Source organism: Drosophila santomea, chromosome 2R (genome assembly GCF_016746245.2).
Source record: "Drosophila santomea strain STO CAGO 1482 chromosome 2R, Prin_Dsan_1.1, whole genome shotgun sequence".
Lineage (NCBI taxonomy): Eukaryota > Metazoa > Arthropoda > Insecta > Diptera > Drosophilidae > Drosophila > Drosophila santomea.
Genome location: NC_053017.2, coordinates 4,126,695 through 4,374,145, shown reverse-complemented (window position 1 = coordinate 4,374,145; position 247,451 = coordinate 4,126,695). Strand labels below are relative to the sequence as shown.

General features: G+C 41.0%; 18 protein-coding genes and 1 pseudogene across 53 annotated transcripts; 11 read left to right on the top strand and 8 right to left on the bottom strand.

Annotated features, from left to right (window-relative positions):
- Nucleotides 1-32,989: 32,989 nt before the first annotated feature.
- Nucleotides 32,990-34,137, bottom strand: LOC120445121 (juvenile hormone acid O-methyltransferase). The gene is made up of 2 exons (XM_039625268.2): nucleotides 33,461-34,137; nucleotides 32,990-33,395 (listed from the first exon to the last, which is right to left on the bottom strand). The coding sequence occupies exons 1-2, from the start codon at nucleotides 34,110-34,112 to the stop codon at nucleotides 33,154-33,156; spliced, it is 894 nt and encodes a 297-aa protein (XP_039481202.1). The 5' UTR covers nucleotides 34,113-34,137; the 3' UTR covers nucleotides 32,990-33,153.
- An 8,803-nt stretch (nucleotides 34,138-42,940) lies between these two features.
- LOC120445484 (protein disulfide-isomerase A6 homolog) lies at nucleotides 42,941-44,717 on the top strand. Its single transcript, XM_039625931.1, has 2 exons — nucleotides 42,941-43,119; nucleotides 43,189-44,717. Exons 1-2 carry the CDS (start codon nucleotides 43,107-43,109, stop codon nucleotides 44,475-44,477), a joined length of 1,302 nt encoding a protein of 433 aa, XP_039481865.1. The 5' UTR covers nucleotides 42,941-43,106; the 3' UTR covers nucleotides 44,478-44,717.
- Nucleotides 44,718-45,126: 409 nt separating this feature from the next.
- LOC120445485 lies at nucleotides 45,127-46,756 on the bottom strand. The gene is made up of 2 exons (XM_039625932.2): nucleotides 46,532-46,756; nucleotides 45,127-46,454 (listed from the first exon to the last, which is right to left on the bottom strand). The coding sequence occupies exons 1-2, from the start codon at nucleotides 46,569-46,571 to the stop codon at nucleotides 46,114-46,116; spliced, it is 381 nt and encodes a 126-aa protein (XP_039481866.1). The 5' UTR covers nucleotides 46,572-46,756; the 3' UTR covers nucleotides 45,127-46,113.
- A 477-nt stretch (nucleotides 46,757-47,233) lies between these two features.
- Nucleotides 47,234-56,729, top strand: LOC120444355 (protein chiffon). Of its 2 annotated transcripts, none has more exons than XM_039623939.2 (3): nucleotides 47,234-47,934; nucleotides 50,342-55,367; nucleotides 56,485-56,729. In XM_039623939.2, exons 2-3 carry the CDS (start codon nucleotides 50,361-50,363, stop codon nucleotides 56,590-56,592), a joined length of 5,115 nt encoding a protein of 1,704 aa, XP_039479873.1. In that variant the 5' UTR covers nucleotides 47,234-47,934; nucleotides 50,342-50,360; the 3' UTR covers nucleotides 56,593-56,729. The 2 variants fall into 2 exon arrangements, with proteins under 2 accessions (XP_039479873.1, XP_039479874.1); XM_039623940.2 differs by lacking the exon at nucleotides 47,234-47,934 and adding an exon at nucleotides 49,601-49,881.
- An 18-nt stretch (nucleotides 56,730-56,747) lies between these two features.
- On the top strand, nucleotides 56,748-57,175 carry LOC120444792. Its single transcript, XM_039624740.1, has 2 exons — nucleotides 56,748-56,964; nucleotides 57,030-57,175. The coding sequence occupies exons 1-2, from the start codon at nucleotides 56,748-56,750 to the stop codon at nucleotides 57,173-57,175; spliced, it is 363 nt and encodes a 120-aa protein (XP_039480674.1).
- Nucleotides 57,176-57,425: 250 nt separating this feature from the next.
- On the top strand, nucleotides 57,426-59,285 carry LOC120445132. The gene has a single exon (XM_039625283.2). The coding sequence runs from the start codon at nucleotides 57,541-57,543 to the stop codon at nucleotides 59,263-59,265; it is 1,725 nt and encodes a 574-aa protein (XP_039481217.1). The 5' UTR covers nucleotides 57,426-57,540; the 3' UTR covers nucleotides 59,266-59,285.
- Nucleotides 59,018-61,814, top strand: LOC120445131 (uncharacterized protein CG42266). 3 transcript variants are annotated; one of them, XM_039625281.2, is made up of 9 exons: nucleotides 59,018-59,150; nucleotides 59,365-59,853; nucleotides 59,906-60,184; nucleotides 60,304-60,390; nucleotides 60,473-60,490; nucleotides 60,547-60,573; nucleotides 60,633-60,665; nucleotides 60,720-61,107; nucleotides 61,166-61,814. In XM_039625281.2, the coding sequence occupies exons 2-9, from the start codon at nucleotides 59,420-59,422 to the stop codon at nucleotides 61,625-61,627; spliced, it is 1,728 nt and encodes a 575-aa protein (XP_039481215.2). In that variant the 5' UTR covers nucleotides 59,018-59,150; nucleotides 59,365-59,419; the 3' UTR covers nucleotides 61,628-61,814. The 3 variants fall into 3 exon arrangements, with proteins under 3 accessions (XP_039481215.2, XP_043861753.1, XP_039481216.1); XM_044005818.1 differs by lacking the exon at nucleotides 59,018-59,150 and having other exon boundaries at nucleotides 59,297-59,853; XM_039625282.2 differs by lacking the exons at nucleotides 59,018-59,150; nucleotides 59,906-60,184 and having other exon boundaries at nucleotides 59,402-59,853.
- Nucleotides 61,815-61,851: 37 nt separating this feature from the next.
- On the top strand, nucleotides 61,852-68,760 carry LOC120445130. Of its 2 annotated transcripts, XM_044005817.1 has the most exons (3): nucleotides 61,852-62,247; nucleotides 62,311-63,519; nucleotides 63,583-68,760. In XM_044005817.1, exons 1-3 carry the CDS (start codon nucleotides 61,941-61,943, stop codon nucleotides 68,625-68,627), a joined length of 6,561 nt encoding a protein of 2,186 aa, XP_043861752.1. In that variant the 5' UTR covers nucleotides 61,852-61,940; the 3' UTR covers nucleotides 68,628-68,760. The 2 variants fall into 2 exon arrangements, with proteins under 2 accessions (XP_043861752.1, XP_039481214.2); XM_039625280.2 differs by having other exon boundaries at nucleotides 61,925-63,519.
- A 101-nt stretch (nucleotides 68,761-68,861) lies between these two features.
- LOC120445133 (single-stranded DNA-binding protein) lies at nucleotides 68,862-70,584 on the bottom strand. Its single transcript, XM_039625284.1, has 2 exons — nucleotides 70,499-70,584; nucleotides 68,862-69,187 (listed from the first exon to the last, which is right to left on the bottom strand). The coding sequence occupies exons 1-2, from the start codon at nucleotides 70,508-70,510 to the stop codon at nucleotides 68,924-68,926; spliced, it is 276 nt and encodes a 91-aa protein (XP_039481218.1). The 5' UTR covers nucleotides 70,511-70,584; the 3' UTR covers nucleotides 68,862-68,923.
- A 684-nt stretch (nucleotides 70,585-71,268) lies between these two features.
- LOC120445025 (carnitine O-palmitoyltransferase 1, liver isoform) lies at nucleotides 71,269-80,250 on the bottom strand. 3 transcript variants are annotated; one of them, XM_039625099.2, is made up of 9 exons: nucleotides 80,047-80,250; nucleotides 75,033-75,213; nucleotides 74,227-74,964; nucleotides 73,744-73,943; nucleotides 73,342-73,680; nucleotides 73,167-73,232; nucleotides 72,166-72,547; nucleotides 71,744-72,103; nucleotides 71,269-71,688 (listed from the first exon to the last, which is right to left on the bottom strand). In XM_039625099.2, exons 2-9 carry the CDS (start codon nucleotides 75,171-75,173, stop codon nucleotides 71,566-71,568), a joined length of 2,349 nt encoding a protein of 782 aa, XP_039481033.1. In that variant the 5' UTR covers nucleotides 75,174-75,213; nucleotides 80,047-80,250; the 3' UTR covers nucleotides 71,269-71,565. The 3 variants fall into 3 exon arrangements, with proteins under 3 accessions (XP_039481033.1, XP_039481032.1, XP_039481034.1); XM_039625098.1 differs by lacking the exon at nucleotides 80,047-80,250 and adding an exon at nucleotides 76,966-77,191; XM_039625100.1 differs by lacking the exons at nucleotides 73,167-73,232; nucleotides 80,047-80,250 and adding exons at nucleotides 72,948-73,007; nucleotides 76,966-77,191.
- On the bottom strand, nucleotides 77,911-79,129 carry LOC120445026 (annotated as a pseudogene).
- Nucleotides 80,251-80,622: 372 nt separating the features above from the next.
- On the bottom strand, nucleotides 80,623-81,757 carry LOC120444520 (translin). Its single transcript, XM_039624263.1, has 5 exons — nucleotides 81,598-81,757; nucleotides 81,457-81,544; nucleotides 81,290-81,386; nucleotides 81,113-81,228; nucleotides 80,623-81,060 (listed from the first exon to the last, which is right to left on the bottom strand). Exons 1-5 carry the CDS (start codon nucleotides 81,670-81,672, stop codon nucleotides 80,729-80,731), a joined length of 708 nt encoding a protein of 235 aa, XP_039480197.1. The 5' UTR covers nucleotides 81,673-81,757; the 3' UTR covers nucleotides 80,623-80,728.
- Nucleotides 81,758-81,761: 4 nt separating this feature from the next.
- Nucleotides 81,762-83,479, top strand: LOC120444521 (peflin). The gene is made up of 5 exons (XM_039624264.1): nucleotides 81,762-81,898; nucleotides 81,958-82,174; nucleotides 82,698-82,777; nucleotides 82,838-82,901; nucleotides 82,976-83,479. Exons 1-5 carry the CDS (start codon nucleotides 81,890-81,892, stop codon nucleotides 83,200-83,202), a joined length of 597 nt encoding a protein of 198 aa, XP_039480198.1. The 5' UTR covers nucleotides 81,762-81,889; the 3' UTR covers nucleotides 83,203-83,479.
- Nucleotides 83,480-83,857: 378 nt separating this feature from the next.
- On the bottom strand, nucleotides 83,858-144,821 carry LOC120444518 (longitudinals lacking protein, isoforms F/I/K/T). 20 transcript variants are annotated; one of them, XR_005615676.2, is made up of 8 exons: nucleotides 144,427-144,816; nucleotides 134,860-135,250; nucleotides 134,404-134,797; nucleotides 133,451-134,173; nucleotides 133,301-133,381; nucleotides 120,367-120,535; nucleotides 117,098-117,311; nucleotides 116,825-116,952 (listed from the first exon to the last, which is right to left on the bottom strand). XR_005615676.2 is itself a non-coding variant. In XM_039624247.1 (7 exons), exons 2-7 carry the CDS (start codon nucleotides 135,031-135,033, stop codon nucleotides 102,199-102,201), a joined length of 2,895 nt encoding a protein of 964 aa, XP_039480181.1. In that variant the 5' UTR covers nucleotides 135,034-135,250; nucleotides 144,427-144,821; the 3' UTR covers nucleotides 100,836-102,198. The 20 variants fall into 20 exon arrangements, 19 of the variants coding, with proteins under 19 accessions (XP_039480182.1, XP_039480192.1, XP_039480193.1 ...); XM_039624247.1 differs by lacking the exons at nucleotides 116,825-116,952; nucleotides 117,098-117,311; nucleotides 120,367-120,535 and adding exons at nucleotides 100,836-103,616; nucleotides 103,931-104,035 and having other exon boundaries at nucleotides 144,427-144,821; XM_039624262.2 differs by lacking the exons at nucleotides 116,825-116,952; nucleotides 117,098-117,311; nucleotides 120,367-120,535 and adding exons at nucleotides 103,523-103,805; nucleotides 103,931-104,035 and having other exon boundaries at nucleotides 144,427-144,815.
- A 15,465-nt stretch (nucleotides 144,822-160,286) lies between these two features.
- Nucleotides 160,287-211,944, top strand: LOC120444516 (broad-complex core protein isoforms 1/2/3/4/5). 7 transcript variants are annotated; one of them, XM_039624239.2, is made up of 12 exons: nucleotides 160,288-160,953; nucleotides 163,972-164,262; nucleotides 164,897-165,061; nucleotides 201,413-201,460; nucleotides 206,235-207,197; nucleotides 207,357-207,495; nucleotides 207,588-208,136; nucleotides 208,461-208,655; nucleotides 208,710-209,099; nucleotides 209,516-209,618; nucleotides 209,691-209,874; nucleotides 210,241-211,944. In XM_039624239.2, exons 2-12 carry the CDS (start codon nucleotides 164,113-164,115, stop codon nucleotides 210,532-210,534), a joined length of 3,180 nt encoding a protein of 1,059 aa, XP_039480173.1. In that variant the 5' UTR covers nucleotides 160,288-160,953; nucleotides 163,972-164,112; the 3' UTR covers nucleotides 210,535-211,944. The 7 variants fall into 7 exon arrangements, with proteins under 7 accessions (XP_039480171.1, XP_039480175.1, XP_039480173.1 ...); XM_039624237.2 differs by having other exon boundaries at nucleotides 160,287-160,953; nucleotides 208,461-209,099; nucleotides 210,256-211,944; XM_039624236.2 differs by having other exon boundaries at nucleotides 163,975-164,262; nucleotides 208,461-209,099.
- Nucleotides 211,945-213,381: 1,437 nt separating this feature from the next.
- On the top strand, nucleotides 213,382-223,054 carry LOC120444697 (mannosylglucosyl-3-phosphoglycerate phosphatase). 5 transcript variants are annotated; one of them, XM_039624564.1, is made up of 11 exons: nucleotides 213,382-213,548; nucleotides 215,615-215,723; nucleotides 218,577-218,787; nucleotides 219,009-219,615; nucleotides 219,674-219,760; nucleotides 219,821-220,384; nucleotides 220,672-221,186; nucleotides 221,251-221,490; nucleotides 221,555-221,650; nucleotides 221,715-221,785; nucleotides 221,866-223,054. In XM_039624564.1, the coding sequence occupies exons 3-11, from the start codon at nucleotides 218,587-218,589 to the stop codon at nucleotides 221,924-221,926; spliced, it is 2,442 nt and encodes an 813-aa protein (XP_039480498.1). In that variant the 5' UTR covers nucleotides 213,382-213,548; nucleotides 215,615-215,723; nucleotides 218,577-218,586; the 3' UTR covers nucleotides 221,927-223,054. The 5 variants fall into 5 exon arrangements, with proteins under 5 accessions (XP_039480498.1, XP_039480499.1, XP_039480500.1 ...); XM_039624565.1 differs by lacking the exon at nucleotides 218,577-218,787; XM_039624563.1 differs by lacking the exons at nucleotides 213,382-213,548; nucleotides 215,615-215,723 and adding an exon at nucleotides 217,823-217,958.
- Nucleotides 222,994-226,726, bottom strand: LOC120444699 (ARF GTPase-activating protein Git). The gene is made up of 8 exons (XM_039624568.2): nucleotides 226,578-226,726; nucleotides 225,496-226,395; nucleotides 225,146-225,302; nucleotides 224,996-225,081; nucleotides 224,644-224,928; nucleotides 224,063-224,253; nucleotides 223,594-223,990; nucleotides 222,994-223,377 (listed from the first exon to the last, which is right to left on the bottom strand). The coding sequence occupies exons 2-8, from the start codon at nucleotides 226,369-226,371 to the stop codon at nucleotides 223,174-223,176; spliced, it is 2,196 nt and encodes a 731-aa protein (XP_039480502.1). The 5' UTR covers nucleotides 226,372-226,395; nucleotides 226,578-226,726; the 3' UTR covers nucleotides 222,994-223,173.
- Nucleotides 226,727-226,972: 246 nt separating this feature from the next.
- Nucleotides 226,973-229,878, top strand: LOC120446088 (probable elongator complex protein 2). The gene is made up of 6 exons (XM_039626877.1): nucleotides 226,973-227,206; nucleotides 227,259-228,042; nucleotides 228,098-228,655; nucleotides 228,732-229,035; nucleotides 229,167-229,664; nucleotides 229,723-229,878. The coding sequence occupies exons 1-6, from the start codon at nucleotides 227,084-227,086 to the stop codon at nucleotides 229,841-229,843; spliced, it is 2,388 nt and encodes a 795-aa protein (XP_039482811.1). The 5' UTR covers nucleotides 226,973-227,083; the 3' UTR covers nucleotides 229,844-229,878.
- A 9-nt stretch (nucleotides 229,879-229,887) lies between these two features.
- LOC120446089 (early nodulin-75) lies at nucleotides 229,888-231,062 on the top strand. Its single transcript, XM_039626879.2, has one exon. The coding sequence runs from the start codon at nucleotides 230,155-230,157 to the stop codon at nucleotides 230,953-230,955; it is 801 nt and encodes a 266-aa protein (XP_039482813.1). The 5' UTR covers nucleotides 229,888-230,154; the 3' UTR covers nucleotides 230,956-231,062.
- Nucleotides 231,063-247,451: the final 16,389 nt, after the last annotated feature.

The window sequence follows — 247,451 nt, the reverse complement described above, 5'->3', positions numbered from 1 at the left end:
AATAACTCCCCCAAGTCAAATATTTCCGCAAATATTACCTCGATCGCCTAATATTGACTTCGCCCCAAACCGCCGAATCACTTAGCCGGCTTTAACAAATAGCCCAAAGGACAAATGGCCCGGGCGGAGAACAACGACAAAAACGAATGAATAATGCAGGCTGTTTACCGGCGACCACGCCCACTCGCCGCCAATCGACGGACGCCTAAGCACCGAAATTAGCGCAAACAACAATTAAAAATGCTTGAATGCATTTAATTATTTTGTTGATTGTTTGTGCAAATATGTATGGTCAAATCAGAAAAACTAATCGAAAATGCAATGGGGAAATACATTTTGCGCAAATTAATTAAAATTATCGAGGCGAACGGACAAATCAACATGCAACAAACAACATACACCAAAAAAACACAGTGAAATAACAAATGGCAGAGCCAAATCAACTAATTAATGAGTTGATTAATATACAATTAGACGGCGGCGCAGGGGCAATAGTTACCAAATCGATGCCAATTTATGAGCTGGTAATTGACGCCCACACACACGAAAAATCGGGCCCATAACTCAGCACTTTTGGCCAAGTGGCGACTGTTGTAAATCAAGTGGGCCCGCGCCATTGAGCCAACTTGTTTGCCTTATTTTATGTTCGCCTCTTTGGCATGCAAACTTGGCCCAGCTGGAGTGGAAATCAGTGTGGATGGCGGGGCACAGGTGGGGACTGGCAGTGTGCCTCTTCCCTCTTCACAGATCCCCCGACTAGATACCCGAAAATTTTTTAGTTAGCCTCCTCCATCGAGTGGGCCCATGCCCATAGTGCTAGGCACAAAAGTGGGTGGAGCAGCTGGGATCCCGGTGGCAGCCACTGCACTTGGCTTCTGCAGTTGCAAATTTCTTACTCCAGCTCACTCTGCGCCTGTGCGCCTGTGCGCCTGTGTAGCCCGGCCACGCCCAGTCTTTTTCATTTTTTTTCTTGTATTCATTACTTGGCCCGCGGTTCTTTTTGGGGCTCACACACACAGCAAGCGGCTAACTGATGGTTCAGATAAGTGGGCCCACGACTTGCCCATGACTATGCCTCTGGTTCGGCATTACAATACCCCTATTGGTTCAGTCGCAAGCGCAAATATGTTAATTGCAGCAGCGCCAAACAGAAGCCCCAAATGGTTGGAGTGGTTGGGGTCTTTCTTAGTTTCAGGGAGGTGTATCTGATTGTCAGAGTTCAAATGGCAATTGAAATAAGCGTTCCAATAGCGTTAATTACTTCATTAACACGCAAATTACCATACAAATGAAGGCATTACCATTTGATTTGCATTTCTTGATATTAATAGAATTGTGTTCATTTTAAGAACTTAAAGTGCATATTACAGTCTTCTTTTCGAAGAAAAATAGGTTTTGCATACTGATGCTTTCTGCTCCCAAAGGCCGCCCAAGGAATTTCAAAAATGGCAGCAAATTGAAATTAATTTAAAGACACGGGAAAGCGTTAATTGAACAACATTAGGGCCTACATTTGATTGCTTAATTTACATGAAAATTAACTAAACCAGACCAGGCCGGGTGAGAAGGCGAAATCACGGAGCGTCGAAATGCCCAGGGAACATACCAAACTAGAGTCGGAAATAATGGGCCAGGGACCCAGGAGAAGGATAAGGAGATGGAGATGGAGATGGAGAAGGAGAAGGAGCCATTCCTTCGCCGGCGAGGACATTGCGGAGTTCATAAAGACGCAGACCATTAAGACGGTTTAATTCTTGATTTTACACCCTCGTCGCGGGTATACGAGTACGGGTATACATATTTCTTTTTGGGTCCGAGTGGTCCGAGAATTTGGTCGTGGCTCATGACCCACGAGGACTGTCAATTTCTGAGCTTTACGCCCCTCGTCCTTCGTCCTTCGTACTTTGTCGTTTTATTTTTAATTTCGTCTGAGCGAGTCTTTTTTATGCCGTCGAGGCTCATTAGATTTGCAAAGTGTTTGGCCTTGCTCCGCCGTCGATGGTGGTCGTTAATGTTATTATGGTCTCTGTTGGTCTCTGGACCCCAAGGTTGCTGGCCAAATGCAATTGGATTAATAAATGCCATTAGGCATTGCAAGTGTTTTATTTTTATTCCATTTTTTGGGACGGATAATTTGTATTTATGCTGTCATTTTATGCCACATTTAAGTCGAGTTATGGGCGAGGACAAAAGGATAAGGGGGAAAAGCTTCCCAAAGGGAATAAGATACGGGATAAGCTGGAAATCAATAAGCTGCCCTGAAACAATATTTGTTTTGAAATAGTAACTTAAGACGAATCAGAAATATAATAATTGTATAGCTAAGAACTAAATGATAGTGTAAAGTTGGTCAAATGTAGCAGGCGCTGAAACGGAATATTGGGGAAAAGTCATATTGAGCCTTATTTTTTTGGCACATTTATTACGCATTATATCATCGGGAAATCCAAAAAAAAGGAAGTTAGGAATGGGCTGGAGGATATGGAAAAGGAAATGGAAATGAGACAAATGTCAACAATCGCTGGGTTATTTGGGCAGTTTATGGGGTGACTTTGTGGGTGTGTTCGCGACACTTGGCAAACACATTTTCCAGCAGCAATTAGACCAGCGCGTTTTTTATTTTAATATAAATGAAGTGAAATTAAAAGGCAACTGTTGACAAAGGCCAGAGAGTCACATGTGGCCATGTGGTCATGTGGTCACTGGCGTAGTAACTCCGCCATCGAGTTCGACGGTCATCATCGTCATCAAAGCAGACGCACGTGTCTGGGCGGTCAACTTAGTCCAATGGCAAATGCTTTTGACACCTTTCACCCGAGCGGGTGTGAAAAAGGCCTGAATAAACGGTCACAAAGGTCACAAAGCTGGACAATTGCAGAGGTCCCGGTGGTCGGGGTCACTCAGACCCCCATATAACCTTTGGCTGACAGCAGAAACGCCCCCAGTTCACAATAATCAAAAATCTCTGGTCACTTGCTAATAAGGGATTTCAACGGGAGCTCAGTGAACTTGAAATTTGAGGAACTCTCGAACAGCGCATCTCAATACCTCCAGACTGACACAATTTGGGAGCTCCGTTTGACAGGTGATTTTGCCAAGAAACTGAGGTCAAAGTTGAGTCAGTAAAACAGGCTACACTTCATATGATACTAGACTATTCTATGAAACCAATTTCCATAAGGACAACCCGTTGATATTTCGTTTATTTAGCCGGTCTAAGCTAATTATTTGCTAATCAACCCCTACTACATTTACTTAATGTATTTCAACACACATCAGACAATAACCAAATTTAGGTATTTCCCCAGGGATTACGTCTTCTGAAAATCCCGCCGACGCCCAAGCAAATTAAATTCTTTTTCGGCAAACGAAACTAAACGAATTAAACGTGTTCGGCTAGAGACCTGCTCATATACATATTTACACACATATATAGACAACGACCACGCCCACAGGAGGTGGAAAAAATAATTAAATGATAAACTAATCTGCAGCCAAGCCTTTAATAATCAGGCGCCGAAGAGAAGGAAACGAGAAGCCAGAAACTGATAAAGTTAGAGATATAGAGTCAGTGTTTTTGGGGGAAGAAGTGGGGCCCAAAATGGCATGGAATATATACGTTCGTATACGGAATATATACCCGAACGGGTGTCCTTGCTGGGTTCGCCGCCTGGGCAAATAATTATTATTTTTCGAAACTATAAATCTGCTTACAAAATATTTTCGTGCATTTTTCTTTAAGCCACCCACAGCGAAGGGGGTTAAATGGTGGGTCTGCAAGGGGTTAAGGGAGGAGGAGCACCAGACTGCCAGCTTCAGCAATGATATACAGTTTTCAATTAAAAATTATAGTCTAATGAAATTTTCCAGCACCGCCGGCAGCAAAGTATTCTGGGCCTTTTATTTTATTTTTTCGGTTAGGGAAAGGCGGGCGTAGGAAAGTTAATTGCCAGTTTCTGTAAGCAAAGCAACCTTTAAAAGGCTTGGCCAAAAAGGTTTTCCAATCACCTTTAGTTTGTGTGAAGACTCTGCCTCACTATTCCCATTTACTCGTATTTTCATGCTCTGCAGTGGCTCAAACATTTTGTCAACTTGCTGGGACTCTTTTGATTTATGCTATTTACTTTTTATCAACCTGCCGTCTGCACTGGCTCAAAAATAATTACAAAGCTGAATACCACTCCCCTCCTCTCCCCTTTCCTATACTCAACTCAACTCAACTCAACTCCTTCTTGGGTGCATTTTTCGATCAAATTTCTTAGTTCACAAAAACTACGGGCCACATACACCACTCACGTGCACCCCGGCCACAAAATATTTTGGTATGAAAAATGTCCAAATTGCCAACCGAAAAATGTCCTTTTAAGCTGGGGATACGGCCAGGACCATATCTGCATCTGCTTTATAGTTTGCTTTTTGTTTGCTTTCTAATAGTTGCTCCGCAGCAGTCCGCAGTCCAGCAAAACTGGAAGATGAGGACGGCGAGGACGATGAGCACCTGTCCCATAACTGGAACCCTGTCCCTTGCAGAATTCTCAAACCCCGTCCTCGCATGTAATCCGAAACATTGTTGGTTTTAGTTTTTCCGGACTGTGGCTCTGTAGTTTGAGTAATTTGCTTTTAAGCGGTTTTTAATATCAAAGTATTGCCGAAATACTTCGTAAAATACGTGCTGAAACACACCCCCAGTGCGACACAACAAATTTCATCCCGAAAATGCGTAGAAAATCTGTTTGAAATTGTTATGTCATTTTTATGCAAAATATTTTCGAATTAATAGAAACAAAAACCGCTGAGCTGGACCTCGCGCCTTGTGACTGTCATAAAAACGCAGAAATCGTAACATTTAAAAGCTGTTCCCATAAACATAATGTGATCAGGGGGGAAAACCCTAAGCGCCTGAAAACAAAAAAGAAAGTGAAGAAGTCATCAAAATGTAACTCAAGACATTCGCCGCGACTAATTTCTGTCCAGTTCAGGTTTAGTTTCGTGGGCTCATATTGCCATTCGCTTCACTTTTTTGTTTTTCTTTTTGTTTCGGGTTTTCCTTTTTTATTTTTGCTTCTGTTAGGGCGTTTTTCTCACCCCAACAGTTCATTAGCCAGAATTTACAGTCACTTTTGGCAAATGCAACCGAAATGGTACACAAATGTAGGCCCAAAAAGGTGGCTCTGCTTTTGAGGGATGTAGACACACTGAAGACACTTTGCTCTAAACATCTGAGGTCCTCGTCCACAATTACCATGAATATTAAGCCACAATAAGAGCCAAAAGCTGCAAGCTGAACTCGCAATTGATGGAGCCACAGATGTTTCGGTGAGGTTGCGGTTTTAGGTTTGGTTTTTCTTTTTGTGGGTTTGGGGTTTTGGGTATTGGCCTCACCTTCGACCAGGTAGTTGAAGGAGGGTTGGCTTTTGCTTGAGAGGGGGGTTTTAAATGGAGATACCGCAGAAGTACCAAATGCATTTTTAATGAAATTTATGTAGCCTTGCATTAGTTAGTAAAACAGGAAGGAAAATCAATGGAAAGTTGAAAGGGAAATCTACAATATTAGCTCTGTAGCTAATATAGAACAGACAGGTTCTATAGATCATATATATCATATCAAATCCATCGCTTATCCGCTTTGAAAATGTTAAAGAAGGGAAAACAAGTAAATGGTTTTCAAAAATAATAACACGAAAAAGAAAACTTGCACATTTTTCGGGCTAATCAAGTGGCGTCCCTGGAGAAATGCGCATTCATTTCAAAATTCCAAATAACAAGTTACCCCCTCAGAAAAGACCACTTCCCATATTTCCTGATGGCCTGCATCCTGTGAACTACCCATTACATACGCAGTTAACTCAATTCCTCTCTTTTCTGTCCATTTGCAATGCTGGCAGCCAAATTGAATTCAAATTCAATTTGAACTTTTCAATTTAAGAACTGCAGAGGGAGGATAAGAACAGCACAGAGCACATTTCGAATGCGTAGAATGTAATGAAAATTATGAGTTGAACCTGGAGCTGTAGCTGAACTTGATCCAGTGAGTGAAGAAAAAAAATGGAAAAAGTGAAAGCTAAATGAAATTTTACAAACCAAATTGTTCATGCACTTTTGAGCAACACTTTCAGCGTTAAAAGGGCAGACAGAAGCTCAGAAGCTCAGACAGTTGAAAGGCCAAATGAAATGAAACATACTCGTAAATTTAAATTGAAATTCAAATACTGCAAACTTCAGACGTGCCGTTCCTGTTTTTGTTGCCTTTCGTTGCCGCGGGCAGCGTTTTTGTAGCTGGGTGTGACATTTGACGCCCGCCGAGGGTAATTTTCTCCATTTTCCACCCACCCACCATAACCACCAGCCTGACTTTCCCGCACCGACACTCACTATTTATGACAGCTACAACTTTAATCAGACAGCCCCACTTCCAATGCGCCCCACTTGGCGCATTCATAACCAGCGAAACTTTTACGAGGCACTTGCCCAGTTGACGAGTCCTTCGGCTCGACTAGGCCATCCAGGTACATCCGCACAGATGAGGTTCTGGCCGTTCCACATTGTTGACCAAACATAAAAACGCTGTTCGCAGTCAAGTAGGATTTGTGCGGCAGCTCGAATAAAGGTTACCCCTCTGCACTGAAACTTATTAGGATGTAGTCTTTTAGCATTTTCACAAATATACCAATAGAACGATCAAAGGATCTACTTCAAAACTAAAAGTTCGCTATAATAAAGATTTCGTCTAAAATAGGATTTAGCTTAAAGTGATTCAAGTACCTTTTGGTTCAATAATGCGTAATGTTTGTCCATCGAATCAATCGATTGTTTTTCAGTGTATATCTACGCAGATGGAACACGATAGAGAAAACCCATCAAATGCACCCATTGCAGACGGGACTGCGTTGCTCTCCTTTGTGTTTAGTGCCCACAGAAGATTCCTCCGCACCCAAAATCGAACCGAAAATCCAAAAATAGGACCAGACAGGAAATAGGAACTGCCTTCCGAATCGCTTCAGGCCAGACCGACAATTATTATGTTACAAATTGATATTTATGAAGCAATTTACAAAATGTTTTTACGCCAAACGACTTTTGCAATCGCCTGAGCTGGGAGTCTGAGGCTTGCACAAACAATGCACACAGATTGCAGTCGAGGCCAGGTCCTGATTTTCGTCCTGGACCCTTGGACCTGGCTGCATTGGCATTGGCATTGCAGTCGGGCAAAAAATGTCATGAATTTCATTCGGAAAAGAGAGGCCGTGGACCGGCAAACGGATGCCGTGCGCCCACCGAGGCCCCACAAATGTTTATTAATTTTATTGAACAATTAATTAAATGCGGGCAAAATGTTTTGTCAGCGGCAATGCCCAACGACAGCTGCGAACGACGACGACGATGGCGTTGGCCTTTTGGCTTGTTGCACTGCGCCTGCAAGTATGCAGCGCAATATTAAAATACCACAAAAACGTGACTCCAAGTCGACGGATGGGGGATTCGGGCTTGTGGAATGGATGCGGGATGTTCTGGACGTCGAATTCAACTAAATAGTATTTCAAGTCTTGCTAAATATTTGAAAGTATGTGGTAAACATGTCTTGTGATTCCACAACCGGAATAGCTACATAACATTTCAATGCAATATATTATGGAACAGATCCAGCTTGATAATGGCGAATTCTCGTCCTGGAACATTCTCAGACGAACATGATTTTATGAACTGCAACAGCAGTTGCAACAACAATCAGAAGGTCGTTAGCACTCAATGCAAATGCTGCAGTCACAAATTGTTTTTATTGAAATGGAGCCCTCCCATGCGTGCAGAAAGTAAAGAAAATTGCCAAATGAAAATAGGCAAACGGCAAAATGTGGTCCATTGTTAGGAAATAAATGTTCACAATGTGTTTGCCCCGCCCCAAAAAAAACAAGTGCAGGCCATAACAGTTTTGTTATTTAATGCCGAATTTATTTGCATATTCTAGCATTCAAAGTGGGTGGGTGGCAGGCGTGTTCGCGGCTGAAAATGGGTTGGGAAATCCAAAGAGGCTGGCGAGCAAGCGATATGCACTTGACACTCAAGTGGACGCTACACACATGCCAAAATCGGGTGCGGATACGGATACACATACGTAATACGTATTACGTATTACGTATTGTTCTCGAGGGTGGCTTTCTCGGCTTTCAAAAAAGGTTTTTGGTTTTCGCACACTCGGCGCGCGCTTAAGTAAATACAAATTTACATTTCGCTGCCATAAACACTTTTAAATTTGAATTTCATTCTTTTCCCTTGTTTTTTATGCATTTCGTACGGGGCGCATGCAAATTGAAATTGATGCGAAGGTAAACAGTTTCAATGGAAGCCAGACAACTGGCCAACTGGCTAAAAGGTCATCGTGCTTCCACCCCATCCCAATGCTCCTGACCCCATCCGGATGAGCGGCCAAAAAGCTTATCCCATAGCCCATTGCGTTGACAACTTCGGTTGGCGACTGGGGAGAACCCTCGAGGAAATGTCTTGGCCATAAGTCAAAGCCACTTCACAAAACACTTCCGGCTCACTGGGACGCTTTGTGGATTTTCTATTATCCGCTTGTTGGATTTCCTTTTATGCTTGAGCTTTTTTTCTGTTCGCACATGGTTACCTTTCAATTTATGGAGCCAAGCTCGCTTCGAAGGAATTCATATTTATTTTATAACATTTTTTAATATACATTATTTTTTACATTTTATTAATTATTAAGACCCTAAATACAACTGTTCATTTAAATTTTATAAAAACAACTAAGTCAGTATTATTGATAGAGAACCTAAGAGTTCCGATTTTCCCAGAGATCTTGTTAGGTTTCTACAATTTCCCACCCCTTCCACATTTTCTACTACCACAAGCAGATTTGGTCCTTCTACCCAGCATTTCACTCCTTTTGGCAATTTTCCCACTTATTTCTGCTGCCGGGGAGCAATTGAAATGGTATTTTCATTTCCGAGTGTACACTTGTTGCTCGATGGAACAAGGGTTTATTTTGGCAGAAAAGTGTAAGCCCAGTCCCCCTTTTGGTTTGTAGTTTCTTGGTGGTTGCTGCCACAAAAGACCCTTTTTGGCTGAAGCACAGCAAAAAAGCTGAGGAAAATCGTTGGATGAAAAGGGGCGTTTAGTGTGTAAAAAGAAGCTGGGCGAGTTGAGGAGAGGAGAGAGCCCTTGTTGTTTTTGTTAAATTTTGCAGAAAGTCACCAAAAAATCACCACCCACACCCGCCGGATCCACTTTCCTTTTGTGTGGGTGCGTGTGGTTTTCGCTACCGGGTTTTTTGTTTAGCCTTTTGGGTATTTAAACTAAGCGGATTGTGTGGGTGACATGAGTAGGTGTTAAGTGGCTTTGTCACTTTTCCCGAGGGTTGGGAAAATACGAGTGTACCTCTAGTTTCATCCACTCTGCGTTTTGGGAGGAAAACGCACTTACAGAGAGCTGGAAAAGCCCAATCATATTGCCTTGCACTCAATTTAAGCATTTAATTGCTTTCTGCAATCATTCGAAAAACACTTTCGCAAGCCTTCGAAAATCTCACAAAATTAATCAGTTTGCTTCGCCCCAACCCCTCAGAAAGTCAGAGCAATTAATCCAACTCAAATGACTGACTGATTCTATCGTTTTGCAGCTGAATGGAGGAGATGGAGATTTTCCAAGGCAATAAATCGTTGCCTGCTGCTACGGCTGTTAATTTGCAATTCCGATTTCAATTTGAGCACAATTTTTGGCTCCGAAAAATATGGCCAACGGGCAATTGCTCTGCAATGCCTGCTATACACTGGGAAAGAAAAGCCAGCTTCAGAGTGAATCAGTTTATTTAAACTTTGAAGGATATTTCAATCCTGTTTAAGCTTATTAGGCACTAATAAATAGGGTTTTGCCAAAAGGATATATCCCTATATATTATTCTTCTGCATTAGGTGCAGCAGGTAATCCTATCTTCTTAATGGCATACCACTAAAAGTAAGCAATATTTGTTTCAGTGCCTCATCACTTCTATATCACCGAGAGAGTGATGCTGCATAGTAACCGCAAACATTTGACCATGAGCCCCCGGGGCTGCGGCGCCTGCTCCTGTTCCTGTTTCTGTTCCTGTTCCTGTTCCAGTTTCAGTTGCAGGACCTCCCCTTCAATGAGGCTGTGGATGTGGTCGTCCTGCGTCTGGGCGGTCGGACATGCGTCCGTTTGTAAGCCATTCATTTGTCCAATCATTCAACCGGAAGCTATACCGTTTGACACACATATCCTCGTACCAGTAGAGTCCCCCAATCCGGAATTTGCTGGTGGCGCTGGAGCCCGCTGGGTGTCACACTCGGACACTCGCATGACACATGCAAATTTACCACTCGCATCCCCTCCAAAGCAGCCCCATCCACAGCCACATCCACATCCACAGCCACATCCACATCCGCATCCGCATCCTCATCCGATTCTACCGGCAATGTGTCATGCGAGTGCTAGTCGCCACTTAATTCATTTGATGCCGTAATTTGGCAATTTCTCGCAGATTTCCAGAGTCTGACATTCGGATTTGATCAATTAATTTGAATAACACCGGTCATTTATCATGTCGCGGCCCCGGATGCGAAAGGGTTGTCCCGGCTGGCTGACAGGATATCCCCAGGTCTGGGATTGCTGATTGGAGGCGACCGACGTACCTAATTCCCCATCGAGTGCCCTCAGCTTGGGTTCGTTTTTTATTCGCAGCTCACGAGGGATTTAAATTGTTTTCCACTTGCTGTTGTAGGGAGTGTCATTAGATATTTTTGAAAGCTGTGCCACTTTCCTAAGTCAAGTCAACATATAAACTTAAATATAGTTGTTATATTTTGTATGCAACATCAGTTAGGAACTTTTATGTTAAAGCAGAACTTAACCCTCCAAAATGATTGTGCACATTTAAGCATTTTCCACAAGTAATCATAATAAATGACAAACAAAATGCCTAAATTACGTTTTTAATAAGCACAACAATACTTTATGGTACTTTCTGCAATACTCCCCGTACTTTTTACCCGTATATCTTTTCCTCCAGCCACAGAAAGTCACGTAAAATTGTAAGCAAAAGTGAGTGGAACAACAAAAGAAAAGCCCTGAAAGAAGACACGGCTGCTTAGATAAATGAATGCGAATTACGAGCGGGAATGGGAAAATGTGGAAGGGCAGCATTTTCCGGGGAAAAACTCATCTTCCAGTGCCACATACTTTGCATACTTTTGTGGGAAGCATTCGGAAACAAGCGTGAAGCCGAACTGTGTAAAATTTGTTTGAAAAAAAAATGGTTCGAAAAGCGCGGAAAAAAACAACAAATCACAAAAGACCAAAAATATGATATACAAATGACTTTTTATGTTGATTTCATGGACGCAGCTGTTGCGGGGGGCCCGTTGTTGTTGCTCATAATTTATTATCCTGCACGGTTTGTTTTATGAACTTTAAATAAAAATTTATTAGCAGGCAGGGGAGACAAGATAAAGGCGAACAAGTTGTGCGGCATGTGGCCGTCGCAAGACAGTTTGCATTTTTGATTAATTTCCATTTCGATGCTATCGACGATGCATCAATCAAAGTTTTCAACATTCTGTCCGTGAAACGAATCTTGCCTTTTGGTCAGGGAATTCATCCCTTGGATTTGATATTTGATGCATGAGCCTCTCAATAAAATGGATAAAAACAGAAACTGGTCAGTCAATAGGGATTTATGTTGGTTAACAAATCAAAATACAACAAGCATTATAAATTTGATACAAAATATTTAATTTTCTAAACACTTTTTGTTTTGTTCGATTGGTAATTACATCTGTAAAAATCAAAACATTTGTACATTTCTTTCAATGTTTTATCATCTTCCTAGTCCTATCATCTTCTTTTGAAATCGAAAAGACTTTTCAAGTCCACCTAAAATTTCATTCGTTGACGTCTATCTTATACGCTACTGTTTTGGCATCCCCAAAAAAAATCCGAGGGCAATCTTAATCCAGACTTTTATTGGGGGAAATGTAATACAATCTCACAATTTAACGCTACTTATGCTCGGCGTATGAATTTCATTCCATTTGTAATCCATCGAAGGAAACTTGCTCCCCAACGGGAACCAACGGAGTCCAAACAAAATTTAGACAAATCTATTTAGTCGCACTGGTATTGGCTAAATATAATATAACAAAGTCGAACTTTCAGAGATAAGAGTTTAGGTATTTTACTTGTTTTCCAAGAATATTAATACACCTTTTTATAACCGTTAATCGTACAGTAAACGGGTATGCCAGATTCGTTGAAATGTAATTAACAGGTAGAAAATGGTATTTTTGATCCTCTACAGTATATATATTCTTCTGTCCGTTCGCCTGTCTGTCTGTCCGTATGAAGGACGAGTTCTCTGAAACTATAAGGGAATGTATATTTAAAAGATGCCCAGGGTTTGCAAGTTTGTTTCAAAAGGTTTGTCCTTAGGGAAATGGCCAAATAAATAAAAAAAATTAAATACAAATTACAAAAAATTAGAATAATTACAATTTATTTTTAGCATAACAATTTTTTACATACAATAACAAAATCTTTAAGAAGATTAAAAAAAAACAATTCCAATAAAGAATTCATATAACTTGAATCCGTGTTTCTAGCGTTTAAAATTTTCACAAATTTATTCTGACACAAAATCGCTTAGCAATAAAGTTAAAATCTCGCATAATTGTTCCCCAAAGTGGCATATGGACAAGTCGATTTCCTCGAGGGTTGTCTACGGGAATTATCCGAACAGAAAGTCAGAGGAAAAAAAACGCAACGCGAATATAAAATTGTACACCAATTTTATTAACTGCAAATCTTATTTGCATGTTTATTTTGCATAATGTGCCGAAAAACAAGCGTCAAGTAAGGACATCGCACCCCTGCAAAATTTGGGATGAGGGTAGCTTTCTTTTATTCAAATATTTTCTTATGACTTGCCGGAGCGCGACAAAAATTCGATTTGAGTGTCTGTCAACCGCCAAGCCCCGCCCAACAAAAAAAAATTAAAACCGAAAAAAATAAAAACAAATTTCACGCCTAACAACGCGGTTTCCGTCCCTTCCACGATTTGCATACGAAATCGGAGAAGTCGGAAGGACCTGTCGAGGGTGGTTGCAACAATTACAGATGCTATTTGGCCTTTCGATTCGAGTGGCTTTCCGTTTCCCATTTTCATATTTTATGCACTTTCCACGTGTCAAATCGCGCGTCAATCAATCGATGCGCATCAGGCATGCTTAATTTTTGGAAAATTTCCTAACCACTCCGCTGCGCCGCTGCCATTTTATTTGTTTTTCATTTTTATGCCCCGGCACACCCCACGAAAATGTAAAACAAAAAAATAAGGAGAAAAGGTGCTGGTTTCAATTTTACGCCGATTGGTTTTCGGCAATCGCCTGTGCAAATAAGCTGAGCGAGCGATAAGCCCGAGGTCCATGCCAGTCTGGCTATATCCCACTGCCCATGGAGCCGAGCTCAAACTTAAATAAATACAAGCAAAGTGGAAAATAAAATGTAAAATGCGCACAAAAGGCAGTCAGTAGGTGGGTTTCCGCCTTTTCCGCCTTTTCCACCAAACGAGACAATTTTTACACCGGCCAATCTGTAATTGGATTTATTAGGACACTTTACTAGATAAACCCTCGACACTGACTGCGCACTTTGCAGATATTATGGTTAAAGATTTAGGCAAATAAACCGGTTAAATCGGCTGACGTACTTTGTGTAGTTAGACAGGTTAGAATGTTAGAATACTTTATTCAATGGCTTAGTATTTTTAAGTTTATCGCATTCCTTTCTATATTAAATGTAGTAAATATAATCAGCCATTTTAGGGATCAATAAAACTCAGCTATTTCAAGCTTATGCTGTAAAATGTCTACCCTTTACATTACCCCATCTCAACTCCAATTATTGCTAACCTAACCAAACATTAAAAGCCCCGAAATGAGATGTTGAAAATGTAGAACCCAACTTGGCGGGGCGGCTTATTAAAAATTCAAGTATTGCCAATTTTTGGACGCCAGTCCAAAAGGCAGCCAGCAGAAATGCGATACAAGAACGCCACCCACTCCGCAGAAACAGATGTGAGCGTTGACAACGCACGGGGAAAAGGCACTTACAACAATGGAAATGATTTTTGCATAATTTATTCGATGATTATTACGAAGAAGGAGACAGTTTTTGAGTGCCACCCCCCACGTTGGGCGCCAGTTAATGTAGCTTTTTATTGCAATTAGAATGTTTTGGGGATTGTAAGTTGACGCCGCGGCTCTTTGGTCTTTGGTCCTTGGTCCTGGGTCCTGGGTCCTCGGTCCTTGTTACTTTGTGTTTGTGCTTGTGCATATTCACAGGATTTAATTTAACTGTTGCCGGCAAAAGTGATTATGTTCCTCTTTGCCAGCTGCACATTTCAACTCCTGTCCCCAGAGTGTCTCCGGATTGCCGTTCTACACATGAGCCACCTCTCAAGCACGTGGTTCGCTCTGCTCCGGATCTTTCATTTCGACTTCAATCATATTTCATGCCCGCCCTGCCGGCCCACTTGGTTTATGTTTATTGTTTTATCCTGGCTTTCCGCCGTGTGCCAAGGACTCGCGCACACACTCAGACATAATCAGAAAAGGTAATCAACATAAAGTTGAGCGTCGTCAGCAACAATTCCCATTCCCTGTCGGCACTTGTCACATTCACAAATGAATGAAGTGCCAAAAGCACAACTGAGACGGGAAAGCTCACGAAAAATTATGATGCCATGGCGTAACACAAGGTGTAACAGTATACCTTCTCATTTAACCAATCCCGGCTGGAAAGTTCCGAGTTTTCTTAAGCCGGCTTTATTTGGATTTTGCTATTATTGTACCCACACCGAATGTGCATTTGAATTTGATAGAGCTGAGTGTTATAAGTGATATAAGATGCATTTAAAATACGAAAAACGATGCATTTATACACATAATTAGTCTATCATGGCGGTCTCTTATTCAGTCTTGAAAAACATAGTCCCTCACTGGATCCGCTTGCTAACGAAATAAAATTAGATGAATTAAGAAATGTTTGGTGTCCAGTTTGATTTTCATTCAATTTTATCTGTATACTTCTTAAGTGTTTTCAACATCGGGCTTTAAGCCCCTATGCTAATTTAAAGATACGGAGTAGTTAATTAAATTTTCCCACTCGTTTCCCGCGGCAAATGTATACTTCACCATATCTTACTCATTTCTCATATCCGGTCGAGCTTTCCATCAAAACCCTCAAATTGATTGATCAACTCAATCGGTTGTGCATTTGAGTTTTGTGTTTCGCCAAGCAGAAGAATTCAATTATTCAAAAGCCGAAAACAACGTGAAGGTGGGTTTAATGTGGGGTTTTAGGATTAGGGCCAAAAGGATGTGGTCAAAAGGAGGGCATGTGTTGGGAATTTTTTACGTTCTTTAATCAATAATTCCCTTTTTAGCATGTCCAACTGTTACTGGAAAATTGGTGAACAAAAAACTGACAGAAAAAGTGTTAACCTTAATAATTTGATTGATGGTTGAATGGCTTTACACTTTTTTTAACCAGCTCTATGATAAATTTGTATAAAAAACTCCATATATTATGTAATGTAAATGCGTAAGTTTCTCTGGTCAAAGGCAAAGGCAAAGGCAATGAAATTCCTCATTATGGACGGGCGACTTAATTAAATGAGCTTCCCCGGTCACTTTCCGCCCACAAAGAACGTCTCGAAACCAAAATAAACACTTCATCGATGGATGCCACCCCTAAATAGCCATACTCAAACCCCGAAAAGCCCAATCCCACGAGCTCGGCTCATTTTGCGCTCTGCATTGCATTTAATTAAATCATAAATAAGCATAAAGCGTAGCGCATCTCCGACAATTAAACAAACATAAAAACCTACCAAGTGACAATGCCACGCCCCCTCTTCCCAGGCCACACACGCACACACATCCGTTTCGCACAGCATGGGGTGAACAGTAAATTGCGCACTCAAATGACCAAAAACGCATTGAAAATTGCATTTAATTAAGTCAATTCCCGTGCTCGCCTTTGGCCACGAAAGCCGCCGCATACTTCCGAGCTCAATATTTCCCATCACTTGGCTACAAGATTTTAGATATAAGATAGTATTAGATATTAGATAAAATCCTTATCGTGTCACACTGGAAAAATATTAGTAGGTATATTTTTCTTTTGTAACCATTAAATTTATTATTAGTGCTTTTTAATATTATTTTATGGTATGCAACAAGTTGAGTGAGAGTATTCAAAATTCGGCAGTAATGCAGCGTTTTTAAAAAACACACTCTGTTTATTTTGACAAAGCAATTGGCCCAAATGGACGCAAGGATTGTCTGATAATGATATTATATGTTGATGACGATGTTGTCGTCGATCTGGTCAAAAGCCCATCGGTGCAGTCAAACTGCACGTCATCATCGTGTGTTGTTTATTTTAATTACTGAAATTGCATTCGAGTGCCAACTGCCAAATGGCCAAGGCACCACCACCCACCTTTCGGCCACCATCCACCCACCTTTCGGCCACCCACAAACCCCCTTCTGGCCACGTGGGCCAGAAGCCCCTCTTGTTTTGTTAGCAGCCAACTGCACCGCTATCATCGTCCCCGTTGTTGCTGCTGCCGCTGACATGGCTGCATTTTGCTTTCATTTGCGTTTACGTTTGGTTTGGTTTTGGCCATTGCCTTCAGCTCCCTTCAAGTCCCAACCCACGTTGGCCCAGCGACCAGCGACCAGCGCCCAGCGCCACCCACTCGTCAGCCCATCCACCGAGCGATGCATGTATCAAAGTTTGTTCAGGTAAAATGCCGTCGCGCAATTGTTATGAGTGTCATCATCATCGTCGACGAGGCGGCAGAAAGTGGAACGGGCCCAGGAACAGGAGCATCGGTACACTCAAAGAAATGTCTCTGAACTGGAGCTATACACAATGAGTCGCTTAATGAGCTGAAAGTGACTTTACTGTTTATGTTGTGAGATTACTATTCTAAAACCAGGGACCATCTCCACGAAATGCTTTGAAAAAAACGCTCTTTCTGGATATGCGGCTCAATTCCCAGATATCAATAATATGTAGACCAGATTTCTTGCTGTGCAGAAGGAGTTGAGAATCGGCAGGACCAGCCTCCTGTTAAACACGGGACACATTATCGATGCCCGTTACTCGGACTGTTGTATGGAGGGGGCAATTTCAGTAGGGAGGCACTCCCGTGGGCAGGAGGAAGAAGCAGTGCGTGGTCAGTCAACACGCGCTTTATGCAAACACTTGGCAAACAGAAATGAAAGCATAATATTGAGCGCATGGGGCATTGGGTGGCCAGTGCACTGGCCACTGGCCAACTGGGGGAAAGGCACTAACAAGTGGCCATCGCCAGTGAAACCTATTGGGGATCCATGGTGCAAGGAGCTGAGTTTAAGGCGCACAAAAAGATTGAATGTCACTTAAATTTAATCGTGTATCAGTGTCTTATACTTAACTATCTCAGAAGATCAAAGTACATTTAACGTGTTTTTCGAATAACTAAAAAAAGGAAGTAAGTCCTTACCAAAATCGCATTGGCCAATAACAAAGCAATTAAGAAGTGAGCCCTCGAAAAAATCACAGACATCGCAAAGGCGAATAATAAACACAAAAAACGTAAAGCGATTCCGGGCAACAAAGTCCTTAAGCAGGAGACACTCAAATGCGCTTTAATTAAAAATTAAATCCGTTTTGCGCTCATAATTATGCAGTTCTCACATGCGCACCCCCACCACCACTCCCACCATCACCCCCGCCTCGGACCTTAACCCATTCCCACCCCCAGTTCTCGAAACGGGCGAATCATTCCGAACTGGGTCTGTCCGGGTCCGGAAAAGTGGAAAACCGAAGAGCTGTTAGCTCGTTGGGCGGGGCGTATGAGTAATAAATTTGTAAAGCACCAAATGGGGTTGGCAAGCGAAAGCGACAGGCGAAGGGGGTGGGGTGTAAAGGGTTAGGGGTGTAGAGGGTGTAGAGGGTTGGGGGGTGTAAGACAGAGACAGCGCGAAAGGCAACGGCATGTAATCAGTGAATAATTCAGTTATAAGAAAATAATTTTTCGCCAAACATTAAAAAAGCGCCATGCCAAAGAGACAAGCTCTATTTTTAGCATGGAAAATTAGGGGAAAACGCCCCGCCCACAAAAATAACAGACAGAAAATCTCAGCGAGGGCTATGGAAAAACCCAAGGAGAGACGAAGACGTTTGGCGTCATGTAAATAAGAATTATGAAAATAATAATGGAAAAAGGATTAAGACGCGAAAGCAGCCGCATCACCAACCCCACAAGCCAAAGCGGGCCAGACAGACAAGAAAAGCGTAGCAAGAATGTGGTTGCTTTACAAGCAGAAAGGAAAATTGTTGTAAGAGGCATTCGCGTTCTTGGAAACTCTATATTCAATTGAATACTAAAATAATATAATTTTATATTACGATTTTTACTGCAGCCTAGAACCTTTTCTTTAAATATACGCGAATTCTTTAGTTTTCATGATTGATTTTTATGAACGTCTCTCCCCGTTTGCAACTCTATACAAAATAAAAGTCAATAAATACTTTAAAAGTTTAAAAAAGTGAAATAAAATACTTAAGATTATAAGGACCACCTTGCGCTGAGTTAGGGTATCAAGAAAGCGGAGAGGTCAAAGGCGCCCCGAAAACCAAGACGAAAATGAAGATGTCGACGAAGACCAAGACTTTGGCAGTAAAAGGTTATGACGCTCGGCGTATGTGCGCCCCGCAGGTTTTTTCGGCGTTGGGGGTTAAGAAAAAAGGGGCAGGGTGGATGGGCCATGGGCATGGGCATGGGGCGGTGCTGGCAGCGGTACACTAAGCCCACACGACATGCAGTCGCGTATAATTATGGCATTTTTACAGTGCGGTCTTCGCTGTTAGTTTTCCTTGAATTTAATTACTGCCGCCCTTTCGCATGAAGCGTCGAGGGGGCGGGGAAATCAAGTGGGTGCGGGTGGTTTATGTAGCTTGTTTCGGCAACTTTGCTGCATTTTTAATGCAACCACTCAGCTCAGGGGAAAATGTGAAAGAAAGAAACGGGAGTGCCTGCCAAGATGCTTAACACCCAACCGCCGACGACACCTGCCTGATTTATTGCCCAAGACGCGACAATTTCCCACAGTTTCCACCGGGATGACATAGCAGCACCACAATCACCATCAACACCACCACCACCATCGCCACCGGCAGAAGCAGGAAAGTTGTTAACATTTTAGACATTTTTTGGTCTTATACATTTTCTTTTTAATTTCAATTTTCTACTCGACAAACGGCGGCCAACAATTTGTCGGCGCGGTGTCCTTGTTAGTCCTTGATGAAGGCTGGCTGGGGGTGGTGGTGCTGTCTCATTGCGTGTGTGGTGTGTAATTGTCTTGTTATTGTTGCTCGGGCCGCTTAAAATTAATTTTTATTTATAAGATCCCGGGGATCCCAAGGTGCGAAACGTGGCAATTATGCCAGGCAATGCCGATGCCATTAAGCAATTATATTTCCCATAAAATTTATTGCATTTTCGCTTTTTATTTATATCTATTGTCTGTTTCGCCTCGAAGCTCAAGGGAGAACTTTTGTTTTGCCAGCTCAACTTTTCTTGGATTTGAATTGCCTGGGAGTTTTTAATTAATTTCGGATTTCAGTGTGTGTGCGTTGTATCTACAGCATAGAACACATTTTCAGGAAAAGCTGAGGAATAAAGAATATATTTTAAAGAAAAAAAGTAAAATAAAAGGGAAATATATTTATGTCTAAAGAAAAATTACTTTGAATTTCGTACCTAATCCTGCAATTCTCTGCATTTGCCGTAAGCCAAAGCTCCTTTCCCAACTGATTGCAATTAAAACCTGCCAGAAAAGCTTCCGTCCAATCTCCTAAAACCAAGCAAATCTGAAATCCAAACCATAGCATCCTTTTATTTTAAGAGAAATTCGCTGCGGATAACATCAAAGGGGCCAATCATTTGCATTCGCCAGTCGACAACTCTTCACAATGCTTGAAATCTGCTCTTTTGCCCAAAGAGCTGCCCCTCACACGCGATTTTCGAACCTGCTCTTGACTTTCAAATAGTATTTTGCGTAAATATTTATACTTCTTTTGTCAGCAATTTTTTCAATAACTTTTAATACCAACATATATCATGGGACGGGCCGGCAACAATGGACTTGAAATGAAAATTGGTAAATCGCTCGCTTCTCCACGGCCTTTGTTGTTGTGGGCGCAGTTGGATTATAGGCAAAAGTTGTGTAAAACTCAGACGAGGTGGTCGGATGGTCGGATGGTCGGGTGATTCAGAGATAGACCATCACACTCATATGAGTATGTGAAATATATATGGCCATTCCTTTATCCCCAACCCCCACGTTGAGTAGTCCTTGGTCGTTGTAATGAATAGCCTTCTGGCAGGCATTTTTACTCGGGTCTGCAGCTCCGGCAATTTGAGACCGCACTTATCTGCGATTATGACTTTTTAAAATTACACTTTTCAACACAGATACTCCACATTTCCCCCGCCATCTCAGCAACGGCAATTTATTGAAGAGACGAACGGCAAAAAAATAGGCAAGGAATTTTCTGCCATATCCCATAGCCCATATCCATATCGGCAATATCCCATGGCATACCTCAATTTAAAACAGGAAATGCCTCTTGAACTGCCGCTGCTTTTGGGGTTGTTCCGGCTTTGCGCTGCCTTTTGATTTACTTTTATTGGCAGATTAAGTGCGTCAAAAGGTAGCGCTTAACATACCCCTCAAAATCCGAACCTCGAAATCCCCCCTCAAATTTGCAGAATTATTGAAAATTTTTAGCGCAAAAAAATAATCTGCCAGCGAGCATATGCGTATGTTTCTATCAATTTTTATGGTACAGTCGAAAAGTCACTTTTGATGTTAATCTTTGGGCTATAAAAAATCATACGCACTGAAACGCGCCAACTGGAAGTTTATAATGTGTTAATGCACGGCTGCAAAAATATACGAAAAATGTTTAAGCGAATTTATAATTATTTGAGAGAAAAGCGTTACTTTTAATAAGCTTTCAGGGCGTAGAGAAGTGGAATAACAAATACTCATAAAATCTAATCAAACTATTCTTCAAAATGAATTTGCTCTTATTTTTCAATTTGCTTATTTTAACTTTTATTAGATTTTATTTAATATTATGGTGTAAGAACGCATATTTTCTATTATATAATATTTATAAAATTATTTAAAACTTGACCGCCATAAAGGTAACTAAAACCAGTTGTTTGTCTTACGGATTTCCCAAACCAACAAGCCATTTGCAACCCCCTCGCACTTAAGACCTCCCCTTGCTCTAATCTAATCCCAAAGGTGTAAATTCAACCGTGAAATGCGAAAACTATAAGCGAACCCAAAAACAGCCGTTTTCATTTGAGTAACCAGCCTCACTCACATAGGGCAAACAACCCTTTCCTTAATTCTGGGGTTACATTCTGGATGTAATTATAGGCATAATACGCGTGCCCATTTGCCACTGAATAAATCAGAAATATGATGAATACTAAATAAATGTGCCAGGCATCACCGACAATAAAACTCAACAGTTCTCAACGCTGTAGCATACTTTTTTGGGCTCAGAATTGGGGGAAAAAATACTACCGACAGCGGCAGCGGCAGCAGCAGCCCGAATAACCGGTTTTTAATTAAGATTAAATGAGCAAAGGAGCTCACACACATGGATTTAAATTTAAATGAACAGCAGAGGATGCTCAGGCTTCGAATTCAGAGCCCGACTGGCTCCTCGTCGACTTCATTAAGTTTCAAAACAAAACAAAAAAAAAACCAACACACACTCACAAAACAACCGAGCTGAAGCGTGTTAAAATATTAATTTATATTTAAATCGAAAATGATGCGTGCACACACACGAGAGTCGGATTTGCATATTTGAGGGAATAATTTCCTCGAACGGGTTTGGAAAATACTAAAGACAAACCATTTGGAAAGCTAAAATTAGCTAAAGAAGAAAGTATGGATAGTGTGTTGATTTAGAACTGCTGATGATTATTTAAAGTAAAATACTGAAAGCTTAATAAAATAAGCCGCAAAGAACAACACTAAAACAGGATACTTTCCCTTGCTCCCATGACTCTCACATTAAAATTTTATTTAATTATTTCCCAGCCACCGTTCAAATTAGTTTTTTCCAGAATCTCCTAAGGTGAGTTTCCATTCGCGCTCAAAACTTTCTGGCCAGCAATTAATAACTCCCAAGACCATCGCCAAGGACCCAACACAACCCATTGCGACCCTGGAAAACATGACCCTAAGTAAACATTACAAACTCGGAGCAAGAAATCACAACGACGGCGAATAAAACGCACCTGCGGGGCCTATGCGAAAACGTAAAAGCCCGGGAAATCAAGAAAAACACGCAAAACAATTATTCTTAAGATATCTCAGCGGCAACATTAAAAGCCAATTCCACTTGATGACAATAGAAACAAAGCGCACAACACCTGCCCTCGGGGGCGCACTGGCTGGGTGGGCGTGGCGTGGCTTATAAAAAATGCAAAAGAATCAGCCAGGCAAATACAAAGAAAATAAACCGCCAAAAGTCTGCCGTCGCTTTCTTCCCTGCTTTTCCACCTTTTCAAGCTACTCCAGCTTTTCGTCTTATTATTATTCTTGTTGGTCCTTTCTTAGGCATTGACATGAAAAATAATGTCACCCTCAGTCGCCATCGTCGCGAGTTCTTTACTCCAGTTTCTCCGACGTCTTGTTCTTGGGGTTTTCTAACGAATTTTTGTGTCAACGCCGCATGTCGCCCCCTGGGTGAAAAAACGACTGGATTTTGGGTATTGTCCGGTTGTCATTTGGTTTGTTTGTAAAAATGATCGGGAGAGATTCAATAGATTTATCATAGATTTAATTTATTAAATATTTCACATGCTGAAAATAATCTTAATCTAATTAAATAGCTTGGAAATGTGTTTAAATTTTACTCTTGTAAATAAATAATAATACATATCTCATACTGACTGCATCTCATGCAATTATCTACACTAGTTTTCTATCTGGTAATTTAATGCCATCATTTCTTACTTTACCACAGAGCACTCATTCTTCGACTCCATTCAGGCCCCATTGGAGCTCCACCCCCTGCATTGTTGTTGGCATTTAAGTTGACATGCCCGCCCACAAACGCGCCCTTGGCCCCTCCCAAAGTCCACAAGCGACACAGAGCGACTCTACAAGGCGCGTGGCTCTAATGGGCCAACTTGTAAGCCTCCAATGCTGCCCCGAGGGCAGTACTTCCCGCGTCCAATACCGCGCCCGGTACTCTCCGAATCCCCAACGTGGAATGGAACTGAACTGCTCTATATAATTGTCACCATGGGTGTCGCTTATTTCGTTTGACAATTTTCTTCGTTTTTTCGGCCAGCTGCAGGCGACGAGTTGAAATGCCAAAACGCTTAAGCGCAAATTGTGGCAATTAAAAAAGCGAGGCTGAGAGCTCTGCAATTGCTTTTCCGGACAGATGCCAACAGGCTGATAAGCACTTGACATGACCGTTTGATGGTGGAAAAAATTTGGGAATTATAGCAGTGAAGGGAAGATCGGCAAACAAACGATGTCAAAAGCAATTTATATGCAAATCGGGCCACAGAGTGTCGATGCCAACTGAGGCGTTGACGGCGAGTCGAGTCAATTGATGAGTTTTCATTGCATTTATTTGGGCATGAAATATCAAATATGTTTCGAGAGCCCCGCGCCCCTCAACCCCCCCGCCTGCTTAACCCTTTGCTGACCAAGGACAACAAATTGGGCCGCACTTTTGAATAATGCATAAAACACGAATTTGTGAAAATGAGTTCAAGCTTTACAAGACACCATTTGAATATCAAAGCGTCTTTTTGGCTATGCTTCCTTTCAACATAACTTTTCTGACGCTCGAATATCCATTTAAATTATAATCGAAAATGTTGTAATATTGGATGATAAATCTGATAAGAAGCCAAATTAAAAAGTGTTGATTTGCTGGGCTACAAGGAAAGTTAGTTTGTATTTCAAAGGCAAACAAGAAAGAGCGCTATAGTCCATTTCCCAGATACCCGCAACTCAACTAGTAGAACTGTGAACAAGAAATTTTTCTGGCATATCTAAATAATCTAGTATACTCTTTAACTCTACGAGAAACGGGTTTACAAATAAAAACATGTTTCAAAAGTGTGGGCGTGAGAGGTTTGGGCGTCTTATGGGCGTCTATGTCCCTAGAGTCTGCATGCTGAATCTCAACTTTCTAGCTTTTATAGTTCTTGAGATCTCGACGTTCATACGGACGGACAGACAAACAGACGGACATGGCCAGATCGATTCGGCTATAGATACTGATCAAGAATATATATTATTTATATGGTCGCAAACGGTTCGTTCAGCAACAAGAAAAATTGGTATCAAAATATTTCTAATGTTGAAAATGGAAGCTGTTGCGGTCAGTTATTTTGGGACAAATACAAGAACTAGAAAATATACTACAAGAAATTCTTATAAAGAAATCACGATTTTAGAGAGCATTCCCATTCCCATCCTTTGCTGATCAGCAGCACGACGGATGCTAATAATCCAACTAAAACATGCAATGAGTTTTCCTCATCCATCGACCCTGAATGCGGGGAACCCCATCCACTTCGATATTGTTCCACCTCGTGGCCATGAAATTGCTTTCCGCTCTCTGCAGCCCACACTTTCGGATCCGAGACGAGCCACATCAGAATTCATCTGGCTGCCGCATATTATCCTGGATTGTTATCAACGGCAAGCGACCCATATAACTGCAGGCCCTCGGGGTCTTAGCCAAAAAAGAACAGCTAGCCAGGGGCAAAATGAACTCAAACGAAAAAAAGAGCCCAACAAGAAAAACAAATTTAAAAACCGAAAAGCAAGCGAATAATGTGTGAATCGAAGTGTGTATACCCTTAAGAGAATTAACATAATAATATTAATTTGTAGTTCCAATAAAACACCAAACTTAAATCAACTGTGAAATTGAATGTTAAACTTCCCTAACTTTTCGATACCCAAAAAAAACAATAAAAATCGTCCCATACTAGGATCTTTTTTAATTTTTCTGAAGTTATTTTCAATATAACAATGTAATTAGATTATTAATCAAAACGAATCTACCCATTCTAGGAGCTATATTACTTTTCTTACAATATTTTCCATATTAACTTTTGTATGTAGCCAAGAGTATTACCCCCTGGAAGGGTATTCCAAAAAGTTCGAATGAATGCGTAGAGGGGGAGGATTCAGTTTCTAGGATTGGGGTGCGTTTTCAGGGCCGGCGCCTGCAGATAGGCACAATAATTGTATCAAAAGCATATTTTCCATTCTGGTAGAACGAATTTTATGCTTTTTCAATAAACATTAACCGATTTTGGTATTTTTTCATATACGAACGAGAAAAAGGAGCCAAAAAGCAATGGCAATGAAAATGTTAAATGGCAAGCAGCCGAAAAGTATGCAATCATTCATGCGTTCATTATTTCATAGACTGAGCTCCGAGGGCATACTGTACAGTGTATATTCGTTTTTTCTACACAAATATGCAAACAGAAGATTTTCATGCCGTGAAGTATGGCAATCAATGAATTGGAAATATTTTCGTTTAACATTTCGCCCTTGGCTTTATATCTTAGATTTGAATCCCGCCACTTTCTCTGAACCATTTGTTTCTTTGTGCTTTTATATTATGAGACTTACAAATAAAATTTAATTTAAGGTAACACACTTTAGCTTGTTTAATTTCCGTCTTGGTGCGGGATTACTTTGTGAGTTTTCAGCTTAACCTTGGTTGGTGAATCAGAGACTGTCTTATATTTTCATATGGAGATATTTATGTAACTAATTTTTTTAATTAAATATGCTTTTCTATTCATACTTCAAATGCATTAACTCTTTAATGGTGATTAACCTTTAAAGCTTATATTTTGTGAGGAAATACTGTCCACAGACTTCTACCAGTTATTAAAACACAACCGAACCTTCTTTCTATTTCTAACAAATTAAGCCCCATCTTAAGAACCAGCCAGCATGAAGGTCACAGTCACAGCGATTGGGGCGACAACATTAGCATTACCATAATGTTGCTGGCCACTTGTTTGACTCAATTAGATACATTAGGCCAGAATGGCGCAAGTGTCCAATCTAACTTTGACCATTCGCAGGACTTGTGGCACAGGACGAGGGAGCAGGGATAGGTCAGCGGAAATAATAAATGCTTGGGCACATTAAATAAATGATTATTACAAAGGGGGCGACTGGTGTGGGACATACGGGGTTCGACTTCTTGGCCCTGAAAATGATGGGAAATAAAAGCGCTGCAAAAATGTATTTTATTTGCGCAGGACTTACACAAGGAAGTTATCTGGCGGAGCAGTGGGAAATAAAAATTATCAACGTGCGAAATAAAACCAAGCCAATGTACGGGGTACATATATGTATGTGCCAAAGTTATGATTGCCCTGGCTCCCCCATAAAAACTGATTATGACACTTGATTAGATGCTTTTTTTTCGCAACCATTTCCTTTGGATTGGCGAATGGCAATCGCATAAAGCGGAGTATTTCGTTTAGTTTATTGTTGCTCAAACACATCACTCAAATCGCTGAATTTATGATCTGTCGCAGTGTCGTAAATGTATCGAATTCTTCTCGGTTATTTCAATGGATGTGCGTTTCCTTTTTCCCGAATTCCCACCCTACCATTTCCGGCGAACCATAATTAAAATAATAATTTTCACGGAAAACTTAAGACCTAGTAATTATAATTGTCAGTTGTGCCAACCCCAGAAGAGGCTGGAACCGTGAATTTCGGGGTTGCTGCTCATTAAACATAATTTTTGTGTAAACAAAGGCGAGTGTAACTCGAGAACAAAATCGATGTCGGGTTTCATTTGCTGCCCCACTTCCGAAAGAAGTGGGTGGTGCGGGTGGTTTTCCAGAAGGTCTCGCGGTGTACGTGTTACTTTTTATAAACAAAAATATACTTTTAATATCAGACGACAAGAGCTGAGTCCTTACACTTTCAAATACGAATTTATACCGCAAAATAAACTTTAAAGGTAAATTATATATTTTCCTTAAATGCCAGAAATGAGGAGATTCTTACAGCTTACAAAATTAGTAAATTAGAGAGAAATTATTTGTTTATTATAATATATACAAATACAAAATGATCCTAACTCAGCGTCGTTAGCTATCTAACAAGCTAACCACAAAACTCAAAGAACGCAAATGATGTCATCGCGAAATATGTCGAAAACCTTCAATTACATAGACTCATCATCATCAGAGTCCTTATTCTTCTGCGACATCAATGCCAACTTAATTGACAAGTGGCGGTCAACAACTCAATGCCTTAAAACAAGCAACTCATTTGCATGTCAACTAAAGACAAAGGGGCCCCAGTAAGTGGATAATGGCAGAAAAGAGCAGGGTTCTCAAATAAATAAAAAACAAATGGCAATTGGCAATTGGCAACTGCAAATGAAAGTGCTGGCAGGAATGTCAGCTAAACTGGTTAATTATAGTTAACCCCCAAGCAGAATGATGCAGCAAAAAAATTGCTAACCGCAAATAACTTATGTCGTCATTGTGTCAACGGCTGTAATCCGAGGGTCGGAGTTTCTCCATATATAAGGGTTTTCGGGTTCTGGTCCTGTTCACTTGACCGCAACAGTTGAAATATGCCACTGAAAATTGAAAAACCAATTTTATTGACCCCCGGGCATCGAAAGTAAGTACTGGAGAGCATTGGAAATGATTGAAATGAAATTGGAATTTTATTGGAACGGAATTGGAAAAGGTCTGCGACTTATATGAAATAATCAAATCCAGGGAGTTCCTTTAATTTTAAAGTATAATTTCAAGGATCTTCTTTTTTATGAAATTGCTTAGCGTAGATTTACTACCAAGTTTCAAAGAAATCTCTAAGTAAAAACGTTTCCCATTTAAGCCAAATTAAGGTATTCAATTTTAAGAGCAGCAAACTCAGTTAGCATAGGTATATGAAATGTGCTCTCTCAGAATACCAATGGCTTTGGGCTCCAATTAAATAAACATAAAATGTCAGCGACTGGCCAAATAATTTTAATAACCAAAATTGCAATACCGTCGTGGGTGGAAGGATTTTGCATGAGAAGTGCTGCTTGCGGTCGTTTTAAACAAACCGCAGGTGTTGCATACATTTGCCAGCTTTGCATTAATTATGACGTGTGTCTCGGGAAAAAGGCGTGGAAAGGGGGGGCGGTTAGTGTCCAGGGGGCGTGGCGGTAAAACTATTTGCCGCACTTGCGACCAAAAGCTGGGAGCTCGTACGTAAAATTGTAGCATACTTATGGGCTAAAGTAATTTTATTGCCATGCTCAGGAAGCTGCACAGACGACGACGACGACGAGGATTCCTGCAAAAGGTCCTGCGGAAGGAGAGAGAGGCAATGCGGATCCCCGTAGAGCTCCTGGCACATCGTGTGACCCGTAAACTTTACAGTTTCTTTGTTTGGACTTGGCCCAACGTGCCGGTCCCCAAGTTTGTTGCCGCTCTTATTATTTTAGTTGGGTAGTTCTCCCCAGTTTCTCTTGTTTCTCTACAGCACAGACAAAAATTTAGTATATCCCTGATTTTAATTTTTTAAATTAAAATAAAAATAAAATACCAAAAAACCAAAAAGCAAACATAGCCCACATATAGCCCCAATAAAGATAAATCCTGAGTTTTTACAAATAATACCTGTTCTGGTATTATGTTCTGTGTAGTGTGTTTTTAACTGTTGGGATCCAGCGTCATGGGTATGCGTCCGCACATAAAATGTTATTGCGAAAAACTATTAAATTTCTCTAGAGATGAAAATATGATCAGAAATTTAAATCGATTTATTAAAAGCCGTCGCAGTTGTTCGTTCAAGTGATTGGAGTTGGTACGTTACTTGGCCAAAAGGCAGGAGGACCTACAATTGCGAAAAGGAACATGTGTTGCCCAACAAAAGTTTTGCGGCGGAACACCGAAAAGGTTTCCAATGTGAGCCGATTTTTGATTGATGGGAGTGTACTTTAAACAGTGGAATGTTATGGAGTGCTCTTAAAAAGGAAATTTGAATATTGAACAATAATAATAAATTAAAGAGGAAATATAAATAGCATTCAGTGGTCTAGTTAAAGTAGAATAATTTTTTCTTAGGGCAAATTCTTGGTGCATTTAAAATAATTAAAAACCCACTGTGCAAAATTCCTTTTCCGAACCCATGGACATCCGCATTTGCAGTCATATTTCGGTCAAAAGTGGGGAAACCAAATTTACTATGTACACTTAATGTCTAGACAAAGCTTCCCAATTACCTTATCCGATTACACGAAGATTTGCCCCACGAAGTGTTGGACGTTGACTACTAGAACTCCCCAGAAACCAGATCCAAAAACCCAGGCCGAAAAGCACTGCTTTTTGGAAACCCTTGACCCGGCATGCCAGGAACTCTTCGGGAGGACTCTTCATGTTACTCTTACTGTTGTCCCTTTTTTGGGACATGGCCCAACCCTTTTCGGTGGAGCGGAAAATGTTGAAATAATTTGGGCAAAAGAAATATTCTCACACCTTTTGCTGAGTAAAAAGCACTTAAGTGCCTTGGCCAGGACTCGAATTTTAATTGAAGTGCAGTCCAAAGTCCTTGTGTGTGTGTGTCGTTTTTCAAGCAGGTGTAAAGTTAAATCATAAAATGAAATTAAAATAAACCAAAGCCGAAGCTGAAGCTGAAGCTGTAGCCGTAGCTAAAGCCAAACGTAATGAAGTACGGAAACACTCCACAAAAAAGGAAAGAAAAGATTAAGCATGGGCTAACTCGACATCCCAAAGGGTTTCTCCCCTGGTTGGCTCCCCTGGCTCCCATAATTAGCAGCAAGTTGGCTAACAAATTTTTTGAGAAATTTTTCCACAATTTTTTACGTACATTTTTTATGCGGAACGCAACATTTTGTGAAAAATTCATGAGCCTTTGCCCAGTGAATTGACACAAGGACCCAGTGGCGTGGCCCATGAATTCGAACCCCTTTTCCAATGAAAAGGTATGAGAATCACTTCAATGTTCGTTTTAATATATTGAAAGGATAAAAATGTAGTAGGATAATACAAAAATGGGTTTACTTAAAAAACGGTACCGTATCTAACTTATCTAATGTGTTAACCAAACTTAACATAGTTCTGCGTGCACTTAACCCTAGAAAGCCGTACGTCTCTGCCTTTGGCCTGCGCAAACGTTTTTGTCATATTACAATATAATTTATTAAAATTCTTATTTGCAACGCAAAAGACCTCCGCAGGATGAGAAAGGGAGACGGCTAGAAAGAGATAGCTGAAGAGCACACGGTTATAAAAGCAAAAGCGACTCGTTAGTGCTGAATTTTTAATAAAAAGCCACACATGATATCTCTTAAAATTTGATATAATGGGACTCCTACTTCGTTACCCTTGTTATTGTATGTGAGTGTAATTGCCTTTTGGTGGTCATTAAATAGATAAATCCCGACCAGCCTCGCTTTTTTGAGCTGTCCTTTCCACATTTGCATATGGAAAACGCAATCAAAACGCTCGAGAGTCAACAAAACCGCTAAGTAAACTCAAACAGAATGGTCGGTGGGTGGTAAAGTGGGAGGAAAACCCACCTGGAAATCCCAACATTTTGTTCGATGCCCACGCATTCCTGTGAACTACAGCCAAATGCACACGCCCCCATAAAAATATACATACAAACATATACATATGTATACATTCGTATATACACGACATCCGCCGACATTCAGATCCGGTATTCGATGTTTGTTTTTGCGGTTACGCCCCCGAAATCGACCGGCGAAATCGGGTGGGTCAGCGACTTTGAACGCTGGGTCAAAAACTAATGGTGAGATGTGGAAGTTCAGGAGTTATACACGTGCGTTTAAAAAAAACATATCTTTTAAGGTAAGAAGAGAAAAGGTTCTTCTCCTGATTGGTTTATGTTTCCTTGAAGGGCACTAACAACTAAAATACCTTAGTTATGCATATGTACATATGTTACTATATAAATTCATATAAGCCTTTCTCCACGACTTTGCAAGTCAGGTCACAAAAATTATTATTAACTAAATCTTTATTGTTATTTTACCTATTGCACCATGCAGAAATAACATTGTTGCTTTGAAAACTTTCCCTAGCCAATTTCATTTTAATCGGAATTTTAAGAATAATTAAAAAACGAGCTAATGGAAATTAAATATGTGCCGAAACAAAATCCAAATAAATCCAGATGCAAAAAAGTGAACTGACCCATAAAATGTCAAGGTAAATATGAATACGAAGTTATTAATGAAAGCAAACAGCTCTTTTTAACGAGCAAGTGCAAAGTGAGGAACAAATAACCGAATCGGAAATTCATCAAAGAACAAAACTGCCACAACAAAACCTTATGAGCAATATAGAATTAAAAATCTGGACAGGCGTTTTTTTTAAATCAGTCTTAAAATGGGTCAAAAAACACCATGTAAATATAGCCATACGAAATTGATTAAACAGAAAATTCTTCGATTCAAAATACTTTCCACCCTTCGAAACTAATTTGGTATGAGGAATTTTTCCAATTGTTCTTTCCAAGCCGAAGCACAACAATTTCCCCCGGAATCTTTCAAGTTCGAAGAAAATTAGCCAAACAAATGATGCAAGGAAGAAAAACCAAAATGCCAGGAACAGGCAATTAAAGAGCAACCAATACCCCCATTTCCCAATCTAAAATCCTGAAATCCTGATTTTCCCCCGACCTTCGGGGCAGGCAGCCAGGCAAACGGAAAATTCATTACAAACAAATTAACAAATAAATCAAATTTCAATACGAAAATTTGTTTGCGAAAACAATTTTGAGACGGGTTGGTAAGTTCTGGGGATAAGGCTGGGCGCGGGCATGGCTACACATACAAATCGCATGCCACGCCCCAACGCGGAAATCCAGCCCGGAAAAGGAGGCGGGATTGGGGGCGACGTAGACGTAGAATCCGTTTGACTGACAGGCGGCAAATCGTCTGAAGCCCGGCCAGCGCACTTGAGAAATCATTTATCTAAATTAATTCCTGTCGTTTACATTTGCCAGAAACAAAAGGAGGAGTGGGGTGTTCCCAGGATGAGCGGGGATTTGCGTGGGGTAAGTTGATTTTAAATGCCAGAGAAAGCAAAAATCAAAGATTAAGACAAACATTTACTACTTGTCCGTTTTTGGGAGGGATCCTGAGCATGAACTGCCAATTGCCCGGAAGCGAGAAAAACTCACGCCTCAAAAACCCAAGCCCACTGATAAATGACATGAATGCGCGTTTCTGTCGACATCGCGTTAATAACTCATTTCGAAATTCCACAACGAACTCCAACATACGTAGTATGTAACCCACAACTGACATAAAAAAAACCGGAATAACAATTAAAATTGTTCTTAGACTCGAATGGCAACATTTTCAACCCTTTCAACGAATCCCCAACTCAGTTTACCCCCGTATTTTGAAACGCGACGGGCGGTTTTTCGTCCGAGGAAAAGTTTTGATACATCAAAATCGCGAGGGAAACGCGCGGTTTTTGACGTTAAGCTTTGGGAAAGATGAAAAGTTCCATGGAGAGTGAGAGTTTGCCCCAAACAACTATATACAAGTATATGGAACTTAAATGAGAGGGAGAGTGCGACAGAGACTTATACTTGCTGTTGAAATAATTGGTTCTGTCAGAAGCAGCAATTATAATGCCTAAGCCTCTCTATAAATGATATATCAAATGGAATATTTGATTGCACACTTCATTTGCTGTCGTCAACAATAATCTTGTATGACTAGGTAAGATAGAACAAGTTGAGTTGCAGCTAGTTTTTACAAATACCATATTTATGTTAATCCTCACATTAAACTACGTTTGTGTCAATAATGAAATTATATTATTTGTATCTCATTTAAGATGCATCCATATCCATCATAGGAACTTTGTAGATTTTAAATATTAAGTTAAGCACATTATTTGGCATTATTAGACTCTTTAAACAAAAGTAATTACTGTAATTAACAAAATTAATTTATTCCCTTTAGCAAGTTTTGATGCGGAGGCTCCAGGAGAACATTATTCACAAACTCAGGAGTCTTGCGAGCATAGGCCACCACCAGTTTATAGGGAGATAGGAACTTCTGATCCTCATTTTTGTCGCCCTGCTGCAAATTCATGGATATAACAATTTCTATGAAGTCGTCCAGGAACTGTTCATGCAAATCTGAAGGCATTCGCTCCAGAAAAGGACAAATGGCCTTAACATTGTCTGCAAAGTAAGCACAGAAAATGAGTAAATAAATAGTTTTAATATGATTAGTGGTTTTAGGTTACCTTTCAGAGTCCTGACACCTTCATAAACAAACACCTCGTTGCGTACTTCCACATTGTGTTGTACGAAACCCACATCGTTCAGCAGCTGACTAAATTCCTCGCCAGGATTTAGACTATGGTGAAGTGGGGAAATAAACCGCTCCACATCCTGCATATAAGGCGACCACTTTTCATTCGTTTTAAGAATCTTATAGACTTCGTAAACCGGATTGGAGGCCAAAAAGGCCAGCAGGCAGTCACCACCCTCGGGCTTCAGAAGATTGAAGATGTTTCCGAGGGCTCCCTTCAGGTTTTGCACCCAATGGAGGCAGTAGAACGAGGTGACATGGTCGAATCTGCCACTCAAACCCTCGGGTAGCCGCTCGCATCCAATGTCCAGGACCTGGAATCTGGTCCGCTCCTCCCGCTGGTAGTGCTTACTGGCATAGTGCACCATCTGGCTGGAGATGTCTGTGCCCACCAGCTGTCCACGAATGGGCAGCAGTGGCCTTACGAAGTCCATGAGCACGTTTCCGGATCCTGAGCCCACGTCCAGGAGGGCATCCTCTCCATCGGATCGCCACTGCAAGGTGGAAGCAAACTCGTCCAGAATCAGCTTGGCATCGTGTCTTTGCACCTGGTTGGCGTGCTGATACAGAGCGGCCTGATTCATCTCGACAACTGATCGACGATTGGGGCCGATCTCAGCTTTATATACTCATCGCTCGTGATGTCACCAGTTCACAGATTCTAATTTTTTGCTCTCGCCAGAAATCCCACTCTCCAGCTTATGACGCTGGAGCTAATTACGTACGCGTATTATTTATTTTTAAAGCTCTGTAATTTTATCGGTTCCGTTTGGGGAAAAACTACAAAAAGAGAGCGCGTCTACGACAGCTAGAAAATACACTGGTCCACAAAGTTCGGAGACTGCACTCATAATGTTAACATTCGATAATTAGGAAATTTATTCTTATATCATCCAAACAGCGAATATAAATTAACAGAGTAGTTGCACTTGCATTGAGTATTTAATAAATCATATGTTAACCACTTTAAAATCGAATAATTTCGTACATAACAAGCCTCGTGCCCATTTTTATCTTCAGAAATCGGGCGAGGAAAGCTCAAGTTCTAGGTCAATGGAGCTTTGCTAATGCTTCCTTCATAGAATTATTATGACTTTTGAAGTACGTAACCAGGCATTGACATGCAAATTACCAACGAACTTGAGCAAAACCCCTGGAAGTAAATTCCACACGAAATTAACATAATTTTCATGAGCAGTGTACCAGCCTCCAATTGAACAATGGAGATAAGCCACAGCCAATGAATGAGAATGCCCAAAAACGATTCAAATTTTCGATGAACCCGAAAGTGCAGAAGTACAAAATGTTGGAGGTGCATTCAACCCGCGAAAGAATCAAAATAAGTGAAGTTAGTTCGATGACCTACCCTAAGATCGGTTCCAAAACCGTGCCAGACCATCTAATCTATTTCTGGATAAGTATATACCAATAATTTGATGTTGGAACTAGAAATAGGAAGGGGTAAATTATTATTTTGACGATACGGTTGAGCCCCCTCTTCGATGCTCCGGGAAATATAAATTCATTAAAAACATTCCATTTAGCTGCAAATTACATTTGTGTAATTGCTGGCAGGGCCAGAAAGCTAGCCAGAAGCTCGTGATATTTCAAATATTTCACATATGAGCAGAACGACCGTTTGATGTCCCTGCGATATCAACATGAGTACATTCATATATATTCGACTCCACCACTCAGGTTCATATCCTGCATTCTCCAACACTCGGCACATCACATCCATATAAATTCATTTGCCAAAGTGACATCAAAAGCCCTCGCTCGGATTCTGTTTCTGGCTTAATGTGTGTGGGCGTTACGGCTGGTTAATTGCATTTGTCGCAGACTCTTTTTGGCCACATAGGCAAAAGGCTGAAAGGGGTTACTCGGCTCGAAATTACCGAGAGCTGTCGATTGGCTCGAGCTGTCACAGAGCCACGGAAATCAATTAAATCGGACGAACCAAACCGAAACGAACCAAACGGAGGGCTTCAGCATTTCGATTCACATGGGAGTTTGAGTGTTTCGAGTTTCTTGGCTTTGAGTATTTTAACAAAATTATCGGGTATAAATCAATTATTCTACGAGATGAAGTCGAGTCTTTAGGCATAAGCGGCGATATACAGATTTGTATTTCGATTTGATAAGTCGAAGCATTTAAAATATAAGATAAATATTCGTATAATTTAAGAAGTAATTATTATTTAATTATTAATGTAATTTAAAATATAAGATAAATATTCTTATAATTTAAGAAGTAATTATTATTAGCATGTGAATTTATCCTTTGTGTGTAAAGCTATTTTAGATTTACTTGTAACCTCTTGATTTATAACCATGAGATTACTTTCCAAAGCATTATACATTTTTTAGAAAATGTGACTTCATTTTTGTACAGAAACTTCTGTAATCAGTATTTGCTAAATTTAAAATTGTGAATCATCCTACCTTCTCTTAAGCAAATATTTAATATTATTATATTATTATTTACTGATTCTTTAAAAGCGTTTTAGATAACCTATGAACTTTCACTAATTTTATTTAAAACACAGTGAATTACTGTGTTACCTTTCTTTAAATACATAAGCTTAAATGACTATAATGCAACCTAAATATAGAGCACAAAGTTAATGTAACTATTTACAGTTTAATAAGGTTAAGTCAGATAAGTCAACATATATGCAACTCTTCCCCTAACCCAACCAGTTCTTCAAAAATAGGCAACAGAAGAAATAAAAAACCAGAAGAAAAAGTTGCCAGAATCTCATAGTTTTATATGATTTCCAATAGATGACGAACACCATGAGCTCCTCATAAACCAATGAACAACCCTTGAATCCCACTCCAGAACCTGCCCCATTCTTCCCGAGAAATTATTCGCACTTGAAAACTATTTAAATGTTATCTAACTGAACAGTAGACTATATAGCAAGCCGTTCTGGTTATTTGTGCATGTGGTAAGGGGGTTGGCAGTAGAAACAACAAAAAGTCCTGCATATGCTAAAATATCAAAATAACAAACACAGCAAGAAATTCGTATATGTTGAGAGCAAAGGGTTGAGGGTGAAATGAGTTTTTAATGTCCCACAGGGGAATTATTCTTGAGCTCGAGACAACCACACATACACAGAGAAAATAGCTGCATATATTTAATGCAGCTCTTTGAATAAATCATATTTTGGACAAATTGGTCTAATTATAGACTGTTGTTCTATTGAAAAACATTTACCAGAACTGATCACAAGATTCTACCTACCTTGTTCATTTGCCACAGATATTTTTTTAGCAGACAATCCAAAATCAATAACTAATACCCTCTTTATAAAAACGTTACTTTCATTAACTTTAACTTGGGAACTGTACAACCTATTTCAAAATTGGGTGATGATAAACAAAGATATTAAATTTTGTATTATGCATTCAATTACATACCATTAAGGTAATATTTAAATAAGAATAATGATATTTCAGTCAATTCGTTAGCTGATTTAGCATTAAAATGTATGCAAATTTTTGTAGTGTAAAAGCCAGGATAGAAGAGTGGGCAATGCGGATTTAAAATACAAAGTAAACGGCGACTTGTTGTTATTGATTAGAGCGGACAGACCCAGACAAACATATGAGCTCATCCTTGGCTTCGCTTCATCTTCTCGATTTCCCCACGAAGATTCAAGGGGCGATTTTCCTGTCTCCCAAGACGACGATGCCCGCAAACTTGATGAGTATTTAAAAGTTTTCCATTGTGTGTTTGATGAATATTTAATTAAGCATAAAAGGAGCGGCGCAAGAAAGGGAAGAACTTCGGCAAAGGGTTGCTACTGTTTCGCTGTGTTTTTCTTTTGTTTTTCATTTCCTTTTCGCCGAAAACATCCTTCCCATTTTCCCAGCATTGTGTGGCGAGCTTAGAGAGTGCAAAAGAATAAAATAAAATCAATTAACGCTTCCTTGTTTCGATTTTGCTTTAGGCTTCCGGTTATCTTTTAATACGCTATCTCAATCCAAATTTTACCAAACATTCCATATCTATATAAATTTAACAGAATAAGTTATAAAGGGCTTACAATTTTTATGAATATATTTCCAAAATAGGTGTTTATTTTTCTAACATAATTTAATTTCCATCAAATTGTATTTTTAACCAGTAATTGTGATTGTAATCGAAATTTTGAGAGAAAGGAGTCAAAACATATAGAATAAATTAATTGAGTAAAGCAATAAGTACATATAAATATTACAAATAAATATCAGCAAAATTTGAGCTTTTAAATCTTCAAAGGTAATTTTTAATTGTAGAGTATTCAGAATTCACCAGACTAACGCTTCTCGAGTGTTTATATAATTTTTATTATATCAGTATTTTACAAGTTGCAGGCACAAGGCCAGGCTCAAAAGAGCAGCGAAAATAATTAAATAGTAAAGACGGCAGTGCGCCGAAAGAAAGTCCCCTCCCTCGTCCCTTCTGGCCCCACCCAAAAATCCAGCCCACTCAACCCTTTGTGCCACTTTCTTCCCTCACATATTTTTTCCTTTGCCCGATGTTCGGTGCCCAAAGAAGCCCACAAATAGCCAAAAGCTAGCGAGTGTTGATGGCAGCCGCAGCCAGCGAAATCCTTTTACATTTTATATATGTATGTATATGCATATTGCTTCTTATATTAATTTGTTTTTCTTTTTCGATTTTTTGTGGGCGTTGGGAAAATTAATTAAAAATTAAATGAATGAACGAACGCTGGGATAATGAGCCCCTAAGCTGATTTTGCGCTTAAAAGTATGCAATGGGAAAAAAATGTCGAGCTGCCCCAGCATGGCATTCAATAACAATTTCCACCCCACTGCCACGCCCACCTGAGCTGTACAGGTATTTCGCCCACCCACCAAAACAACAACAAAAGGAAGGAAAAACTTGCAATTTTTGTCGCATTTTTTTGCTGCTGTTTGTATTTTATTTTCGTTTAATATCGACAAAGAGCCAGCGGAAAAGGAATCAGAGGGACGTGGGGCAGCAGTAAAAAGTGAACAGAGAAATATTGTGAAATTTTCTTTAACGTAACAAAATATTTTTATAAAATAATCAAGTCTTCCTTTTGGGCTGTTTTGTTTGCAGCAAATTATTTTTAGCTTTGTGCAAGAGCGAACGTGAAAACTGTGGGGCGTTTTTTTTTTGTCTTGTTCGGGTGTAAATTAAAATCGCCCGCATTGCGCTTTTTTATAATGAGCAAATTGTGGGTGGGGCAAACCCAATACTGAAAGACAGAAATAAAATTAATTAATAATGGCAAAATACTTCAATGGCAAACCCACAAAAAGCGAGCAAGCAGCGATGATTAAAGGAAAAATATGATAGGACTGGGGGAATTAAAAGGAATTCGGTAATTGATACTTTTTGGAGAGGAACTGTGCCATACTATAGAGGAAATATCTATTATACCAGCCCTTGGCTATACTTTTTTTATTTAAATTATAAGTTCTTACTAAGCTGCCCGATTTGCAGGCAAAAGTTTCGAATTAGCTTTGGCTCAGGCTATGACCTTATCCCACAGGGACTGAAAGTCAAAGTCATAGCACCCCTAAACCGCAAAACATTCCAGCTACAAGCCCCCAACTAAATTTCTCCCCCTTCCTTGAAGAAATATTAAGACAAGGACAAGAAGGGCGAGCACTATCAAAAGTCAATTACAATGCAATTATTGTATGCCCCAGCCAGTGGAAAACCAGAAAACGTTTTCAAAAGCCATTGAAAACTTTAATTGAAAATATCAAATTATTTTCGAGTTAGCGTCAGCATAAAAAAGTCAAAGCGCTCGTCTTGAGTTCGATGAGGTTTCAAGGAAGTCCTGCGATATAGCCGACGATACACTTGTGTGTATGTAAACCATTAATTACTTGGCCAGATTGTAGTGAAAGAAAGTTGGTGGTGTGGGGGGAGGGGCTTAAAAGAAAGTTGCCGCATAGTCAAGAGTCAGGCCAAATTGTAATGAGTTGGCATTTTGTGAAATTCCCTGAGCCACAGGCAGACCCCACTGAAATATCTCGTTGTAAAGTAGCTGAAATGACATTAAAAGGGCAAAACCAAGCAGAAAGGACACCCGCATCCTTATGGACACTAACCAGTCGGAAGGACGGAAGGAAGAGCCAAAGAAAGGCCTACACACACATATGGCCTTCGACCAAGCTGGGGATAATTCTTCTCTTCAACCCTTCGCCCATCGCTTCATAGTTTACAATCTTATTATCTCGGCTTGGCATCTCGAGGCCCACACTCAAACACACACATTTTCGTAAGGCAATTAAAAATCTTGACACTGTCGTCGATGTCCTATGTCCTTTTGCTGCTTTTCCTCCGCTTTTTGTCTGTTTTGTTATCCCCTCGGCCCAACTTGATTTTGTTTATTAAACATATTTTGCATAAAATTCACTTTATTTGCAGTTTATTTCGTAAGAAAATTATAAGGTTTCACACTCTCCCCCTTTTTCCGAGCGACACGCTTGATAGTTTTTCCCCCGGGAGGAATTGCGTTTTGGAGGAGGGATAGTGCTCCGTATTCTTTGATTATGTTGGATCACGTTCTGCAGAAAGTTATTTGCTGGTGAGAGTGGTTTGTTTGCCTGGGATTTTAGTTGTTGGAGATGCATTGCTAAGACTATGAGACACGGATTTGAATTTTCGGGGATTCTGGAAATACTTAGGGAATTAAGCAAACAACGATCAGCTAGCTTCGCAAGTCGAAGTTCATATAGCCCTGCAAGTGTTTATTTATTAACAAAAGCATAAACTCGACTCCTTTAAACTTATATATTCATCGTAAAAGTTTAGTTAGAAACGTACAAACGAACAAAAATCAGTTTCGTGATTTTTTTTCCAGCCAGCAGGGTATATCACAAATATATTTACTTCTAATTCCATAACCCCCGTTCATCGCATAATCCAATTTTGCCACCCCGCACCCGCATTTCACGCAACTCTTATCTAACAGATTCACTTCAGCATATTCCAGCAGCACCCCGAATGCATTCACACATGAAAATCCCATAAAAATTGACAATAATAAGCCACATATCATCATTTCACTCTCCACACATATGCACAGACGTACGTTCCACTCGATAAGAAGTCAGCAAGGCCTGGAAATCAACCAGAAATCGAAGGCTACCCTTCCGAAACCAAAAGCCAAAAGCCGAATGAAGAAGAAAATCCCATAAAAAACAGTTCAATGATATAGAAAAATAGATAAAGATAAATTTGCGAAAATAACAACAAAGGCACTCGGAGTGAGACAGGGGAAATGGCAAATGGAAAACGCGTGGCAGCGAATCAACTTTAAAATAAGCCGCACACGGCACTTGAGAATCCCAAAAAAAGGAAGTCGGAGGGCACTCGGATCTTCGTGGTGTTGTCAAGTGAATAATGGGACAAATCCGCAGTGTAAATATGACACGTTGCAAAATGGCATTCGATGATAAAATAAAAAGGCATCTCACAGTTCAGCACTACACTCGAAAACAGGGCCAGGAAATTCGCAAACGGTATGCATGTTATGTATGTAGAAGTCAATTATATTTTAACTGAAAGTGTTGAAATACAATATATTCTTTAATTTTAAATAGAGTTTAAAAACAAGCAATGTCAACACCATAAGGAGATATATCAATTAGCTTCTTAATACTAATTATTATATTTTGTTGCTATTTCTGTTTATATACGTTTTTTATAAAATAGACCCAAAATTATACATATTTTTGCTATTGTATATTTTTAAAATTTAAATTATGCATTTTTATAAAAATAGCAATACAAAAGAAAGCGCATTTTTGCAAGTGAACATACTCATAAACTCCCACATCTGGAAGGCTGAAGTCACTGACAGACACACATCCTTCGGGAAAGGTGTTTTGACAGGGCAAGTCAGAAGTGCAGACACAACAACAAGCACAAAAAAATCAACCAGGAGCAATGGCAACAAGGGGTTAATATTTGTGCCGCACCCTCACCGAAGCGTATCAATAAAAAGATCGCTCCGCTGGGCATTCAAATTGTTTGTTTGATAAGCCAGTGTGAAGAAGTACGAGCACTGAGCCGATTTTTACCCTACTAAAAACGTAGAAAAATTCATTAAGGTCCAGTTTTAAACTTATATTTAAATGAATAAAATATATTCATTGAAAAAATGTTGTATGTGCTTATTAGTTTTGTATCATTTGTTTTCAGTGTTGTAAGTTTATCTGGGGCCAGACTCTTTTTTTACCGAAGTTAATACAAATATTACGCCTTTTTATGCTGAAAGCAAAAAGTGAACACCAAATGTGGCATAAACATTGCTTTTGGAAAAAGGGTTGTCGGCCACACCCACCCATTTCTTCAGCCGCCCGAGAAGCCGAGAAGTTATGACTTTGTGTCATTGAATCTTTATGTGTGCATTCGATATGCATTAAAATTCAATAATCATAAAAATAACACGCAAAATAAAGGGAAAAGCACCCCGACTGAACAGCTCCTTCAATTAACCCTTGAATGGCAGAAAAGAAAATTGTCTGGCTCTGTGTCTTTCTGTACCAATATGAACGTCACATAAATCTTGGCAACACTACTACTAAGTCGCTATTAAGTAAAATTGACCACATATTTTATCTCATATGCGCACGCAACGAACGTACACGAAAATGGGGAGGGTCAGGGGTCATTCGAATGGTGGGTGGTGCGGGAGCTGGAGAACCAGGACAATGTGCAAGTAAATTAAGCCAAAGCTTCCAGAAATCGCAAATTAAATAACTTAGGAAAAAGAAACAAATAAAGTGGGAAATTAAAAAAGTAAATTAACAATTAAATATGATAAAATGACAGGGGAGGCGCAAGAGTATTTTTAAACAAATGTATAAAATATTTTATTTTATGTTAGCGCTGCCTATTGATTGCTAAAGATATATAGTAAATTCTTACATAACGGGGAAAAATAATATAAAGTTAACACGAAAAACCAAGAAAGTAATACATAAGGGCTTAATAGGTAATCGAGATTTGATTTAATCTCAAAGGTATTAAGATGGAATTTCAAATACTTAAGTGTTATGCATTGGTTTTTAATAAAGTGCCAAGAAACCATCTTTAAAAGGCCCGCCAAACAAACGGTGTAGCCAATAAGCTATTTTTTTACCTATCTGGCAGCTCAGCTGCATTTTTAGAACCAATCTAAAATACCAAAATATATCGATAGCGGCAATAAAATAATCAGCTCATTTCGCTTTCTATATATGTATTTTCATGTAATTTGAAATGCAAATATAAATAATTACATATTTTCTTTAGTAATAATATAGAGGATTTGACCTATTTCGCACTATTGGCAGTATCCCCATTTGCCGGCTCCTCTTCATCGATAGCCGCAAAGTAGGAAAACCCTATCGAACTATCGCGAGTACGCCGCACTTGCAGTGACGTGTACTCTTTTTTTTTAGCAAAATATAAGCCGCATCTCTGCACATAGTTTAGTTTAAAAGAGCCTACCGACAAGTCGCGTTGATTAAGAATTTGTTGAGATAAACCCGAAAGAGATAGACACGTAAGCGGTTTCACAAACTCAACAAAGATGAGGCAACTGGGTAAGTTTCTGGGCCATGCAAGAAGTAACCAAATTATGTTAATAATACATTTTCAATACGCCCCCGCAGCGAGCATTTTGTTGCTGGCTTTTGTCGTGGGCGGCGCTAGTGCCTTCTATTCGCCCACCGACGGCGTCGTGGAGCTGACGCCCTCGAATTTCGACCGGGAGGTGCTGAAAGACGACGCCATCTGGATCGTGGAGTTCTATGCTCCGTGGTGCGGCCATTGCCAGAGCCTGGTGCCCGAGTACAAGAAGCTGGCCAAGGCATTGAAGGGAGTCGTGAAAGTGGGCTCCGTGAATGCCGATGCGGACAGCACGCTGAGTGGCCAGTTCGGTGTACGTGGCTTTCCCACCATCAAGATCTTTGGCGCCAACAAGAAGTCGCCCACGGACTACAATGGTCAACGAACCGCCAAGGCCATCGCTGAAGCTGCTCTGGCGGAGGTGAAGAAGAAGGTGCAGGGTGTCCTGGGCGGCGGCGGTGGATCGTCTTCCGGCGGTTCCGGCAGCTCATCCGGCGATGAGGTCATCGAACTCACCGAGGACAACTTCGACAAACTGGTCCTGAACTCTGACGACATATGGCTGGTGGAGTTCTTCGCCCCCTGGTGTGGACACTGCAAGAATCTGGCACCCGAATGGGCCAAGGCCGCCAAAGAGCTGAAGGGCAAGGTCAAGTTGGGTGCCCTAGATGCCACCGCGCATCAGAGCAAGGCCGCTGAATACAATGTGCGTGGGTACCCTACCATTAAGTTCTTCCCTGCGGGCTCCAAGCGAGCCAGTGATGCCCAGGAGTATGATGGAGGACGCACTGCCTCGGACATTGTGTCCTGGGCCGGTGACAAGCATGTGGCCAATGTGCCAGCCCCCGAGCTCATCGAGATCACCAATGAATCCACGTTTGAAACTGCCTGCGAAGGCAAGCCATTGTGCGTCGTGTCCGTTCTGCCACACATTCTTGATTGCGACGCCAAGTGCCGCAACAAGTTCCTCGACACACTGCGCACGCAGGGCGAGAAGTTCAAGCAGAAGCTTTGGGGCTGGGCCTGGGCTGAAGGTGGTCAGCAGTTGGCTCTGGAAGAGTCCCTCGAAGTTGGAGGATTCGGCTATCCGGCCATGGCTGTGGTCAACTTTAAGAAGATGAAATTCTCTGTGCTGAAGGGCTCCTTCTCCAAGGACGGCATCAACGAGTTCCTGCGCGACATCTCCTACGGACGCGGCCACACGGCGCCTGTTCGCGGAGCCAAGAAGCCAGCGATCGTGTCCGTGGATCCTTGGGACGGCAAAGATGGCCAACTTCCCACCGAGGAGGACATCGATCTGAGCGACATCGATCTGGATAAGGACGAGCTGTAAGGCTGTATTGATCGGAGACCAAGACTGTGCGGCCCAAGCTCAAATTTCCACTTATTAAACTAACAAACACTTGCATTCTGAATGATATTCATTAGTCAGCCAGCGTATCTAAATATAAATAACTCTAATTATATATTAGCTTTTTTTACCATCCTCACATAGATCTAAACGAATCGAAACCAGCGAACATATAAAACTATGTACCACAAAATTAATAAACTGTGCAACAAAACGTGTAAATTATGGGTGTGAAGTGTTAATAGGGTTCGAAAAGCCCTGGAAGTTGGTAATAAAGTACACAATGTTTCGTGGCTAGCGAGTTTATAGAATGCATTCGTTCTATTTTGAATTGGAAAGAACGGTATACTTACATTTTAACTTTCGTCCATATCAAAAGTTTTTTCACTTACGTATAGTTTATTCTTCAGTTATTATATTTGAAATAAATCATCAAATGTATATATGCTCTTTAAAACTCGATAGCAAACTATGTACATCGAAGTATCCACATTTGTTAGTCAATGATTTATTCCAACGTAGTGTTATATTAATATAAATTCGTAAAAATCAAAGAATTTACAAACATAATCTTTTCAAGTCGGTTTGCTTAGTTCAGTACAACCCCAAACTCCAATAAAAAGTGTGATAATTTCACCGTTTTGACCGTTTGCGGCGGCAAAAGCATTTATTTTATGTAAAACTCACATAAAAATGTCCAAAAATATTTGTATATAAAACTTGATACTCTTATTGCTAAATAACGTCTAAAAACGTATTTTGACACAATATATAGAAGGATACTCATTCTGGTCTAAATGCAAAAACTGAAGATTGCTTAAATGTATTCGTGGCGGCAGATTGGCGCTTAAACTATGATTGGCATGGTATATTTATTAAGTACTTGGTTTCGCTTTAAGTACAACCTGTGTATAAAGGGACGGGAACCAGCATTTTGAAATGTATTCAAAAATTGGAAAACTTGAGGCATCACAAAAAGTTCGTGTGTTAAAACAATTCGGACTGTGAATGCAAATTGGGTTGCGTGAAGACGGTAAAAAAAGATCTCTGAATTCCCTGGGATTTCGAGTGAAACAACCAGGCAACGTGACTCAATTGCCACAATTTGGCTCTGTCCCACAAAAAAGAACAGAGAACAAAGCTGTGAGTAAACGGCTAAAACTACCTGCATGAGCAGCAATAAAAAGGCCAAAGATGCACGATGGACAAGGAAAAAGGGCCAGAGGACAGGACAGGCCAAACTTGTTGAGCCCGGGATTAAGAGGAACAACAGATAAAGAAAGAGTCGGGGATGCGTAGGAATCCCAATTTACAATTATGAATGATTAATTCCCTTTCCAGCGAACTCCTCAACTGGTTACTGCTATGTACTATAGAAACATCAAGGTAATGTTATGAAATTCGATAAAAATATGGGAAAATTCATGTTTAAATATCTAATATGTTAAAAAAAGGCAAAGGGTATAAGAGGTAAAATTCGAGATATTTTTGAAGACCTATGACCTAAATCTGTAGTCATACTAATGGATTTTCGTTTCTGGCTGGCATTCAAGTCTTTTTCGAGTTACTAAATAGACGTACTACTAAACCACTATCCTCCGGGTGTGCACACCTCGAATCAGGCCAACGTATGGTGATGTTTCTGGTCGGGATAGTTCTCTATGGACTGAATGGAGCGCGATGTGGCGGCGGTAATGGTTGAGGATACGTCCATAAACCGATACTTCTTTTCATCGCGACAAAGTAAGGGGTAGCAAATGATGCCGTAGTAGAAAACGAGGCAGAGAACGATAACGGTGAAGATGATGGCGATGATGCCGAATGTGGAGATTCCAGGTCGGCTGTCCAGATACTCCTTGGCCGTCTGCGGGGGCTGGGTGGTGGTGGGCGGCTCCGTGGCCTTGTAACCCCTTCGATTGTTCCGCGCTGCACTCGCACTGAAAACCAAGCAGCTGGCGCCTGCAACAACGAGATACGTTTTCGTAAAATCTGATCGCGAGGCGATTTCTTCATTTTTCTCCCTCTCTTTAGCTCACCTAAAAACAGCACACACAACAGGTACGAACTGCGAGACATTTTTAATTTATTTCGAAATCACGATTGAGCACGAACGCGCAGCGAAAACAGTTCGTTTGCCTTTTTTGCTTCTTGCTTTCTTCTCTTTTTGGCCACGAGAACGGGACGCAGACGCAGAAGCAGAACAGAGACTCGAGAATCACACAAAGCAACAAGAAAGCAAGACAAAACCTTTCGCGTTGCTGGTAGGGACGGACGGTCGTTGCTTATCGATATATGGCGATAACCTCCGCTGTCGATGTTTTAAATCGCAGCATTTGGATAACAGTTTTTCGTATTGTTTATGCCGAAATTTAACAACTGATAATATAAAGTGATAATATATAATCATTGAAATATACAAATTAAAAGAAAAAAATAATTCTTATAGCTTTGTGGGTCTATGATTCATATATAAATCAGTGTACCAATTATATATTATAAATTTACGCTATATTTCATAGATGCGTGTTAACAAAATGTTAAGAATATTACTGTACATTATAAACAAAAATATATATTTATATTAATAATTCAGGCTGCCGTCGCAACAAACGATTAAACAGAATAAACTAGACCTTCTGTAAAACTATTAATCCATTACTATTTCCCATAAAACGATTTCATACCGTGACTTAGTCACGCCGCCTAGCAACCATCGACCATCGCCAGCCAGCACAGTTATCGATAACTCGACGAAAATTTGGTTGCCGAGCGTGTGTGCGCTGCCCTGTTCGTGTACACTTTATTTTCAATTGGTGAAAATTGTTATAAAACTAGCGAGGAAATATGTGAAAATAAGAAAAAGCCCAATCTCGACACTCGAACTGTGCGTGCACAATCGAATTGGCGACCCCCTGCTTGCGAAAACCAGATAAAAAGCATAAAAATAACAAAGGCGTTAGCAAACGAACGACGGGCGAACGAAAGCAAATAGACGCTTAAACCAATCGTTCCCATACAGTTGTGTATATTTAGTCATTGCACCTGATTAACTTGACGCAAGTAAATGCAAGTATAAACTCAAATACGGCCAACGCAGAGCAAAAGTACAGTGAAAATTGGTCGATTGTCGGCGCACGAAGACGAATACGAACAAAAGGAAGAAGAAGCGAACGAAACAAACGAGAAAGAGAAACGGGACGAACGGCGATTTTGCATTCGTGTGTGTGTTTGTGTGTGCTCGAGTGCGCGCGCGTGTGTATGTGTGAGGGTGGAATATAAACAAAAAATAATTAACAATACGAATATCAAGAACGATTGCTCTACTTGGCGCAAAATAAAATGTCACATTTGCCACTGGATGCACGAGCCATTCTCCAGTATCTAAATGATTTGGGCTATAGGAACATATCAGCCGAGCAACTCCGTGAATTTCTAAAAGGTAAGCAATCCGTACTAGTGTGCGTGTGTGTGTGTGTGTGATTGTTTTTGGTTTGTTGTTTTTTATGCACAATGTTTTTTGGTTGCGGCTTTTCGGCTGAATTTCAAACGATTCGTCACCATTTCAATTTGTTTTTATTCACCCAACGAACGTGCGTACAAAGCACAGGCGAGAAAAAGAGCTGCGGCACAGCCAGAAATACGTTGCAATGGAAAAAGGGAAAAATAAAAACGAGTATTACTTGGAAATTGTGAATAACACACTATACATACCCATGGCACAGTGGTTTGCAGCAACAAAATTCATTCGGACCACAGATTTAGAAATAATCGAATAAAGGTTCGACATCGAAGGAAAACTGCTTTTGCAAGGTTCATGTACTTTGGCATAAATACATTTCAGTGGAAAGCCTAACACATGGCTCTTGTGACCCCACTGTTCTGTGTTTTTTTGGTTTTGGCTTGCTAGTCTTAGTTGTTGTTGCTGCTGCCGTGGGCCTGCTTTTCAGCGTTTGCCAGTGTGTTTCGGCCTCCACCACATTGTAAGCTTCATCCGCAACTTCACATGAATTTTATCCACAAACATACATATGTACACGTACAGCAGCGGGTAAAACGTTAGGGAATTGTTAATATATCTTAATTTAAAATATCAATAAGAAATGATATCTTTAAATATATATAGATTTTAGTAACGAATGCACAAAAAATCACTATTTCGGTTATATTAAATTGAATATGCTATAACTTCCACCGCAACTGTATACATGAATTGTGTGTGTGTTGTTTTTTCCCCTCTCCTCTCTTTTTCTGCGTTTTTCGCGTTATTTTTCGCTTTACGCTTTATGTGCTCCTACTTTTTCATATTTGTTTCCCCTTTGTTGTTGTTGCTACTGCTAACGCTTGAGGGTTGCCACTAGGTTTTCTTTCGTTTTTCTTTGCGCCAACGTTTCGTGTTGTAATGGCAAATATAAAGCGAGGACAAAAAAAGTGCCAGCACAGCGTGCTGATGTGCTCGTTTTTCGGGTTATATGTATATATTGACGCGCGTCAGTACATATTGGATAGCCATATCAATTATTTGCAAGTACTTACTGGTGGGTGAGTACAGAGCACAGAGTTGCCGGACTAATTATTATGTTGAGTTTAATATCGGTCATCGGCCATTATGCCTTTGGCAGCTCATTCGCATTGTTTTTTGGGAGACGTAAAAAACCAAAACAAATATAAATGTAATGCGATAAACCATATATTGCGCAAATGAGCATGAAAGAAAACGATAAGATATATATTTATGAATATTTGTTTGGAGTGATTTTATAAAGTGAAATGATAATATTAAAATTGTAGAAGATACAATTTTTGTAATATATGTAGCTTATATACAAACACAAGCTTGGAATGACTGATTAAAAATAAATGTCAGCACCAACAGATAGTTTTCCCTTAAATAAATTTTCTTGCCCATGTGTTTCTTCGTGCCTGTTTTGTATTTTCGCCAAAGGGAAATTATAAATATAACTGGTTTTTAATCAAATGCAGCAACAGAGTAAAATGTATGTTACAGCTATGTATGTCACCACCAATTTTTCCGCGTGCTGGCAACGCCTCGCTAAGTGTAGCCCGACCTGGCAGCTCGATGCCGCAGCACAGCTGCTGCTTCTTCTTCTTCCACCCGCTTGGGTTGTGTTTCTGTGATCCCATTTAGTTTGGAATTAAAATAAATTAACTCACACTTAACACTCGATGGCCTTTTAGGCAATACATACCAAAATGCATCCAAGTGCAGTTATTGATCTGATTTGTGTGTATCCGAATGCAAAATTGCATAACACACATCGGGAAACATACAAGGAGCAAGAAGAAGAAGAACCACCGGGAGTAGGATTTCCCCCACAGTGATTTATTAGTTTATTAAATTTCTCGTGGCAAATAAGTTTAAAACGCGGTTGGTGTTGGATTTCAAGCTACGGTCGAATTTTGAATAAATAAAGCAAACCTTTTAAATCTATGGTTATAACAACAGCTTAAAACTGGTATAGCTTCATCGCAACTCATATTGGAGGGAAAATTAATTGATGCGGTTCTTGTTTTGATTAGAATGTTTTTAACTATTTCTACAACACAGTAAAAAGTTTATTTTCTTATTTGATCAATTCAAAAAATTTTTTTAATTGCCTGCTTAAAAATTTATTCTTGGGTGCAATGCAAAATCTTAAGTTTCAATAAATTAAACTATACATAAAGCTTACACTTATTTTTTTTCTTTATGTATTTCCCACAAAATTCCTAAATTATTGCCTTTAATTTGTTAAAATTCGACTGCAGGTTATCCCTTCAAGATACATTTAATTAATGGCGTTTTCTACAATTTCTTTTCTCTTTAATTCTGGGTCCGTTGGCTGCAGCTAATTTGCGCCAGAAGGTATGCAACCGCAGTCGGACAAACAAAGCGCCAGCAGACTCGCAACAACAACTAGCCACTCAACAGCAGCAGCTTCCGCAACAGCAGCAACTCCTCCTAAAGTAAAGGTCATAAAAAGCAAACGTCCTCTGTGTCACTTTAAGTTCTACCTGGACATTTGCGATCATCAGTTAGCTAAACGCATTGAGTCCGACATCAAGGCTTTGGGTGGACATCTCGAGTTCTTTCTCAGTGACGATATTACACACTTTATCACTGATAAGCCAGAGATCATCAGCGGAACCCCCGGAACACCAGGTACACCCAGCACACCCACCAATCACTACCAACAAGATGATGGTTCGGCAAGAAAACCGAATCAGCGGCAATCAAGAGCGGATGCAATACTAAGTCGTGTGCGCAGGAGCACGGTTGGGGTGGCAAACAGTGGCTATAGCACACCCACGACATCCCTAAAACGGAGCTATACCATCTGGCAGACGGATTACGCCCAGCGCTTTATAAAGCGCATTCAGACCGAGCTTAAGCAATACCTTGAGGGCAAGAAGGAAGGTGGAGGAGCATCAGCCTCAGCTAGCCCCCATCACATACAACTGAAAAAGCAGTATGTGAAGATCGAATCCGTCAAGCGTAATTATAGACCTTACTACCATCTTATCAAGCAGCCAGACGACTGGCCAAAGATAGATTTAAGCAGCGAAGACGGCGCCTTTCGACTTCTAACAAAGTCGAAGACCAAGGATAAGGAGCAGAGCATGACCCGCAAGTCTTTGGGTTCACGCACATCACAGAAAGACAAACCAGCAGCTGGCGAAGAAAAGCCACTCCAGCATCCTTCCCTGCAGGAACTTAAAAAACAGTCTGCAATCCCGAATAGTCCGCGTTCTAATTGTCGCGAACCAATAGATTCGAGTGAAAAACAAGGAGGAGTTTGTGAGATCTGTAAATTGGAGTACGATATCCTGAATATTCATTTGCAAAGCAAAGATCACGAGCTCTTTGCAAAGAATTCGGATAATTTCCTGACTCTAGACACTCTAATTCGAAGTTCAGCGGATGTGAATAGGTTCCTGGAGGAGGAGCCCGCCGAGAGTGAACTTGACATGGATGTCGATGAATCGTTGAGTAATGAGGAGTTGCAGAGTCCCCGTCAGAGGCCATCGCCAGCGTTGCGCGAGAAGTCCAAGAGGATAACCAAGGGAAAGCATTCGTCGGAAAAGTTTCAAGGAGTAGCAATTACATCACCTCAAACGCCTTTCCCTGGTGGCAAGAAGGTCCAAGGAAATCTGCCTGGTAGTCTTTCTGAGCTTCAGCGTCAGGAACATCCAACAACAGCTGCAGCAACGCCCACAACGAATTCCGGACGACGGAAAACACTGAACTCCAGTCTGTCACCTCCTAAGAGAGCCATGTTGCCGCCTTCTTCTATTTATAAGGTTGTAGAAACCAGGGAGGAATGTGCTACGCCTCCCAGAGGTCGGGGAAGACCTCCCAACCAAGTGGATTCGCCCTCACTGATTGTAAAGTTCCAAAAGATCCGACAAACAGAGTTACAACGACTTAATGGAGAGGCAGAGAACTTTATGTTTCCCAGGACAGCGGTACCTACCACAAGGAGCAGCAGTGAGTTGCCCACGGATATCGATCGACAAACCACCTCGGATGTAAGAGGCAGATACAGTATATCCTCCGCCAGTCTCGACACAAGCACCAGCGAAGCAGAAACTAAGGAATCTTCAGGATTACCTACTTCTAGCATACGCAAGCGAGCTCAAGCAGTGGGAAGGCGAAGAAAAGTAGGAGGAGCAGCGGCGCAGGAGGTTTTCCAACGCCAATTATCAACAGGGAGCAGTAGCAGCAATAGCAACCAGCAGCGCTTTCCAAGCGCCCCCATCCAGCCAGAAGAAGGGCCTCAACCGCAGCCACAGCCGCAGCTAAAGATTAAGATAAAGCAGGAGCAATTGGTGGCCACCAGGAAGAGCAGTCGCACAGCCACGGCTATTGTGACAGCAGCCACCGCCAGCAGTCATCAGCAGCAGCAGCTAAGGCAGACAACTTGCCGGAAAATGGCCAATAAACTGGAGGATAGGATGGGGGAATTAGAAAAGCCCAAATTAAAAATAAAGAAGGAAGCTATTGAAGTGAAGGAGTTGGAAGATCTGGAAGACATATTGGATAAAGAATTAGATGAGGAGTTGGACAGTAGTTGCAGTAGTGGCAGCGATGAAGACTACATTGCTGATACCCAACGTAGAATCACGGCAGCTCCTCGTAAATCAACGGATACCCGAGAACAAAGAGCAGCTAGGCGGCTTTCCAGATTAACCATAAACCGTAGTGCCGGAGAGCTGGAGTTAACCGAGGTCAAAACCTCTCCTTCAAAAAGTCGCGCAAAGAGCCAGAAACCGTCAAGTCCCACGAAAAATAAAGTCAAACAGCCGAAGGCAGTGCCACCAGCGATAGATTTATTCTTTGATTGCAGTAAAAGCGAAAGACTTCAGGAAATGCAGTATACCTTTGAATCGTTGCCAAGTGGAGAGCTTTGGAATAGAGTTTTTATGCGACAGGATGCGGGTGAAGAGAACTATTACACATATTACGGTAGCACTAACTACAGGAAACTGCCCTATGAAATGGGTCCCATACCCATGGCCAAAACATTGCCAGCACACAGTTGTGCTTTATGCCGCGAGGCAAGCGAGGTAAAGCAGGATAAGGAAGAGCAGATCAAGCAGGAAGATCAGAAGACCACACCCAAGAAGGAAGTTAAGAAGGAGGAGGAAGTACAGTCCTCTTCCTCCTCGGCGACCTACAAGAACAAAAAGCTCCACCTTCTCCACCGTTATCAGCAGGAACAGGAGCAACTGCAGCAGCTGGAGGGGAATTCCCTGACTACTGCCACAGCAAAATGTGATAGCAAGGCGAGCACCCCAGAATTGCTGGAAAGGGAGTTTGCATCGGGTTCTTTGGGGGATAGAGTGCAGCTGATAGAACGAGTTAGGAGCACATCCAGTTCAAGCTGCAGCAACAGTCAACGAAGCGGGATAACCTGCAGGAACAAGCAGCTGGCACGGATTGCCGAATTACCACCAAGAAAATCCCCTAGAGAACATGCTTCTACTTTGGCTTTGGTCAGTTGCATTATTCGGCAGCGTCAGGACTCACAAAGTAAAACGAACTCAGAAGCAGAAGAGCCACCTCCTCCTGTAGTTGCACCAAAGCTAAAAACTCCTATAAAACAGGAGCCAGTAGTACCGTCATCTCCCCGAACTACTCGTTCTCAAGCTGCCACTCCTGTTGAGGAACTGCGATTTGCCACCGAGATTAGCGAGACGGTAAAAAGAATGAGGCGGGGACAAAACAAATATGATCATTCCCCTCCAGCGCCAGTTCCTACGCCCGCAACTTCTTCGCCCGTTAGAAGTCGCCGCCTGACACCTGCGGCTCGAAATGCGGGTCAGATGTATTCGCGCCGCTTGGAATTCTCAACCAGTCAAAGGCAATCCTCAGCAAGTGCGCTCTTGGGCAAGCGCAACAGAAAAGTGAATCCTCCAGTAGCAGGCACAGTGCGGCCGACTACTACCCAACATCTTTCCGGAACGAGTGCGTTTCGCGGAGTGCGCAAATTGCCCAGCAAGAAGGGCTTGCTCGAATACGAAATGGAACCGTGTGCCCTTAAAGCTTTGGATCAAGCCCGTCAGTATTGCAATCCTGGTTTCGTTGCCTGGCAGTTAGACAAATATCTGGAGCTAGCTGGCAAAGAGTACGATATGGAGGAAGACGAGATGTCAGCGGAGGTGGAGACTGAAGAAAGAGAACAAAGGCTTGTTAACACCCCACAAACTCCACCACCTACTGATTGCTTTACGAGCGAGTTTGACCTGTGTGATCTAATTCTGGGAAGTGCAGGGAGTGCAGACGAAGATGAAGATGTTTCCAGAGGAAACCCACCTGGTTCCGGTCGACGAATGAATAACCTCAATCTATATGCCAGCTATTATAGGAAAAAGAAGAGCTTGAAGTCCAATCGTACGGGTTGGCCTAAAGCTCAGAGAAGACGAAATGCAGGCGGACTGGGCGGCAGTCGATCGGTGCAAGATGAGCGAATTAATTTCCAGAAAATGGGTCTGGCTGAGCTTCACCCTATAAAGCAAGAGCCTATGGAAACAGAAGAGGAGCAAACCACAACCACAACAACAACTTTGACTTCTGGGACGAGAGGAAATCTGCTTAGCAAAGACGATGAAGATGATGAAGGAGGCGGAAATTCGCCGTCTGGTGGATCACCTGCCGATGATAAACAGAATTCCCGGGAAGATGCCGTGATGACTCCGCCAGCGACCGATGTTGATGAGCAGGCTGAACCGCAGGCGGATGAAATGGAAAGTTTGCCCGACGAAGACGAAACCATGGCGGATTCTGTGGATCAGCAGCAGGATGTTGAGGCGGAAATCGAAGCAACCGATGCGGATGTCGAGGAAGAAGAAGAGGAGGAGGACGAAGATGTTTTCGAAGATGCCTACGAAGAGCAGGAGATCGGCATGCAGAAAACGGAGTCTCCTGAGAAAAGAGCACGAATACCTTCCATATCTGTAACCACGCCTCCCGAAGCCTCTGCACAAACCAAAAAACTTTTGCTTACCCTGCATAATGGTCAGCGACTTCAGGCCACCTCCACACCGAGTACCGGACAAGTTCAACAGCAACAGAGAAGAACTCCCCAGCTAAACGGAAGTCTAGGCAGCTGCATTTCGCCAAGTGAGAAACTGGGTGACAATTCCGACATATTCACGGTATCCTCTGATGGCTTGGATACCGATTTGGATTTAAGCAACACCCAGGCAGGCGATTCACACGAGCATTGCCCACACCAGACGACGCCCAAGCGGAAGTTTGACATCTCCAAGTATGCGCCACCGAATAATGGAAAGGCGGCGAGCAGTTGTGCCGCCGAAGCAGCGACGGCTGCCGTGAAGTCATTGGCCATCTCGCAGTTCCTGAAGAAGGAGGTGCGTGTCACCTGCAGGCGGCTAAGGGCGCCATTCCGACGCTTTCGATACCGTCGTTGAGCACCCTGTGTCATCTAATCATCACCCAGATCAAGCAACGCATCATTCAGCACCAATCACGTTTAGCTCTTAGTGTGTACAGCGACGATGAGTAATAAGTTTCAGTTTTTAGGTATTTTTAGGCCACAAATCCCTCCAAAACCACAAAAACACAGCGATTTCGATTCAGTCATCTTTCCAGTTTTAATTCCTGATTACATTTGGCGAAGTGAGAATTAAATGAATGATGGTCTAATGTACCCATTTAATATACTCGTTTGAGAAAAAGCACCACTGCCAAAATTGTGAAAAGCGAATAGCATTAATGTTTTCTGAAAACTAAATGTCAAATCAAGTCCGTCAAATTTAATCGATCGTGAGCAGTTTTCATCCCGTTTATCAGCTAAGTGTAGCATAATTGAAACTCACAAATCACACACGGAAATACGTACATAAGCCTTAGTTTAATCTTAGTTTAGCTCAAATTCCCTGCCCCCAAATAATTCTTATCAACCAATTCGGACTATTCCAAAATCTCTCATTTTCAACCTAGCTTCTAAGTAGTCAAGTTTCCATTCATCGTTTTTGTTTTTAACTGTGGAAATCACCTATTAAACTGTTTTCATTTTCTTAGCTATGTACTATTATCAAAGTCAACGCTCAAGCTAAATAAAAAAAGAAGAAAAACGTAACTATGTAACAGAAGAAAAATAACTTTAAACAAAAAAAACCAAAAGCAATTGTAAAAATATTAAAACAAAGAGTAAATTAAATTAAATATTCAATTAAACATACAAAAAAATGTTGTAATTACTTGAATGCACATCGCATGGGTCGATGGATTAGTGTTATTCTCTCTCTTCTGGTTTCATTTCCTTAGGTTTAATAGTCGGTGTCAAGTTGTTATAACCTTTCAGATTCGGTTAGTCGAAGTAAATCATACTTAAATGCACGTCATTCTCAAGTTATGTCTTTCCATCCTAATTTACCGCGCCCATCTCACTACCCTATCTTATACCCAGTATCCTCATTTCCCTGCTAATGGCCACTTCTTTGATCCGATCCCATCCCAATATAGACTTGCGCAAGCTCATCAAGCATGAGGAACGCCTGGCGGAGAACGCAAAGGAAAGCGATTTCAGCGGCCTGCATAAACGCGGCACCGTCAGCTCGCGTGCCAAACTGAGTGTGGAAAAGGATAAGGAGAATGCGGCTCCATCGTGTCCGTGTCCATCTGCCAAGGAGAAGGAGTGCAAGACTGACCAGGACGATCCTAGGGAGCGGTCCGTTGGTGGGGCCAGCTTTGCGGACTTAGCTCGCCTTTTCAAAGAAAAACTCTTGATGGATGCTTCCGTGCCTCCCATGGCGGCTCAGGATTCCGTTCTCGATAAGTCTCAGGTGAACGGAAGGCGTCGCAGCCGCAGCAAGAACCGCCGGGCAAAGGAACCTCCCATGTCTAGCAGCGAATCGGAAGCTAATGAAGACCGTCTTAGGATGCAACGCCGACGCCGGAGCAAGTCGCATCCTCGTAGCGCCTCCAATCGGAGATCTGCTGCGGGTAAGTAATCTTATACACCATTTTTATAAGGCTTTAATGGTTATGCCCATTTTTTTCTTATTTAGTTCGCCAACGTGGAAAATCCAAGAACTGCGATCCGGTGGCATTATTTCATTACTACCAGAAGGAATGGGCTCATTTTCGAAGTCAGATCCCCGGCGAGAATTCCCGCACCGGAGTACGCAACAAGCCAATGGGCCTGAAGAAGTGAAGATCATTTCCAATGCGACTATTATTTTTAAAATTCCATACTTCATTTTATTCCGCTGAACTGCAGTGATTACTCACACTTATTTATACTTGTATTCATTCTTAACTCATTATTCTTAGCACAGCTTTAAAAAAAACTGTAGAAGAAGAATAAAAAAATCTTGATGTGTTTAACTAAAGGTTTGAATTTTAATTTGTTGCTAAATGTATGTGTAATTAGTGAACCTTCTTTTGTAATCAAATATTTTTAGCTTCACGTGAAGTGTTCACATTTTTAGACCAGCTGTCAAAATTTTCTTTTAAAATATTAGTTTTTCACGTGCTATTGGCAAGTGAACATTGTCGTTGATAAGAGGAAGAGTAGAAATGTTGGACAGACTCCGAAGATCCCAGATAAGACTGGACTCCGCCGCACCCATTGTAAACCGAACCACCACGATGCGAAGAACACGTCGATTGAGCTTTAATATTGAAGCTAATGGCTTTGTGGCGCCAAGGACTCGAAGAAGACGAAGAAGGGATCCATACTTTATAACTTATCCTCCTATGTTTGACCCCTTGCAGATGGGACACCAATGGGGATTCGATTTCCGCAGCAACGAATTGCCCTATGTTTATGGACATTTATTTGAGCCCCCTAACCGCTTAGATGCCGGTGAAAAATATGAATGTGATACTGTAAGCTTTCTTACGCCTGAAGAAACGTGCGATACAACTAATCCGCGGGTTATTCATGAGCTTGGGGATGTTTTATCGGGATTAGACAGCTTATTGCTAGACAAAAAGGTCAAAGTACTGGAAGAACATCAAGAAAAGTCGAATACCACCGAGAATAATGAAGATCAAACATCTAGTTCTCAAGCAAGCCATCTTTCAGATCGAACCGATGTTATGTGTGAAACAATTGACCGGATAAACAACTACATAGGAACTTATTTGAAGAAGGAGGTGCAGGTTTGCCTAAATCAAATAAATCACTTGCGGGGAAAACTAGCAACGGTCCAGGTGTTGCAGCTGCCTGTGCAGCCGCTGATTGTTCAGTCGTTTCCACCGTATCCTTCTTTCGATAGCTATCCCCTACAGGAAAATGTTCTCCAAAATAAATCTCATCTCGAACGTTTGCCTTGGTTGAAGGAGCGAAAACGTAAACGACTGTCAAAGTCCACTACCTACGTGCACATGCAGAATCAAGGAAGTAGTACCGAGGATCTGCCAAAGATCTTGGAGGCATCAAGAAGAAATAAACTCACAGAAATCCTAAATACATCCAAAAAGGATGCCGGTACCACCATGTGGTGTCCGAGGGAATGCTGTGGAGAACATTGTTGTGCGCGGGAGCAGGAAGTCTATTACTCAGGGCAAGAAAATACAGATTTTGCAAATTCCCTGAACTCAGATGAAGGTTTTCCTTCTCCATGTATCAAGGCCCCACCACCAAGTATTATATCAGACGAAGAAGTGTACGATCACGAGGAGTATTACCATCCTAAGGGAGAATCCACTTACCTACCTGGTTCCCCTCGAACATCAAGTTATAGATCTAGCTGCGATTATCGCCAAGAAGGCGGAAACCTTACCTATTCCTATATGGAGGAAGAGGAGCAGGTGGATGATGATGACTGGTATCGAAGTGCTAGCAATAAGCTAGCTGAGTTGGAAGAGGAGCAGGACTACTATAAGGAATCGGAAAAGAAAATGCTAAAGCACCTTGACCCCAACAGTGAAAATAGTTGTGTAAATATCATAGCCACTAGCGATATGGCGGTCAGCACTACGGAACTCAATGCGGAAACTCACCGGACACCGATTGTGAGGATCTGCAAAACGTCCTCCTTAAAACAGCAAAATAATCTTAGAGATGGAAACCAGAAGGGATCTTCTCCAGGAATCCATAAAGTTATGTTTGAAAATGTCCAATGCAACAAAGCAGTGCAGGTCCAACCAAACTGCATATCGACGGGAACGGATCCAATAAGGAAAGTATCTATTTCCACAATATCCAAGGTCAAGGAGAATTCAAAGCACCTAATAAAGCCCAAAGACAGGATCTATCAATCTATAAACATAAAAAGGCGCCACCAAGAGGAATAAATAATATAGGAACATAAGGACCTTAAAGCAATCTTTTACAGTCCTATCAAATTTAACAAATTTTAAATATTGTATACTTTTGGACTCTCTTTCAAACAGATCTTTAAAGGGGCTTGGGCTAGGATGTTGATGGTGATAAAATCCGGATGCTATTATGTTCTGTGAACATCAGACTCAAAAGCCGGAGAAGAACGCCTGTCGCTGCAAGAACTGTGTCCTACGGCACTCCGATATACTTCCCTGGCCGGAGCCCATTGGATTCATGGCTGATCGCAAAAATGAGAAGGACAACACCAATCGCATGAACACATTTCAATCAGCAGACAGTGTGGTTACCATTGCAGAAACTAATGAAAGGCAGACCGATCATTACAAAAATCACAACCATAATTTCAATGAGACGGCTTATACCCCAACTCGAAGTGGTGTCAGCTCTCCAACTTACGAAGGGGGTCCTTCTCCCACTCAGCGCGGTGGAACTTCTCCAGATCCGAATGAAGGCAATACTCCACCTCGTAAAGGACATTCACCATCGCGGATGACAACACAGCCTCCAGCTCAACCCACCATCCTGCTGATCGTAGTCAAGTGAGTAATAAATGCTTGTCCTTTAAAGGCCATAAGGAAGAATATTTTGTAGCAAGAACGATCCACCGCCGTACGGCCAAGGACATAGTGCGGAATATCAAGGCCACCGATATTCAGATTTAGGACCAAGGGGATATCCAGGTCCGGGACCGAGGGGATATCCAGGTCCAGGACCCAGGGGATATCCAGGTCCAGGACCCAGGGGATATCCAGGTCCAGGACCCAGGGGATACCCAGGTCCTGGACCCAGGGGATATTCAGGCCCGGGATCTAGAGGATATTCCGGTCCGGGATCTAGAGGACTTCCAGATTCGGGCGGTGGACCACAAAGGTAACATTATAAATGATTTGGGCATACAGAACTAAAAAATGTACCCGTTAATGTGACTATATAAGAACGCTATACTTTTAAAATTGTTTAATATCAATTATGTTTTGTTGTTTAATCAGCAATTATTACCCACCGCCCGGACCTATAAGTGGAACTGGACCCAGAGGAAGACCAAGTACTCAGAATGCCCATGAGCATGCTTACTAGTAAGTTTTGATTATTTTTTCAAATACCTGCATAGTACAGAAAATATTATTGTTTTTATACTGCAAAACTTTTTTCCCACAGTGACAGGCGCCGATATAGGTATTTATAAGCCTGAATATCTGATTGGGTTGTAGATTTAATTTTTGTTTCCACAGCGAAGCCCATCAGCCAGGTTGGAATAGGTAAAGTATAATTCTTAAATTCTTCAAAAGTAAAACCATAAAAATTTATTCTTCTATAGATACCGGGATGACTGGAGGGGGCAGCCAAGAAGGTAAAATATTTGCTATACTATTTACATTTGATATTTATTGCATTTCTATTTCAGACACTCCGATGGTGCCTATGTCGAGGAGCATAATTTCACTCGCCAGCCCGAAACCCGAATAAATTGCCAGTGCCCGGAGTCTTCGGCTCCCTCCGAAACACAAGCATCTCGTCCAGAAACTGATAGTCACACACGCCCCAAAAGAAGGAGCCTGAAGCGCCTGGTGGGCAGCGGAGTCGGATTTACTTGTAGTTGCCAGGGTCAAAACCCGATGGCAAGTAATCTGGGACATCTCAAAAACGAAATAGAAAATCAAGAGCTGGGAAAAAATGGAGGCATGGGAACACCACCCAATACGATCGACTATCTATCGGAAAGGGAAAGCCCGCCGGATATCCGGGAAGTAATTGTGACCGATGCCAAAAACAAGACGTACAAATGCATACAGGTACGATGTGTGACATTCGCGGTAGGCCGCACTAAAAACATCTTTATCTCCTACACAGGTGCCAATTTGTATCTCTACTGGGAAGCCGGATACATGTCGCTGTTGCAAATGTGCCTTAGCTCCCGATACGGGAAACGATGAATCCTTCGACGAGGACGCGGAGTGCACCTGCAATCAACAGGGTAAATGCACTTGTGTGGCCGGGAATGGGTTACCCGAAGAGTTTGGCTGCGAGTGCGATCTGACCAACTTGGAGCAAACTCTACGTAAGCTCATACCCAACGCCGAGTGCTTGTGCTACTTGAAGAAGAAGCGCCGCAGAAAGCGAAAGAAGTGGTCCCCCAAAGTCTACTACGACCGCTTCGCCAGTCCTCCGTTTGTCCTGAATCCCAAGCCGAGATGTCTGGAGTACGGACGCAGTCCATACTGCAACCCGTGCTTTAACTCCTGCAGCTGCGCACCAGTCGCAAAGAGCTGTTACACCTGTGACTACAACTGTGGAGGATGTTGTCGCTTTTGAAATACCGCCTATGAAGTTAAATGCCAGCCCTAGCATGTACATATCCTCAACACTTACTGAGCTTACGCCAGAAAGCTTCATATAAGTTGTTTTCTGTCGTCATCTGACACTTGTTGGGGATCTCAAAGGAAGCTAATAAAATAGTAATAATTCGGAATTATAATTAAAGAGCCCTTTATCGGAGAAATGTTTCCTTGTGTGTACCCCTTTACAAATTTTTTTTCCAATGCGGGTGCTTTTTCCTACCTGTCAGATAAATCCAACAATGTAACTGAACCTCTAAGCTGCCATTGTTAAATAGCGCTCCTTGGAAATGACTGGCCTTGCCAAAAGGCGTCGTACTGCTCAGCAAATCCTCCTGCGACGAGCCCTAGCCAAAAGTGTTAGCGGAGGGCAGGTTTTAGGTGAATCAGTGCTGGACCATGGTGGTGCTGTGGTATCTCCCCCTTTGAGAAGAGATTCCACATTGGTCAGCGGATTCCAGGATATATCCTCGTCGAGAGCACCAATGAAACTGCACAGGATTGTGGCATCCAGTCCGCTTAGCGTTCTTCGAGAGAGGAAGACGATAGGAAATCTGTCAGGATGTGACCTCCAATCAAGGGACTCAAGGCCAATTGGTATATCTTTAAATGAAGAGTACATACCACATATAAAGGTCCTACCTACTCTTCTCTTTTCAGAGGACAACCGAACTTTAAGTGGTCACAGCTTGAAAGCCAGAGAACTTTCCAGGGGCAGCACTCGGTCGCGACATAGTACCAGCAATTACCCATCCACCTGGCACCTTAATATCAGCAAAGCCAAAGACCAACTGAAGAGAAATTCCAAAGGATCTCTGGAGGAAATTATCAATTGTTCGATTCTCAATCGCACCCCCTATGATCATCAACTTAATACACCCCTCAAGTCAGATAATTCCTGTCAGTGCACAATTAAAAAGAGGACTAGAAAACGGGTAAAGAAAAACAAAGCCGTTTCTGTGGCCGAAACCCAGACAATCAGCGAAAATGAAACATGGAATTACTCTGGGGAAAGGAATTCTCCAGCTTCGGTTGGATTTCAGATATTGAAGAAGAGGGTCAACAGTGGCGAGGATTTTACACCAAATCGAATGGTTTCCAAAACACCATCAAGAAGTAGTGGCAACTCAGGGGTTTCATTTGGGTGTAAACAACACTTTTCAGGACCAACTCACAAGAACTACGGCAGCTATAGTCACTCGGAAACGGACATTGAAATGGGGTCTGAGTACGAACCAAAGATACCGTGCCGATGTGATTATCTAAACAAAATAGAGAAGGTAAGCAAACCCCCTACAAATTCTTGGACCATGTGGGGCCTTAAAATGCCCAGCAATACGGAAGTCCAGGAATATATGACCAGGGTAACTCAAGAATACGTACCAGTGTGCCAAAACAAAGATATGGATCCAGATAGGGGGATTCAAGGAAGGACTTCCGATTCCCAATTTGAAAAAAGGAAGGAAAAGATCGACCAATCAATACGTTTGAAGGCAAAGGAAAGGATATTGAAATGTCAGGGCCGGAATAACTCCGAAGTCTCTTACGATTCTTTTATTGAGCCACCAAAGGAATTTTACGGAAGAAATAAATTACCCACACAAACCAGCCTTTCGCTTGAAAAATTTGGTCATCGTAATAATAATGTGGAAAGTGGAGAAAGGTTGGGTAAATGTGGAACTGAAAATGTATATCAAGACGACGTTAAAACGTATGGAAGAAATGCTCCGCATTTGTATAAAACTACAACCAATGAATATCCGTACTATGATCACAAAGAATACTTGGCGAATGATTCGGATACTTCAAGAAAAAGGCACGAGACACGTGCCAATTACAATCAAATGCATATAAGGTCCTGTAGACCAGGTATTATAAGCATTAACGTGATTAAATAAGTGCTAGCCTAACTCGTTTATTGTTTTTTTTCAGTTGAAGCCCCAGGACGATCTAAACGAGCTTCTCGAAGTTTTGATACTGAAGATTCATTCCGTGGATCCTTTGAAAAGGGAAGTGGAAGATATGCTGACACGCACAGTCCTAAATGCACTGTGGGTGTCACTCAGACATCTGGTCTGTTTTTGCCCAGGCAACAAGTTCGAGGATTTGATCCAGAGCAATCAAGATCAGAAAGATCCAAAACAGGAAAACGAAACCTTGAGTCCAGTAAGGCACAGCAACCAACGCCAACTGGGTTAAGTTTAGTAACATCAAATTCGCTTATAATAAAATCACACGAAGATCAAATGCAATCAAATTCTGTAGAGCTTAAAAAGCGAGAAAGGCAACGAAATCAGGATTGTTTTGAACCAGCAAAACCGGATAAGTCCCAACAACCTCGTCTCGCTAAAAGAGAGGCTGTTAAACCACGTAATCAAGTTCAGTGTAAACCACAAAAAGCAGAAGCTAAAACTTTAAAACTTTTGCAATCCAATTCTCTTATAATTCAATCTCAGGAAGACCAACGCCATCTAGTACAATCCATCTCACTAGAAATTGCATTGCCCAAAGTGACTGCTCCGAAAAATAAGAAGCCAATTTGCACGAGAAAACGAAAAAGTAGTAGAGGTTGCAGTTGTTGCAGTACATGTAGTTCACGAAAAAGATCTGTGAAGAAACCTTCACCATGCGAAAAAACAAAAAGCAATGTATGGGAAAAATGCCAATCCAAAAGCTCAGTTGCAAAGAATCAAGATGGAAAACGCAAGTCAATGAGTAAAGAACAAATCCCAAAACGAGGTCTGCCCCAAGGCGACGCTTGGGACGTGAGGGAACTTTTAAATATTCTCCAAAAAACTGTGGCAGGTCTCGAAAAGCAAATAAATTCTAGGAAAGGATTTGGAATGTGTGAAAATTCTAAGACTACAGATGAAGGCCGTACTCAACCCTATACTTACCAGCGGAAAAATGTCCATATAAAAAGAGAAGCATTTCGTCAGCCAATTAATCCTTTCCAAAATCAATACTCCTTCAAGACTTATAGTAAACGAGCTTCCAACTGTGGAAACCCATCGAACATTTATCAATCTAATTCAAATACATATTTTACAGGCTCCTGTCCTTTAAAAAGCAACGCAATTAATGGAGGGGCACCTCAGGCCTCCTTTACTAATGGTTCCGCCCCTTATGAACCATTTAAAAATAATATAGCATCTAGACATACAGATTATGATTACCCAATGGAAATATGCGAACGAAAAAGTCAACCATATCGAACCCAGAAACCCTTCAACGAACCTAGCACGCTTGCAACCGGCAGTCAAGGAAAAACCAGTTACCCAATGGCGGATTATAAGAATCAAAGCATAAATGAGAGTTTCGATAGATCATGTATGAATTCCCAGTGCAGTAGAAATATTACCCAGATACAGAATTATCAACAGAATGTTTCGACAGGCCACCCAAAAACGGATTCACATTATAGCCAGAATTCAAAAACAACCTCAAATGCAGAAAGACAAGCTCCCAAGGAAATATTCAAGGGTCACCAATATTGTCCTGGTCCAGAACATGGACAGAGAAATAGGGGATTAACCTTTCAGGACCACAATAATATATGTCCAGAATCTTATGCAGCTAATGAAGGAAGTGGTGTTCAAGATCCTGTACAAATATGTAATAATTCAACTTGCCCATATGCTTTAGAATACTTTAAATCGTGGAACAGTCAGATTCACCCCAACTCGAACAGAGTTGTTCAAACGGAAATCGCACCAAAATACAATCCTGAATGTCCTGATACGCAAACGGGAAGAGAAGATGGGATTGCGCATAATTCAGAAATATGCAAACAACCCGAGCATAGCCCATATGAAAACAATCGAGGAGTTGTAACTTTTCAAGTCAGCGATCAATCCTGTGGCGGTGAACATACTCTTAATAGAATCATAGACCTTGAAGATCCTAGACAAGCATGCGATAATCCCTCTTGTCCAGAAGCCGGTCGATTGCCCAGTTCGTGGGAAAATCCAGTTTGCCCGAAAGACAATAGTGCTATATATTATTCAAAGGAAAATAACCAACCAGAGGGCAACCCAGATTGTGGCTTTAACGAAACTTTTCCAAAGGCTGGCCCCGATTACAATTACGAAGACTTTTGCGGAAATCCATATTGTTCGGCAAAGAATGAACCAGGCGAAGGTTGTCAGAAATCCAAAGATCCTTCGTTGGACTACGCAAATGAACCTGAAAGATATTTGAACAGAAACTCCCAAAAGCATCAGACCGATAAAGCTGTGAATCAACAAGTTTGTTCTAATCATCCTAGGAGCCAAAGGACTAGACATTATTTCCAAACTGCGGGGTGCTCACCGAATTGCCCTTCCAATCAAGGTGAAATAAGACACGGAGGTCCACGCTTTACGGTAGTGAATAGACACAGAAGAGATAAAATGGTACAAGGACATGGAACCAGAAACGACGACGATTATGTTTTATTCGCAAAAGAAAAAAGTCCCGAAATACAACGAACGAATTGGGAACAGGAAAATTTCGAGAATTATTCACAGATGTTCCCGTCCAGAAGAACCCAACTAGAGCAATACCCACAGCACGAAGTTGAAGAAAATTCCTGCATTGAAGATTGTCCTTATCAAAAGTATTCTCCCAATCAAAATATTAAAAAGAACAAATTGGCTAGAACGTGCGCCAATTCGAGCTGTCCTGATAATTTAAAACGTAAAGCATGTTCGAATAAAGATATCCACCCTCCACAAAATAGAATAATATCCCGGACTGGCAATGTTGAAAAAAGCACAAAAGAGCCTAATTATAAGAATTCAGAGTACACTGATAAAAAAAATATAAAAAAAGATATAAATACATATCGAACAAACGCCAAAGTATGCAGTTTGGAAAATAAGTGCGGAAAGGAGTTTTGTAAAAGTACAAGAGAAATGAATAGGACACGGAATGAAAGTGGATATAGGGATAGTAAGTCGCGTAATATCAGTTCTGCAGGACGATCATCTCAAACGAAAAAAAAAACTGAGGCGGGAAAACCTGCATTTCCAGAATACGAATTTGAGGAACATTCAGGGTTATATGATGAGAATTGTTATAATCCTCAAAATCACACTGCTTATAATTTTCAAGTCTGTAAGAATCCGAAATGCCCAGAAAAATTTGGAGAGCCCCGTCTCCTCAAGTATGGAGAGATGGAATATATGAAAGAGGTGTCCGGTAATGCACATTGTCCTAATTATCATGGTACTTATAGAATTCCAAAAGAATGTGAAGCTACGATCAATAACTCACGAAAAGTGACTTCTGAAAGGGAAACAGCATATATTGAACGAAAAGCAACCGGGCAAACAAATTTTCAAAGGAAAGATGACGATATGGAGGAAAAGACAAAAAATGGCAGACAGTTAAACACTAAAAGCTGTAATCACCGGATAAAAACTAATGGAATTGAAGTATGTAATAATCAAAAATTTCCAGACAGACTAAAAGAAACAGATGGTAACTGCCATTGTCCAAGGAAAAAGGGTATTTATTGGACAAATGAAAAGATGTTAGTGTCACGGGAAAAGGATCAGTGTGATGTAAGCTACGATTCGGAGTCATGTTCTGAAGATTGTCCCTACCGTCATCGAGTTCTCTTCACCGATCTTCGTAAATGCGAAATGAATTCCAAGAATAGAGGTCGTCAAAGTAGTGGAAAATCAGATGTTTACTATAATGATCAGATTGAAACTAGAACCTGCAACCCATGCAAGATTTATGTCCCTCTTAAAATGGATCGACAGGTACTCCATCGACACCGCAATTTACCTAAGGCTAAAGCAAAACAAATGCACGAATCAAAAGCAAATCCGGTAGTAAGAACTGTCTGCATTACTCCTGAAGTACCTGCACCAGTTTTTGCCCAGAACAGACATAACCCCCTAGTCACAGATCCCAGTTTAAACAGCTACGATAGGCATATTTTGAAAAATTTCGAAATATTCAAAGAGGAAGAGAACAAGAAATCTCGAAACTGTGCCGAAGAGTACCCATTCCTGGGTATAATTGAAGACAAATCCCTTATATTGAAATCTTCCTCTGCTTGCATATGCGAAATAGAATCCCAAAATCACGACACTTTAAAGAATTGCAAAAGTGACGAATTAATCGAAAACAAAGATACGAAAGGAAAATCATCGAAATTTTCCATATTTAGTTGTTGCTTGAAACCACCGAAAAATTATAATGAATCAAGGACTCAGCAGGACACAGAAATTGGAAATGAAAAAGCTCTATCCAAACCGAAAGGATTTAGATCTAAGAACCCTTACGAAAATCCGAAACCTAAAGAAAAAACTCCTTCAAAATCTAGTTCCACTAATAAAAAGGACAGAACTCCATCAGAAGAGCAGAGTGCTTCAAAATCAAGGGGACTTGCATGTTTTCAACGAAAAGAAAAACCGCAGGAGAGGTTCAACCAAAGAGCAAGAAAATCCCCTTCACCAACAAAATCAGGCGGGTTTCTCTGTTTCAAAACAAACAACAAACGGCCGCAGGATGAAAACTTGGAAGAGAACTCGCCAAGGGATAATAATGAAAAACCAGCCAAAGCTAGAAATGAAACAAATATTACAAAAGAAAGCAGTAAAAAGTCCTCGAGGCGTAGCGGATTTTTCACTTGGTGTAGAAAACCCCAAATGCCAAAGGTTCATGACAGAAAAATAGAGGAAGACTGTACTTGTAGTCACCATCCACCTTCCCATGATGAAGACGGTCCCATTCCGAAATATGAAGATCCCTTCCGCTGTCCATGCGCCCCCGACGAAATTGACGACGGCGAGGTTAGAGTCCTATATGACTCCAGTTTCCGGTTCCAGAAAGAAAATTGCAGCTTGACAGAAGTCCCGAACTACACATATTGCCATAACGATCCTCAAAATCCGGGACAGTACGCGGCGGAGATCAAGGAGCAGGAGGTCAGTTACTGTCCATGTGCCAGTGCCAATGGGTTCTACAAAATTGTGCGGTAGATATGATTGAGAGTTTCTTCGAAAACATGTAGATTTTCGAGAAAATTCCCAATCATAATTACTCAAAGTGGGCAACTTGAGACTAGTACCAAATTTATAATATTATTTGAATAAAAAGTTGAATGAAAAAATACATGTTTTAATCTCTATTAAGTTGTAGCAAACAATAAGACAGATCTTAAAATCAGCTTGACCCACATGTGTAGCTATATAACATTTAAAAAACACATTAAGTAAGTTTACATTCCGTTTTTTAATAAGCTTATTTGTTACATTAATGATCAGTTCTTCAGTATTTAACCGTAAAAACCGCCGAAACCACCAAATTCTTGTTGCTGCTGGCCAAAGTTTCCATTTCCGGCGAAACTTTCCTGCTGCTGCTGTCCAAAGTTTCCATTTCCGCCAAAACTCTCCTGCTGCTGCTGCTGTCCGAAGGAACCGAAACCACCAAAACCTGGTCCAAAGCCGCCCTGCTGTTGTTGCTGCTCAAGCCCAAATCCACCGAATCCAAACTGGGGACGCGCCGAGGCTATGACAAACAGAGCAACCAGACAGAAAATCTGGAAACCAAATAATAACGGGTGTTTTTTTTATATTTTTTTGACATGAAAGAATGAATAATCTTGTGGCATTACATTTTAAATATGATTTCTGGCATATGACCGCCACGGCTGGCTCGGATGTAGTCCAATCTGGACGTCCAATTTGCAATGACTTTTTCCAACATATTTGGCCGTATATCGGCAATAACACGGCGAATGTTGTCTTCCAAATGGTTTAGCGTTTGTGGCTTATCCGCATAGACCAATGACTTTACATAGCCCCACAAAAAGTAGTCTAGCGGTGTTAAATCACAAGATCTTGGAGGCCAATTCACAGGTCCAAAACGTGAAATTAGGCGGTCACCAAACGTGTCTTTCAATAAATCGATTGTGGCACGAGCTGTGTGACACGTTGCGCCGTCTTGTTGGAACCACAGCTCCTGGACATTATGGTCGTTCAATTCAGGAATGAAAAAGTTAGTAATCATGGCTCTATACCGATCACCATTGACTGTAACGTTCTGGCCATCATCGTTTTTGAAGAAGTACGGACCAATGATTCCACCAGCCCATACAGCGCACCAAACAGTCAGTTTTTCTGGATGTAACGGTGTTTCGACATACACTTGAGGATTAGCTTCACTCCAAATGCGGCAGTTTTGTTTGTTGACGTAGCCATTCAACCAGAAGTGCGCTTCATCGCTAAACAAAATTCGCTTATGAAAATCGGGAACAACAGCAATCTCGTTTTGGGCCCATTCGACGAATCTACGCCTTGCTTGATGATCGTTTGGTTTCAATTCTTGCACGAGTTGGATTTTGTAAGCACGCAAACCAAGATCCTTCCGCAAAATCCATAAGGGATGGACACAGATCCAATTCCTGTGCTCGATGGCGGATGGACTCATTCGGGTCTTCCTCAATGCTACGCTCTACAGCAGCAATAGCTTCTTCTGTACGCACCGTACGGCGTCTCTGGGGATGCGAGTTATCAATAAGAGTAAACGCGGTGCGAAAACGGTCCATGGTTAATCGAATTAACTGCTCTGATGGACGATTTTGTCGACGATAAAATGGACGTAGTGCGCGATACGTATTCCGCACAGAACCATTATTTTCGAAATAAAATTGCACTATTTGCAAGCGTTGTTCAGGCGTGAGTCTATTCATGACGAATTGCCAAACCAAACTGAGAATAAATCACTTGACAGCTGTTAAATCGGTCGCCATCTTGAACAGTAATGCCAACTTAAAGTTCTATACCTCTAAAAAAAACACCCGTTATAAATTAGTCTGTGTAAAATGCTTGAGAACTATAAAAACACTCACCAAGAACTTCATTTTGAAAATACGGTCAGCTTCCTTGGCGAGACTGGAGTACGAGTATCGAGTATGAATCGTCTTCAAGGATAAAACTTTAACTGAGCTCCTTTCTAGTGACTCCTGGTATTTATAAGACACGTTTGGCTACCTAAGAATGCAACCTAACAAAGCAATGATACCAGGTAATTTCCATCCTACATTTTTACATTTCACTTCTAGAGAAATAGGGTATACTATCCGCTAACAGGTAGAAGGATAAATAGCCGAGTTTATCTGCCCATCTCCGTCCGTACGAACGTCGTTATCTTGGGAACTATAAAAGTTATAAATCTGAGATTAGGCATGCAGTTTGTAGATACATAGACGCAGTTTGTTTCCCTATCCCTAACCTCCACTCTAAATTTTTTTGTCTTGCGAATTTTACCGGTCCAAAACGCAAACATTTCTGAGACATATTATTATTTATTTTTATTTTGTTATTTTCCCCAATTTCTATCGATATCCGCAAAAATAATAAATTTTACTCGTTCACTCTTACACTAATTGAGTAACGGGTATCTGATAGTCGGGGAACTGAAATATACCGTTCTTTTTTGTTAAATCTGTATTTAAAATCTGACTATGCTAAACTTTTCATTATAAGAGATTTTCAGGACTTTACGAAAATTGTTCCTTTAATCTTTTAATTCTTAACCCCATAAATCTTTAGCACACTGATCGATGAATAGTTTTCATGGTCCACAACAGACCCAACAGAGTAGACACAATGACAATCATACGCTTAAAATGAAATATATTTATAGCACTTAAGGTTACGCGATTTCTTCGATTACAGACTAATTGTTTGAGAAACATAAAATATTGTGCAAAAGTATCTAAAGACTAAATCTTAACAAGTCAGCCAAGTCACAATTGTTTATAAAAAATTGCATTGTTTATGTATAACTTTCACGACGACTTTTGCACTTCATTTGAACTTAAACTAGACGGATGTATCTGATGTGTTTAAAACGACCAACTAGAGGGGATAAAACAAATGCTAACAAGAATCTCGACTACATGGACCTAGCGGATTATGTGGATTTGCCGTTTGTGAGTGATTTGGCGGGTTTCGGATGGTCCTTCATGTGCTGCTCGAACATGCTACGAATGTCGGTCAAAGCCTGCGATATGTTCTGCGCGAAGCGATGCACATCCTGCAAAAAACAATTCAATTAGCTATGCTCCATGCTATGAACCAGTGCTCCTTACCGTTTGCTGGCACGTTGTCTTCGCTGAGATGTGGAAGAATATCAGGTTCTCTCCGGCAATAATGTAGGACACACCGTAACCATCATCGGCCACGGGTCCAAAGCCGCCTCCAGCACTGATGCAGTTAGGATGCTTCTTTAGGTCCATCTTCGGCGTCTGGCCGTGCGGAGTCTGACTAGTGGACAGGCGCCAGGGTTCGCTGAGCACCTCGTTGAGGAAGGGTGAATCCACCTCGAGGTACTTGGAGACCACATACAGGCAGAACAGATGCCTGTCGATGCCACGACCGCACATGGCATCCTGGTAGCCCAGCTGGTGGCGATCGCAGGCAGCCTGAAGCATCTTGACACGCTCATCGTTCTGTACAGCAAGGATGTATGGATAAGCCAGTGATTTAGTTACATGTAATTCTAACATCTTACGGTTGTATTTGGGTTCTGCATGGCCTTTACCCAGGCGGATGACTCAATGGTGCAAGGACGCACTGTCTCAGTTCTTCCTTCGCGGAACAGACGGGTCATGGAAGCCTCATATGTCAACGAGAAGCGACCGGCATCCCGGTAGTAGGCCAACTGCAGGGCCATTTGTATGTAGGCATCCGGTGAGATGCGGCACTTCTTCATAAAGCCCTTGCCGTAATCCTGGTGCACAAGGATGCGTAGGTTTACTTCGTTGATTAGCTTAGTCACATCGATGGTGGCCTCTTCGATCTGCGCCAGGCAAGGCTTAAGATCCCAAGCGAGCCTGGTGGGTGTGGGTGGCTGGAACTCTGGGGTACCCTTTGTGTTGCCAGATTCATCATATCTACAGGGTTACCAAGGAATAGGTTAGCATTGTGGGGAGATGTTTGGTGGGGGAAGGCATTGCAAGCATCGTAAATCAAAATATTGTTAATTTTGTGTAATTGTTGTTAGTCACGAAAACAAAATAAACTGAATTTGTGCTTTTGGGTTGATTGGGACTCGTAAATACAGTAAATAAACGCAGTGAGGAATAAGTAAAGTGAATAATCCCTAAAAAAGTAGTTCATTAAGGGTTTTGCATACTAGACTTTGTATGTTTCAAGTTGCTTGAAGCTAGTATTTACTGTATGGCGAGATCATCAAAGCTTTTAGCACCTAGTGATCTCTCGTGCTCAACCCAAAAATGACTTGAATAGCTTTGTTTAGTGCTTGGCTTGTGTGCTTTGTAGTTAAGTGTTTACCCATAAATATCATCACCAAATATATACTCCCACAGGTGTCCCAAAACCGGTGCGTCGGCCCTATAAAAAAAGTGTAGATGGTGTAAATAAATTGTTAGGCCACAACCGGGGTTAATAAAAATAATAATTGAATTGGGACAATGGGTGATAGGTGATAAATGAACGCAGCCAACCGAAACCGACAAATTACAGGCGGGCATAGGAATCTATAGTCATTACCCGTCCGATACAAGATCGTCGACGATCAGGTTCTCCCACATGTGTGAGGCGATGGCAGCGTCGGACCTTTTGGATTTTGGATAGTTTAACAAATCGGTTCAGATAGTTGAGTATGGCAAATCGGATATATTTGATGGGTGCTGAAAGAAAATATTGGGTGCAGGATGTCACTTACCAGGTGTGTTCGGCGTTGAAGCCAACGCGACCATTGGTGCCCACACAAACAGTAAAGCACTTGTCAAACCAGCGGTTGTAGCCATTGCCGTGCAGCAGCTTCTTGCCAAAGTTGTCCAGCAGTTCCGGACGCGCCAAATCAAACTCGAAGGGCTCATCGTCCAGGGAGAGCACAAAAGCGGCCGACTCGATGGTTCGCAGAGAGGTTTGATTTGCTCCCCACGAGAAGAAAGTGTTGCGAGCCTCCGCCCACTTGGATCGGTTCCACGCGGTCAGGGCGGCCAAATGTTCCTCACCTTCCACTGGAGTGGCTTTGCCTTTCAGGATTTCCTCAATTTGCCTGCAGAATAATACCAATTAATAACTGTCTCTCTGTTAAATTTGTATTCCACAAGTCACTTACACCTGCAACTCGCAAGGACGCAGGATGCGACCCTTGTAGTAGATGAGCATCTTGTAGTAGCAGCCCTTGTGCAGAACCACAATGTGGTTGGAGTCCCTGTAGTGGATGATACGATCGGTTTCCAGGCCAGGCACGCGTGCAGTGTTGAAGGTACGTTCGTACTGCCACGAGCACAGAGGAATCATGCCCTGCACCATGATCTAAAAAGAATAAAAAAGGTTTAATATAACGGATACGTTAATTTTTAAGTAGTTTTAAGTCTGTGATCTACATATACAAATATTAGTCCCAACAAAGCAAACGAATATTGCTTATTTAGTGTCTGTATAAAGTAGTTAAAGAACTTCTAGTGGCGTAGAATATTTTGAATATATATTAGCGATTTTCCCCAACACGTGTTCAAGTGTCGGTTAAAGCACACATTAAACGCTATCTATACAAAGATTTTGTAAATTGTTATTCTAGCCAATTACTGTTACTTACAGGCTGCAGTTCCTGGTGCTCGATCAGTCGACGGAAGTTGAGGAGCAGGGAGATCACATTGGCCGCACGCGCCGCCTGTTTGTTGGTGAGGTTCATGAAGATCGCATCCGTGCCGTAGAAGTTGCTGTTCACGCAGAGGGGACTGCGACCACGAAGGTAGACGTACTCCTCCCACCAATCCGAGACGTAGTTGGTGGACCACCAGCTCTTGAGGATGAGGTACCACTGCAGCTTCTTGCCGATGGTCTGTTCGAATTCATTGGCCAGTCGCTCCATGCGCGTGTAGTTTTCATCATCCAGCAGCGGGCGAACACTTCGCAGGTACCTGGTCATCGTGTCCTTAACGGAGGGCAGTGGCAGCCTGGGCAGAGATCCCTGGAAGCTGTAGAGGCCCGGCTTGTTCCAACTGGATAGAACCCGCACCACTGCCACCCACAACATGGTGGGCAGTGAGACGCGACTGCCAGGAGCTCTCGACTCGTACATCCAGCCCTTGTACATGAGCAGCAGCTTAAGAGTGTATCTCATGGTGAAACAGATCGATAGCCAGACCACCAGAGCGGCCAAAAAGCAGGCGGTCACCTGCCAGTTTATTGTGTTGGAAGGCAGGTGCACCAGTATCCGGTTGTTCAGATCGAATGGAGCCTGGTAGCCCGCGAAGTGTAGACCCAGCGCTATTGCTGAGATCAGCCAGAGGCTCTGGATGTGCGCCGGATAGACGCCATTGCGTACGCCGTTCTGGAAAAAATGTTCATATGATTTGGTTTCCATTTAAATTTCGGTAGACGTATGCCGTATGTACTTACCCTTGCGCGACCCAAGCGCTTTTTCCAGGAACGCACTCCCGAATTCCACACCAAATTGAGCACCTCGTGGTCATAGTTGATGTCGAAGCCCTCGTGGGTAATGGCAAACGAGAATGCCACGGCGGCATGGGCTTCAGCCATACCTGCAGGCTGCTAATGATATCCCAAGTACAAGAAAGTGCTGTGAGAGACAGATAATGGGTATGCATAAGCACTAGGTAGAAAGTTTCATCTAAAGTCTGGGGAAATCTACCGCTTAAACCTTGATTTAAGACACGCTAATAGAAAAACTCATATTTTTGCCAATTAAGGTGAACGCCCATGAAAGGCCAGTTTTGTCTCCCGATAACTTGTTTCTTTGTGGTCTAGATGGGTCGCAGTAGACATTATCTGATAAGGTGGAATGAAAATTGCCAGACATACATGCCATGTGATTCATGAACAAAAAACATTTTGGTCAACGTTTTGCCACTCGCGCTTGAGTTGAAATGCGTTTTAGATTGTAGATACTTCACATTGTATCTCTGTTTTCATAAGTGTTTTGTTTGGAGCCGCACCAGTCCAAAGTTCAATTATTGCCAGCTTCAGATTCGTTATATACGAGTATACATATATAAATTAATTAGTATACAGCTTTCGATGTCATAACCCTCTACATGCAATTGATAATTGACGTCACTGAGCGCAGCTTTATTCATCTGGGGTTAGGGTTATCATCACCAGGATTAACTATAGAGTCTGTCTGTGATTGTGGCTCTGGGCCAGTTCTAGAACGTCCTCCAGTGGCAGGCTAGAAGCGAAGGCAGAGTTCACCTTTCCTCACTCGAAAGATAATTGCTCCAATAAATAATTTGCAAGCTTCCCCAGCTAACTGCAGTTCTATACATTCACTCGGATTGAATTCGCTAATAAATTGCACAACTATTTGATTGCTATTGTGTTTCGTTTGAGTGGCTATTCAGCGTTTCGACGCAGCTTTGGAACTCAACATACGCTGCATATATGCACAAATATGTTTATTTATATATATCTATTTATAAAATGTATAAAAGTTCCTCAGCTTCTCCCAGCAAGCCCAAAATTACACTCCGTTCTGATAAACTCTAGCCTAAGGAAAACCTTGAATCGATCTATACACCTTGATGAAGGTCAGTGCATCCGATCGGATATCTATTGTCCAAACATATCAATAAACCAGAAAGACCACCAGCTCCAACTCGAAATAGCCCCAACAAGATACGATACGAATTCATTTTCGTTTGACCCACTTTGTGGCGACGACTATGCGGCGTATGCTTAATAATAATAACTCAGCACCGACCACTACCGGCATTTATTTGTTTGCGTATCGGCGAGAGAAGCAACAATAACCACTTCAAAAGCCACCTCAACATAGGAAAATAAAAAAGCACCAAAATAATGTATGCGCGATTTGTTTTCTTTTTTTATAAGATCTTTTTGTTTTTGCTGGGCACGAGGGGCCAAAGTCCACGAATTATTTTTTTCACAGTGCGATCTCTTCCTATACGGGGTCCACATCTACAGCGTTAATTATATTGCACAAATTTAAATTTTATCTATTTTCTAGATCGAGTGGGCTCGACCTTGTGCCTAAATGTATTTACTTGTGAGGAAGGCGGGTCCAATGCCGGGTTTTATGTAACCACTGAAAGTTCCCCCCAGCTGATAAGGTTTTAAATAGATTCTCCAACTATCAAAAACATGTGGCAGAATTTGGGTCACTTAAGTGGGATCGAGATAAAGACCGGGGGAAGAGATCGCCAAGCGAAAAATACAAAAAGTGGTCCACGTAAGCCGCAAAAATGCAACCTTTGCGGATTATAAACCCATTGCTTTCGATTGCGCTGCGCATTGTTTACGCTTTTCCGACCTTCAGCTGGTGGTAGCAGATAAATAAAAGAGGAAAACAAACCTTCTAGTCGAATTAAAGCAATTCGCAAAATGTAAACTGTTTCCGGGTTGTGTTAATTGCACTGCGATGTGTGAGCGTGGTATTTATAAACGTTGTGGGGGAATTGGTAAATGACAATTGCGAAATCCTAGGCCAGATGCACACACGAAAATGGGGAAACTGGGGATGCTTCGGATCCCCTTCTTATAAAGCGACTTGATCGGTTGGACGCCGAGCGTTGACTGAATCGACTGTGAGCACAACGGGTTCGTTAGGGTCTTAAAAGCACTCGGAGCGGAGCGCCGAGACAGAGATACTATCGCCCAGAGTCGAGTCGATGTGCTTTTCAGGTCTGGCACGGCGTTGTATGGTATGGTATAGTATGCCTGAGTATGGTTGATTATTGTTGAGTGTGGTATGGATGCGTCACGAGTCGAGAGGCTCGTCGTAAAGTGGAAGGGGGGTGCCCAAGTTTGTGGAGTGTGTTGACCGGCGATATTCCGGGAATACGGTCTCTTCAGATCGATAGGGCCTTATCTTGTGGCGAAATGGATATGTGATTGGGCCCAATAAACACCTACAAGTGTGGGCATATACATATAAAATGGGTGTACTCATGTTTTGAAGGGTATGTGCAGTTAGCCTGGTTAATACGTCTCTTGAAAATTCGTTTTGAACTTGGCTAGACAAATTTCTAGGAATCTAGGTCGCCTATCAGTCCGCCTATCAAGATTCAAAACCGATATATTACAATTATGTAAAGGCGCTCATACTTTTAATGGGCTGACTCTCACTAAGGTCAGAGCCTATGAGCACGTTGACTGATCCGATTTAATAAATCAAAGTGATTAGCACTCTAGTTTGCCTGGTTCAATAAACAATAACAATAAACAGGGTTAACAATTAATTTATTTAAAATCTACATACATAGTTGGAGACAAGATACTTTCCAAGTCTAAAGGGCATGATACAACAACAGGGTATTTGGTGCTATCCCATATATCTTTCGCTATGCTATAAAAATAGCGTAAATAATTCATATTCCACATTGCAGTCGGCACGGACTCGTAGTATCAGGGTTCATACCATAAAGATTAGGTTTAAAATTCGGCGAGGGGACTTTGACCTCTCCGCAGATGGCACTGTATTTGCAAGCCGTTTAGGTAAGCAACTTCAGATCTGAAGATGGGCTCTCCACACCTGCTTTTACCGCGGTTACATGGCGAGTTAGCCTGTTTACTTGATAAACCCGCTGAAAAACAAGCCTTACATATACGATCTGATTCTATAACCGAAAACTGACCAATGAGCGGGCGGGGATAAGAAACAATTGAGCAAGGCGATAAAACCTATCGCTCACTATTAATAGTTGAAAGTCCAATAATCGCAGTGGCGGGGGGCCTGTGAGATCTTCAGTGCTACGCAATTTCTGCGTTCTGATAAGGATTGCTCGAGCACGCGGTTCCGATAAGAGGTGAGTGCTGTCAGAATAACCTAGTGCAATCAGTGACGCGTTGAAAGTGTCTACCTGGCATAAATGTCGCCCTCTTATCGCACGACTGGGATCTTCGTACCCCCGACGAAGATCTGCCCAGATTGGAGAATTTGAATTGAAAGTAACCACCGCGATGAAGACGATGAAAACGAGATGGTGCAGTAATCTCTCGGTGCTGGTGGTGGGGCTGTTGGTGGTGCTGGTATCTGTATCTCGAGTTTGGACTTTGAACCGCAGCAAACTTGAAATGTGCGGCGGCTACGAACGACCGAGGCAGCCACGCATGTCTAACGAGAGCGGTACAATCGAGGTAGGTGGCTCTGGAGGGTCGGACTGCGAGGGGCGGCACAAAGGCGCTGGGAACCAGTTGCGACTGGGACCCCATGCAAATCATTCACAGCTGCCGCGTCCGCGTGCTATCTTTGAGATACTCGACTACAAGATACCCGCTTTTACATTGATGCAAGTAGGTTTCTGCACTGAAAGTACTTTGTAGGAATGAAAACATTTCAGAAGTACTATCGCACTCAAAAACGTAACACACTTTTGGTTGAGTACGGTCGTTAGAAACGGTCAAAACGAACTACACCTAATACTTTTGTTTGACAACCACCATTTTAAATGCTGTTTAACAGTTATAAAAACGTGTAATTGTCATGCGATTCAAACAAGCAAACGATTGCTTAAATGATCCAGCTCTAGACATACTTAATATTTAATACTAAATAATTATTATGATGAGTAATATATGTTACATTATTCTATTAGGGTATGTTTTAAAAATGTGTAATATCTACTAACTTTTTATGAAGTACGCCATAAATGAAGATAATAATATTTATGCCTAAGTTTGTTTGTGCTTCATAACGTATTTCAAACACATATACCCTGTAAGTCTACGTTTACCGGGTATGAAAGCAAAACACTCAATGCCGGAGGTCCATAGCTAATGGTTTCGCTACTTTCCATAACAGTTAGCACTCGGATTCTGGGTTTATTATATTGACTTATTGTTGTTGGCTTGCGACTGAGCTTTTCCTTGGCATTTTCCCTTCGAAATTGAAAAGTGCTGCAGAAGGAGGGGGGAAAGAGGCGCAGAGAGCAACACCTGCCCGTCTGTGCTGTGTATGTGGGTGTCTGTTGTGGTTTTGCTTTGCAGATGTTTACGTCGAAAGCTCTCTCAGTATGTTTCGCTCTCCTCCCACTCAGGGAAAGAGCAACAGAGGACAGAGGGAGAACGTGCCCCGTTAAGCCTCTCCGGAAACTCGTTTCGGACTTTGAACCGCTTCGATTAAAGCGTGTTTTGAAAAACACCAAACAACAACTATGTATGTCTGCGTAACGAAATAAAAAAATTAAAACAAACAAACAGCAACAACGCAACTGCAGACTCGACGAGGGTTTTGTAATAAATACAGTGCTATTTGTTTAGTGACCATTTCGGGCAACAAGTTTATACCAGATTTGTGACCCAATTTTGGCAAACAGGTTGTGGAGGCACTAGTTTTTAGCTTTTTTGGGGCGGGGGCGGAAAAGGGGGAGTGGCCGAGAGAGTGCGTGAGTTTCTGGGGCAACGGAATACACGGCTAATTGCCCGCCAGACTTACTTTCTTAAAATGGCAACCAATTGCAATTGCAGTCTCCTTCTTCAAATCAAAATGCTAAGAAGGGCGAAACAATAAAAAGCGCACAAAACGTGGCAAACAACAAGAACAACACGGAAAGGACGACGAGGCAGCAAACAGGCAAATGCAAAGACGCGCGCGCAATGTTAATGTTGTAAGCGTTGCGGTGGCGAAAGAGAGACTGAAACTGCGCCTGAGAAGCAAAAGCGAAACGGAAGCAGCGGCCAAAGAAGAACAGCAACAAATCCACCATATGATCGGAGCAACAACAACTACGGCCCAGTGGTGGCGGCTGAACCACTTTCAAAAGGGTTAAAGCCTTCAAACATCTGCACATGCCTACATACATATAAACATTTGTACTTGGTTATGATTTAATCAAAATGTACACAACCATTTCAATGACTTTTTAGTTGCACAAATTTCAGGCGTACTCCAGGTACTTGTCTAGGTAATTAACTATTCCTCTTTAGGGTAAAGTAATCAATAAAATAAAAGTGGTACTAATTGACTCAACATGTATGCTTATCGTGCTTTTAATTAGTAAAAGACAATGTGTTTCTGTTCAATGAATGAGATATATATTTATGTGTCTTTAAATGGAACACTTCCATCTTAATTAAGGTCTTAAGTAAACTGTCTGTTAGCCTACGTACGAAGTCCACTATTCGGTTGCTGGAGCAGCCTGCTCCTCCTGCTGGTCCTTCTCCTTGCTGGACAGACCGCGTATGCTGACATCGTAGACGACCTCCTCGATCTTCTTGACATCATATTTTAAGGCATCGAACCGCTTTCGCAGACCATCATTCTTCAGGTTCAGCAAACGGAAGCCCGTGTTTAGGTCGCCAATAAAATGGGAGATATTCAGGGGACGTTCGTAGTCGCCCATGGTGACGGAATTGGTGGCAAAGCGGGAAAGTTCCGATGCCAACTGCAGGATGCCCAGTAAATAGTCCTCTACATCCAGGTGAAAACCCTCAGACTGGCTGGTCTTCACTGTGGAGTAATTAACTATTATTTGGTATCCTTTTAAATCTATGTAGCTTACATCCCAGCATTTCGGCCACTGTTTCGCGGGTGACCAAAAAGCCCGCCTCCAGGTAAATAACCAAGGCAATGAGAAAGATCAAACGCTGCGTAATGTAGGTCCAGTGATCGGAGTATCTGCAAGAGCGGAGAATTAGACACCCACAATGGAGGCCATAAATTTCACCATCTGACTCACCTGTAGTACTGTCCAGTTGGCACCAGTTCGGCCAATTTCTGGTACTTTTCGGCACACGACTCGATTTGCTGGCGTGCCAAGCCGCAGGCGCCACTAACTAGTTTTCAGGGAAAGTAAATAAGGCATATGATAACTAAACAAGCAGTTTTTATATAGCATATACTTACTCTGGCTCAAATCGCTGTGAATAATCTGCAGTTTAATCTGCGCTTCCTTGGCCAAATGCTCGATTTCGCGCACCACAATGCGGATGTTCTAAAAACAATGGTTTGAAATGGTGACTTTTAAGTAACTAAAGGATTACCCACCTCCCTGAGCTCCTGTTCATTGTCTATGTACTTTTGGTAGTTCGAGAAGATGTCCAAGTTCACAAAGTTCGACATTTTTGCTTAATATTTAGCTGCTTTTGTTGCTTGTTTATACCGGCGATAGGGATGGGAGTATAGCCAAGCAATAATTCCAGTTGTTGCTATCGATATATTTAAGTGTTATCGCTTGCCCCAGCCAGTACTGGCTAACGCCCTTCTTGTCATCTGCAGTTTCATTAATATTGTTTTGTCCATCCTGTTCCAATTAGAATCAAACTAGGCTCGTGACAAAATGTCGTATGTAAGTGTTTTTGGGCTCAAGAAAGTGGATTAAGTGTAAATGCTGTCGCTCATCCACAGGGACAAGGCTATAATCCGTATGCCCAGCCCGGTGGCTATGCCCCGCCGCCCGGAGCATTTCCGCCGCAGAATGCCCAGGTTTCTCCGCAGGCACAGCAATGGTTCGCCATGGTGGACCGCGACCGATCTGGAAAGATCAACGCCTCCGAGTTGCAGGCGGCCCTGGTGAATGGGCGTGGCGATCACTTCTCGGATAATGCCTGCAAGCTGATGATAAGTAAGCTGAAGCCCTCCCAAAAGGGGTCCCAAAGTTTCCACTCCAGGAACTGTGACGTCAGAAGGTGCACACTAGTAATGTGTATACAGCAGACCCTCCTTAAGACGAACATAAGTTAAACTAGTTTCGTTGGTAACATAGTAACACAAGAACAGGTTGCCTAGAAGACCCGCTGAATACCAAGAACCAATGAAGGGCACATGAGCATATATTTAGGTTATCCTGAAAGTTGATATGTAAGTCATGAAAGGCTTAAAAATTCTGATGATTCCCCTTCCCAAAACTGTGACGCTAGTAGGTGCGCACTTACCTGCAGAAGATTCTCTATAGGTCCAACACCGTGAGTTGAGTCACCGCAAGTAGAGCTATAGTTCAAGCTATAAAGGTTCTACTGTATTTATAGACCCAATTTAGGGTACATGCATATTTGTTTAGATCACCTGGAGCGGTAGACACTATTTCGTTTGTTTACCCTGCGACTTACGTATGTGCTTTTATCGCTTCTTTTTAATTGACTCAACAGGCATGTTCGACAACGATGCCAGTGGAACCATCGATGTTTATGAGTTCGAGAAGCTGTACAACTACATCAACCAATGGCTGGTAAAGTATTTTTTGTATCGGAACTAAGTATTCTGACCTATTGTGGAATCACTCTTGCAGCAAGTGTTCAAGACCTACGACCAGGACTCCTCTGGACACATCGAAGAGCAGGAACTAACTCAAGGTAAATCTCCAGCTGAATCTCAAAATCCTTATGGAGTGTGAGGGCCTTCGCTATAATCACACACTTGCTTGCAGCCTTCACCCAGATGGGCTTTCGATTCTCGCCCGACTTCATTAACTTCCTGGTGAAGAAGAGCGACCCCCAGGCCCACAAAGAGGTGTCCGTGGATCAGTTCATAGTGCTCTGTGTACAGGTGCAGCGCTTCACGGAGGCCTTCCGGCAGCGCGACACTCAGCAGAATGGAACCATCACCATTGGGTTCGAGGACTTCCTCACCGTGGCCATTGGCTGCTCGTACTGAAAGAATTATTCAATGCAACCGCTCTCCGGGAATGCATATCCACAGTCTTGCACACACACTAGAGGATGACCATTAATTCCGCGACTCGTGCATTTTTCGTAAAATTTCGACGGTGTTAGCTTTTTAATATGTAAATGAATCACTCCACAGTCATATTGCAATCTCCTGGTATCAGAATCAAATTTCAAAAGTATTTGTTATCGCAGTTCGACTCAATCATAGTACAAAGTCTCTTGCGCCTATTAATAAACTATACACACGTATTTTTACAAATTAAGATATATGTGTTTTATTTAAAATGTAAACATTGTATATGAAAAGTTCATTATAAAATCATGTCTTATGCTAGCAGTCACACTGCCCACAGTTCGTAATCGTGTCTTCGTCGATCGGTGAAGATCACGTGATATGCAGTTAGGAATTATAATCTTATTTAGTATACAATCATAGAATATCGGGCGACTCAATGTGACGGCACAAAAGCTTAATGGTCAAATACAAACATTAATATCAGTTAAAACATTTAGGCATAATAAGTGTTTGGTTTTTGGTTTGGGAATCGTACGATGTTCCAATTTTTTTTGGTCATAGGTTAATAATTTTTAAGATACAAAAAACTCAGTCTTAAAGTCCATAAATATATGAAACGAATGTCTTCAGGGCGAGGAATAGTTGTTTTTTAATTGGTTAATGGCTTGTTTAGTAAAAAATTCAATGCACTTCTCTTTTAAACTAGTTCAGTCATAGTCATTCATTCAGTCATTGTAAATGGCATCGATTGAACTTATCGAGTAGTTACCAAAGGTTGAGTCTTAGTTGCTTAATCAAGCCAAGTCAAGAGATCGTTGGATGGCAGAGGGTTTTCGGGCAAGATGTTGGGAACTTTATGGAAATACGCGCTCGGCGAGCCCTGGTAAAATACTTCTTTTTTTCTGGACAACAGCATGATGCGCTTGATATCTTAAATGGTAGAGGCCTTAGAAAATATTTGAGTGTTTGATAATATTTTGCACACGTAATCGTAGGTATAAAATTGACAACTCGTGGATCATAATTTTATACAATTTAAAAGTTACTAACTGATGCATTAACGCATGGACGCATCGTTAGAAAAAGGCCTTAAGACTACTTTGATTATATGCTTGATTAGATTGGTTTTCATTTGCTTACATTACATAAATTATTACAAGTAAACATTAAATATTTGGGATGACACATAAATGACAAGAAATAAAATTCGCAAATGGACAATCAAGACACCAGTCGTATAAAATGATATATGTTAAATGGAAGAATCACTCGGTCCGCGTACAAGTTTATTTGGTATCAAGCTCTCCCTTCCCATTGAAGTCGATGATCAGCTTGCCCTGCGAGTCATCGGACATGGAGCCGCTCATTCCGTTTTCGCGAGTCATCGAGTACTTCGATCTCCTCTTGCTGGGCAGCTGGGGCAGATCGGTGTGGTGCTTCCGCACATGGACACCGAGATTGCCGCGCTGCTTCGACTTGTAGGGGCAGTAGGGGCACTGGTGCGATGGCTCCTTGCCGCCGCACTCGACATTCTCGTGGCGGCGCAGTGTGGACTTCCAGCGATACTTCTTGCCGCAGTGACGGCACTCGTACACGGGTTCGCCATCCAGACCGATTCCATTGGGACTGGTGGTGCTGCCATTGCTGCTGCTGCCCCCATAGTCGCTGAGGGTGAACTCTAGGTTGCGGAAGGCCTGATGGGCATCTAGAATCGAGTTGGTGGATCCTCCATGGGCACTGGCATTGAACATGCCTATGCCAGAGCTGTTGCCGAACTTGCCACCGCTCTGCTCCATCAGGTGAATGTCATCGAAGGCATGATAGCGACCCTCTTCGTCGTCCTCGGTCGAGTAGCCCGGTTCGTTCTCGCACTCCGAGTGGCGGAGGTCGCGCTCTTGCTGCTTGCGCAAGAGGTTCTCCAGGATTTTGGTGGGTGTAATGTCGGTCCCAGCGGCTCCGACATCGTTTTCCTCTTTGATGCGACGATGGGGAGTCTGTTGGCGCAGGATCTCCTGGGCACGCAACTGCTGCTGGAAGTTGTGCAGTCCATTCCTCATCAGGGCCTCGGCAATCACGGCTGCCTGCGGCTTCGGAGTCAGAGCCACCGAACTATTTGCCACCAGCACCGATGTGGGTATGGCCTTAACAACGCCCAGTTGTTCCGTGGACGATGCCGCTGTCTTCAGGGTGAATTTGGGCCGTGGATGAAATGAGGCGGCGGCGCCAGCGGCAGCACCCACCACATGCGTAGCTGTGGCGTTCTGAACCCGCATCACTTCATCAGCATTCAAGTTTTTTGAGGCCGTCTCGGAGGCCGAACCATACACGGCAATGGCCGAAATAGCCGAGGGATCCAGGATCTCGCCGGATGTCGGGGAGACCTGGCGGTGCGGCTGCTCCGCCTTGGGCACCTTGGCCGACTTGGTCTTGTAGAATTCGAAGAGCATGTCGGAGACCTCGGTGACGGACAAGCGCTTGCGCCGAGATCCGGGCAACTGGATCTTCTGCTCATCCCGCTGCTTGCCATTGAGAATGCTGCGCTGGAAACTGCGCTGAATCTCGGCAGTGGAGGCCACATCGGGTGCGGTGTTCTCCTTCCTGCTCAAATCTGCAATTGGAAACATAGTTGGGATTAGTTATTGTAGTTTCTGGTTTTTGCGTTCGTATCACTCCGTCTGAAAGTCCTTCGCTTTGATGTATGTCAATCATTTTGATTGAGCTGTGACAAATGAAAAAGCAAATTGTAACTCTGGGACTGCGGGGATTGGGGTACAAATGGTGTTAGATGAATTTCATGCAATAAATAGGCTAAATACACTACTAGTAAATAAATAAATAAAGCAAAACACATAATCTCTTTTTTTTTTGTAAATAAATAAACAAAAGTACACTTGGTAAAAATTTTATTAATTTGGTAAACACATGTTTGGCATAAACAAATAAAATTGAAAAGCTCAGCAAATGAACACATTGATTTTTGTTTGATGATGGATGTTGATGGTGTGGCTGATGTGTTGGTGGTTTTATGTGATGTGTGAGTTTCTTTAACCAAAACCATTTTACAATATCTCATTACCTGAGTCATCTAGAAAAATAGGAAAAAAATAGGTTAGCTATGTGTTGAAATGATTTATATTAGGCACTGGGTTAATCCGCAAATTGTTTGCACCTAAAAATAAAACAAAAATTGCATATTAATTTTATTGTTTAATAATGGGTGGAATGGAATGTGCTTTTTCACTGCTTTTGTATCTGCGTAATTATGTGAAAATAAAGCCTGGTATTAAAATAATATCTGAAAGTGCTCGAAAAACAGGCACATATCTAGACACTTATTATTGCCACCAGAATTAATAGAAAATGCATTAACACAACACACTTTTAAAAGCACATTTCTAGTGCAGGCTGCTGTTTTCGCTTTTGGGAGTCGGCCTGTGCCGAAACAATTAACTTATTTCGAATTTCAAATTAACTTTGGTTTAATATCACTGTGGCTTTTGCAAGCTTTTTCAGCTTTTTGCTGCTTTTCGTTGCTCATTTGCATCTCAGCCCACGGCCAACGCACCAAAAAGCGTCCACACGGCAACACAATCGACACTGCACTGGTTGCCTGGGTCTAGCTTACGGATTTTCAATCCTCAAGTCCTCGATTCCGAAACGCAGCTGCATCTGAAAATGCTCCTCTGTCTGCATCTGTGAGAGAGTGTGTGCGAGTATCTGTGTGTGAGCGCGTGTGTATCTGTTGCACAGCAAGTGTAGCCTGCCTGCTTTTTGGGATCGGCTTCATTTCGAATCCTTGATTTATTTTCGGGTTTTCTACCTAAACGGCTCAACAGTTGTTGTTGTGGGTTGATAGTTGTCCCTTCTTCTCTTTCTATTTGTAGAAAACTGCAATGCCAAAAACTTTCTCTGAGAGAAAAACCACTCTCTGCCTCTCTAAGCGAGGGGAGAGAGTCAAAGCATTTCCACCAGGCGCAGTTGAATACATATAAACACAGCTTCCGGTGGTGTTTTCCATGTTTATTTTCCGATTTCAAATGCATCTGTTCAAATTACATGTAGAATGCTCAAGGTCAAGTTGGATTGGATGCGTTCCAGAACCAAGATTAGTATCCTCTACAAGATCTGTTTATACATACTTAGATACATTTTGGATTTTAAACTTGTGGATTTGAATTTTACTTTAAGTAAAAACATTAGGATCGCCCCAAGCCCGGAATATTTTTATACTTTTTGGATCCCTACTTAAAGTTCTAAAATGAATAAAAAAATAACTTTTGGTTTCAGGAATATAAATCTGATTATTTTTGAGTCATAATTAAATGTCTAATCTGATAAAAAATTTGTTCCGTATTTCAAAAATGTACAATTTTTAGAAAACTGTTACACAAAGCAGCTTAAACACTTTTACATGCTTAAAAATAAATATTATTTTTGTTCAGTATTTAAGTTCTCATATTTAATTGTCACAATAATAAAGATTAAGACTGTTAGACACAAATAAAGCCTTCATAAGTTTTTTATATTTGAATATTCCGTGTCTAGTAATTATCTTATCATTCATAGCTTTTATTCTAAGGATCAGATTATTCTTGACATCATTTGAACAACACCTTTGCCTTGATACTCTTTTACAGAAAATTGTAATTTGAAATGCATTAGCTATCGACTGAAGAAAACTTAAGACCAGATAGGTCGTAAATAGACGCACATATGCTGGGTTTTTCCAGAACTCCAGCTTGAAGCGCTTCCTTCTGGAAATATCTTTAGACGCACGCACGCACAATTATCTTGTCGATCAAGGTCTACCGACTATTTTCCAAGAATGTCCCACACAAATAGCTTGAAAACCAGCCCCTAAAACTTGTGTGTCCTGTGCATTTGGGTAGATACTTCGAATCGATCGGGCCAGGCTTTGCGAAGGCAAAGCCCAAAAGGAGAGACCGATAGGGCAAGCAGGCAAAATTGGAAAAATTGGAAAAATCGGGAAAATCACGTGGGAAGCCCGACTGCAAAAGCCGCACCAGCGGAGATACATATATACATATGAACACAGATGTAGATACAAAGCAGGCAGCGGGCAAACTGGGTTCAGGCAGTGGAAAATGTGAAACTTATTTTTAGAAAAACACACAAACACATCAAATAGATCCTGATTTATGTGTGCGCAAATGTTTTTCCAATGCATTTCGGGATTTGTGTGGGCGAGAGCGTGAGATGCACGGATGGTATAGAACGTGTATCTATGAGATACATCTCTCGTTCGAGGACAAAAGATCCTGAAGTACAGTTAGTGTGTGGTTGGCCGACTCTTGAGGGAAGGGATTTTCCTTTTGGCACTGCAGTGCAGATTCAAGGGCATCAACCACCCAACTATTGTTACCAAAACCTGTTTGGTTAAAGGATTATTATTATTCCTTTCGGGTATTTGCCGATCCATATCAACTTGTCTGGATTTCCGAATCCCAGTGCAGTTTTTACAGGAAAATTACAAAAACTGAATGGCTTTGAAATATAATCAGGTACTTGCAGGAATTTGCTTCCTTTGTCTGCAACACATTTGCCAATTACCAGATAAAGAAGATATAAAACTGAAATAATACAAAAACAAATTAATAAAATAAAACAATAATAAATACGGAATATACCAACCTCTTTTTAGAAAACCGCCCAAGCAAAAGTCCACAGAAAACTTTAACGAAATGATTTAAAAAATGAATACATAAATAAAGTAAAGTGAGCATAATAAAAACCATGGGTATTTTCTACCTCCTTTTAATATCAAGCTTTCTTTTTTATTAGCAATAAGTATAAAAACTGTTTAGTTGGACCTCGTTTACTGTATGGATAATAACCGCTACCTATTATCTACCTATGATACATCATATTATTTAACCAGTAACTTCTAGTCAAAAATGCTTTTCCAAAAGAGTACATTTATGCACTTGACTTTACCTCTTAGAAATTGGACAAGCTTACACTTATTTAATAGGTATGCAACAATTATATTTTACGTTTTTTGGTCATTTAAATTTGGTTGAATTTCTTGTTAAGCAAAGTTAGTATCCATATGGGCTCGAATAAGTTCTAGGAATTGAACTAGTTTAAATGATATAAATTATGTATCAATTGTTAATACAAAACTGCCAGTTCTGATAATAATCCCTTTTCTGGAATTAAGTTGGATTTAAATAAAACGAATTGAAGTATTATCCTATTAGTGGAAATATTTGACTTAGTGTTTTCAAAGTTAAATTGGATTCAGTTGAATAGCAAGCATTGGAGTTACTCCTTAAAAACATTAACGAAATAGTTATAGAATGACATGAAAAATATATCTTCGAATCCGAATGAGGTAAAACTGAAAGTGTGTCTAAATGAGCACGGAGTGCTCCTTGCGCATGTGTTCATTCAGAAAGGCCTGGGATCGACAGACGCGGGAGCAGAGTGGACATCGGTTGGACTCGTATTTGGGTGACCTCTTCGCTGCGTAGCGCGGAAGCTTCCGTCCAGGAACCAGGGCACTGTTGTCAATGTTACTCATGTTCTGGACGAGATGCTGCAGCGATCTAGCCGTGGAAATGGAGGCCAGTTGCTGCAGGGCTATCATGGCATCCGAAGTGGCCATGGCTTTCTTGAGACTCGTCGCATTGTCCAAGTCCGTGGGCTCCTCATTCTCCTCGCTCTTCTGCTCCAAACTGACCTCTTCTGCCTGCTTGGGCCGAACTGCAGCCACTTTCTGCTTTGAAGTGCTTGGGAAATCTGGCGAGGAACCAGAGCTTTCCTGGGTGCGCAGATTATACTTCCTCTCCACGGTGATCACTGAAACGAGAGAACAAGTCCCAGGAAATCAAAATAAAAATACAAATCATAAGACTTAACAAACGGAATTATGTAAAAGCTGAATGAAATGGAACATAAAATTAATTACTGCGCGATGTACATTCAAACAAATCAGTCTCATTCATACGTACATACATGTATTTACAATAAAACTAAAAGCTATAAGCAAACTTAGAACTTCAAGAACTAATATAAAAAGATTCGCATTCGTTAGGACAAGACATTCGCTTGTTTTCCACTATTTATTTACAAAATCCGTATATTTTATCTTTTGGCATCAACGAGAACTGGTCTAGTAATATTTATAATTATTTGTTGTAACAAAACTTAAATGAATTCATCAAATTCGTGCTCGATTTTGATTTCAGACGTATATGGGTAGTTGGATTCGTCATCGGTGCCCGCGGGAGTGATCGTGGCCACCTCATCATCCATATTGGCATCGAGCGATACATTTTGTCCGCTCGTCGTCTTTGGCTTTTGCTTTGACAGGGGCTCCAGGAAGAGTTCGGCATCGTGAAGTTTCTTATGGCGATTTAGGTGGGATCGTCGCTTGAACCACTTGAGGCAGAAGTCGCACTGGAACCTCTTGAAGTCCTGGCACTCCTCGCGCTGGTGCAGCATCAGTCGGCTCAGGGTGTTGTAGTAGCGGCCACATTGGCACAGGAGCTGATTCTTCGGGCCATGACGCACAAAATCTGGAGACAGATAGGAAAAACAAAGATGGGAATGCGATTGCTTAGGCCTTTCCGTACAGCTAGCTACACTAGGCACACACTTCAGAGGATTGGTTTCAGTACAGACTAGTTTGATGAATACGGGGCTAGTGGTGATGAATACAACAAATTGGTTTTAGTTTGACATTTTTATTGGCTGATAAATGATTGGACTACTTAATACTATACGAGTCAATTCAAAAGTATAGACCTTTTTCGGTTGATCCAGCCATCGAATTGCCTCCAGCTCATGATCTCAATCCACGTGTTTGTCCTAGAGAAAAGAGAGAACCCTATTAGTGTTGGTTTTTAAGGTGTACATCGCTACTAATTTAATGACACTGTCTTCCATTTGATTGTAAACATTTATTTATTCGTACTTTCACATACATGGTAAATACGCAGTGGTTGGTTGGGTAATGTTTTTAAAACGTCATCTAGGGTATAGTGTTCGAGTTTAAAATACTTAAACTTACGCTTGCTTGGCTTGAGCTGATGCGAGATTCATTCTACAATTTGAGCAATTCAACTTGGCCTCGACTTGACGGCGCGTTTCGATACTCAGTCCAACTAGCTTAATGAATTATAGATTACATTTCGAGATCATAACTTTGGCTATAGTACAAACAGTTTACTGACTACTTGGGCCAAGACATATTTTGGGAGATTTAAAAATTTGGATAGAAGTGCTTAGGTCGGTTCTAAAACACTATATACAAGGGATCAATTGAGATATATTCTCTTGTACATGAACTGATTTGCTACGTACTTCAGAGGAACTAAAATTGAAAAAAAAAATGGCATTGACATCCAAACAATTTTATAAACCCCCAAAACTATCCGTCGCCCGTGTAAATTCATAGGTTTAGAGTAAGAATTCATCACACAATATGGTAACTCACAACAACAAGTGCTAAACTGAGACTACGAATGCTAAAACATCTTAGTGTAACTCGATCTAGGTTCCAAGGATTGCCTCGCCGGAATCGGCATGTTTCTGGTTCATATGCTTGCGCAAGTCCGACCTGTACTTGCACTTGTGGGGGCAATGGGGACATTTGAGATTCGGCTCCACGCCACACTCGTAGTTCTTGTGGCGCTTGAGGGATCCCTTGATCTTGTAGGTCTTGCCACACACATTGCACGCGTACTTGCAGTCGTCCTGTTGCAACGTCATGGTGGTGGCTGTGTGGATGATATTGGACATTCCGTTTATGTACAGCTTTTCCTGCGACTGATTAACCGCCTCCCCATCACCGTGAATTTTTTCAATCACATAACCCTCGTCGTCGAGCAGATGCTCCTCCTCATGCTGGTCGACCTTCATGGCCTCCAGTTCGAGCTCCCGCTCAGCCTCATCGGCATCGGCCAGCAGCAAGCCGGACTCATGTGTGGACACCACTGTGGTGGTGGCACTCTGCGGTGCCATGGCAATGCTGGTGGCCCCGTACTGCATTACGTCGCGCAGGAGCATCTTGTCCTCCAGCCTGGAGGTGTCTATTTTTATGTACTCCTGTCGCGCATGCGTCTGTGGCTGCTGGATGGTCAAGTGCTGTCGATGTTGCTGCTGATGCGACTGATGTTGCTGCTGGGGATGCTGCTGGGGATGCTGCTGATGCTGCTGCTGGTGTTGCTGCTTCACAATCTGTATGGTTGTAGCCTGCGGCTTGTGCAGCAAACTGGTCGTGTTGGTGTTTGTTGTGGCATTCTTGGTGAGCGCCGGTATGGTGTACTGTATATTGCCCACCGGATTACCGAGATCGTCGGGAGGCAGCTCCACCACCACAGTGGCTCCCGTGAGCAGACTTGACCCACCATTGCTCAGAGTGGTGGCCGTGGTGAGAGTCTGATTAGGTGCAGCACTCGCAATCGAATAGGGCACCGTCTCCAGAATAGTCCAGTAGCCGTCTGCAAGTAGCCGGGAAAAGAGAAAAAGACACTGGTTAGTCATCCGCCGGATGATTAACTCTAGATTGGTTTCTATAATTACTTGTAAGCATTAACAAGTGTGTAAGCTGCAAGGCCGTCCAATTGGTTACTTGGATATGTTTTTGATTTTGGTGGAGAGTGTGGACTTGATTGAGGGATTATAAACGTGGGCTTGTTTGGGTTTTGCTTTCACGCATATATGATTCGTATGCTTTATTCTTAATTGCTTGCATTTACAATGTATTATTAAAACATTTACAAATTCTTGCTTTACGTTTGCTATGCTTCATAGGACACCAAGAACTATCATTACAGTCGTTTATGTGGTAGGTATATCGAATTTTTAAATGTATAACTGAGGAATATATATGTGTGTGTTTGATTAAACGTGGCAAACTAATGGCGCTTTAAGTCTTTGACTGCTTTGCATGCGAAAGCCCTAATTGCTGGCAAGAATATTTGAGTTTTGAGAACACCAACCACAGTAGAACTAAACATTTAATTTTCCATATAGTATCTGCATATAGTACGTATCGATTTTATGTGTATAAATAAAATGGTCTTTGACCGTTTTGCGGCTAACTAAAGACAGTTAAAATGAAACGAAAAGATAAAAAAAACGGAATGCGCTCAGATAAAATGGTATAAAAAGTAAAACGTAAAAAGTTCATTAAGTAATTTGTGCAGGAATGTGGACCAGCTTTTCCACAGCAATTGGGTTCGGTTGGGTTGGTTATGGTTTTGGAGGATTGGAGGTAGCTACTACTTGGAAAAGCAACTATTGTCATTTTTCATTTGGTAAACATTTCACATTACGCCTCTCGAGCGGCTGCTCTTGGGTTGTCAAAACTCCGCTTCCTAGCCATCGTCGTCGTAGTCCTCGTCATCCTCCTCGCTTTCCTGCAAAACCGGCACCGCTGTGATCGTCAGATCCCTGCCGGCGAAATCGAAATTGATCTCGCAAAGGGCGGCAGCGACATCGCTGTCCATGCCGCCGGCATCTCCATCACCATCTCCATCTGGATCACCATCGTCGCCATCGACGGCCTCCTCGTCGTTGCTCATATCGTCCTCGTTGCGTATCACATACAGGCTCTCCTCGTCGTCCCTGGATTGCTCGTAGAGCATGCAGTGCTTGCGCTTTGCGTGCCGCAGGACATGATCCTTGCGTCGCGATCGATACTCGCACGACACGCACTTGTACTTCTTCTGCTTGAGGCAGTACTTGCGCACATGCTCCTGCAGCTTCTGATGGGACTTGTAGTAGCGGTTGCAGTGTTTGCACTGCATGAAAGAGTCCCTAGGCAATCCTCCGCCTCCTCCGCCACTAGAAACCGCACCACTGTTCGAGGTGTTTTTCGCATGGGAGTTGGTGGTGCTGCTACTGGTGGTGGTGGTGTTATTGTTGTTGAGATGGTAGCCGTAGAACTCGTCGTTAGCATTGGCAGTTGAGCCCGGATTGGCACTGGTTGAGGTGTCCACGCCCAGAAGACTGCCAAGGATCGGGTAGATGTCTGCTGGTCAAAACACACGGGATACACACAGCATGGAGGTGTCGAATCAAAATAAAAGGAGAACAAACCAAAAAATTAATAGTGGGCCGAAAGCTGAGCACACATAAACTTAAATTAGTTAAATTAATCAAATAATATTGAGAACTTAGTGTTTGTTGGCTTCTACCCAAGAGACGCTGAACGATGAATGTTGTTGAATTATGAGTCTAGTTGATTGAGTTGTTGAGTTTTGGTTCATTTGGTTCTTGCAGATGAAGTTTTAGCAGCTTTTGGGAGGCGGTTGATGATGTTTGTTTGATGAAGATGCGGTAATGGATGGATGACACAATCCCCAGCAGAGTTACACGAATGCACCACATATACAAAAGCCACTCAAGCACTTCTCTAAACAAAAGCATCGAAACATATGTACAAAAACAATAAGATTATAGAGATCACAAATCAAATGTCGGTGTTGTTGTGTTGTTGTTGGTGTGATTTTCAAAACTACAACAATACAGCAAATTAAATTACATATGTTCATATCATATATTTGGTTTTGTCAGTATAACTAAGCTCAGTTAACTTTCAGTATAATAACATTGATTAGCAGGTGGGGCCACTCAAGGTTTCCTCGGTCTCCTTCTGAATTGTTCGCCCTTCAGTTTTTCCAATACACCTAGAAAAAGAGAAAAGGTACTATTAGTTCGAGTTAATAATTATACTAGTATTTCACTGCATTCTTTTGTTGATGCGCTGGAAAAAGAGAATGTTCAAACAGCATTTAAAGGTAGTTTTGGATGTTTTCTATTTTTTAATATATTTTTAAATTTAGTTTTTATTTCTTGTTTTGTTTTTGCCTGTTTACTTATACAAATAAATCGTTTTACTCGTTAAACATTTAAAATAGTTTTACAAATTTTGTTAAGGCGTTTTCTCGGCTTTATACACAATTACATAATTAAATTTACTTTGAATTCGGACTAACATTTCTTCATTCCATTTAAATTGGTTTAAGCACACTTTTCATAGTCTAACTGGCATTTTGAATGTCGTTTTCATTTTCATAAATATATATTGATTACTATTTTCAATTTGTTAATCTAAATTGCAGTGCAAAAAGCAATGTGATTCATTGTCGTATTGTATACATTTTTGTAAACTTTTTTCGTTGGCGCAATCTTAGCTAAATAACAAAATGTTCCAACATCAATCGGTTTACGTTTCCTTTTTTTATATGCTTTTTTACACATTTTTTCTGCGCGTTGCTTTTATTTTCAACATTTACTATTCGTTAAGCGTGCGTAAACAGCAATCAACAATCATTTCTAACTTCCTTTTTCGTTAACTTAAAGCTATGTTTTACTTGATTTATTGTGTATGCGTGTGCTATTTATTGAATTCCCCATTTTGTATTATTAGTTTTTTCGAAATAATATTAGAATAAACAAAAAAAACGAATCAGAAAATGTAGCTTAATGAAGAGAAACAAAATATCAGATTTTCTTAGACATATGTCGCAACTATTATTTTATTATTTATGTGTGTTGTTTGTGTATTGTGTGTGTATGTGTTTGAAAAGAAAGCCTTTCTCTTGTCCATTACCCAACCTATTGCCCTCCCACTTCTTTCATCTTATCAGATCCGATCAGATCAGATTTGATCAGATCTGATCTATGCTTCGTTTCATTTCAATCACAATTAATCACATCGATTCCTTTATATGTTTGTATGTTTCTTTGTATCTATATGTAGATATATTTTGCTTTACATATAATTTTACATTCACAGCTCCTTGTTTACAACTTTTTTTTAACGTGTATTTTGTGTGTTTGGGGTGTGTTTTGGGTTTTTATAAATCTTTCATATTGTTTATATAACAGAATAAGATACATATTAGTAGAAATAGAGTTATCTGGGTTAGTACAATTTCTCGAAAAATATTTCACGACCATCTCATATTGTTCTCAAACTCGAACGAATCGCCTGCGAACATGTTTGGGGTGTGTTTGGTGATTTAGTGTTAGTAAATTATTAATCAAATTATATTAAAATTTATCACATGCTTTTTTTTAACATTTTAACTATAACGACTCGAAAGTGTTGCCATTTCGGACCAAATTCAACTGCATGGTCTCGTGTGTCTTGGATTTAATTACAATCGTTAATATTTGGTTCATTTCGAGTCCATCACATGCGCTGTTGATAAATTATAAAATATGCATAGTAGGTGAATCCATGTGCTTCGCCTTACTCTTGTTGTAACAAAAATTATATGTAATTAAAATTATTATGTTTATAGATAAATAAGAACCACAACCTTAGAAGATAGTTAATTAGATCGCATCTAGAATATTATTTATACAAAACGGATACAATTATTGAATTTCGTGTAGTGCTCTTGTTATACATAAATCTAACAAAATAATAAGCAAAACTCTCAAGAAACTGACTAGCGCAAGAAAGCGATTAAAAAATATACATAGTTATTAAAGTAAGAATCAAAGATGATAACCAAATGTTTCTTTTAATTTATAACGAATTTAATTTAGAATTTCCTCACCTAATTCGAATACTGACTGATAAAAATTTTGTTTTTTCTTTTCTTTTCTTATCTTGCTTCGTTCGTTTTTGTTATAACAATTTAAACAATTTCGTTTAATATTCGTACATATTTTTTGTGTCGATTTGTGCCAATTTGTTGCCTGTTTTTTAATTTACTTCTTTATCACATTTTTTGTGTGGCACAAACTTTAAAACTGACAACAAATTATGGTATGCGTCCCCCCCTCTAAGTGATTTTTCATTTTTTGTTATGTCAAAATCTTGTTTATGAAGTACCTAAGAAAGTTTGTTATACATTTAAGCTCTTTGTTTGTATATCAACAATTATCAAAACTTCAATTCATGTTTTTGTGTCTGTGTCTGCATGGGTGAAACAAACGTTCGTTAATATATCTAAATGTTATCGTTTTAAACAAGACCGCACTGCAATATTTTAGGATGCTCTTCCAATTTTGACAAAAGAAAATTATTTTAAAAAAGGTAAAATATACAATTACGTTTACTATTAATTACAATGAGGACTATATTCATTATATCACATACCAATTTATATTTCTGACTGTGACTCGATGCGAGTTCCCCCAACCCGTTTACTTTGCCAATTTCTAAATCCTTTTTCACACTCCCATATGCTGCTCGTTTATATTTATATTAACGTTATTTAAAAATAATTAATAACTGCTTTAGTTTGCTTTAAAAACGGTTTGCTTTGCGTAGAGGCGCCAGAACCCAAAGCCACGCTAATTTTGATTTGTTTATCTCTTTTTGGTCAAATTAAAATTCCGCTATCACATATCGTGGTTCATAATTAAAACATACTCGTAATTTAAAAAACGTTTATGGAATGAGCACAAGATAAATTAATAAATTGTTTGCTTTGTTTTTTGTTTTGAAAAAGAGTAAATAGAGATCGTTGAGTTTCTACTATAAGCTATAATTTGTTATATATAGTATATGCATAATATATTGTGGTCTTTGGGGTGCGTACTCGTACCTAAGCAAACTTTTAACATTTTTATCGATGTGAGTTTGTGATAATAAGCAAACAAAAAATGTGTAAAGATAAAGAACACCGACTGCCCTTCATATCAGTTTTTTTTTCCCCTTTTTTTTCTTCTTATAATTTTTATTTTTTTTGGTGCCCGTTTCGTATTGCACATGATCTAGATCTAGTCGATTCAGATTGGGAAACTCCTTCTCTGGGGTCTAACTTAAGCTCTACATGTTGACTCTGTCTCTGACTGTGTTTTCCGTTTCTCCCTATAGATATAATTCATATCGCTATCAGCATGAAAGACGCGCGAGAGTGTCCTGCACTAGAAATTATACTATAATTAATGTGAATGTTTTTTATTTTGTTAGCGGTTGCGTTTGCTGTTGCTCTTGTTGCTGCTACAATAAAATGCATAATTTCCCCCATTTTCCGTATTTTCACCAAAATCAAGAAAAAGTTCATTGAGATCATTGAGTTTTCCTAAGGATTTACACACATCATGCAACATGCAGCGGCGCCTGGACTCTCGCGCGCCCCTCAAAATACATCGCCTGCTTCAATTCGTTAATTCTTCAACGCATCAATTCCTCAATTCTTGCCAATTCGAACCCAAAGTAATTAGAACTTTAAAAACTTCAAAAACTGTTACGGACAAAACTATCAAGATGGATTAAATGTGAACAAAAAAAACTTTAAGATGATCTAAGAATTAGAATTTGTTAATGTTCCTCTGTATATACATAGTTACGAGTTAGTGTAGTTGTATATATATAGATATATAATATATATATATATTTATAACTGAATATATATGTGTAAAAACGACTATATGTTTCAAGATCATTTGGAAAATTACACAAAACCGCGCTCTGGACTGGACTGAACTCTGTGTGATTAGGACTTTGGTCTCAGACTGAAGCAAACCCGGCACTAAGGACCCGAAACCTGGAAACCTGTGGTAGATCCCTACTATTCTCTAGATCCCCGATATACCGATACCGATACTGATCCCGGATCCGGCCCGGCAGTCACTAGTTTGAGAGCCTGGCGTCATCGGAGGCCGTTGCAGCATTTGTTGTATCATCGATGTTGGTGGGTGCGCATGTGCAGCACGAGATTGTGTTTGTGCTTCGACTTCTTGTGACAAATGGGGCACTCGAACTTGGGCTCCACGCCGCACTCGAATCGCACATGCCGATTGAGACTGTGCGGACGGGCGTAGGTGTTTCCACATCTATCGCAGGCATAGGCTCCACCGCCTCCACCTCCACCGATTCCCCCTCCTGCACCGCCGCTTCCTCCGCCACTGTTCCAGTTCCCTGCCACTGATCCACCAGCTGCTGCAGCTGCTGCTGCCGCCGCCGCTGCTGCTGCTGCCGAAGTGGAAGCTCCTCCTCCGGCGGCTGTTGAGGCACTTGTGTTGTTGGCCGCCAGACCAGCGGCAGCCGCAGCGGCCACAAACTGCACAGCCACACTGCTGGCCGAGTCCTGGCCAGGACCACTGCTGCTACTGTAGCGACGCGTGGGCGTATCGGGACGTGGCACCTTATCCGGCACAGCCGGATAAATTAGCTGCGGCAGGGCTCGTCCTTGAGGATGATGGCCGTGGTGATGGTGGTGGCCAAGGGGCAGGGTGGCCGGGGCACCGCTTTGGGCAGCAGCCAGCAGGACTTTGGCCAGGTCAATGCGCAGATCGCAGGGCTCCATGCTATCCTCGTCGTTGCTGTCATCGTTATCGCCATTGCCATGGCGCGGCTGCATCTTGGGCACCAGCAGGCTACCCGGGCAGTGGGCGGTGGGCGTGACTCGGCCGCTTTCGTGCTCATTGTGATCTTCCTGACCGCTGCCCGGCTCGAACTTGATGACCGGCGTTCCAATGGGACTATTGTAGGGACTGGACTTAATGCCCAGCAAGTTGTAGCTGCGACGGTTGGGCGACAAACGGCCGAATTCTGAGAAAAGTGGTTAAAATATAAAAAATAGAAGAAATATCATTTTAGTTGGTTGAATTTGCAAGCTATTTTAAAAGATTTGTATCAGTTTTCTGTTGAGTAAAAATCATAATCAGACCTATTACTAACTGAAAATAAATAAAGTATGGAGTTTTACCGTAGTTGTTTTGAGTCGTTTGTTTACTTGGTTTTGAGTTAAATATGTTGCTTTAGTGAGACATGGTGCTGTATGGAGTGGAGTGAACTGGATTGGAGTGTGGGTGGTGTGTAGATGTCAGTGTTTCTGTGTGTATGTGAGCTCGTGTAAGTAGGCTGCAAAATTAAATTTGTATTAAATATAAAATTAAAACACAATGAATACATCGAGAATGTTGAGTAAAACACTTTAACGGAGCTAAGCAAAAATAAACATAAACTTCTTGTTCAAGTTACAAGTGATAAATGGCTTCAAAATCAAAGAGTTTCTCCGATAATTATTTAAGAAATGTATGTTGGGTGGTTAGTGACAAAAACACTTAATAGTACTAGTGGAGGGCAGGACGCATTACTCGCAGGACTTGGAAATCTACTCCCGGTTTCCAGTGCCCGAAGTGTTCTCGTCTCGCTTTATCGCTTTAAAAATACGCATGCAATATTAAAGTGTAATGGAAATCATAATACAAAAGTCAGGTAAACTTAAAAGTTCTCGATAGAAGTATTTGGAAAAAAATATCTATACAAACTAAGTTTTTCTTTGTTCATTTTCATATTTTAATTTTTAAATAAATTAATGCTATGTATGCATTGTAATTTGTTTCACACGCTTCACAATCGCTTGGAAGAAGGCAGATAGATAGATATATAGATATATATAGATGGCTAGATAGGTAAAAGAAACTTAAAGTTAAACCTTCGACAATACAAACGAATGGAGTAATACTAAAAAAAAGGTCAAACTACAAATCTAATAGGTCTCATACATTGTTATGTAAATTATAATTACTTCGTCTAACAATTACATATATATATATAAAGTCTAAGTAGGATACATAATTATGCATATCTATAATGTATAATAGTATTTATATAGGTTGTAGTAGTTAAGCATGCAAACAACAATAAGAGAGGGAAGAGGCAACACCATGAATCGCGTTGTTTGGCTGGCGCTCATCGGTCAAGATCAACATCATCATCATCAACATCACATCAATCCATCCACCTGAAATATAGATCTGATTAGTATAGATTCTAAGTAAGTGAACGCATTGCCTAAAAACTTTTATTTCAAAAGGGGTGGGGAAAGGGTGGAGAATATAGGGGATGTGGAGTGGCGATCGAGTTTTACCTGGATGATGGGGAATGAAGAACGGTTCTATATTAAAATAAGTACAACATGGGGTTTCGGTATTTTGTTTTTGACATTTGCTTTTAATTGTATTTCGAATTTTCTTTCGGGTGTGTTTTGGTTTTAAATACATTTAGCCGGCAATAATTACGATTCATCAGTTTATTGGAAATACATAGTTGTAATCGTACTCAATCAATATAATGGTATTCTCTCTTGCAACTTCATAGAGGTATTTGTCATTTTTTTTTTCCTTTACATTACAATTTGTTAAGGTAATTTGATGGTACAACTCTCGGGTTTCAGTGCCGTTCGTGGTTCGTGATTCTGTTCATTAAATCTAACAATTTTCAAAGCATACATGCGCTGATGATATTTCGAATTAGGGTTTATAAACATTGTCTTTATCAATTAGGTTTAATTTTTGTCTAAAATTGAAAATATTATATCTCATTATCGTTTCGTTTTGACTAGATAATCATTTTTAGTTAATAATCATTATTATATAAGCATAACTTAGTGACCAGAAATAAAGTTTTTAAAAATGTTTCTAACAAATTAAAAAAATTATTGCGTATGCAAACATAATACAAAATCAAAAAGATTATTATTATTTTTATAATTAAGTATCTTTGGAGGGGCATTTGTTTTACCTTCATGCCATGCATACAGTTAGGGTTTTTTATTTAAATAATAATATTATTACAAAATTTTCCCTTCTTTTTATTTATTTTTTTGCTTGTAGTGTTTGTAGCACACCAAAAACAAATTTAGCTGATGACTAGTTTTATATATCTTCTTTTTGGTTTGGTTTCGTTATTTTTTTTCTTTCTTTTTTCTGGGAAAAAATTTACACATATTTATAAAGATTAGGTTTAAATTTGTTGAGAATTTGCTAAAGCAATACAGTATTCTTTGTTTTGCATGTATTTTTGTTCAATGTATTGCAAACTACTTCTAGTTTCCTCCACGGCAACACCGGCTTCGTTCAACGAAAATAAAGAAATCGTAAGGGGTCCCGGTCCCCACAGTTCCGATGGGCCCATAAAACTCAACTCGAAGGATTTACCAAGATTTGCACTAGCAGAATATTTGTTTCCAAAGCCGTTCCTTAGCCGCGGCCTGCGTTTTGTACAAGTCCAAGTCTCTCCTAAGCACTATCGTTCTGGAACACCAAGGTGTAGGTGCTACTGGTGCTGCTGCCGCTGTTGTTGTTATTACTGCTGCTGACCGGAACTGTGGTTCCATTGCCAACGCCCATAACGACAGGCAAGTTGCCACCGGCCCCGGGTTTCTTTTCCTCCTCGGCATCCTTCTCGCGATCACGACACTTGGTGTTCAGGTGACGCTTCAGATTGCTGTGGACATTGGTGGCATAGCCGCACATCTTGCTGCAGAAGTAGCGGGGTGGCAGGCCGCATTCGTTCTTCAAATGACACTTGAGACTGTTCTTCCACTTGTAGGTTCGATTACAGTTGCGGCACACCCACGGCTTCTCGATATCCGCATTGTAGATCATGTCAGCGGAGTGCTCCAGCGACTCCTTGCGTGTGCGCTTGTTTTGGACCAGTACGCGATAGCGATTGTCGTCCGAGTGCGACCAGTGCAGGTCGAGATTCTGGCCCTTCACGGGCAGTCCTAACTTGTTGCTCATCAGCGTGCAATTGTTCGGGGTCAGGGAGCCACTGGTTCCCGCGCCTGACATCATCTGCTTGGGTGCCGAGATCGTCGTAATGGTGGCTGGTATGGCGGGCAACTTAATCTGCAGCGACTGACTGGTGGGCTGAAGCTGCAAGTGTTGCAGATGCTGCTGCTGCTCGAGCAATTGCTGCTGCTGTTGGGCACTTAGAACGATCTTCTTGACGGCACCCGCACTGCCACCTCCAGGGAGCAGAGATCCAGCCATTTGCTTCTCATTCGATTGCTTGGCGTGCTTCTGAGTCGCCGCAGCTGTGGTCAGTAGGTCGTCATCATCGTCGTCGTTGTCCATTAAATAGCTATCCTCGAACTCCTCATTCTCGATCTTCACAGCATCGTAGGTCCAAGACAATGGACTGCCCAGCTTCAGGTCATAGTCGAAGGTGTTCTCATCCTCAATAGCCTCATTGCAAACGGCATCGTCTTCATCTTCGTTGAGCGGCATGCTTTCAGGGTTCTCGATCTTCACAATCACCTCGGTCATGGTGTCATCGATGCTGTCCAGCTCCACGCCAGCAGCCGCCAGAGCAGCGGCCGATGCGGCATCCACATTGCAGTTGCTCGAAGAGCTCTTGTTACCATTGTTCGCCGGCGTAATGCAGGCAATGGTTGTGCGTCCAATGCTCCCGATACGAGTCACCGTTTGGGTTAGCGTCTGGGTCAAACTACTGTTGTTGTTGTTAATGTTGCTGCTGGCGATGGCCGCCGCCGCCTGTTTGGCTGCAATTGTTGCTGCTGCTGCTGCAGCTGCCGCCGTGGACGTGGTCGTGGATTTGGTTGTCGTCGAAACTTTGGGCCGGATCGGCGTCGACGTTTTGTTAGTGGTTTTAGCATCGCTTATGAGTGATTTTTTGGACTGAGTTAGTTTGTCTGAAGGTTAGTTGTTTGTCGGTTGTTTATTTTTTGTTTTTTGTTTTGTTTGTTTGGTTAGTCATGAAATAGAAATTGGGAATGGTGGAAGTTAGTAAATCTTGTCAATAAATGAGTGTAATCGTTGGATAATGAGTAAGAAACTTATGATGTGTCTGTGTGTGCTCAGCAACAAAACAAAATGTAAGACTGTAAAAGAAAACAAAGTTATTGGAAAGTTCAAAATAGGATAAAACCATAATATGTAAATGACAAAATCAATCAAATTATGCATAAATCAAGAAAATTGCAGACTGTGCAGCTGTGTAAAATACCTGAGGGCTCGTCTGAGGATTTCTCAATGATGGATTTGTCAGCCAGCATAAGCCAATTACGGACTCGAATCCTGGACTCTCCACCTTCGTTCTGGCCAGCTTCATCTGAAAGTGTCAGGTAAATAGGTTGATTTCATTAGTAATCATATATTAAATACAAGTTATAAACTATAAGTCAAATTTTTATGTGTACCTATACTAGATGAGTTTCCTAACCGTTTTTTATATTTCAATAAGTTGTGTTCCGAAATAAAATGTTTCCAAAAATGAAATAAAAATAGTGTAATATTATTAAAAAAAATTAAAATCAATACTTACAAGCAGTAAATAAAATGATAATAAATCTGTGTGTAGAAAATAAAACTTAAAAGCGTAGACATCAATAAAATATTTATCAACTCACTATTGCAAACAACTTTCGTTTCTTTTGCGTTTTATTACATGGAATTTGTATATTTTCACATTGAATTTGGGTTTTTTCATCAATTTACAAAAAAGTTTTACAAACAATTCATAGAAAAATTAAATATATATATTATATATAAGGGTATGCTAAATCTGTTTTGTTTAATGAGTATTTGTTGTCTTATTAAGTGTTTTATTTATTAAAAATTATTCTCTATTAATAAAGGTTTACGTTTTCCTATTGTTCAACAATATTGTTTTTAGAAAATTTGGAATTTTCCACTTTTGCCACAATGTTTCGATTTTAGAATTTTAAAAATTGTTTCGTTTATTCTTCATTGTATAAAGAGTTGCTAAATTAGCCCAACACCGCAATTATTTAACCAATGTTTTTTGTTTAAGAATTTTAGTTTCTTAAAGAAATTATTTTATACGTAAGCATTCGAGATTTTTCGTCTTCCCCTTCAAGTTATATTTTTGTAATAAAGTTTTAAATAATCAGAGCTCTAAATATATATATATTTTTTTTTGTTGCACAGTTTTACTGGCCGCACATTTCTGCTTGGATTTAGTTGATCTGTTCTTGTGAATGTTTGTAGTTTGTCGTCATTAGTTTGTTTCATTAAAGCTTAATAAAATCATCTATGGAATGTATTTCGTTGTAGTGGAAAGCAAGTAAATAAAAATAAATTACACTTGACTACTTATAAATGTGCAGCGTAAGAGTAAAACATAAAAACACATATTCATATCATATTCATAAGTTATCAAAAAATAATAAATATAGTGCATGTGACGTATTTTGTGGCGGTGTTCTGTTGGTTGTTGGTTTTTTGTTTTGTTTTGTATCTATTTCTGTTCCTTAATTTGTGGTTGCTATTGTGGTAGCTCAGCTACCAATTTTTGTCGCGATTTTTATAGTTTTGGAATTTGGGTCTAGCCCTCACTAAGTACCTGAGTTTAAATGTCTAACAAAAACCATTTAAATCCCGACCTACCTCGGTTGGATGACTTTTGACTTAAATTCCTGCCTTAACCTACTTAATATGGCTTTAAACATTTACGAATATTGGTATATCATAAATTTTAAAAGAAAATGTTTGCAGATTGCTTCTGTTTTTCCATGAATTTTTCAAGGCACTTTATCCGTTGACTACCGAACGTCTCGCCTCGCCTACTTTAAATTCTATTATAAGTTGCTGAGCTTATCGAATGTATTGTATTCTCCTCTAGCTTAAGACATCGTCATAATAGCAAAATATTTCCACTTGAGGTAAAATGTTGTATGAAGAGGCTGGTTAATTGACTGACTGACTGTATGGGAACCTAAAATTGAATCTGTTTGGCACTCTGTACTGAATATCTATCTATGTACTTCCATTGGGTTTAACCGCATGTTCAAGTACATCCTGTGAATGTTCGGCTTCAGCTGATGTCTTGAAATCTCTCTACAATTCCCACTGGGATATTGCCTTTTAAGCCTAGGTTTCTTCTGTTCGCAGATGTGCTTGAAAAAGAACCTTTCTGGTTTAATTGATTGTTTCTCTTTAGCGAGTAATATCTTAATATGGTCTGAGTTTTTTATCCACTGAGTTTGCTACTGCTACTGTTACTACTTTATATATTAGTGTATATATATATATATATATATATTTTTATATTCCTCGTGCTAAGCCTATGCTATTCATGAAAAATTCTTAACCGTTTCATTGTACAAGTTTTGTCTTTCATATTTACGATTTGTGGAATGTTGCAATATCTAAAATTGTTTTTGTGTAAAATCATTTTACTGATCACTTTGCTGTTTGCATGAAAATAGAAATTATTGATTTTTAAATCGGTCTCGTGTAAACAATTAATAACAATAACAAAAAATATTTTATGTGAAATGGCGTAAGTTTTTGTGCTTTGCAACAAATTGTTTTCGGTCCATTCAAACAAGTTTTTTTTTCGAAACATCCAGGCATCTTACAAAACTATTTCATGTTCGTTTTTTTTTAAGATTTCTTTTGTTTTGTTTTAAGCTTAATTTGGCACACTGATTCCGTTTTCCCGAGAGCTTGGTGTGTGTTTCTTTATATTTTCTTTCGTCCTTATTATCCCTGATTGTGTTTTTGCCTTTCTCAACTCTAATAACTGATCAACTTTAACTTTTTATACAAGTCTTTTTCAATAGAGTGTCTCTCTACGAGAAGTGGGGATGCAACTCCACCCCGCTGACCAAAGCAGCTGCAGCCGCTGCCACGGAAACCGCCGTCGCTGTGGCTCCGCTGCTGTCGCCATCCAAACCGCCGGGTCCGGCAAAGTTCTTCACATCCTCCAACTTGAATTTCTCCTTGTGCATGCGCTCCATGTGCCGGCCAATGTGCATCTTCTGCTTGGCCCGGTAGACGCAGAATGGGCACTGGAACTGCGGCTCCTTGCCGCACTCCCACTTCTGGTGGTTGCGTAGCGAGGACTTCAGCTTGTAGACTCTCCCGCAGACGGGACACGGGTGTCCAGCACCGTTGTCCGCACCGCCCAGCACGCTGTTGCCGCCGCCACCGCTATTGTTGTGGCCACTATTTGAGGGCGATTGACCTGATCCTGTGGACATGCTAACGCCGGCCGCCGTACTGCCGCTAATCAGATTGTTCATTGCGCTGATGCTGTTCAGGATGTTGATGTGGCATAGTCCAGCTGGGCCGCCAACATCCGCAAAGGTAACGGCTCCACTCAGAGTGGCGGGGAAGTCGCTGCTATTCCCGTTCCCCGAGCTGACTTGATCCTCACCGAAACTCAACTCGGTGCCGGCCGCTGCGGCTGCCTGTTTCTCGGCTACAGCTTTCAGCATCAGGGCGGTGGCCTCCTCTTCGCTGAGATGCTTCAATTTCCCGCCGCTACTGGTTTTTGTGGGCTTTCCACTGCCGTTCCCATTGCTGCTGTGATTGCTACCGCTGTGAGTCCTGGCGGGCGTTGAGGCAGCCCGGGGCTCACTTTTGCATCCGCCTTCCGTGGGCGTCTTCCTGCCACTAGCGGTCACATCCTTGGCTGTCAGACCGGCTGCTCCCTGCTGCTTGTCCACCGACAGGTCGGTGGGAAAGACCAGAGGTTGGACACCTTCTCGAAGGGTCACCAGGGGCATGGCCAGGCGGGCATTCCATTCGTTCCAGGTGAGTCCCGCTATACGCGTAATACTCAGATCTAGGTTGTCATTTCGTTTCATATATCACAAGTTCAAGCGTGGGTTTGTGTTGTTTTGTGGAGTTTGTTTAGTTTACGTTTTATTTGGGGGCAGCGCACAACATATGAAAATAAAAACGAGAAAAGAAAAACAAAAGAAAAGAAGAACGAAAATAAATAGAATTACTTTTGACTGGACACAGGGACAACTGCAAGTAAAAACTCATTTAAATAGAAAAAAAATGAAAAATAACAAAAAAAAAACTTAACACTTAGGAATTTAGATGTTAAGTCAAGCTGGGCAGGTAACCAACACAGAGTGACACACACAAATGAGAGTGGAGAAGTTGGCTGGGGATGATCTGGATGAGGAGGACGCGCAAAGCAAATAAGCTAAATTAGTCAAAGCGTTTAATGGGTGAATATACACGTGTAAAACATGGTAAGGAAGTAAGCATTAGGATTTTGTGGCATAATTCAAAATTAGAGTACAAATTAATAAACATATATACAGTTAAAAGATAAGATAAAAGAAAACTCTCTCTCAATAAAACGTTGAGCAAATTAAGGCCAATTAGTGCAGAGTGTAAACATATTTATTTTAAAAATAAATTTAAAAAACTAAAAAGAGGGTAAACTAAATTAATTGAACTCTAGCTGGAGAGTGCTGCTTGGGTGGGTTTTGTAGTTGCTGTTTTGATTTTGCTTGAACACATCGATAAACACGGCTGGGAATTTGGATTCAGGTTTTGGTTCAGATACAGGTTCAGGTTCAATTCGGGTCTGGTTACTTTTTAGTGGCATACAGAAACGAACGTTTAGATTTTGGGCTCTTAGACATAATAAAGTATTGGAATGGCAATTGTTTCCCTTTACAATTTGGCATGTGGCATGTTTTTACTTAAGCTTAGCTCAAAGCGGATGACTGGCAGGATTTGTGAGTTCCAACTTCGGTCCAAGTCCCGGTCCAAGTGCCAATCTAAAAGAAAAGAGAAATATATTAGGTATGCTCGGAAAAGAAAAGATCATGAGTGTTAGCTAGCTAACTTGGGGCAATCACTGGCTGAGGTTTCATCGGTCACCTGGAAAGAGAAATATGTTAGTATGAACTTTTTGCAATACAATATTCTACCTAACACAAAGAGCAAAGCTTCAAATTTAGATTTGTGGTTTTTATATTATTTTATTTTGACCTTTTTTTTACAACTATTTTTCAAAATATAATTTCTATAGAATAAGTATTCATAATAAATGTTTAATTTCAATCAAATAATTGATTTACACACAAAAACTGCAAAGACATAATATGTATATTTGTTGTTCTAATATATTTGCTTAGTTTTTTTATATTAATTTCTGCGGAAATATGTTTTTAAAGGGTTCACAATTTACTCAGCTAATCCGATGTACATTCAATTTTACTAACTTCGAGTAGATTGTTAAGTTTTTGTAATTTACAGAAAAATAACTTCCTTACATTCATATTTTTGAATGCTATCCATATATTATGTATATAAAGATTTGAAAACGCATTCTTACAAAATTATTTTTGCAAGCCTCCTATGTTTACAATTTTCTCCAATTTTTGTATGTCGGTTAGTTTTTCTTAAAGAGGTTACATGAAACTTATGTGCACCAACATTGAATTGCAGTAAAAAATTAAAAATTTCCAGGACTTCAGTTAAGATTTTTCTACATAACTTAGTTTTGAATATTTTATTTTTTATATTTATTTCCGTATTTTTTTGAGAGCACGCACACATACATACTGAAGTAAATTTTCAATTATTCTTAATGCTAATCCACTTTCCATTTATATAGTTGCTCCTATATTCTTTGTTATTTCCATGAAAATACTTGCACATTAATTAAAGTTCTTGTTTTCCATTTTGTCGACATTTTGGGGCTTAGATTTTTTGTAATTTTGAAAATTACGATGAATAAAAAGACTTACATAACCGATTCTGCTGAATATGAAGACATAAAAGTTAAAGCCTGATGAAATTAAATTGAGTGCACACATTGCTTGTTTTAAAAGTGTAACTTTTGAGAACCGAGTGGAAGTCAACATATAAACTTAATAAAAATAATCAACAAATAAGAACTTTAAGATTAATAGGGTGTACACGTGTATAAAATGATACAGAATAGTTTTAATAATAATGAAACTGGTCTTAACCTCAAAAATGGTTACATCTTTACACCCAACAGATGTGTACTCACAATCCTCCTAACTTTCGCTTAGATCTTGCGGCCTCGTTTGCTCTCTAGCTGCGGCTTCTCCGGATGATGTTTGCGCACATGCACTCCGAGATTGCCCCGCTGCTTGGCCTTGTAGCTGCAGTACGGGCACGGATGACACGGCTCCTTGCCACCACACTCGACGTTCTCGTGGCGGCGCAGCGTTGACTTCCAGCGATACTTCTTTCCGCAGTGACGGCACACATACCGCGACTCTGGATCATCGCAGGGACCCAGAGACGAGTCGCTCAGCGACAGTTCATAGGTCATGCCCGACGGATCGTGCTCCGACTCCTCCTTCATGGGCCGAGTGGTAAGTATGGTGTAGCTCTTGCTCGAGTCGTGCATAGCTAGCTCTTCGGGTGTGATTGTCTCCACACCATCGTCGTCCTGCAGCTCAATGCTATGGTGCTGATGATGCTGCTGCTGGTCGTGATGCTGCTGGCTACTGCTCGACTGCACAACGGTCTGGATATGATGCGTCTGCAGTTGGCCGGTATGGATGTGATGCGTCTGCTGCGTCTGTTCGTGCTGATGCACCGTCTGCAGCTCCTGCGGCTCGTGCTCAATGGTAGTGATGTGCGTCTCTCCGCCGGAGGTCTGCATATGCTCAGTGATCTCCGAGGGCGCAAATCCAATGCCGATCTTAGTGCCGTCGGGCAGCTCGATGTCATCGATCTCGGCGTACTTCACTAAGTCACTTATGATTGCCGCCGATGCATTGGGGTTGTTCAGATCGATCTCGCTAATCTCATACTTGGTGCCATCGGACAGCTCGTGATGTTGATGCTGGATGGGCTCATGGGTTTCCACTATCTGCAGGTTTTGTACCGTCGGCCCGATGATCTTTCCGCGAGAATATCGTATCCTCGAGGCTATGGGCTTCGAATCGGCCAACTGCACATTGCGCAGACCCACCAGGTTGATAGTCTGGCCCGGATGAGCCGTGATTATGCTTTGTACTTGGGTGTGGGTCGGTTGGACCGTCTGAAGCTGGTGGTGATGCTGCTGCTGGTGGTGCTGCTGCGAGGTCTGCGGCACCTCTTCAATGTGAATCGTCTGATGCTGCTGATGGTGCTCCTGGTGGTGCGGTTCCTGCGATACGTGCTGAATGATGTGATGGGGATGAATGATTGTCGAGCTCGTGTGCGCATGGTGTGTGGCGATTGTTGTGGTTGCCGGTATGATCTTTTTAATGTTGATAAGTTCTGAAATTGGAGGAGAATACAAAATGTCTTATTAGTTAAAAGCTAAATACAATGAATTTCATTTCTTAGCCACTTGTTCACATTGCATTTAGTCTGCTTGTTTTCTATTTATTTCTATTATTTATCTTCAAGAAAACTGTATACTACTAAGTAGTAAGTATCATTTGGTTAAATAATGTGACAATCTTCTAGCGTTTCTCGATTACTACAATTACGGTTGGTTGGCTAGTCAGGTTGTGGACTTACCGCATTCCGATGACGGCAACTTAATTGGCGTGCTGGTCAGAGTGGTCAGTGTGGGTTTGGGTTCCGAATGCGAAGCGGCGGCGGCGTTCAAGAGTTCCGTGATCGTGGGCGTGGGTTGTCCAGCCGGTCCGGTGACAGTAACTGCCGCTTGGGCCTGTTGCTGTGCCACCGCCTGGTTCTCCTCCAACTTGGCAGCCGTAATGTTGCCCAGCTTCTTCACGTGCAGCACGAAGCCATCCTTGTTCTGGGTGATGACTATGTCGTTGCTTTCCAGCAAACAGTCGTCCAGCTCGAACTCATCCTGTGCTCCTTCAGTTTGCTCCCCCTTGTCCTGCTTGGATGCTGCAGAGTCGAACGAATAGTGGTTAGTAAGAGGTTGGATTGCAAGAGTTTACCGCTTAGTGGAAGTAGTTAAGCTCAGCTCCTGTCACTAATAGTATCCTGTTGAACTTTTTTGTTTTTGTTTATTACATCTAAACTTGGTGAAAATAAGCAAACAAACTTCGGCTTCCGTATTCGTTTTAGTTCTTAAGCTATTTTCTTAAACTTAAAGCTTTATGTATAGGTGTGTGTTGGTGGGTTGTGTTTGCTGTACAGCACAATTAAATGAGAACCAAGGACAAACAAAATACCACAGCCAAAAAATGAATAAAACCGCGCCCCTAATAAGGCTTAACTAACTTAAGGACTACAGAAGAATTCAATAATGACACGTTTCAATTTTGGTTACAAAGGCATTTTTATTATCATTAGAAGTGGGCTCTGGTCGCTTCCTCTCTTCCCCCATCTAAACTTACCTGTTCGAGATCGGATCTAAAACTAGTTATTAAGGTAATCAAGGAACTTTTCCCCCTTCGCCGAATCGAAGAGACCACGAACTAGTGATCGGCCCGCCAAGGAGACACCCCGTCTATCCCTGGCCCCATCGCTCGATCCCACAGAACCCACAGATGCATCACTGAAGTGCTCCGGATGCTGCGTCTTTACGTGCATGTTAAGACTGTGCTTGTAGCGCGCCACGTATGAACAATGGCGACACTTCTCCGTGGGCAGCTGACCACACTCGTAGCGGAGATGCCTGGAGAGATTCTTCTTGTAGGTGTAGGCCTTCTCGCAGCGTGGACAAATGTGCGAGTTGTTGGATGGCGAGACATTGTTCAGCGAGGTGACCGATTTCACGGATATCGTCCAGGAGTTTTCTAAAAGAGTTACGAGAAAGAAACGAAATAGGTTAGCGAATTTCTAATATACAAAGTGCACATTTTATGGGCGAGAAATCATAGTTAAACAAAAAACACTTGGGGACTGATGAATGCTATATGTATGATATATGTATATGCATGTTTTGTATAACCAACTACCAGTTCAATTGCGAAGCGATAGATAGTTACTGCAGCAGAAAGTTACATCGGTAGCTAGAGAAAAATTACAATCTAAGCTTAGACAAAAGGAGAAATCCAATCTTACCATTATTTCTTTCTCTTCTGTCTTTAATATATTCATGGTTTTAATTCAAAATAAAATATAGAACTTGCTTTTAATTGGAGGCAATGATTTGGCCCACAGCTGCAGGTAGTACCGTCTTATATGGCGTAACGGTAGCAATGGTTTATGTTCTTCCTTGGAACAAACCACTGACCTGACTCTTGAACCTTCGAGATAGATAGATAGTTTATCTGTAAATAGGAAAATGGATTAGTTCAGGCAAACAAATACAGCGAAGCGACCCCCAAACTGCCCAGTAACAATTATTAAGGTCCTTGATTCTGTTATTTTGGGGTTTCAACATTTCAATATCAATCTTTATTATTCTTGTTGGTTTTTCTGTTACCACTTTCTTCAAACAATGTGTATATAAACGATTCCATATATAATGCCATTTGTTCAGATTTCGCAAAAATAACAATTTTTGGGGTTAAATGGTTTCTCGAAAAATTAAAACATAATCTCAAATGGCCTTAGCTTGGTTTTGGTTACATCAAATCTTGTTTTTTGTGTTTTTCTCATTGTTTAATCCTACCGCTTGTTATTATAATTATTAATAATTATTAATTTGTTTTATTCCATGGTTTTAAGGTACTAACAATATCAGCTTCATCAATTAAAGTTTTTCTAGCTTTTTCTCTGTTTACGTTTTCTTATTATTCATGTTGTATAAATTTGTTTCATAATTTCGCCTTATCCGTGGTTTCGTTAACAATAAATATATGTATATATCATTTATCAATTTACTCGGTTTCATTGTTGTTAAATATTACGCTACAAAAAATAAACAACTTTCGTTACAATTAAATTTTTCTTACGGTTCTTCTTGTTCTGGTAATTATTGTTTTTGGTTTGATTATATATATAATATATATATATATATATATATTTATATATATATCCGTTAATCGTTTTAGACTGTTATGGCAATTTCTTTGTTCCAAATACACTTTTACTAAAACGTTTTCTTGTCTGGTTGCTGTGTTTGCTTTGTTCAGTTTTTGTCTAAAATATATATATATTGGTATATGTATATGTCCTTGTATATATGTGTATATATATATATATTTTTGGTTGGTTTCTTTGGAGTATATTTTGTTCATTATTTTGTAACTTACATAGTTAACTCTAATTTTTTTATGGTTTTTTGCAAACGGTTTTCTGCTCTTAGTCAATAAATATTAATTAACAATATAACAAAAGTTAAAACATAAAGAGTTCTCTGCTTAAATTAATGTGAAACAATATATGTTTGTATATGTAATAATAATATTAAAACAGTGTTATAACTAATTTAAAGAAAAACGATTTAACAAAAAAGTTATTGCGAAACATTCCATGTTTCATTCCCTTTATCTAAACTTTAACAGCAAAAATAATAATTTAGCTACTCGCAACAAGGTCTTAGTAAATTAGTTTAACAAAAAACATTATTCATACAAGTAAAGCGAATAATTCTCAATTAAATTTTTACTACTTTGAAAGCAATATTTCTTCTATTTCTTCAAAGAGTCCAACAATTTGTCTTGTTCGCTTGGAGGTTGGAATTGTGGTTTTCGGCTACAAAATGGTTCTTTGACTATTCATTTCAAAATTGACTTTGGCAAATAGCCGCACAAGACAAATTGTCAACAAACTTTTGAAGTATTGCACTTGTGGCAAAATGTGTAACCAAATTGAAGTAAATCAATAAAAATTTTGCCTTTGGTATTAGTTAATTACGGGGGAGGAGGTGCTAATACCGATAATTGACACTAACTTCACAAATCGTACCAACCGAAGGCTGCAAGGATAGTTGCCAAAACGAAGGATTTCTCTTCCAATATTACTAAGAATTAATCAATTTTTTTAGGCAGATCGGTCGGTTGCGAGTTTGGATTAGTGTCAAATCGGTCTTAGTCTTTAGTTAGTACTTCACTATAATTGATTTTCATTCGTTTTTAGCTTCCTTTATACTGTGTATAATTTGTCTAGTTCATTCGAGTTCATATAGGTAGGTTTCTATTGCTGTTCTGTTTGTTCTCTATATTCTGTATTTTTATTTTATTTGTTTATTGTACTGTCATATACATGTGTCTTGCATATATGCTTAGGTTTATTTTCTGCAACCCAAAAATTAACAATCAACAAGCAACAAACAATATATTTCCTGCGCTCCTTCTGCTTCCTTACTGCGTTCCTAACTAGAAATTATGTTTAGTTGCCTCCTGCTTAGGTTATATATATGTATTCCGTATAATTTCAATAATTTATCATTTATCATTTATATATATATATATATATATATATATTAAAAATTTGTTTGATAATGGCACTCTCGTAGCATTTAGTTGTCACTTCTGCCGTCAAAAATTTCACTAGACTCAATCTTTGAACTCACAACAAAAATGTACTATAAATTACACTTGTCAACAGAATCGATTTTAATCTTCGAATGCAACAACAAATCATATTGGTTCACATATACATTTATTATGTATGAGTATATTGTTCGATCTCTTCTATGGCTTCTTCATCGTCGTCGTCTCTAAAGCAGCATTGAATTTTACTTTCAGTTTTGGTGGAGAATTTCTAATGGCACAAAATGTTCTATTTCTTCATATTTTTTTTTCTCTTGTAAAAAATCCTTTGACCGATTGGCACACACACTCGCACAAGGCTACGCACACACCCACACACACATACACGCACCTATATCATACAAATACAATTACTTTTGGCGATGTGAGTACACGTTACCAACATCTAATCCTCGTCACTGACTAACAATTTCCGTTTCCTTAATATCCTCTTTGTTCAACAGACAACATTTTTGCTAATATAGCATTATATATAGTTCTATATGTGTATATTTTTATGTAGATGTGGTTGTTTCCTCATATGTATATGTTTTGTATATATGTATATAAACTCTCTTTACTATTTTGTTGTTCTTGGAACCATGTAACATATCTTCCTGCAATCCCTTTCGACCATCTGCCTCTGCTAAACACTCGTGATGCCTAACCAAAGTTGACTCTATGAGACTTAAAGTGTATTACTTGCTGGATACATACAGTGGGGCCTCTATCTGGACACTGGTTTCTTAAATCCAGAAGTTTCACTGTACGTAAGCAGCGTGTGTGTTGGTGTGTCTGTGTACCTGGCATAATAACAATTTAAACAATAACATAATAACATTTATTATTATTATTGTTTTCCACTCGCATTTCAGGTTTTGTTAATTTCGTGGTTGTGTGGCATAACAAGAATCGTATTAATTATATTATATATTAGAAATATATATTATAGATATATATTTGGCAACAAATAAACACAGTACGTTTTGTTATATGCATTTCTGTTATTTTTGTTCTGTTTCTGTTCTGTTCTGTTTTGTTCTGTCCTCTTTCCTTTTGTCGGTTGTTATATGTATATGTATTTCTCTCATTTGTTAATTTCACTAAGATTTGCTTGGTTTAGTTTCTATATTATATATATATTTTAACTAAAATTACGTAGTTTTGGTTAGTTTGACTAAAATTGTTTTGCTCTTAGCTTCCTTGCGTGTATGTTTTGTTTTATGTTTTCTTTCATTTTTTATGTTTTGTTCTTTAACTTTTGTTTGTTTGCCTCTCTGTTCTATTACTTAGTTTAGTTTCTTTTTTTTTTTTTTTCTTAGGTTTTTTATCCTGTTTTACGCTTTACTAAAATCCTATAAAATGTTCACTGACTGCATTTAATATATGTGTATATATTGTTGTTCTAGCTTGTTAAATATTTCGTTTTTCACTTGCTCTTTAACTAAGTATTCCGTTTGTTTCATTAATGCTCAGTTTCAACAATAATTCTCATCATATATACTATATATATAGATTGGTTGGTTTTTTTTTTTGTTTATCCATTTTCTTTATAAATGATGTGGCATCCAATAAATTCGTTTTGTTGTTTGTTATTTGTAATTGTTCTTGGTTTTATCTAATTGTTCTATATATCCTTTTGTTTGTTCTCATTGTTTGTTGTTGTGTTGCAGTATTGCGTGTGTTTGTGTGTGTAATATATGTTTATATAATCATGTTCATGTTCATGTTCATCATATCAAGCCGATCATCAGATCAGTTGATCTTCTGCCTATTGGGATAACGCTTATTCTATTTGATTTTAAAGAAAACATTATCTCATAAGTAATATTTGACACAGACACCGCTTTCAAGGTGTCGCTTTAGGTGGGAGCTTTGTGAAAATGCTTTGCCGCACATCAGACAGCGAAATTTTTTCTGTCCTCCACATTCATATCTGGGGGATACGGAGTCATCGCATAGATATAGAGAGAGAGGCATAGATAGACAGGTATCAGTATCAGTATTGGTATCACAATATCATCAGACAGACCGACCACAGATCGAGGAGCAACACTCCAACTGACTATATCCACACTCACCTGATATGTCGTTGCAGCGAGCTGGCGTCCTTGTAGCTCTTCAGGCAATTGAATCTCGGGCACTGGTAACGTCCGTCAGGATTTATAAACTTGAACAGATCGGAGAACTTGAGCTCGTACCAGTAGTCGCGGATCAGGGCTTGCGCCGAACTGGCCGACGAACCCCCAACTGGCGGTGGAGTTTGGCTTGAGTTGGATACATAGCTGCTTGGAGCTACAAATTAGATGTTTAGCATTTGTATAGAAGGAGAAGAAAGAGAGATACATTTCATGAGTGTCATGATGATCCATTGGATTTTGCCATTGGCAAAACAAATCTGTCTTACACAACTAGAGCACATATTTCGTTTTGAAAAAGTAACAAGATTTCAGTAGGAAAAACGATTTTAGATTTTAGAGTTCGTAAACAATTTTGTTCGTAAACAGAACGAATTTTTTAACGTTAACTTTTGCACTGAGTATTATAAATTAAAATAGAAATAGTAATAGTTATAGTAATACATTGGTGATATTTACAGTTAGTGTGTGTTGCGGGGTGGTTTGCTTGATTTAAATTTTTTGTATTTTGTGTGGGCGTGGCATGGTGAAGCGTGAGCAGAGCTAGCAGCAGTAGTTGCAGATTGGCTTGGTTTTATTTTTTGCTGGGTTTGCTTTTTTATTGATTGATTTGTTTTTTGTTTGAATGAACCCTGTGGGATGATGACTGATCTTGACTGAAGTTGATGCATATGATGGTGATGCTTGACATGGGTCTGCAATGAAACATGTTTAGTAAACTGGACGGCAGAGAGACGAGGAGAGAGCAACCCACTAGATATACAAACGGTTTCTTGATCATTACAATTTTATTCGAGTTACAAAAATATTCATATTTATATATATGCATATAAAAAATACTTAGTTATGGCTCTGACATATAAAAATAGTGGCATTTTGCTTATAAATATATATATATACGTTCAAATGACTTAAGTCGCTAGCTAAATATCATTTTCGCTTGTTTTACTCGTGTGTTCACAAAATTCGATTCACATACATCAACGGTTCACAAAATATATAGTAACGGCTTAAGACTTGGGCTTTAAGTTATTCCTTTCTTCTTTGACTGCTCTGTAAATATATGCGTGTTATACATTTGAACTATGTGTTTGCGGCTGTTTAGTTAGTAGATTTAGTTAATTGTTTGTTGTACTTGTACTGTTGGTTGCGTTTCATTTGTATTCATTTGAGATCCTTGTCTGTTATCCTATCTGTTAGTCATAATCCTAGCTAGCAAAGGAACTTAGATTTTATGAACTTAATCCACAAAAGTTTAGTGTTAATTGATTTTCGTTTTTTGAATTGGAATTTCGCTGATTTGGCATGGCCTTCCTTAACTACAAACTAGGCTATATCTTTTCGTTTTTGGTTTTTTTTGGTTTCTTTTCTTAGGAATGCAAAGTGTGCGGGTCGCCGACCGCGAACTACTCTCAGTAGTTCATCCCCTCCCTGACTTAGTTTCGTTCACGTTTTCTCTTTGGACTTTTTTGCTTAATGGACTAACAACTAAAGACTACCAATTTGAAACTTAAATTAACTTAGGAAAAAGCCAGACTAGCTGAAGCATAAGTTATGATTGCGAAAATTTCTGCGCTTAACTTAAGTCTAAACTACGAATGTTAAATAAGAACCCACACAAGTCGACTGCAATGATTTGAATTTTAAGCAGGCAGGTTGGTTGGTCGCTTGGTTGCTGCCCGCCTTTGTATGCCATCTACATAAATTAACCAAATTTATGCAAATCGTGTTTACCATACATAAAACAAAGTGAAAGCTGAAATAAGTTTTTTCCGCTGCCGTTCGATAAGCAAATGCGCTCCTGGGCGAGCTCAGTAGATCATTGCAGTCTGTCCTAGTTGGTTGGCCTTTGTTATAAGAACTGAATTTGTATGGAACTGAACTTCAAGGACTGGTTTAGAGATGCAGATAATATGGTGTTTGGGGACAATCTTCCCTCTATGCGGTGGCCTCCCATTTGGTGGCTATTCCCGTGGAGGCCTGCATCTGAAAGGCCAGCGGCAGGAAGTCCTTTTTCATTTTGGCAAAGTGGGTCTTGATGTGCTTGGTTAGGTTGTCGCTCCTCTTGGCCGCATAATTGCAGCTGGGGCACTGGAAGATGGGTCTTTCGGTGGTGAAGCGGCACTCGAACCGTCGATGGCGACTGAGACTCTTGCGGGTCTTGTACGACTTGCCGCACTGATCGCAGGCGTGCTGATACCAGGTTAGTACGAAATCTGCAATGTAGATGTGGGTGCGGGGCGGAGAAAGGGGCACACGAAGACGGATGGGTAAGTGAGTGGGTGAAAGTGATCGAGTTGAATTGGTTGATTGCTTGATAGTTGATATAGAATGATAAGTTTCCTGATCGTGTATGACTGACTGTGACTGTATATTTGATATTTGTATCTGTGTTGGATGGACTCTGCTTTACACATTTCGATTTCTGTACTTTTTGAGCAAGTCAAATTTGCTAAGCTACAAAAAAAATCAGGAAAAAATCATATGTAAATATTAAATAAAAATTCATAATAATTAACGACTTAAAAAACATGTCAAGCATTCCAAAAACAAAAGGTTTGTAACTATTTTGACGGGAAAATAAAAAAAAAATGTAAACATCGAGATTTCTTAGAATTAGAAAAGTTTAGCCCCATAATAAAAATATATTCGTTAAAAAAAAACCTAAGTTAAACCGCCTTAGATACTAGAAAAAAGTCTGTGTGAGAAAAAACATCAAGTGTTTAGTAATTTATTTTGGTTTTGCAAACATTTCATTGAAGGAGACACAAATATGTTATCAAATAGAGAAAGATTAAGACTAGGAATTGGAATTGGAAAAACCACACAAAAAGCTCCAAGGACGCACACGCCCATACACTCGCCAAATAAACGTACACGCATTTGAGACACAAAAAGCAGACACATGAGAGAACCCAAGCAAGAAAGTGGAAAATAGACACGAACTATGCTGAGAACATGCTTATAGGGCGATACAGTGCGCATCGGAACTTTAAATCAATCAAAAGGCATTGCAATTGAAATCGACACAATTTAGCTGTATTTTACTTTAGTACCATCCCGAAACGCAGTGTATCGCACCGTATGTACGTGTAGATCAAGTTGAAACCCAGACAAAAACAATTCGAGGAAAGATTTTACACAGAACTAAGATATATATCATAGAGTATATATATAAGAAAATATGTATGGTATATAATACTGTGACAGACTTTGTTTCTTGCAGATCGTTGCGCTGCAGCAGACAGTCGAGTTTTCCAGGACAAGATACGGTTCGGTCGGCTTCATAGATAGTAGTATGTGATAGTAGGTAGTAGATATTGGAGTAGTATTGGTAGATGAAGTAGTGGGGTAGTACAACAGTTTTGTTTGTAGAGACATCTAAAAGAAATTTAGTAATAAAAATAGGTTAGTGAAAAATTCGCACAATTTCCGGAGCAAAAAAAGAAGACAACACTGAACATGGGGGGATGGAAAACAAAAAACATACACGAAAACGAAAACATTGATGGATCATGTGGGGTATGAACAAAGGATGAAGTGGTGGCGATGGTAAATTGGGAATGAGAAAAGGCTATAAAAATAAAACTTTCGATTGCTGCAATTGAATTGAATACATAAATATAGTATATTTTGTGTATTTGGTGTTTTCGTAATTTATTCAATTAAAATATAATTCTCATTTTTGTTTCGTTTTGACTTTGGATAAATTAGGTTTTAAAATTAAGTATACATGCTAGAAATGTATAGTATAGCAATAACTTAACTAGGTCGTACATTTTGGTGGCATATCATTTGGAATAAGTGCGTTACATGTATAAATCAACCTCCATGGCTTCCTCTATCCGTAAGAGGAGAGCTAGGTGGTCAGTTGAGTATTTTGCGTTTTTTGGATTAAATCAAATTGAAATTACTCAACTTGTAGTAAAAGATTTGATATTCTCTTGACTTTTTTGGTTACATCTTAAATGACTAACAAATAGTTTAGATGCTGGACTCTTTTTGGGTAAAGTAATCCCATCCCTGTCATGCTGAAAAGCTTCTTATGTGTTTAGAAATTCGTGACGGTTCGAGTTAGTTATCGTTCGTCTTAGGAAAGATCCGTTGGATGATTCAACACTGTAATATTGACAAATTTTAAGACACATTTTGTCTACGGGCGACTCACAAAAATACATAATTAAAATTATCTTCAAAATGGAATGTCTACGTTTGAGATTCTGGTACAGGGCAATACATAGCGTAAAAGGGGGCTTGGGGCGAAAACGTAAGAATACAGTTTGCAAATACGCAGAGCCTGGGCTCTTGACAAATCAAAAATTTTAGAGATTCTTTTGGTTTCAATAAATAATATAAATAGCTAGAAAGAGCTTAGTTATTGTTATAAGCAAATGGCATCGTGTTCATCAATCGCTCCTTGAGCAATGAATTCGATATGATCTGTAGGCCCAGCTTCATGTTCCACTCCTCGTTCATCAGGTGCTGCACCTTGCTGGGCGTCACCGGTTCCGGCTTGATGCCAAGAGCTGCAGCAGCCTCGGCTTGTGCGGCCAACGCTTCGTCATCATCTGCGTCCTCGGGTCGTCCCCCTCCGGATTCATTGTTGTTCTTAGCTTGGGCCTCAGCGATGGCGGCGGCTGCTGCTGCTGCGGCTGCTTGCTCCTCTACCACGGCTGCTGCGGCAGAAATGGCAGTGATGGCACCTGTCAACCCATACGTGGGTATCGGCATAATGTGCGGTGGCAGTGGCGAAGTGCATCGCGAGCCCGGCAGATTCTCGTTTTCGTAGTTCTCCTTGCGCAGCGACAGGTTCTCTGGTATAGGACTCTCGCAGCCATTATGGGATCCAGCACTGCCCACACTAGCCCCACAGTCACCGGTGGAGCCCCCTCCGCCGCCACCACCCATCTGCTGAAGACCGGCTAGACCGCCGCCGGACTTTAGGTCTAGCGAGCAGCCGAGAGAGGAACGCGAACCACTGCCCGTTGTCATCTGTGCAATTGCTGGCGGAATACCGTGCTTGGAGACCAAGTGGCGCACCATGTGGTACTTGCGACGGAATCGAGAGCTGCAAAACTCGCAATTGAATCGCGGCGGAATGCCTATGCATTCGTCGCGCATGTGGCGCTGCAGATGGCGCTTGCGGAGATAACTCTTGTTGCAGACTGCACAGTGGAAACGCTCCTTGTCTTGATCCTGATCCGCATCATCGCTGCCAAAAACGCTGTGCTTGTAGTCGTACTTCAGGTCTGTTGGGTTCGAATCAAATCGAATCCCGGCGAATGGTGGTTAGTGGTGTGGTGTTATGTGATGTGAATGGTGTGTATTTGAGTGGTTTTGTTGATGATGTCGTTTTGGGTTTGATTATTTGTGATTTGGGAAGATTAAAGTCGTTTCGATTCGATTTGATTTGATTGGTTTTGATGTTTTGTGGGGTTGTATGAAATGAAAATGAAAAGAAAATAAAAAGAAACATGTTTGAAAAATCATAAACAAGGTCCAGAATTATGCTTAATTGTAATTGCCATAAACAAGACTCAAATTTTCGCTTTCAATTTTGTTTATGAACTTAACTTAAACTAAACTTAAATGTTAATTTTTGTTGCTTTTGTTTTGAGAAGTTGAAGGAAAACTAATACAAGTTATTTAATTCAATGTCTAAATCAAGTTTACATAATGATACAAATTCTTTTTCAACATAAACTACTGGAGAAGCTACGCTAAACAATTCTCAAGGAAAACAATAATTAAAATAAATACATTTCTATAACAAAAATACAAAAAATAAGATATAAAGGAACTATTTATAACGAATATGAAATACTTATCGGATAAAATGGTTAGCAATAGAAAACAAAAATTTTAATTAAAGGGGAAACCTTTTGAATTAACTAAAAACATAAAAGTTTAAAACTTTGTTTTAAATTATTCAATTAAATTTTTATCAAACATTTTGCTTTTTATATTTTTCCTAAAGGGGTTGTACTAAACACAGTATTAAATGTTTTCTGAGGTCTGATGTGGTTGGTCTCCGAAGGTAATTCTGACATCATTGGCTCTAAAAAATACATTATTCAAAAAATTATATCGGTGATAAAAAATCAACTTCCATTTCAATAAATATTCGTACACATATATTTAACTTCAGATATTGACTTAGCAGAGACACAGAACAATAGAGCGAGATTAAACAACGTTTCTTAACTAGAATAAGGATGTTTTATGAAGATGTATAACAGCCAATTTGATCTCGATCTTGGAATCACATTCCGCCTAAATCCTAGACTTTCTTTAGCTGATGAATGCCGTGCTTCTGCCTAAGGTGTAGCTTCAAATCGTATCGCCACGAACAGCTAAAGTTGCAGAACTCGCAATGAAACTGAACACTGGTCTTTTTGGCCGCCAAGGATGTGCTGCTATTGCCGCTACTGTTGTTATTGTTAATGTTGGCGTTGCTGGGGCTGCTTGTGTTGCCGCCGCTGGCAGAAATGTGATTACGTTGCGGTTTGTTGGCAGACGACGAACGTATGCCGCTATTCAGCAAATTGGCCAACTGAAAGGAGGCTGCTGCTGCAGACATGTGACAACCACTGCAGTTGCTGACGTTGCAATGGAGCTGCTGGTGCTGTTGACCGGTCACTTGCAAGTGGTTTACAATGGCCTCCGCCTGGCCAGAGTTTCCACATTTGTACATTCTGCGTATCGTTACTTCTGGTTCGCATATCTCAGCAGCAGCACCACAGTTGCTATTGTTGCTGCTGTTGCTGTGATGGTGCAAGTTCTGGTGGTTTGCTGTGGTGGCTGCGGTCTGATGCTCCGCCGGCTTCTTGCTGGCCGCACTCGCCGCTGCTATAACTGCCGTGGCATAATTACAGTAAAGCGTCCTTAAATCTGTAAGAATTGTGATTGGGTTTTTGTCTAAGATTTGCTGAGACTGTTTAACGAATCTTACAGAGAGTACAGAGTCATAGAAAGGAGTAGAGTGGAGAAATAGAGATATGGCGGGTGGTGTTGTGTGGTTATGTTCGTGTTGTGTCCTCGCAGTACTATTATTATTATTTATTTATTATTATTTTATTTTTTTTTTGACTTGATTTGATTGGTTCGGTTGGGTTTCATTTTTTACAGTGTGTTGTTGTTGTTTGGCTTATAACTATGCTTTGTATTATGCAATATATAATGTGGATTAGGTTAACCGACGCCGCCATTACATGGATATACAATTTGCCGAAGTTAAAACTTAAGTTAAACTTAAAGGTAAACACAAAAATAATCAACTTTGGCACCAACAAAATGTTCGAGAAAATGTTATTTACCAAAAATTATCAAGAAATTAAATTACAATTGAAACTGGGTCTCAACTTGTTCTTATTTGTCTCATGCATCAATTAAAAAACGCATTTGTTGTGGTTTGGTTTATAAAAAACGTTTCATTTATTTTTAGTTAATAGCTTTCTCCTTTTTATTTTATACAAAATATATATATATATATACTTTCTTTTAATATTATTAGATTAATTCTCAACTTTTTGATTTAGCGCTGGAAAAAGAAATACTTATATATTTTGGTTGTGAGACAGCCAAATAATTGTATAAAACATATAAATGCAGGAAAAATAAAGGGTTTTGCAAGCCGAAAGGTCAAAATTCAACCGCTGCTCTTTGGTTAATTTAATTAGTAGTAGAGATTTTTCAGTGGACAGGATAGCGTTCGTTACGCGTCTTTTACTCAAAATGGAGGTAGAGAGGAGAACCCGCCCCCAGCTCAAACCGCTATCCCTCCTACAATCCCTCCCCGTTAAGCAGTTCAGGGGAGGAAGTGGAGGTGCCGCTGGCCACCACTGCGGCTGCAGCTGCCACTTGCTGAAGAGCTTGTTGTAGAAGGGCCTGCTGCCGCAGTTGCTGGCGGTAATAGTTACTGGTGGTCGATTCCTCCGTTAAGTGTGATTGCTGGTGCTGCAAGAGTTCCTCCTCATCGTCATCTTCGACTAGGTAGGCGTGCTGATGATCCTCATCCGCAGCGGCCACTGATCCATCGTCCAACATGTCCACCAGATCTACTATTTCCGTCTCGGGCTTACGATCCTCTCCTTCGGCGGCCGAGGCTGCCGCAGCTGCAGCTCTTTGTTGGCGCTTAAACAGCGATCGCATGGCTATCTCCGGATGCTTTTTGCGTACGTGTTGGCGCAGATGATCTGCTCGCTTCGTGCGATGACCGCATACGGAGCACACCATGCTCTTTCCCTTGCCGCACTCCTGCCGCAGATGGCGCCGCAAGGTTCCGTGCCTTCGATAAGTTCTATAGCACTGGGGACACGTAAAGCTCTCCTCCTGACCCCCACTTCCTGCTCCGCCACCAATACCATTTCCGCCGGCTAATAATCCTTGAAAGTGATCGAATTGCGGCGCATGAAAGTGGTGCAACGATCCCGATCCCTGATGATAGTCATCGCTGCTGCCATCCATCAGTTCCAGCTTGCTGCCATTTAGATGATTCTGCTGACTTGAGGAGGAGTCGTCGATCAGCTGCAGGCCTGAAATTTGTTTTTGTTTTTTGTTTGGTATTTTCAGATTTTCTCAGTTTCGAATTCATTTTCTATAATTTTCCTTGCGATTTTCTTTATAACGTTAAACGTTAATTTTTTGGTCAATCATGCGATTACTTTATTATCGAATGTTAAGTTGGTTTCGTTTAGTTGTTTTTTTTTCAAGGCAAAACAAGCAATTTGTTATGTTTAGTTTTTCAAAATGCCAGATTAGTTTCGAAAGCATTATTATTTTTGTTTCATGGTAAATTAATAAATTAATTTCTGCTTGGCATTAAACAAAAACAAATTTCAAAAAGGCATATATGTATAAAAAACAATTGCACAGCAGCATGGCAAATCAAAAGGAAAGGAGCGGGCGTTAGGTTAAAGATTAATCTTAGGTGGAGAAAGACGTAGAAAGGTGGGGATTTTGACAGAGAAGACAGATGCCTCGTCACAAGAAAGAAGTTTTCCTTTGTTGGTTTTGTTTGTTTGGGTGTGTGATTTATGAAAAAGGAGCATAAATGAAGGGCAAATGTAATTGTGGATCCGTTTGTCGGGCAAGCAAAAATATAACATATACAGATATCATATGGCTTTATATGGTGGTTGATCATGGGACGCGCGAAACAAAAGTCGAAGAAACATTGAAGAAAAGAAGAGTTCCCAGGGTAATTCATAAATTGGCATCGTTAGCTTAACGTTTTTAATGGCTCTTTTTGATCAGTCTAAAACAAATATTTGGTATTGTGCTTCTTGACCTTGCAATGCCGATTCAACGAGTCCTTGCGCTTGAATCCCGCATCGCAAACCTGGCACCGGAAGTTCTCCAGCATTCCGCACTCGAACTCGAGGTGCCGTTTCAATGCGGATAACCTGGTGTATGCGTTCGGACACTGTGGACACTGGAGCTTGCCATCGTCCCGCATATCCGCATTTCTCGCCAGATTCGCCGCCGAGCTGCTCCGCACCGTTGGCGGTGGAATGCTCTTCTTGGTGGTGGTGCTACTACTGTTTGCCGCCTTCCTCCTCCGCGATCGCAGCTTTCCACGTCGCAGTTGCACCACAGGTGTAACCACTGCAAGTGGTGGCGAAACTGGCGGCGATTCAACGGCCACGGGCGGCGGTATCGGTGGCGGCGGCATTTCGCTGTCATAGTAAAACATTTCATTCAAACTCAATTCGAGTAGACCTGCAATTAAATGTTTGAGCAAAGAGGAGATAGAGCAAAAAAACACACAAAGTCACGAAAACAGAGAACAGAATGGAAAAAGCGAGCAATCGACAGACAAAGCTTTATATTTCAAACACACAAACTTCGAAAATCAGTGTTGCCAACTTCACTACCTTATCGTCATATGTCGAGTCTATGCCTAGTAAGTATATATCGAAGAAAATGCATTAGCAAATTAAACTGTCCAGAATAATAAACAGAAGTATATATAAGCTGATAGGTATAGCGTTATTATTTTTTTATTGTTTCTGTTTAGTAATAGATTTAAAATCACTTAAAAAAAGATTTCCAGCCTTGGGAGATTTTAAGTTAACTACACAATCTTAGTAAATGTTTTACAAATTTCAATCGCTAAAAGATACTCTCATTATCCCTGCTTTAAGCAATGTAGTTTCCAATGATCAGAGAATGCTAAATACTCATCGAAGTCAAATAGGTAAACTACAGCTAGCAGTCAGTCTATATCTACAAGCCATGAACACATCATGCCTAATTTAAGCAATTTACTAAACAATTGTCTCTATGTTAAGGATAAATGTACTTTTAAAATAATAGAAACTCTTGTATTGTCTACTTCAATTGATTGGCTTGTCTAGTAAGTACATAGAATAGTTTGCTGGCAACACTCGACTCCCTTCAATCACTCAACCGAATCCACTTCTAACCACTGCACCTGCTCCACTTAACTTCCACTTAATTGCGATGTGAGATACAGAGGAACCACAGGTTGAAAATCGAACCCAAGTTTATTGCAGTTTTTATGTGGGGAGGGGGTGGGGTGTGTGTTGTGTTCTAATATGATGAGTGTAAGATACGGGTGTTTTACATCGATTACACTTTTATCTTTATATAAACAACTATTCCCTCTTTTGGGCGCCCTTGTGGACATAGTAGTAGTGATCTTGCAGCTTAAAATTATAGTGGAAACGACGGTCGCACATGCGGCACACATACTTCTTCGGCTGGTTGCACTCTTTACGCATGTGACGCCTTAAAGTGCCCAGGACCTGGTAGCGTCGTCCGCACGTCTGGCACACGAAAGGAGCACTCGCCGCATCCGGCGCTTTGCATTTCGTTTTTGATTTGGATATGGATGCGGTGGTGGCCAATGCGGCTGTGCACGTGGAGGGATCACTTCCACCGCTGCTGGCATTTCTAGAGAAAACGGAAAATCGGGAGGGAGAACAGCGTTCACATCATCGGCTTTTGGGTCTCAGATTCGTCATGAAAGGATCCAAAATCCTAGCCCCAATCAAAATTTACCTGCACGATAAAGAGCTGGTCGCCATCGCCGTGCGGTTACGCCTGGACATCATGTGCGTTGAAGTGGCGGAAGCGGCTATAGCAGTAGCGATGGCTAGGGTGGCCTTTCTTCTGGCCAGACGCTTTGAGCTACCGCGCACCGCGGTGATTCTGGGCACAACCATTGTGTCTGTAACCAATGGACCAATATTTCAAATGCGAAGTGGGGACAGAAAGAGTTTGAGATTGAATTGAGGCACAAAGAAAGACTCCAAAACCAAAAACAAATGAAAGAACAAACTGTGTAAGCTAATCCTCTTGCTGACAAACAATAGTTTTTAGAAGAAAATCCATTTATGTCCAAATCTTGCTATAATTTAGTTGTTTTATAATTTTACTATTCTATTTAAAGATAGTTTCTCGCTCTCTTTTAAAAAAAAAAAAATAATAATACAAAGTAGCACTATAAATTACACGCACGAAACACAGACCCTAAACACAAATCCATTCATAAGCATAAACAATCCAACAACCTTAAAAAAAAACATTTCTTAGCAAGTTTTTAAAGAGGATGTTAAATATTTTCTAGATTAATTCAACTTTTAGCCGTTTTTGCTGTAGAAAAAAGCTCTTTTCTATGCTAACCCTAATCATTCAAAATATACAATCTAAATGCAAGTAGAACAACAAATGTGGAAAAGGAGTAAGCGCAAGTGAGGTAAAAAAAGTCCAGAAAAGACATAAACCAACTACAAACAACTTAAGATGAAAATAATTTCTTGTACATAAACTACAAAGCTGGTGTTATGTGCACTCGAAGGACACACATATGTATCAAAATGTTTACAGTTTCGGAAAATCATTCACACACAACAAACAAAAGCCAAGGACTGCAAGTAAATAATTTGTTTTTGCGTTTGTGGTTTGCGTGATGTGATAAAAGCATTGGACTCATTGCAAGTTATACAAAAAAAAATAACAAAATTATTATCTGGCGACTGTGCCTGTTTTGCCTGTGTATGCCATGTATGTGCCTGTGTAAATTGGGTCAAGGCCATGTGAACAGCTTTCAACTGGGCCAAAACCAGAAATAGGGAGGGATATAGTGGGTGTTTGAAACGAAAAACTAATTTTATGTATAAACATTTGGAAAATCAGGCAATACGATTTTAAGAGTAGCTGAATTACGCAATAATTGCCATTTCTAAACTAGTGAGATTTATAATATTATAATAAAAATTGTGCTAGACATTGTGCTAAGCAAAATAAGTTTCCTGCAACTCAACAATTTTGATTCAGCACTGAATCACGTCAAATCAAAAGATTCGAATACCAACGTTCGATAGAACGGATACTTTGCTTATAAACTTGAAGTCATGCAAGATTATAAATTCCCGTCATAATGACTCTACCAAGAGCACCGCGAATAAAGAGGTTTTTCGATCACCAAACAGAAACTTTCCGAGTGTGGAGAAATTCTCATCGAAAAATCCCAAACTTGATTACTTATGCAACCATTCGATTTAATTGTCCCAGCAGAATCGCATCGTATCATTATTGACTTTACACGGATGCAGAACAATATTAAAAAAATAGCAAGCGCGAAGAAAACGGCGAAAACAAACAAAGTCAAGCAAACGAGATACATTCACACATATATAAACATTAATATTTCTGCTTCAGTCGCCAGTCCTCATCACCACCACCAACCTCACACCCTCCGCTCATGTGAACAATGCTGATTAAAGAAAAAATTCACAACCGCACACACAAAAAACACATTATAATTTAGCCGACCTTGAACTTGAACGAATGCTTCGGGCATTGTTGTAGCATTTGTTGTTCTTGCTGATTAACAATTAACAGAACGGGCGTAGAAAGAGAGGTCGGGGCGGTTGGAATATGATATGGGAGCTGAACCGCAGTTTCATGTACATTAAAATTAGATATTTCTTTTTGGATACCTCAACCCGCTAACGAGCGAAACGAAGAGTTAATTAATTGGGCAAACGAGATTGTCAAAGAAGAACGACTAACCAAAAGAGGGAAACATAGTGGGGAAAAAAAAGCTTATAAAGCTTTAAGAATTACTTGCTTCTAATGACCATTAATAAAGCAATTGAGGAAAACCCCATGATTTTTTTCATCAAAAGTATTGAAGGTGGATCAATTCTTCTTTAGGATTAGTTATAGAAAGTGTTTTACCACTAATAATATATAATTATACATCGTTTTCCACAAGCCTGGATAGTGTAGAGCAGGTCCAAAATCCACATTTCTTGCACAAATTAATATTTTAACGGAAAACAAACGAATGTAGAGTTTCCTACGAAGTTGTATATATTCACTCAATAGAAAAATCAAAACATCAAAGATGTTAATTTTCTTTTCTGGTTTTTCATTTCACTGTATGGGCAAAGGGATACATGTAGAAACGCAACAAATCAGTGGTCCATATGGATATGTATGTAGGGATCGGTGGAATTTCTTTTGAGAATGTGTTTTTCTGTGTTTGGTGTTTGTTTGGCAACGCTTCAAGCAACTTTGAAAAACAAACAAACGCCAAACGCAAAATTAAACTTTAAGAAAAATATATATACACAATGTAAATTTAAGGTGTACACTTAGAAATAAATCGGAAGAGTAGAAACTGCAGGTTACACTATAGCTTACCCTGGATGTCCATGCACTCTTTATTGAAGAAATAGAGCGCTTGTAGATATTTTTTATAATACACATTACCTGGAATCGCTGTAAAATGATTTTGGTTTTTATGAGGTATGAATGTTGATCTGGGAAGGCGGATAATTGGTAATAGATGAAGGATAATTGGAAGGGTTGAGGAGGATAGGATATTTCGGGAATCGAAAAAAAATTAACTTAAAATAAAAAATTTACTTCATTCTTGTATTTCACTTCGCCCAACCGATACCGTTGGGCGGAGCATACTTACCTGAACACGCACCTGAGATTTCCGCGACGAGTTTGGATTCTTGACTACAGTTGGATCTCGTCAAGTTGCCCAAAGCTGCAAATGTACCTCACCATCTCGGATGGTTACGTGCTTTGTTTTGGCAACGACTTGAGACCTTCGGCAGCTGATCCTCCTCCAAAGCGTCGATCCTACAGTAGCCGGTTCCATACGTTCAGTCGTCAGATTTAGTTTTTCACTTTTCACTTGACTTTATTTTTATTAAGGGTTTTGAATGTTTTTAGCAATGACGAACATCTCTAGTTATGGGAAAAAGAATCCCCACACTTACGAAATGTAAACGCGTAGGAAAGATTCGCGCGCGTAACTTGTATCGGAAAAACTTACAATCTAGCTTTAAAACTAAAATCAAATCCGTAAGGAAAAAAACAATCAATAAAAGTCCCGTCAACCAAAATAAAGCAAAATATATATGTATATATAGAGATAGTACTAAAATACAATTTAAAACTGCATGCGTATTTTCGTAATATTTAAAAAAAAAAAAACATGTGTAAAAAACATTAGCACGCGCTGAGAGTTCTAAAGTAGAGGACAATCAAAATGGAATGGCACAAAGTATAGTATGACAAATGAAAGATAGAATGTGTTCGTTTGCGAAAGTTCGTGGGTGTGGTGGGATATGCTTTGAAAATGCAAACAAAGTTAAGGCGAACAAACATAATCGAGTTTTGCTAGAAATACTGGAAGTGTGGCCAAACTTTGCAGTCTTCTGACGCGACTGTACTGAGAGAGCTTTCTTTGTGAAGGGAAAACACATGTGGACGGAGCCCTGCACACTCACACACACGCACTATACACACAATGGTACACGCACACAAACAGCAGCTTACAGAGGGAAATAGCGAGCGAGAGAGATCCAAACGCACACAAATAGAACACTGTTGATACGTAAATTTAAACATTAACTTAAACGATAAGGGCATTTCTTTGAGATTTCTCTCTAAGTCAAAGCTGCAGTGTGGGTGGTTGTGTTTGTGAGTGAGTCAGTGTGACCATGGTTTATGAATTATTATGAAAGGTACTTTCAATTTATATTTCCTGTTTCATTACTCTGCAGCTAACGGCATAATGTCGGAAAGTGAGGAGTACAGGTGGGGGAGGAAGAAAGATAAGCCGAGCAACTAAAAATGTTGGGAATGTAGAATTATGCGATTTAGATATACGGTAAGGTAAAATAAGTCAAAATTAACAGTTAATCAAACACCAATTGTAATGAAACGTATTACGAAAATTCAACAACAAATGATCATACATGGAATCATACATATATATATATAGATAATGATAAAATGAGAATGTTAGGGGATGTAGGTGGTTGGGTTTTGTGGTATATAGCAATTATATATGTTTGTGGTGTGTGAGTGGTAAATGTTTCTCATTTTCTTTTCAAAAGTGTGTGTGTGTGTGTTAAAAATTAATTATAATAGATATGTACAAAAAAAGATTACTAGTTATACGAATTATGTGTGTCATAATTAAAAAAATATTAGTTTTGTAAAAAATCATATTAAGTAAAGAAAGAGTTTTTAAGTAATACTTTCAACTTGCACAAATTATTCTTGTTTCGGGTTAATTTATCTGTGACGAATTGAGCGACGCAGGCAAAAACAAAATATTATCAAAACCAGCATCTCAAAATCTCATAAAAAAAACTCAAAAAAGAGTCGTAAATTCTTGCTCTACAATATAAATTTTGCTGTTTTTCATATTGTTTTTTTTTCTCTGCGCCAAACTCTCGCTCACAAATCTTGTTATTTTGGGTTTGTATTTGTACTTTTTCTTGTTGCTTGCTTTTTTCGTCTGCTATCTTGTTGAAAATTATATTTGAACAAATTCTACGTCTTTTGCTTATTTTTTCGTCTTCAACGTTTTAGAACTTTTTTCGGAGCACGACTTTTGTGTAGTGTACATTAAAATGGGCAAAAAATAAATTTGTATATTTAAATGTTTGTGTGATAAAAATGAAGTTGTGACCTTGAAAAGTTGTATTTCAATCTTTAATCTGCATTTGAATTTAAGCTTGTTGTTTGTCGTGCTCGCTGGTTCGAAAAAACATCTCGTCTAATACTTCTAGGCTAAGCTATACTTTTTGCTTTTTCATTTGTTCATAGCTCATATTATCGATTTCAGAGGCAACAAACACTCACCTTGGGGATCCCGTTGCTGTGCATCCTGTGCCATTAGTCCAAGTTCATCCTGAGATCTGTCGTGCTGCCATGTTGCATATGCTATTGGAGGAAAAAAAAAACACTCATGAGTTAAAAGATAACAAGAAGAAAAGTCTAATGCAAACTCACTTTGACTAGATCCTTCGCCACCCTGGCTGGTGCCGGCCGTCTGGTCCAGCTCTTCCATTGTCATGTCCTCCTCGTCCAGTGTCAAATCTTCAACGTTCTCATCGTGCGCATCGTCATCGTATTCGGCTTTGGGTTCAATAACCATTTCGGAGCCCACTGATGACACGCTGTTGTCTTTGATTTTATGTTTGTGATTCGACGACGATTTGTCCACAACGCTGGCCAGCTGCTTTACCACAACTCCGGCATGGACGGCGGATGCAGAGGCGGAGGCGGGATTGGGTCCGCTGGCGGCGTTTGATCCGCCAACGGCACTACCCTCGTCAATGTCCTCGTCATCGCCTTGGACGCCTTGGGCGCCACCTTGGCTCTGGGCTTGTACATTTTCGGTGTTAATGGCATCGCTTGTGGTCTGCGCCTGCTGCTGGTGCTGATGCAGATGGGCCTGTTGTACGGCGGCCGCTGACGCAGATGCTCCGCTCGCTGGGGCGGCTGTCGAGGATGTTAGTTTAGCGCTTTCAGTCTTTTTGGTAACGTTGGTGCTGGTCAATGGCTGCTGTTGCTGGGTCGACGACGCTTGGCTGCTGGTTCCGGCTGCAGGTCCGCTGGACAACTGGGTGCTGACCAAAGCGGAGACGGCCAAACCGGCTCCTGTCTGCTGGAGGATTGACTGATTCGAGACGGCGGCTTGTAACACGGACGAGTTGGAGTTGTCGTGGGCATCTGCAAAAAGAAGAACCGATATGTACTTGGTACTTAGGAAGAAGGATTTTTATGTCTTGCAAAGTGACAGCTTAAACAATAGTTTTACAATATGTTTAGTAAAGCCATTTAAATTTATTAATTGTACCAAAGTGAAGATTTTTGATAAGCACGAGTTTCGTTTGAAGAACGTTCCCGCATTTGCATTTTTTTATATTTAGCAAGATAATCCTAATCGCTTGACAACTCACCATTCTCCATGCTGCGACGTCGGACTTTTCGACGACGACGCGACGGACTCGATGAGCCCTCGCGTGAACCGGACACATCGCCAGACGTGTCCATCGCTCCGCCGGTGGCAAGTCGAGCCCGCTTCGTCTGCTCCAGTGTGTAGGCACCGCTAAGCTTACCGCCGCGATGATGGCCGGAGGACTCAGGCTTGGGGGCTGCTCCGCCGCCAGTGCGATTGTCCGACAGGCCCTTGATCTGCAGCGACTCGGCGGCCTTGAGCAGAGCGGCCAGCTGATCCTGCGAGATATTGACCTCGCCGCGGTACATGTAGTCCATCATGGCGCGCAGCTCTTGGTACTTGACATCCTTGAGTATAAAGATGGGATGTTTGTCGTACTGTTCTTGTAGTAAGGTCTGCGAAGGGTATTTTTAGCGTTAACAGAGTTTTGGGATGAATGTAGTTTGCTTATACTTACAGCAAAGTAGGGACTGCATGCTGACAGCACCACCTTGTGGGCCTTGAGAAATTTGCCCTCGGCGGCTAGCGTGCAATCGACTAGAGTCTCGTTCTCCAGCAACGTGTCGAACACGCTGATCAGTGTGCTCTGGTGGTTGTTCCACCGCAAACAAAACTGCTGATCGTCATCCATTTTGGTTTCTTGGGTGGTTGGATGGGGTTGTTGGAACTGGATCCTGGGGGTATGGGCCCACGACCTTGGGGCCGAACGTCGCGCGCTCTCTCTGACTTGCTTTTTTTTCGCCACTCGTATTTTGATGAATATTGAATCAAACTTAGGTGTCTAAACAAAAAATCAGCTTTCGCCTTTGGTTCTTTTTGGAGTTTTGTTTAGTGTGTCAGCAGTTATGCTGCAAAGAGAGAAAAGACAAAAAACAAAATTAGTAACGCAAATAACTCGCAGTAATGCGGCCCAAGGTCAAGTTCATGTTTAATTTCAGCGCAGCAATAACAATATCTTTTATCTCTTTTGCGCGCTTGAAATTTCAGCTAGATTATTATTGTTGCTTAGCATTCGCAAATACACATAAGCCCGCACATAAACACCCACAGCGACATACTTGTATGCAAATTTTGCACAGCGAAATGCAGTTATTTTTTTTAATTTCCGAGCGAGTTTCTGCTTGTTAATTTTTCAACTTTGCTCTTTCCCTAGACTACACACGCTCTTGCCTAAAGAGAGAGCTAACGGATTTGTGTTACAGTTGCTGCTGCCTCTGCTTCCCGACTGCGTGTGTTTTAGTGTTGGAGATCGATGGACACGATAAAAGCCGAAGAGACTTCGGGACCACCAAAAAAATGAAATGAAATAAAAAAAAAAAAAAAAAACGAAGCATGAAACATAAAGAGGGGAAGTTTCGCAGTCGGCGTCGCTGCAGCGCAAACACATATATTTGTGTCTGGGTTTTTTTTCTCGTTTCTTTTTCTCCGTTGTGGAAAATTTCACAAGTAGACACAGACGAATATTTATGAAGAGTTTCATTTTCCACCCTATCATCATAAACACCAACACACTCGCACTCGCTGACTGATAATTTTTAAAGTTGAAGTGTGGAGCAATCGTTTCAGTTTTTTATGGTGTGCGCATTTAAAAATAGAATGTTTTTCATTAGAAGCTCACAAACACACACGCACACAAGCCAACAAAGGCACCCATCATATAGATATGGGCGCTATTTCACAACCTCTCCCGCTCGCGATTATGCTGCTTCATTTCCACAAACCACACACACTTACTGTTGTGTTGTAAATAATTAGCACTGCAAAGGTTGGTTTTCCTATTCTAGCTCCGCTTCGGCCGTCGGATGTTGAATGTGTGTATGTAGAATTTAGCCTGCAAACCGCACGCGTTACCTCGCGATCTGCCGCACAAAGCAGAGAACCAAACAAAATCCCCGAGCGCACGAAACCGAATGAAACGACGCAAATGTGACGGCGACTGAGCGACCCTCGAATCGACGCCTCGCTGCTGGCGCTCGACTTACGCTCTCTTTATCTCTCGCCGACGGCACGGACGCCCTGCAAACGAAGTTGCTGCCAGAGCGAGAGGACGGGAGCGAGCGAGAGGTGAGCGTCGAGCTCTCTCGCTCTCTCCTGTTTGGGGGCACGTTATAAAATTGCCAAGTAGGCAAAGGGAGCGAGTGAGAGAGGGCAAGGTAGGCAGCGGCAGCGGCAGAGGGAAAAGGAGCTCAAAGGAAAAAGGAGAACTGCAGCGGTAATAATCGTGCCAAAGCGAAATAACGGGAAATACACGCACACACTTTCAAGAACACAGACAGGTAGCGAAAATTGGCTGGAAATGTTTATACTTTGATTTTTATGCGTTCATTTTTGTGTGCTTCTAGTTTATTAGATGTGATTAAACATGACTGGAAACATCCAACAAGGGAATATAACATTCAAATGTCCACCTATGGAGAAGTACATAAAATATTACTTAAAACTAACTGTTCTCCGCGGCAAAGAGCAATTGAGATGGCTATACACAAATGTCTACGTGACTAGAGGCTCCCCTTTTCACATCCCTTTGTGTTTTCCAGTTTCAATTTTTTTTTTTTTTTACTTTTTTTTTACTTTTTGCCGGATCCAGGCAAAAAAAAAACTAGACAGACGTGGGGAAATGAGACAGAGCAATTCACCCCCAGGCTATGGGAAACCAGCCATTTACCGTTAGGCGGAGGGATCAGTTTTTCGAGATTCAGCTATACAGACACACTCAAACACATGGCCCATATGGAAGAAAGGTGCAAGGCATGCGCACAAAATACACATAAAGAAAAACTATTAAGGATAATGATGATCATTTCAATTTGATTAGCAAACGATTTCGGGTCATAAATTTACATTGCCTGTTAAACAATCATCAGAATACATTAACTGAAGCTTTCATTTTGTAGGAACTCATTTGTGTACAGTGAATGTACATATATGTAAGTGAAAATATCATTTGACCTGCTTTTTTTTCTCCGCATGAATCATAGCAGAGAAACGGTAAAAAAAGACACCCAGCCATACCCCAATGCATTGCAATGATGATGCATTCGAGGGGTTTTCCACAGGCAGAAACACCAGTACGCAAAGAAATACATAAGTCGGACACAAACACAAAGAGAAGTAGGTAAAAACTGCAGGGAGGCGAAAAAGGATCTCTCTCGCTCTCCCGCTTCCTCTCCCTTTTTGGAAACGAATGACGCGCGCTCTTTGCACATTGCAAGGTTTTATTTTTGCGCAGATGGTGGAGGATTATGAATTGGGATCCTGTGACCGAACAGAGCGAGAGCGAGCTATGTAGCCTGTGAGTTTGTGTGCGTGTGCGGAAAAGTACAGTTGGGCCCAAAGGTACCTCGCACTTCTTTGGGGTTCGGTTTTCCCACGAGAGAACCCACAACTGATGTACTAAATGGGGGATGGAGTAATGAGCACTTGGTGATTGGAGACAAAGACAAGAGAGAGACTGTGCTGAGGTCTACTATCAAACGATGTCCAAAACTGTGTTTTGCGGAGCATTGTTAGCGAAAATCTCAACTGGGTTTTCATCTGGCAACTGCATTTGAAAATGTCTGGCAAAAATAAGTCCAAGACACTATAAACTGCTGTTGCAAATCGGTAATGTGTTGCACGACAACTTAAGATCATGGTTTACAATGCTTAAAAATATTCTTAAATAAATTTGATTCTGAAAACCCTAATGCTGTGTTGAGATCTACTATCAAACTACGTTCAAATTTATATTTACGAAACGTTGTTAGCGAAAAACTCAACTTGATTTTGGTTTAGCAACCGCCAGATTGTTTGGAGAATATGTAATGCATTTCCACACTTTTTATGGGCGAGTTGCTGACATACATATAATAGTTTGAATCCCTTACATAAACATGTACAATCTTGTGATGAGATCTACTATCAAACTACGTTCAAAATGTTCATTTACGAAACGTTGTTAGCGAAAAACTCATCTAAATTTTGTTTTAGCAACTGCTGGATCGCAAGAAAAATTAATAGTTCATTTCACACTTTTTATAAGCTAGCTGCTCTGAATGACCCAATATGCTTAATATTTCCTTGTGCTGAGATCTACTATCAAACTACGTTCAAAATTTTCATTTACGAAACGTTGTTAGCGAAAAACTCAACTATTGTTTTAATCTCGCAACCGCTGTAGTACGAAAAACTGATGGTATATTTTCCGCAATTTGATTGGGTTGCTTTTACTATCGGCGATCAATGTCAGATGTCAGATTAATGTAGTTTTTAGCAAGGAGCGTGAGTGGTTAAAAAAGCGTAGATCGGTTTACGATGAATAAAGATAGGAATTGGAATTGGAATTGCTACCATATTACCATTTCCATCCTTTTGTCATAAACTTGTGTTAGAATTCAGCCATTTGGCTTGGCCCAGCTAGGCTTCATTAATACTGGCTTCAATGCAGACAAATTTTTCGAGTGCCAGATGGAAATGAAAATGGGATGCGGCGATGTCGGTGGGAGGGGGGTAGCGGGATAATAACAATATAAAGGATGTCGGGCGATGTCGGTCCCCTTTTTCTAAGCACGCGCCAGACGGCAAAAGGTGAGCCCCGGGAGAACCGAAGCGGACCGGTTTGCTTTGCGGGAAGGTAGGAGGATGAGGGAGAGGGTCCTGTAGGCCGACCGGTCCGGGTTTTTTGGGGTTGCAATCAACCCCTAAACTAAGCCGATCCCCCCTCTCCACTCTGTGTGCGATGTGCGCTTGTGTTTGCAGCAGTCTCCCTCCATTTTGTCGTCCTGCCGGCAGATGTTGGATCACAACTGTCGTCCCCCGTCCCTTTATTCGTTTGGGCTCAGCACAGGAAGTGCCGCCAAAGTCTGGAGCCCTCTGCTTCAGAGTAATGAAAATTCCTGGCCAGCGACAGGGAGATGGAGAGAGCTCTGAACTTGGGAAGAATCATAATGGGGCTGCTTTCAAGACTTTTGTTCTGAGTAGTACAGCGGTACATGTATGCGTGTGTGTGTGTGTCTGTCTGTTCTGCTGTGCAAAAGTCAAAAGAAAAACCGGTTCGGCAGAATGTACAAGAACTGTGCCATTTCGAAAAACAAAACGGAGGAGCGGGTGGTCGCCCCGTTCTCGGCTGGCAGGCTGGCAAGTCGAGTTTTGTGTGTTGGTTTAGAGATCCGAGATCCGATCCGATCCGATCCGTCGATTGGCAGAAAAACCAGTTTAAGAAACTCATTTTATTTCATTTCACATCGCTGCCAGAAAAATTGCCAACACACACACTGGGCCGCCAGAAAAACAAATTTAAAATGGAAATAACTTGAGAATAAGGAGGAGGGGGAGAAAAAGTAAGAGAGAGAGAAAAAGAGTATATGTGGAGGCCAAGAACAAATATAAAACTTCCCCCACAAGATTTGCATAAAGTGGAATCTTTTTCTGCTCGAACGCATACACACACGCACATGTATGCGTTTGTGAGACATCAAATTTGTATATTTACGACGTAAAAATAAACTCGACGACGACTCGACGTCTCTCGCTCTGACTTTCAATAATTTAATTTCTGGCAACTGAAAATGTTGCTGAATAGCAACGCAGAAACATCAACCAACACACCATTGAAACTCTGGCGGTTCGAAGCCCAAAAAACGCAAAACTGGCGGAAAAAACACCTCTGAAAACCCCACGTAGGCCGACAATCGTCCGTCCGTCGTTCATTTTATTTTTATATATTTTTAACCCTTTCTGCCCGTCGCCTTTCCGTTTTCCTCGCTCTGCACATGTATGTATCAGCAAACAAGCTGCAAGCGAAGATTGAGAAAAGCCAAGTCAAGTGTGCAATGTGCGAGGCCTGAATCTGAGTCAACATCGGATCGTGCGGATAACCATCAAAAATAGCATTAGTTATTATAATTTCCTAGAAAGAAGCTGCGTTTTTTCCGAGCTGATGAAATGCCAACGAATCGCACCATGTCTGCTTCTTAAATGATTTCATTTGTATTACTATACGATCCTGTGATCAAAGGTTATCCATACTTAAAAACGACGAATTGCATCTGAGAGTTTAAATGTCTTGAAACATAGCGTTTTCCATTTCCACGCTTCTTTTTTTTTTACCGCTTCGCTCGGTTCTGTTCTGTTCAGCCGCAGAATATGTCGTTTTGCCATTAAAGCAGCGGATAAAAAACACCAAAGCAAAAACGTCAACCACAAAACTTGTTTTCTCGAAAAGCTATTTAAAGTGAATGTTAAGGGCTTGTTATGCGCAAATGTATCTGTATTTGTATCTGTAAATGTATCTGCGAGTATTGTACATTCGTGTGGGAGCGGAGGAAGTCGGTGCTTTGGGTTTTGGTGAGGCTATCTATAAATATGATGGGCAACAATGTAGATCTGCTCCGCTGTTGATGTCGTTTATGCATTTTTTTTTCTAGATTTTTGGGCACGCTGCTTTTGTTGGGTTTTTTTGTGGGTTTGGTTGAAGGGCATTACAACGACTGGCAGTTATAGAAGTATAACTAGAAAGGGGATCTTTTAAAAGACTGCTTACTGAATAGTTGTTACAAACTTAATACATTAATTTATTCAGCTTCAATAAACCTAAGACACTAAACTATCACAAGTAAATCCAACTATATATTATATGAAATTTAGTTTGTAAAATCACAAATTAAGTGATTTAATTTCTTGTTATAAACGGCGTGCTTCCATACTTAGAAGTATTAAAAATGAAACCGACTATTTGAAAAACTTTTTCTAAAAATGCCATATTAGTTTTACAATTTGAGTTTACCCACCCAAAACTTGTTAAACTCACAGGCCAATTCAAGTGAAAGTGAAAAAAGTGAGCCACCGAAAATAATCAACAATAAACCGCGAAATAAAACGCACAAAAGTTCAATGAACTTTTTTGCTAATAGCCACAAAGCGAATAAGTAATCAAAACTAACAAAAATAAAAGTCGGCCAAAGAGCAGGCTGCGAAAACGGCCGCTCATTATTTCCCTGCCTTCTTTTAATTTATTTATTTTTTCTATATTTTTGCTGTTTATTGTAGGACAAGAACATTAAGAATAGTGGATGGATAATAAAAAAGTGCGACACATATTTTATTTTTTTGCACGTGCGTGTGTAGGTCAGTGCGTGTTCGCTGCAAGGTCACGGTGTTTTAGAACGAAAAAAATTGATGACTTGAAAGAAATGTACAAGTTTATTGTAAACAAAGAATTAAGGCAAGAAACCAAAGAGAAAAATACAGTTTCTGCTTTTCTACACTTGTTGCGCAAAAGCTTTTTTATATCTCATTTATTATTGTTATTATTCTGCACATGTGCGTAGAATGTAAACAAATGAAACTTTTGCAAAAGTCGCAAGTGAAATTTGGCAACGTCGCCGCAGTCCCATAAAAAAAAGATTAGGCGACACGAAAATATGAAAAATGGAAATGTGTAAACGTGTCGAAAAGAAAACAACAAAAGCGGCGTAGCAGAAGTGTAGCACAAAGTGGAAACAAAAATATGTGGCGACTGCTCTCTCTTCCCTTCCCACTCCCCCACCGACATCTCTTTCTGAGCCGTCTGGCTCTCCCAATTTTCTAAGTGTGTGTGAAAAGTGCAGAGAAAATTTCACGCTTGTTGTTTTTGTTTTTCGTGAACAAACATAAAAACGGACGAGGGAGTATAACAAAATGAGCGGGAGAGAAAGAAAAGGGGACCCAAAAGAGCGAGAGACTAGCATTGAACAAAATATTTTATGTGTGGGGGAAAAACCAAGATGGCGGCCACCAAGACTTTGGGAATCTATCGAAATGAAAAACGTGCTTTTTTCTAGGAGTTTAGAATAGAAAGCAATTAACTTAACTCGCTCTTGGCAATCTTTCTATTCACTAATCACAAATTTTAATAGGCTTCTCTTCTTCACAATCAGTAATGAAAAGCTTATATAACTTTCCAACACACACATATGTACACGTGTATTTGTTGAAAACATTTTCACTGCAACACTTGACCTCATTTGCATGGAAAGTGCGCCACTGGCAGTGTGTGCGTGTGTGAAAATTAATGAAAACCGCCCGTCATTTACTTCGGCGTTGCATTTTGTGGGAAAGCTCTCCCTCTCCCGCTCTGTCTGTGCCTGTCTCTTTTCGTGCACTGGTGAAAAGCTTTTTCCCGAGAAGTCAGCAAAGGGAAAAATCGATAGAATCACCACTGGAAGTATCGATTCGATATGCAAAAACACACACAATCTCAGCAAATAATTGCCAGGTACAGTTCGAATGCAAGTTCTTATTGTATATTATTAAGCGGTAGTTTCAACATTATTGATCAATTTTATATACACACCGAAATAGAATCACAGGCAGAACGTAGTCGTCAATAAACTTTGCACATATCAAATTTTGGTGTTGCTTTTCCAAGCCATATATATATGGTAAAATATATATAATACTAATACACACACACACACGATAACGCGACGGGGGGAAAAGCAATAAAGTTGAATTTATTTTTACTGTATGTGATGGGGCCCTGTATGCATGTGTATGTATTTTCCTTTCCCGCTGCCGTGGAGAGCAGAAAGAAAAGAGTAGGCAGCAGCAACAACGCACCACACACTGAAAATTGCGGACGCGCGAAGCCACTGAAGAAAAACTGACGACTGACGCGACTTTCCGCTGGCGCTCGAAAAAACGAAAGGTGCCCAAAAGCAGAGACCCCGAAGAGCGCCGAGAGAGTTGGAAACGAAGCCGAAGCGAAACCCGAAGAGTGCGAATGAGAGTGTGAGTTCGAAAAATGAGTTGACGTCGCCTGTTTTCCTCCCCTCTTCATACGTGTGCTTTTTGTATGCTTGGCGCGCAGAGTTGCCAATTTACAGGAAAAGATCGAAAAATCGGGGGTGAGGTAAAGAAAATGGACCCATCATAGAAGATAATTATCTATTATCCATTCCTTAGATCAGCAGTTTACAAAAACGTTTTATTATATATAAAGCTGAAATATTTGCAAAATCAAAAAGGAATAAATTGAAATGTTGTTATTAGCTAAAGAAATGAGTAGGTTCCAACTTTAAATTATGTTTGTCATTTAAAATTGAAGATCATGCGGACGTTAAGTTCTCAAATAATTTACAAATATTTAAAAAAAAAAAAAAAACTAATATGACGTTTGTGCTATTTTAAAAATGATTAATGCTGGATACGACAATGTTAAATATAATTACAAAAAGTAAATATTAAGTGAATATTAATAAATTAGAATTTTTACTTGGTTAGTCTGTAGGTGGTAATTAGTATTTGTCATAACGATTTTCACGTGAGTCGTACCTACTAATTAATAAAGTTGTTCAATAGAACTTCGTAAGCTGCAAGTGACAACGAGTAAAGCTGGCAACTCTGGTTGCACATACATATGTGGCGGAGTTCGAAAATATCATTCGCCGTTGGTATTGTTTTCGTTTCCCACCAAGGGGCGAGATTTTGTTGTTGCTTTAGCTTTAGTTTGCTCGATTTTTTTTTTCGCAGCAAAGCGAAGCCATAATGTTCGAAATGGTAAAAATTACCGTTGCCGAGCAAGCTCTCTCTCTCCCGCTCCGACACCTCTCTTCTTTTCGCGCTGCAGCATTTTAAGGGTGTGCGAGGGGGATGCAAGATTGTGTTTGTGTGCGTGTGCAATGCATTTCCCACTAAAAAGCGCAAATTATATTTTGTGCACTCTCCAAACGTTTTTATGATCGGCGTTGATTTATTTTTGGCTTCCAGCATGACTTCATCGCCGCGCGTTTTCTCTCTAATTTCTGTGTACAAATTATGTGTACCTAAATATGTACCTTAATTTGTAACGGTTTCATCGGGTTTTCGGCTGGAAAATTAACATTCCTGTGCGAAATTCTACACGCACGCCAAATGCTCTAACCAATACTAATTGATGCGAGGAGTGTCTCTGTGGCAAAAACATAAATTTTACAGATCTTTTCGGCGGCTACGGAGTGTACATATGAAGTGAACCTATGGAGATGATAGTCTCCGCATAACATCACGTCGTTTGACAATCGCTCACCTGAATTTCCATTGGAGTTTTCATGGCAACTCGGTCACGTTCCCTTTCTCTCTCCCTCTCTCTCTTTTTCACACGACGTACAGGAGAGGGGGCTAACACTCACAAACACCTATGAATTATTATATATTTCGTCTCTTCGTAATTGCAGTTGAACTTTAATTACAACATATTATAGTTATGCACTCAACACAAAAACATATTTTACATCACATTGTAGTTTTTTCCGAATGTGTTTTTCCTATCGGTAATCCACTTGAATTTATGCAATCCGCGCTGCTTTTTAAGCTACTAACAATTTTATCCTGATTTTGTATGTGGGAGGGAAAGCAACGAGAATTTAACGAGCGGAGCGACGATGATTTTATTCCTGAGAGTTGCCGTTTGTTACTGAAAAATCGCTGCAAAAAAGTTCGAATAAAAGTCGAAAAAAGAAATAGGCTTTGCGTGTGTGTGTGTGTGTGTGTGTGAGCACGAAGTTTCTGCTTTTGTTGTTCTTTCTGCTGCATTCGAAAATCCGAAGATCGTTCGTGCGCTAGAACAAGTGAGTGCGAGCGGGATGGGGACACTCCACGATACAGTTGATTGCTTTTTGCAACTGTCTGCTTGGAAAAAAGCGTTTTACGGGGGAAACGAGGGGAAGAAAAGAAAGAAGGAAGTCGCGCTAAATGAAAAGGCAAAGAAAATGTGGTTTTTTCGGTTGGTATATAAGAAAATATGGCATATGCATGGAGTTCTATATACATACATACATAAACACATATCTACGTTCAAAGCTTTGTTGATCGCAAAATAAAACGTACAGTGTATGGAAAATGCTGGAAACAGTTTTATATATATATTTATACTTACATATGTAGATATTTTAATCATCGATAATTAGAGTTTTAAGTTCCATGTCATATGTTTGTACATATGACACATACCTTCATATGAACATAATTTCTTATTATTTAGATTAAATAATCGTAATCATAAATAAATTTTGATGCTACTTTAAATCTTTACTAACATAAATGTGCAAACAAATTTTTAAATATTAAACAAGAGAGATCGCTATAGTCGAGTGCCCGACTATCTGATACCCGTTACTCAGCTAGTGGAAGTGCGAAGGAGAGTCTTTAACAATAACAGATTTTGGCGGTTTATGGGCGTGGCAAAATGTTTTTTGGCAAATCGATAGAAATTTACAAGACTAATAAAAAAATGAAAAAATATCAAAACATTTTTCAAAAGTGTGGGCGTGGCAGCTTTGGGCGGTTCGGGGTCGTTAGAGTGGGCGTGGCAAAAAGTTTTTTGGCAAATCGATAGAAATTTACAAGACCAATACAAAAATGAAAAAATATTAAAACATTTTTCAAAAGTGTGGGCGTCGCAGTTTTGGGCGGTTTTTGGGCGTTAGAGTGGGTGTGGCAACATAAATCGACAAACTTGCGCTGCTTCTATGTCTCTGGAGTCTGTATGCTTAATCTCAGCTTTCTAGCTTTTGTAGTTCCTGAGATCTCGACGTTCATACGGACGGACAGACGGACATGGCCAGATCGACTCGGCTATTGATCCTGATCAAGAATATATATACTTTATATGGTCGGAAACGCTTCCTTCTGCCTGTTACATACTTTTCAACGAATCTAGTATACCCTTTTAACGGGTATAAAAATTGCAAGGTCGTAAAAAAATGTATGTACATATACATAGGTTCCTCAAGTTGTAGAGATTACAAAACAGTAAGATACATACATATGTAAGAAGCATCGTGCATACAAATCTATACATACATATGTACATACAAGTGTACATACATATGTAGATACATAAGAAGATTGATTAGAATTAAATGTAATTAGTACTTAATTATTAATTAGAATTTAAAATATCAAGACCAACTTTTGGGGAAACTATATTTACTAATTTTTCAAATTGTATCTAAATAATATGTTTTTAAGAAGCTCTCTCGCTACCTAAAATGATCTCACCATGGAGGCAGAAATTAAAATTTGTAAATACATAAAAAGCTAAATTAGGTAATCTTACTACAAATGAAATAAATGCTATTAGCTGAAGAAGATAATTCACCAGACACCTGTCATTATTTTTACCGAGGCAATTAAAATTCCCGGCTGGGCCAGTAGAAAGGTGTCAAGAAAAGATTAAACTTTCAATTTATGGTTCCACTCCTTTTTTTTTTTAGCATTTTGCCATTTTGCATATCTGTTTGTTTTGCCAATGGCTACTTTCTAATAAAATCGTCAATGTACCCGGCGTACATACATATGTACATTCGTATAAATCGTTGCCCATTTTATACCACCGTCTTGCATTAGCAATTGCCAAAACTTGATTTTGATGCTTAAATATAAATATAATTACTTGATTTGAGCAAACACATATATGTCTTACATAGATATGTACATACATATATGTACATGTATAAAAAAGTCAGCACAAGACCATAATTACACGAAAAACAAGAACAACAATAATGCTGATACACGGCGACAAATATGGATTTTACTTAATAATAATTTTTGTACTCAATAATTTTTAACTCATTTATTAAGCAAGTACATATAAATGTCTATGTACATTACGAAAAATTATCAAATATTTCGTAGGCAGATATGCACATAGTGTCATCAGACTTATTTGGGGATTCATGTAAATTAAAGATCAAGTATAGTGTATCGTGTAATATGAATTTAATTATAATTTGTTATATCATTATTTTTAATAAATTTTTGGCAATATGAAAGTAACTTCTAGATCCATTTGTTTCTGATTTCTTTTCATTAATAGGCTGCCAAAGCAAACAAATAACTCGTTGGAATGGGAAAGGTGGTTTGAAAGATCTTTTACAAATTTTTTTTTTTGCAGTGTAGCGCTGCCGACGGCGACGCCCGCGCAGCTTAAAAAGCTGCGCTTAAAGAAATTAACAATAAAAGTTGGAAATTTTGTTCAACGCTTTTTGTTTATTTTTTTAATGCTTTTTTTTGTTGCCTCTTGAATGACGAAGAAAATATTCGCCGAGCGAAGAAGAAGCAGAGGAACAAGAGTTCCAAAACTCGTTTGGCATTCAAAATTCCAGTGTTTGTGTGTGTGTGTGTCTTGTATTTTTGGCAACACTTCTACGCTGCTTTTTTTTGTTGTTGATTTGCCGCCTGGCAAAGTGAAAATTTATGCCGCACCCCGCTCGAAAAAGTAAAACACGACAGAAAAGCACAAAAAACTGGAGTCTGTGATTTCACACAACACACCAAAATTCGAAGCCATTTCCAAGCCGCCAGCAAATAACCAAAAGTCAATATGTAATTGAAATTTTTTCCGCCTTTGCTTTTGCTCAACATTTTTCGTCGAACACATTTTTGTGGCTTTTCTTTCCACACACTTCGTTGTTTGCCCATGTGTGTGTGCGTGTGCGTTTGGTTGCTATTTTTGATTTCCATTATGATTTCGCGCCGCTCTTTTCACAGCTCCCAATTCCAATACCAATTCCAATTCCGATTCGAATTTTTGAGCTTCGCTTCGTTTTCATTTCGAACTCGAACTCGAAACAAAAAATAGAATTAGCATGTGTCCCCGTCTCTATCGCCCTGTATCTTTCTCTCCCTCACTCTCTTCAGAGCGATTTTCGCGCAGAGGAAAAAATTCGAGATAAGCTTTTTTATGCTTGGTATGGCACTGATCATGTTCGACCTTAACTAAAAGATTCAACATTTTTACAGCTCGAATTCAAAATTATGTTGTATCTTTATAGAGTTTTTAATTGAAAAAGAGGGTTTTTTTTTTCATTTTTAATACAATTTTTGGACATAAGAATTAAACTAAAAAGTTGCAGATTAAAGCAGACTCATCAGCCCGCTAAAAATGTAATTCATCATGCGGTTTGAATATCGAACTTTTTCTCAGTGCATGGGTGATGGATGGCCTGTGCTTTTCTAAAAACGCTCGCTCGCAGTCGGGAAAGAACCCCGTAAGCCCCCGTTGCTCAGCTTCCCGGTCCCAAAAAATAAATAAAAAAAATAAAAACTGAGGAGAGCACAAAAATCGAGGCTGCCAAAAATATTTGTTGTTAATGGAACTTTCTGGTTTTCTTTCGCTTGCAAATCGGAATTCTTTTCTTCTTATGCTCATTACTTTTTGGGTCACAGAGAGCGAACGAGATACGCAGATGGAATTGGCAACAATAGCGACTTAATCCGAGTGAAAGGAAGCTAAACTCCCCTGAAAATACCCAACATCATCATCATCATCGCTATCGGATTGACAACTGCGCACATTTCCACTCCCGATCCGCCCAAGACCATCGATTTTCCAACCCTACACGAAAACCCATCGACCCATAGAGAACTGGAGTGGAACGAAGCTTTCCATACCCCGCACTTCTGATGCTTTTGCGTTGGCATTGTGCAGATACATATAATCCGAACTAGATGCTGCTGATAAACTTAGGGATTAGCCTGGGAATGTGAGACTGCGGCTTTGAAAACCATTTGTGGGCTCTTTGTTATATCAGATATCATGATCATATAGTAGTTTTTTTTAAACCTAAAACTCCCACTCTTGGTATATCCTATACTCTAGTTTAATCTAAAAACCCTGCAAATTGCCCTTAACTATGTACCCATGGAACCAGGAACTATTTTCTTTCAAATCGGCAGTATAGTTTCAGAACAACATGACCTACAGATAAGATTATGGTGTTGCAGGTTATCTTACATTTCCTGGTTTTGTTTGCTTTAACGAAAACCGACAAATTTACAATAAACAAGAACTATTTCATGAACTTTACTTATGTAATTTACTTATGTAAGGTATTTATCTTTTTATGTATTTAGTGAGTATATTTATATACCTGTTATTACCCTAACTAATTGAAACTCATGCTGCTGAGAAGATTAAGTAGCACATACATATGTATGTGTGTGGACCAACTGCTTCGGCAAAGCAAAGCAACAAAATTTGCTATACTTAAGCTAGGCCCGAAAATAGCCTGCTTCTTTTATTGGCAGCAAGGACGCGTTGTGAGGGGTGGGAGGATGCCCAAGGGGGTGCAGGCGAGGCGAAGGGAGGGTGGTAGGGTGGTCGTTTGGTCGGGTGGCTGTCTGGTAACGACAGGCGTTGCATAGCCCAGAAATCGAGCGGCAGCCAAGCATGATCCCCTCCGAGCACAGTTGCAACCCTATAGACCGCCATCCCTTCGAACGGATGTTGCCGCCGCTCCCTCCCCGTCTGCGTTGCCCTCTCCGTCCGCTCCGCTCCCCTTGTCCTTTTCCCATTTCCTTTGGGGGGTTGCTCGGAGCAAAGAGCTTTTCGAGCTCGCTGTCAGGACCAAAGACCAACCCCTAAAACCCCGAACACGGTGAACGGCGGGGGGAGCGTCAGTCAGATCACAAGCGGATGGTCGGCGGGTGGTCGGTCGTTCGGTCTCGAGTTCGGGAGGGTGCGAGGGTGGCACTGTCCTTTTTCCTTTCGGGGTGGAAATGCGAACGCACACACTTAGCAGATCCTGCCGCCAGGGGTTGGTGGTCCCACTTCGTCCCCCCTTTTAATTGCGTTTGTGCAAAAACGAACCGAACCTAACCAAAACTGAACTGAAACGTCAGCTGCGATCTCACAGGGGACTTGGCACTTGGCGAAAAAAAACTGTTGAGTTGCATTCATCCCCTACACGGCGAATTAATCATGTCCTTGAAAGCGAGAAAATGCTACAACTTCGTCTAATGCTCGGGATTAAATTGTTTATCCTGCAGCATGGATAAATATCAACAACAAACAAACAGTTTTCTTTGTTAAGTTTGTATTTTGAGTGTTCAATGTCCTAGTTGCGTTATTTACATCTGTTTAATTATTTTCATAGTAGCATTCATAACAATTCTTATAAGGGAAATTGTATCTCATGAAGTTTTTATGATAATACCATCTGAAAAAGTTAATTTATTTATATTCTATGGCTCATTATGCTAAAGTTATAGTATTTAATTTTGTAAAACTTTCAAGGTTTAAAGCTAAAATTTTCCGTACTTTTCGATGATTGCTGGCATAATAAAAAGCTGTACACTTAGATATTAGCCACATGTGCATTTACTGGTTTCCAAGTTTTATGATCCGTGGAGGCAAAATGAAAAACATCCACAGATGGGCACTAAAATAGGTTACCAATCGCCCCTTTTGTGGCTCAGTGTGGAAACCGGGTGCAATGGATCCAGCTGTAGGATCCAGTTCCCCAAGGGTTGCATTCGTCGATTTTCCCGCCCTCCCCAAACAGAAAAAAAGGGACACAAAAAGGAAAAGGAAAAAACAGTGAAACCCAACAGCTGCAGATCAGGATCTCTGGGAGAAAAACAACCCCCAAGTATGCATTATGCACACGATCGCTGCACGCTCCCCTGATCAACTTGATCGATCAATTCCATGCCCTTCCCTTTCCCTCCCTTCCCTGCCCACATTCCCATTCCACCCTTGGCCGCACGAACGAGCACACACACAGATACTCACCCATACGGAGGCAATGGGGTCGCCACTCAACTCCATTAAATTCAATTGACAAAAGGAAATGAACATGAGCATGCAAAAAGCGAAAAGCAAAAAAACCAACACGTACACACATACTCACGAGCAACGAAAAACAAATGCATGTATGATATACACGAAAAACAGATTAATGGAGGAACATCACACAACAATGGGCAGTAGGGGCGCATAGAATGGGAAAACTCAAGGCACTTTCGGGGGGTTCCTGCTCGCTTCTGGATGGGATCGGTGACGCGGGAGCCCAAACGCCGCACATCTGCTCTCGGCTTCGAGGCTCCTCGGTTTCCGATGGGTTGCATGTGCGGATGTGGATGCGGACGGGGATGCGGATGGGCATGGGGATGGGGATGGAAATGGGTATGGGGTGAGTCTACTGTATGTTCTTGTGGTTTCTACTACACAAATTGTGGCCATGTTGCGCCCCCCCCCGCTGACTTCGTCTTTTGCATCCGCATTTTGCATTTGCATGCGAGTTTCATCCGTGGGGGAAGCAATCAAGGCGATTACGATCCAAGAGTTATCGATCTTGAGGTACCCTAAACGTAAGACCACAGAACATGGTAGTAATAGTGACAACTATAGCTAAATTTGCCCTTCAAATATTGGAATTGGTATTAGATCCCGACAGTTTGCCTTATTTTAGATAAGCTATATAATACCATCAATCCTTTATATATTATTTTCTTTATACTAACAAATTATTGTTAAAGTCTCCATCGAAGTGATCTTGAAACCAATTATCAAGCGATCAAACCGAATACTATATTATAAATCTTCACATGTAAAAAATATATAAAAAATGTGAACTTATAGCTCTAACAAAACAAAAGACTTTGAAGATCTGATCAATGATTGATTCGTGAATGAGTATAGAAAAGTGTGGATAGTTTTAAAAGCAAGTGCATAGCCCTAAAATAAATAATAAGTATCACTTTCAGTTTTGATTACCTATTAATGATGAAAGGCCTATGAAATTGTAAGCAGATGATCGAAGTTGAGGGCTACTGTATGATGAATTTAGCTCTTTTGCAATATGCACGTTTAAACCCAAATATTCTGGCTTAATTATTAACTTATCTAGTTTTAGAAAGCTTGGGAAACTTTGTTGAAAATTTTTAGGCGTGATGACACCATTTGCAGGGCACGTGTACACCGCGACTCCTTCAAGGTTAGCCCTCTTTTTGTGGCCCGGGGTGTAGAGTTGGCGTCCCACGCATTTTGCTCGCTTCCCTTTGCATTTTCTTCGTCGGCTGTCTTGTTTGTCACTGTGTGTGTGTGTGTGTGTTTGCATGTAAATGAGTTTCGAGCACAATACGAAAATAAACATTTTTTGTTCTTGCACTTTTTGTTTTTGTTTTCCCCGTGCAATTTCTGTGGCTAAAATTAAACGCGAAAAAGGAATTTGTATGGAACAGCTGTATTCGCCATTCCGCGGAATGGAAGTGAAGTGGAAGCCCAAGAAAACGAGAAGATGAAGGTGGGAAAACAAGGTAAAAACCCAGCATACTCATGCACTCAATCAATGACTCACACATATCTGCGTTTTAACTTGGCTTATTCGAGAAAAGTGCCACGGAAATCGAGTTAAATGCTTGATTAACCCTTTATTGCATAGCATTACATTCGAACTTAAAACACTTTCAATCGCTTTGAAAAAATCTTTGAACAGTATTTATTGTTCTGTATTTGAAGGATATTAAAATTAGTGTCAATGCCGAAAGATATGTGTTCTAAAAGTATATATAATAACTACAATAACTATCTCACAAATATCTTTTATTGACTTTTTATGAGTATAATGCAAGCATTATATGGGTTAAAAGAAATTTGATTAAGTCTAGAGATCTCCAGAGTTTTGCATTTAAATAGATTGACAGACTTAAGGTGCGGCTCAAGTTTTCACTTCACCTCAGCTTCGGAAATGGAAAAAAATGTTGCCAAAAAAATCAGCAGAAAACTGAAGGTAAACAAGTTTTTAGGTTTTTCGATCTTTGGCCGAAGCTTCCAATTTTCATGATGTCAGCCAATTCTTTGCCAACTTTAGAATAAATCTAGAGTTAAGCTTCTGGCATTAAAAACGGCATTTATCAGGAATATATTAAAATGCAAAAGTCAAATTTATAATGAAATGGAATCAATAGGTGCCAAAAATAACTTCTTACTTAAAATTATTTGTTATTATTTATTTAATTCAGCAAAGGGCAAATTTCTCGGATTTTTTCGTTCCGCTAATTATGCGAAGAATTTTGGGATGCGCAATTATAGTTTCCAAATTATGACTGTTGCGGCTGCGGTTTTTTGATGAAACACGGTTATCGTAAGCACTTATTTTCGTACATGCTGAAAATCAAGTTTTGGCAATTGTTTTGGTAACAAAGAGACACCAAAGGAAAAAAAACAAAAGCCGCGAATAAAAGTTAATTACATATAAAAAAGATTTATACACACATAGAAAGTTGCATGCCAAAGGAAAAAAAAACAGCATGCTTAAAAATTATTTTGATGTTGAGCTTTTGACGATCCCGAGCTATGGGATACATGAACACGTACAGTGGAGCTAACATAAGGAGGAATTGAAAAATTGGCTGAATAAATGGTAGGCAGAGATCAACATTTGTGCTATTTATATATTTTTGGGTATTGCGATTTACCTTAAGATCGTATTCAAAACCTTGAAATACATTTTCTTTATATTTTATACAAATCTTGTATTAAAGTTGGGTTAGAAAAGTATAAGGTATAAGTATACATATGTCCAATTTAAACGTTTTCGGGCTAGCAAAGAATACTGTTAAATAAGGGTAATTGCAAAATATGATTCCAAAATACCAGATTAAATAACTTTTATTGACAAAAATAAACTTGACATAGTAGGAAGATCATGTGGTATCGTATCGTCTCATAATAGAGAAACCTATTGTAATGGATCACAAGATCTACATAAAAAGTTCGGTTTTCAGGGCGTTACGTTTAAGGGAGTTGGACTGCGGTCCGGACATGTGAGTGTGTGCGTGTGTGTTGTAGATTTTTGGAGATGGGTGTGGGCGCTTCACCGATACGCCCCGAGGGCGCATCAGCGAAAAGTAATGCTTTGAAATGGAATACACGGGCAGACAATAAAGTAAATTTCACGTTGTCATGTCGGCCCACAAAACCTACAAAGCAACAACAAGAGGCAGTTGTAGGAACAGCCAAATGGTGAAACCCAAACCCAAAAAGTTCACTTCGGTTCGTTACAATGCGCCGATGATGATGATGATGATGATCCCCGAAGCCGAGACCATTTCCACCCCAAAAGAGGTCACTTTCAGGGGGGTTTTCAGGTTTTAGGGGTCGGAGGGCGGGAGGGAACATTGATTGCGGCAAATAGAGCTTCAGGGCCAGCGAGCAGAAAACTACCCTGAAAATAACGTTAAATGAGAGCCGTACGCAATCCCGCTATTCCAATTCAACATTCCACGCAAACAACAACAAGCGAGCCCCAGATCGAAGGGATAAATGCTTGCGCTCTCTCTAACGCTCTCTCTCTCTGTCTCTCTAACCCTCCTAGGGTGCCTCTCTTTTTTCGGGGGAGTGACACAGAGCACGAGATCCACACGAGCCAAAATCGTGCCAAAAGGGGGAGAGAAAGCACGGAGGGATGATGACAAAAAGAGTACGAGAGGGAGAGAGTAAACGAGTGCGAGAGAGAGTCGCGCGATAGCGCCACGAAGTATGCTCAGGTTTTGCGCTCTTATTTTCACCTTTCGCCTTGGAGCGTCTTTACTTTTCACTTGTGTTGCCAAGCGAGCTTTTCGCTTAAGAAGGAGGAAGTGGAGACGAGGATGAAGGCGAAGGTAAAGAGATGGAAAAGGAGGATTTGTATGAGGAGCATTAGCTCATACGCTTAAAATGGCTACTTCGTGGATGAAATGAACTGAGTTTTTTAAATATTATGAATCCCAAATGGATTAGATTTATTGATCTACTAATATTATATTAATATTGCTTAAACCAGAATTATTGTATTTAATTTTTCAAATTCTTTTATATTTTTTATAAGATTTTATAGTTATAGTTATAGTTATAGTTATACTGTCAATTATAAAAGGTATACTATAATTTTGACCATAACTGTCTAAAGCACATACATATAAGATTGAAATTGAGACTTTCGTCTTCATAAACCAACTTTTAAGCACAGCTAATTTGTTGCCGCAATTAAATTGCACCGACTATTAAATCTAAATTGCAAACTGTTGGTAACTCTTTACTAAAGTTTAAGCGTTATGTCATAGCCGGGGTAAAAAAGAAATATGGATATGGTGTCACTTTCATGACGAATTCACATGACATGACCTTGGAACTCTCATATTCAAGATGGTAGGTTGTTAGAATTATAAAACACATATTAATATTAACTTTTCCATATAATTTTTTAAACTTTACATCATCATTGCTAAGATCTTGAATTAGAGTTATGATAGAAATGGTCCTTATGATATAACGTCTTTCAAATCAGCACTGAATAACTAATTAATTAAGAGATCAAACTTTTAGGAGAGCCTTTCCCAACAAAACCCCTTCCATTTCCATTTACGAATATTATAAATCTAAAGCTGGAAGTTCCCGAACGATCTGCATTAGGTTGTAAGTGTTTTGATTGGGTTTTAATGCTTCGATTGGGGATCACAGCTACTTTAGGTTGAGCTAAATATAAAAAAAGCAATAAATGCACTAAAGTGCAAAACCTATACATCACTCATACAAACATATGTACAAACATACATACAGTATGCACATATGCACGTGGATAGTTCTAGAGGCTAGCTCTCTACCTTTCAGTTAAACACACCTGGGCAGTGCGGCTGTGTGTGTGTGTGGGCTTGTGTGTGCATCCATTGAAGGGCTTCGCTGCGAAAATGAAACACGTCAACAAAAACTGCAACTAGAATCCAGATAGCAAATGCCCAACAAGTGTGGTTGCACTTATATGTCTGTCAATTGACAAAATGAATGAAATATTGCTTAATTACTACTTTTTGGAATAATTATTCATTTGCTTCGGTTCACCTTTGTTACTTATATTATTAAAATTTTTTAAGACACACGGGGGACTCTGTAAGTTGTGTTTAGGTAAATATAAATTAATAATCTCAGCATATCATTATAATGGAACTACGTCTAAATCTTAAGTCAAATGTGATCTTACAGCTATTGCCACTCAAGTAGAAACACGTTCTTTATTGGGTTAGTTTTAAAGTTCATTTTTTGGCACGTTTAAATATGTTAAATCATTTAAATGTTTATGTGTCTTAAAAGTCTTAATGCAGTCCTAGGTGATACTAATGAGCATTAATTATCTTTGAGGACTTACAAAAATATGCTACTGACTTTCCAAGCTAACATTGAGTTCCCAACACTTCGCAACAACTGTATTCTCAGTTGGCAGTGTTGCAACTGGAAGGTACTATTCCGCTGGCCACCACTGTGCTTGCATACGAACTTTTTATCTACGCGTGTGTGCATAAGTTAGAGGGTAAAAAAAGTTCTAGGGCAGGTTATAGTTTTAACTATTGCAGTTTTTTTTTTTGCAAAAACCTCTAAAGTGAACATTAGATAATGAGCGCTAGAGCGACAACGAAAGAGATAGCGATAGCCGAGGGGGAGAGATAGAGAGAGAGAGCTCGACTGATAAATCTAATGTTTGTCATGTGAAGCGAACCGCTTTTCAGGGCCTTGCAATTTTTATGCACTTATGACATGAAATTGCTGTGCACACACTCATAAAAGCTCTTCGACTCCCTCTCTCTCGCGCGCTCTCTCCCTCGCTCTCTCGCTTTTCGGCGGAAGGGGTGGCGGCAGGGGCGGGAAAAGGGGTGGCCAAGGGGTGAGTGCATGCGCACCATTCAAGAAATGCATCGCACTTGTCGCCCAACACGCGCACTAATACAACCGCACACACACACACGCACACATGCACACACATTTTCTGCCCACAGACTTACATAAACTTTTCCATAGAAAAAAAAATTTATAAACCTTCCAAATGACGTCAATCGCTCTGTAAATTGTGGCTTTTGTTAACTGGTTGTTGCTGCTGTTGTTGTTGCTGATGCTGTTGTTGTTGCTTCCTTTCTATGCCAAAAACAGAAGTTTTTGGGCTTTTCGAGTGGGCTGTATGTATGTCCATTGGCATCGCTTTTATCTGCTTTGGGAGCCAAGTTTGTCGATCATCGACCGTGAAATCAGCGCTATTTATGTTTGTTCCCTCCACCGATCTTTCACAACTCAAATTTCCACCCAAATGCTCCAAATGTACTGAAGTAAAACTATTGGCTCTCACATCGAATGTATATACTTGTTCTTACATGTGCTGATCAGCAATTGCATAAAACATTCCAGACCTATAATTCACATGTTTTCAAATAATTTGTCAAAAGTGCGGTAACTAAAGCCCGTTATCAATGGAAAATTATTTAACAATGCCTCAATTGTCTTTGCAATTTCTATTTGTTTTGAGTACAACTTACAAGCATTAACTTCCTTAACTACAGTTTTTTGCTAAAATAATCACAATTACTCAATAATTTTGTTAACGTTAAAAAAAAAAGTTTCAAAAACAACAATTTCTATGTGTTTCTGTGGTGAAACTTAGAAGATTACGCTTGTCATCCCAATACGGATTTAGAACCACTGGCGCCACCTGTGGGCCGCACTTGGCTGCTTTTCTAAGCGGCGCAGAAGGGCAAAAAGCTGACCTTAATATGCATTAATTGTTGCAGCAGCGCGGTTTTAATGCGCTCACTCTCATTTTCCGGCTCCCTGTCTCTCTGCTACTCTCTCGCCTCCTTTCTCACATTCTCTTTCTCTGTGGATTTTCCATTTACGTGCTTTATGCTTTTTTTGGAGCAGCGCGCCGTTTCCATTTCGATCCCAATTGCCGTTGCTGTTGTTGTTGTGGCCTCTTTGTTGTTGTTTTTGCTGTTGTTGTAGTTGTTGTTGGTGTGGGGGATCTTTTGTTTTGTTTGTTTGTCCTTCTCTAATTGTGGAACCCGTGCGTGTGTGTGTTTTAGAGATGGCACTGCAAGTCGATGAGTCTTTTTTTTTTGGTTTGAGGGGGAAAGGGGGAATATGTTAAATCAATACTGATTAACTTGGATTACTTTGGGGAACATAGTGCCCACTTCAATATAAATATTTATGGAACCATTGAGTCCACAGTTGAACTTATCTATGAAAATTGGTTTAAGCTTACTTTGAAAACAATACATTACAACATAAAATCAACTTTATATATGGACTAGTTTTTTAATAGGTAAAATAGTTAGTTTTTCATTTATTAATTCATAACTTAAAGTTTACTTAATTTAGTGATTTGTATAATCCTTAGAATTATTTAATTTTATTTAGCTTTCTTTAATATAATTTATGTCTTAAACAATTTTATTTCCCCAATCCATTCATTAAATATGGAAACACTTTAAAGATCATCTTCAAAAGTTATAAAATTGTTTGTTCTTATGCACTGTAAAATATTTAGCAGTAACGTAATACCAATGGTTCATAAATATTCAAAATCGTATGGGTGTTTTTAATCTATTTTATAATCTTTTTGATCTTCAGATCTCACGGAACGGCGCAAAAATTCAGCCTCGTGACACGATCAGTTTACTCAATGCATTAAAAATATTTAAATTTGTGAAGCAAATGCACATGCTTTGAATACCTTGTACAATATTTTGGGATAAGTATACTTATATATCTCCAGATCTAACGGATCTTCGTGACACGACAAAGTTCCACTCGCCACTCAATCCGCGGTGCAAGTATAGTACCTAAGCAAGTGCGATGTGTGTGTGTTTGGGTGCATGTACATAGCATGTTTATGGGGCTGGCGAGTGGGGTTATTCGAATGGAGTAGGGCGGGATTTCGGTGGCCTATGTGCGCCTATAATTATATGGCATACGTGTACATATGCAGTGTATGTACTTATATATGTATGTACTTGGGCATAGCATAGCTGCGTGTTTTTCGGCGGGTAAATAGGTGCATACGTCAATTGCTGGAACGACCTCAATGGGTTTCCCCTTCCAGCACACTTCCAAGGCCCACATTCGATCGATTTTTCCGCACTGGAAAATGGGAAAAGCGGGGCAATTAATTTCCCACCCGATCATGATACAATTATGTGTGTTTGCTGTTGTTTCCGATGTTGTGCTTCACTATTCTATGGCCGCGGAGCTAGAACATGCAATTATTTTAATGTATTCGGCCTTGGGACTCATGAATGTCAATTGGCACGTAAGTTCTCCATTAGCTATTAGCTTTTACCCGCGGCTCCACGCATCCAAATGCAAATCTGTACGTATACAGATACAAATATAGATACATATACAGATTTATATGTATATAGATACATATAAAGATACATAAGCTATATAGTTTACGCTGCAAAGCAGTCGTTTTGTATGCTAGCTTCGTTTTTATGGTTTTTTATGGGGGCTAGGCGACTCCCACCCACTCGCACATTTTTATACAAATTGAGGCAGCGGAAAAAGTGCAACTCATTTGAATGGTTTCGCCTTCATTATGCAAATACGAGCACTGTTGGTGGCGAATATTTATTTGCTCATTATAAATACATCGAGTTTTCGGCATTTTAGCAATCATGACTTGCACGCACACGAGCATTAAACGGGTTTCTAAAACTCAGTGTAATGATCGGGTTTTTGTTTTGTACATTTACTTTGAATTCGAAGGGAGTGCCCGCCAACTTATCGATCAAATATAACGCCTATCGATAGTTTCATAGCAATCAGCTATCGTTGAGCTCAGTGTGTAACAAGGTGGCAGCTCTGATATGTATGTTACATGTAAAAAAATAATTTTATTAATTAATAAATAATTACAAATGGTTGCAGAAACAATTTAACACTGTGAGCTGAAATTGAGGATTTCACATTTACAAGAACTCAAATAAATATATTAAGATACATTATTTAATAAACGTACTATTTATAATTACCTTATTTTTTAAAGATTCGCTTTCTGCGCGCCGAAATCAAAGTCCGTAGCAAAAAAATCAATATAACAAATGCAATAAGTGCAAGCAGGACGACTAGCTGACACAAGTGGCGAAGCAAAGAAGACCCGATAAGGCGATGCCACCTAGCTAAAAACTTATCAGAAAATGCATACAAAAATCAGTTCTTTACACAATGGAACATGAAAAAGAGTTGGAACACAACTTGGAAGCAAATAACCCACGGCTTAAAAACAGTTGGCAAGTTGTTTTCAGTCTTTAGGCACCTTTAGCTACCTTGCAGCACCTTGCGACGATCTGGTAGCGCCACACGAAAATGGCGAACACGAGCACTCCGATGAACGACGAGCTGAAAAAATAATTATTATTTTAAATTCCGTTTTGCCAGCGAAATTCGGTGCGTGCGCGAAAAGGTGTGCGGAAAACCGCGGTTGGCAAATTTAATCGAAGCATTATGAAGCGGTCAAAGTGCGGCGCCAATGCAAATGGTTAGCCAAATGGCAAAAATATGTAGCGACAGCGTGCCAGCCCAGTAAAATCAAATAGAATCAAATTGAAGTTTCTTGCTTTGCGAATTATGAAAAACCAATCGCAATGCGTGTGTGTGTGTACGTGTGGTGCGTGCGCGCGTGTGTTAGTGAGCGAGCGTAGAAGCAGAAGGCGTAGCGCGAAATAAAAATAAAAACCGAACAATAATTGATTTAAAATAAAAAAGAAAAAAGTAAACGGAAAAAGGCCAACAAACAAAAAACAGCAGAAGCAACAAAAAACACACGAGAAGCAGCTGCAAAAACAACACAAAACTGGCGGTCAACACGCATGCAGAACGATAAAAACACAAAAAAAAGAAACTAGAAGCAACAATAAAAACGCAACGTAACGGGAACTCTTTGACGTATTTCCTCTATTATTATGCAAAAAGGCAGGCGGCAAATTGCAGCAGCAGCGAAAATCAAATATAAATAGCGAAAAGGTAAGGACAGCGGCCCCACAAACTCAACTAAAAATAAGAGGCGAACATATTTGTTGTTTGCAGAGTGCAATAAAATGGGTGCATAAAAACGGACAAAGCAGAAGCTGCAAAATACTGCAAACCTTTCAATTGGTTTCAATTGGCAATGCAATTGTTCAGCATTACATTTGCATTACACCGCGCTCCAACTCTCTCCCCCAGTCCCTCTCTCACTCTTGCTTACCTTACGCTCAGCTCTTGCGCTCCCTTCGCCCCTTTTACTTTGCAAAGTTTCGCGACGAACAAGAACAATAATAATCAAAACAAAAATGTTTAAAATCCATTTTCTTTCGCCTCTTCTTCACCCACTCACTCATTTCGCAGCGCGCTGTCATTTGTCTTGCGCCTTTGCCTCCCCCTCTTCTTCTTCTTCCCGTTGTGCCCCCGCCGTCGGTTGTTCCCCGCCACATGGCTATCTCGCTCCCTCGCAGGCACACCATGCACGGGCGAAGAGGAGATGTAACGAAAACGAAGTTGGTTTGCCTGGAATGCCACAGTGGGCATAAAGGATTTGGTAGTGGTCACAGTTAACACAGTGGTCTGCATTATTCTGAATTATTTTTCTAAAATCAAGTAAAATTTGTAAAAACTGACAATTTTAAATATACCACAGTTTCACCCATTAAACTATGCAATGTGCTTAAGCAATTCATTTTCCTTTCTAAAACACAAGAGCAATAACTGATATGTTAGTTTAAGACATTTATTTATGTACATATATGTACAGAGTATCATATTTACTTAGTCATCATTTACCAGATGGCTAATAAAATGAACAGAAGTATAACTCATTCTTTTGAAGGATATCATTTGAGTTAGATGCATTTATATTTCATTTAACCTGTCCAAAGTAATAGAATTATCATAATCATTAAAGTTATACTATAGATATAATTAGAACCAATAGGCCGACCGTAGGTCAGGTAGGGTGTAGACACATAAAGTGCAGTAAAGAAATATTAAAGAGCAAAAAAAAGTAAAAAGGCAATTGCACAGACATACAAAAAATACGAACACACATTATTCATTTGCCAAATAAACATGCACAGATGAAGAGGAAGACGGATAAAGTGCAGAAGAAGAGACTCCAAAAGGCGGCAAATCGCTGCATGTGTGTGCGTGAGGTAGATGGCAACAATGGGATGAACAATATCAGGGAAAAAAACAACGTGGAACGTCTAGTAAAGTAAGAAGAAGAGCAGCAGCAACGGGAACAAACGGACCGCATAATGCGCGATTAATGATAAGTCTCTCTTGGCAAAACGAGGAGAGAGAAAGAGAGCGGAAGAGAGGCCCGCCGATTTTCGAGTGGGTGGCAACACCTATTCTTCCTCTTTCTTGCACACCTTTTCTTGCCGCGTTTTGTTTTGATTGCGACTCCTCTGCGAAAACGAAATGCAAATACAGTAAAGCACAAATTTACAACTTACAAATGTCTTTAAGTTAAGAAAAAAGATATTTGGAATGTGCAGCTAATTATTATTTTACCTTTGAAAGTTGTAAATAGACATAAACTGTTAATAATCAAAAACCTTTTTTTGAGTATCCACTGTAGATGTAAATTTGTAATAAAAAAAATCCCTTGAAAATCTGACTTATTGTTCGACATAAAATTGTGGTTGCATTCTAGCCTCCGCATTGGAAGTGGCAAGCAAAAGTTGGCTTCTCTTCTTTCTCCCCCTCTTCGTCGCTCCATTGCCTTTCATTTTATTTGCACGGCAAGTTGCCTCTTCGAGCATCCTTTCAGCATTCCTATTATTCTTTTTTATGTTCCTTCCTTTTTTTGACAATGCCCCAACTAGCAAAAACAACTTGCAGCACCACAACGTGCCATTGAAAACGAGAAAGGGAATTCAGTTCGAAAACACAGGTTCCAGATACTCTTTAGGAGTTTTGTTTGGATGCAGAATAGTTTAAAAGTGCGATGTATCAAGAATTTGAACATGTCCAATTAAGAAAATAATTCATTTTAAAAGAAAACACATACAAATGTACATTGTAATTCTACCAATTGTTTATAATAATTAGATTTTATATCCCCAATATTGCACTTACAGCTTTTCAATGTTGAATTTTTTAACTCAAAGACTTGTTTTAAATTGTAAATCGAGTGCATATAGAGCTTTTCGTTTGTAAATACCTCTTTATTTAGTTGTAAAATAGTTACTATGTTATCATACCCTTCAAAAGGGCATGCGAAAATGAAGTTTCACTGAAAACTGGTTTCAGTTTCGGTTTTCTTCCTTCGGGCCTGGCCCAACATTTTACATGGAAATGTGCAAAACAAAACAGGCGACATGACCAGCACTAAATAAAGTTCAAATAGTTGCCATTCGTTGAGCTCAGCTCTTGAGCTTTAAGCATAAATACAAATTACGATCGAAACGAATCAAATTTAGATAGATAAAATGTTTATCTTAACCCACTAGTAAATTTGATCGTCGGGCATTGCATTAATTAATTAATTAGATAGGAAAAGTCAAGTGCATAAGGATATTCTGATTCAAATATCTTTAAAATGCCTAAGCCTCGGTTTGAAAATCATTGCAAATGTTTTTATCCCTATCAATTCAACTTAATGGATTACCATGTGTCCTGTAGGGCATTTGATATTCGACCACGACTCCCTCAGCATATTTCTCCTACCTGTCTTCGGCATAGTTTATCCACCCCCCCCACCTGCCCGCCCTTACCCTCCCCCTCCGCCATACTCCCCGTAACTCGTTGTAAGGCTGTAAGCCTGTAAGTCTGCGAGGCTGCGAGGCTGTAAGGCTCTCGAGCACAATGGACCGACTGGCTGCGACTCCTTTTGTGGCGTCTTCAACATGTGGTTGCTGGCGGTTCAGTTGCATCGGGGACGGCAATTCGCCAGGAGCTCAGATAGGAGGATGCAGCCAGTGGTCCTTAAAGTCTGTATTGATTGATTTGCCATCCCATCGCATTAAACTGGTGCTTTTCTCGCATTTCTCGCTTTTCCAGCAGGATACTACTGGATACACACCTTTAGCCAGCGTGTTGAGCACGCCAGAAGCATAAACAGAAGTCGGCAACAGGAATTTAGCCAGCAGGCTTGAAACGAATACGACCATCAGAAACATCAAAACCATCAAAAGCATCGAAATGGCAGCGGTTCGAGGACATCAGTACTTCAGCCTGCGCTGGAACAACTACCAGAACACGATGACGTCAGTGTTCCAGCAGCTGCGCGAGGATCTCTCCTTCGTGGACGTCACCCTGTCCTGCGAGCACGGATCCCTCAAGGCGCACAAGGTATAGTATCTCCATAAACTACTTCTTATATAGGGTGTTTTTTTTAGAGGTATAGAACTTTAAATTGCAATAAAACAACGATGGATTATTCGATTGACATGAATTTTATTGACATGAAAGATAATCTTGTGGCATTACATTTTAAATATGATTTCTGGCATATGACCGCCACGGCTGGCTCGGATGTAGTCCAATCTGGACGTCCAATTTGCAATGACTTTTTCCAATATTTGGCCGTATATCGGCATAACACGGCGAATGTTGTCTCCAATGGTTTAGCGTTTGTGCTTATCCGCATAGACAATGACTTACATAGCCCACAAAAGTAGTCTAGCGGTGTTAATCACAAGATCTGGAGGCTTATGAAAAATCGGAACAACAGCAATCTCGTTTGGCCATTCGACGAATCTACGCCTTGCTTGATGATCGTTTGTTTCAATTCTTGCACGAGTTGGATTTTGTAAGCACGCATGACGAATTGCCAAACCAAACTGAGAATAAATCACTTGACAGCTGTTAAATCGGTCGCCATCTTGAACAGTAATGCCAACTTAAAGTTCTATACCTCTAAAAAAAACACCCGTTATATACTATAGAAACTGAAGCTAATCAAACTCTGTGTTCCCAACTGCAGGTCGTCCTGTCCGCTTGTTCGACGTATTTCCAAAAACTACTGCTCGAGAACCCGTGCAAACATCCCACAATCATCCTGCCCGCCGACATTATCTTCACCGACCTGAAAACCATCATCGATTTTGTTTATCGTGGCGAGATCGACGTCACCGAATCGGAATTACAGGTAAGTCGATACTAGATGTTTGTTAAGCAAGTGATTCTAAAATAACTTTAGCAAATACGAACGATTTGTTAGAAGACATACGGAATACATATCAATATAATACCAAATATGAGATCCAGAGCAATTTCATCTGAACTCTAGATCTCTGTGTAGAACTAAGACTAAGAGGATTCTATAATCGTGTATATATTTGCTGATATCCTTCAAAATATGATACCTTAAAAGGGTATTTATAAGAAATCGCTTTTTATTTAGGGACTGCGTTTTGAAGGCGGTATTTATTTATATATTTTTTGCAATTAAAAGGTACCATATGCCATATGATTTTTTCAGTTTTGTGGATAAGATAACTGATAGAAAGACTATTTTTGGGTTTTTTCTTCTTATCTGATACTCGTATATTTCTATCTTTTGTAAAAACCAGAATAAAATGAAATACAGATTAATATGTCAACAGTGCTACAATATATAAATTCAATTCAAATCGAGTGCTCTCCCAAATCGAGAAAGTAATATTGTTCAAATTCCAGTGGCCATCAGCTATGAAATACACGCACCCACAATTACCACCTGCTAATCGGTTTGTCAACAAACAAAGCAACATCTAACTATCCAGACCACAAAAGTGGTTCTTTTTTAAATTGAACGCACAAATATGAAGGGGTGCCGTATAGCACATATGTACATATGTGCACAATTACTTTCAGGGTCGTTCTTATCTGGGCAGAGCCCCACCCCCACCGAAAACCTCTTCTGTCCGAGCTCCCACTTTTCTCCCGCACTTATCTGAATGCCACCCACCGCAACCGATCTGCTACACTGCAAAAAACACTTTCGAGCGCTTTTTTAATTAAGTAAATATTCATACTAGTTTAGAAAGTATGCTTTGTATGTGTCTTTTAAGTTGAATATGTACTAAATTTTAACATTGAATATTAAAGCGTGAATTTACTAAGCTAAGCTGTTTAAAACACAATTCAAATATTTATTATGTATCAGCTGAGATACAGAAATTGTTTGTATCTATATGGCTCTTGCTGAAAATTTAAATGTATTTTAATGATAGACCGATATCTGTAGATAATATTACTAGGATCATAACACTTACATACAGATATACATTATTTAACTTTTAGGTTTTATACTCGCCTGAAAATATTTTGTTTCCAGTGCAGCAACGTGCCTCGCTTTGTTGCTTTTGCTTTCGACGACAACGCCCCATTGTAATTGTCATTTGTGCGCTTCATTAATTCTCGTTGTTCCGATTCGCCCGGACATATAGCCTATATATATTTTATGGAGAACTACACCGTGGAGAGTTTGAGGGGGGAAAGTGGCGATGGGGGATGCACTTGGACTCTGTTGTTGCCACAACTGGTAGTTAATATTGATTTGCATGCTCCGCGCACCGCAGCTCTACAAGTTGATCGATTTTAGGCCATAATGGGCTGGCAGGTCAAAGGGCTTAGGTTTAACCTTTGGGAAAACTGTGGGAACAGCAAATTGGGCTAATCAATTCCGAAACTAATTGGATCAGTGGGCGAATCCATTCGGTGTCCTTACAAGTTGCTTATACATTTAAAAGTCAATTATTATTGATTGACCCATAAGAAATATGAATTGAATACTCGAAATCGGTTGCCTTTTGATTTCTAAAGTTTGTCACTGATAAACTTTCTATTGCTGAAACATAAAAGCTAATTTATTACCTGTTTTATTGTCAAAACATTTTTTAGATATGAGTAAATTGTGTCTGGATAAAAATCTTTGTATTTGAGTGGAACATTAAATGTTCTTAAATGAAAAGAAACTTTTTTTCTAGTATTTGTAGGTAAATAGTAATAAAAAGAAATTTAAATTCTATAAGGAAAGATAAATTTCTTTTATAATAATTCCTAAAAGATTTTAGTTTAATTTAAGAATGCGCCGAAATCGCATTACTTACACATAATTAATCAAATTAAACATTTATAAACATTTCATCCATTTGAAAGTAAACAAAAATGTTAATGCTGTACAGCGGAAATCCGCTGCGCTGTTAAGTGTTAACATTAACTTATTTGAACAGCAACCGCTTAAGCGGGGACAGCAACCGCATTACACTAGCGGCCAACGTGCGACGTTTGCTCACTTGAGCAAATAGCCGAGCGCTCAACTTGCTTCGCACTCAAGTCGCCGTCGCTGAGAAATAAAAAATTACTCAAGCTGAAAGGGGGCAAGCGAAAACGAAAAAAATAACTCAAACGGCGGTCCATTTCCACCCGCTCTCTCCCTCCCCCACTTGCAACCACACACACACACATGCAAAGTCCTCCTTCCGCTGCTGCTTCTTCTTCTTGCGGCGACTGGCAGACGTCGACTTCCCATTCATGCTCTCTTTCCCCCTCTGCCGCCCCCACCCCGCCGTCACCTTCATTTTTTCCACTCTTGTTTTTGTCACAGACGTGCGCTCCATTTTTATATTTTCGCTGCAAAAGTTTTGCCGGCCATCTGTCCACCCACCACCCTCCTGCTCCTTCTGCACCTCCCCCCGCCATTCACCTCTACAAGTTGCTGAATTTTTTTGAGCCTCTTTGTTTTTTTTTTCTGTTTGTGGGGACTTTTACAACTACAACTACAGCTTGTATCTCTTTCGTTTCTCGCCGTTGTTTCTGCACATGTTCTTGGAGTTTCCTCCTTCTCCTTCACTTTATGTACTACGTTTTTCTTCTTTTTCTCCCCGGTTTTTTTGGTTCCCCATTTTTATTTTCGCCGTCTTCTATTGTTGTTGTTGTTGTTGTTGTTGTTGTTGTTGTTGTATTTGCCCTTGTACTTTTGTACGTTTCAACCGCAACTTCTGTTCGCGTGTGTGTGTGTTTGTGTATGGGTAAGCTGGAGCTTTCTTCTTGGTGCGTACTTTGTGTCATTGTGTGTGTTTGGGGATATTTTTTCTGTTGCTCTGTTTATAAAAATGTGTGTGTGTGTTGCCCCCTTTTTTTTGGCGCGTCCATTTCGCCTTGAAAAATTGTTGTTGCGTGGACTTCAGATTGGCAATGCTAAGGAAAAATCGCTGTGGAAATCGGGGGGAAAACGAAAAACTTTTCGTACTTTTGGACGCTGTGCAGTGGAGTGTTCCCAAAACGAAAATGAAAAACAAATTTTGTTTTGCCAAACTTGCTCATTGTTGTTGAGACTGCCCAAGAAAATGAGTTCTTGTGCAAACTTTTTTAACTACCCAAATGAATTACAAAGTCAGCTTAATTAGTTAACATTTAAGTGGGACTATGTACTGCTTAAATTAATTCTTTAAATTGAAACGAAATATAATTTCTTATGAAAAATGTAGTAATGAAGCTTTCGTAACTTTAAATTAAATTATTGGCTCAAGTTCTTGGTCATATTTGTGTAGTTTTTGTTTTTTAATTACCAAATATCTTTCCTGAAATGTATTGCATATTTTTCAAATTAATTTTTTATTTTTAAACTTTAATTGCTCTACAGTCTTATTTTAAAACAATTAGTGCAACTCCTATTGCCGCAAAAAGGGTTCACCCCAAAAAAAGAAAAAAAAGAGCTACACAAAGAAGCGGTTTCTTACGCTTCAAGGCGGGCCGTCTCTCTCGCTCTCGTGCCGGTTGACCCCGGCGTTGCCACTTTTCATTCTTGGTTTTATTTTCTGGTTCTCTTTTTGGGGTTAAGCTCAGATTCGATTTTCGCTAAGCGTTAATTAATGCTGGCGCTGCTTTAATGCTTTTAGCAAACGTGGTCAGCCAGCACACACGCACACATGCGCAGATGATTTAGTGTTGCCAGTTGCCCTAGCCCCCCTTAAGCCCCCACAACCCCCTAAAACCCCGCACCGCACCCACTTTTAAATGCATGTGTCTGCCACGCCATGTGCTTTGGTTATATTTATTGCTATGTTTTTTTTTTTTTTTTTTTTTTTTTTTTTTTTTTTTTTTGCATGCCAACACTTGAGGGTCTTCTCAATGCGTCGTGCCTCGAACACCCAACCACCCACTTGGTGCCACCCCCTCCTTTGCCCTCATTGCATGTGTGGTACACTGTATTTGTATTTGCATGTACATATGTATTTACTTTTCATATCGTAACTGCTAAAACATTTAAACAGTATGATATAAATGCATTACAAAGCATAATAACAATATATAATTACAAAATAATATATAGTTACAAATTTATTTTAATAATAACAACTTACAAATTCATGTTTATTGTTGACCGAGTCAGACAAAGCTTATTTTACTTTACTTACAAGTGTTTCTTTCAGTGCACTACTCTACTTTCTCCCTCGCTCCTTCACCTTTATCTTTGGCCAACTATGTGAGCAGCTGAAACGGACAGACACACGGACAACTACAAGACAGAGACGGGGAATAAGGTGGACATCAGCTAGTGGGGTGGCTCAACACCACCCGCACTCGCTCACTGTCCCTATCTCTCTCTTTCGCTCTCATTTCCCCTCCCTCGTCTGAAGCACTTGGCTTGCATTTTTTCCGATTTTTTCTGTCGTTCTTTCTTGCAAACAGAATTACGTGTTTTTTTTTTATTTTTATGCTGAGTGAGAGAGCGAGAGCGCGCTTGCAACTTTGAACTTTTCGAAGGAAACGGACCAAAAGAAAAAAAATCAAAATTGAGTGAAGCGCAAAGAAAAAATTTTTTTCCCGCCTTTATGTGTGTGTGAGTGCCCCCAACAATGGCCGCTGCTCACACACACACATATACAGCTCCATACACTTTCATTCTCAGTCCAAGTCGTAGCCTTAACCACCCAAAGCCCCCACCTTCCCGCCTACCCCCTCCGGGGGCCCACCCCCTCTGCGGACGACGCTGCGTCTGTCCAGTTCCATCAGGATTTTTTTCCCCGTGTTCAACTTTTCGTCCTGTTTCTTGTCTTTGCCGCTCTTCTTCGTGCTCGCACTCCTTGCTGCTGTTGTTGTTGCTGCTGCTACTTCGGCCAGAGAGCGCAATTTTTTTGCGACACACGGAACGTGCATTGTTTTTGCCGCACAGTGGGATGAAGCGTGAGAAATTGTAACTCATTTTTAAAATGGATTACATAATGAAAAAATTGGATTTTTTTAATCTAAAAACAATCTAAAATAACAATCATTAGTATTGTTAATATTATTTTATTTTTTGTGATCAGCTCACATATTTACGTTTAGTTTATCTAAAACTCACATTTAACTTTTCTAATCTATTCATGGAACACATGCGGTCTTATGCGATGAGGCGAGGTATTACTTTATTTATTAAACCGACTAAAAATATAACTATAGACCGAAACTCGCTTGAATGTTTTTAAATGGCTCAAGGAGTAAAACAAAAAATCAATTTCCTGGCCTTGCTTTGGCTTTCGGTTAACTTACGTTCAGAAACAGCTTCCAATTAGAACGGCATGGGACCAGTTCGAATTTCCAATTCATCCGCGCAATGTCCACACCCATTTTTACATCCATGTTGCTTGTTCTCGCTTATGGTCATTCTGGAATACAGCTAAAACAGTCATGTACGTCCTTCCATCAATTGCCGCACTATTCCGTTTTTTTATTCTTGCCCATTGTTTTTGCTACTGGCTTGGTGTTCTTGGGGAAAATGGGGAGAAATATCTACGCGACACCCAAACACAAATCATGGGGTCCTGAGAATGGGAATTCATCTCCAGTTAATGGGCGTCGCGAGTCGGAGTCGGTTTCTGCGCTGGGTATTTTTTTTCGGGGTGGGGGTTTCTGTAGATGGTCAGTGTGCTGGTCATTTTCTAAGGGTGCTATGTACTGTGGGTTGCGCTATGTATAATTTGCACTCATTCGTTTTTTTTTATTTTTTGTTTTACTTCCTTGTTCTTTTGGTTTCCCCGAAACGAGTTTGTTAAGAAATGTGTTCTACTCATCAATAATGCAAATTGTTTTCAGTGCACTTTTGTTGCACAAGTTCATTACATGTTTTTTTTTTTTTTTTTTTTTTTTTTTTTTTTTTTTTTTTTTTTTTTTTTTTTTTTTTTTTCATTACAGTGTCACTCGTTTCACATGTGGTACCATAGTTTGAAAATGCATTGGTTCATTTTGAACCTTCCATGGAATTATATGAAATTAAAATGCTTTATTTTAATCGTTTCAAATTATATTTAACGGTCAGCATGGAGTTTTCTGCTTTCATGTTAAAAAAAAGCTTGATTAATTTCGAAAATGTAGGATTGTGTACTTAAGAAGGTATTTTTCAACAAATACATACACTTTATTTGCAGTACACCACAGCGTTTTGGCCACTGTGCGCGTGATGTGCCGCAATTTTTTTCCTCGGCTTTCTTGCCCGCAGTTTTTTTTGCTGTCGTTGTTGTTGTCAGTTGGCGCTCAGGCTCAAAGTTTCTTCTCATTTTTTTCCAGCCTGCTTGAGCACTTTTCTGAGCTTGGGTGTGTGTGTGTGCGAGCTTGCTTATGTTTAATTTTTTCGTCTTCTCTTTATTTCTTTTTTTTATGTGCAGAGAGAGTTCTGCCGCCGCTGCTGCCGCCGCCGTCGCTGCCTTTGCATTTTTTCCGATTGCGACCGATTTTTTTTCGCCAGCGCTATATATGCTATGTGTGTGTGAGTGGGTGGGTACGGGTGTGTTTGTGTATATGTGTATGTGAGTGCTTTTGCTCCTTTGCTTTTGCTTTTGCTAATCGCTGGCGTTGTCGTCGTCTTTTGGCATCATTCTTTTTATTTGTAATTCGGTTCATCATCATCGTTCATCGTTCTGTCGCACATGTATGTAATGCAAAGAGCGCGGGAGCGAGCGAGAGGCAGATAGATCTGAGTGAGATTTCTTGTGTTGTTGTTGCTGTTGCCGCTGCTGATACATTTTTTTCTGTTTTTACATTTTTTTGTTCGTACATTCCGCCTCCTTCTACTTTTCTTCTGCTTCTTTCTTCTCTGCAGCGGTGGCAGCGGCGACGACGGTCAATTCTGCCAAGCGCTGCGTCGCCAGCCATCAGACAACATTTGTATTTGTAGTCGGTGGGTCTCGCGCTTTCGATCTCTCGGACAATCGGAATTAAAACGGTATTGAAAACTCGAAATCCGAAGTGGCAGCAAGCTTACAAATATTTCTAAAAATCGGGGAAAAATTCAAGGAAGGAACCCTGTAAAGCGCATTGAAACCCATTAAAACCTTTTATAGCAGTGCCAGATGAAATAATAAAATTAAAAACTCACATGTGCTGAAAATAAAACTCGGTTCGGTCTCTCTCTCCCACCTGATCCCGTTAGTTGTGTAGCCTGCTGTCGCGGGCGCTCTTTACCGCGTTCTCTCCCACTGTCGCTCTCTCTTAGCAAACTGCCGGCTGCATACGTTTTAAAAATTAGCAAAAAAAGCTTTGCGTTTCACATTACGTAGTAAAAAGGCATTCCCACACACAAACAAACAAATCGAACAGTACATGTGCGATTATTGTATTCCGGTACATAATTTTGTAGACTAAATATTTATTGTGCATTCGCCTTTGGTCGCGTTATTCGCGTGTGTTTTCTCTCGCGCTCAATTGTTTACTCCTCTCTTATTGATTTCAGTTCTCCTTTTTTAGCAAATAACAACAAATAAAACGAAACTCCACGTGCTGATAAACATTATTGAAAAGGAGAAATAAGCAAATATAATCTGCCTACTTATCACAACGATTGCGTCCCACAATAAAAATATAATACACTTTGTTGTCATTCATTAATTGCACGTTATTTCTATAATTTTCTCTAATTTGATTTTGGGTAAAATGTTACCGTTTTTTGTATGAATTTAATTCCGTCACGTCGTCTACTACAATTTGTCAACTTTAAAGCGAAAAGCAAATCAAAATCAACTAGGCTTGGTTCCCTGGAATAATTGACCAGCAGTCCTTCGATCAAGGTAAAAATCCACCTTTTCAATTTCGTTGCTTACTTCTGGGCGTTCCTTGTGAAGCCGCCTGTACTCAAAATATTCGTATTTTTTGGGGGCTAGGCCACATAAAATAATGCCATTAATTAGATATACCTAACCCAACGCACAAACACAACCGCACAAAACACACCCTCGCACGCACACTCACACACACACTCGCAATTAGCGACCATCAGAATAACGGCAAAACTAAGACATAACAAAAGCTCACGACAGAAAGAAATGAAAGAAATAACTGTAGTGGAAGTTTCGCCGGATTTCCCAGCTTGGGCGCACCCAAAATGGTATTTCGCGTGGCCTTTGGATAAGGATCGTCTTTATCGATAGCCAATTAGAAGTCTAACTTACTAAACCGACCAAAAACTACCCAGTACTAAACTAATGATCTGGGTTTACAACGGATTTTTAGAATAAATATGATATATCAAATAAATATCTCAAATCTGTTGCGAAAATATACAAATTTTGGTTAAATTATTATTTTTTATTTCCTATATAAAACCTTATTTAACTGGGCTTGTTTCGGTTAACGATAAAAATAACATTTATTCAATTGAAAGCCTAAAAAGACACGGTTTTGAAATATTTTTAGTGCACGGTTGCTTATGTCTGTTAACGATGTTTAAAAATGTCCAAAATTGAATTATTTATAATTCCGGAATAGTTGTTTCATGGAATATATTTGAAAATCTATATTGAAATATTGAAAGTTTTTATTGTTAAGAATTGGTGCAAAATTGGATGTGACAGGTTTTCAGGAGACCCTGCATTTTGTGGGGTGTTATAAAATCGTAATAAGATCCTTCTGAAAGTTTCCCCTTTTTCACAAATGCTGCTCGCTGCAGCAGCAATAAAACCTGGTCATAGGAAAGAAATCAAGGTTTTTGCAGCATTTCCTTGCTTTGATGTTGTTAGCTGAACTTGGAGTACAGATTTCCACTCGAGCAAACTACTCGAAGTTGCCTCGCTGAACTGCAATCGATTGCAGTCCGGCAAAAAGAAAAGTTCACACATCAAGCAGCGCCAGAGTTCGCGAGTGGCCCCAACAAATCTATGCGGCTCTTGCAGTGCACATATAGAGAGGGCCAATCGCCAAGGGGAAAATCGGGGAATGTATACGTGAATCAGAGAACGATCGCGAAGAAATTAGCAAAAACTCAATGACCATTATGATGATGCCGCGATGGTAATGATATAAGAACAAAAGCCTTTCAAATGATATAAAGTCCAGGCAAGTGCAAGTTGTGACGCGGTATCTGGGTGGAGTCGAGCGAGCAGATGAGCTGAGTATGCCTAGCAAACTATGACCCCAGCGCCCCAACACCCATCTCCAAACCCCACTATGGCCCCCCAACCACCTCCACCCTGTGGCCCTGCATCCAGAGGAGCAAGAAATCGGTTGAGGGCCGACCGTCGACGACGGCGACGATTATGCGCCGGATTGGCCTCACTTGTATACAATGGCGGGTTATCAAGTCCAAACAGCGGCCCAACCACTGAGCCCTTTCCCCCTTTCGTGCACTGGAAATAATGGGTATGCAGCTGCTCGAATGTGGATCGACTCATTCCAAAAAACTTTGCAAAGGAAGGTTTACGTTTAAGGGTCCATGATATCTGCAACTTAATATACTTTACGCATATAGGTCCAATATAGTAGTTCATTATGAAGATCTTTAAATACTTCCACTTGTAGTTCCATACTACAGATTCAGATATTTTGGATTGATTTGGTTTAGTTTCCCAAACACACCAGCAATCCCAAGAATCGAATGAGAACTATTTTCCTTTGGTTGGTCATGTTGCTAGTTGATAGATAAATATAGATCGAGCCTAGAAAGGCTAAATAATATCATATCATATAATAATAAATATTATTTATGTTTTTGAGTGGCAGAACTTTTATAGTTCTAAGTATGAAAAAGTTGCCGAAAATGGTTTGATATCATATAATAAACCAGTATCATGTCTGAAAGCTCTGTTTCGTTTCAGTTACATTTAAAATAATGTAATGTATATTGTAATTTGGCATTTGCCATATACGATGTGTGATTTGGACAGAGCCTTTGGAATATGCGTTCATATATGTATGTGCATTTTGTAAGGTGATATTCCTGAATACTTGGCGACTACAGTGTTAAGATCTATAAACACATTAATCCGGACAATGGGCCTTTTTTTGCGAGTGTGAGTCGGGTGCGTGTGGTTGCTATGTGGGCTATTGGATGGTGGGGTTTTGGGATGCGGGTGTTTTCTTTTAAAGGGAAAGGCAGGGAGGAGGAGGGGCAGGGAGAAGGGACAGGGAGGAGGACGAGACTCGCTCAAGCATCGCTTTTGCTTATCACAAGCCTATTGAGCGGCTCTAGTTGTTGTTTTTGTCTGGACTATGGAGGTGGAGGGGGATGACGAGGAAGGGTTGGGTGGGGGTGGTGCAAGGCGGCTTATTGCCCCCCTCCACCCCGTACCGACCCCGCTCGCTGCGCCGCACTCACACAGTTACAGATAGCGTAATCAGGGTATTTCCGTGCTGTGATTTTTATATTTTTCAATTTGTTTCCTTTTTATTTTTTTTGCTGTTTTTTGCCCCATTCCCCATTTCATTTCACTCAGGGAGTTTTCAGATGTTTCCCTGCATTCATTTGCCACTTCTTAATTTCTCTTCAGTGCTTAAATGAGTCGCTGGCGAGGGGTGGGTGGAAGTTGTAAGGCCAAGAAAACCAACCCCCTGGGTGGGAAAAAGGCGAAAATTTACTCAAGAAAATCAGAAGAAATGTAAAACAACTGGACAGGCATTTTTATTTCATTTCATTGCTTCTCCTTTATTTGTTGCTTTATTGTTGTTGCTGGCATTGCCTCACCATTTTTTAAGGGTGCTACTTTTTGTCTCCCTCGCCGCCTTCATTTCTCTATAGCTTTTCCTTTTCCCCTCCGCCCTCTCCTGTTTTTTAATCGATCGGATTGGCGAGCGTTGCGGCGCAGCCAGAACATCAATCACAGTCAGCGGCAGTTCAGCAAAAGCAAAAGCAAGAGCAAAAAACAACCAAAAAAAAGTCTCGCAACGGGGCAATGCTGCAGTCAAATCAGATAATAGAAATAAATAAACTTCTAAGCTGAAATTATGGCAAAGGCAAACAGCTTAAAGTTCACCTCGATGCCTCCAGGTATGCTTCATCGTTTTTTCTGCTGCCGCTGTCCGTGGAAAATATATATTTTTGCTATGGAAAAGTGCGTGAAAATGGCGGAAAACTAAGGATTTATTTTTCGACCAAAAAGGATTCTCGTTTTTAATTCAGACGCATTTAAATGGCACCTAATCTTTGGTGAAACATGAAATTCTTCTTGATTAGATTGAATAACTCTTTCTTTTTGTAGTCAGTTGATGCATGCAACTGTTTAACGTTAGTAGGTTATAGCTAACAGCAACATGGTGTACATTTTAGATTTTATAACTACTTCGTTTAGTAATCAGTCCACAGATATCAATCCATATCAGCCATTGCCAACAAATAATAGGTGAAATCAATTGGATCCTGGGCACAATCGGATGTTGCAAATAACTTCATCCGATTCTCGTTTCTAAGGACTTTGTCCATCCTCGAAACTCCACAATACTATATCCAATGCATTGCACAATTCCCGTTTGGAATTCAAATTTCAAACGATTGCGTTTATTTTTTCCCTACAAATAAACTGAGACTCACCACCAATCACCACCCCCAACGATTCCCCACCCCCCGCACAGGCCCCAAAGCCCCCAACCCATGGTATTCATTGAACAATGCTATATAATTACATAAAAGTCAGCAGCTTGCTGCTTGGCTTGGAAGTGAAAAAAAAGTGGCCAGGAGAAGGAAACGAAAGAACTCTCCTCCTCATTGGTGCCAAATGGAAAAGTCGCTTGTTTTAATTTCTCTTTTTCCACATTTTTTTCCCGAAGCACACCCAAAAAACCAAAAAACAAAAAAAAAACAGAAGGGATAGAAAGAAAACAACAGAAAAATCCGCAAGGAGGAAAATATTCTCCCAGTGCCGCCCACACAACTACTAAATAACCGATTTTTTTCGGGTACGTTTCCAACTCATCAGCAGTTTTTTGCTGCTGAATTTTTTTTCTTTGGCTTGGCTTTGGGTTTTTATTTCTCAACTAATCCCACACCTCCGAAGCACCGAACCTCCGAACCACCGGGCACACCCAGTGATTTCGTGTGCCTTTCCCTCCCCAAAAGTGTACATATATATATTTTTTTTGTTTTTTTTTTTTGCACCGAACCTTCTCGTCTTCGTCCCTTTCTCGATTTGTTTTTTGGCCACGTTTAAACTGGATTTGTTGTACTACAAAGATATAGATTACAATTGTTGTTGTCCCAAAATGGTATATAGTTGTTTGTTTGTATGGACGATGGTCTAGGGGCATATTATATAAAGAAAAGGTTTAAGTTTTGTTGTGTTCTGTTATGTTCTGTTTTTTTTTTTACTTCGCAGACCGTCCCATTTTCGCCGTGCTTCATTGGACAAGCCTCCTTCCCATTTTCCTCCTTTCGGTTATACAGTCGGGCCACCCCTTAAAAATCGGTCCCTTTATTGTTCCGAGGTCCTTGAATCGAACAAGCAAATCCTTAGCTTTGGGCATTCAATAAACTTGAACCCAATAACTTAACTGATAGTTCGCGATAACAATCTAAATGAATCCGTAGATGATACGTTCTTTAAGATTGATGAATTATATTACTACTATGAACTGTGTTTCTTAGTCGAAAGTCCTGTTTGGTATATGCTATAACTATAATCCCTAAATTGCCTTTTGTATCGCATTATAATAATATGAATTGTAAATGTAGTAATATGTGTAATTTGTAAAATAAGTTAACACTTTATGCGAAATTCTTACAAAATTATACAGGTTTTATATGTATACATATGTTCTATATTTCATACAAATGGCGAATATTTTGGGGTCTTCCCATAAGTCATCAAACTCAAATAGAGATATACATATATGTATATAAATATATACGATTCTTAACCTTACAATCAAATATGAAATGTGGCATTACGTAGCATCTAACAGTCATTAAAAGTCCTTCTATTTTTCTGTATTTTACCTTTTTTTCCAAGTCCATCAATCTTTAATTAGCCTGTATGGGCGCAGTACATTTTTTATTAATGGACCCTTCACTAAGAACACGCATAGCTTTAGGAAACAGGAAAGTTTGAACCTGCGGCAATGTTTTTGAAGTAGTTGAATCAAAATAAAAGCCACGAAAGGGGCGAGAATCAAAAAGAGCTCACACATATTCCGCCAGGAAGAAAGCACAAAGCGGAGGCGCGGAGAAGAAACACAAACACAAAGGAAAGAAGACGGCGAAGGAGACGGCGAACTCCTCATGTGACCGAGTAATAAAATAGCGACGTTGCGCACAATGTAAATAAAAGTAAAGTGTGAAAGCGGACAAAGCCAAAGGGGGGAAGAAGAATAACAAAAAGCGAAACGGCAAGCCAAGGCCACATAACATAACATAAAATAATAATAAAAATGCCGGCCTCTTTAAGCGGCTGATTTCTGTCCCCGTCTATCCGCCATCTCTTCATCTCCTCTTCTTTTCCCCCTTTTATTATCCTCCACCTCCCCCGCAAGCACACACATACACACACACACACGCGCGCGAATTTTCTATCGTCGCGTACTATTTTCGTCAGTCAGCTGCTGCTGAGTCCCGTTACTTACTTCAGTTGCCCTCTCGCTTCTTTTGCCTCCTCCGGTGCTTCGCCTTCTTTGAGAGCACCTCGTGCAAGCTCTCATATGTTTTTCCGCCGTCTGCTTTCCGCCGCTTTTCCCCCGCCTTTATTATGTATTTTGATAATACTACCCCAAACACGAACTTCTTGGCAGCAGCGAATTTGTTTTTTTTCCATTTCATTTTCCCGTCTTCCTTCTTCACGTATGCTAACTTTTCTTCTCTTGCCGCATTTTTCCTGCTTGTACTTAAAGAGGGCCTTAAAGCTTGTAAATGTGCTGCATTTTTAGACTGACTTTAAACTGCAAGTTTCTCTGCTTATAAACTTAAAAAATACTGAATTAAAATTACATTTTCATTTGGCAATTTAAATTATGATTTCATTCATTCTCTTCTCTTTAAGAGTTAAACATTTTTCTGTACCGTTCACCCTTTTCTGTCACTTTAAGTGAGGAAAATAAGGATATCCGTTTTAAGGTAGAATTTTCTATACAGGATGGAACTTCTCAATAAGTGCAAAATATTTCAATATTTTGCTTGCTAACCATTTTAATGGGTGCTTCAAATAAAGAGCTACTACATTTTTTGACTTATCAAGTTAAATTTGTAATTTTTATTTATTTATTTATTGACCATTGTTCAAAACGTAAACTTGGTAAACAAAATATGAGTAGTCGTTATCCAGTTTGTATAAGTTTTAATCACAAGGGATAAAAACTTGTTCGCTCGAAATGCAAACCAAAGCATACAGTTAGCATTGGAGTATTATTTTATTTTTGGAAAGCATGTTCTTTCTAGCATTTGATGTGTCCAAATTTTCCTGTTTTCTCTTCCAAGTTTTCTCACCGCAAAATTTTTTCGTTTATCCTTGCTCTGCAGTCAAATTAAAAATATGTGGTCTACTTTTGGGTGGCATGCAGCAGCAAAATGGCCAACAACAAGCGTATTATTGGTAGCAGCTAACAAAAAAAAATGGACAAAATTTCAGACCCAAAGAGAAATTAAGCAGGAAGAAAGTGGTCGGAGAAAGGGGTTGAAAAATTCACGAAGCAAGCACAAAGCAAATTTTGAAGAATTTTTAATTAAAATGCAAGGCAGCTTTTATATGGTTGTTGCTGCTGCTGCTGTTGTAATTCTGTAAACTAAACAAAGAAAATCGGGGAAGGTGAGAGAAAATGCTGCGGTTTTTGGCCACGAGCAGAGCGCGTAAAAGTAGTTAGTAAATTGCGAAACATAGAGACAGAAACAAAAAAAATAGAGAAAGATATGTGCACACCTGGAATATAGAGATGCATATGTGTGCATATGTGCACGTTGAAGCCCCAAGCACGTAACCGGAAGTTCACGCAGGCAAAAGTCCACCACGGAAACGAAGCTCAACTAGAGAGGAGAGGGAGGGTACAAAAAAAGTAGGAAAAATCGCCGAATCCGAGAAAGCAAGAGGGGAAAAGTCTAGGCCGGACCCTGGACTCTGGACCCTGGCATTTAAGCCAACATCATTCACAAACATTGGGCCCCATAAGGGACAATTCTCGAGGCTCTGTGCTCCGCTCCACTATACTCTCTACTTTTTTTAAACCCTTTTTCCTCCTCTGACATTTCATTTCCGTAACTCAAATGCTGCCCTGTGTCCCTGTATATGGATGTTTCGTTGTATTTGTGTGTGGAGACAGTTTATAGCCCAAGCGAATCTTCATTTACTTCCGCGCCGCAGCATTCTCCGGCTGCTCCTTCGCCGCTTTTTGTTTTAGTTTTTCCCCATTTTTTTGTTCGTCTTCTATTTTTTTTTGCTTTATCCCGCAGCAGTGGCAGCATGCAAAGTGCAATTTTCCCGCTCCCTGAGCTAACTATGCTGGGCCTTAGTTGGGGAAATGCCATCATCATCATCATCATCAGCAGCAGCAGCACAAGCGGCAGCTGGGCCAGCTTGCAACCTATTCCCCAGCACAGCGGGAAAATCTAAACGAAATTGCTCGTCAATACCATGGGTTTCTATTCTCATAAAACACAATGTTGGATGGGAGCGAAGTTTCCTGATTTCAATGGATTATTATGATTAAGTTGGCTTCCTTTAAAAGCTCAATACATCAATCATTGGTGTTTTCTGTTCTCTTTACAAGTGTCTAAAAGTATGCATTAAATAGAAACCAGTTGATTCTAGTACTTCTGACAACAGTTTCTGTATACTCTTAGGCACCTTGAGGCTTGTGTCTTTTGTTAGATTCAATTGATTCAATTTAGCCAAAAGCATAATCTTTCAAAGCTATTTAAACCGATTTTTGCAGTGCAGTCGTTGTTCATCTTTAGACACACACCCAAACGGGCACACACCAGCTGACAATCAATGTTTGGTTTAGCAGAAATTTTTCCTTTGCAATTTTTGTTGCAGCAAACTTGAGGGTAAAACAAAACATTGCCAAAGCAACAAAGACAAACACAACCAGGAAAAAATGAAGAGCATTGGAAAAGGTTAGAATGAAAGAAAGTCGAACGAGAGAGAGTGCGGGCGAAAAAAAATGAAATTAATTTCTTTTGTGCTCCGTCTACGACGTCGCAGTCGTAGTAGTTGTAGTAGTAGTAGTGGTAGTGTCGTCCCAGTGAAACCACCCAGGATCCCTGCTTCCAAGTCCCCCAGATCCGCGCCAGAAACCGAAACCGAGCCAGGGCCCAACTCAATGTTCATTTCCGGCAGTCAAACTGCGCGTCCTGCCTGGAACTCCCCAATCCAATCCTTCCCGTTCACTGCTGTCCTGTTCCCATCAGAACTCCTCTTGCTGTTTGTTACCGCTCCACCCATCGAAGCTCACGTCATTCCACGTGCACTAAGAAAAAGAATCCTTTTTGGTTCAACCGTTTGCTAATCACAACATCTTGAAATTTATATTAATCCAAGTTCATTTTTATAAAATGTATTTTTATCCGAGCTTCTGCTTTCCTAGTGTGTTCAAATTAGAAACTGTAACAAAAATCAGGACTTGAACTCGGATTGATTAAATTTAAATAGCTCAAATGACGACAAAGTAATTGTTGCAAGGTCACACAGCACTTTTAGAGTTACCAAGAGCTAAAAGTTTGCATTATGCAAATTGAAAAATATTTTCATTATTAAATATGAAAAGGGAGGTAGCTTTGCTCTATGTGTATCTGCAAAGTTGCGGCAGGTTGCTCAGGTGGCATTTTTTCGGGCTGTTTCGGTGCCTCGAGTTTTGAGTTTGAGTTAGTGGCATCTTGCGTCCCCCGGAGCATACTTCATTCCCCCGCCGCCGTCCTGCGTCTCTGCTTCTCACTTTTTTTCATAGTTCAACAATGTCCTTTTTTTCTGCACCATACCAGCATCAGGACTAGAAGGCTGGGGAGTCAGGAGCGTGAGGAGCATTCTTCTTGGCGTTTGTTCATTTGCCGCAACTGTAGCCAGGCGGCAGTGGCATGGAAGGAGTTTTTGGAGTTGCTGGCAGGAAGGCGTGGCAGGTTGAAGGAGGGAATGGGGTACATAAGCCGCACATGCAACGCTCTACTTCGACGTTTCTTTGTTTTGCCTTTTCTTCTAACCCATACCCTATACCCTAACCATACTGCAGCTTGGGGTATGTATGACAAGTGAGAAAAAAAAAACGAACTGAAAGGATAGGGCAAGCGACAATTTATCGATAAAACAATCTAAATCCTTGTGCTGTAAAAGCTTTTTGGAACTGGTCAATATTTTATCTCAATAAGTTAACTATTGCTGAGCAGTAGCATCCTAAAGCAACCAAGTGCCAGCTTCACGATCCAGCATCTTTTATCTGCAATACTGCAGTTTTTGAAGATTTTGCGATATAGTCGTCTGTGACTTTCATTCTAGAACTCTTGAAAGTGGCGCATTTCCGCCAGGATATTTCCCCCTCGCCCTCGTTCTTTTCGCACTCGAGCACTCTATCCTATGCTAATGAAGCCTCTTCTTTGCGTTCCCACTTCATTTTCCTTTTTGTATTTTTCTGTATTTTAAAGGTTGTGTGTGTGTCTGGCAGACAGGCAGTGCCATCATCATGGTTTCAATGGTCGTCCAAGAGCTCTACGCCTAGCTCATGCCATTTGGCTCCTCTGTTAATCCCTGCCACTAAAGACCACTGCCCCAGACTAAGACCCAAAACCCCGAGCCCCATCCAGCTCCAGCACATTCGTAGTCCAAGGACCAGGAAATTCCTGCGCAGGCTCAGCTGTGTCCTTCCGCTACCCATTACCCATTGCCCATCGCCCGGTTTTCGGACCACCCACCCATCCACTCCTGGCATTTCTTGTTCTTGCAGTGCAATCTGCACGCCTTGTTGCGGTATTAGTTTGCTTTACGTGATTTCGTTGCATTTTTTCTGCTACTCCACCTCAACGGCCCCGTGGCCCCATGGCCCCACTGTCCCACAGTCCCACCCACTTTCACATTTCCTTTGGCGTCCTGTGTGGAAAACCCCATAGATTTAATTACAGTTTTCCTCTCGCAGATAATCGAATTTTTTCTGCCTTTGCTTGGCTCTCTACGCAATCTCCCAACACCACGCCCTTTGGCCTGTCCATTTGGTTTGTGCAACTTCCTTTTAATCTGCATGTCGATTTCCTTTGCACAGATTTTTCCTTTTTCCCACACAGCGCAGCATCTACACACCCTGGGTATTCTTTTTCCTTCAATTTCCCCAGCTTTCTTTTGCAGTTCTTGCTGCTTCGTTCCTTGCCGGCGCCAAGTTCGCATATAAATTTTCAGTTCAGTTGTAATTAAAAATTGCTTTTGAGGCTTCGGGATTCTTCCTCCAAATTAGTTTCTCTGCCTCTATAAATATCGCTTCTTTTCTGGGGCTACAAAGAGCGCTTGCTTTGAAGCCTGCTATTGACTAGCCAAACACTTTGAGAACGGAAAATGAAACCATTTTCCATCTCGTTCAGGTGAAAACTCATTTCAAATCTATAAGCATTTGCACTAATTAGCCGTAAGCAGTTCGTAAGCCAGAGACCTGAAAAACCTCTTACTAATGACCTCAATTTTACACTCTATCTTTCTCTTTGCAGGTAAGCCAAGTCGTGACAATGTAATGCCCAGCAAATATTAAAAAAAATACAAAACAAAACACGAAATAAAAGTAAAGCCAACAAATGAACTGTAAGTTTCACTCATCGATGGCCAGCAGCGGATACGACTAAAATTGAATCCAATATGAGCCAAGCTGCTGAGCCAGAGCAAATATTTTCGATAAATGCGCAAAAATGCAGGCTGAATCACAATGCAGCCAACGAGCTGAGATATTGTTTTTCGATCGCGAGAGGTCGAATTTGGAATACATTTCGTTTTGGGGTATGAAGTTATTCAGTGAACGATGGAGTTACTTAACTTGAGCTTAAGAGGTGGTACTACAAGTCCTTAACGATTTAATTCAGAAACATTCAGTCAGAGAGATTAGTTACCAATCTTAAATTGCTTAAAATACTACAGTAGGCATCATACTTATAGATAGCCCCAAGTATATTGATATTAATATAACCAGTAGGTTAAATCACATTCACTTTATTCAAGTAAGTTCTAAACTTGATTTTTTCACACCGGAAAGTGTATAGCCCAAACTCCATTGAGGAAACAACGAAATTCGTGTCAAAACTAAAAATCGCATACGTACAAAATAAAAACGAAAGCAGCTGGACACTCGAACGCCGCGCTGGGGTCTACTACGATCCATCCACATCCAAAACACCACAGATGTACAAAGCCACATATATGGGCGATACTGTGTATATATTTTCATATATATATATATATATATTTAAATGTATATATACGGTGTACTGTGGAGATTTACCTGTTGAACGAACGCTGGACTAAATCCGAGGCATTCACTTCATGGGCGTGTCGTATCCCCAACCCAACCCTTGCCCCAAAAGTGGCTTGCTGTGGTGTGTGTGTGAGTGTGGCCGTGGTGACTTGATATTTGTTGTTTGCATGATCAGTTTGGCGTTTTCCAGGAACCGGCGATTGCATTTTAGCTCCCGAACATGTGTACTTGGTTCTTTTTGTTTGCCAGCCGACTGACGGGCTGACGGACTGACCAAAGACCAAAGAAAAAGAGCGAAATCCCCAAACTGTGGCAAGGTCCCAAAGACAGGCGCCTCTGGGAGACTTCTGCTTGTTCCCACATCACGTTTACACGATGTGCTAATTGAGTTAGTATGCATGATGCCAAAAAAAATAAGAGAAACAGACGGACAATCACACGTAGATACATTTTCAGGTGGTGCTGCTCCGGGGTTTTGAAACGATCCGTGGCTGGTTAAATTGTGTCTAGTTAGCAAGATTGGGTGGAATATAACACCAGCAGCACAGAAAATGCAAAAATTAAGGGCCATTACACACGGCTCGATTTCGGTTACGATACGTATTCTGCATCGTTTTTTTTTCGCTTGCCATATGGCATCGAAAACCGATAATTACCGCCACCATACAAAAGTATCTGTATGGCTTGGATCTGTATCTGTATCTGTGTGCCGGGTATTTGCCCCAGTATGTGAATGTATGGATGTGTGTGTGTGTGCCTACCTGCAGCAGAAGCCTCACAAGAGACAAAACTGGACAAATGCCACCATACCACAGCGCATACCCCACCCTACCTTTCCGTACATCTCTTCAAAACACCATCCATACAACACAACACTCATAGTCAACAAATTACTCACGCGCAAAAATCGCCATTCGTTATTGTTTGTTGTTTTGTTAGTGGTTGTTCTTGCTGTTTTGTTGTTGTCGTCGTCGCGTATTTTTCCACATACAATTTCACTGTATGACGTATGCTTTCTTGCCGCTTATGTGTCTGCGTTCCATATGCATAAGCGCCTGGCTGTTTTTTATTTCCCCACGTTATCTGTATGCGGGCAGTGGGATTAGGGTGACCCACAACGCATACTCAAAATTCCTCCATATTTGGTGACCCTAATTATGTGTAGGATAAGTACACAAGGGCCTTGCAACATCCGAGTTTAGTCCCTTTATTGTACCTTAAAGAACAGTTTCCGTTGAGCTATAAGAAATATTTTCGGATAGAATCTTAAATTTCTCAAGATTCTGATATTCCAATATTTCGCTGAGATCACATTTCGCAGATCATTAAGAAAACGTGGGCGCACTACATGCATTCTTGGGCCTCTTCAGTTCTGAAAACAATTTTCCATTTGACTTCATGAGCACAGATTGTAAACCCGGCTTTTGGTGCCACACTTTCCATTGTCTTCTGAGCGGCATTATCCCGAAGTCAATTTATTTGCCATAAGGTGAGGCACCCTAATGCGCTGCCTTTTTGAGTGTTTGTGTGAGTCGTATTAGTATGCCGTTCGATGAGTGTGTGTATGTGTGCGCATTTAAGCCGCAAAAAACCAAGTCGACGCCGCTTCGTCGCTTCTGCCGCCGGCAAAATCAGTAGAGGCGACAGCAACAACAACAACAACAACTAAATGGGAAAATAAAAGCAACTACTTACTATGGAAAAGTCAACAATAACAGCAGAAATACTGAAGCAACAAAAACAACAGTACTAGAAGAAGCATTAATACATTAACACGGCAACATTAAATTAAATAACAGTAGAGTGTCTGTGGCAACATAATGATCAGCATAAGCAACCATATTTCAATTAACCATGACGATTGCAACATATGCAGCAGCAGTTATAAATTTGGCAACATTCTAAAGCAACATCAGCAAGAGCAACATTATTAGCAGGATGCATTACAATGTAACAGCAGTAGAAGCAAGAGAGGTGATTCTACCAATTCGCGTGACAATAATATCAGTAGCAACATGGGCAACAAAAGTAATACCACTAGCAACATTGAGCTTATTGACAGCAGAAACATAGAAGCAACATCCCTAACAGAAGCTCAACATCCCATCAGAGGAGTCAACGGTAACAGTAACATCACGGGCCTTAACAGCACCAGCAACAACAAAAGCCAAGAGCAACAAGAACAACAACCGGCATGTGAGCAGCGGTCTACCTGTTCGCCGAAGTTGGACACTTTCTTTGCTTACCTAAGGGACACGCACGCACACAGATGCAGTTCACCTCTACCTGTGCACAAATCACACGAATACTTGTGCCAAAAAGAGAAGAGGATCGCTGTCGGCGGCAGTTGTGTGCTCTCTCGTTCGCACCTGTGCGCCGGTGCCAAGCCAAGCTGAACGGGCCACGCTAAGCTGAGCCGTCGTTGTTGTTGTTGCCGCTCCGCCGGCGGCGTTAACCACACGACGTCGACGACGCTGGCAGCGCAGAAAAGAAACCGAACCGAACGAGCGAGCAGGGGCGACGTTGAAAGTCTTCGGTTCGGTCGGTCGGTTCTCTGGATATTCAGCAGAGCGGTCTACAGGTAAAGCGGGCCAAAAGCAGCAACAACAACAAGAAGAACGACCACAGCTAAAACAGCAACAACAGCAAGCAGCGGCGGAGACGTCAGGCAGCAGCGGCAGCGGCGTCAAAACTTGGGTTTTGGAATTTTTTTCTTGCTCTTCTTTGGTTTCAGTTCAGTTCGATTTTTATGCACAGTCGCAACGTTACCTTACCTGTGCGCTTCGCTATTGTTTTCTCTTCGTTTTCTCGTCTCGTCTTCGCCGCCGAAACATGTGGGTTCCGTTTTCGATTTGTTTCCACCACTAGTAGTACATATATCAATTAAAAAGAAACGAATATTTCCAAAACGTCGCGAAAATACGCGCAAGAAGTGCAGCAAAAGCAAATGTACTGAAAGCAAGAATGATGAATGCGTTTTTCTGAAAAAATACCATCACAAGGAAGAAAGATCAAGTTTTTTCGTACAAGAAAGCTTAAGTAAGAAAGAGCTAAGGATACCGCCAAATAACAGGAGTTAATCCAAAACAAATACTAAAATACCAAAAACCAAAAAATACCAAACTTGCAGTGAGGGCGAAAAGCAAAAGTTGCAACACCAACAAAGAGAGCAAAGAAAGTAAGTTGATCGGTTTTACATGAATTCGGCACACTTATTGCGGACATTCAGACTTATTAGCGGATTAGTTTTTGGGGTCCAAAATTCTGGGTGGGTAATGTGGTAAGAGGTGAAGTAAGGTTAAATCTAGCCAATAGACTGACCGACCCCTCCCTTTGAACATTTGCTCGATGGATGGTCACCGGATGTCTGTTTGTTCGGACTTAATGGGCTTATGTGTCGGCCATTTTGTATGCCCTGTCATTAGTTGAACGTTTCTCTCGCTCGACGTCTGGATTTGTCTTTCTGTCGGTGTCCGAGTGTGTGTGTCTGCGACACTGCGATAGTGTGTGTGTGCTCAAATGCGAGTGTGTGTGTGTGTGTTTGTGCCTGGGCTGCCTCAATTATTGATTGATTAATTATTGCTGACGCGTATGTGACTTCGCCGCGACGACGACCCTTTGCAAACCGGTTCGTTGACGCCTCTGTTTTGTGCTTGCGTGTGGCACTCTCTCTTTTTGTGCCCCCCCACGGCCATCTCCCCCTTTTCCGCCCCCAGCACCCAATTCGGGTCCAATCTGACCATCAATCCTCCACTATAATCCAACTGCCGATCGTCGATTTATGGACAAGAGCCGTTTCTTTACAAACAAAGGAAAACTTAAGTTGCGCATGCGCTTGGTACCTCTGACATCCAATACAAATTGAACTTAGTTCGGGCTGACTTATCCCTTGAGCGGACAGATTTATTGAGCGGATCGATTGAGCGGGCATTTCAATTATCTAAGATATGAACACAAAAAACCGAACACTGACAAACCTTTTGCGGACATAAAAGTCTATCGACTGTCCGTTCAAAGAATCGTTCAGTGTATTTAGCCCCAGCGATTCATGTGCCACATATCCAATGTATTGGCACCTCTGCAACTCGGAGGCTCCAACCCCAACGTTACTTCTTGGTACATTTGCAATTAACACTTCGGTGTACGTGCTTGGTTTGATTTCGGTTTCGCTTTGCTGCCACTGCTGCTGATGCTGATGCCTAATCAGCATCCATTCACGGGTGCAGCAAGAGCCATGGATTTACAGATATATATATACAGCATCCATCCAAAGTCGGGGCTCAAGTCGGCGGTAGCCACAAAACTAATCAGCATGCAGCGGCAGTGGCAGCAGCAGCAGCGACTTTCTCGTTATTTTTACTTATTTCCCTCCGCCCCAGTTCGGTTTGTAATTATTGTTTTATAATAAACTTATTAGTGCAAAGTCGCCAGCATCATCTCCCCTAATGCGTTTCTGTCTTGTTTGTTCGTGCTTCGGCTTCGGTTTCGGCTTGGCTTAGTGCTTTAGACCAAATTCAATTAAGAAATCGAGTGCAGATAAATGTGTTTATATATATATATATCACCGGGTGTGTGCTATATCTTTAGCCCCGCACGCACTTGTTATGTGTTCACATTCTATTTCTCAATGAGGTCTGCAACTAAAATTGCTGCTGCCACTTCTGCCACAGATGCAGCTCTTGTAGTGCCACTGTATCTTTCAGTTTAATATGTTGGCCCCTTTGTTGTCCAGTTGAAGTGATTGATTTAGCCATTTCGAATCTAGAAAGCTAATTACACGAGAGGATTTATAAAAGTATTCCTATCATTCTGCGAGTATTAAATCCTTTGCACATGACGAATGAATATCTTATGTGATCACATTTTAAGTGGCACCATTATTTTTGTTGTTGGTTAGAATGTTTGAGTTTCCTTTAGGGCTCGTATTCTCTTTACCCAACCAGAATTTCAAAACGCTTTTCACTTGTCCACCAACGATTAAGCAATTCGGTTCAAAGAACTTTTTAGACCAATCCAAGAAAACTTAATGATGACAGCCAAAGCGAACTGCCCCTATATTATATTTCAATATTCATATTTTTTTCCTCTTGCCTCGAACCAAAAATGAGCTCATCTCACAGCTATAAACCAATGAAAGTATTAAATAAAAGCCAAATAAACACCAAAAAACGAAGCTCAGTTTCAGTCCTCCAATTCATTCATATTAAAGGCTTATGTAATCGTTTTACAATTTGCGATTTTCGTTCATTTCGTTCGCTTCGGATGGGAGAGATTGTATAAGGTTTTAAGCAAGCCTTACGAAATGCTCGCCTGGACGACATTGTAATTAACACTAATTAATCACAAAGAGCTTGCAAAAATTATAACCGAAAAACATATGTGTATACGACCAACAGCAAATCAATCTCCGCAGAAACTTGCCAAATACTAAAAGCCGAGTTTCTTCGAAATTTGATCAAAGACCTTGAACTTAAGTTTTGGCCGGATGGAAAACCTCCTTCCACCACCCCTCCCCACCCGTGCCCACCCCACCGCATGTGCCTAAGATCGCCAAGAAGTTGGTGGTTTCGAGTTGTAGGCCTGAAAGCTCCGGACCGACTACAATTATAATAATGAACCACTGAAGATTATGTTTACAGTGCGTCACATAAACGAATAGAGGTTTAGGATGGGTTGAGGAATACTTGCAAAATGCTTAGGAATTGGTTTTTACAGGGTTGTAAACCTTATCAAAAACTGGAGGTTTGTATGATTATTAAATTAGTTCCCACATGGTTGGTTTGGGCAACTAGCTCAAGTGAGTTCTTGAAGTAAGAACCACATATTTCACCTAATATTCATGAAACGCACTGTTGGCAAGGCAATTTAATCATTTATTTCTATGATGATTATAATTTTTCTTCGGCCAGGCTCATTATAGCCAATGGTTTCTCGCTCGGTGGCAACAAACTCATTAGACCTTGAAAATCCAGTGCGTGGACTTGGTTGGAAATTATAGCGAACACGGCGACATTGTTGCGCAAGTGCGTAGAATTAATTACCACAAAAAAAAACACACAAAACACAAAATTTCAAACCGAACCGAAAACCTCAAAAAGCGGGAAGTGAATTAGAAAAAGAACGTTTTGTGCTACGCTCCCATGACAATTAAGAATTATTTTTCATTTTTGTGGTTTCTTGGAGAAGGGCGTTATATACTCTTTAATAAAGAAATTACACAAACATGTGCGGTGGAGTTACCAATGTATTATGGAGAGCTGACTATAACCAATATACTATAATTTTGGTATATTCGATATACTAATAGCAATTATATTACATTTAAAGCAATTAAGAAAAATATATTTCTGAATCATTTTTGTATCTGATTGCTGCAACTCTCTTCAATTGTGAGATTTTGGGTATCATGAGTTTAAACTCTTGCCCACATTATAATGGTTTTCGGTATATGTCTCCTCCTAGTTACATCACCGTCTTATAGCTATAAATACCATGGGGTGACTCAAAATAAATTGAGCTCATTGACTTTACAATCTTCTTATGTGCAGGTGTATACGAGGGTTCATTTTTGGTTAGTTATAAGAGGGTTGGTCAGACTTTTGTGTTCCTCTGAAGTGACTCTTAGTTTTTTTTTTTACCGAATGCAACAGGTAGCAAAGCAGGTAGAACATCAAATTTTCCCTTTCGCGGCAACATGAGACCATTAGATTTGGCCAACGAAGAAGAACCTGTTTAATGGAACACGTTTTCTTATTTGGCCCTCTGCTCCTTGTTATTATTATTATCTCTTTTGGCTTGAAAAGAGTAAGAAAGAAAGATACAAAGAGTGTGTGAGAGAGGGAGAGAAGGGTGAGGAGGGAGCGAAATAGAGACCTTGACCTTGTCTTTGACTTTGTCAGTCTGCTGCTTTGGTTCTTCCTTTTTTCCACTGGCTGCGCCTTCCTTTTTCTTCTCCTTTTCGCTGTCTGCTCCATTTCTTGCATAATTTATGTCCGTAAATCTAGGCTAGACATTGCACACACACACATACATACAAACGCACACATGAGCGGGTTAGGCAGTTAGGACAAGCTGAGAGGGGAGGGGGCTAAGTAGACCGTTATCAAGCTGGCTTTTACTACACATTACGCGCACGTCGTCTCCTTCTCCTTATTCTCCTTTGGCTTGCCTCTTTCTTTGGCACATTTTCAAATGTTTGCCTTTTGATTAAAGTTCATGTTCACACACACACACACTCCTTTCGGTAAGAAGAAGATAACGAAGCGGACGACGCTATAAAACTTACCTACATTTTGTTACTCGAGTTATTCCTGATTGTTGGGGATTTTCCCCCACCCTTTTCGTTTGGAAACGAGTTTTCCTACACTTGCTTTTCACATCTCCTTTTCAGCGTGTTTGTGTGTGTGAGTTGCCATCAAACAGGTCGCGTTTTCTTTTGCCGTCTTGCTTCTTCTACTTTTACTTATTTTTCGCGCCCCCCGCCACTCTCCCCCGCCGTGGTCTTTCTCCTCTTCGTACTCTCCTTCTTTGGCTTACATATGTGTGTCTGTTTACCTTGGCATACGTCCTTGAAGATTTGTCTTATATTTTGTTGCTGCTTTTGCGCCGTTACTTGGTCTTTATAGGTTTTTGTGTCGTCACTTTGGCGCTTTTCATCTCGTTTTTGACACTTGCCGCTGCTTCGCCGGGTTTCCTTTTGCATTTGCTTCACATTCCGCTCCCTCCCCCTCTTGGCGCAACATTCGCCGTCTTCATCTTCTTTTTGGGGAAGTCCTTTGTAGCCAATTTGCTTCTCGCTTTTGCGCTCTTATGTGTTCATTCACTCCGACTTTACGCTTGATTACTCAATTGTGGCCCAAAGAATTAAACAACAAATGCTACAAAATGAGTGTACTTTGCCGGTTGGCCGGATACTGGAAAATAAACTAGTGGTTAAAACAACAATGCCAACTGAAACCCGAATAAAAATATCTAGCTCAAATTGGTTTATATTATAGTATAAGCAAACGGGAACTGTATTTTCGTCGTTGTAAGTTCTTAAAGATAATTCGTTAAAGCTGCCAATTTATAAAAAAACCAAATTTCACTTAATATACAAGTTATTTTGGATATCTAACCAGTGATGGCTTAAAAATGGTTTACTTATATCAAGTATAACAAATAAGGTCAATGGGTACGTCCTGTTTGTATTAAGGAATTATATATGTACGTACCAATTCGTGAAGCCAAATTCCTATTGGATAACAATATTTACTAATAAGGCTTAGTACGCTGAGTTAAACATTTGTTTTATAAAAGAATTATCGAACGAGTATTTCGGTATCTTGGTTCTAGAAAACCCCATGTAAGCCAACACTTAGCTCCGCTCTCTTTCACTCCCTGGCCCTCGTCTCTTTTTGCCCGCATTAGAGCCCCTTTGAAGAACCAGTATCGTTCTGCTCCCCTTGCTGCTGGCGTCTTCTGCTGAATCGCCTTCAAGTTGGGCTTACTTGGCTGGCTGCCTATTATTAACTCGACTGTGCTCGGCCTGCTCTTCTTTTATGGCCCGGTCCGACTTGGCCTGGCCATAACCATGACTTGGCCCGACTTTGGCTTTGGCTAGAGCTTCAGGCTCTGGCTTTGGCTCAGGCTTTAGCTTTGACTTGGGCTCTTTGAGGTCAACAAACAGCTGGGAAAACGGCGCGTCAAAGTATTTCTTTCTCGTGTTTATCGTATTTTTCTCGTATTTTTGTGGTTTGCTGCTGAAGTCATGCGTGCCGCCCTGCACCTCCCCCCTGTTGCCCGCGGTCGGTTTCTTGCCGGCAATTGGAAACCAGTTTCTTGTCTCACCAATCGTCAGTCAGCCAAAAATTAAGTTTCTCAGCTCATGTCCGACTTGAGCCGGCATTTTCTTGTTTGTAAGTTTGGTTCGCACGTTTTATTATATATATTTTTTTTTTAGCCTTTTGTTTCTCACACAAAATGCTTCCGCTCAGCTTGTTAGAGCTTTATTGAAAGATCTTGCACAAGTGGGATAATATCAATTCTCTCGTATCGGTGAGAAACTTGAAAAATGGTTTTCGAAAACGGATGTCTGGCTGCGTGCTGTACGTTTTTTCGTCGGTTTTTGATCTTTTTAAAAATATATCTCTTGTGGGCACCGAAAATGATTTGGTGTGCCAAATGGCCCAAGTGGATGACTTCTGCTCCTGCTCCCTCGTTTACACCCCTCCCCCCGCCCCTCTGCACACCCCTCTGTGCGCCGTTTCGCACACGAAATGAATTTCAATTTGTTTTATTTCGATCCGCTTGTGCATGTGTGTATACAAATGTATATGCATGTAGAGCGGTCCGATACAGAGAAAGATATATTTGTACTGTACATAACCTTATATTTGGGGTACCCCAAATACACACGGATATCTGTATGTAAGAGAAGAGCGTACGTTTGTTTCCCAATTTAATTTTATACCCTCGCTGATTTCGGGTTAAAAGGTTTCGCATCCTTAAAGAAAAGTTATTGGATTGGGTGTATTAAAAGAAAACAGAGATGTAGAAAAATGTGTAAAATTAGTATCATTACCGCATATTAACCTATTCAACAAATGCAATTGAGCAGGGCAAACAACGATTTGCAATTGAGTGGTCCCACATTTTCTCTCTTAATTTGGGATCCCAACTACCTTGGCACAAGAAGATGAATGGATTAAGTGGTTGCACACCCCCAAGTGTATTCCAATTTCGGCTTGCCAATATTTGGCTGATTTTATTGTGTTTTTTTTTTGTTTTGGTGTCTGGGATTGGGATTCCTAGTGGAGCTGGTACTGGCAATGGTGGTGCTGGTGGGACTGATGGGCCCGAGCTGACTGGCCTGGCAGGCAGAGTTGGATACGGTGACAGTCGAAGAAGAATACAATTAACATAATTTACTAACAAAGCCATGCAAACACACACCAATTCGCACACATAGAAACTCGAGCGAAAAATACAGAGAATACCCATCACGACATGGCCATCAGTTTGTAAGTTTAGCAAATTTGGCAAATCGTCTTCGTCGAGGTGCCATTTCAACGGTCATGGGATCGGGTGGTGGGGTGATAGCCCCTTTGTAGGTGTCGCTTCCCCTACATATATATACATACATATATATACATTTATACATAGATATATATGGTATACCTCATTGCGAAATCGATTTCGATTATAGGGTTCGCTCGGCACTTTAGATTCTTTTTTTTTGTTCGTTGACTCGTTTTGGTTTGGTTTGGCTTGATTTCGTTTAGTACTTGGTTTGTTCTCATGCCGGCCACAAAGTTTTCTATTCGGTTTTTATTTTCTAGGCGCTCAAATTGCAGTTGTCTTGTAAGAAACTCTGCGAAAGCGATTGGCGAATAAGTTGCCAACGAAATTTATCAGAAGACCGAATAAAAAGACTTGCTCTTTGTATATATACACATATAGTTTATATACACATGTATGAAATGCATAAATATTTTATTGGCTGCGCTCTTATCGCTTTGTAAAATCACTCCGAAAAAGTTCCAATCACTTTTATTTTTATTTTACTTTCAAAAAACACCCAAGAAAGAAAGTTTTGCTGAAAGAGGGCTTTAAATTTATATGTATGTCTGTGCTTGCTTATGTATTTATGCATGTGTTTCGATATAAAAAATACAAATTTGCATTGCAAAATGCTAAAAAAAAAGGGCGGTATATCGCGGGGATGGCGGGGGTATACCAGAGTTTCGAGTGGAAGTTTTTTTCTGACTCTGATAACGTCCAGTTATTTATGCATTATTTTTCACATTTTATGCATATCTAAGTGCGGATACAGTGCGTTTGGAAATTAAACAACTAAAAATTTATTTTATTTTAATACATATTATGAAGCCAAGTAATTTGTAATTATTGAGATTAATTGATATTTCTAATAACAACGAATTTATTTGCATTTCGAGTACAAACTCGTATTAATTTATATAGAGATTATGTCTCGCATGCTTTTTAATGTTCCTGTTTTGGGACCTAATACGATCTTACACTGCTGAAACGCACTGTATGGTCAGGGCACAAACTTGCCTCTATACATATGAACTTTAGAGCTGGGTTCCGTCTACATAAACATACCCACATAGATATGAAACGTATCGCATGAATCCCCCCGCAAATCAAAAAAAAGGCCGCACACACTCCAAAAACTGTCGCTATCACTGCCTTGAAATCTGCATAAATGATGATGATTTTCGTGTGGTGCTGAGGCTTCTTCTTTTGGCTTTCGTCATCTCGTGTTTTTTCCTCCAAAGTTTTGCATACCAACTTACATATAGACACACACAAACACACCCACACATACACATACACATGCACAGAAGTCCCTGGCTGCCCAGGGGAGAACTTCAGATTGAGCTTGGGCTTTGGGTTTTGAAATTGAAATTTTTGGTAATTTTTTTCCATTCCATTTTTGCGTCTGAAGAGGGCGAAGTTTTTGATTTGTGCATAAACAGCCGACCGACGGGATATATGGGATATATATGTATGTACATATCTTCCTATCTGTATATAGTAGGAATACATGTGTCCGTATGCATAATCTGTATCAAGTTTGCTTTGTGAAATTTCTTTGAGCATGGGATTAAATACATACACTTCTGTATACTATGTAGTTATGTAGTTCTGTTTCCGTTTCTGTTTAGACTGTCCAGGCCAAAGGCATGAAACCATAAAAATGGCAAATTAACCGTGTATCACAACGAGTGTGTGCTGGTGTGTGTGTGTAGTGAGTGTGTAAGTGTGTGTGAGTGTATGTGGAGTGTATGGTTGTGCTTGTAAGGGCTGGCGAAACCTTTGCCCGAGAGAAGCCACAAACAAAACGATGGCCCCATGTAGCATGCATACAAATATATGTTTCTCGCACTAGGGTGGACCTGCCAATAGCTTTATATGTGCATATAGGTTTATAATAAAAAAAAAATTAAATAGTAATGCATAAGAATACCAAAAACTTTTGATGAGAATGTGGATTAGCAACAGCTAAACATGGAATACATAACCACAAAGCTTGTAATAAAAAAAAGGAACTAAAATGAAGTTATTATAAATTTGAGTTGATAAAATCGTAATAGTAAAATACCAGGTAAAAAGAAGGCCTCTTATAATATAATCCTTTAATAATACGTTGTTTTATAAAGCCTTACAAGATATTCTGGTATTTTAACAAGAACCTTAAGCAGCGGGTAGTTTCTCAAAGGCGATCGGCTTTGCCCTCGTAACTGCAAAGGCATCCCGAATATTAGCCTACAACGCGGACCACCCTAGGGTGCATATATCCAAGCTGGGAATCGGCACGTTTCGAGGTCCGTCCAGGTCCAATCAAGCAGACTCGCTGAGTGACTGACTGCCAGCGTCGTCGTAGTCGTCGTCGTCACCGTCATCGTCATCGTCGTGGTCGTGGTCTCCTCCGTCGTCGTCTGAAGCCGCCCCAATGGCATGTTGTGTTCAATAACGGACCCCCCTTCGAATCCCTACCGCCCAGCGACCCACTGTTCTTCCTTCCCCGCCTTAGTTATTTTTTCGATTTTTTTCCAGAGTTCAGTTGAGCTGAGCTCTCGCCGACTGCCTTCAATCAGCAGAAGCAAGGCTGGCGACGACTCGGGGCAGCCAGCAATTTATCCAGCCATGCATATTAAGCCTCACGATTTGTATTTGTATTTGGCCTCACCATCATATCGGTATATGGGGTCTACACACACGTGTACACATAGTGTGTGTGAGTCAGCCAGAAGGTGGAACCTATCTGACATCGCAATCCGCAGTCCGCAATCCGCAATCCGCAGTCCCCAATACCATGGCATCCCGTCGTCCCCCAGTCAATCCAATCCCCATCCCAGATGGCTGCTCATTGCCCTTTTCCCCCCTGAGATACGAGTGCGAGTTCAATTTAAGTTTAGGTTTGCTCGGATTCGATTTTATATGTTTTCAATTTCAGCTGCAAGCCTTATTTCCCCGCTATCCAACCAATAAATATGCCCTTTTCTGACCAAATGACCGACACTTCCTGCTTGCCTCGGTTCGCTTGTCTGCTTCTCTCGTTATGCTGGCGCTATTGTTCGTCGTTTGGCGATTTGTTTCTGGATAATTCTACACTTTGCCGGTTACTTAACTTGTGATACTTACTTTTTGGCTGGTTTCATCACACATGATAACAACAAATGCAAAATTTTAAAAACTTCCAGGACCAATCTTCAATCAGTTTTGAGCGTTGAAGATAAGGAATAAGCTTCACTAAATGCTTACTATTACCATATTTGTGATACCCCCGCATATATTCTGATTTCAGTGCCAGCTGTTGGGGCTGCTTCATCTGTCCTCGATTTCGGGCTTCCTGTCTGCCAATTTCGCAAGACAGATCCAACGTATCCCCATCGGTTGACTTTGTGTTACACATGAAGCCGATAAACGTTTTCTTGTGTGGGGGCTGCAGTCGAGAGTTGTTCCGTTACTCCACCTGATTTTTGAGCTGTCTTGTCTCCCACACCGAGAGATGCAGGAGCACAAAGTGCATATGCAAGCAGCTGCCGGTGTCCGCTTAACAGCTGCTTAACGTGCTTAGTGCTGTCTCTTTCCCCAGCCATACAAGCCTCTATTTCGCCAACCATACACCCCTCTCTTGCGCCTGCCCCCTGGCAATCTCATCCACTTGATTCTGTAGTGCTGGATTGTGTGTGCTCAGTGGACCCTTGACACTTGTGCAACTTCTTGCAGAACCCTTGCTCGAGGTATTCACTTCTTGTCTTGTCTTATCTATTTAGATATGTACTCTAATAAAAATAGCATTTCTTATGTACCTTTTGGTATTATTTATATGCATGTTTATCATAAAAATAGGTATAAAATCATACAAGGTTACTTTACTGTAGATATTATTGTGCAAACTCTTCGGTTTCCTAAACCGAAGGATACCAGCTTAGCCCACTCACATGTTATTTAAGCTTGGGGAACCCCTCTATTCGTCCTTTTCGTAATGGTGTGTGTGTGTGGGGGGAGCGGGGCTTTCTTCTCCCCACATGTCTGCTTTTCCTGCTTTTCCCGTCTGAGACGACGGCGTCTTATTGTGCCACGTTTTTCTATATTTTCCACTTCCTCGCCCGTTTTTTTTTTCTTTTTCTCATTTTTCGCGTAGACAGGACTATAAAAATGCTGCTGCTGCGTCTGTTTGTCTGACGCGTACTTGCGTCACACCTTGCCTCCCCATCCCATAGAGGCAGCCCCCTCCACCCCGCACCCCTCCAGTGAACCATCCCCCCACACACACACATACTTACTGAGTCTACGCTCCCACACGTTATTTGCTTTGTGTCTGCCTTGGCGTCTCTCCTTTACTCTTGGTATTTTTATTATTATTATTTTTCGCGTAATTCTCTGTTTTGCTCTGCAGTTTCTTTGGAAAAATTCAACTTTTACTTTTTTTTTCGTTTTTGTTCTCTTTTATTTGCCTTCTTCATCTTTGTCTTCTATGCCCCCGAATGGTTGTGTGTGTGTGTGTGTTAAGTATTTTTATGATTATTTTTTGTTACTCTGCTCCTCTGTTTTGCTCGTGAAATTTAGCATTCACTTTGCTTTTCCCCCTTTTCGTTCTGAGTCTATCAATTTATGTTATTTTTTGTTTATTTTGTTTTTCCCCTCCTTTTCTGCCGCATTCCTCCATTTCAATATCAAAAGTTAAGCGCACACATTGGGCGTGAGTGAGATGGAGTGATGTTAGGGAAATGCGAGCGAATGAGAGGGCTACACGTTCATTCATACATTTTCACGCTTTTTATTACGCGGAGCTTATGTGTGCTTTTGTTTGTGTGTGTGTGCAAGAGGGGTTAAACCTAAAATTGCATTTTCCCCCTTTTTCATTCAGTTTGTTCTTACTCCCATTTGTTTTATTTGATTTTTATGGCACTTTTCAAGGTTTGTCTGCCTTTCTTTTATGATTGAAGGTCGTTTAGTTACTGGATTTTTCCTATTAACCTCGCTTTTAGAGGTTTTAAAGCATTTTCGGGCTTAAATTCTACACAGCAACACAATCAATATTTTTGAATTATTTGTATTGCTTATTATTTAAAATAAAACCAAGATTACAAATACATGGCGTGTTTTTATATATTTCATCAGAATTAAGTCGAATTTAAATGCAAAGTATTCACTAGAGATGCAAAATGATAATGACATGAAATGCGCTTAAATTTGAGGTTTTCTTTGTGTCCAATTTTCAATAGGTAATTTGTTTCGTTACCTTTGTTAATTGGCTCGAAAATGCCTTCCGCACGCGCACACACACCATTGAGAGAAAAGCCAAAGTCGCGTCGCATGCAAAACTCATTAATATGCGTTGCTTATTGCTGTTGTTGTTTGCCGATTTTATAACTTTGGCGTACACCTTACCCAAGTCGGGCAACAACAATATAATGGAGCCATAATGAGAGTCGAGCGAAACGTCGAAAAAGTTCAATAAACTTTTGCAGCTAGCGAATATTTGATTTCGTTGCTTTTTTCTTTTTATGTATATACATTTGTATATATTTTGTGTCTTCCTTTTCTTTCGAACACCTTTGGATTTGTGTGTGTGTATCTCAATCAGCAATTTTGCAATTTACTTGCTTACCAATTTGCTTTTATTTGCGTCCATCTTCGGCATTTTCTCTGAATGAATGAAGATCGTTCTTCGCAATTAAAATAAAAGTAAACTGAAGTCTAGACTGAATTTCATTTTAGTGAGACCAAGCGGTTGTTCACTAAGATTTCTCTTTATGTAAGGTACTAAGCGTATTTTTATACCCGTTACTCGTAGAGTAAAAGGGTATACTAGATTCGTTGAAAAGTATGTAACAGGCAGAAGAAAGCGTTTCCGACCATATAAAGTATATACATATATTCTTGATCAGGATCAATATCCGAGTCGATCTGGCCATGTCCGTCTGTCCGTCCGTCTGTCCGTCCGTATGAACGCTGTGATCTCAGGAACTACAAAAGCTAGAAAGTTGAGATTAAGCATACAGACTCCAGAGACATAGAAGCAGCGCAAGTTTGTCGATTCATGTTGCCACGCCCACTCTAACGCCCACAAACCGCCCAAAGCTGCCACGCCCACACTTTTTAAAAATGTTTTGATATTTTTTCAGTTTTGTATTGGTCTTGTAAATTTCTATCGATTTGCAAAAAAAACTTTACCACGCCCACTCTAACGCCCACAAACCGCCCAGAGCTGCCACGCCCACACTTTTAAAAAATGTTTTGATATTTTTTCATTTTTGTAATAGTCTTTTAAATTTCTATCAATTTACCAAAAAAAATTTTGCCACGCCCACTCTAACGCCCACAAATTGCCAAAAACTGTTGAAGACTCTCCTTCGCACTTCCACTAGCTGAGTAACGGGTATCAGATAGTCAGGGAACTCGACTATAGAGTTCTCTCTTGTTAATTCTAGCCTCAACAATTTGGAGAATCTTTCCGGTTTAAATGACCCAAAATTTCTCAGCAACAATTTTTTGCAAACTGCACCCAATTGCCAGCTTACATATATAAAGTTATATATTTTCTTTGTATCCATATCTATCGCTAACTGGGCAATTAGTCGGTGCTGTTAACGTTGCGATGAATCGACTCCATTTTGCTTTTTCTTATTGATGATCAAGCAAAACTCAGCCATCGGACCAACTGGTTTGGTTCCGCTTTCGAAAAGTTTCCCCTTCCTTGTCTTCTTCGGCAGCTGGAATTTCCCCCCAATCCACCCGCACTGCCTACACCTGGTTATTCTTAAAAAAATTTAATAATTTCTTATTTTTCGCTACCTCATCTGGCTTGGCTAAACACAAAGTTTTACAATTTGGCAACCTAATTATGCATTTCAACTAATTTGCAAATTTTCTCTTTTCTTCCGTCTCGTTGCAGGTAAATATCGAACCTTGCCGACGACTCTCAATCACAAGTTCCTCGTTAGTGAGTGCCCACTGTTTTTTTTTTTTTCCTAGCTGCTGGGTTTAAAGTGAAATGCCAAAAGGGTAATCAGCGGGGTCCCAAGATCGAAATTGATTTGTGGTCCACTGAATTTATTATGTCTCTTTTTTGGTAACATAAAATAAGGGTTAATGAGGGTTTTTGCTACTTACTTAAATTATAAAAATTCGCTATTCTGTCAACAAAAATATCTATAATATTACTCGGCTCAAATGTTTGTATGTGTTATACATACATAAAATTGCTATGTTAATTAGCTCTCAGGTTTTATACCCGCTAATCGTAGAGTAAGATTCGTTGATTAGTTACAGCTGAGTAACGGGTATGCGATAGTCGCAGAACTCAACTATTCCCAAATCTAAATTCTTCTTAATTAGTTTTGTATTTGTATTTACAATAAGACTCATTTTAAGTATATAAATTCCATTCTTAATGTGGTCTACATAATGTGGTCTACATTAGGTTTTCATTGGAAATGTGTTAAAATGCAAATCGATGGATATTTCCCTATGTAGTAGCATCACTTTTTCCCAGAACTTTGCTCATCACCCTTACCAATGGGATAATAACGTAGATTTTCATGCCGCACGTCAGTGGCTCATTTGCATGCAATTATTTTGCTGCTCTCTGGTGGAAAAACTTCAGCCCTTGGGTGGGCGGAAATCGGGATATAGACAAATTGTGACATGTACTTCAGTTTCAGTTACAATATTGATGCTTTTTTCCCGCTGCCTTGTAATTTTACATTCATCTTCAATGGGCATTTAATCAAGCTGTGAATTCGACTCCCCAAACTTCAATGACAAATGCATGCAACCATAAGGAAATGTTGAAAAAAATAATCAAGTCGAAGATAAGCATGATAGGAACTGCTAGAAAAAATGGTAAATGAAATGAAATTACTGAACAGCAAAATCGGATGGAAATGGAGGGGCGTTGGGAGTCGAGGAAAAATGCAAATGGTGAAATTCTAAACCCTTGAATGGGCCCGCCATTGTCTTTGATAGTCCGCGGAAAACCAGGAAAAGCGGTCCACGGGGTGTGGAAGTGGTGCTGGGATCGGGATGGGGGTAGCATCCTGGGTTGCCCATTTGCCAACTGGGCTGTAAGTAAGCGCATTTCCCGATTTTTTCTAACTTCGGCTGCTGTTGTTGTTGCTCTTTCTTCCGCTCATTTGTCTCTGCATGAAAATGCCCGCGATTTTCCCCCTTCTATGTGTATGTGTAATTTTTTTCGGTCCTGCTTTTAATTGTATTTAGTTACATTAGTAATTATCGATTTTTCCTGGGCTTGGGTTGCTGGCTAGGACCACTGGTGGGACTGTACCCAATGTCGAACGCAGGAAGGGCTTAAGATGTCCGGATTGTTGATGAATTTGGGGGTGAATGGGAAACCTTTCAAGAAGCTAGCTCTTCGGGGGAAAAAGTGTTCGAAAAATAAGTAAAATAGGGATAATTAAATACTTAAACAATTTGCGAGTCAAATGAAAAAATTAAAGTTGCTAAAGACAACATAATAGTTCTTAAATCCTAATACTTCAGTATAAGTATTTTCGGAAGCTGACAAGCCCAATATTTCAAACATTTATCGAAAATACTAATCCATATTTTGAATGCATATTTGCCTCCTCATGTAGTTTTTAGATAGTAGTAGACCACTTCCAAGATAAAAAAGCTCTGTGTTCCTAAAATTAAGAAAAGGCTAAGAAAGCAACAATATAAAATAAGACTTAAAAATATAATCACAATTTACAAGGATATACATGAAATGTGTCATAAATATTTTATTATTATTTATTTCAAGATTAAGAGTTATAAAATGGATGGTATATCATCCTACTAATTAACGTTCCGATAACGTCTTTTCCTTTGCATTTATGCCATTGATGTGGATCGAACCTTGTTCGTTTATGGTTTAGACAGATTTGGCCTCTTTGATCATTTTGCCATTTGAATTTTTTTTGCATTTCACCCATCCCCGGCATTCTGTGCGATGCTTGTTCACTAGCCATTTGATGCCACTTTTTTTTTTTTGCTGCTCCACGTGCTTGTTACTCTGGTTGTCAGCCGGTCTCGCTTTTCAATTATGCCTGACTGGTCGTGGTCCTGGTCCTGGTACTGTTCCTCTTCCTCGTCGAGGTCCTCGTCATCGTCTTCGTGCTCGTTTTGTAGACCAGAGAGCTGAGCTGAGCTGAACTAGCCATTGTAGCATTTAAGCTATATATCACTCATACGCAGCATTGGCGCTTTATTTTCATGCACTAATTGCGTTAGAATTTCAATAGAAATGGGAGGGATATAGCTTGCCAACGGCCAACCCGCCTGTTCTGAGCTCTATCTCTTTGATTTGACTTTAGCACATGAAGAGTTTTTAATTGGAATTTGCAGTGGGAGATTATCAAAACCAGGCGAGGGGCAGTGATTTTTCTTTGCTCCTCTTCTTTTGATTTTTCCGCCTCTTTTTTTTTGGGTAGCAGTTCTTGGGTACACACGTATATATACCTGCCCAGTGCCAATTTTTTCTTCAACTTCCTTGCCAAGACTTTGCCACGCAGCCTTTTTTCAGGGTCTCTCTGTGAGTGTGTGTGTGTTTGTGCTAGTGTATTGCTTTACATAAGACCCGGACAGTCCGGAGAAGTCCGTAGTCCGTAGTCCACTGTCCGCTGTCCGTAGTCCGGAGTCCCCAGTCCGGGTGTGCCCTCACGGCCATTAGAGCGCTCTGTGCTCTGTCGTTGTCGTAATTAAAAACAAGGAAAATTCTGCACGGAGAGAAAAAAATTGTGCCAAGGAGGCACATCACAAAGATTGTGATTGGGTCGGGTCGCCTTCGGTTTCTCAGTCGGTCGGTCGCGCACCTTCCTTCCAACCCTTGCCGCAATTTATTTAAATTTCCCGAGCCGAACTCTTTGGCTCCTTCTTAATTTCTTCAGCCCTTTTCGCTTTGTACTTGTTGTTTTTAATAAAGTGCGCTGGACACGGCAAAAAAGGTCCAAGAAAGCGCTGTGAAGAAGTTGCGTAAATTTGTTATGTACTTTTTTCTTTTTAAATAAATAAATATGGGATGGTGAAGGAAAAGATGAAGAAGGAGGTGGGGGGCAGAGTCTTCATGGCGTTGATGAGCAGCGCAACCACAGCCGCTCCCACCCCCTCCCCCTGCCCCACTCATATATAGCCGAGCAATCATGCATCCTTTCCTGACGGTGCACCCCATCCTCTTGGCATGTAGTTCCGTTTCCGGCGCCTGCCATTTGCATCTACAGCAGAAAAAAATTCTTTCATTTATTCGAAGGATTCCTCAACCCCGCTGCCCGCACGCCCGCCCCGCCTCACAATCCACCATTCTTGGTGATTTTTTTTTTGATTTTTTTTGCTGTCGAAGAAGAAAAGATTTTTTTCGCTTTTTTAAAACACACAAACTGCTGGACGACGACCGGGGCGAGGAGGAAGCAACCCGAGGGGGTGGTGCTGGGCAGCATTTCTTTGCGGCTTGAGCGAACCGAGAGAACGGGTACACAAATTTCAACCTACTCAATTTTTGCCTTAATTTCTTTTCTGTTTCGCCAGGAGACCTCGGGCCACCAGAGCGCCATTCCCATACCCACACCCATTCCCATGACCATGCCCATGCTCATGCCCAAACCCATGGCCATCCCATTCCATCCCAAATCCTTCTCGCAGCTTCATCCTCCTGCCGCTCCATCTTTGCAAAAGGCGGTAATAAGAATTTTTTCTTCGCTGCCGGAGTGTGCGTGAGCCGTAGTGTTTTTTCCGTATTTTTAATTTAAAATGCGAAGCATGGAAAAAAATATATGTATAAAAATGGGAAGTAAGCGTGTGGCTGTGGGTGTGGGCGTGGGTGTGGGAGGGCTTTTGCGCACTGCTTAAAAGAAAAACTTCTGAAGTAAATATTTGTCTGTCCAATTGCTGCGGCGACTGCCAACTGCAGCGGATTGGGTTTGGAAAAGGGGATGGCAGATGAGGGTGGCCAGAGGGTTTTGGGGCATGTGGGCGTTGTCGTTGTCGTTGCCGTTGCCGTTGTCGCTGGAATTGGCGATGGGCAATGGGCAATGGGCGAAAGTGTTGTTGGACGGGTTGGGCAATGGACACTGCTGTGGACACTGGTGACCGACCATGCCAAGACAAGCGACGCCATAATGACTGTCACAGCGCTCCATGGACAAACACAAGGCACCACCTCACACAGCTCCAACTCCTCCGCCTCCAAGGAAACAACATCCCAAAATGAAAAAAGAAAAAAAAAAAAAGGAATGGAAACAAATTTCCATCACCTAAGCTCGGTTATATGTATTCCCCCGGGCGGGCGTCTCTCTGTCGGAATGGGTGCGGCTCTTTGAAACTCTTTCAACTATCCGATATAGGCTATTTTTCAATCAAATCACCGCATTCCATATTCAGTGTGTGTAAATTATCAAGGGAAACGCATTCACACTCTTCAAACAGCCTTGGGCGAGAATGCTGAGGTGATGCATACAATTATATCCTTGAAACTGGGCAACTAGCCAGCCTTTGTATGCGGTATGAAATGAGTGCGTGAATCCAAATTTGAATTGGTTACGAAACAACATTTTCTTACTTGCGAACTCGGTGGTAACGTGACTATCTCTGCGTTTTCTTAGGTTTTGTTTAGCAGCATTTGCTTGTTTTATTGTAGTGACTCAAGCTCATCAAAATTAAACCTCCCCCCTAAAATTTGTGCCCAATATAATTACTAATTTATTCATTTTCATTTCTTACAGGGCCTCTTGCGCACCGCCGAGCAGCTAAAGATCAAGGGACTCTGCGAAACCGCCGAGAACGCGGATGACCTGAACGACGCGGCCACTGCAACGATCACGGTTTCAGAGAACATACAGCAGGCGGTCGTTGGCAATATAGTGAACGCCACCATTGTTCCTGGAGCCCCGTCGCCCTCCTTGGAACAGCAGCAGCAACACCACCAGCAGCAACAGCAGGCACAGGAGCAGCACCAGCAACAGCAGGTGCATACCCAGCAGCAACAGCAGCAGCAGCAACAAATCAACGCTGCCCTGCTTACGCAACACGGAGTGTCCAGCGGAAGTGTTTCTCTCTCCGGGCAATTGCTGAGCTCCTCGGCCAGCGGCAGCAGCGGAAGTTTAGCCGGCGGACAGCAGGCTCCACAGACGCCATCCGGTTTGCAACCGACGCCGCGCAAGTCACGACTTAAGCGCTCCAAGTCGCCGGATTTGCCATCAGGCGGAGGAGCAGGAAGCTCTGTAGGAGGCTCGAGTAGCGGCTCATCGCAGCAGCAACCGCAGCCGGCGCACCACCACCACCCGCAGACCATTCTCATCCAGGGCCAAAATCCGAACTCCATTGTGAGCCTTCAGCAGACGGCCGACGGCAATTATATACCAGTTTCGGGTGCTGGCGACGATTCAGAGGCCGAGGACCACGACCACGAGCACGAAAACAACCACGGACACGGGCACGGAGGACATTCGCACGGACACGGCCACAGCCACGATCATAGTCACGATCACGAGCACGAAAATAAGCCGAACAAGATCTGCAAGACCGAGCACTCGGTGGCCTCGCCGGCGTCCAATTCATCCAGCGCCTCGAACAATGCAGCGGGCGTGAGCGGCGTGACTTCCACCGGCCAAGCCATCGTCACACAAATTGTAGTAGCGCGCGACGGAAAAGATACAAAAAATATGACTAGTTTAGGCATGGGCATGGTAAGTTGGTTAGCTAGTTTTGGTTTAGTTAGCATTCTCAGCAATCTCTCAGTTAGCGAGAGATCGATCTCAGATCGGATCTCCCCAAGCCCAATGAATCTTACTTTGCTAACCTGACATTCCTATCTCTCTCTCCACCCGAATCTGGATTGCATGCAGAACGGCGGCCTGTTGGGCGTGCCCATGGGATTCCTGGACTTCACACCCGAGCCACCAGCACCATCTGCCACCCCAGTCACCGTCACGGAGCACGTCGATCTGTCCTGCAACCCTAGCACGGACACGCGCGATCTATCAAGTGAGTTATCGGTAGTGTTGCCAGCGGATCTACCGTCCCAAATACTTGAAGAGCTCTAAGCTAACATCTTTTAAATTCGTTTCCCCGAACAGATCCCACCGAACCTCTCGATATAGACAATCATCTGGCTCAGCAGATCCATCGGCTCGATCAGTCCCCCATGCACTCGATATCGCACCACCATACAGGCGATGAGAGCAACTCGAATCTTGTGCAGCATATCAAGAGCGAAGTGATCGAGGCCAAGCACCTGGCAGCTGCCCAGCAGCATGCACTCAACCAGGCCCAGCAACAGCATGCCCATCACCAGGCCCACCAGCAGCACCAACAGCATCAGCAGCAGCAACATCAACAACAGCAACAGCAGCAACATCTTCATGCTCAGCAGCTCTTGGCCCAGAGTCAGTTGCAGCAGCAGCAGCAGCAGCAGCAGCAACAGCAGCAGCAGCAACACCACCAGCAGCAACAGCAGGCAGCAGCCGCCGCAGCAGCTGGTGTGCATGGCCAGCATGGGGGACACGTGACGCACGCCGACATCGGCGGTGCCACAGTCATGGAGATTGATCCGAGCCAGATTAAACACGAGCCGGGCATGATAATAACGCCAGAGATTGTCAACATGATGTCCTCAGGGCATATGGGTGAGTTGTGCATCAGAATATCAGAATGGTATCAGCCAGAAATCTATTCTAAACACAAACAAGCTTATATATGTAACTTTGCGAGTAATTTGGAAGCAAGAATTATAAGTTGTCCATCTATACTCCTTGTATAGCTTTGAATCAATAAAAAAAGAGAATATGAGTAACAGAAAACGACAAGTAGTTGCAAGAGAATTGAATCCTAAATAAATCAATTCAATCAATCAAAAACTGGTGATACATAGATATTCATAAGAACTGGCTAAAATAAAAATCAAACAAATTAAATTAAAATAACTATCTTCTCTCTATCCCCATACGTAGATATGTATAACTCGGACACGAGTGAGGATTCGATGATGATCGCCAACGGCTCGCCGCACGATCAGAAGGAACCGCACTATACGAATTTGGATCAGCAGCACGGTCTGGGTGGCAGCGTTTGCGGCCCGGGGCCCGGCGGTGCTGGTGGCGGTGGGGGCATGAGTGGTGGGGCTGGCTCTGGCTCTGGCGAGAAAGGTCAGTTTAATGGTCCCAAAGCTTGGACACAAGATGATATGAATTCAGCTTTAGATGCATTAAAGAACCAAAACATGAGCCTGACGAAAGCATCCGCCATTTATGGCATCCCATCGACCACCCTGTGGCAACGTGCTCATCGCCTGGGCATCGAAACGCCCAAGAAGGAGGGCGGCACCAAGTCGTGGAACGAGGATGCCCTGCAGAATGCCTTGGAGGCGCTGCGTTCTGGCCAGATATCCGCGAACAAAGCGTCAAAGGCCTTCGGCATCCCCTCCTCGACGCTCTACAAGATTGCTCGGCGCGAAGGCATCCGCCTTGCGGCGCCCTTCAATGCCGCCCCGACCACGTGGACGCCCGAGGATCTGGAGCGTGCCTTGGAGGCGATACGGGCGGGTAATACTTCGGTGCAGAAAGCCAGCGCTGAGTTTGGCATACCCACAGGTGAGTTTTCCGCAAATCCAATTGCAGATCGAATAGTGGTGGCCTTAAGTCATTCGATGATGCCTTGACTTTTATTCGTCAATTTATTTTACGTGAAATGCCTTATTAAGTGAGGCAGGTATTCTCCTTGTTTTTGTTTTAAAAGGATAAACAATAGTGCTTCATTCAAACAAAACATTAAATAAATAAGAAAGAAACTTTAATAGTATATAAATAAGAGTTATTTTCAATCGATCTTTTCAAAAGTTTTAAAACGTCTTGTACCTTAAAAGCAGTCTGAAAAATGATTTTCAAGCTCTTCTAACCTCCTTGCTTCTGAAAAAGTGGACATGACTTTGCTCCATTCCTTTTTTTCTCATTTGATCGGATTTTGCCGTGACTAATCCCACTCTTCCACTCCATCAACCGCCTCAAAGGAACACTTTACGGACGCTGCAAACGGGAGGGCATTGAGCTGTCGCGTTCGAATCCAACACCCTGGTCCGAGGATGCCATGAACGAGGCCCTGAACTCAGTGCGGTGAGTGTGTGAGCCGAACTAGTGGCGTCAATTAAGTCGCTAATCACCATTTCCGACGTGTATCCCCCACAGCGTTGGCCAAATGTCCATCAACCAGGCGGCCATTCACTATAACCTGCCCTACAGCTCGCTCTACGGCCGCTTCAAGCGCGGCAAATACGACGTGGTGGCCAACACGAGTGGCGTGGCGCTGTTGAACACCTCAGGCAACACCACCGGCAGCATTGAGATTATCGAGCACAGCCAGGAGAATTCGGTACGTAGCCACGGCAGCTGAAAAGCTAAAAGCAAACGCAGCCAACCAACTCTGAACTCCGCCTGCAATAGCACAGAGATAAAAACGAACGCCTATATAAACACATTTTTGATGAATCGATTTTTAGTTACTTTAAAAATCTCGCCTTTTAACTTTGTTAATTTAAATCGTTCATGATCGATTTGGCGGATCATTGAATATGGTAGTCATAGTCACAACTGAACGATGCTAGTCTTATTAACAAATGCGCAATCAAGTTCTTATTTGCATCCAAACTCGCATCTTCAACTCTGATCTCCCCCACACAAACATCACACACAATTGCCAGCTCTGACTAACCAAGATAATCAATTTATTTATGCAAAGTTGCATATGTTACAGCAACAGTTCCCGTATAGTCCGTCGCCGCATCCGCCAACGCCGCAGCATCACAGCACGCCGCAGCACCACAGCTCGGCGCAGCAGGGTCCGCCGACGCCGCAGCACATGCAGCAGCACGTGGTGCACATGCAACAGCAGCAGCAGCAGTCGCCCCACCCGGGCCACCATCCGCAGCATATGCAGCAAGACGTGGTTACATCGAGCAGCCAGGTGGTGCACAGCCAACAGCAGCAGCTTCAGCAGATCTATCAGCACCACGGGACGCCGGAGCGTAGTTGAGAATCACTGCATGCTGCGACAATAATGGGCAGCACCGGTAGTGGCGGAGGTGGTGGGGTTGGAGGAGTTGCAGCCAGTACTAGCGTCGGCACGGCGGCCAGTAGCACGCCCTTCGCCAGCATCTCGGCACTGGTCAGCGGACCGTCCAGTGCCCCACCACCGCCGGTAACTGCCAGTGGCTCGTCGGCAGTCAGTGGCGGCACCAGCAAGCGCAAGAAAGCCAACAAGCAAAAGCGTTGAGAGCAGGAGGATGATCAGCCACAAAAGGAGTTGGAAACAATTGCGGCAGTGGCCAGGCCCGAGGACATCAAGTTTAGATTTAATTGCAAGCACTGGAAGCGCAAGCTGCGGAAGTTTCATTTGCTATTGTCCAAACAGTAGTCAGTCAGTCAGTTAGGAAGATATACATATATGAATGATCTACAGACCCACAGACAAAAATTCCCAAGGGTAGGATAAAGCAATCACAAAACCACTTTTCAACTAGATGGACATTAATTACACAACCGAGATGTGTATAAAATGTAAATATTTAACGAAATATGCTTTATTTACATTATACGGAACATAGTTATATAGGTTTTAGGTTCGCAAAAGTCCTTTGTTCTAGTTAAGTAAGGTGGAGAAATGAGAAAGATAAAAACATACCTAGATCATAAGAACATGATGAATTTTAGATTTGCCTAGACTCGAAAGTTAATGGATTCGTTTTGGGCTCGCAGTTTTAAGAACACTTTGTTATCAATGGATATAGACACGCGTATTTCTTTTGGACTCGTGACCATTCTGAGGACCTCAAATCAGTAGTTGATTGCGGAATTTCGATCTAGATTGCTTCCCCTTCAAAGTTTTGTTTTAATTTTCGCTTAGTGTGAGACTGAAAGTGCGCCTAAAACTGTAGAAATCCAAGCCCAATATTATAGTGAAGACGCATACAACACAACCCATACATGAATCAAATGCTTTATAACCATATTGTTTGAACGGATAGAACGAATGGGGGAGAATACCTTAACGTAGAATTAAACCAAATTATCAAGGTTCTAGAACTTAAATCATTAGCTTGTAACGACAACAGATCAGATAAGAGAGAAGAACACGAGTTATTTGAATTTAACTGGAGGCGTCCTGAATCAATGAATATTGATTTGAATTCCACTGAATTAAGAACATAGCCAATATATAAATGTAGAAATGAAGTAATTGCAAGGAAACAACACATGGAATGTATTTTTGATAGAACCGGAAACATAAGCAGCTGAAATTAGCGAATCAAAACACAAATGTTGTTAATGCTAAGCTCTAAATAATGTCCTTTGAAGTTGCATTCAAACAAAGATTTAAAACAAGCTTGTAAGAAAAATAAACCAATAAATACACACGTATATATATGGATACACAAACCTCTAATTGAACTGTAAAATGTCTTAATGTGTAGCAGTGAATGAAACTTATAATATAACTTTCTTTAAACAAAAAACATTATTAGAGCGAGTTTTGGTTACCCTTCGAATGGTGATAGACCTAATTGTTCTATATAAAACCCAGACAACAAATTTACCACGAGGAAATATATTCAAAATTTTGAATTAGAAATTTAAAAACGAAAAATGTATAATAGCTTCCACTAGCGTATCTATATATTTAGGAATCGATGAATGGATACTGTAAACACCCATCTGAAGTAACTTCAAAACTTTTTGGTTTCATCTCAACTATGCGTGTGCGGAGAACGCTTGGATATCTTTGTATATACATTTGAATAGTTTTTTTAGTTGTTAGTTGACCTAGGGAAACAGGTATCTGAATATTATAAAAATCAAATGTTGCAAATTAATTTATTTTAGCGTTATAGACCCGTAGAACTGAATGCAATATGCTTACCTTAAACTCAACATAATTTAATTCTATTCCTATTATCTTTAGTTGGATTCATTTTAATGTTTTATAGCAAAACTGTATATCATTGTAAATTAATTAAAGCATACGAAGTAGCATCTACAAGAGTTAGAACAACAATAAAAAAGAAATATCATTATAACTTTGTTAAAATTGTCGCAAGAGCAATTAAAAAATGAACCCAGCAACTTGAAGAATGGAAAATGAAGGCGAATTACAGAAACGTAAAAATAATCAAATATTACATTTAAAATTTTAAGCTAACTAAATGTGTAAGAGTAACCTTTAACCACACAATATTATAGCACATTTCGGATTATCAAGTATGCATATGCAGCAAATATCTATTATAAACGGTAAATGTAAACCCAAAAAGAAACACTGAAACAATCTATGTAACAGCCGAAATAGCGAAAACATGTAATAAACAAACAACATTTAATGTAATATTGGTATAACGTAATTTTTAAAGTGAGGTACTATAAATAAAAATTATTGAATAATTACATAACATTGCACTTTTTCACTTAATCTGAATTGGTAGAGGGATGGATCGTTTTTCTTTTACCTAAGAACCCTAGGGCTTAATTTTATCGAATTCTTGTGTTCATCAACTGATTAACTATATTTAAATGTATATTTATCTAAGTTGGGGCATATTTTGGATGTTCATGACAGCGGTTATTTAAGATGGGTATTTTGTTGTAAAGCTGGCATTCATGAAACCCTGAACTATGCTTTTTTGGCGCCCCCGGTTCAAATATAACCGGCTGTAAAGCTTTGTCTCTGTTAACCTGATCTTGGCTTAGGGAGCCACAGTCTTGGCCAACAATGTTAGGAAAGCTTTTCTGTTAGGCGCCTCTCCGTCTCCGCTCAGCTGGCGCATGCTCTCCCACATGTTGAACTTACTTTTGACCGTGCTCACCTAGAAGCGGAAGATGCCAGTCAAAATTCTGCTTCCCATGTGAACGGTGGTGTTTTGTATTCCGCGTCCGATCGTCTGCACCGATTCCTTTCGCTACGCAGAAGATTTTTTACCAAGAAAAGAAAAAACTTCGCAGACTCAGCTCTTTTCGCTGGCTTCAGAAACAGATTTGATTTTGGAAAAGAAATTTGTAAGTCTTGGTTATAAACAAATCGAACCGCAATCGTGTCGAATGGGGAATCCAGCTTATCAGTGTTGAATTAGCGTGAGCTAATTGATTAATCAGTACTAATATGTTTATATTCGATGTAAATCAGCGCAATTGAATGTGATGACTTTGTTAAGTGAAAGTGATATGATGTGTGTTCTAATTGAGTGTGAAAATTGCAAATTTATTTTTCCACTCGGGAAGTGTACACTTGTACATTTGAGTATGGCGGAAGTGTCAATTCCAAAATTCGCATGATTGCGGATAATTTTCGAAAAAACAGGACTGTGCGTTGAATAAATAATGATAGGCTGAAAATGTAGGGCTAAATCGGGGCAACGAAAGCACGGCCCCAAAGTTAACTGCATAAACAGTTTATTTTTGTATGCCAGAGGACAGCTGCAAGTTCAAGTGTACAAAACTCGTAACCCCCATGAAATTACATTACGCATGATACACACCAACACACAGATATGTACATATGTATACATATACATATGTATATGCATGGGTACATGGGGAGTATGACGTGGTGTGCGAAAGCCCGTCGCTCAACACGTTCTAAAATATTAACTTAAAAGACAACAGCAAAAAATACGCAACAATAATAACAGCTACCAAACAACGTGCTTATTAAGAGAGCCCAGTGAGGGGTTATAGATATTGGGAGAGAGCGAGAGTTCGAGGAAGCAGCCCCCACGAAAAGCTTCCTCTCAAGAGAGAAATGTTCTTCCTCTGTCTCTCTTTCTCTCTAGAAAACACAGCTGATTGTCAGAATGTTGGCCTCAAATACCCCTAGATAGCAACCCACCTTGCACCTCCCATTGCCTCCTCCACCCACAAAAACCACCTCAAACAACCCACTTTTGTTCTTACAACAAGTGCCGCTGCTGGCGAAAAGTGTTTGCTGATGTTTGCCGTGTTTTGGCCATTTGAACTTGGCACCAAGAAAGTGGGTCTTGGCTACTCGCACGTAGTGTGGCCACATTTTGGGGGTCTTTTCTTGGTTGCTTGACCTTGAAGTCCACGAAATTTATTTCGTTTTAAAAATAAACACCTGAAATGACATGTTTCAAAACTTTCTCTTGTTCTCAACAAGTGGGAAATTATATGCTTGGCTTTACGTTCACTTAATTGTTTATATTTTATGCTTACTAGTAGTAGAAGTATTGTTAAGATAATGTAATAAATTGTACAGCCTTAGGTAAAATGTATAAATTTATTAAATAATTATTTTTTCATTATCTAACTCAATTGTCAGCATTTGTGATGGACAGCTCTTCAATTAAAGACGTGCTCTCAAAAGGCAAAAACCTTAGGTTACATCTTTGTAGGCGTTTTGATTGATTACCCAGCAATTGGAAAGTTGAAACAATCACTTTCAAAAGTTTTTAATAGACAAGACAAATAATTAAAGACCTTACTCTAAATAAAAACACAACCCACAACAGGTGCGATCGAATCTTTGAAAGTTTGATTGGCGGCTTGGGAGGAGCAGCCAGAAAATAACGAGTATTTGTGTAGTAAAATTAAAAGCCAGTCAAGTCAAGTGGTGGTGCGTGGCTGCCACTATATACTATGTGGCTGATAGGAGTCTTGTTTGCTGTTTTCAAGAGCCACCCCATTGGAGGGTGGGTGGTAAAAATAGACCATCGGAGTTACAGGTTACAATGTTTCAGCGTCGTATAAGGGAAAGATGATACAAACATGCCGGGAAAAAAACAAGGTACAAAACTAAAATGAACTACTTTTAGTTAGAGCAACGGATACATGATACATGATACTTTACATGAGTTTATTATTGATCTCAGATGATATTAATGATGATATGATCGCCATTAGATTGTATACCTATTAGTTTGTTAATCCTATAAAACGCTTTCTTATATATTTGACACAATATGTTTCAGTTTAAGTAAACCCATATGTAGGGCTGCCTGTAAATTGTACCACAATTTATCAAATTTAGCAACTTTAACTTGGCGTACGGCAAGTTGGTCTGAGTATCCTTTTTCCTGCATTATTTAGCAAGTTTCCTTACTTTGCAGTTTGCTGGCATCCCAGACAACGAACGCCCCGAAAATCAGTTGCTGGGCAACCCCTACTAAAGAAACGAAAATCGAAAAGGGAGGAGGACCCACTGAAACTTACACGCAAGTGAGTAAATAACTGCCTGTAACTGACGGTCGTTAGGTGAAATTATCAATTATGCAATTAAAAGGGGTGGAAATTGCTGAAGCCGAGTATCTCAGCTAAAAGTTATTAAAACTTTCGCCCGCTGCAAGTATTGATCTAAATTAAATGCCAAGGCTAGAGAGGTATTAAAATAGTTGAACGGGTTGGTTTAAGAACCTATGGTCATAACGTAGCTTAAATAGTTCTAAGGGTTTTAAGGATTTTTACAGTAACTTTTTCGTCATGTTTGAGAACCATATGTGCTCACTTCTGAAGTAATGTGGAAATGCCCTTAATAATTTATTCCTGAGTTGCTGTTTGAGTTTCCGTTTTTCTCATTACACATTTCATTTCCGTTTCGCTCGACCCCAAATGAAAATGTTACAGGGCAATCGGACGTATACGTAATATGCTAATCAACTGTTGTTGCCAACAAGCTGGTGATAAACCAAGTACAAACCCAAACCTTTTGGCACAACTGTTGCAAAAGTAACTTTTCGCTTGTGAGTGAGAGTGTGAGACAGGATAACAGGGCTCCTCCTTCGGATGTACATATGTAGAAAATCAGGCGCAATTCTGCTCACTTCACAGCCTAGTCTCAACCTTCCCTGTGGCCCTCCTGCGCCTTTGCATGCGCCTTCGCCCAATTGACCCTTAACCCTTGCCTTGGGGTGTCTCTCACCTGCCGGAACGTAGCTTGCTCAGGAGTCAAGGGCATCAGACACACACACTCATGCAAATTGCATGCCTGATTTCCCCAATTGATTGGATGCAATTGTTTTTCCTTCGACTTCCACTTGTTTGCTCATCCCGAGCCAAATCCTTGCTAAGCGAAAACAGAACGAATGCCAATGTTAAGAAAGTGAAAATGCTCAAACATTTTTCAGCAGTGTTTCCAGCTGGTTGATTCAAAAGGGCAGCCCTTGAAAATGTGATTCTCTTCAACTGTTGCACATTCGTAAATCAGAGCTGTCATGTCCGAATGCATGTCTCATTTTGGTCCGAATTCACTTATGAAATGCATACCCTTTCAATGGGAGCTACACAAGATTAAAATAAAATATACTATTTAAGGTAAAACATTGATTAGCCATCATAAAATCCCCATGCATAAAAGAATTCAACTAATGAAGTTTTCAGGGTTAAAGCCCCATCTGTATAAAGAAGTTTCAAATTAATAATTCATTTTGGGTAGTAAGCTGCATAAAAATAAACAATATTTTTGAGAGGGTGTGCGCCACTTTGCTCCCCAGCGAAGTCCAAATATTTACGGTGTTTTTTTGGTGTGCGCGAATTGTGAAATGAGATTTTGCGGTTGCCACTTTGTGTTTCGCTGGATGTTTCTGCATGAACGCTTGATGGGTATATCAGTGCAGTTTGAAATGTGGTTCCGGGGTAAACAGCACTTACCTAAAATATGAAATTAATTATGTCTGGTTCGGTGGATTCGATTATATGTGTGTAATTAAATAGTCAACTGATTGGCCTGCGGTTACCAACAACTGCTTTTAAAGACAGTTGAAGCTGGAAACTCACTACTCACAAAGTGGGGCTCTTGAAAATGGAGCCCACTTGCCTGCCAGCTTGCCATTCGTAAGCATTTCCTGCCCGGCTGCAAGTCATTTCCCATGTCCTGCCAGAATCCACAGCTTATCTTTTGCCGTCAGCTTAGTGCACGACCTGAAGAAGATGCCAATCACATTTGACCTTGTTTCGCACGGCCAACGCTGCGTATGAGCTATGTTGGCTTGTTGCTTTCCCATTATCAATGTCAATGTGCTCTCTAAGAACTTGGTGTATCCGTGAGATACTTTCCGTCCTAATCTCTCTGTATCGCACATTGCTTTTGCAATTCGCTGATTTAATGGCAAATTTGGCAGACAGAATAAGAGCAAATAATAAGGATTCCCATTCGTAGGTCATGAGCAACATTCCACTTTGTTGCAAAATTGATTTCCTTCTGCGCTTTATTTACAATCACCTCTCTGTGCACTTTTATGCTCTCAGCCTTATCATTGTATATTTTTATATATTTTGCATCGAAGAAAATTATATTCATTTTGCTTAAGCAATCGCACTTGTGTTTTGCATTTCAAGTGGTGCGGGTCTTGTGTTGTTTTTATATTTAGCGCGAAATTACGAAATTTGCCTACCTTTTTGTTTTACAAATCGAATAAAAATGCACCTAAGTCGCTTCCGTTTTTTGCGAGGCGTTTTGTGAGTTAAACAAAAGCTATATTTTCATGATCTGACACCTCAGTTTATTGTTTGACTTTTTCTCCCTTGTTGTGGACTCTAGAGTGCACAAATTGGCAGCTGAAAAAACTGCAATTCAATTTACATATACGTGATATGTACTCTTTTTATTTTTCGCTGCTATTTTGCAACTGAATAATGAATATTACATATATTTTACTTAAAGGTAGATTACATTTTTAATTAATTAATTTTATTCCTATTATTTTGTTTATTTTATATATTCTGAAGGCAACCTTTACATACTTTTTATAACTTTTTAAGAATAAAATGTTTAGTTTAGTTGATTTTCGTATTGCTAATATTACTGACTTACTTTCAAAATCATAGTTTAAATATTTTGAAAACCAAATTAAACTGAATTAATACGAATATTAAAGTAATTGAAACACTTAGTATCGTAGGATAATTGCATTGAATAATAAGTAGGCGCACTAAAGTATTACGACTTGCTCACATTTGTAACTATCTGAGCAGTCAGATCCCGAAAACGATTAAGCATTAAGCTCACCTCTCAAGTCGAGTCTATCACCAATCTCTTGTGTGCCATTTTCATTTTGATCTTTCCTAACCAAGCAGCGTCTGTAGGATGAGCAATGCGGGAATCGACGGAGGAGGAGGAGGCGGTGGAGGATCGGGTGCCGGATCAGGATCAGGATCGACAACAGTGCCGCCCACAACGCCACCACCCACAGGCCATGGATCCACGCGCCGCCTGAGCCACCTGACGGGCAGTGGCCGTTCGGGAGGAGCCGCCGCCATGGGCAATGTGGTGGGCTGGCTGAAGCAGGTTCTGTCCACTCCCAAATATCCAAAATGTGTCCCGAATCGATGTTGAACCACCCAGCACTATACACAGTGTATTACACCCAGAAACACTATGCACCCCTTTGCTTTTGTGTTGTATCCACCCGCCTGATTCTTCTTTTGCCCCTGATGTCCTTCGATGTCGTTAAGGATTCCCTCCAAAAGCACTTGGTGATTTATGCATCGCTTTCCAATCTTTTGCAGGCTTCCATTGAGGTGCGAGACGCCGGCACACGAACTTTGTCGATGCTGCAGAGCAGCAACCCAAACTTTCGATCCCTGGACCTATCTCTGGGCACGCCCACACCAACCACACCCACCTCCAGCGAAATTCCAGCTGCTCCAGCCAGTGCCACCGCCTCGTTAAGTGGCTCCACGCTGCAATTCGGACCGGAGGAACCAGAGGAAGGATCCGCTGCCGGAGGAAGCCAATCGCTGACGCCACTTGATGCCAGGGAGCTCCTGACGAGACCCACACGCGCCTACGCCTCTGTCAGCCAGCCCCAAAGTCCAAGACATCGAGGATCCGGCGGCGGGACCGTTTCCGGATCTCGGATCATCACACACGGCCTGACCGGACGCTCCACATCGATATCCTCGCAGCTGGAGAAGACCAAGAAGCTGCTGAAAATGACCGAGGGCGAGGACAAGCCGCTGACCATTTTGCACTACAACGATGTCTACAACATTGAGTCCATGGCGGAAACGGAGCCTGTTGGAGGGGCAGCCAGATTCGCCACGGCCATCAAGAGCTTCGCGCACCTGAATCCGCTCGTGCTTTTCAGCGGTGATGCCTTCTCGCCGAGCATGTGTAAGTATTCAAAAGATATATTTATATTGAGACTTCAAGGTATATTTTGTCATTGCAGTGAGCACCTTTACCCAGGGTGAACAGATGATTCCTGTGCTCAATTCGGTGGGTACACACTGTGCCGTTTTTGGCAACCACGATTTTGGTAAGAAGTCGACTATGCGAGAGTTTTAGAATGCATTTTCTAACCTATAATCCTCTTTAGATCACGGCTTGGATGTGCTGGTAAAACTGATCAAGCAGACGGAATTCCCCTGGCTCATGTCCAATGTGGTGGACAACGAAACCGGTCGTCCATTGGGCGGTGGAAAGATCTCGCACTTCATACTACACAATCAGATATCCATAGGCTTAATTGGACTGGTGGAGCGGGAGTGGTTGGAGACCCTGCCCACCATCGATCCCAATGAGGTGACCTACATCGATTACGTGGAGGCGGGAAATAAGCTGGCCCGCGAGCTGAGAAACGAGGGATGTGACCTCATCATTGCCCTTACCCACATGCGTACTCCCAACGATATTAATCTGGCCGAGAAGTGCAGCGGCATCGATATTATTCTTGGTGGTCACGATCACGTCCGCGAGGTGACCGAAATCAAGGGCAAAATGATCGTCAAATCGGGCACGGACTTCCAGCAGTTCTCCGTCATCACAATCGAGCGGGATGCCGCCAATCGTGAGCACTTCACAACGGACGTCAAGTGCTTCGATGTGACGGCCAAAATTCCGGAGGATCCGGAGCTGAAACAGGAGCTCTCCAAATATGCCAGTAGGTGGACAAGTTAAAGGAATACCTAGTTTCTTGATTAGTTTTGGGTTGCGTGCCACAGAAATGTGTTTAATATCTGACAGTGATTGACTTTATTTTTATTTATTTATTTTTGACATTGTTAAGTGATTTCAAATAGGTAGAGATATCTGTGGCACGCAAATCAACCGAATGACGTTCTTTGCTCAATGCATCGCTATCCTGGAAATCTTTAGAGAAGATTGAGTTTCAGGAATTATATTCTCTTTTAGATTACTGAAGCTAATCAAGTTCTTTGCTCCTTACAGAGTTCATCGAGAGCAAGCTTTCGGATGTAATGGGTGTCTTCAGCGTGGAATTAGATGGCCGTTTTTCCCGCGTGCGGACCCAGGAAACAAATCTGGGCAACTGGGTGTGCGACGTAGTTCTGGCCGCCGTCGGCGCCGATGTGGTCATCTTGAATGGCGGCACCTTCCGTTCGGATCGAGTGCATCCGGTGGGTGCCTTTACCATGGGCGATCTGGTAAACGTTATTCCCATGCGGGACCCACTGATCCTGCTCGAAGTCAAGGGTAAAATACTGTGGCAGGCGCTGGAGAATGGAGTTTCTGCCTATCCCAAGCTGGAGGGAAGGTTCCCTCAGGTGTCGGGCATCAGTTTTGCCTTCGATCCGCAGGCGGAGCCCGGCAAACGTATTGACCCGCAACTTATCCAGGTGGGTGACGAGTACCTCAACCTGGAACAGACCTACAAGTTGTGCGTCAAGAGCTACATCTTCATGGGATGTGATGGCTACACCATGTTCAAGGACGCAACTGTGCTGGTAAGTCGGAAATTTTAATTGGTTTTCAAGTTCTAGTTTTCAAGCAGCTTTTAACCCATTTCAGATGGATGATGATGCTTGTCCGGAGTTGGGAATTACCCTGCAGAACCATTTCAAGGCCATCAATTCCAGAAAGTGTGGACAAAACACTAAGCACCGCCAGTCGCTGGTCACACTTTCCCGGAGGCATAGTCTGGTGCAGTGCTTGGATAGTATGGATCTGGATGGCCCATCACCCATCCGCAAATTGTCCGTGGGTCACCACAACAAGTCGATGGACTTGACGCATGGCAATTCTCAGAAGGTATTTGGGGTTGGATGAAAATATGCATAAATTTATCATCTAACTAATATTTACTCCTTGAAAGATGCTGCGACGTGCGTCCTTGGATGACCTGGAGCAGTCCACCTGCGATTTGGCGCCTCAATTGGAGCACCGTATCGTTATGATACAAAACGAAGAAGTAAAATGCAAAATTCTGTACATTTAATAGATCAATTGACAACGAAAAATTCATATTTCCGCAGCATCACCGACAGTTGCTGTTCAAAAAGGAGACGCACATAATGAATTCCACAATCACCGAAGCCGAGGACGAGTAAAGAATTACCAAGTGTCATTTGATTAACCATTTGCATTTAATTTATTGTATTTTTTATTTCTTTTCCGTTCTTCTAGTTACAAGAAAATAAGACAACTTAATTTAGGGGCAGGTTCCGATATGGAGAGAAATATTTGAATAGGGGTTAGGCAAAAGCAAAGCGAAGATATACCCTTTAGCTAGTTAGATAGTTGGCAGATCTGTGGGATCGTGTCCTATATTATTACCGTTTATTGTTAAAGCTTCTCTGTTTTTTCGGCTAAGTTTTGTTATGAGCATTTGTAAGACTTCCCCAGCGATGTACGAGTAGTATGAACAGGATATTGATATTGTATATGATGCATGTGTAGTGAGTACGTGTACCTAAAGCTTACCGCTAGTTTAATTTACTTTTAATTAGATAAACTGATTTACACCAGCAACTGATTATTGTACTGTAATTACAGAGCAGCCCTTATGTTTTGTGATCTAGATAACGAAAAGAGTTTGAGCCGAGCTTTGGGAAACCTCCAGATATTCCAAGTAGTTGTTTTAAAAACCCCGAGTCCCCGAACACAATCAAATACTGTAGGTTGTACGCAAACAAATAGAAACACTGGACCGCGACGAGGAGGACTACGAGTAGCAAACTGAAGGGGCACGCAGATGTAAAGTGAATGTTAAGCAATATTTTAGACAATGCACCTAGATTTTGAATGTCAAAATGGGATGTGTATATTTTTATGGACGCTTTTGGTGCGCTTGAACATGGCAGAGCATATTGTTTTTTAGAGAACGCGAGCACCACTCACGTGCAACACTCATGGATAAATGCTTTAATCTTAAATAGTTCCTTGAACTTGCACACCACCAACACGAGTGTATTTTGGTCCATAGGCGAGGTCAGAACAAAAGCCAGAGCAGTGGCAGCTACCCACTCAATTACAAAAAAGTTAAACAATAAGTAGAGGAAGCCACTTATATGTACTCCATGCTTAACTGATTGTCCATGCTTAGAACGTACAGTTAACTAAAGTGAACAATATACAGGCTCAACGTGCACCTGATAATTAAAATTATAAAGGACCCATAAATATATATATATACACAGATATCGTAAATCTGTCCACCTCCTTTGTCTCCCTTTAACTTTGAGGGCCCATCCTTCAACACTTTTAAACTATTTTGCAATGGGTCATTAGCCCGTAGAAGAACGCATTTTGTGCATATTGAACGAAGTACATTGATTTATGTAAACATTTATTAAATACATAAACTATATGTAAAGGGGATTCTTTAAATTATTTGGCGGAAGCACTTTTGTTAGTCGGCAGGGCACTAAAGTGGTTGGTTAATACTTCAAAAAGAGTGAGTTAAACTTCTACATCGATTGCGTTTTGGGCGCCTCAATAAAACTGCAACACCAAAGTCTTTATGGCACTGGCAATGTGGAAGGCGCAGTCGCGCACCTCCAAGGTGTTCTTCTGTATGGCCTGCTTGTCATCCGACTCGATGGCTTTCTGCAGATTCTCGCACTCGTGCTGGATGAGAATGTTCTGGCGGGTCAGCAGTTTAAGAGTCTCGCGAGTCGGGTCACTGGCATTCGGTGGCTAAAATATGTTTACAATTATAAAACATCCTTATAAAGGGAAGCAGACAAAATGTTGCCAATTGTATGGATCTCTGTATCATAAATGGCTTCACAAGCTGTTTTTGAAAAATCATATCCAGACTTATCTAGGTTTGATTTTAGCTTTATAATAACAAAAACAGATCAACAGACATTTATGCGAAACCCCTAGAGATTATATTTCTGTCCATCTTACCAAGTTGGCATAAAGGGCAATTAAATCAGTCACGGCACTGCGAATAAGATCTCCATGTGGAGCAATCGATTGCTTTTGATCCTCTGGCACTGGCTGCATTGCTCTTATGAGCTCCTTTAGACAGCGCGTCACCAAGTCGGAGCGCACTTTGACTTCCTCGCCAAAGGGTTTGCCATCCCCAGCCATTTGGTACATACTGGTCGTATTCCGGATATCTGTATGGCCCTTTGCGACGTTGGGAACCAATCGACGCTCGTACATGCTGGCTGGACGCTTGATGGTCGACTGATTTGATGAATCATTGGAAGAGCCGCTTTCCCCATTGGCAGTCCCACCTTCAGGAAGCGACAGAGGCTCGTGCTCTGTATCCGGACTGCTCAAGCTCAGATCAATGCGACTATGCAAAGGTTAATTAAAAACAAATCATAAAATAAAAGCAGGCTTAATAAATTCAAAAAATAAATCTCACAGTGGCTCATCGTACACGCTGTTGTTGGATGCGCTCGAAAACTTGGACTTGAGCTGCGAGTTCTCGCTGGACAGCATCTGCACTACGTTCTTTAGCTGATTGATCTCCGATTTGTAATCGCTCAGCTGTTTGCGCAGCGTTTCCATTTCGTTGTGCGAATTCGCGTTGCGCGGTGGCGTATGCACAATAGCCTAAGTAAAATAAAGCAAAAAACAAGGATAATAAATCAATATAAAACAATATAAAACATATAAAACAAGGAAAACTAAATTATTACAAAATCTTTAAAAATAAATAATACACAAAAACAAAAGGCGAGGCAGACGAATCACGGAACCAACTACAACTTATATAAACTACATTTTCACAAGTATCCGCTAGTTTTATTGAGGCTTATGTTCTACATTTGGACTTCTACCTTCGAAAATGGATTAGGTTGCCTAAAATCAGGGTGCTATAGTGCCCTGGCCTACGGATGAACACAATGGGTACAGCACGGGTTGTCTACATGTCAGTCTTCGCTTACGCTTCTAGCCGAAGCTATTGTTCAGCTTGAGTATCTTTTGCCGCATTAGGTTTACCTGCTGGGCCATTGGTGGCACTGGGGCATAGTCATCATCGCTGGCCACCGGATCATATATGGGCTCGTCGTCCGACAGATTCGGATCATGGCCGCCCTGCTCGAACGAGCCGAGCAGCATGGAGTTGTTGGCATACGGCAGCGATTGCAGCGACTGGTGCCCGGGCACTGGGGCATCCATTGGACGCAGGTTGGCCATATTTTGCCGCCTCATTGCATCCACGAGCACGTCGGTCAACAGACCAGTAAACTCGCCGCGATTGAAGCGTGCCAGTTTCTGACGACCCTGTAGACGAAACCATGTCAATGAATGAAGGTTCGAATCATTTCATTAATGTATCGCGAGGTCAAACCTGATTGCGCGTGGCGCTCAAAAATGGATTAGCCGGCAAAAATGGAACAGTTGCATGATCAGCATTCAGGGTGCTTGTCGACCAGACTGGATGGTTACGAAAAATAAGATTATTTTCTCTTCTTTTGTTATGTTTTGTACTCATACTCACTGGCTTCGCACTCGCGTCTGTCTACCTCATCGTAAAGGTCCATGACCAGCTCCTCAAACATCTTATTTGGCACGAGTTGCAGCTTTCCACGGGCAATCTTCAGCTGCTCGCTTATGTCGGCTCCATTGGCATCCGGAATAATCATGTGTCGGCCACTCTAAGTATGAAATGATTAATAAAACAACTGAGAAATGAGTAGGGTATGCAGTAGAGTGCTACAAAGGTGGAGTCATCTTTGGTACACGTTATTTAGAACTAGCTGTTCTGCTTCAGCATAATGCCAATTGAAGTATAATTTCACTCTCGCTGGGCTCGGGACCAAGTGCAATAGATGAAAGACATAAACTCACCGCATGATCGGGCTTTTTGCCACCCAGGAAGGTGATGATCCTGTCGGTGACATCGTACATTGCATCAAGCAGTCTTTCGGCGATGGTGTTATGATTGTTGGCCCTGGCCAGTTCCAGAGGAGTCATTCCATTGCCATCCAAGGCATTCACATCGGCCCCATAGATGAGCAGCATCTCGATTTGCGATGCCTGGCCGAACTTGGCAGCCATGTGAAGGGGCGTTGATAGCTTGTCCTCGTGGTAGTAATTAGGGTCTGCACCCTGAACCAAGAAGCGCAGTGAGGTCTCTAGATTGCTGGTCCTCACGCTGGCGTGCAGTTGTCTACTCAGTTCCTGTTCCAGACTGCCCACAGAGCCGTTGCCATCATCATCATCTTGGAGACTGGGTTTTAGCACGAACGTAAGATTCACATGCTTAGCCTTGATGAAATCGGATTTGGTGGGATGAAGTGCATCCTTGGGCGTGGGTTTCCGCCAGCGTGGCACGTGCTTTCCTCCAGTGGAATTGGTGCTGCCATCCAGCAGATGGTGCTCCCACACGCTGTTGGCTCCATGGGCGTTCAGTGAGTTGACAAAGTTCAGAACCGAGGGTTCCCAGTTTCCCTGGCGCAGAGACTTCACAATGGAGATGTGTCTGCCCAGACTGCGGTGCACAGAGCAGCAGTCGGCGCAGAGCAGGATGCCCCGGTTGATGCTCGCCCAGGATGGATCACCAGCTCCGCAGTCGCCACAAACTTCAGTTTGCAGGCGGGATTTCCCCCTCGACATCTTGGTTCTGGTCGAAATCGTGGGCGTGGCTGGATCGGAATGATCCAAATCCGGCGGCGCTATAAATAACTTCCTGTGCGCTTCGATTATACTGCTGGCGAAACACATTCAGCATTCCAAGACGCTAACAAGCTGCAGGGGAGATACGAAAAATAGAACACCGAAGTTGAAAAAAACTCGGACAAACTCAAGTGGCTTCGTTGTGAGTCAGTTGCGAACTGTTTGCATTCTGATTGGAAATCGGGAAGGCTGGCGGTGAAAGGTCAAATGTGAGCAACTGGGGCTCACCCCTGGCCATCAATTAGGAAAATTACTTTTAATTAAACGCGGGGAGCAGCAGAAGAAAACATTTGCGGATGCCTTTTTAGAATTTGTTTTATTTTTTTGCGAGGCAGTGTGACCAAGTAATAGCACTTGCAAACCGCCAGGTTTGAAGTGACAATGCTGACAAATGAAGCAGCTGTGTTTGCTCGCTTTCAAGCGGTTTTAAATACTTTAATTGAAAAGCTATTAAAGAAAAGCGAAAATGTATTTAATCAAATTTTAGAAATGCACTACAATCCCTAAAAATCAAAAGCCAAACAGATGTACCTTTCAGAACCGGCCTTGCCAGACTTATTAATTACTATGTCATCGTCTTCAGAGTATATAGTTGTCTCACTTGCACTCCCTTAAAACACATATGTTTATAAACAGATGTGACAGTTTTAGAACCACTGCTGCTTTTGGAGCACATGTGCCAAAACAAAACAATTTTGCCGACTTTCAATTCAAATTTAATTGTTATTAAACATTAAAAGCGGTCATAAAGAAAAGCAGCATGCAAGTGGAGAATCTGCATACTTCAGTGGCCTGCAACCGCTGCACGGAATGCGCGGATTGGGGTCCAAATGGTTGGATTGCCTATGGAGCCTGTAATGCCATAGCCATAATGGATCCAAAAGTACGAACTGGTGGTTTCACAAGAAGATTTAGTATATCTAACCATTTATTAGTTTCAAGGCAACTCAGCCAAGGTCCGGTTCACTCTGGTGGAGCACACAAAGCGAGTGAACACTGTGAGGTGGTTGGATTGCGACAAACTTCTCTCCGGCGGCGATGATGCAAAGGCGTTTCTCTGGGAAATGGATGAAACGGGAACCACCAAGAGCTTCCCTCTCGAAGGACACACCAGTGGCGTAAATGCTGTGGATGGAGTCCGCCAACAGGATGGGTCCTGGCTTTTGGCAACCGCAGCAGCAGATAGCACAATCAAATTGTGGACTTTCCAAGAAAATGATTGTGTGTGCTTTCAAACCATATCCTTATCCGGCGGATTCTGCTTTTCCCTTCGCCTGAAGCTGCTGCCCAAGAGCAACCAGGTTTTGCTGGCCTTCAGTGGCGATGATGAGACAGTTTCCTTGTGGACGGAACAGATAGTAGCCGCAGGTGGTGGAGATCCAGTGGGTCGGCAGTTCCAACGCGTGCACAAGCTCACTGGCCACGAAGATTGGGTTCGAGGTCTGGATTTCGTTGTCGATGGAGAGGATTTGCTGCTGGCCAGTGGCTCGCAGGATAACTTTATTCGTCTCTGGAGAATCGCGCCGCGCAGCCAGGAGCAAATGCAAAAGAATCAGGTTGATCTGCTCCAATTGAGCAAGAACGACGATGAGATAAAGGTGGAGGAAAAGATACTGCAACTGGGAAAAGAGGCCTGGTATGCAGTGAGCTTGGAATCGGTTCTATATGGGCACGAGGGATGGATTTATGGGGTTCACTGGCACAAAACACCGGAACAAGGTAAGTCACAACAATTGATCTCCACAAATACCTTTCTCAAACCTCAACCCTCTAGAGCTCCGTCTGCTATCCGCCTCTATTGACAAGACCGTCATAATTTGGGCACCGACGGAGGATGGCGTTTGGTTAGAAGAAGTTCGCGTAGGCGAAGTGGGTGGAAACTCCGTGGGCTTCTATGGTGGAAAGTTCTCCGGCGATGGACACTCGATCATGGCCCACAGCTACCAGGGAGGATTTCATATTTGGAACCAGGATCCAAATCGACCTCAGCTCTGGACCCCAAATGTCATTGTGGGTGGTCATTATGGCGAAGTGAGGGATCTGGCTTGGGAACATAGCGGCGCCTATTTGATGACCGCGTCTGCAGACCAAACAACTCGACTGCACGCTCCGTGGCTGCAGGATGGAACTAATCCCACTTGGCATGAGCTGGCACGCCCACAAATTCATGGATACGATATGCAGGCGTTGGCTTTGCTTTCACGTTATAAATTCGCTAGTGGAGCAGAGGAAAAGATTGTGCGGACTTTTCAAGCGCCAGCCAACTTCATTGAGAACTTTCGTCACATCAGTGGGATAGAAAATGATGACGCGCGAGACGTCCTCATGGATTGTAAGTCAGCTGAAGGATTATATTACTCTCCGAGTCTTTACTTTACTTACCTTTTAATTTATTTAACTTTATATAGCTCTTCCCAAAGGAGCTTCCGTGCCTTCTTTGGGATTATCCAACAAGGCTATCTACAAAGTCGAATCAGCAGTGGAGTCGACCAGTAAGGGTAAAGATGAATACCCGGACAATTACTTTGTGCCTATTGCTTTGGAAACGCCGCCGCAGGAAGAGACTTTAATGCAGAATACACTTTGGCCCGAGCTGCAGAAGCTTTATGGCCATGGCTACGAAATTTTTGCACTAGCCGCCACTGCAGATGGTTCCGTCTTGGCCTCCACTTGCAAAGCGAGCAATGCCGAGCATGCTCAGATTATTTTATGGTGGGTATAACTGCAGAATTTACAGCTTGATATAAAATTTCATTAAGCATTACTTAGTTTGCTTAGTTTGAATCATTGCTTAGTGGTGCACATTAGAATGTTAAGAACGAACTGATGTTCCCCTTTTTCAGGAACCCTTCGAATTGGAAACAAATGCAGAAGCTGAGTGGGCACCAGTTGACTGTGACCCAACTTAGATTCTCCCCCGATTCACGATATCTGCTATCAGTTTCCCGGGATCGTCGCTGGTGTCTCTACGAGAGGCAGGATTCCTCGGTGGGCTATCAACTGGTGGCCAGCACTGACAAGACCAATGGAGTTCATACACGCATCATTTGGTCTTGTGATTGGTCGCATGATGGTCAATACTTTGTGACGAGCTCAAGAGATGGAAAAGTAGTGGTTTGGAAAAAGGAAGAAGACTGCAAGGAGTCTTCGCTAAATGGCTGGCAGGCGAATGGAATTCTAGACCTTAAAAATGAGTCAATCACAGCTGTGGCTTTTTCCAATGCTTATCTTAGTGGTACAGATGACACATACATTCTTGCTATGGGAACGGAAACTGGTCTGATAAAGATATATCAGTTTGTTCGAGGAGATTGGAAGTTACTCAGCGATTTGAATAAGAGGTTGGTTTAAGTTTCCATTATTAATGTGCTCTAATATATATGTTTTGTTAACTTTTAGCCAAGCTCATCATCTCACAGTTCGGCGTCTGCAGTTCCGCCCTGGAAAAGAACTCCAGCTTGCGAGTTGTGGTGAGGATCACTTAGTGCGCATCTACGACATTAAGCTCACATCAGTTTGACTCCATGTGGATTAAAGTAGCCTTATTAACTCCAACCGCTGCGTTTAATTAGACGTCTGTATCATCTGCAGACAGAGTGGATAGGGGATGGGTTTCGCTCGTCTCGCCTGATTTATCTGAATTTCGCTATCTAATCTGCTGCAATTAGCTGTGTTCAGGGTTCTCCCCGTGGCTCCTGTTATACGTGCTCTGATAAGATGTTATTGACGCCTAATTAGCTGCAGAATATTGGCGCTGCAAGCACGTCGATTTGGGTATTTAAGTAGAATGGTAAAATAGCTTCAATCACAGTTTGTTGGCAACAATTCAACATGAGGGCAGCAATAGTTTTGGCACTTATCGGTACAGTTTTGGCGGCTCCGCCAGTCAGGCTGATGCCGAAACAAGATAGTGAACATGATCAGTACGCTCATATATTTGCGAAGGTACGGCCACCAGGCCAGAAGCACCAGAACATGGAGATTGAATTCCAGCCAGAGCACCACAACTCTCAGTCGAGCAACCAGGTCGAAACGGAAATCAAGCATGTGGAGCACAAGCAGCCTCAGCACCTGGAACATAAGATCAAGGAGCAGAGTTCTTCTCCTATTTCTCAGGTGGAGTCGAGACCTCCTCACACCTTGGACTTTGAGATCAAGCCTGTGGAGCAGAAGCCACCTCAGCGATTGGAGTTTGAGGTGAAGCCGCACCACGACCAGAACTCTCCCCAGGGACATTTGGTTTCATTGGGCGTCAAGCCAGTGGAGCAGAAGCCTTCTCAGCACTTAGAGGTCGAGATTAAGCAGCAGCAGCAACATTCTTCGCCAAATCATCAGGTGGAACTAGAAATCAAGCAGGTGGAACAGAAGCCTCCTCACTATTTGGAGGTCGAGATCAAGCCGGTTGACCAGAAGCCACCTCACCGTCTGGAGCTTGAAGTCCAGCAGCAGGTGCAGCACCAGAACTCCGAGCATGGACATTTGGTTGCTTTGAGACCAGTGGAGCAGAAGCCCCAACACATCGATCATGAACTGAAGAACTCCCAGAAAATCGATCTGGAAGTTGCTCAGGAGAATGAGCCGTTGGCATACCAACTCCAGAACCAACATTTCAACCTCAGTCTGCACCAATAGAACGGTGGGCCACAAAGTGTATCCGTTTTACAAAGTGCATTAAATATGTATAATTACAAAGCGAGCGTTTTCACTGACCAGTCCTCCCAAGGTGGTTGTTAAATGAGAAATAAATAAAAATGGTCTGGAGCGAGCACAAGGAGCCGCAGTTTGCAATTTCCGTTTAGCTGGTGCTGCATAGTTTTGGGCCAAGACAGCAGCCATGGCCACGTGTCCGGGATAGGGAGTTTGAAGCGCGGCGGAGTGAGGAGTCGGGAGTGGTGCCTGGAGTGGAGCGAGGTGCTGAGTTATGGCCAGAGCGTGCCACCTTTTAAACCGCAGCTTGCAATTTCCGTGCTCCAACTGACTTTATGATTGCCATTGGCTTCTGGCTAAAGCTTCAGCAGCAGCATCATTGTTGTCCAAACTTTCGGGATGGGATGAAAAGGAGCGGAGTGGAGCTGGAAATGCGGTTAATTGGCTGGCGGCCATCTTTCACTGGCACTTTAATTATGTTTTCGTGGAGTCCACAACTCCACTTCTAGGCAACTTCCATATCTCTATCTATAACTCTATCTCCTTCCCGACGAATGTCGTTGAACCGCCTCATAGATAAGCGCATAAACCTGCACTGCATTGTTCCGGCTGCCACAATGGGTAGAAAGTTAACTATTGAATTGCATTTAGGCCACGTCGGAGGTCGATTGTCCTCGCACCTATTCAAAGTTGGCAATATCCCGCGGGGGGTGGTTTCACAGTGCCATGGAGCCCACTGCTCCCATGGCTCGATGCTCGATGGATCCGGGACTTCCTTCTACGCTTGTTCACATCGCACGGAGCTGAAAAACCGCGAAAAATGTTGCCTCCATGATTGGTTTATTTTCGGGATTACACATAAAAAAGTTTTAGTTCCTGTTCAGAGGAACATGGTTTTTGTTGAGAATGAGCACTTCTTTTGTTAATACTTTTGTAATGTTTTTACCGGGTGGTCTAAAAAGTACCAATGTCCTGTTGACATTCAAAATGTTTTATGGTGAACTTAAATTCAATTTTGTTATCTTTAATATATGGCTAGCAACCTTTCGAAGATTTTCATAAAAGTTCCATGTAAATCACTTTAACGTTGCATGAAGTTATTGGTTTTGAAAGATATATGGCTTGAAATACACTATAATACACTTCATAATGTTATATTATTATAATTATTATCTTATAAAATTTTAAATAGATAATAGTGAATAGTTACAAATTCCTAATTGTTAGTTCATTTGGTTACTAATGAAATGCCACTATATTCATGAACTGTTATATAGTTTATATTTGGTGTAATCAGGATAAATTGTTTACAGTACAGCGCTCTTCGCACGCGTTTTATTTTGAGTTAAATATTGGCAAACAAAGCGGCCATTGCAATGGCGCTACACGCGTTTCCGCTTCCGCTGAAAGTTGCACGGAAAAAATCCATACATTCATGCATTTGCGCCGAAACTTTTGTTCAACTTGCATTGTGCTGTGGCATGATTCCACTCTTTATTTATTTTCTTAGTCCCGCCATTTGTTATTGTTGCAACAATTTTGCATTCTGCGGAAAAAGTTTAAGTTTCAATTGCAGCGAACGTGCCCCAGAGTTGCTGACAGCCACTGGAGCAGTGGAAACTGAAGCCATTCTAGCCATAACATGTGTAAACATATTGCCCCCTTCTCCATCACCACCACATCCAGAATCCAGCATACAGCATACAGCATACAGCATACAGCATCCAACATCCAGCATCCTGCATCCTACTTCCCCACCGAAGTCCTCAGATCCTTTCGTTTGCATGTGTGTCAGTAGTGGATTTCGCTCGGGTTGCGCTTTCTGTTTGTCTGCCATAGTTTTTTGTTTGACTTGACGTCCAATCTTGCTTCAGCTGCGAAAAAATTGCTCTAAAATTGTGGGAACTAAGCGGTTTCTAAGAAAAAAAGTTGCACATCCTAGAATCAGGTGGATGGATTAGTACGAACAATTAATCCTTTCGAGAAACGAACTTCATCGCAGGCAAAAACTAAGTTGACACTTTTTGGAAAAGCAGTTTCTTTATGGAGTTATAGGATTGCATTATTTTTTCTTATTTACTTTGGTTTTATTGAAGCTAGGGTTATTTTGGGTTAAACATAAGTTTGAATGAATGAATTTTTTACTAACAAATGTAAAAAAATCACACAATTTTTAATAAAATGGAATTTACTAGAAAAAAATGCATTGCGGATTTGATTGTAACCCGTGGTTCTGCAGCAGCTGTTCTACTCTTGTTTGGGTGACTTACCGATTAAGCAAAAACCCTGACCCAAGTCTGTGGGCTCTCCACGACTCCACTGGATCCCGAAATTCTTTGAAAATTAATTATTCCGGAGAGTTAGCGTATGCCAGCCATATCCATATATTTCCCCCCTGCTATTCGCCATCACAAAGGCATCCCCCTTTCCCCTCTGCGGCCGCACGCCCCCACATATGTTTCGCTCGTATTTCCGCTTTGGCTGCACCAACAACAATGTCACGCGCTCCATGATTTGTGCATTTCCGTTTTTTTGGCAGCACGAACGCGACAGGCACGAACATGCAAGCGGGGGCGAACCGGAAGCTGCCGAGCAGCCATCGCCGAGGCCCAAAAACTGCGACAAAGCCTATTGATGCGAATGGAGCATGGAGCGGCGCATTTGGCCCCAGTTCGAAGTGCTGCGGGGGACTGGAGCTGGTGGCCCAATTTAAATCGCCAATTGATTGAGCCACCAATAGCACTGCTCTTTGGCGCATTTGCCGTTGTAACAAGCGAAACTTCAAATCGAAAACTTTCGGCCTGCTAAGCCCAAAAGCCCAAGCGTTCAAAGTTTTTCAATTACCTGACCACGCTGTGCTCCTGTTTCCACAATCCTGCAGGAACCCGTAGCAAATTCCCATAGTTTTGTTTGCTCGGGTGGTGGATAAAAGGGCAAGTTTAACAAGACAACAGGAAAAACTGGTAAAAGTAGCAAGTTAAAAGTTTTGGCGCAACAGAAAACGAGGAAAAGGGAAAAAATGAACTCGCGATGTTGTGGATTTTGATTATAAATATTGTAATATAAACCTGTAACCCGTAACCCGTAACCCATAGCCCGTAACCTGTAGCCTGGTCAATTTAGTGTGCTAGTCCGTTCCCATTTGTCTACGAAGCCTTTGAAAGTGGGTTAACCTTAATTGTTTTCCAATTAGTTTTGCTGCAAAAAGTTTGAAGTTCATTTAGCTCCTCCCACTCGCCGTGTTTTTGCCCCAGCTTCATTTCCTGCTCTTTTTTTTGTTCGAGTCGGTCGCAGTCAACATGGCGTATGATGAATTTTTAATTACGTGTGCTGCAAGCTAACCAGACAGAAAAAGTGAGGAGGCAGAAAAAAGATTGGTAACAACTGTTTGCCACTTGCAAATTGCAGCCACCCAAAAAAGTATTCGAAAAACTCGAGGGCCTCTAGAAGATAGTTTTTTCTCAATTTTTTTGGGCTGCAACCTGCAACCTGCAACATGGAGCCAGCATACCATATATACGAGTATTTACCGGGGCGTTGTGTTCATAACTGCAAAAAGATAATTACACAGTCGGCTTGCAGCATTTAGAGTCCTGCTCTTGACAATGAGCCTGAACTGGGGATTGGCTTAAACGTCGGACTTATGCCGTGATGTTTGGCCGCCACTTTGAGCCCTGTTTAAATACCGGTGCAATTTGTGTTTGCTGAATGGAATCGAAAACAATTTCAATTGTTTCATGCCCGAATCGCTTTCGGCCATTTTCAACACTCCTTGATTGCAGTTGAAAATTTGCAAAAAATGTGAGAGCAAACGCTTTTGTGTACTGTCAACAGAAAAACAGCCCCATCATCACCTACCGGGCTCATCATGATGCCAGCAATTCCACAGAAACCACTGCACCACCGCAGGGAAATGGCCCGAATGCAGGAGCCAACGGGCGTTTTTCCAGCATTTACGATTTCCCTTATTGCCAGTGCTTTCATTTCGCTTTTCGGACACTTTTCCTGCCCGCTGACAATTTCATGTTTTTTATCAATATGCCTGCCTCGAAATGCCTCGCCTGAAAAGCCATTCGGCTGGACATCTGTAATGCATTGCATCCATAACTTTTATTTCGTCCTGAAATTATCCTATTTGCAGGCTGCTGTGATCCAATTTTACGCGACGGACCGCCGGTAATGGTATTTTCAAGGCTCCCTTCTAAGGAAAATAAATTAAGATTTAAGTCGACTGTGAAATGGGCCAACTGCCATCTTTATATACAATAGGCCAACATATCAGCTGAAATGGATTATCGAATTGATTTAACATTTTTCGCATTCTTTCGAGTTAATTCGTTTAAGTTGATTTAAATATTTTTATAGTAATAAGGCGAATTTATCATAATTACTTGAGGAACTACATTGAAATATTTTTCATTCAAATAGTTTTAAAGCGCAGTTAACAATATATTTAGCATAAAGTTAATGCATTTATAGTCAAATAAAATATGCCCGCTGGCAAAAAAGTGAGCTGTGAGTAACGCGCGATTCAGTGTGCATTTGAAAATGAAGGAAAAAGTGTTAAATATGTTTTTTAATTAAATATGTCCTTGCATAATAATCCGGAGGGCATTCGGTTTATGGCATTTAAATCGAACTGGTAACTCCGTGCATCCGCCTCAGTTCGTTCAGCTGTCACGGATTTTTTCTCATTTTCGCATTTTTTACGGCTTTTCACTGGCTGCAGCTGCAGGGGGTTAAAGTTAATTTGTTTACGCTGATGTGTCAATATAAAAATTCGCTTTTTGCGACTTCATGAAGGGCGGCGAATAGATTTGTCAGTCAAACAAATTCGCGCCATATCACGGGGATTTATAAATTCAATATTCTGCTGAGCTCGTTTAAGAGCAAAGCTGTGCCAGTCGATTGATGTGGTTGGCACTGGTCGTCTCTAAAAAAAAAAGGGACAAAAGAGAACCGGGTTAAGCCGAGAAAATCAACTTTGACTTAACAACATTAAAAGCGCACTGCTTTAAGGCCTTTAAGTTAATTTCCACGGCGAGGACAGACCCGCTCCCGACTGAAAAGATGATAAATTTTTATGCCGAACAACTCCGACGGCAAGTTTATAAGTATGCTTGTGTGTTTCTGCCGCTCGAGAATGGGAAACTTCGAGGAAACACAGCCGCAACTTTAGCGGCGACATTTCCTCGGGGCTTTGCCGCAAATTATGCGGTCGGGGACGTCTTGCCACCAGAAGAAACTGCCTGGGAACACTTAAAAAAGATTCTCGAATCGTCATTAAAGGGGAAAATTACCCATCATTTACGTGCGTTTATTTCTCCTTAATTTGGTAAACATTATACAACGATGAACGGCAAGTTGCTTACATATTTTTATAGCTTAACACTTAAAAGTTAAATAAACATGGTCGAAAATCTGTCTCTATTAATTTGACTCATAATTTATGAGAGTGCTGGATTTTATTATGAATATTCCAAATTTTTTAGAGTATGTTTTATAAATAAAGGAAAATAATAATAAAAAAGGAAATTGCAATGATTATGTTTTTAGATATTTTTCTGTAATATTGTATACACTTTTTTTAATGAAGAATTCGTGTTGGGGTTTTAATGATATATTTATTTCTGTTAATGGTTTTCTGGCTAACTGTTATGCCAAGATTTTTTAGAGAGGGTAATTGTGCAACGACCTGTGAGGTAAATCAGCTCCCTTTAAAGTTTGAGTGCGAGAAAATTTCTTGAAGCTATAGGATACTGAATCTAAAGACCATCTCAGTGCACAGTGCTATTATGTAAGTTCTAATGTCTAACTTATTGAGCTGTAATGTTTTTCTAAGTGGAGTTTAAGGGCGACTGGCAACTGGCGAATGGCGAATGGCGAATGGCAGCACCTGCTGCTGTCAGAACGGATGGGCTGCCTCGGCACTCATCTGGGCCCCCATATCATCCCGCCTGTTGAAGGGTGTAGGGGGAGTTTGATCCAGACCCCCAAAATCCCCCTTCGGAGTGAGCGATGGCTGTTTGAACGGCGTCGACTGTCATATTACACGCTGCACGTAATTTGTATAGAGCGCTCCGCCCGCGCCGTGTAAATTATGCATCCATCAATCGCACGAGTGGCGCTAATTGATATTACTTTGGTGGGCGGGAGGAAAGTGGATCATTGGGTGGGGCCAATTGTTTGCCAACAGTATTAGCAGCAGCGGCCATTTATTTTCCCAACAAATTGCTATAATGCAAAATGTTATGCGGAAATGCGATTTGCAAGTTCAACTTGAGCGGACTGCTAATGGCGAACATGCACTCTGCCATTAACAAATATTTCTGCAGCGCTGCAGTATTGATTTTTAGCCCTTATCTAGCGGGTCCTTTGCATGTCGCTCTCGCCGATGTCAGAGTTCAAATTATGAGTTCATCGCAAGTCGCGAGCACAAAGCAACACTTGCCAACAAAGCTCGGATACACTCGACGTCAGACAAAGGCAAAAGCAGCACTAACAACCAGTGGCGTACGAGGGGGTGGGCACTAAAAAAAAACCATACTTTTATTAGGCACAATTCTAAGATACTCCAAAATTACTCCTTTATAATTAGGTTTTTTTTTAAATTCTGCAATAATTATTAGAGTACAATATAATATGTATTCGTTGTAATGGAAAATCTGCATACACCCCAGCCAACTTCCTGGATGCGCCACTGCCAAGAACTACAGACAACTCGAGTGCCATTGTGTGCACATGTGTTTGATGTGTGTGTAAGTGAGTGGGTGGGTTAAATGGGTGAAATGGTTACTGATGACAGGGTGGGGATCATTTTTGCCTTGGCCAAACGGTTGTCAGTGCTGAGACAATGCAATTGCAGTAACTACTCCTCACTTCGAATTCCGAGCAGAAGTCACGGCACTCGACAAGGAAATGCCATTTCATATAGCAATGAATGTGGAGAGTTTTTTGCCAAATCCCGAAAGCAATGGATTTCTAGTGAATGGGAATATTCAGTGAAAGGAAAAGCATTGTGCGTTGAAAATACTCAACTTTTATTTATAAGAACGCTTGAACTTATTCTGAAAATCAAAGCATTTCGACTTTGTCTCTAATGGAATTTATTAAAATCGATGTTTGGGCAATAACTATACATGCCCATAGATACTACCAAAATATTTCCATTTTCGATTTTGTTGTGGAACTAGGTACATATATAAGTTAAAAATGTTTATTAACCCAGTCTGTTTAAAGAAGGTTGTTTGGACCTTTTTTTGCTAGCGAGAGTCAGTGATTGAGCAATCACAGCCAGCTCCTCCGGTGACAACACTTCATTCTGGTGATGGGGATCAGCTGGGACTTGCCCACACCCGAAGCCACCGGCGGGAGTGGACTTAGGGGCCACCTAGTTGACCATAAACTAGCTTTGGCCGCCCGCCGGGAGAAGTGACCTCGCCCTCGGTTTGACTCCTGTTGTCAAATGTCAACGGATTGGGCTTGGGGATGGCACAGAACGGCACGGAATGGCACAGATGGGAGTGGAAAGGACGGATGGTAATGGAGGAGGTGTTGCCTCAACTCAACTCCACTCCACTCGGAGCATTTGCTTTTGTCGGCTCACCTGATGCAGATGCATCCAGCTTGTTGTCTGTTTGCTGCTCCTGGCAGCAAACAATGCCGAAGGGTAGGGATTCGAGCTTAGTCGAGCTATTATGATGAGCTGGCTCCGAGCTCGGGAGCTGTGTTAATGACAGCGGAAGTGCACTTTATTTAATTAATCTGTTATAATTATAACGTGCTTATGTCTGCTCATGTGTGCAGTGGGTGGAGATGGGTGGAGGCCGTGTTTGCCCGGATTAATGGGTGAAAAAGTAATAAAGTGCAACGCACTCGGGCAATTCTGCGAAGCAAATAAAGTGCCAGTGCAAATACTGCCAGGGAATTAATTGAAAGATCATTAACTTACTCGACGGCTGATAAGGTGCCGCAGGTGGTACTAAAATGAAATTGGTTAAGCTCTCAAACCATTAACCGTTCGGAGAGTATGATATTAAGTGGATATATTACTGGCAGGGATTGATTAAAAAAGCATTTGCAATGGAAACGCTGTCCTCTGTCTGTTTTGCATGATTGACAAGCTTGCTTTTCGAAATGAAGTGATTAAAAAATAATATAAATGTTTTTGTAACGATTTTTTTTATTTATAGAAAATTTGTCGATTGATTGCTTTTCAAATATTTCCATTGGGCGTGGAACAGTTTTAATCGAGTGCATGTCAAGTTGGTTGTTTGGAACCAAGTGTTCTAAGTGCTACAGAAAAACGGCAGTAACTTGTTGTACACTCGTTTACTTTATTGGCGCACTAAATTGATTATGAATTTGATATTAACTTTTAAGTGCCCCCCTAATTGTGCTAATTGCTGGCCCTCAGATTGCCAGGGAGTTTGGAGTTTTGTGCGATAGTAATAGCATTAATTATGGGGCATATCAAGCAAAGCTACCAGTTAACACGAGGAACTTTGCCACATGCGGCGTAAAATGTCAATTATTTCAATTAAACAGGCTTTCGCCGCGCCGAGGTTACCAATGGCGATAGCGTTCAATCAGCATCAAATTCTATGCACTTAAAAGAAATGTGTTGCCACATGGTATTTTGGTATTTAGTCTGATGCCCTGTCAGGGCCATTAAAAGTTTCTCCGTCTCACTTCTAATAACCAATTAAAGTGCAAAAATAAACATTAATTATGCGTTAGAGTGGCGCAGTTCGAAATGTGTTTCAACTTTCTCTTCGTTTCATAGTATTGGTGTGTGAGCGTTCGGCACTTTATACGCAGGGGCGTGGTGACTGCCATTTTACGGTTTGGCTAAATTTATGCACATTGTTGCACTGCCTCGGTTGGCTTACATATGTATGTATGTGTGTGCGAATATGTGGAGTGGCATAAGTAATCAAGCAGCCAGAAAAGTGGCAAATGTGAAGTATTTGCCAGCCAAATGTTTTGGCCAAGTTAGGAATGAATTGCCAGGATGTCGTTGCTGCGAAATTTATGTGCATGATTTGCATAAGCTGCCCCTCGAGTGTCTTAAATAACTGCATTTTAATATAGTTTAGTCCTCTCTGCATAATACACACCGCAAAATATTTACAAATTTAAGGATTACTTTTAAAACGGCATTCGGTAGGAAGACCAGACGATTTTAGATTGCAAAGAAAAGTGATATGCTACTTGCCCTTAATTGTGGAAGTAAGTAAAATGGTTTATGTTCGGTTGACTTTATAAAGCAGAAAGCTCCTGAATTAAATTCCAAACCAAATTAATATATTGTGTCCAGATGTTTGTGTCTTAATACCCCGAGATTTTGGTCCCCCAAATGATTTGCAAGTGTATGCATTAAAACCAGTCTTTCCACGTGAACAGTCCTTCATTCTTAAGTATAACTTGCACTTTGCTCGACTTGCCCCGCCCGTTCAAGTGTCACTAGAAATTGAACTGCACTCTGGAAGGGACATCTAGAGCATCTATTGGCCCCTTCACAGCAAGATGCAATTATTACATGACCGGCAACTGCTCCTTACCTTTGGCAAATAAGCGAAATAAGTGCTTTGGAGCAGTTGTTTTTCGTATAGTCCGAGGACGGCAAACTTTTCGCTGGCAAAGTTAAACAGCAGCGACTGAATAAATTGTCAAGGCTGCGCCATCAAAGATACTGGAAATGGATGAAAAAGGGGGTAAGGCGGTAAGTTGCCGAAAAAAGTTACCTAACGACGAGCTCCAAAAGTTCAAATAAGCTGAGCTCGGCAAAAACAGGCAAGTGAGGGTTGCGATATTATTAACTTTATTAGTTTATATTCAATTGGGGCATCAGTGTCGGCACTAACGAGGCAGCTTTATAAGAGGGAGCGAGCTCTCTTTTAACAAATTCGCTCAAATTATGATTATGCCGTAACATTATCGATAAAAGTACATTTTAACAATATCTCTTTGGTTTGTTTTTTTGGGTAAGTAGGAAATGAAGTTAGTTTAAAAAAAATAATATTAATGCTCCCTAGGAGTAGTGACTGTAATACACATTAGTTATTAGTTTTTAGCTTCTAAAATATCTAGCTCTTGCAATAGGCGAGTGCATTATTGCACATTGTAATTAATATTAAAGATATCTGGTAAGAGCAGATACCCCAATAAATGCCATCGGTTTAATACGCCCTCCATTCGCCTGTCAGGTGTCAACTTAATTGTTGACAACATCTGCTGGCGCGTGCGGTTAATTAGCCAGCCATATGATAAATCAATCGCCCAGAGTCCTCGGTCCTCGATGCCGGAGTCCTAGAGACTCCTTCTCAGTCCGTGGGCGAGGACCAAGTGCGTCGTGTTACGCCGCACAATGAATACCAAAAATTCAATTAATTTGTGAATAAACGTTAAATTGAATTGCGTTTGCGGGCTGCCTGTTGCAGTCGGTGCATAATTGCCAGTGACATCGCTGCAGCTTCCACTTGCCAGTTCCCAGTACACAGTACCCAGATCCCAGTTAACAGTTCCCAGTTCCCAGTTCGCAGTTCGCACGCAGATCGAGGGTACCCCAGTGAGCTGGAGAGCATGCCAGCGCCATCTTTGACGGCTTCTTAATTAAAAGACTGTCAATCTGTGTGCTCGTCCTCGAATGCGTTCTATATACACGCGTATGTATATGCGCGGCATGAGGCAGCTGAGGTGGCAGAGGCATAGGAAGCGACAACCCGACAAGTCGACAAACCAGGCGAGCTGATGGCGTGATGTCCTGGCCTCCGGACTCCCAAGGATCCAATGCTTCGGGTGCAACCCGTTGCCGGAGTGCTATTGTTAGCATCAAGTCATGCGCGCACCAGGCTGTATCGCCGGCAAAAAGCAACAGCAGGGAAAGCGCCAGCGAAAAATGAAAAGAAAATGGGAAATGAGCACAAAAAAATTCTCACCCTGTACCGGGTCTTTTTGCCGTGTTGACTGGGCTATATAGCCAAGTTTTGGAAGAGCTGCATCAGCTCCACTTTAAGTTATGTTTGCAAATGCAATCTTCAATTCAAGCACCTTTAAGTCACATTTTCTATTGATTGCAAATTAAATTGATTTGATTGCTGTTTATCATAAACAGAAACACGTATACTTCAGCAAAAAAGCCTTATATAGTATAATGCTTTTCCACAATTCATTCATTTAGTTTTGGATTTTCAAGCAGTTTGCCAAGTAGTTGAAAACTACAACTGAAAAGAGATGTTTTTAATAAAGAACCCCGTTTGCTTTATCCATTATCATCCTAGAAATAAATGGCCAAAGTTCGCATCTCTGCGTTCGCTCGCCACTCTCCTTTTAAGCAGGAAAAGCAAATGAAAATAACGCTGCAAGGCAGGGAAATACCCGTACAGGAAAAAATGCATAAAATGACTTATAAAACATTTGCGAGCGTGCGAACGGAAAGTCGCTGGAGGAAAAGGCGGCGGCACATTGAGGGCCACCGCATCCCAGTGCTCTGATTCCCAGCCATCCCAGCTTCCCCACCACACCACACCGCACCACAACCCAATCCCAGACCAAGCACAATCCCCAGCCCATCGCATCCGATACCATTCGGGAACAGTATCCTTTGGCAGGCCGTACAAGTGCTGCTCATTGACAGCACGCTGACGTGATGTGTTTAAGCCTGCCGGGATGTCCTGCTGTGTGCTGCCTGCTTTTAGGCTGCAAGCTCCTGATGCACCGGGAAAAATCAGGTCAACCAGTTATAACCCCATAGTAAGTTCAAAATATTTTTATATATTATGTATTATATTTACACCCGTTACTCGTAGAGTAAAAGGGTATACTAGATTCGTTGGAAAGTATGTAACAGGCAGAAGGAAGCGTTTCCGACCCTATAAAGTATATATATTCTTGATCAGGATCAATAGCCGAGTCGATCTGGCCATGTCCGTTTGTCCGTCCGTCTGTCCGTCCGTCTGTCCGTTCGTATGAACGTCGAGATCTCAGGAACTACAAAAGCTAGAAAGCTGAGATTAAGCATACAGACTCTAGAGACATAGAAGCAACGCAAGTTAATCGATTCATGTTGCCACGCCCACTTTAACGCCCACAAACCGCCCAAAACTGCCACGCCCACACTTTTGAAAAATGTTTTGATATTTTTTCATTTTTGTATTAGTCTTGTAAATTTCTATCAATTTGCCAAAAAACTTTGCCCACAAAGCGCCAAAAACTGTCAGTGTTGAAGACTCTCCTTCGCACTTCCACTAGCTGGCTGAGTAACGGGTATCAGATAGTCGGGGAACTCGACTATAGCGTTCTCCCTTGTTTTATTTTAATATATTTGAACTATTTCTGTTTTGGTTTCATATATTTGACATTAGGAACATTCTTTTTTATTTTATTGAGATTGGAAAATTAAAAACCTCAAAACAGTATAAGATACAAGTAAAATGATACAAAACTAATACAACTAATACATTTTTTCTGAAATGAATGAAAAATTCTGCTAAATAAAGAAGTATTAAATGTGGCTGTGAAGTTGGTTGCCCCTCAATTGAGTACACTTTTTCTTGCAGTGCCTCAGCTACAGCCTTGAAATTGCGGCTTCCCGATATCCGTGCAGTGAGGATGCGTTCCATTCGCCGCGACGTGATGACTCCGACTGTGACGTGCCACAAATATCAATGCGCAAAAGGGGCAGGCTCAAGGTTGCAGGACTTCGTGGCTCAACTCCTCGTCTTGAACACGTTTCGCACGCTCTCAAGTGTTGTTAGTTTCATCGCCGACCTGCCTCACGCCACCTAACTTTACACCTACCAACTTTTCGGGGGGTCCGCCTAAAAGCCAAACTCCTCGCATTTTCCGAGCGTCAGCAACTTTGTTTTTCGCATGATTTACCGCGCAGATCCGTTCGTATATTTGTCGCTTCGACGTAATTTGCATATAATTTACAGCTTCTGGCGGCAGCAGGCCGCATCGGCAACTTTTCAAGTATTTCTCTGTATTTCCTCACACCTGCTCGCCAGCAAGGACGACGAAGACAAGCTCCTCGAAGTACCGCCGGCAAACAAGCTAAGAGCCAACGCGAAAGCACTCGGAACAACAAACATTTTAGCGCCACGCCATGCCGGTGAATATTTTTAAAGTTTTTGACATAGTTTTCCACGACGGCATCCAGCTGGGCATCCACGCCCACTTGAGCACGCCTCCCCCTCGCACGCACTCGCAAATTTTCGCAGTTCCGCAGTTCCGCAATTCGGAAAAGCAGCAGACGTCTGGCTAATGAGCTGCAGGAAGCCCACCTGCGAACGGGGGAAGCGTAATGCACTCGGTATGCATTTTTTATATCAACTTATAAGTGGTTCCGCCAAAATAAAAAGTAAAGCAACACGAACTGCGCCACGGAGTTTCCCAGGTGGCAATGGCGTGGCGCGGAGTGCGCTAATTTAGATGATGCAGGTGTGAAGCCTGAAGCCCACGTAAGTGGGTTAAAATGAGGCGATGGCTGGTGGGAGGACTGCTGGAAGGTGAAAGGTGGGGCAGCCACAGGACTCAGTAGTTCAGGTGGTTAGTTAGTGGAGTGCTTGCATTGCCACGTTTCGTTGTAAAGAGATCTTCTGTGCCAGGAAGCCACGGATAATTGGCAAAAATAATTAAAAATCCTGTGGATTCTGTAGAGCAACGCTTTAGACTTTTCAAAAAGCTGCCGATGACTGGAGAAAATAATAACAAGAATACTATAGATAAACCTAAATGAGGCTTGAAACAAAAAAATATTGTTGCTGCCCGTTCCTGCAATTTAAAAATCTGTATTAAACACGAGTATATATTTACACAACGTATTCCTAAGGCGTATAGACTGCACCTAAAAGTGAAGCATACTTTTTGGAGCTCTGTGTGCTTTGGTGTCGCGAAAATCAGCTTTAGAAAGTTTTTTCTGCGAGCGATTGGCATAAATTCATTTGGATTCCAATTCAGTTCCTCGCACTTGGATGTATTAATTGTTTAAGAATTTTAATTACTTATGACAATTGAGTTTGAATTGCCTTTTTAAGATTGTGCAGCATATTTGGTTATCTATGGTCCCACTCATATTTGTGCTATGGCTTTCTCCTCATTAGCTTTCTCCACAATTTACCCAATTTCTTTTCCATTTTTCTATTCCCTTTCCTTTTCCGGCAGCTATCTGCCCTCCCTGTTTGCCTTTTTTTCCCATTCTGTTGGGAAAAATTAACTTTCCTTGGCGTTGCATAAAATTTAAATTATATTTGCTTTTATTGCCGCTGTTTTATTTTATTTTATTTCATTTCGAGTCGCGCCCTGCTTTATTTTTTCACGATTGCTTGTTTTTCCTCCAGCAGCATTCTATTTTTGGTGGGCGCATCATTTCCATATCAATAACAGATGGACCTCGAGCTCGCGGCACTGCTCTCAGGAAATCGCTTGACCTGGGTCGGAAAAACTGGTAAACTGGCAAGTTGGAGAGCAGGGAAACTGGAGCTCCTGGCACCACTAAAATCGCATTTGCCTTGGGGGATTATTTGCTATAATTCATGCTGTCAATGCAAATTGAAATTGTGTCACGCAGTCAAGTCGGGCATTTGACGTTCGCATTTTCCATTTTCCGCACTCGCCAATTTTCCAGCTTGCCTTTTCCTATTTCATTTACTTTTTTCGCATTTTTTTCCTACACACCGCTCACCGCAATTGTGGGCCAGCTTACATCTCCCAGGTCCTGCCGGCGAAATCTCAAAACACAAATGGATTTTTAAATTACCCTCGTGGCACTTTTCGACTCCTCTACATTGCAGGATAATGCTGCGAGGACGAGGACGAGGCCGAGAACGGGAACGGAAACGAGGATGACGATGAGAGCCATAAAACTGTGCTGTGTGTAGGTGCATTGAATTATCTGCGACATTCTGTGCAGTTGGTTTAATTCAGCCTAATGCATAGATATGAGAGGGGGGATCATCATAAACTATGCATGGGCAGCGTTTGTCGAGCGAAAGAACGCTCAAATTGCTCCTTCTGAAGATGCAGCCTGTGGCTCCTTGGCTTGCTTTGCGCTTTTTGCCCGCTGCTCGTCCTTTGCATTGTTGAGTTATGTTTCTTCGGTCTCCCCCAACCCAGTGCCACCCACTGGCACCCTGACCTCCACGCCCACATCCCCGTCCGGACTGCCATTGAGGTTCATTGAAGCGGCAGCAAACCCCTTCGCTTTCCCCCCTTCCGGAGTTTTTATATCGCTCGCAGGCGGCACTTGCATAAACCAAATGCAGAGACAAGTGTCTTCGTCCTGCAGTGAGAAAAATAAGTGGCGACTATGCACACTAAATCAAAACAAAAGTGCGCCACATAAACGGATACGTAGTTCAAGAAGTTGAGTGCATTTAAAAGATTTTTAAACTGCTCCAAGATTGGATATTTATTAAAAATACAAAGTGAGGGCTCTGTTATCTTAAGCGAAAACCCTCGAAGGAATACTTGGAATATTTCAAAGTGTTTGGCCTGCTTGGCTGGACCCGTTGGATCCTGAAGGTCCTGCAGGTTTGGTCTCCTTCGTCCTGTTAACCCATCGTCTGGCTCCGATCTACGAAAAGGGCTGCCGGCATTCGACGTGTGTCAAGTGTGCTGCATTTGTTTAATGCCAGCGCTCAGTAATTGGAAAGCATGTCGAACATGTCGAATTTATTGCCCCCCAAAAAGCACACAGATACAAATTGAAACGGTTACAGATTACGGAGGCAGCTACACATGGCCACAAGGTTACATAGACACGGATACAGATACAGATCAATGGGGGAATTCGGAGCATTCCGAGTCAATGGCTTGGAAGAGCCTCAACCAAATGCAATTAATCAAACGCAAGAGGCCAATGTCAATTACATGCAAGAAGCCCCCCTTTTGGTCTTCTATTCTCCGGTTGCTCCCATTCCTTCAATTCCAACCAAAATCCCTTCGATTCGGTGCTGTTCGGAAGTATTCGGACCACGTCAGCTGGCCAAATGCGAGTTGTTGGCCAAACGACGATGTCTTGGCCAACACCTTCCTGTAAGCTATAAATTCCGCCGACATAAACACACAAACATACACATCTCCTTGCATAGCCATTACCCACGGCTGTTGTCCTTGTGGGCCAAAAGCGTGTTCGGTTTCTGGCTCCTAGCATATGTTTCCCAATTCTGCCGTGTCCTGCCAACCAAAATTAATAACCAAAATTGCATTAAATATTTTGCATAATTCGATAAACTAAAATCTAATCGAACAGCAAGCAGGAACATGGGAATTTCTGGCATTCCTACAGGTCCAAATTGGAATAATTGTTTAACCCTAATGGCGTCGTAATTGAAACTATTGGCTTAACAGGTCTTGACACTTGAACCCAATCATAACATAGAAAACGGTCATTTGATCGGCTTTAATGCGACATTTTTAGTTTTGGCAGCGAAATTTACTCATATTCTGTTTCTGAATATAAATTGAGTTGATTTAGG

Excerpts from the sequence above, each read along its gene's own strand:
- LOC120445131 (XM_039625281.2), top strand. The coding sequence starts at position 59,420 with ATGTTCTGTGAACATCAGACTCAAAAGCCGGAGAAGAACGCCTGTCGC. Across the intron at positions 60,185-60,303 it reads TCGGGCGGTGGACCACAAAG|CAATTATTACCCACCGCCCG; the intron begins GTAACATTATAA and ends TTGTTTAATCAG. Across the intron at positions 61,108-61,165 it reads AGACGTACAAATGCATACAG|GTGCCAATTTGTATCTCTAC; the intron begins GTACGATGTGTG and ends TCTCCTACACAG.
- LOC120445121 (XM_039625268.2), bottom strand. The coding sequence starts at position 34,112 with ATGAATCAGGCCGCTCTGTATCAGCACGCCAACCAGGTGCAAAGACAC. Across the intron at positions 33,396-33,460 it reads AGGTGTCAGGACTCTGAAAG|ACAATGTTAAGGCCATTTGT; the intron begins GTAACCTAAAAC and ends CTTACTTTGCAG.
- LOC120445130 (XM_039625280.2), top strand. The coding sequence starts at position 61,941 with ATGACTGGCCTTGCCAAAAGGCGTCGTACTGCTCAGCAAATCCTCCTG. Across the intron at positions 63,520-63,582 it reads TATAAGGTCCTGTAGACCAG|TTGAAGCCCCAGGACGATCT; the intron begins GTATTATAAGCA and ends GTTTTTTTTCAG.
- LOC120445025 (XM_039625099.2), bottom strand. The coding sequence starts at position 75,173 with ATGGCTGAAGCCCATGCCGCCGTGGCATTCTCGTTTGCCATTACCCAC. Across the intron at positions 73,944-74,226 it reads AGCACCAGGAACTGCAGCCT|ATCATGGTGCAGGGCATGAT; the intron begins GTAAGTAACAGT and ends TATTCTTTTTAG. Across the intron at positions 71,689-71,743 it reads AGACAACGTGCCAGCAAACG|GATGTGCATCGCTTCGCGCA; the intron begins GTAAGGAGCACT and ends TGTTTTTTGCAG.
- LOC120444518 (XM_039624242.2), bottom strand. The coding sequence starts at position 135,033 with ATGGATGACGATCAGCAGTTTTGTTTGCGGTGGAACAACCACCAGAGC. Across the intron at positions 134,798-134,859 it reads CATGCAGTCCCTACTTTGCT|ACCTTACTACAAGAACAGTA; the intron begins GTAAGTATAAGC and ends TACCCTTCGCAG. Across the intron at positions 133,382-133,450 it reads TGGCGAAGGATCTAGTCAAA|CATATGCAACATGGCAGCAC; the intron begins GTGAGTTTGCAT and ends TTCCTCCAATAG.
- LOC120446089 (XM_039626879.2), top strand. The coding sequence starts at position 230,155 with ATGAGGGCAGCAATAGTTTTGGCACTTATCGGTACAGTTTTGGCGGCT.
- LOC120444355 (XM_039623939.2), top strand. The coding sequence starts at position 50,361 with ATGCAACCGCAGTCGGACAAACAAAGCGCCAGCAGACTCGCAACAACA. Across the intron at positions 55,368-56,484 it reads CGCAGTTCCTGAAGAAGGAG|ACTTGCGCAAGCTCATCAAG; the intron begins GTGCGTGTCACC and ends ATCCCAATATAG.
- LOC120444516 (XM_039624236.2), top strand. The coding sequence starts at position 164,113 with ATGGCAGCGGTTCGAGGACATCAGTACTTCAGCCTGCGCTGGAACAAC. Across the intron at positions 164,263-164,896 it reads GATCCCTCAAGGCGCACAAG|GTCGTCCTGTCCGCTTGTTC; the intron begins GTATAGTATCTC and ends TCCCAACTGCAG. Across the intron at positions 208,137-208,460 it reads GATGTCCTCAGGGCATATGG|ATATGTATAACTCGGACACG; the intron begins GTGAGTTGTGCA and ends CCCCATACGTAG.
- LOC120446088 (XM_039626877.1), top strand. The coding sequence starts at position 227,084 with ATGCAAGTGGAGAATCTGCATACTTCAGTGGCCTGCAACCGCTGCACG. Across the intron at positions 228,043-228,097 it reads GCACAAAACACCGGAACAAG|AGCTCCGTCTGCTATCCGCC; the intron begins GTAAGTCACAAC and ends TCAACCCTCTAG. Across the intron at positions 229,665-229,722 it reads CTCAGCGATTTGAATAAGAG|CCAAGCTCATCATCTCACAG; the intron begins GTTGGTTTAAGT and ends GTTAACTTTTAG.
- LOC120444520 (XM_039624263.1), bottom strand. The coding sequence starts at position 81,672 with ATGTCGAACTTTGTGAACTTGGACATCTTCTCGAACTACCAAAAGTAC. Across the intron at positions 81,545-81,597 it reads ATGAACAGGAGCTCAGGGAG|AACATCCGCATTGTGGTGCG; the intron begins GTGGGTAATCCT and ends CATTGTTTTTAG. Across the intron at positions 81,387-81,456 it reads TCACAGCGATTTGAGCCAGA|TTAGTGGCGCCTGCGGCTTG; the intron begins GTAAGTATATGC and ends CCTGAAAACTAG.
- LOC120444699 (XM_039624568.2), bottom strand. The coding sequence starts at position 226,371 with ATGTGTTTCGCCAGCAGTATAATCGAAGCGCACAGGAAGTTATTTATA. Across the intron at positions 225,082-225,145 it reads CAGACGCGAGTGCGAAGCCA|TCTGGTCGACAAGCACCCTG; the intron begins GTGAGTATGAGT and ends GTAACCATCCAG. Across the intron at positions 223,378-223,593 it reads TTGCCCTTTATGCCAACTTG|CCACCGAATGCCAGTGACCC; the intron begins GTAAGATGGACA and ends AACATATTTTAG.
- LOC120444521 (XM_039624264.1), top strand. Across the intron at positions 82,175-82,697 it reads TGCCTGCAAGCTGATGATAA|GCATGTTCGACAACGATGCC; the intron begins GTAAGCTGAAGC and ends TTGACTCAACAG. Across the intron at positions 82,902-82,975 it reads AGAGCAGGAACTAACTCAAG|CCTTCACCCAGATGGGCTTT; the intron begins GTAAATCTCCAG and ends ACTTGCTTGCAG.
- LOC120445485 (XM_039625932.2), bottom strand. The coding sequence starts at position 46,571 with ATGTCTCGCAGTTCGTACCTGTTGTGTGTGCTGTTTTTAG. Across the intron at positions 46,455-46,531 it reads GTTGTGTGTGCTGTTTTTAG|GCGCCAGCTGCTTGGTTTTC; the intron begins GTGAGCTAAAGA and ends TCGTTGTTGCAG.
- LOC120445132 (XM_039625283.2), top strand. The coding sequence starts at position 57,541 with ATGTTGGACAGACTCCGAAGATCCCAGATAAGACTGGACTCCGCCGCA.
- LOC120444697 (XM_039624563.1), top strand. The coding sequence starts at position 217,921 with ATGCACCTAAGTCGCTTCCGTTTTTTGCGAGGCGTTTT. Across the intron at positions 219,761-219,820 it reads TTTTGGCAACCACGATTTTG|ATCACGGCTTGGATGTGCTG; the intron begins GTAAGAAGTCGA and ends AATCCTCTTTAG. Across the intron at positions 220,385-220,671 it reads GGAGCTCTCCAAATATGCCA|AGTTCATCGAGAGCAAGCTT; the intron begins GTAGGTGGACAA and ends TGCTCCTTACAG.
- LOC120444792 (XM_039624740.1), top strand. The coding sequence starts at position 56,748 with ATGGATGCTTCCGTGCCTCCCATGGCGGCTCAGGATTCCGTTCTCGAT. Across the intron at positions 56,965-57,029 it reads CAATCGGAGATCTGCTGCGG|TTCGCCAACGTGGAAAATCC; the intron begins GTAAGTAATCTT and ends TTTCTTATTTAG.